At 39.5% G+C, this 243793-nt stretch overlaps 3 protein-coding genes, 1 long non-coding RNA gene and 1 other non-coding gene across 11 annotated transcripts in view; 3 read left to right on the top strand and 2 right to left on the bottom strand.

Annotated features, from left to right (window-relative positions):
* Positions 1-3991: 3991 nt before the first annotated feature.
* cps1 (carbamoyl-phosphate synthase 1, mitochondrial) lies at positions 3992-64543 on the top strand. 5 transcript variants are annotated; one of them, XM_076875137.1, is made up of 39 exons: positions 3993-4317; positions 5441-5550; positions 5829-5973; positions 7526-7615; positions 7698-7754; positions 7844-7936; positions 8060-8149; positions 8752-8880; positions 9069-9175; positions 9326-9467; positions 9713-9790; positions 10452-10550; positions 10680-10775; positions 12296-12485; positions 12785-12942; positions 13205-13333; positions 14465-14609; positions 17269-17479; positions 17741-17939; positions 18029-18205; positions 21975-22096; positions 26267-26408; positions 27400-27465; positions 28031-28094; positions 28335-28516; positions 31177-31371; positions 33633-33700; positions 36177-36252; positions 37339-37416; positions 43208-43315; positions 44057-44146; positions 44543-44713; positions 51915-51993; positions 52262-52356; positions 57438-57497; positions 57749-57861; positions 61755-61884; positions 61987-62139; positions 63525-64543. In XM_076875137.1, the coding sequence occupies exons 1-38, from the start codon at positions 4195-4197 to the stop codon at positions 62098-62100; spliced, it is 4521 nt and encodes a 1506-aa protein (XP_076731252.1). In that variant the 5' UTR covers positions 3993-4194; the 3' UTR covers positions 62101-62139; positions 63525-64543. The 5 variants fall into 5 exon arrangements, with proteins under 5 accessions (XP_076731255.1, XP_076731252.1, XP_076731253.1 ...); XM_076875138.1 differs by lacking the exon at positions 63525-64543 and adding an exon at positions 62843-63098; XM_014408282.3 differs by lacking the exon at positions 63525-64543 and having other exon boundaries at positions 51915-51989; positions 52258-52356; positions 61987-63098.
* A 21487-nt stretch (positions 64544-86030) lies between these two features.
* On the top strand, positions 86031-111828 carry LOC143412895 (uncharacterized). The gene is made up of 3 exons (XR_013093421.1): positions 86031-86201; positions 104759-104934; positions 111736-111828. It is a non-coding gene; the product is annotated as an uncharacterized LOC143412895 (long non-coding RNA).
* Positions 96771-101596, bottom strand: LOC143413026 (uncharacterized). Its single transcript, XM_076875135.1, has 2 exons — positions 100271-101596; positions 96771-97468 (listed from the first exon to the last, which is right to left on the bottom strand). Exons 1-2 carry the CDS (start codon positions 101390-101392, stop codon positions 96980-96982), a joined length of 1611 nt encoding a protein of 536 aa, XP_076731250.1. The 5' UTR covers positions 101393-101596; the 3' UTR covers positions 96771-96979.
* A 7161-nt stretch (positions 111829-118989) lies between the features above and the next one.
* LOC106676033 (uncharacterized) lies at positions 118990-123207 on the top strand. The gene has a single exon (XR_003022090.2). It is a non-coding gene; the product is annotated as an uncharacterized LOC106676033 (transcript).
* Positions 123208-157095: 33888 nt separating this feature from the next.
* The window catches only part of erbb4b (erb-b2 receptor tyrosine kinase 4b), a 343553-nt gene continuing 256855 nt past the window's right edge, over positions 157096-243793 (bottom strand). Inside the window, exons 13-28 of one of the 3 annotated variants that reach the window (XM_076875129.1) lie at positions 239350-239485; positions 234008-234101; positions 227010-227164; positions 225849-225893; positions 221410-221542; positions 211585-211707; positions 209525-209623; positions 201276-201461; positions 171920-172075; positions 170078-170153; positions 168381-168527; positions 166585-166682; positions 165607-165777; positions 160277-160526; positions 159388-159492; positions 157096-159155 (exon numbers count right to left, since the gene is read on the bottom strand). In XM_076875129.1, the coding sequence (XP_076731244.1) occupies positions 158485-159155; positions 159388-159492; positions 160277-160526; positions 165607-165777; positions 166585-166682; positions 168381-168527; positions 170078-170153; positions 171920-172075; positions 201276-201461; positions 209525-209623; positions 211585-211707; positions 221410-221542; positions 225849-225893; positions 227010-227164; positions 234008-234101; positions 239350-239485 (2645 nt within the window). In that variant the 3' untranslated portion in view covers positions 157096-158484. The remainder of the gene's footprint in view (positions 159156-159387; positions 159493-160276; positions 160527-165606; positions 165778-166584; positions 166683-168380; positions 168528-170077; positions 170154-171919; positions 172076-201275; positions 201462-209524; positions 209624-211584; positions 211708-221409; positions 221543-225848; positions 225894-227009; positions 227165-234007; positions 234102-239349; positions 239486-243793) is intronic. The other 2 variants (XM_076875130.1, XM_004555522.4) reach the window with 2 other exon arrangements.

Below are 243793 nucleotides of genomic sequence, written 5' to 3'. Positions count from 1 at the left end.
AACTGTTGCAACAACTGATACACATGTCACTACTCCTGCTCTCCTGCCATTAGTGCTGTATGCATAAAATCCAGCCTAAGTGTGCAATGAGTTGAACAAAATCAGGTCGGCCATGAATGTGAAACAAATCACTGCTTTCCGTGCATTTGCTTTCTGTATGCTGTGAACTGTAACTGAGAGGTTTGGTCCTGCGGTGCTGTACATTTCTCATCTGCTGCTACTTTATGAACCTTTCAGACCTCCAAAATCATCCCACGCACACACACACTTCTTCTTTTTTCGACCTGTTTATATTTTTCAATAGCATTTTTTATTAGTCTTATTGTTGGAACACACTATACAAACAAACTTGCTTTCATATGTAAAGTGAAAGAATTGTCAGTCAAACTGCTCAATTTAAGTAGTCCGAACTGACGGCGAACAAACCCCACCATACATCCTTGAAACGAAGCACCAGTTATCTCTCTTATGTCAGGGCCAAGACTTGGAAACCTGGCAAACAGCGGGGAGAGTTAGCGGGGCGTCTATTTAAGTCCTCTCTTAAGCTTGGTCCCCATCTGAAACTCATCTGAAACTCACACTTGAAACTGCAGACAATGTGGGATCCCTCCGCCGAGGATAGACACTAGAGTTCATTAGGCCGTACGCCAGCCAATCAGTGGAGGAATTTAAAAGGCAGCTAATGACAGCCCTCCCAGTAATAAAGAGCCATACAGTACATTGCCCAGGCTTCTCGTGTTCTCGCAGTCATCACATAGTTATTTTCTAGATGCAGTTTATTCATTATTGATAGAAAAGAGCTAAGGCTGAATTTTGGCACTCTATCTGTAAATGGAAACATTCAGCAGAGAAGATGAGAGGACGAAATTGAATACAGTTGAATATAGTATATGAATACAGTCCTATAATTACAATTATACAATCAGTTGTTTCGGTCTAATATAGTGCAGTGATAATCTCTAAACGCTGAGTGCATGTTTATTTTACCGCATTATTTTTAAAACAGAAAAACAACGACCCAGCATCAAATCGGATATTTGATGGCACTGTTTAAATGACCTGTGTATTTAAAAGTGACAGAGGAACAAAGTTATTGCCCAATTAAGTGTTGAGTGGCTTCATAGTCTCATAAAAATATTTACAGACTTAATATAAAGCTTTTTAATGCCAGTAATAATTCTCGGGCTTATGGATCTGCTATGACGGGTTTTTCTCAAGGACAACTTCAAATAAAATGATTTATTACTGTAACGGTTCAGCACCAGGACGAAAACTGATGTGTAATGAGGTCTGTAATGTATAGACTCCAGGCCAAATGACTGTAGGAGTTAATGTTAGAGTTTCACAATCTGATCAGTTTCAACCGGTGCACTTAACCTTTTAATTTTCAATGTGACATTGTCTCTCTTCACTACATACTAACAGATCTCCTGCAGACGCCTTACTTGTTCATGCCTCTTTTTTTTCGGAATATTTATTTCCACATAGTGGAACTTTATATGGTTGAACCATTATATTTAATTATCCTCTCAGCAGTGGGCTCTGCAGTAGGCTATACTCCCATGCACTCAAGGAAGATTTGCACTTGCATAGCTCACGTTTATTGTTGTTAAAAGGATACATAAATAAATGTTCTATGCACATGAAATGCTCTTCTGTGTTATTTTAATATGCAGAATAATACTGTACTGTAAATGTAAACTACTGCATAAGCTACAGCACGATCACAGAAATAAACAGTCTGACTATAGAGAGACAGAAGCTTGAGTTCCCTTGAAGTGGCTGTTGTTGTGATTTGGTGCTATATAAATAAAACCGAACTGTATGAAAATGAACCAATATTAACCTGAATGGCTAAGCTTGTGCTGGATATTTGCTCTCAAAAACATGAAACCAACCTTTTAAATCCCTGTTAAATGTTAAAGTTCACTACATTGGATTACAACATCAACCGTTTAAAAAAGCTGTAATGGTATTAAGTGAGGTTTAGACAGCAGTATAAACAGAGACTATGCATCACATCCTTTATTACATCAAAAAAGACATGTCCTCTGACTTAAATTTAGTTGTCGTTTTACTGATAAAGCTGTCAAAGCTTTTACAACATAGTAGGAGCGAAGGTGTTATTTTACTTATGCATATACAGAGAGCTGCAAATCTACACATCAAGTGTACCCACTCACTGAGCTGCTGTAACACTATTCAGTGACTCAAGATCCCGCCGCAGCTCTTGCACAACATCTGCCACTGGATGTCAGCAGTGTTCCACAGATCTACAGAAGGAGCTCACTAGGTTCATTTTGATCGGGGAAATGATTGTGGTTTGCAGGGAGAGGAGGGCAGTTTCATCAAATAGAAAGGAACTACACAAAATGCACAGAACTAAAAAAATATAAAAATAAAAACAAAATAAGCTTCAGCACAGGAAATGAGGCATATATGTACAATGCAATGACATATTGCACCAGAGCACTTCTTTAATGCTAAAGACTGGCACATGGCAACAAAGTTAACTATACAGCACATGTTATAGTTCCAAGTCTATTTTCTGGAGTGTGGAGGTATTTCCTGATCTAAACAGGTTCTAGTACTCACACCCACTTTGTTCAGACTGCTGAACACAGCAGAGTGGCAGTCAGACAGCCTTCTCCACAGAGGACCAGTCTTGCAGTGATCAGCAAATACACAGTACACTCTAATCCTACCACCATGCAGCCACTCCATGGTCAGTTTGCCTTTTTTTTTGCAGGCAATTGGCCTCAAAGAAAATGTTGTATAGAGTTTGTTGCACAGAAAGCACTATACAAAAGTTTGCTATAAGTGGGCACATTTATTCCCAGTGGGAAAGCATTTTTCTTTTAGCTCTGTCTGTGTTTAATGTTCTAAAATGCAGGGTGTGCATTTAATCACAAATGTCTTGTGTGTAGACATTTTTTAAAAAGTCAGTTGTTGTTTTTTTCCATTGTAACTTAAACTAAAAACATAATCTAAGAAAAAAATTGCCAAAAGCCTGTTTTTAGCTTGACATTAGTCTCTATAATAATGTTGAAACACGGCCAAATGATTAGAACAAAAGCTACATCCAAGGTCAACTTATTAGAAAACCAACAGGTGACTGTGATTATATAGTTCACAGGTTAAGTCACGCTGATACACTACAGAGCTACATTTCTGAACACTTCCTGCTAATCGTGCACTATATTTTTATCCTTTGTGTCCCTCCTCCCTCGTATTGAGACAGTGGACCTTATTTTTGTTTGGCTCTACTAGAGAATGAAAAGAATGAGTGTTCCTTTATGCTTTCAAAACAATTAAAGTCAATTCAAAATATATATTTTTGACATCTCACAGTGCAGCTAGGTAAGTAAGGTGTGGCCTTGATCCCAAATTGAATGTTACAAAGGTCACGTGTGTTTAGATTTCCTTGCATTCAGTAAGTACACCTCTGTGTTGTAGCTTGTATTTGCAGTGATAGTGATTGTTTTGAATTTTCAATTTGATAAAAATGAAGGAATTAGAGGTATTAGAACAGGGGTGTCACACTCCAGGCCTCGAGGGCGGGTGTCCTGCAGGTTTTAGATCTCACCCTGGGTCAACACACTTGAATCAAATGATTAGTTCATTACCAGGCTTCTGGAGAACTTCAAGACATGCTGAGGAGGTAATTTAGCCATTTAAATCAGATGTGTTGGACCAAGGACACATCTAAAACCTGCAGGACACCGGCCCTCGAGGCCTGGAGTTCGACAACTGTGTATTAGCACGTATGCATAAACAATTAGGTCCATAAATATTTGAACATTTAAAATCACAATATCAGTATTGTGATATCTGTCATCTTCAATTCAACAACAGGTTAAACAATATTGTTGCATCAACTGTTTAGAAAACCACAACCATTCTAGTGCTGGGATGTGATCACTTTACCCGTGAGTCGAAATTTAAACACATGCTACTTCTACATTCATTCGGCTTTCCCCGAGGCCCTAAACACCGCGCGCTTCAACAATTCCCCACCGGCGAATCCACATCAACGTTTCAAGCGCTCACTTGCTTATACTGCAATCCTGCGGCGTGGACACGAGGGAAAGCTTAAATCTCGCTCACACTTTTTCTCCCTCAGTTATTTGTTATAACGAGTAGCTTCTCAACCACGTCTGCGCCGTCTTACTAAAAGTCTGCTTATAGGTTAATATGGCAAAAATCCTCCAAGCTGTCAGCGTTGTGAAATCTTTGAGACAAGGATGCGTGTTAGGCAGAAACGTGGGGAACGCGGGCTGCCTGAGACTTCACACTGCAAAACTTTTTAGTGTCAAGGTAAGAAAACAGAAGTGTGACCGGTAAGGACTGTTGTCTGCGATAAATCCAAGAACTGAACTGTTTTAAAGATCTCGCTGAAAGTAATTTACTTTATTCAGCCCTTGAAGTTCAGGAAAAAAATGCTGAAGTTTACAAACAACAGCTGATCCACATGGTGGCTGGCAAATAGGAATCCGTGCCAGATGAGGGGGGGTAGAAACTGCAAGTGTATTAAAATAAATGGCGTCAGGCATGCTTTGCATACGGCGAATACACACACGAATATATTCTATAAAACACACGGAGTTGTTTGTGGTAGAGCTTGACGTTTTTCATTGTGCAACATTTTAGTAAATTGGCTGATTTTTCAAGGCAGATTGGCGCGGTCATGGACAAGTGAAATTTTAGTGTGACAATTCGTAAAAGAAGTTGTAAAATGAGATGCTGTAAGTGGGTGAGATGTTCACATGCCTGTCTCGGCTAAAGTGGCAAACAGCTGCACAACTATGCACAACGTGTAAATCAGAAGGAGTGTTGCGTCATGCTTCAGATGATCTCTGATTGCAACATTCACGGAAAAGGCGAGAATTTTATTTGTTTCGAGTCAGGGTTGTGGTAGATAAAGTACTAGTTTTTAAAATGACATGCATTAATTTGCTAAATAACGTTAGTAAGTAAATGCATTAATTGAGAAATTTTTTTTTTTTATTTAAAAGATCTTAAGGCTGTGAATAAATCGGTGGTATGCTAATATTTTTATATCTGTGACGAGTACGAGTAATATTGGTCACTGTTTTCCTGATTGCTATCTGGAGGTCATGGTGCATCACACCAGCCTCTTTAATAATCTATGCAGCTCTCCCTCTCTCTTAGACACGTGTACAGATGCACTCTCTCACTCCTACACAACAGAAAAACAGATTTGTCTGTCTCAGCATTCGCAGTACAATTCACACAGGCCTGCAGTTTCAGCATGATGTCCCAGAGCGTCACTGGTTGCCATTGCATCTAAACTCAAAATCTACAACACATCTTTTTCAAAGTCTTTCCTTTGGTTCTTCCAAAGTCTCTTAATAAAAAGAGAATATATTATTTTGGGGTGTGATGATTTTTTTTTTTTAACTTTACTTTTAACTCCCAGGCCCAGACAGCCCACCTGGTCTTGGAGGATGGCACCAGGATGAAAGGGATTTCTTTTGGGCATGATGCCTCTGTTGCTGGAGAGCTGGTCTTCAATACTGGTCTTGTGGGGTAAGAAGGAGAAATGCTGACTGAAATTATAACAACGTTAGATTTTTATTTCTTTATTTCTTTTGAATGGCACATTTCAACAATTCCAGTACATATTTGAAGAAACAAAAAGGCATTGACATCTGACATGAAACTTGCTTTTAATTTGATAACCTCTGCATCAGTCACATTTATATAGTTTTAAATAGAAGTGTGAGTTTAAGTGCATTTTTTTTAAAACCAATAAATCACTTCAATAAAAATCTTTACAAAATGTTTCTGTTTTTTTTCTACTTTAGGTATCCCGAGGCCCTGACTGACCCAAGTTATAGAGGTCAAATACTGACGCTGACATATCCTATTGTAGGGAACTATGGTGTGCCGAATACAGAGGAACTGGATGAGCTAGGCCTGAGAAAACATGTAGAGTCAGAACGCATTCAAGTAGGTAACTAAGGTGTGGCTTGTCTTACAAGCATGTCTTCATATTCCGCTACATTGAGTAATTATCTGACTGTACAAGCGTTTGTCTCATTCTTTTGTTTTTAATAATTGGATAGAAATCCTGTGTAAACAATGCCTGCCTGCCTGCCTGCCTGCCTGCCTGCCTGCCTCAAGTTTAGAACCCATGGGCATCACCAGACTAATGCAGACAAATATCATTTTCTCCCCTGAAATGCTCTGTTAGGCTTTTACTGCAACCTCCTTCAGTTGCTGCTTGTTTATGAGTCTCTCTCTGCCTTCAGTTTTGTATTTAATAACTGAATAGCATGCTCTGTTGAGTTGAGATCAGGTGACTTTGCAGTTGGAAAATGTCACTTTTTTTTGTCTTGAGAAAAAGTCTTGGGATGCTTCTGCAGTATGCTTGGCTCGTTATCCATTTGCACTTAGAAGTTCTGTCCGATCACTTTTGAAGTATTTCGCTAATACGAGCAAATGCTATAGCCAATCCATTACAGCCAATTCAACTAGTGGCCCAATCCATTATAGGCGCTCCAGCAATACATGCCCATAACATTCCCTCCACCATATTTGACAGCTGATGTGACATATTGGATCTGTTTCTTTTCTTCTTCAAACTTTTCGCTTCCCATCTCTCTGTTACAAGCTAAGTTTTAGCTGCCTAAATAGTTTTTTCCGACCTGCCCAAAGAGCATGGGAAGGGTTTCCTGTTAAGTGTAACCAGTGGTTTGCAACTTGATGCAAACGCTTTATTTGCAGTCTTGAGGACATCTCTTGAATGTAGACTTTAACAGTGATACAGCTACCGCGTAAAGAGTTCTTGACTTGGATAGATGTGAAAGGTTTTACTTAATCAAGTGAAAAATAAACTCTGTGCTCATTCCATTTTTTGAAGCTTTCTGGTGTTGCTGAGCTGGTGGTGCGTTCATTCTTTTTAAGAATGATGGTTATTTTTGGTCACTCTTAAAGTTTTTGATACATCTCAACCTCATTAAGGCTTCCTTAAATTGGCTTGGCATCTCTTTGTTCTTCATATTGAGATTTTCAGTGAATGGCTACTAAATTCACCTCTGGATCCTTTATGTGTTTGGCTTTGTGCACGGCTTCACTTGGCTATGAAAATGATTGCCAGAAGGCAGTCTGTTTGCTTTTCAAGCCATAAATTGTCCAGATACTTATGGACCTAACTGCATATAATCCACCACAGTTTTCTCACTGATAAGAATGTCAGCTGTTAATGTTGAATCATATTAGAGCTGCTTTAATTTTCTGGCAAATAAAGAATTAACACTGCAGTTGGCACTGACCACTCATGGCCATTTTCCTTTTTTTTTTTTTTTTTTTTTTTTTTTTTTACTTCACTGAATTTTTGTTTAATTACAGCTAGGGTTAAGTGGTTGAAGCATCAGGTCAGAATGGTTATTATTATTGACTGACCCTTTTATTAAAACTGTGTAACTGCAGTTAATAGACTGGAGGGGTTTTAAATTGGACTTTTTTTTCCAAGGCTCATACAATGCTTTGGTTTCTCTAGGTATCTGGTCTACTGGTTCAAGACTACAGCCACGAGTACAGCCACTGGAACTCTGTCAAGTCTCTGGGTCAATGGCTGCAAGAAGAGAAGGTTAGATTGCAAATTAGAAGCTGTGAGAATGCGTGAATGATGAATATGACTTTTCTGTTAATGTAAATCTTACCCTCAAAAGGTTCCTGCACTGTTTGGGATAGACACCAGGATGCTGACCAAAGTCATCAGAGATAAGGTACCACAATTAGAAAGACTGTATCTGTTTCACGTTTAATGAATGAGTCGGTCAGTTTCTGATATGTTTGGCTTGTGGTTTCTCTTAAGGGAACAGTTTTGGGGAAGATTGAATTTGATGGTCAGCCTGTTGACATAACTGACCCCAATCAGAAAAACTTAGTAGCAGAAGTTTCAACCAAGGTAACAACTGCCAGTTTTTTTTCTTTTTTTTATTTAACGATAATATCAGATTTAAAAACTCCTTTTGTTTAGATATTTTGAAATGGCACTAACCTCTTCTTGTCATGCCTCTATACTCACCAGGAAGTCAAAGTTTTTGGAAAAGGCAACCCAATTAAAGTGGTGGCTGTCGACTGTGGCATTAAACATAACATAATTCGACTGCTGGTTAAGGTGAGAGTTGCGTGAAACATCCTTGTTCGACTGTGTGCGTTCCATTTGGAGACCTTGTTTTTGTGACTTAGCCCCAAATGACCTCCTCTGCATAAACCCAGAATAAAAAAGTCAGCGCTCTGTTACATGCTTTCTGCAACCTGACCTAGAAATTTTGAGAAAGTAAATCTGGGCCTAATGAGCTCCAGAAATGTAAAATTTGTTTGTGGCATGGAGATTGGTAAGAGAGTGGGTTTTCATCATGTTTGTACTCAAAGTTAATGACTTGTGATATTTGCTTTTAATTGGATTGGTTATAACATTGTATTCATCGATTTGCTCTTATTCGTTACACTCAGCGTTGACCCTTCTCTGTTTTCTTTTTGTTCTATTTTTCAGTTGTTTTTTTTTTTTATAAACAACATTACATGTTTGGAGATTATAAACCATAAATGTCAGAGCTCTCATTATGACATTATGTCTATTTGGTGTTGTCTGTAGTTATTTTTACAGCTAGGGGGATAAAATAAATGTCATCTTCTGCTACTTTGATTTTACATTCATTTGACATTTTAAGTATACTCAGAAGATTACAAAATAACTACATTTGTGCTTTTGTGCAGCGAGGTGCAGAAGTCCACCTAGTGCCGTGGGACCAGGACTTGCTTAGTCTAGACTATGATGGCCTGTTCATATCTAATGGACCAGGAGATCCATCTCTGGCCAAGACACTCATCAATAACGTGCACAAGGTAGGATGCTTCACAAATGTTTATGTGAACTGAGAGACTTGAGTATTGATTCACAGGTTTAACAAGGAACTAAAATTGTTGCAGAGCTCTATCTATATAATATTTAATATATTTGTTTCAACAATTTCTTTTCATAACTGTGTTTATAGCTCCACCATTGTTTCTGTAATAATATTTATTTTGTGAAGGTGCTGGAGAGCGATCGTCCCCAGCCAGTATTTGGGATCTGTATGGGCAATCAGATCACTGCCCTGGCTGCAGGAGCCAAGTCATACAAACTACCTATGGGCAACAGGTGACCAATTTAACAGCCAATCATAAATATGATACAGCGTGCTGTATATGCTCTGCATTCAGATAAAGATTTCAGTCTAAAGTGTAACCTGTCCGACAGAAAATGTAATGAAGTAGATGATGTGTTTTATTCATTTCTGTGGGTCCCCAGAGGCCAGAACCAGCCGGTGTTGAATGTGATGACGGGCCAGGCCTTCATTACCGCACAGAACCACGGTTATGGCATAGACAGCGAGTCCCTGCCCCCAGGGTGGGGCCCGCTTTTCATCAACGCAAATGATGGCACCAATGAGGTTGATTTCAGTCTGTGTGAATATTCAGTCTTTAACAGGACTTTTTTCCCTAGGCTTTGGCTATAAAAATAAAGAAATAAACAATTCTTTTACAGCAATAACTGAAGCAAATACAGGACTGTATGATGTTTACACTAATATTTTGGAAAGATGCATTTATTTTCGAAATGCTAACAGTATCTTTTTTTTTTTTTTTTTTTTTTAATATATACATAATTTCATGATTTTTATTTCACAATTTCCAGGGGATCATGCACAGCACTAAACCTGTTTTTACAGCCCAGTTTCACCCTGAGGCTAAGGGCGGTCCCACGGACACAGAGGTAATTAAAAAAACTTGATGGTGCTGCATGAAGTACCTGAACACTATACTCCAGCTAATTAAAGTATATTCACAAAATGGAACTTGCGTAAAACTTTGAGCTCTATTCTAAAATAGTACTTGTGTAAAAGTTGTGAATGGTTTGGAAAAGTGATGTGGTGTCCAGGTAGCAATAATCAGTCAGACCTCAGAAGTCATCAGGTGCAGATCTTTTAACTGTTCTTAGAATCTGATCTAAGTAAGCTGAGGGTGATGTTAGTTGCATAGCCCTGCGACAGACTGGCGACCTGTCCAGGGTGTACCCCGCCTCTCGCCCTATGACAGCTGGGATAGGCTCCAGCGCCCCCCGCGACCCTGAAAAGGATAAGCGGAAGCGAATGGATAGATGGACGAATGGCACACTTTTGCATTAGAAGATCATTTATTCAGCACGTTTGTCTTGATCTCAAAGATCTGTCACTTTAGTTAAATTGAATTCAGATTCCATGTACATTTTAGCCAGAATTTAGCCTTTTGTTTTAACCAATATAGGGGTTTGGCTCCAAAACGATTAACAGGAGACCATTAAAAAAAACAATATCGTTAATATAATACTTAAACTGTGATTATAAGGCGCTTTTTTTTTTTTTTTTTTTTTTTTTTTTTTCTCTTCTCCCCCACAGTTTCTCTTTGATGTCTTTTTGTCCCTGATCAAAAAAGGAAAGAATATCAGCATAGCGTCAGTCATGCCCATAAAACCCAGGATCCCTCCCAGGGCCCAGGTAGAGTATTTCACCCAGGTTGAGCAGGTTCAACTTCAAATATTCTGAACATAAGAGACTTTTATATCAGTCATTTAGTGGAACCTGCTGTTTAAATGGTGCCAATCACACCTTTTTGTGTCGACGCAGGTTTCAAAGGTGCTTGTATTGGGTTCTGGTGGCCTCTCTATTGGTCAGGCTGGTGAGTTTGACTACTCTGGATCTCAAGCCATCAAGGCCATGAAGGTCAGAGCATCTGGATGAATTAATCATTTCTGTAGCCAATTAATAATACTTTAATATGGTTGTGAATGAAGGCATAGAAGTGTGTTTCATGTGACTTTATGTGTGAGAGTCGATGCAGACGGTTTTTTTTTTTTTTTTTTTTAAAGTGATGTGATGATCCAATTTGTCTGCATTTTAATTCATGGACTTTTAAATGTGTCATTTATTCTGCTATACTGTCCTTATATTGGGTAGTTAAGATGCTGTAGCTTATTTCACTGGGATTTTAGTTTATCTAATTAAGATCTAAAAATGCTGAGCAGGCCCAGTTGATTGTGATTTTCTTTTTTAATCAATATGGCAAGATGAGAATATTTAAATGATAATGAAAGATGGTTCATTATTTGGACACAGATGCAGGAGATTCACTAGCTAATACTGCTCAATGGGCAACTGTGACTAAACTTGCATTTGGATTAAGCTCTGTAAAAGGAGTTTTTCATGGACAGAGCACATTTGATAACTGCAATTCTTGTGCATTATAGTTGGTATGCATTGAAAAAACAGTAAATCCTCCTTAGATAACTGTGACTTTTTGATAATTGCATAGGGACCAACACTATAGTACTGCATAAACCGCTCACTTCAAGAAATAAAACATATTTGAGGAATTAGTGGAATTTAAAAAAAACAAAAACAGGCAGTGATCTGCAGAGACGTGAAAAAGGTTTATACCCAGATGAGTTCCGTGGCGGCCTGAGTGCTTGACCCCAACAATGACAGCATTTGGTGCCACCGTGCTTATACTGTGGGGGGCCGTTTCGTGCCATAGGTTAGCTCCACTTATCCATTACAGGGAATGGTCACTGCAAATGAAAACAAAGTTGTCCTGAGTGACCCCCTTTATCCTTGGATGTAACATTTTTATTCTTGTGTAAATACTCTCTTCTATGATGACATAGGGCACAGCAATATGAATTTCATGCTGTGATATTTGCAGTCAGTAGATCTTAACCCAATTAAATGGCCACAGGACATTTTGACCAACCTGTTAGAGGTCAGCCTGTAAAAGGAATATCTTTTAAAGGAATGATTTTCCTTCCCTCTGTAGCATTCCAGAGACTTGAAAAATAAATGCCAAATTGCATTGATGCTGTTGTGCTGTGTCTTAGGTGTTTGCTTTTACTGTAATTTGTCACTATCTCTGGGCCCCATGTTCCAATTTTTGAATGGACTTTTATGAAAAATTGAGGGAATCATTTTTTTAATATAAAGTTTGGTATAATAAAATATAAATGACAGCAATATGACAATGATAAAATTAATGAGGACTGAATTCTATTTAGCATTTGAATTGGAGCACAGAATTGAGCAGAGCTGCTAATGTTGTTAGTAACACTTGCCTCTTGTATCTGAGATATGTGACAGGCCTGGAAAACACTTTAGAACATCTAAAATGTCAGACATGATGTAAAAGTGTCCCTGAAGACTTTTTGTCATGGGTGAGTTTGCTTTTAATAATTTCCCTTGCGGTCATACAGGAGGAAAACCTGAAGACTGTGCTCATGAATCCAAACATAGCCTCCGTTCAGACCAATGAAGTGGGCTCCAAGCAGGCTGACTCAGTCTACTTCCTGCCTGTCACGCCAGAATTTGTAACAGAGGTCATCAAGACAGAGCGTCCAGACGGCATCCTGCTCTCGATGGGTGGACAAACTGCACTCAACTGTGGTAAGATGTGCACAGTTGCTTGATTAGTACGTGTAACTGACCAAAGGGAATGAAAAATGCAAATGTGTCCCTTTGAAATTCAGTTCAAATGTTACGTCTAAGTCTTCTATTATATTAAAAACCTTTTGTATTATATATTTTATATTATATTAAAAATCTTTTACCTTAAAAAGGTAAAACATATATAATAGATATAATATAAATGTGTTATATATACATATGTGTGTAATTTATTTAGACATATCTTTTTTTTTTTTTTTGTGTGTGTGTTTAACCATGCATCTTTAATTTGTTTTCAGGGGTAGAGTTATTCCAGCGTGGGATCTTGGACCAGTATGGGGTGAAAGTCCTTGGAACCCCTGTGGAGTCCATAATGGCAACAGAGGACAGGCAGCTTTTTGCTGACAAACTAATGGAGATCAATGAGAAAATTGCACCTAGTATTGCTGTTGAGTCGGTAAGGACCCATGTCCAGTTGCCGAAAAAAGTGTTCTTGAGCGATACGTTTGGTAACTACGTATAGAAGATACTAAAATATCCTGTCAGCTTGTAGTCTACCACTAATTTCTTGATTCCAGCATTTTGTTAGTGTTAAAAAAAAGAAGTCATTGACATTACTTATATTGGAGGTCTTGTGTTTGTAATAGTTCTATAGTGGTTTAAAGCCCGTATCAACAGTTTTTGTTATGGGAAGCGTAACATTTATGTGCATCCTTCAGGTGTCTGATGCATTACGAGCAGCAGAGCAGATAGGCTACCCGGTGATGTTGCGATCGGCCTACGCTCTGGGGGGTCTGGGCTCTGGTCTGTGTGCCAATAAAGAAAAGCTGGAGGAAACTGCCCAGAAGGTCAGAAAAAGCAGACACTTATCAATAGCTAATGTTTTTTTTGTTTTTTTTTTTCTCTCTCACTGGTCCTTTTTTCCTCCTGGCATTTAAGCAAACATTCAAAATCTTTTGTCCAAATCAATCAGAGCATTTATACCTAGGCTTACCATGTTTTTTCCTCTTTTTATACCTTTTCTCGAGTTTACAGCATGAACCTGCACAGAAATAATACCTTTTGAAATTGTTCAGATACATTTCTTTGGTCCTGCGCCAAGAAAGGAATAGTTTTCTGTTGCTAAGCAACATTCTTTTGTGCTCTTCCCCTTTTCAGCATTATGTCTGACAGCTCAATTGGTTCTAATCTATGATCACAGGCTTCAAAATGAACCGCTTGTGCCAGACTGTGTTAGATTGGTGCGTGCTTGCTTTTTTTTTTTTTAAATTTTTTTTTTTTTATGCTTAATGTTTGTGCTCTTTTTAAGTATTTCTTTGAAGCTTACTTTAGTTATTTATTTATTTTTGGTTTCATTTGGAAGTTTCAATGGCAAGTGCATTGGTACCAATTATACTCAGCAGCTGTTCACCTGGTTTGTATCAAGGGCAGTTCACCAAGACAAGAATGCAAAACAAAAACCCCAAGGTAGACAGTCCTTTAACCTGGTCTGGCCTTGTCTGTTATCAAAAAGAGTTTGATAATTGTTTCGGTGCAAACTGTCCTAATAGATTACTACATTTAGTTTGATTCAACAAAGCATCTTAGCTATCGACAAACCAGAAGGACAGTTTGCAATGAAACAATTCTAACCCTTATTTTGATAACTGACAAGGACAGACCGGCTATAGGGCACATTTATCGCATTCTGAAAAGCATCTTCTCTGTGATTGTCACTGTGATTTGGAAGTTTGCATTACAAAGATAAAACACTATTTAAAAAGACCAAAAATCCTTACTACACAAACTTTAGTTTGATACATTTCAGTATGGATGTCCTGCATTTACTTCTACTGCATTTACTACTACTAACTACTTAAACTACTAACTACTTAAACTTACTTAAACTTTAATATATAGGTATTAATTTCTTTCTGCTTCAGTTTGATGATTGTAGTGAAACACACATCTAAATTGTTTAAGCTGTTTATGTATCGTAGGCTCTGGCCATGAGCAATCAAATCCTCGTGGAAAAGTCTTTGCTTGGCTGGAAAGAGGTGGAATACGAGGTGGTACGAGACGTTGCTGATAACTGTGTCACCGTCTGCAACATGGAGAACTTCGATCCACTGGGCATCCACACAGGTAGGCACTAATCTGTGGCCCTTTTCAAACCATGAAAGGCTCTTTCTTATTATTTTTGTGAAAATTTTTTTATTTGTTTCTCTCTCAATCTCCATATCTTTGAGCACACTTCACCTGTCTTTTGAGGGTTTTTTTATTTTTTATTTTTATTTTTTTTAAAAATTTTTATGAAATTTAAAGCTTCTGCAGAAGGATCATTGTGCTCTGACACACAAATTATTATGTGCAGGTCGATAAAGAACTGCACTCAGAGGTATTTACTGGTACTCCATTGGGAGCCAGCACAATAAGGACATACTGACCTTGAAGCTGGACAGTTACAAGAGCACACTGGTTGAAACTAACGACACAGTTGCTCCCTATTCACCTGGCATAAACGTAAAACATTGACGCAATGACAAAAGAGAGATATTTGTTTCCCAGATTATTGATGAATAAAAGAAACTAAAGATAATCAAATTTCTGAGAGTAAACAAATTAGAAGTTAGTTCAAGTTAAAGTTCGGTTGGTTAACTGTTTTCTCCGGCTTAGTTCAGAGCCGGGCTGAGATGTGTAGCAATCACTGGGTCTTCACTTAGGGATTATGCGGTCTGCAGGCCTCAAATTATATTATTGTAGTCATTCAGGTAGTTTGGCACTCTAGCCAGATTTAATGGAGCAATGCTGGTCGGCAGCAAGCAGCTGTTGGTCACTGGATAATTTGTACATATGCCTTTATTGGTTGTGATCCAATAAACTGAAGGTAAATGAACAATTTGACATACAGTGAGTTGTATAAAGAATAACATTTTAAATTTACTCTTGCTCACCAGCTCTCTCTCGCTCCCTCACTCTCTCTCTCACTCTCTCTCTCGCTCTGCCTATGAGATCAACCAACACATGTAGCTCAAATCAAAGCCTCTGTGAATTCTCATGGTTCAGTCACGGTTTATCTTAAAATAGTTATGCATGTCTTTGGAATTACAGCAACATAATTTTATTGTATTTTATGTTCATTTTCTTTTTACTCTTGGTAGTAATATATGGTAGTGTAAATTGGTAGTGATATACTGAAATATATAAAGAATTGTAGGGACTGGCAGGATTACAGAAATATTAACCATTTTAATAGAAAAATTGCAAAATAAGATGATGATGATGATGATGATGATGATAATAATAATTCAATAAAGCCAATGCAGTCTGTCCACTTGTGGTATGCAGGCTTATGTTGGGTGCATAAACAGATGTCTGTGTTTGCGCAGCTCTTTATTGACCTGCACATACTTTGCGTGTCCGTTCACGCTGATCCTTCTGCAGAATTTGGGCGGATCCTCCCAAATTCCATTGCAATTCAGATTTGTCACTTGAGATTATCCTAAGGCCAATCTTGTGGTGTGCTAGTTTATAAGATTAAGGTGTTTTATCCTTTCATTTTACCTTGCCGTACTGAAGTGCAAGCAGTGTTCTTCATGCTGTCTGAGCTGTCGCAGGAAGTCTGATTTTGATAACCTCTATACATTTGCCTGTCATTTTATTTTATTTTTTTCCCACGCTAGATTATGCAAATACCACATGTTACATGGATTTTTTTTTTTTTTTTTTTTTTTGTGATTAGTGTGATTTAGACTCATTCTCTATGCATGGTAGTTCTGATTACCATATTACTACTTTTTTTTTTTTTTTTTTTTTTTTTTTTTCCCCCCCATTTATGATTGACTAATTTTCCTGTACTTCCTGTGTTGTTGGTGTGTGTGTGTGTGTGTGTGTGTGTGTGTGTGTGTGTGTGTGTGTGTGTGTGTGTTTATTTTTTTTTTTTTATTTTTTTTTTATTTTTCTCCTCCTCCCACCTCTTAAACATCAGTCAGATTTTCCAGGTCCTCTGGCTGTTCCTTTCCATGTGGATCCATAATGCATACACACGTCCCAAACTAACAGAGTACTGGTGTTCTACAGATCATTTTATAGTTATGCTTATGCAATTAGATGCAAAACACGTGTGATTTACATTTAGCATGAGATGATGTATGATTGTAACTACAGGTGTGTAATTTGAATTGATTAAAAAAAACAAACACTCCCTTTGACAATTCAGAAGTGATTGTCATTGGGAGGTGATACAATTTTTTTTTTTTTTTTTTTTTTTGAATCACTGACATTGAAGTGAAAATGCACGGTGGTGCACTCAGTTGTAGACGTTCTGCAGAGCTGTTGTCCTTGTCCTGTTTTGGTAGGAGAGCACAGAGTATCAATATTTTGAGGAAAAAAAGTGTTGGGTTTGAGTTCTGCTCTTATTGCCAGCATTAAGGCTGGTTTAAGTGCTTCTCACAAAGTCCACTGTATAAACAGGCAAACAGGTGTGTTTTCAATTTAAGACACACTTTTTTTGGTCACATGGCTTTTTTGTTTTCCTCTAAAAATGAATAAGGAAAAACATGAGATGACTGTAAATAATTTTTACAGTCTCTAATGTTTTAAAATTATTGTATGTAAAAGTTTCTCTAATTTAAAAAAAAAAAAAAAAGAAAACAACCCCGCTACAACCACTCCATGGCTTTTAAGTGACACGTTTACTTTTTCTGTCACTTTCACTTAACTAAAGCCAAGTTTAGATATATATTTATTATTCGTTAAAGCGAATCTTAGTCTGAACAACTTCTGAACAACACTTCTTTTACAGGTGACTCCATTGTGGTGGCACCAAGCCAGACATTATCCAATGAGGAATACCATATGCTCCGTGAAACTGCTATCAAGGTGGTACGTCACCTTGGCATTGTTGGCGAATGCAACATCCAGTATGCCTTACACCCATCTTCTTTGGAGTACTGCATTATTGAGGTGAATGCACGGCTATCGAGAAGCTCAGCTCTTGCATCCAAAGCAACTGGGTAAGTTGACACCTGAAACAGGCTCTTTTAAGGCAGAGTTATGAACTCATGCGGCAGAAGATAAAAATGCACGTTAACACATCAAGAGATCTTAGATATTTATGTATGACAGACTATTGAGGTAATAAAACAATAATTTTACACTGTACTCACTTTTTAACCCTTTTTTTTTTTAAACAAATTATGTTTGATAAAATATTCTTGCACTTTTGCCCATCGTTATTTGATTTTGGTCTCCCTGCACTCCGGTTCTGGTTTCAGTTACCCCTTGGCATTTGTGGCTGCTAAGCTGGCTCTGGGAATCCCCCTGCCTGAGATCAAGAATGCTGTATCAGAGAAGACCACAGCCTGCTTTGAGCCCAGTTTAGACTACATCGTCACCAAGATTCCTCGCTGGGACCTCGACCGCTTTCACGGCATGTCTCGTGAAATAGGCAGTGCCATGAAGAGTGTAGGAGAGGTGGGGCTAAACATTTAACCGCTCACTCGGTTACTCAGCGTTCTGGCAAGCCAATTATTCCATCGTGTGTTTTCTTCCTTTGCATCCAGGTGATGGCAATAGGCCGTACGTTTGAGGAGAGTATGCAGAAGGCCTTAAGGATGTGCCATCCATCAGTAGATGGCTTTGTGCCCCGGCTGCCACTCAAGAAGCCGTGGTCCGACACCCACGATCTAGAACAGGAGCTGGCTGTGCCCTCTAGCACCCGCATCTTCTCCCTCGCTAAGGTACAATTATTCTTCATTACATTAATAATAAATGACACTCACTATAGTTTGCTCATTAAAATCACATTTTGTAGTGTTGCTGAAAAAAAAGTCCCTGCATGCCTAGCTATGAATGCTTAATCCTGTGGCTGTACTCGTCATTTAAATTTCGATTCAGTTAAACAGAGCTGACAGTAGGGCTCTTCAAATATATTCCAGAGAGAGGAAAGATGGATCGCGCAAACATATACTGCTATGTGTCTGTAGCTTTCCTCATAGAAGCAGATGAAGGTGAGACAGCACTTATAAGCACAGGGTTGAGCTTTATTTTTCAGGCACAAAGATCTTACAAGGTGAAAAACATTTATGGCTCCAGCATATGAACATGTTTTTCATCACCGGTGTAGATGGATCAATTTCCTTAAGTATTGAATGAGATAATTGAGGTGGTGACAGCGTCAGGGATTGATGATCCACATTTGATCTCTAGTCTGTTACATGAGTCTGTAATGCTGCGGGGTGGTAAGCATAGCTACTGTCACTCAAAGCTAAACTGCCTGCTATCCACATGATCTCAGACTGTTAGAAGCTCAAACAGTTTGAATGGTTTTAGTTTTACACCTGTACATCTTGGGGACATTTTCTTTGTTGTGTGTAAAGCAAAAAACAAATTGCATCAACTGTAAGAGACTTACAGCCAGATGTAAAGATCCAAGACATGACACATTGCAACACAACACAGTAACTTAACTTAGTAATAATGAAATGTTAACATCATGTTATGATGTAATCTTGTTTTCTAAATTCAAACGTACCTTTACCATTAAAGACTGTCCTTTTTTATTTTTTTTATTTTTTTTGTGTATATTCATAGCACTCCTCCTTACGCGTTGGTCAATTATCAAAGTTGTTCATCTTCCCTCAAGTGTTGCTGGAGTGCTGGAGCTTTGTGAATTCTTTCATCCTCTCCATGCACCTTGGAAGCAGGTGAAGTTGTGCCAGAATTTTTTTTGCTGCGCTTTAGTCTGTTTGTCCAGGACCTCAGCAGCCTGAATCTCTTACCAGACGGCAGCAGCTTAAACACCCAGTGTCCTAGGTATGCACAGTACTGTAGGATGCTGCGTGCCCTCTTGAGACAGCGAGTGCTGTACAGATCCTTCGGGAAGGGAAGAGGATGCCTAATGAGTTTTTTGGGCCATATTAATGACCTTCTGGACTGCCTGTCTGTGTGCCATAGTGCAGCTGGAGAACCACACAGATGTAGTATGTCAGCACACTTTCAATGGAGCAGTGGTAGAAGACGCTCAGCAGCTCCTTCAGGTCCATTTTTCTGAGGATTCTCAGAAAGTGGAGACGCTGTTGGGCTTTCTTCAAAACCACAGAGGTGTTTGAGCTCCATTGGAGGTCTGGGTCTATGTGCACACTAGAGATGGCACGATACCACTTTTTTATGTCCGATACCGATACAGATATCATAAATTTGGATATCTGCCGATACCGATATGAATCCGATATAGTGTTTTTTAATCAACAAAACTGTTTTTTAAAATATCTTGCTGCATTTTGCAAGTCTGCAAGTTCATACTCAAGTTTAAAACAACAACTACACTAAAGCTATTCTGTTATACCTGTATACAAAAAAAATATTTCATAGTTCAGCAATACTGATCAATCTAATAAACTTAGACCTACACCATCCTCCCTATTCTGGTATTTTAAAGAGTACTTAGCGTAAATATTAAGCAACCTAACTAATAGGGTTCCAACTCCCAGCAACAACAAACATAAATAAATAAAAAATAAGGAACCACCCCTCACGCGCCACCTCATGATGCTTAATCGACGTAATCAACCTTAATTTGATGCAGTGTGAAAAAAAATGCACAGAAATCAATTATTTTTCAAGAAATATTAAATAGATTCAACATCTTTCTTCAACAAAATTGCAGACTGCACAGATGGTACCTTCCCAAAGGAAAAAGTACTATAGCTTACTAGGGTATATATTAGACTTAATAGTTACTATATACAGTAATTGACTTCTATTCATTTTACATCAAATTAAAACTTTGGGTGTCAGATAATTATTTATTAAAAGCTCGACATTTTAAATGAGAATAAGGAAGAAAAGTATGTCTTTGTGCCCCCTTTTCCCTGTTCATGCCCTATCGGCCCCCCTGGCTAAACTTTGCTAGATCCGCCCCTGCACAGTTACCAGCGTCAGCTACGTAGAAAAAGATCCTGGTGTAGAAAGAAATATTAAATAAATTCTAACAGCTTATCAAGCTTAAACGTTCTGCTGTTGTTCAGCCGCTGGTTTCCTCTTTCTGGTGCAAAGTGGGCCAAAAACAAACAAGAGACGGACTCGCGACAGAAAAGCCGATCAGCTGATCATTTAAGCAGTTTCACGATTGAAGTAGCAGCCGGAGAGCGAGAGGCAGTCGCTTGTTAAGCTTAACGTGGGAATGCTTTACAAACATTCAGAGATGGACTTACACACTTGCTTTACTTCTCTCGGGGATAACTTTGTCGGAGATGAAATGCCAGGTTGCTAGCGAAGCTCCACATGCTATCCAGACCACCAACAGGTCTGGCATGCCACAGCTGCTCTATCACGTGATGCATACTGCTCCAACGTGCTAACGTTCTGAGGTGAGTTACGGCGTGTTGCAAGTTTTGCGAGGTGCTTTCGTGATATTTAATGGATCGGATTACATTTTTTATTTTTCTCCGATATCCGATCCAGTAATTTAGGTCAGTATCGGACCGATACCGATACGTAATATCGGATCGGTCCATCTCTAGTGCACACCCAGGAACTTGAAACTGGAGACCCTTTCCACACACTCCCCATTGATGCTGACAGGCTGCAGCTCAGACTTCCACCTTCTAAAGTCAACTACCAGTTCTTTTGTCTTGGTGGTATTGAGGTCCAGGTTGTTGTCTGACCGCCTCTGAACCTCAGCTACGTACGCCGTCTTGACACATCAACTGTTAGGTGAGCAGTTCTCAGTGCTTCACTGCAAATGTAATATAACTATACTTTTGTTATTCCTAAGTGTTTTTGTCTGCATGCACAAATGCAACAACTGAAAACATTCTTTTTTTTTTTCTACTTTTGGCATCCTTGCTTCACGATGTACTACATTCAAGTGCGTGTAGGGTATAGATGACTTTCCAGCCTACATAAATTTTGCAAGGCATCCCAGCCTGTTTTGGAAATGACTATATTGGTCTGCTCTTTGTAGGTATTTCTCATGGTTGATAACTTGGTGCACCAGATGGTTTGTTACAGATAACCTTGGACTTTCTGGCAAGTTGTCCTTGGAAACTGTTTGTATGTGTGCGCAGATTTTTAAGATTTATTTTTTGGCTTTTTGCATTTATTAGATAGTGACAGTTGGAAGACAGGAAGGTAGGAAGAGCGAGAGGGGGACGACATGCTGTAAATGACCTGGGGCGCTGCTGTGAATAAAAAGCTTTCAGTACAAGGAGCTTGCACACTATCAGCCTGACACTTTAGACACTTTATTTCAGATAAAATACTTATTTTTCTTTTAGATGAAATGTTGCAATAATACTCTGTATTGTTCATGCACTTGATTTACTTATAATACACTAGAGATCACTGGGTTATTGGTTGCGAGGTTTTTCTCATGAGCAGCCGATCACAGAATAAAATCAAATTTTAAAACTCTGACCAATTAAACACATGTCCGAGTTTCGTAATAGTCGTAACAATGGAAGATCATGATGATCCCGTTCTTTGTTTCTTGCTTTTACTTCTCAGGCCCTCTACAGTGGCATGATGAGTGTTGATCAGATCCACCAGCTGACAGCCATAGACAAGTGGTTCCTCCACAAACTTCATGGAATAACAAACGTGGAGCAACATCTTGCAAACTACAACAGGTAAAGCATGCGGAGTGTTTATTCAAGTAACTTGAACTTACTTAAATAGATATGTACATTTAATAAAAAAATTTTTTTTTTAAAAAGTAGATGTGCCGTCTATTTGTTTATGGGTGTGGATAGAAACATGAAAAACTGTGCCCACAAATTAGATAAGCCCCAGTCTCTTTAGTCTCTGTGTCTGTCTCCTTTCATTCTTTCTCAGGGTTCCTCGCAACTACCTTTCTCCCCCTCTTTCTCTTTCCTGTCCTTCTGCCCTTCAGCTCTTACCTGGACAGCCCAAATCCAAGCCTTTGTGAATTATCATTGCTCAGCCACAGGTTACCTGGTGCTTTCTTCCGACTCTGCTGTTTAATAATTAATGGCTGGCCGTTTGGTGGGCACCCACTGCTACAGCCTGACACACGGCGTGTTGTTGTAGTTTTCACTTCTTCTGGAGCAGGGGACATGCGGATGGGCAGAAAATGTTAGTCTGCTGCCAGACTGATGGAGTATGGTGCTGAGCACGGGTGGGCTTCATGCTCTGCTGCTCAGCAGTCTTTGTGTGCGTAAGAATTTTTTTCCTCTAGATTGAAGGGTAATTACAATTAAATCACAAGGAAAAAATATAATACAACATATTTTAATCCTTATTTGTACACTGCATCACGTACTGCACGCTCTCTTATTTGGTCAGCTGGCTTAGTGAAAAAAGACACACTGGCTGCATAATGTAACTCTGCAGTCCTCTAAGGAGGAGTCGGGCTCAGACAGAACATGTTGAGACTTCTGCAAAAGTTGCTACATTACGCATTATATGCTTTTATGCAATGGTGTTAACATTTCCAAAGAAAGCTTACTTTTGACCATTTGTTCTATTTTTCCAAAGTTGTTTGCACAAGTCAATATGAATATAGTATTGAGTCCTTTTTTTTTTTTTTATTGGTACTTGCATTTCTATAAATTAAAATTGCATCATGCTGCCATGGATACCTGGGTATAGATAAACCACAGACAGTCCCTAGCAATTTAATGATTTATGCACACAAATGTAAATATAATCATTTAAAAGTTTAAACTTCAAGGGAAAGTGAGTTTTTAAAACATATTGTGTGTTCATGTGTCTTTGCAATATGTCAGAATACATAGCAACTTTCTATTCACACATAGCCGCAATGGCTCCGGGCAAGTATATGGTGGAGTGTTTTATTTGTGCGCGATGGTCTATTCACATCGGTTCATGGCATGCGAGGGGCTTTCTTCATTCTTTAAACTGCTTTTCCAGACAAAATTGCTCACAACACAGCCAAGCTTTGGGATCAAATGTCTTTCCTTTGATTCTGACTTGCCGCTCCCGTTTCTTGGGTTTGTTATTTCTCAGCAAAGCCACGTGCAGTGGGAGTTAAAACACACTTGACATTTCCAATATTGTTACGCTATAAGGTTATAAATAATTCAGATAAGGAGCAGGAAGAAAAGGCAGTGGTTTACCAGGAAAATAGAATCCCTTATTGTCTCTACCTTGGGTTAAAGAAATACTGCTACATTTGCTTGTTGCTTTGTATGTGGGAGTTGGATGATAAAGTCAATATCAACTTTATAGCAGCATATTCATCTGTTCAGTTTAACTCATTACTGAATCAGGAAGAAAATGGAAGTTTGCATACCTCCTAAAAAGAATACTTTCAACACTTACAATGTGGTGTTTTTATATTATGTTTTTTTTAATGTGTGGAATGTTGTATTGTTTTAATAAAGTTTAATATTTTATCATGCACTGGAGCGGTTTTACCTACCACCTCCTCTGTCATTTTACTGCAGTAATGTTGCAATTATAGTTCATGTTTTAGATTGGTTTTTAGCTGGCTAGAAAATTCAATACAACATGTAAACAAAACAAATTTAAAAGGACCATTTTTCCTTGAATACTTACTAATAACAGAATCCGTCACACTACCTCAGATCTTGTGATAAGCTAACAGAGTCATGGTAAAAAAGTTCATTCTCTTTAAATTCTAAGGTTTTGTCAGGACATATTTTGAATTCTCCCCAGACAGTTTTAAAATTGGGTAAATGCAACCTCAGATGAAATACAAATCCAAAAAGAAACTGAATAATACTAAATATATTACTTTGCCATTGCACATGATTATTGGTCATCATCAGGTGTGGCCGAATCTATGAAGTTTATAAAACAGTTTATAAAACCTGTGGACAAACCTGTATGAAAGCAGTTTGCAGGTCTGGACCATTCAGAGGTGTGTGTGTGTGTGTGTGTGTGTGAGAACAAGGACGAAAGACATCAGCAATGATGTGAAAGAGTCAACCTTTGCTGCCCATCAATCTGGGAAGGGTTACGTGGCTGTTTGACATTCATTTTCTTACAGTGAGAATATTCACAAGTGGAAAATTATTTCAGCAAAAAAACAGAACAAAACAGTGGAGTGGACGTACTAGCAAATTCAAAGGTCAGACCGTGCAATGCTCAGAAAAACTGGAAAATACCCAAGAGCTGCATCTTAAGACTCTACGGGCCTCATTTAGCATGCTAAATGTTAAAGTTCATGACAGTACAATTAGGGGAAAAAAAAAAACTGAACAAGTATGGCTTTTTAGGGAGGGTTGCCAGGGGAAAGCCTCTTCTTTAAGTTTGCATGTAAACACACCACAAGACAAGGAACAATGTCCTTTTAGGAAATGAAACCAAAATGGAGATGTTTGTCTATAATGCACAGCACCACATGCAGAGAAAACAAACAAATAAAACCCATATTGGTATAAACTACTCATACCAGCTGTCAAGAGTAGTGGTGGGGGGCTGATGATTAAGGTTTGTTTTGGAGCCACAGTACATGGACATCCACGAGCACCTTTTGTGTACCAAAGTATTCTAGAGTCAATTATGACCTCTGTTGGACAGCTAAAACTGGTCATGCAAGAGAACAAGTTTGCCAAGCATACTAGCATATTTACAGAATGGCTGAAAAAGAAAAGGGTCGAGGTGTTATAATGGCCCAGATTCAACACTCAACCTGACTTTAAGAGAGCTGTGTAAAAACAAATACCCAAAAGCCCCTATGAACTGAAGTAACATGGTAAAGATAATGTGAGAGGAGAATGACGGAACGGACCACATCTTCCAAACTTTAACACTACGCAGCTGCGCCACAAACCACGCCCCGCAACAGATGAGTGGGCAAAAGTTTCTGCACAATGATGTGAGAGACTAGCAGTCACACAGAAAATGATTACTGACAGTTATTTCTGCTGAAGTTGGCTCTACAAACTATTGAAGCACGAGGTGTACTTATTATTTCTTATTCATTTTTTCCCCCTGAATTTTGGTTTAGTGTTTGTCTAAAAAAAACATTGTAATGTGTCATGATTTCACACATCTCAGGTTGCCTTTACCTCATCTTTAAGACCTGATATGGACTAAAGAGAATTTTTGTCTTAATGTGTAAAACATTGCTATTGACAGACTATAAACTGTTTTACCATCACAATAGGTAGTATGCCAACTGATATAAATTCTTTTATCAAAATTATTTTAAAAGGGGATTATTATTATTATTAAAGAGGATTTATTGTATCAATAGAAAATTGATATGCAGACTATCAGTGCAAGTAAATTGTGCAAGGCATGGTATCACTTAATAAGTAAAAATGTAAATAAACAAAGGAATAAAAGAGATCTTATTCCTTTCTCAGACATCGCTCTACGGGTTGTATTCCTGATTGTGACTTTTCTGCACACAAACCACATACTCGCCTTACCACGATTCAGAATTCACCTTCCGATTCCCAACTTTATTCCCACTGCTATTTATCTGTGTAACCTTACAGCTCACGTGGAAGTTTTATTGATTCAAATGGGTTTTAAATGGCTGCACTTGCCAGCCTAATGCTCCCACAACTTTGCACCTTGTTTGTCAATTTGTTATTGATTGCTCTGAGGTGGACGCTTCCCTGTGGTCTCCGCTGCTGGGTAAGTGAGCTAGTCATGACCCACTTACTCGATTCACCTTCTTATTTCTATGGTTCTATGGACGTTTTCCTCTTTTTCTCATACTAATGTCTGGCATTTGCAGGGATTCACACTTAAAATGCATCAAACTGTGGACAGTCTTTAAGATTCAGAATGGTTAGCAAAATTGCCTAATTACCTCTGCTGATTATCTTTTCCCACAGTGGCACAGTCCCCAAGGGGATGTTGCTAAAGGCCAAGCAGGACGGCTTCTCAGACCGGCAGGTTGGTCAGATTCTAGGCTGCAATGAGGGAGTAGCAAGAGAGCTGAGGCTCAATTATGGCATCAGACCTTGGGTCAAACAGGTGAGCATTACTGGGCTGATCCTTTTAGTAGAGACCAGATGGGCTCAGATAACTGACTCTGGCTAATCGATATATACACACACACCTCAACAGAGAAGTATCCTCTGGCTACAAATATATTTAAAAGATAAGCATAAAAAGTGCATATAGCGAGAGAGTCAGTAAAGTTGTCTTTGCATCTCAGTCTGTATTGACATGTCCTTTGTCCAAATTGTATTTCTTGAAGCAGGTGACTAAATTATTAACATCTGCAAATCCAATTCACCAGCCTGGCATGAAATCTGTTTTTTACAGGGCTGGGACAACAGCAGAGTTCATAAGCGTAAAGGGATGAAGCTGTATCAGCTTCAGAGGCTAACTTTTTAGTAGTCCAAATTAATTTTTATTTAATACATCATCAGCTAGTACATGTTCTGTCTTTAACCACATACTGAAGTTAATACACATGATAATCTGTAATTATGCGGTATCGTGGTAAACCTCGTAAAAATGAGCAAATTTCTTCGTTCTGGAGAGAGTCTGCATGCTCTTCAAATGCTTAAACTGGTTTACTCCCATTTTGGCCATTATGATTACATTATAGAGTAGAGGGGCTCAGAGTAGAGCAGCTGCTGCTCCACATCGAAAGGACCCAGCTGAGGTGGTTCGGGCATCTGACAAGGATGCCCCCTGGGCGCCACCTGGGTGAAGTGTTCCAGGCATGTCCCACCGGGAGGAGGCCCCGGGGCAGACCCAGGACACGCTGGAGAGATTACATCTCTCGGCTGGCCTGGGAACGCCTTGGTATTCCCCCGGACAAGCTGGAGGAGGTGGCTGGGGAGAGGGAGGTCTGGGCCTCTTTGCTTAGGCTGCTGCCCCCGCGACCCGACCCCGGACAAAGCGGATGACGATGGATGGATGGATGGATGGATGATTACATTATAGAGTAGTAGTTGAGTTATTTATTTATTTAAATGCCCCATTTTTAACATTTTGTTTTCTCTCATCTTAGATTGACACTTTGGCTGCAGAGTACCCAGCAATGACCAACTACCTGTATTGTACTTACCACGGTCAGGTATGTGGTCTCGGAAAAACAAAGTCGTTTGTAAATATACAATTATTGAATGTATAAAATTGAATTACTGTATCTCTTACTATGTGAGGCACACAGTTTATTTGTTTGCCTACAAACTTTTTTCACTATCAGGAGTTGAATAGACAAAATGAACACACAGGAACATCTTAGGCCCGTGAAGGTTCTTATCTAAATCTGATATTATGATGTCATCGTGTGGCCTGGTAGGCATCTACAAAAATGGGCTAAAATGACCCATTTGTAGCATTTACCCACCTTGAATATGTTGTAAAAGCACATCATTTTAATTTTAAATCCACAAAAATATATAATTATATCACTATGTTGCCTAGCATCAACCTAACAATAGAATAAAATCACAGTCCAAACAATACTGTAGCATGACCAAACAATAGTATATTTACTAGTAAATGCACATATTAATCCACTGGCTGACTTTCTTATTTGTTTTGAGAAGACAATGAAAGAAAATTTGGCAGCAAAAAAAGGCTAAAACATGGTTTATGTATGCAAGAGTCTATCGTTGATTTGTCTGCTTCACTAGGAGCATGATCTGGACTTTAAAGACCAGGGAATTATGGTTCTTGGTTGTGGACCCTACCACATAGGTGAGTGTAATAATAAACTGTTTCTTTGTTTGTTTGTTGCGATATGTGATAATAAAAATAGCACCATTACTTCTAAGATGTACATTTTTCATTATTTCTCTTGTCTAGTGTTTTTTACCCAGAAGGGATATAACTGAAACTTGCTGCATTTTGTTTCAAGTTAAAACTTTGTAGGATGAAATTTTGAAATTGTGATCTTCCTTTGATGGCCAACCTATTTATCAACCATTTGACCACCAGGCAGCAGTGTTGAGTTTGACTGGTGTGCGGTGTCCAGCATCAGAGCCTTGAGACAAATGGGCAAGAAGACAGTTGTAGTAAACCACAACCCAGAGACGGTCAGCACAGACTTCGATGAGTGTGATCGCCTTTACTTTGAAGAACTGACCCTGGAACGCATTCTGGATATCACCCAGCAGGAGGTTAAAACACTACCGAACACGTGACTTTTTTCATTTGTGGAAATTCAAACAAAATACACATATTTCTCTACTTTTTGTAAACGAACAAATATTTTAATGCAATACAATTAAGACACTGTCCAAACCAAACATACTACAACTTTAAATGCTGAATTACTGAAAATACCAAAGATAAATGTACTGCCCTGCTTTGATCTAAAACTCTAAGCCTATCACAGCTCAGTGTTGAGGCAGTAGACCCTGGGCAGGTCACCAATATGTTAAAGGGTTTTGTCAATGAAAACGATTATATTCATATGTAAACTGTGGAATCTGATTTAAATATTGCATTGCAACCAATTTAAATTTCCCATAAACAGAGTTATATTGATTAAGTACATGATGCATATTTATTAAAGAAATCAATCTTGACAGCTATATCAAAGGCAGAGTGCACTCGTGGACTTAAATGTTTGCCCGATAATACTGGCAAGTAGATTTATAATCCGAGACCAGCACACAAGCACTCATATAATGGCATAATAACTTCTCTGCACTGCTGAAGAATAATTCTTTATTGAAAAATATATAGAAATCAAACATTAGCAGCATGACTGTGACTTATTACCATGGACTACCCACAGAGTAGATCGCCGCAGTGTTGGAGGAAAAATACCTTCTCTGCTCAGAGTGGCATGGATGAAACATAACCACCACTGTCTGAATTTTCTCTTATTCTTATATATGAATTCAGAAGACGGTTAAGCAAGCAGCTTTGTCACTCTTTATGTGTCACACCAATTTTTGCCTCAAAAACCAGCTTAACATAACTCTTTTAAATGGGGGGGGGAATTGGCAGTGAATGGACATTTTGCTTTTGTTGTTTTGCGTGGGTTGTTTTTTTTTTATTTTATTTTTTATATGTGTGTGTATGTGTATATAGAGATATAGCTATCTAGATATAGATATCTATCTATCTCTGCTTTTGGTTTACATAATGCAACATCGCATAATGAAGTTTTTTTTATTTTTATGGTTATTTCTGGATTTATTGGTTGATCTATGATCCTACTCTTAGTCATGACTAGAAGATGTGGGCAGTAACTGGAAAAAAAAAAAAAGATGGGTCATACAAGTGGTAGAGCTCAAGTTAGGGTGTGATGCTAGGTCTTTTAGGAACCTGGTCAGAGATGCTGCTGCTCCACATTACGAGGAAGAGCTGAGGTGGATTGAGAATCAGGACTAGGAAATCTTATCGGAGCCCACGTAGGTGATGTGTTTCAAGCATGCCTTACCATCAATAAACCCTAGGGCAGTCTGAGGGCACTATGGACTAACTTGGCCTTGGCAACTCCCAAGATGAGGTAGAAGCAGTGGCTAGGCAGGGGGAGATTTTTGGGGGCTCTGCGTAGACTCTTACCCCTGCAACCTGGACATGGAGAAGTGGTAAATGGTTGTTGGATTGATGATTTTATGAACAAAAACAAATGAACAGTGTATTGTGGACTTTTATAAATAAATTATTTGACAGTTAGCATCCTAAATGTAGCTCACTTCCATCTCCATATTTTTGTACTTGGAGTAAAAGTACTTTGCACGATTCTTAACTTTATATATCTTATACAGCCCCTCATCCTGTCTGAAATGAGCCATTTTGGCTCCCATTTAAGCCAACGTTCTTCTGGTTCATTGCCCTTTTGCAAACAAACAATTTGAACAACAGGTGGACAGGGTTACTGTGTCCCTAGCAAGAGCGATGCGCCCTCCGCCAGAGCGATGTGCCTGAGATGCCTATATTAAGGATGTCCCGACTCTTTGATGTCATAAAGACTCAAAAGTAGAAAAGGGGAAAAACTGCTTGAAAACTTTTGGCTCACAGACCGACCTCTTCATTTGGCTGTGTGTGTGTGTGTGTGTGTGTGTGTGTGTGTGTGTGTGTGTGTGTGTGTGCGTAAGGTGACTCAGATGTTGTCAAAGAATATTCAAGGGCAACGTTTCCCTGCTATTTTCCGTGTATAGGTTTGTTGGCACCTGTGTATTTATGTTGTGTTCTGTGTTTGTATACTTACGTCCGCTGACTTTCCCTTGCAGGGGAAATGTAATCCAGTTAAAGTTGAGATGGGATCAGAGTGTGATTAAGTGTTTGTTTGTTCAGGGAGATAGCATTACCATCAATCCCTCTCTCACAGCTACAGTTTGTATATGTGTGTGTGTGATAAATATGGCATTAGAGCATGGAGATAAACCCTGGACAGGAGCAGGAGAGCAAGGCCATGAATAATGAAGAGATACAACCTGGCATTGCCATGGAAACAGCATCCCCCTTGGATCAGCTAGACAGGAAAAGGGGCTGCACGCTGTTATTAAAAGGAGCGCGCGCACACACACACACACACACACACACACACACACACACACACACACACACACACATCTATCTTCCCCGGTGATAACTAAACCCATGGCACGACTAAGATCAACTCTTTGTGCTTGTCTCATATTTTCACTGTGATCAGAGGTCAGAATAATTGAAAGTGGTTTCAGAATGTAGATCTTGGCTTATAGGCAGGGTTTCTCTCCTCCCGTCTTTTCTCCCCTCTTCCTCTTCTTGTTTTAGTATTCTAGTTGATTTAGTGCCTGCTCTCTTTTGCATTCTTCTTATTCTATTTACTCCTCTCCAGGGTTGCTCTGGCTGCATCGTATCAGTGGGAGGTCAGATTCCTAACAACCTAGCCGTCCCCTTGCACATGAGTGGGGTGAAGATTCTCGGGACGAGCCCCCTGCAGATCGACCGAGCTGAAGAGCGCTCAGTCTTCTCCAGTATCCTGGATGACCTCGAGGTTGCCCAAGCCCCATGGAGGGCCCTGAGCTCCCTGGTGAGAGGAAACTCACAAATTCTGAATTATTGATGTGACAAAGTTGTATAGTAGTACAATGCTGGGATGCAGATTTTTCTCAGCAAACTCTTTACCTGTGGCCCAAGGATCAGTATTATACCATTAATTATTTCTGATAACGGGGAAAAAAAATCAAAATGTATTGAAAGAGGTTTTAATTTTGAGTTGGTGCTTATATATGAGACTTGCCCTAACACATAATGGCACTTCAAATACTAGTTAGCATTCTCAACTTCTTCTTTTTTTTCCCTTCAGTTTGTGTGGTACATGCTTTCTCTTATATTCACCATCACAAAATGCAAGAGTGACATTTGCGACTTGTAACTGCAGTTAACAATTTTGAGGCAAAGATTTTAAGACAATATTTTGAGTCAAGGCATGTAAAGACATTTACTTGTATACATTGCTAGATTTATTACAGCTCTGCTGTGGAAAGTGTGTTAATATTTTAGAGTTTTAGAGTCAAAACATGGTGTAAAACAGTTCCTGGAGAAACTGTAACAAGATTTTGCTTGTCAGCTGAGGCAGAGAACATAAAGTGATTGGAAATTTAGCGTTTTACTTCGTTTCTATAAGACGATCTTGATGGTTTACAGGGAACTCCTATGAATATCAATCATAGTGTTTGGATGAGAAATTTCAAAACTATGAAAAATATTAAGATCATCAAACCCCACACAGAGTGTACTGATGCACATATTTGACCATGGAAATGCCTTTTTTCTGATTTATCAATTAGCATTATTTTTTTATATTTAGAATTTTCTACACACATGCTTATTATTTCTAAAATATATTCCTTACAAAGGTACTATTCACTACTACGTGCATGTCTTTTTTTTAGTCTTTTTCTTGTAATTGGCTGGCTATACTCACTCCTGGCTCCATCTGAATGAAACACTGGCAGACTGCTCTGTGGAACATGCGGAGCACTGTGGAAATATGTCTGCAGTCGGTGCTAAAATGTCTCTTCCATTACCTTTGCTCTTGTATTCAGTTACCACTGAGGAGTGATTATCTAGTTCACACACACAGATAGAGTTCCTTCTCTCCAAGGTTTGCGTATATTCTATATTCATGCCAGTCTTTGAGAAACGGTTTGTTTTTAATTGGCTGGAATAACTCCAGGAGAGCCTCAGGGAGATGGTTCTTGCATCTCTGGGAAGCTATTTTCTGTTTGGTAAATGGTACTTCACCTGGTGAGTGAAGAGTGGGTAATGATGGAGAGAACAAGACCAGACATGCGGTGAAACAGAATAGAGAGAATGATGATGATGATGATGAGGAGGAGGAGGACATTCAGCCTTGCTTTTGCTTCTAGACTCTGTCCACAACTCCGACAATTTCTTCGTTCACTCTTTTCATGACAGAGGGAGGGTTCAAAAGGGAGATGAATGTAAGCCCCATGCTTTTTCACTCTTGGAGCATTTATCTTCCCCCTTGTATTTGCTTGATTTGTTCTGTTCTTCGCAGATATGGGAGTACACCCTTTGTTCATGAGACACTAGTATGTGTGTTTTTGAACTGAGAAAAGGTAAAACAGGGGCTTGCTGTATAAAAGATTTAAGAGGATGAGCACAAGAATTCCTTGTTTTGATATTTAGTCTTTTATCTGAAGTGTCTGTAATCAATAAGCTTTCTTATTGCAGCAACAACATAGTAGTTACACAAGTCAGATGAATCTAGGTATTATTAAATGTACTTTGATACTCTGGTTAAACTGTCATGTCTGGACTAAATATTCTCCCTCATTTAGAGTTTTTAACACTGTTAACACATTTTAGTATGTTAAAGGAATAAAATATTTTTTCACTGTGTCCTCCAAAACCGATGTATTTGTAATTTACACAGATGTCCTAAACAGCTAATATGCAGAACCTTTCAGAACTTTTATTCTATAAAAAGCAAAATTGCACTGGATGTTGATGAACGTTTGCATTTGAAAGCACCTGTCCAACTTTATATTAGCAACCCCAACCCTTCCCCTAATATCAACTGGATTTTAAAACCTTTATGTTTCAGTTAGTTGTTTACTACAAAATGTAAAATTGCAGAAATGTAAAAAAAAAAAAAAAAAAATCCCACTTCAGTTGACAGATGTTTTTCTAAAATTTTAGTGCAGTGTCACTGGAGCTTCAAGATGCACATTTATATGTGGAGCTCCGAGTTGTGGCAGCTTATTCCCTTTGATTTCTGGCCCAACTATAATACGTCTGCTGTGCACTTCTGTCTCCTCACAGGAAGACGCGTTTGCCTTCGCTAACCAGATGGGGTACCCCTGTCTGCTGAGGCCCTCCTATGTTCTGAGGTAGGTTTTAATATATCATAACAACCAGACTAATCTTGTTTCCCATCACAAAGGTTGCGGTAGTTCAGATTCTTATTCCATCAGCAGTCTCTTAACTGTAAATGTTGCATATTAATCATTAATACTTTAAAATATATAGATATTTTTAGATAATTTGCTTCATCTTTTTCCAAAAAATATAGACTGTAGTGGCCTGCAAGTATAAAATCTAATCAGAATTTATCTTGTGCCACGTTTCTGTCCTAAATAAATACACACTAAGTGCACCCTTGGTTTTACTGAGACTTGAGAGGGAAATCAATGGAATTTCTTAACAGCTAATTCACAGCGTAATTACTAGATGGATAAAACAGATTTTAAGTTATGATGATTAATGAACTGCATTCACTCAAACGCTGCTTCAGTCATGCAGTGACACTTTTGTCCAGAAGGTGTCATGATGGCACCCTGGATTCGGCAGGCAGTCTGCTGTCACCGAAAACGTATGTTTCTACATTCAAGCTGTGATGTTGTTTTAAACAGGATTTGTCTATTCACTGCAGGGGACTGTGGGAAACCCATGAGTTTTGTGCACGAGGCAATATTAATGTAATTCAGTCAAGTGATATGTACCAGTATTAAAGTGTGCTTCTGTTTGATGTTGAAGGAACTATAATCATACAGTTTATGATCGAATGAAATGAATAATAATCCACTTACAGTGACTTCTGTTGAATACCAGTGGAGTGGAAGCTCCTCTCTTCTCCGTAGCATCAGTGTTCGATGAACTCATCCTGATCTTTAGCATCCCTACAGCTTTTTTCACTTTTTTCCCTCTGACATGCTTGCTAATATATTTTGAGTGTTCTGCTCAGCCTCAGTACATATGCAGAGATACTCAGATTTACACACTAAACACTCTCATCCTTGTCGGAATCATACTTCAGTTTTCTGTAGAAGTAAAATGTGCACACAAACGACAAAAGTGATACTATTTGCATATTTAACTTAATCTTTCCATTTAGTTGTGTAAACATTTGCTTAGTATTGTTACTGCTGTGACAAGCAAAGCAGACTTTAAACTAGTCTGTAGTTTTACCATTTTATGAAGGTCGCGTCTTTTAAACATGCATCTGAGATGTGAGTCCAGAGCAGAAAGATTGAGACATCGTCTTGTTCTTTGCTTTTAACAAATGCTGCAAAAGCTTTTCTTGAAAATACAAAGTGCAAATGCAAAGTCCTGAAGATTTGCTACGCGTGTGAAATATCTGTGTGGGTGAGTTACCATAGTCGCTTTTATTAGTGGGGGAGAGGGGACAAAAAAAGCATCAAGTGAGTTTATTGCACTCCAGTTGTTTTAATAAGTGTCTGATATGGTGAAACGTCTCTGACTGGGAGCTAGCTGGAAGTCTTGGAAGTTGAAATCCCATCAGAATGTGAAAGTAAACAAACGAGGGTTTACAACTGAGCACCTAATTAATACTTGCCACTTTCCAACTGGCCAACCCTAACTAACGTATTGTCTGTCAGACATTAGGATCATTTTACATCAGGCATGTGGCCTTTTACTGAAAGTTGGTTAAGATTAAGACAGCATTTTTACTTACTCCTTAAAAAAAGTCTTGAATTTTCAAAGTATGATGATTACCATTACATTATCCAGCAAATGTGCACCTCTTTAGAACTAAAACTCATTGTGATCACAACTTTTACTAATCCTGCTAATACTGGACACATTATATGCTGGGCTAATGGATGGAAAGACATTAAAGCATAGACATTTTAGGGGGTTTTAATAGAATGCTGACTTTTGATTTTGGCCAACACTGGACACATAAGCCATCAAGTTTTAACTCGGCAGCACTTACACAGCATGCTGAACAGCTTTAATCTTAATGGCTGGATACATTTGAATGTTCCGAGAACAGTGAGGCAAAAACTAGATGGCATCTGAGTCAGTTATATGCCTTCATTTAAATGCGATATAAATATATCACTGGTTTCCTGAATGAAGGGTCAGTTTTGTGTTGGGGTTTAGACATACAGTATATCTGCCTCTAAGCTACAGAGAGCTACGGTATAAAGCTCTGACCCAAGCATGAGGCCTTCCTTCGTCCTGTTTCACTCAACCACGCTTTTTCTATCAGGAGGATAGCCCAGCTAGCAGTCTAAAATCAAAAACAACAACCACAACAAAACTAGCCTAAATCCATTGTTTTTTTAATGATGAAGATCTGAACTCATTTTCTAGAGCCTGGAGTGCTTTTCGACCTAAATAGCTGTTCTTCTCCCAGTCTCTCTCGCTCCCTCGCTCCTTATTTCAACTGTTTCCAGACCTTGTTCCTGATGGTAATAGTGATGCAATGGAGAGATAATGAGTGTTTTTGAACAATCATTTGAAGCTTGTATGTTCTCCTCTTTTGCTTGTTTCTCATCCTCTCCTGTGCCCTTTTGATTTCCCTTCCCCACTCTCTCTCCCTCGCCTGCATCGTGCCAGTGGCTCTGCTATGAACGTTGTGTACGGTGAAGAGGAGATGAAACGCTTCTTGGAAGAGGCTGCACACGTGTCCCAGGTGAGCTCACTCTTAACTATTTGTACTTACCTGCACCTGCAAAAGAGACATATTGCGATAAAACTCTGTCTCACCCTTATTTTTTTTTTTCTACTGGTCCCTCTGTCTCTGTCTAGCATATACAATCACATTAATTTTGCACAAAGTTGTCCCTTTGCTTTCAATTAACTAATGCTACCAGCTGGCAACGGCTGTTGACTAGTATTATGTGCCCATCTCTACTCCACTGAACACTTAGGCAGCTTGGAGGCAGTTGGCCCCTCCAAGGGCCTTTGCTTAGGGCTATATGCGTACACACATGCACATTTTACACCTTCAGAGCACCAAAGCAAACCTTTTCATGGCATTTTAATAGACTTGGAACAAGGCAATAATCACAGCCTCTTGTAGTTAAAAGCAAAATAAGGAAAAATGTGTGCAAGAATAGAAATATCTTATCTGCATACATGGATGAACTTAAGCTACGGGGATCAGGTGTTCAGTCTGCTGTGTCGCCTGATGCTGATGGTGGCCAGGGAAGTGGACGCTGTATGCAATGTGTTAGGGACCTGAAGCATGGTGAGAGGGTACACATCCATGCCTGGCTAAAAACAAACCCTAGTCAGCCAAATCTCTCCAGCAACATTATTGTTGTGCTGTTCATTGACTGCCTGTTCTTCAACGTGACTGACAAGAAGTTGAAATTACGGTGTATAAAAGAAAAATGCAACACCTGGGCAGTGTCACCTCTTTTTCTTGTGTTTGAATGAGGCAGACCAGATGTTACAGTGACTCACCATCACCTCTTCGGGGTACAATGTGGTGTAATGTAATGGCAGATGGCTAGCTGTTAACAAAAGTAACTGCCATAACCCACTGTACACTGCTTTCTCAAGTGATGGCAAAAAATGGTAAAACATTTAGGAGAAGAGAGACTTTCCTCAGAACTGGGTAGAATCCAAAAACTAAAATTATGTTGATGTTGGCACTAGGCCAGAAACTGAAAAGTTCTCTTCATAAGATTCATATCTTCTCAATATGAATATACACAACTGCGTTTTGTTTTCCCCCCACAAATGAATAACCTTGCTCGTGACTCTCTTTCAGGAGCATCCAGTTGTCATCACCAAATTCATACGTGGTGCCAGGGAGGTGGAGGTAGATGCTGTGGCCAAGAATGGCAAGGTGGCTTACTCTACAAAGGCATTACTGGCAATACAGGCTAAATATACAACATGTGCTAAGTGTTTAATTATGAGGTTCTTACAGTGCTCACACAAAGTACCCGACTATTTAAACAGTGTGTGGTGTTGTTTAAAATATGACCTGTCCTAATGTTCTGGACTCAGTTTTTTATTTATATTGACAGTACTTTTTTTTTTTAAACATATATTCATTTATAGTATTCACAACATTTTTAGTCATCTCTATAGCCTGGCATTATTCAGTCTTCCATTATTCCTTAGTTTAAACTGAGAGGTAGGACAGATATATTGAGCTTAGAAGAAAAATAAAGTGGAGCTAATCTCATTCATCTTGTATGAAAAACATCACAGCCCAGATAGATCTGATGGGAAGAATGGAATATATTAAAACCAAAGTACAGGAAAATGGTGGTACTAAATTATTTTTTCTATTTATATTGGATCAGTTAAGGATACTTTTAAATGATTCTGCTTCAACATACTGACTTTTAAATCTGACAGTTCACACAGATTTAGTTTTCCATTGCTTTGTTACTGGATTGAACTGCTGCGTTGTTACTCTGTCATGTATGACATGCACATACAATAACTATGCACAACTTGGCTTGTTCCAATGACTGCTTGAAGGAAAACTCTAATTCAAAGTGCAGTCCAGTTAATGCAATATCAGAAAGGTCAGTTATGCACTGGATGTACACTATATTAGGTACACCTTGTTAGTACTGTGTTAGACCCCCTTTTTGCCTTCAGAACAGCCTTAATTCTTCATGGCATCAATTCAACAGTGTTGTGGAAACATTCCTCAGCTGCAGATTTGTGTGCAGCCAACAAATCTTCTACCACATCCCAAAGGTGGTCTATTGGATTGAGATCTGTTGAGTATAGAGGCCGTGAACTCATTACGTTGTTCAAGAAGCCAGTTTAAGTTGATTTGAGATCTGTGACATGGTGCATTATCTTGCTGGAAGCAGTAATCAGGTAAACAGTGGTCATAAAGGAAACTGTCAATAAGAAACATTTACGTAGGTTGTGGCAGTTAAACAATATTTAGCTGGTACTACGGAGTGTGGCAAGAAAATATTACTAGTGGTGTGCGGATCGATATTGATTCTTCCGATACCAGTAATTTATGCTCTAGAATCGATTCTCATATTAAAATATCAATATTTTAGTACTTTGGGGTAAATTTGTAGTTTATCATTACCAGGAACACAGTGGAAAGAAACTATATCATTCGGATCATCTATATTGGAAGGAACTACTTCCTCTTACACCTTTCATAGTCATATGCGAAATACGGCTGTATAAATGTGTCGCAGCCCCTTGGCGTGCACACGAACAACAATGGCTGAGCGTAAACAGAGTCATGCGTGGACATATTTTACCTCCACGAACAGCCGAGACGCAGTTTGCGATACATGTGGCAAGACAGTGAGGTGTTGTGGCAACACCACTAACCTTGTCAAACACCTCAGAGTAAATCATATCACAGAATATGACGAGCGTATGTTGAGGCGAACTGAAGAGGAGGAGAGGGACAGGTGCTGCTAGGGTGAGACAGACGTCTCTTACGGAGTCCTTTAGTGCTGCAGGCAGGCAAGGTGTTCAAATAGGCACAACTTCAAGTTTTTTTTATTTCTATATGATAATTCTGCATTATTAAGCAATAAGAACAAGTAGTCTGATGTCCTGTAATCATTATGAAGCTATATTATATTATTATTACAATTACATAATATAATTTTATATATATATATATATATGAAATATAATGAAACAGTTTTTGTACAAAGTAGTAATAATAATAATAATAATAATAATAATAATAATAATAATACATTTTATTTTTAGGCGCCTTTCAGACCCTCAAGGTCACCTTACAGTAGCACGTAAACAATACCATAAAAACATAAGAAAAATGTGTATATATAGCAAACACGGTAGATAAAATTTAGACACAAACAGTCATAAAAGTATCAAAGCAAATATAAAAACTGAGCAAGGTAAAAATGTCCTAAGACAGATCAGGTGTATGCAATTCTAAACAGATGGGTTTTGAGTAGTGATTTAAAAGTGGTGAGACAGTGTGTGGTCCGTAGAGCAAGTGGAAGTGCATCCAAAGTCTCGCGGCAGAACAACTAAAGGCTCTGAGTCCCATGGTAGTCAGGCGAGCAGGTGGAACTGACAGAAGGGAAGCTGAAGAAGAGCGGAGTGTACGAGGGGGTGAGTATGTATGGAGAAGATCGGATAGATATGGAGGAGCAAAGTTATGAAGCGGTTTGAAAGTGAGAAGCAGGATCTTGAAATTGACACGGAGGTGAATTGGGAGCCAATGGAGCTGTTTAAGAACAGGTGTTATATGTTCAGTGGATCTAGTTCTGGAAATAATACGAGCAGCTGTATTTTGAACCAACTGCAGTTTATGGAGGGATTTATGAGGTAAATCATAGAGAAGAGAATTACAGTAATCCAGCCGAGATGTGACGAGCATTGACAAGTATGGCGGTACTGTGTCGTGTGAGTGAGGGACGAAGACGGTTAATATTACGGAGATGAAAGTAGGAAGACCGAGTGATATTATATGTGCTGTGAAGGACAGAGTGCTATCGAGAATGACACCAAGACTCTTAACCTGAGGGGAGGGTGTGACAACAGTTATCAATGGATAACGAAAGACTGGTTGGAACTGTAGTCAGTTTTGATCTGGTGCCTATTAAAATGAATTCTGTTTTATTGCCAGTAAGTTTAAGAAAGTTGTGAGTAAACCAGACCTTGATTTCAATTAAACAGTCAGAAATGGATGTGGGTGGGAGAGTAGCTGTGGGTTTGGAGGATGGGTAGAGCTGGGTGTCATCTGCGTAGCAGTGAAACTGGATGTTATGCTTCCTAAAAATATTACCTAGGGGTAGGAGATAGATGATAAAAAGTAAAGGACCCAGGTCAGAGCCTTGGGATACACCGGAATTAACTGGAGTAGATACTGATCTGTGAGGGAGTAATTGAACAAACTATGAGCGGCCAGAGAGATGAGAAGTAAACCAGCCGAGTACTGTACCATTGATGCCAATAGATGCTAATCTGTGAAGGAGGATGCGGTGGGAGATCCAGAATCAGCTGCAAGCAAAAGATCATTGGTGAATTTTACTAGGGCTGTTTCTGTACTGTGACATGAACGGAAGCTGGACTGAAACTGTTCGTACAAGTTATTTCCAATGAGATGATGATGAACCTGTGCAGCCACTATCTTTTCAAGAATTTTTGCTAGGAAAGGGAGATTTGAAATTGGCCTGAAATTATTTAGATTGGAGGGATCTGAACCATTTTTTTTTTCCAGTATTGGAGTTATTATTGCAGTTTTAAGAGAAGAAGGAACAGAACCAGATATAAGAGAGTGTACGATATTAGCAATCAGTGGGGCAAGAGACGGGAATAAGAGTTTAACAAGATTTGTAGGCAGTGGATCAAGTTTACGTGATGATGACTTTAAGTTAGTAATTATGGAAGATAGCTGAGTTATTGTGGGAAGTTCAAAATTGGATAGAGAGGATGACAGCTGAGAAGGACAAAAAATGCAGATAGAACAATTTACCATTTCACAGTACGAGGGCAATTGTTGATGAAGATTCTCAATCTTGGTGTTAAAAAAAAAAAAATCATAAATTTGTTGTAAACGGTGGCAGAGTGTGTATGTATGGCAAAGGTATCTGGGGGTTTAACAATATTATGCAATGTAGAAAACAAAGTGAGAGTGTTTCCTTCAGCAGATTCAATAACAGGTGTAGTAAGCAGATTTAGCAGGATGAATAGCTTCTTTATAGTGTTGTATATGACTGAGATACATGTCCTTGTGAATAGTAAGTCCCGTTTTCCTGGAGAGACGTTCTAGGCGGCGTCCAGTAGCTTTAAGTTGGCGAAGTTCAGATGAGTACCATGGCGCAGAGCGAGAGAAAGAAACTGTTCGAGTTTTTTGGGGAGCCAAGGTATCTAAGAGGTTGATGAGTTCATTGTTATAGTGAGATACCAGGTCGTCTATGGAAGCTGAGGCATCAATGGTAGGTAAGTTATTAATGCCATGGGAAAGAGCTGATAGATCAATGCCCCTAATATTTCTAAAAGTAATTGAGCGGTTTTGTTTATTTTTGTATAGTGGGAGACTAGCATTGAATAAAACTAATTTATGGTCTGAAAAAGATACAAGACAGGATGGATCCATGCTTTCATGTTGTTTATGGCAACATGACCCTACCATTTAAGCAACATTTTTCTAGTGTTCCAGAGAACTGTTGCTCACCTGATATATTTTTTTTTCTTCAGACCATTTGTCCTGCAGGTTTTAGATCTCACCCTGGGTCAACACACCTGAATCCATTCTCATTCCCAGGCCTCCGAAGAACTCCAAGACATGTTGAGGAGGTCATTTAGCCATTTAAATCAGCTGTGTTGGATCAAGGACACATCTAAAACCTGCAGGACACCAGCCCTCGAGGCCTGGAGTGCATGTTTCTCTAATGCATTTACCTAATAAAAAACAAACAAACATTGACCTGCATATTCTGTAATTTTTCATATCATATTATTCTGAGTGTTCACTGAAGTGATCATCTCCTCCATGCTGATGCCAACTTGCCCGCACCTTATTTAATACGGTAATTTGACTGTATAGGGATGAAGCTAGAGGAGTTGAATACAAGCAATTTGGCTTGAAAAGATTTTTTTTAAAATTATTATTATTAATTACCACTGAGTGGAGAAATGGATCCACAATGCATGACGTCACCCCATTTAAAGTAAACGTAAGGTGAGCGTTGACCTCTGACACCTACATATGAATCTGACCTTGCAGACGAAAACACTACATAGTGCTACAGTAATTTCACATTAAAGTACAAGCTGGTGGTCTAACTTTTTAATTCTTGTATAACTGTATCTGCAGTTTAAGCTGCAGTAGGCGAAGGAGCCACCAAGGTAATTGTCCTGAACGCCTTGTCTATTTTTCTATTGTTTAGACTGTGCGAGTCCTTTCAAGGGTGTCATTTTGAACGTGGGCTCTTCAGTTGTATGGTAGATTTTCTCACTCTGCTTTCTCTGAATACAGACCCTCCTTTATCTTCAGTATCACATTAACAAGCTGTCCATTCATTGAATACCAAACAGGACTCATTACTTGAAGCTAGACTGTGTGCGTATGTGTGGGGGAGAGTAAAAAAGTCAGAGATAATACGTATTAATTACAGGCTCTATCTGAAGAGTGTTAATGAATGCCGTGGTTAGCAGCAGTTTAAATGAGCTAATGACACGGCAGCTCATTTACAGACCCGCACACGCACTCACACACATACAGAGTGGCTTGGCAATATAGATCTTCTTTCCTTTGGGTGAAATTTTGGAAGTTATTCAGACATAGTTATATCAATGTACATTGTTTCAACAAATACAAGGCCTTTGTCTCAAACAGTGTTGACCTTGCTGAATTTATTTGTTTCTCCCACATGCACAATGCAGCAGTCGTCATCGTCAAGGTGGCTCCCTGTACGTTAATGCTACAGTTTTCTGTTGTGGCATACTGTATGTATGAAAACATCAAATCTGGAGGCGATTTTCCTTAAATTTGGAAACTTCCTCTTGGTCAACAGACCAAGGCTGTGAAAGGAGTATTTGCTTTGAACAGACATTTTTGTGTCTTATTAGAGCTGTGAGCTGCTTGCAAATGTTATTCTGTGCCCAGTTTACTCCGTTAATGTTTCTGCATGCGTTCGGGTGTGTCTTTTTAGGTTTTGGTTCATGCCATAACAGAGCATGTGGAAGATGCTGGGGTGCACTCTGGAGATGCTACCCTAATGCTGCCAACACAGACCATTAGCCAAGGGGCACAGGAAAAGGTCAGTTAAGTCACCTTAAAGTTGACACGGTGCACATTGCATATTCCCTTGTAGAAAGTGTCCAGTGTGTTATAGACACACAAAAAATGACATATAAAGAAATTATTTAGTGTTCAACAAATTTCCAGATTGAGACCATAATTCAAATGGTTTAAGAAACAGTCTACAAAACAGTCGATCATCTGTTGAATTTTTTTTTTTTTATGATATTTATTTAAAGCTAGTTTCACATTTATAGCTAAGTGAGGGGGGATGTGCCTTGGAATATTATATTCTTTTGTACTAATTACTTTAAGTCCTGCAGTTTTAGGTACAAAATGAGCTTTTCATGTGTGTCTCTTGCTTTAGGTCTTTTCCAGCCCCATGCACATGTCGTTATGTTAGAACCAGAGCTGGTACTGCCATCCCTGTTTGTTGTTACAAACACAACAGTGTGAATAAGCAGAAAATGCAACCAATCAATAAAATGTATCCTGATGAAAAGGGTGCATCTGTCCATTAAAAAATAAATAAATAAAAAAAAAAATTTAAAAAAAGGAAATCAAAACTGGCAGAATGGAAAGCAGCTTTAGTGATTCAAACTGGGTTTTTTTTTTTTCTTAATCCATGTTGAGTAAGCAGTTTACCTTGCACTTTATGCTTTGAATGTTCTCCATTTGTGTTCAAACTGAAACAGTCTTATTTGATTTTTAAGTGTGTGGTTTTTTTTTTCCCTTCGTCTTCTCCTCCTTCTTCTTTTAGGTTAAAATTGCCACCCGAAAAATCGCGCACGCATTTGAAATTTCTGGGCCATTTAACACTCAATTTCTGGTTAAAGGCAATGATGTCATGGTAGGTATATCTCTCAGTGTGTGACTAAAAAGACAGATTGACATTTTCACACCTGGTTTCAGCTAATGCAATTCACTCACAAAATGAAATCCCCTGTTGTTTAAAATGGTTGGCAAAGCTGGCCGAATTAATAATCAACCTTGCCTTCAGCTTTGGTGTTCAGCCACAGTGCACATGCACGCCCACTATTTGTGTGTATGTGTGTGTATCTAATCTGGCCATTTGTATAGTATATTTATGCATTTGTAATCTATATATTTCTATTTATCTAAGTAACCTTAATTTAAAGTTAATGGTATACTGAAAGAATCGGTTTTTCTTATTTTTATTTTTTTTAAAAAAGAAAAAAAAAAACTTTTTTCAGATGACTATATTTTTGTATATTGCATCCTGTAGGTGATCGAATGCAATCTGCGAGCGTCACGCTCCTTCCCTTTTGTATCCAAAACAATTGGTGTCGACTTTATCAACGTGGCAACCAAAGTGATGGTGGGAGAGCCTTTGGATGAGGCCAGCCTTCCCTCGCTCGATAAACCCATCATTCCCGTGCACTACGTTGGAATCAAAGTAAGAAGGAAAACTTACAGCTTACAGCTGGGAAATGCACGACTGGCTTTCTTTGAATGTTTTTGTTTGTTATTTTGATGTTTTTCAGGGTGCAGAGAGAATGGATTGGATTATAGACAAAATGAGTTTTAAAAAAAGAAAGCATAAGTGAGGAAACACAATTGCAACTCTCTGTAAGTCTTTGTGTCCAAGCATGAAGAATGGAAAAGCAATGTAGGCTATAACAGCTTACTAACCTCTCATAGTTGGTCGAATTAATTGATAGTATTAATAAATTTTAATAAAGTACTGATAGTAAAATGGTGTTAGGACCAGAGATGGGCCGATTACTTTTTTCAAGTAATGAGTAAAGTAAGGGATTACTATTTTAAAAGAGTAATTAGAATACTGTTACTTTCCCGTAAGCATGCTGCATTACTGCGTTACTAAACCGTGATTTTGTTTGTGAGAGTGTCTCATGACAATGACGTACGAGCGTGCGACGTCCGTGGTAGCAACAGACGTGTGTAGCTCAATAATGTATAATATGGAGAGCGGGAGAGAGTACGACCATTCAGTGTTTAAAGCTATATTTAATTGTTATCAGCTCTATTCACTGCTGTCTTCCTTTTTCTTCACTCTCAGAAGGTTAACTCTTCTTTTTTTCACTGGCTAGCCTCACTCATTACGTTCGTTTAAACAGAATCAGAAACGCCACTTGCAGTGGGAGCGACTGGAGTCAGGTGGGGCCCCCTTAGGGATGTGTGGTCTCTCTGATTCTCATTGCAAACTTTTCCATTGCTGTAGTGTAAAGTTTGCCTGGTGCCAAGCGGTGCCTCTGTCCAAGGAGGTCTACAAAATTAACCACCTGGGATACCAGGCTTGCAAGGTTTTGACATAAACTGTTGCTATTGTTGAGCAGCCCAAGTAGCCCTGTGATTCAACCCACAGGAGGCCACAGAGTAGCTCCTGTGATCAGCCAAAATGTCGCTCCGGTCAGCCTAAGTGCCTGCCCTAAATTCTCCTTTGGTCATCAGCTGTCAATGCGAAGAGTCGGGTGACCCTGTTTTCAGCCCTTCTGCTTTTTGTAGTGGTTTTGTTTTTGTTTTTTTGTTTTTTTCCCTCCAGTCTGGCAGTACTCAGGACTCTCTTCAGTGTGCCCATGGAACCCTGTGCTCAGCCCATTTTGCTGCCAGTGGGCACAAATGCTGCCAACGCACTTGTGTAATTGTGTGTTCAGTGTCATTCTGTGCAGGAAAAAATGGAATAGCTGAGCAGACAAAGGAACCGCTTTTATTTTTCATTATTTCAGCCCATGCCCATTAGAGTCTGTACACACTAATGTAATAGAAATTTAACCATGGTTCCATTATGCGCTTGCAGGAAATTCTTCAGATGTCACTTTTGTGTTTATGTGTGTACATTAAAGCAGTCGCCTGACACTTCAGGCCAAAACATGTTGTTAGCTCTCTGGCTTGAGAAATTACACAGATAGTCATTGTTAACACTCTAAAGTGCAACAAATGAATTAAAAATGATTTAGTTCTTCTGAATTTCATTCTATTTGCACACTGAAAGCCTCTTTAAATTGAGTAGCAACAGTATTTGTGCTGTGGTGTTATAAAATGCAGCTGTTTATTTTGAGATCAAGCTTAACACCAGCTTTCTTTTCTTTTTCATTTTTTTCCCCCTTTTTTTTTTTTTTTTTTTTCACTTAATAATCCTGACTTTTGGGTTTTAGGGCCATAAGAAAATAGTATCCATTCATTCTTTCTCTACTGCTTATCCATTCAGGGTTGCAGGGGGGCTGGAGCCTATCCCAGCTGTCTTAGGGCAAGAGGCAGGGTACACCCTGGACAGGTTGCCAATCTGTCGCAGGGTTAACACATAGACACAGACAACCATTCTCACTTACATTCACCTATCACCATTAACTGCATGCCACTAACTGCATGTCTTTGGACTGTGCGAGGGAGCCGGAGTACCCAGAGATAACCCACACAAACATGGGGAGAACATGCAAACTCCACACAGCAAGAAGGTCCTGAGTTCGATTCCACCATCAGGCCGGGGTCTTTCTGTGAGGCAACAGTGCTGAGAGAAACCAGTGTTTTTAACATTACAAGGTATAATCTTGTAACATCATCTTGTATTATGAACAAACAGTATAATTTGATAGAGTATAGTATATTGCATATTTTGGCTGTCTCAGAAACACCAGTTTGGACAAATGGAGGTGAAGCTTCTCTGTTTTGCAAATGGGCAGGGCAAGTCAACAATACTGTGGTAGTTCGCTGTCACTGAGCTTCAGGTTGCACTATTTCACAGATTTCTCTAGCGGTCTCCTATAACCCCTGTAGTTTGCATCAGACCACAAACACAATGGTGACTTTAAAGGGAACAAGTGTTTTGTGTGAAAGAGTCATTTACCTTTCCTTAAAAATACCTAACTGCCATATCCTTATCCTGTGTGGTTTGTAAATGAGTTCGCGTTTAGAGCCTTACATGTATGGTATTGTTATACGTACTGCAGGCTGCACTAATACAGCTTGCGTTGGCTCACATAACAAAGACAGCAATTACTCCTTCATCGTTATACCTAGGCATGATGAGGAGAATAGTACCTGGCTTTCTCATACCAACTGGGAGGCTTACTTCTTAGACTGGGTATGAGAGCGTTTACGTGTCGCCAGCTGTTCAAAAGCTATTTTTTCTGAAGTAATTTCTCTCTCTAATTACAACAGAGCTGCTGTAACAATGGTTGTAGTTTGAAACCAATCACGCAGGCATAATCCCCAACTCTTCCCCACCACCTAAAGTTTTCAATTTCCAGTCTGCGCGGTGGTAAGGAATATTAATCAGAGCTCTGAATTCTCCATGCGCCAGGCTTAGACTTCCAGAGTTTATTTGGAGAATATGACACAGGCTTCATACCCCCTGACTGATATGGGACTTCTTTGAAACCTTGCCTCGGTGCATTTGAGTTGTTTTAACAAAGCAGAGCTAATTTTCTTTTTTCCTGTTAAACATGTTTCTTCCACAACATCAAACCTGACTGCAGACAGAGTGATTGTCGAAAAAAAAAAAACAACCTTATCCAGCAAAAATTGCCCTAAAGTGTGTTTGATCAGTATATCCCCTCTCACCACCTTTATCCTCACTGTATCATCACAAGACACATGTTATTACCACCAGAGAGACCACTGTCATTTATCTGTCTTATTCCCTCTCAAGCTTTAGTCTTGCAGCCTGTTTTCCCTCTGAAGGCCCCTCATTTGAAGCAATGTTTCTTTATTTTTATTTTTTTATTTTCACTAACAAGTCCCTATTGTGTCATTTCTGTCTCCATATACAAACTCATAGGAATAACACCACATTTGTATTTATGATACCAGGAGGAGAAAGAGCATGAAAACAACATTTGAGCAGGATATGATGGTTTGGTGTCGCTCCCCGGTTCAAAGCCATTTATTGAAGAAATGTAAGTTCCAGCTGCTACATGCTTGGTCCCCTGACCATGGGGAATTACTGTATTATGGTAACTTCTAAGACAAATTCTTGTGAGCTTAATGACCCAGGAGAAAAATGTACACTTGAAACAGCATGCTGGACTTACACTTTTCTTAAACACTTAAATATGAGGAGGTCATGTTAGTAACACTCATGATACTGGCACCAAAGCATGTGGCACAGGTATATCTGCCAGTTGGTGTTTGGTTACTTTTATGTCATTTTTAAACACTCAAATATTGCTCCTGCTTTTTAAAGTGCTGTGCAAACTGCTCCAAAATATTTCATATTTTTAGGTACATGCAGGTACCAGAATTTTGGGGCCACATATACGCTTTAGTCTACTCCTTTATCATGCATGACTAGTCCATACTGTTAAAAATGTACAAAAATGATTATGGTTTGTTGTGGAGACTGCTTGAAGGAGTGGCCAATCTTAAAGTCCTGGCCAGAAAGTGACCTCAGAAAGGTCACTTTACTGGGGACACTTTGCTAGTATTGGGTTGGACCCCATTTTTGCCTTCATTACTGCCTCAAGTCTTCATGGCATAAAATTATCAAGTTGCTCAAAACATTTCTCAGAGATTTTGGACCATGCTCTCATGATGCCATTCCACAGTCGCTATTGATTTGTCAATTGCACATCCAAGACACACCTCGTAGCCCGAAGGTGCTCCCTTGGATTGGATCCCAGTCTGAGATGATTTGGGATTTGTGACATTAGTGTGTTATTCTGCTGGAAACTGAAGATCTGTACAACGTGGTCATAAAGGAGTGTGCATGGCCAGGATTAGTACTTACGTAGGCTCTGCTATTTAAATGATGCTTAGTAGGGAACTAAGGGCCCCAAAGTGTGCTAAGAAAACAAGGTTCAAGGTTTGGCATGTTGTGCGTTTAGAGATGTCTTCTGTGCAGTATGGCCATTGTCCTCTGATTCCTGGCTTCTCTAGGTAAAAATAACTAGTTGAACTGCTGCTCATTGGACGTTTTTTCTTATTTTGAACCAGTTGGCTGCGTGCAAAAATGCCAGTACATTGCAAAATTCTAAAATACTCAGACCAGCCTGTGAGACACCAAAAACCATTCCATAGTTTTTTACTGTTCTGACGCTCCGCTTAAACTTCAGCAGGTCGTCTTGAGTACGTCTACATGCCTAAATACATTAAGATGGTAACATAATTATGAATAATGATTTATGTCAACAAGCAATTGAACAGATATACCTAATAATAAGGTGATCTGCGAGGGCAGATTTTTATTTTATTTTTTTAATTGATTTCCTTAAGAATTCTGGTCAGCTTTCTGGGTGGGGGGGATAAATAGTTCTTCTTTTTCATCTTCTTTCACATGCTCATTTTTTTTTCAACATGAGAGTGACCCAATTTAGCCTGAACTTAGCAGAAACTTGTTTTGTGGTTTTCTTTTTTGTTTTGTTTTTTTAAGTCTTGCATGCCACTGAGACGCACAGCAGCTACCCTTCTGATTTTGGCAGATGTTTTTTATTTTTTCTGTGTGTGAGTGTAAGAAAAATCTTGCCCAAACAGATTTTTTTTCCTTCAGTTCTTTTAAAAGAAAAAAGAAGAACTTATAATGGTTTCTAGTTTGCCCAATTATATGCTTCCAAGCTTTTCAACTAAAAACGGTTCTCAAATTAGAAGTGTGCTTTGCTGTTTCCCCTGCTGGTGGTGTGATTTTATGAAAAAGAAGAAAAGAACATTTTAGACTGTGCAGCTTTTCACAGTTGTGTTGCCTTTATTCACACATGTGTATAAATATCAACTACTGGTTGGAGAACCACAGGAATAATATTAACTGGGGTTTATTGGTAGTGATGATCAGTCAGAGCACCTTCCAGCAAGCTTTACCACTGAGGTGACTGAGGTGCAGCATAACAGAGCCAACCTGCACCATACAGTCATGTGAGAAAATTAGGACACCCAATTAAATAAGTGGCTCTTTCTAAAGAAATGTTCACATATCAATGTCCAATCATGTTTTCATGTATTACTGGGAAAGAAAGTGACTTAATTGCAATTAAACAACAATAATTAAAAACATTTTACACATCAAAAAAAGATATGAACAAAAATTTGTATTTTAATGTCTTCACTATTCGTATTTATTAAAATGTCTTCCAAGAATCCTGAATCTGCCAAGTTCCTGAGTTCCATTTATCTGTGAGTATAAAGACATTCATACAAGTGCTTTTTCTAGTAAAGCAGACAACAACAACAGCAATGTTACATGAAAATGTCTTGCTAGATTCATGTCCTTCTCCACTGGAGCTCAGCTGGTGCCCGAAGATAACACGATTCATGTTGTGGACACTCACAGTTCTACTCTGTTTCGAGTGGTAGGATGTTGAGATTGGAAAAGCTGGAATATTGTAACAATCATACAATCCCACACACTCAATTGCATTTGAAGAACAAGCAATTATAGGCCAAACTGGGCAGCCTTTTTAAGAACTCTGTTTATGAAGGCTTGTCTTCTCGTATCTCGTGACGGCTAAATCTTGACAGATGTCGGTGAGTGCATTTTTTTTTTTTTTTTTTTTTTTTTTTTAAACACGTCCCTGTGTTTCCCCTTTTGTTTGCGCCTACATTATATTTCCATTTTCATTTCTTCTTCTTAGTGTTAATGATTTAGAATTGGATGATGTTGCTTGGGTTTTTACAGTTTTGTGGCAGGTAAAATTGGTACTTCATTTGACTCACAAATGGACAGTTTTACTCGGAAACCTTCAAATGTGTCTTTGTCAGTCTTTCTGAATTTATATCTGTTTTTGTCTCCGTCATTAAAACTTCCCTCGTTGTTGTTCATTCTCAATACATGGCCCTCTCTCCATTTCATTTTCTTTCTTCTTTACATTCTGCCATTTTATCTCTGCATACTTCCCTGCCTTTCTCTGACTCTTTGAACAAAGGCACGATAAAGATGCTGGTCCCTTGTCTGCATTCCCCTCTCTTCGTCCCTTCTTACATTAGTATGCTAACATTACATTCACTGATTAGATAGCTCGCTTCAAGGATGAATCCCCCGCCCCCCAAGTGGCCCTTGCCTGTGTGTGTGTGTGTGTGTGTGGACAGACAATGCCACAACCCTATTCGTGGTGGTCTGCAGTTTGAGAAGCATCACTACTTTTCTCTTTCATGTTGTCCACGGCAGTAGTCATAGCAGTTCTCTCTTGTATTATACCTCCTCTTCTCATTTCTGTAGAAAGAATTGTTTCTACTTGGTATTAATTTGACACTCTATTTATCAGTATTTGCCTTTTCTTTTCTGTAGTCCATAAACAAACAGCTGTTGCGTGGTTTAGCTGTTACTCCTAATGACAAGCTTTCTTCCACCTGTAGGTGGCAGCGTCATGAAATCTCTGAAATGGTTTCAGTAGACTGTAACCATAATGCATGATACTGACCAATAATGTTAAAGAATATTCTTAATTGACTGCCACTTTTTTGTAGTTTTCTTTTTCTGTTCTTTGGAAACCATTTTTTCAACTTCAGTTAAAGATTTTATTGATTTATTTTTGGAAACTTATCCCACAAACCTAATATTAATCTTCTAGCTTGTTAGAGCTGTAAACTGGAGTCTCTTCAAAAAAACAAGTGACAGAGCTTTAGTATTAGCTCACATTTGGTGACATTTCTTTTCTTTTTTCACAATCTTGTCAAAATAAACTTCTTGCTCTTTTCGATCTTTTTACCAGGCACCCATGTTCTCCTGGCCACGACTGAGAGATGCAGATCCTGTACTTCGCTGTGAGATGGCTTCCACTGGAGAAGTAGGTCCCTTGCAAATATACAACTCAATGGTGTGTGTGTGTGTGTGTGTGTGTGTGTGTGTGTGTGGGGATATAGAGATATCTATAGATATAGAGATATCTATAGATATAGAGATATGTGTGGATATCTCTATATCTATGGATATAGAGATATGTGTGGATATAGAGATATCTATAGATATCTCTCTCTCTCTTTATTATTGTGTTTCAATTGTAGAATTAGTTCAAAGACATTCTCATGTTTCTCCTTTTTTGTGTTCTGATGCAGGTAGCTTGTTTTGGACCAAACATTTACTCAGCCTTCCTGAAAGCTATGCTGTCCACAGGCTTTAAGTTGCCTCAGAAGGGCATCCTGATTGGGATTCAGGTAAGGCTCCAACTATTATGCTTTTACTTCTTTCTGTTTCCTTTAGGTGCTCCCCTACAAGACATCAAATGTGTAGACAAGTGTTTCAGGCTATCGGGTTCATGCAGGTCTAACTACTATCACTGACCTATAAACTATGACCAACTCTGGCAGTCTGGGGAATGACCCAGTAAGGCTGCAATACATAATATGGAAATGATAAAAGTTCTTAGTTATAGAGCTGATGCTTTTTTACATAAATGACTAAGAACTACCACTGACATAAGAGTCACATTAGTTAAGGAGAAAACTGTTTACATACTTATCAGAATGCTATGTCAGAATGAAAAAATTGCTGCAAAACACAGAAGTTTTTCCAATCTGCAGTCACAGAAAAGAACAAAATGTTAAGCTGGACTGTTTTCTGCCACTGCATTACATGATTTCTAGTAATTAAGTCTTGCTGCTACCCAGAGTTGCCAAACTGCGAGTTCACTAATGCAGCTTTAACAAAGCACTCACAGCACCAGCTGTGTAATTGGTGCTCTTGGGGAACAGGTCCACTTCAAGGCAAGTGCCTGAGGTCATATACAGACTATAACGTGGCTGACAAACAGCAGCAATTTTGGCTGACGGATCCAGAGAATGCAGACACATGGAACTACAAAAAACAAAAAAACTTAGTTGTAGGGGAGTTTAAAATGGTCTTTTTGATTGAGCAATCTTTGTGAAGAAGTCTGCTGGAGGGTGGGGTAAACATCTGAGTTTCACACAGAGTTCTGAAATGATGTACTCATATTAGGCTCATTTCTGTGATGCTGATATGAGTTTTTTAATGGATATTCTGCTGACAGTGTACACATTGGACTCTTGGTTTCTGCCTATCACAGTTTTTTGGCAGAAAAGTTCCTAAACCCAACCAGCTGCAGTAGAGGAGGCGGGGGATGGGAGAGTTCAGTGCTTCATTACAATTTAATACTGTGCTCTTCTCATGCAGCATTATCAATCCTCCATATTGAAGCCAATCACCTATTGTGCAGTAACACAAGAACAATGGATCCACTAAAATGCCAGAGATGGCAACAGAGAGATAAAAGATCACACGTTTATTTTTTTCTTTCAGCATGAATATAACATATAATAGTCATATAATATAATTGTAACCATCAAAGGAAAACTTAACTTATGACATTGTGAAAAGATGACATGGGCTCCCGTATTTCAGTACGAAAGCTTTTTATTCCGTGTTGCGGAAAATAACTGCTCTAGCCAAATTTCTAATTTGTCTCTGATTGGTGAGAAAGCTGAGTGAGCGTGGAACTTCAGAAATTGCATGAGCGGAAAGAAGCACTATACCATATCGATAACTAGGCTATACTTCACTACAAAGTATTTTCCAAATTATAATTCTAAAATACTACAATAATGAAAAGTATTACATTTAAAAAGGTAGAAGTGGTACTTTCAATAAACAAATGGCTTAGCAGTTCTGTCACTGTTCAAAGTAAATATGTACAAAATCTTGTACCATTTTGTTTTTAATTTTTGTTACTTATTTTATTCCATGTTCAAACATTTAATGATTCACCTTGTAGGTGATTGACTTAGTTGAAGGCTTCAAACTTTTATATAAAAAAATTCTGAAATGTAAGGAATATTTTTGGAAAATTCCCTTCTGGAACCAAGGCCCTAAAAAAGGTATGCAGTCACTGTTGCGCTCGTCACATTAGCTTAACTTAATGGTTGTAGCTTTACCTTAGGACCAGCAGGAGGTCAACTTGCAGCTTCTCTGACTTGTAGCACAGTGGCAAAAACCCTTTAGGGTTCTATTTCTATTGTAATTCCTTTGGTTACTCGTATCATGTTGTCTGATGGATAACTAAGTGACAGTTATAAACACAATCTAACTAAACAAACACACAAAGACTTGTACCTTTTTCTTATGGAACAGTCTGAGCCAAGGCTCACGGTGCAGGCTGGAAAGAGTAAGTGAACAGATGAAATTGGAAGTGAGGTGCCCCTCCCTACAAAGAAGCACATACGTCTGGTTACTGACAAGGTTTGCTGTTCTCATGCTGTGATCGATGCTGGATGAATCCACAACAAGATAAAAATCAGAGCTGAGTTGTTTTGGGATGGTTGTTCTCCCTAGAAGTCGTTGTCCTGCAAAGACCACACCAAGAGCACAATAAGCAGTCCTGAAAGATGTGCAAAAATATCTACAAAATACAGAATTAAATGGGTTGTGTACTCACACTGAGCACGCATACCAATTTTTCATATAGTGGACAGTCTTTAATATACAAAAACACTGAATAAGAATGGTGTTAATCGGTGAAAGGACACCGCAAAAGAAATCCCTATTGGGTTAAAAAAAGGGGAAACTTCTAAGGTTCAGAAAAGAAACTAGATACTTATAAGAAATGCACAAAGCAGACGTAAGTTAACTTAATGGAAAAAATCCACAAAGGGAGAAAAGGCAATGCACAGCACCATCAAAGCCTCTTTCTAACCACAGTGATGCTTTGCTACATTAGGCTTGAAAACTTTACTACCAGCGTGTACACCCTGAATTCCAAATTGTATCAAGAAATTACAGAAAAAAAGGACCAATCTTACGAAATGTTGAGTGAAATGATAAACAAAGGCACTCCAAAAGCACACACCAATTACCACTAGAAGAAAGATCTTCAACTAAGACGATGCAGAAATGTTAAACGTTTGCATGAGATACGGTACAAGATTCTTTAGCAGATACAGAAAATGTCTGAGGTCATTCCTGCTAATGGATGTTCCACAGGTTGCTCAATTGAGGCGTTTACTTTTTCCAGCATGTACTGTGAGGTATACTAGTTTTGGTTTTTTTTTTGTTTGTTTTTTTTGTTTGTTTTTCCCCAATAAAGGCTTAAACATTTTGAATAATTAATCCGTAAACCCTGACAATACCGATGGTTTTCAAAAATGTTTTCTTGCAACTCTACACAAACTCTACAAAGTTCTTTGATCTGGTTTTGTATTGGAAATATGTATGTAGGTCTGAAAATATTATAACCGCTGTCTGCGGCTCTGTGTTACGGCAGATCATTTACAAATTGTTTGTCTAGAAATGGATTGCTTAGCTATCAAATGTCTTCAGCATTTCAGTATTTTTGCAGGATCTACAAAAGTAAAGTTTTTTTGTTTTACTTTGTTTAGTTTGTCTTAACAGACAAAAACTAAACAGTTGTGTTCAAGATACTCTTTCTTTAAGGCTGTTTAAACAAGTTTTTATTGAAAATTAGATTAATCACTCAGACTACTTATATTAACAATAACTATTGGTAAAGTTTGTTATTTTCCTAACCTGTCATGCCCTTATTTTTAGCTGTATGTCAGATTTGCCCATCTAAGTACAGACTTGCGTGTTATATAAGGCTTAATGTAGTTACATGACAAATATCAAACCATATCACAATGCTTTTGATGAGACAGCAGTGACTTCAGCAGGCGCATTGTTTACTAAGCTGAAGGGCACCCAGTGTGAGCATAATCAGTTGCAAATCAGGAGCAAACACTCTGAAAGTGCTGAAAACTCTTCTGTGTGCTTGGTAGAATCCATTAAGTGGGTCATTTGAAGTTGATCTCCAACAAAATTGTTTTTTTTTACGTCAGCTTGTTTCATGGAAAAAAAAAGAATAATTGAAATTCTTTTCTGCTTAAATAATAGTTTTTTTTGTTTTTTTTTTAAGTGCACAGCATTGTCTGTACCGAATGTCCATGAGTTACATAAAACAGACTCGAGCAACACACAAGAATGAATGTGTACTGCATAACAAAACTGACATCATGTAAACTGCTTGTATGGTTGAACATGTTTATAATCCTCTGACAGAACAGTCTTAACTACCACAGTTACAATCAAACAAGCATCTGCAGACAACAAGAGTAACCCTTTTAATACTTAACTGAATACCTCGTTTCAGGGCTGGTTTGTGTCTTCCTTTTATAGCTCTAGAAGATGTAACCTTGAAGTCTTTTTTTTAGCATCAGTGGTGTCAGACTGTTCCAAGATTGGCACAATATGACCTACCCTCCATTGACCTGAAGGAAAAAGAACACCTAGTTACAATCACATCCTTAAGATCAGAGCAGTTTGGTCTATTTAGATTTTCTGTACGAATGTAGTTGTCCTGCTCATACCTTGTTTTATAGATTATTATAGATTCGCATTATCAAGGGTTCTGAATCTAGAAGGATACCTCAAGAAATATGTATTGTTGTTTTTGTGTTTTGTCTCTTTCTTTCTTTTATTTTTTTAAAACAATGGTTTCTCAGTATTTTTTTTTAATTTTTTTTTTTTTTTTAGCACAACTGAAGTTCCTGGTAAGCTTGAAAATAAATTATGCAGTCAGTGTCTGTTGTCATAGCAAACACATGTACTCTCTGAGAAATCTTCCATTGGTTGACTGTTGCCAAAAGACAGATGGCAAAGTCATCCCACCAGAGTGAGGAAGTAAATAGACTGTCACACTTTAAAAGAAAAAAACAAAACTGCTCCTTAGCTTGCCTCAGTTATCATATTCCTTATCAGAGAATCTGTTGTTTAGATTTCTGTTGTCTAGATATTGCAATGCTGCCTCTTTTCTTTTCTTTTTTAACTTCAAATTGACTGATATAACACACCTACCTACCAAACCAGAATGTCATTATGTTGTCTTAATTTGGAACAACCCTTTATTGCCTTTGTAAATGTTTAATGAATTGGGGGGGAGAGAATGTGGGTATTCCAAAGGGATGACAATATTTGTATTATTGTTGAATATTTATATAGTCCTAATTGGGCATCTAAAAATTCAATTATTTTACAAGTTGTGCCTTATTTTGTAACCGCTTTTCTGTAGGGAAGTATCATGAATACAGTGTGATTTTGATTTGAAAGGGAAAGTGAGACAGAAAAGAAGAACAAACCTTCAATGATACAGTGCTGAATTTGTCTCATACAGTATCTGTCAGCAATTACGGATCAACAGAAATCTGCATGAAAGCGCTCCCTCTGTTTGTTGTTTATGATGTTCTTATGTCATTTAGTTTTTCAAATATCCGTCTGCTTCCCTCCCTTCCAGCATTCGTTCCGACCCAGTTTCTTGGCTACAGCAAACCAGCTGAAAGAGGAAGGCTTCAAGGTGACTGCAATTTCAAACATAAGAGACGAGACGTGTTATTGAAAATCAGAAATATTTTCCTTTTTGTGATTTTCGGTCATTGAAAATCAGAAATGGCTTCCTTTTTATGATCTTCGGTTAATGAAGCTCTTCTGATTCCTGCTCTTTAGATTTACTGAAAAGAACTAAGAATTTCTTTCCTCCTTTCCTTCAGTATTTCTACATTCTATATATGTATGCGTTTGTAATGCTACATTATATTGCTCTTCTAGCTCTATGCTACTGAAGCCACTTCCGCTTGGTTGTGTGCCAATGACGTTCCTGCCATTCCAGTAGCCTGGCCCACTGGGATGGGTGGAGACAACAGCTTGCCCAGTATTAAGAGGTGAGTAAATGTTCATTTAGATTACTAAATTGATGTTAAACCCTTCTGGCACATTTATTGAAGTGGCTCATGTGAAACTTTGGCCTTTAAACTTTGAAGCCAAGCTTGTGGTTTTCAGAGGAAGTGTTTAAGCATTAAATGAATTGTAACATATTAGATTAAAAACAAGATGTCTAATCAGCATAGTATGCTGCCTTAAGATCTAAAGCCTCTTCATTATCGTTGTAAGATGTGAAAAGATCAAAGAAGATTTAGCAGACTCTGAAGTCCAGAGTCATTACATTGACCAGTATAAGACTTGAATAGGGAGAATGATGAAATTATTTATAAGGGTAACATAAAGTTAAAGCAGTTATGGGCAATAATAAAGTACAAAAATTGAACAAATATTTTGCACAACTTCCATAAATGGCGCTGCTACTCTTCCACTTTTTGACACTTTGTTACGGTCCTATAGCGTGTCTCCTAAGTTGATTTTGGTTGGTCGACACTAATGACTTGTCATTGAATTATCATTTTCTCGTGTACTACTGCTCCACTTTCCAGACACACAGCACACTGTAAAATACTGACACTGAAGTCTGGTCACAGAGAGAAACTATCACAACCAAAGAAAATCAAAAATAGCACAAATTAGGTAGATAGTGATATATTTTGCTGTTGGCCACTCCTGTGAAACATTGTAGGGAAACTTGCAGTGGAAGCTTAATTAGAGTTGCAAAACTTTGAACATTATAGATTGCATTCTTTAATAGCATTTCACTTTCTTGGTATCTTAACCAGGACATGTCTGGCGACAAATTGCTGTACATTGTTTTAACATTGGTCTGTTTTTTATTGAATTGCTCAGTTGCCAGTAGTACAACCTGTTAAGAAAGTTCTACATAGAGAGAATTATTGTAGCACAGTAGCCGTGACTGTGACGGTGTTCAGGTAACGATTCCACAAACGGGTAATGATCATGCCACAATGAAGCCATCTGGACCATATGTTCGGAAGTCAGCTAGTGAAAAAGAAGGTACGAAAAATGTAATAAGCCTAGACCAACACTAACAAACACATACAGATGTACACAACACTATTTGGCATCATCTGTGCAAGGTGGCATAGAGGCCAATTCTTTATAGAAGGAAAAAAACTCAACCTTTGTTGTCACTGTCTGTCACACACGTTCATTTAGAATTCAGCCTTATTTCTATGCAGTCTGTCGAAGGCCTTCAGGTGAAAATGTAAAAAGAGACTGGGGCTGTGTGTGTGTGGGGACAGAGAAAATTTGGTCTGATCTTTGTTTATGTTGGAAGTATACAAACACAATTTGCTTATTTGGTCATAATTATAATATTTGTTTGTTTGTTTTTTGTCTTTTCTGAACATTCTTGTCCAACATTTGGATTATTGGCAGGAAAAATCTAACACTTGGATTTAATAACTGGCGGGACATCCTTTTGCAGCAGTAACTTCAAATAAGTGTTTTCAGTAGCTTCACATCAGGCCTGTTATGCTCTCAGAAGGTATTTTAGACTTTTTTTTTTTTTTTACAGCGTTCCTATATCTCGGCCACATTGTTAAGATTTCTTGAGTGAACAACTGACCTGAGCTCCGTAACATTTCTAGTCTCAAGGTCTGGGTTCTGTCTGGCCAATGTGCAAATTCAGCGTCTCTTTCTTTTCACAGTGTATTTACTTTTATGTTTAAAGTCCTTTTTTTTTTTTTTTTTTTTTTCTGCGGCATCACCAATTTCTACAACAGCTTCAGCTAGTGGAGAAGCCACTCTGATATTATCCTGTAAAATGCTCTTGAGCTGTCTAGAAGGAGCAAACCAACCCCAAATCCTCTTTCCACTGTGTTTGACTTTTGGGTGAATGATTTCATTTTGGCAGCAGCCCTCTTTTACACTATGGTTAACTTGCATACAGTACAGAAAGCTCAATCACTGAAAAATATTCCTGTATTGATTCCTCTTCATCTCCAACTTTTTGTCTCTGATTCTTGTTTTAAGTTGTTAAAAATATTGTATTATAGTTGGGTGACCATTCCCACAGAGTAGACTCTGCTAAATTGTCTTTACATCCACCTGTAAACTGATGACTGAGACTTTCTTCATCAACTGTTCCAGCTTCATACAAGTCAGCAATTACAACAGCAAATACAACTTTGAGATCTTAGATCTTCCCACAACTTCAAGCTGATTTCATTGATGATTGGGCTTTATGTTTGCAAGTTTGTAACTCAGCTTTTGCTGATGATTATAATTTTAGCTGTAATTTTCTACTTGCATTATGAGTATTTCAGTTGTGTGATCAATGTGGACTTGTGTTTGTGTTTGAATATTTGTTAAACTATGGTTTTATCAATCAAGAGCTGATATAATGATTATCTGAAGCAGACTGATCAGTCAGGCAGGAGAAAATGCCATTGTCAGCAACATGGTCAAACCTGATTTTAGTTATTTCATATTTTTTTTTAAATTCTTCATAGCTCTTTGTTCTTTCTGTTCTTTTCCTAGTTGTAAAGTATCTGTGTCATTTCAACTTGCTGCATCTCTGTATAATTGTCTTCGTCCTTCACTGATTCCTTTTTTTTGTCTTTTTTGCTTAGAATGTAAAGTCAAGTCATCTTGTCTAATCTGATTTTCAAGAATCTGTTTCCACTGTAGCTATGCGGTTCTGGTCAGGCGAGTTGGCTGCCAATCAAGCACAGTAATAACAAACCATTTGGTAGATGTTTTGTCACTATGGGCAGGTACTAAGGGCTGCTAGAAAACAAAAATGGGTATTTCCATAAAGCTCGTCAGCAGCTGGAAGCTCTACAACTTCCTGGCAGACGACCTGCCATTTGCAGGCACCTCAAATAATCGGACTGTGGACAATTCAAACTTGAATGATCTTCAACTCTTGTTTCTTGTACTCTCCCCCCACACTCTAGGTCCTGGATTTCCAAATCAAATCAGAATTTACTTTTATTTGAAAGGGGGATTTTTGAACCAGTGAACAACACTCTTGTTCTTTTTTTTTTTTTCTTTTTTTTCTTTACCCCAAGTAAGAAGCTTCTCACATCTCTGATTTAGGAGTGGCTTAATATTAAGAATGTGACGGTTGTAGCTCCTTTCCTGAAAACATCTGTTCATGGTGGCTTGTGATACACTGACACCAGTTGTGAAACCCAAGTTCTTGAATCAAATGGTCACTGGTTGCTTGTGCACCTTCCCAACAACACTTTCCTGTTCCAGTGAACTCTCCAATCTGTGGACTTTCTGTGGCTTAATCCTCCTTGTTGAAGGTTTCATTTGTCTTCCCAGTGACTGTTTCAATGTGCAAGACTGAACTAGACTGTAAATATCATTTCTTAATGTTTGAATAGTAATTTAATCAAATTTAAAATTTAATATTCTAATAATCTGAGATTAATTATTGATTTTAGTCCTCTATAATCCATAACCAAAGTTAAAACACAAAATGAATGAAATATTTGATTTTACATAAATAAAAATAGGTTAAAATCTTTTCTGAATTAAATTATAAAAAAATTTCATAATATTCTTACATGTAGCAGCTCAGAATCTTAACATTTAATTTTCTTAAGAGTTAATGCAAAGGAGTTAACTCATTGACAGATTGACACACTCACTCTCACACACATCAGTTGTGGGTGTAGAAATATTTGCTGCATTTTCCAAGGAAACTTTGGCACATAAGGTTCAGGGCTCAAACCTTCAAACCTACAGATAGTCGAGTCTGCTCCACCACCTGAGCTGCATCCACCCCATCACATTTTGTTTGAGTCAAAGTTTACTCTGTGCTTTGGGTTTAAATTGAATGATTTCTTTTAATTTTTTTTTTTTGCATGTTTTTTTTTTTGCATGTTTTTTTTTTTTTTGTTTTTTTTGTTTATAGATTGATCAGTGAGCGTCATATCGACCTGGTGGTCAACTTGCCCAATAACAATACTCGACACGTGAAGGATAACTTCCTCATCCGCAGAATGGCCATTGACCATGGAGTCCCACTCATTACCAATTTTCAGGTCAGTACTATGCTGCCAACTAAAACTTGTGGTTTTATTTACAATCTGACTCACTGTGACAACTGACTGACTTCTGTTTCATTTTTTTTCTTTCTGCGTTAGGTGGTAAAGCTATTTGCTGAGGCAATCCACTATGCAGCTCAGCTGGACACTACAAGTCTTTTCCACTACCGACAGAAAGAAAGCCAACAAAGAGGGTCTGGCCAGCAGGGTTAGAATTTCCTCTCCAGTCCTGTTGCCAAACAGCAATATGAAGTGAGAGCAATATTTTGTACTATTTTCTTATAACACTTGGAGCCAAGCTTTCCACATTAATGGGGAAATAAGCCCATTTTAAATAAACCAGAATTCTCCTAAAGTCAGGGCTTTTACAATAATTAAACTCTGCCTTTCCCAAAAGGTCAGACGGGTCATTAGAATAAATGTCCCGAACTAGGAAAGAGATGAGTGTTGTACTGAATTAGGATAAACATCAGCCATCGAGTTTCTTCATAACCTGGCAATTCAAAAACTGTTAATATTAATAGCTAGCAAGCTAAAAAGCATTATAGAACTAATTACTAATAATTAAAGCCCTTTCGTTGGAGCGCAAAACCAATTCTAAAGGGTGACTTATAAAGGGGTACCAGCGAAGGTAATTACACTGGATTTTCAATTATGTAAATCCCTAAGGAGAGTTTGTTCTTTTGTTGTTTCATTTATGGCTCTCGCTGGATGTAATGAAATGAAAATTTTCAATTTCTCAGCTCCCCTCAGTAAATTTTAATGCTACTGGCTTGGCCAAAAGACTTTTCTAATTTGCTCTTGTTGAGGCATTTTATTGTAGTTTGGATGGTGCTAAAGATGTACTGTATGTAAAGCATGTACTATATCCATAACTTTCAACATAAGTGTAGATAAACAAACTGAAATAATAGACTTTCCCCCATTTTGGTAAGAAATCACTGTTATTTTCAAGGGCATCGGTCTGGAACACAAACTTTGAAGTTTGAAGAAGATGGCAACCTCCCTGTTTATATATTTGGATCGATCTCTGTATATGCCATATGTTTCAAATTCAGTCTGCATGTGAACCTGCTGTGCATTTTAATGCATCAAAGTGAAAACGCATTCAACCAGACGTTGTGTTGAAATAGTCTCATATTTTGTTACGTGCTTTTGGTAATAGTTGTTTTAACAATCAGTGAAACACAATAAAGACTTATTTCACATAATGGATGCTCTTTGTGTTGGTGTTTTTCAGTGCGCTTGTGATGGTCGTGCATTAAAATGACTGTCACTCTAACATCAGTGTAGATGCTTTTAAGAGCCCCGTCGGACACAGACACACACAAATTAATTTGGCACTAAAACGTCAAATTGAGAAAGACTAATAATGGCGACAGTTAATTCTAAGGCCAGTTGTTAGCTTGTGATCAGATCATCTAAGTCATATTTACTGCAAATGTGTATGACGTAAAAGCAAAAATCCCAACTTTATAACAAGGCTTGATATCTGTGGCACTGTACACTACATGTTAAATTTGTTTAATACTATTATGTGTTAATACAGTTCTTACATGGACAATTAAGATGACTTTTAATGTCAGAATGTCATGTACAAGTTTGGATTTATTTGGGATTTTCTTTCATCCACACAGGCTCAAAATTAGACATGCATACATGAAGTGATGCTGAAGCGCGCTGGTTGGATATGCAGTCGACCATATGCCGCACGGCTGAGAGTGGCCGGCCCGGGTTCCAGTGTGACTCGTGGCCCTTTGCTGCATTTCTCCCCCTCTCTGTCACCCTCAGATGAGAATAAGTTGGTTAGGAAAGATGACTACAATAAAATGAGTTTTACAATACGTTGGCATCCTCTCAATCCATCCAATCAAGAAAGACGCCCCTGCTCCAGAATAAATACACAAGCTCAACGGAAATTTACAGCTGTCCACACAGACAAGCTAAATGTCTTCTGAAAAGAAAAGTTTTGCTGTCGGATAATAGAAAGATTGAGGTATTTGCCCACAAAGTGTGTTTGAAGGAGTAAAGGTGAGACTTTCAAACCTAAAAACACTGTACAACATAGCCATGGATTCATTGTACTCTGCATTGTTTTTCCACCTGTTGACTGATAATATTGCACAAAGTGGATGGGATAATCAAAAAGTAGTAGTACCTCGAAATTCTTCAACTTCACCTCATGTCAACAGCTAGATGGTTGAAACTTGGACATAATTGGGTGTTCCAACAGGACTTATGCCAAAAACGTGATGGCTACCAAAACATTTGGTCAAGATGGAAGTTGTTAAACATTTAACCAAATATTAGTGGGGGTGTATGCATATAATTGAACCTTTTATGTGTAATTTTGACTCGATGTGCAATTTTAAATGAGAAGAAAATGCAATTCTTGTCATTAAAGATGTATGCTGAAAAAGTCATTGCACCCTGGAATAAGAATAGTTATAAATAAGTGATAAATAATAAACAAATTATTAAAACCCCTAAATTATCATGGCATTCATGCCATGAGGAGTGTATGCAAACTTTTGATCACAGCTGTGAGTCGGAGTGTAACTATTTCAGTGAAGTAAGGAACAACAAAAGGTTTAGTGCAGTTCATCATCCCCGCAGAAAAGCTCAGGGAAGGAGCTTTGTTATGGTCTTTTCTCTTGTAAAAATAAAACGCAATTTAAAAAAGTATAAATCTTTCTTTAGTGTCAACTTTCCTAAATGGGTTTTCTTGTGCCGTGTTGTTCATTGTGCAGTGCCAAGCCATAATGTGCTCATTATTACCCCTTGAGACTGGTGGGGAAAAATCACTGACGGGTACATGAAGGTGGATGAGAACTGCATTTGTACTGTGTGTGTGTGTGTGTGTGTGTGTTCTCCTTAAGGGCCACAAGGTATAACAATTATAATAAACACCTCCAAACTTTTTTCCTCCACTTTCGCAGGAGAGAAAATATTGCAAATATAGACCAATGTATTTGTAAATGTATGAATAGCTGCCACACCTGCATTTACCACCTATTGAGACCCTCCAGGTTTTCTTCCACACAAGAGCACAGCTGAACAAAGAGGTAACCTGCACATCAAGTCCAAAAGACTCACACAATAATGCTATTATAGGGCCTACACACTTGGACTATGCAGTTTTTTATTTTTTTATTTTGTACCCCTATAGCTTAATCTCTTAAACCCCAACGCCCCCTGATACAGGGGCAAAAGGCAGGAGATCAGTTAGGCTTGGGGCTTAAGAGGTTAACTGCTACAGATTTCGTCTCTAGACTAAACTCTCTAAAGAGTGCTAATATTGATCTGCTACATATTCTTCCTCCTGCAGTTTGACCCACACTGTTTTTTTTTTCTCCTGTGCCTCTGCTTCTACAGGTGACTAAAATACCTCACCATTTTTCTTTAAGTACCATTCTGTTCATCTGCCTACAGCACTGTAATATCCACAAATAAGCAAACACTTTAAGAATTGTATTCATAAATGCAGCCTGGGGCATATTGTGTTTGTTTATAGTGCAGTTGTAAAATGTCCCATAGCTGGCAGTCAGTGGAGAGAGTATGGGAAAAATGCACAACCAAATTTGTCCATTAGAAGAGAGGGGGAAAAAGCATTTATTTGTTTTTGTTTTTTTTTTTTACTGCTGATGGAGAAGCACATCTGGGGTTTAACATATGCTTTATAGTGTCACCCTATGCTGAACATTTGGTTTAGTGCAATGTCAGGGCTATAGTTTTACTTTTATTTGCTTTGGTGTGGGAGAGAAAAGGTGAAATGGGGAGAATATGTTTTTGACTCTCGGGGGTAAAAACAGCAAAAACAAAAACCCAACGACACTTGGGTCTCACATAAAAAAAATACCTCGGTCTTTATAAGCAAAATCTCAATTCTGATTCAGCTGAGCTAATACTACCTTAGCAGCCCAGAGCCATCAGAGTCATGAATCACTGCAGGTACAGTATCTAAGCAACAGGACTGCGCGTGGTGCTCATTGCTGACAATAACTTCCACACAGACCCCTGTGTCTTCAGGAGTATTTCACCAAATCCTGCTTTGATTAAAATATAGTGTTGCTAAATTTAACCTCACTCTGTTATTTGAAACATGGTTGTTTTGTGTTGGGTCTGCTGACTCTGAATCATCCACGAGCGTATCAAGGTGTTCGTTTCTATATGTGGCCAAGTGCTTCCTTGAGTGCACAAAATGAAAGAAAAGACAGCAAATGAAGACCATAAACAAAAATGTTCTTTGGAAGGTTAAAACTTAGATTTAAGCGTCATGAAAGTTGGATTTTTCCACTTTACAAACTGAGAGAAAATATTTTCCAGCCAGATTTTGAAACTTCTATTTTTCTAATTACCTGGGAATGGTGTTAGACATACCACATATTAATACATATTAAACTAGGCATATTTTACATAGCTAATTTAGTATTTAAATATTATAAATAATGAGGTTTAATTTAAATTTAAACTCATGAAAGTTTGCTAGATCACACTGTTGAGCATGCCATTGTTCCAATGCTTGAATAATGTTTTTAAATTCTTTAATCATTTATATCTGTTTCAAATGAAAGGTTTAATATTTTGGGGAAATTCTGCTATGTGTAATTTAAATAGTAAGTTGACCTGCAGGTAAAATTGCAGCTGATATTAATTGATGATTTAATTAAAGATGAAATAGCATTGTATTTTGTTGGATCTTCGGGTTATTATAACCTGAATCAAAGCATAAAAATGCAAATTATGTAAACATACATGAACATATTGAAATTAAAACATTTTTAGATTTTGGCAACTAAATATTACTGCTTAGCAGTTGTGCATAGGGCTCTATGGCTTATTTAAATATCTCACTGTGTACAGATATAGTTTCAGCTAGGATGGGGATAAACTGACAAGTATTTTGGGTGTACTCCTCCATATAGTGGATTTTTGGTACTATATACACATTTCTACATTGACTAAAAGGATCCTGTGATGTATTCTCAGTTTTACCGCATGCTTAGGCGGACAAGGACGAAATGAGGAAGTTCATCAAAGATCTTCAGTCATAGCGTTCATCAGCCAGCATTGATTTCAATCAATCACAGCATTAATACAACAGGCAAAATTAAAAACTACTCCAACTTAAGAAAAAATCCATCTATCTGTCCATGGGCAGGGATAGCTCAGTAGGTAAAGTGGTCGCCCCATGATCGGAAGGTCGGCGGTTCGAATCCACTTAACGGCTACCCTGAGGTACCCCTGAGCAAGGTACCGTCCCTACACACTGCTCCCCGGGCGCCTGCTTAGTGGGCTGCCCACTGCTTCACTGAGTGAATGGGTCAAATGCAGAGAAAAACAAGTAATTTCCCCATGGGGATCAATAAAGTATCCATTATTATTATTATAATCTACTGTATCTATCTGCAAACAAACCCCTGAGCAAGGTACCGTCCCTACACACTGCTCCCCGGGCGCCTGCTTAGTGGGCTGCCCACTGCTTCACTGAGTGAATGGGTCAAATGCAGAGAAAAACAAGTAATTTCCCCATGGGGATCAATAAAGTATCCATTATTATTATTATTATCTACTGTATCTATCTGCAAACATATAGATATGTCTGCTCAAATCAAACAGAATAACTGACATTGTCAGACTTTGTTCCTTTCTTTTAAAGAAGAATGAGGGTATGTAGCCTGAGCAGTCATGTCCAAAAATGATAAATAATGCACTGTTTCACTACATAATTCTTCTAGCTGGCATGAGGAGAAACCCGCTGTTTTTCATTGAAGGAAAAAAAAATAAAACTGGCTAATTGACATGCGTTTTTCATGCTGTGCTAAATGAATAATTTATGGAGGTGAGGAGCAAGCAGGGCTTAGAAGACAGTGCATCACAGTGGGATAAGTCATATAGTAGTTGGAGACAGAGCCATGCATGCCAAGTGTGCACAAAAGATTTGCAAGGGACTCAGTTGTTCTGATTAGATAAATCACAGCAATAGTTTTTTTTTTGTTTTGTTTGTTTTTTAAAAAAAAAAGACATTTTTCTTCTTTAGATTTCTCTTGCATTACATTTTGTAGTTTTAACACACCATTTAGCAAATGCTGACAACTTTTATCTATTAAAATACACATAAGCTCTCCACCCTCACCTCCTCTATCTTTCTCTAACACAAATATACAAACTTTCAATCGTATAATACAAATAATGATGTCAAATCAGCCCAGAAAGTCTTCTTAATGCTTTGCAGAGTCTAATTTCTTCAACTGCTCTCTTTTGATGAGTGTTAAATACCATTCTGTCAGCAAGACACCACCCCATTAGCTGTAGTAGCTTTTAAATTCAATTGTGATTGTGCAGCTTAATTGTTTCCCAGGCCATCAAACAGTTCGAGTTGCCATCTGTAAGTACACGATTGTCATAATGTGTTCCCACACTGCGACAGCATAGTCACCTATTGTTTAACAGCCTCTGTTCATCTCATGAGAGTTTAAATCGCTTGCCATGCCTCCAATAATGGATGGACTTTACTAGGACAAAGTCAAAGTTTTTTCTGTTTAGATGGTTAGTTAATCCCCATATACAGCAATTAATCTTAGTTTCACTTTTAACCAACTACAGCACATAAGTCCTGCTTACAATAATGCATCCATCCACTTTCTTCCACTTTACAAATCCAGGGTGATTGGGTGGACTGGAGCCTGTCCTGGCTACCAGTGGTTCTTTACCTGAAGCAACCTCTGACTGACTATAGGGCTGTCAATTCACACCCAGTTCACCCAATTCACACCCAATTATTGGCTCAAGCCAGTAAAACTTACCAATGCATCACTAGTTCTTTTATATAGTTAAAAGGCTCCTTATAAAGACAAACACTTACATAAAATTATTTCAAAATCCATAAAAACAAAAAAGAGAGGACATTTCCAGAAAGAAAACTCACCTGCTTGGTTTAGCCCAGTGATGTTGAACATGACATCACCAGCACCATGAAAGTCAAGAAAAGCTGGACAGGTCACTTCATAAACTGTTGACCTGCGTGGAACCTCAGAACAAGAAAACAGAAGTACGTATAGACAAAGAAACAAACAGGATTTAAACCTGCAAGAAAATAAAAGTAACAGTTGATTGTCTGTTCGCTTTAATGTGCTCAGTTGTTTTGATGTTTTGAATACAGAAAAACCCAGGATAATAAGTGAAGCAATGTTATCTTAGCAATGGCAAGTCCCAGCAAATAAGCACAATTTGTCACACCTATAAGTGTGGTGCAACTAAGTAGTGTAATACTGTCAAGTGATTTCATACAACTAAGGTGTTTTGAGTCGGTTCAGTGTGACTATCTCTTAAATCTTGATTAGCAGAAGGTGTCTGTTGTAAATTGTACATTCTTCTTCATTGTTTTGATATGCACATGTATCGCAAGCCTAAAAAACTAATTACTCTAGCCCTGAATCACATCAGATCCCTGTATTTGTAAGCTTCCCCGATGAGCCCACGTTTAGATTACTTCCTTGTTAACACACAATTAGAAACACTTTGGAAGAGAAACGGCAGTGATGGCAAACTCCCTTTTGTTAATTTTTTTTCCCACCTTGCAGGTTTCAAGGGAGGACTTTGAGTTCTTTAACGAGTATGTTTTGCAATCAGTATTACAGAACTTCCTCTAAGCTCAATCACGCCCCTTGTTTAGTGAAAGAGGGTGGCAATTAAATGTCAATGTGGAAGGGTGTTGGTATTCTAGTGGTAGAGAGGAGATTTCCCTGCACAGTCTGTGAAGGTTGTAACTGAGGCTTTGTCTGGAATGTCAAAGACGAGGTGTGTGCTGTTCAACACACACACTCCCCCAAATGTACATGCAACCGTGCAACTCGAGGAAACCTGTGTAGTCTGCTAAAAACTCACAGCCAACCTCTGTAACATGCTCCCAGGGAAGCTCTACTCAAAGTATCATAGGATTATCTTTCCAAGCCTCTAACTATTCTGCACTCAAGCATGGGTTTACTTGTACATTAAGCTGTTACAGTTGTGCAAACTATGGAGGAACTTTCATCCAAAACAAGTGAATGGAAATGTGATTTTAGGAATGAGTAGGTGTCTTAGGGCCAGATATATTAAGCAGAGCAAATTAGCATGAGGTTGCAGTTGCACAAAGTTCTGTGGGTAATGTATTAACAATGTATGATTTTACAAAGACTAAACCACTTAATTTTTTCAGGAATTACCAGACCTGATAAGTGAGTAATGCATTAGTGGAGGCTTTATGCATTGGATTCTCTTTGGAAACCATATGAAATTTTAGATCCATGAAGCACCTGAAGGAAAATTAATGTTTTTGAAACAAGGCAGAACTCCTTTAGCAATAGCTGGGGACTGTATGAATGTTAGACGGTAGTTCCCTGGATCTGAAAGCTCAGGAGAAGCACAACATCTATCCAGAGGAAGGTAGTTCTACAGCACACTCTTCTACCAAACAAACCTGGATTGCGTGTGCAACAGGTGACCTATAGGGTTTGTAGAAGAGCAGTACAAAACATTGTATGTTTTACTTTTACTGCACTAAGAGTGTAAATGTACACACCATCCTTTTAAATTTTTTGTTTTTCTTGTGTGTCTTTAGGGTGGAGGTATTTTTTTAGTCAATATTACATCTGGTGTCACATAAGGTACACTGTGTAAAATCTCACCACTAGATGTCAGTAGTTCGCAGACTGCGATGAACTGAATTCTATTTTGTTTTTTTTTAACCCCTCCCAACTATAGGACAAACAACCAGTGTTACAAACTTAGCGACTTTGTCGCTATATTTAGCGAGTTTTCAGACCCCTTAGTCGCTAAAAAAAAGACGTGAAAGCGCGTATCGCTTTTACTCTCAACAAGCAGCAGGTGCTGTAACGCAGTCAGTTCTTCTTTTACTCATATGCTGTTTTGTGGATCACAAGGTTTAAAACTACTTATAAACACACACACACAAAGTAACTCCACCAGAGTGCCTATTTCGGGTCACTTTTGCCGGTCCAAGCCCGGGTAAAGGAGCAGGTTTGTGTAATTGTGACATTAAAAAAAAACAATAATTGCTAAAAGAAATTTAATATTGTGGCATGCAGAGGAATCTTTACAAAGAAGCTCACAGAGAGAGATTGTTATTCAACCCCAAGCTGGTAGGGGGAGCTCTTTATTACAACACACACTGATGCTACACTGTGCTTCGAGGGTCATCAACAGCATAACAGAACTCACCCATGGTTGCATTCATTCTATAAAACAACAACTGTAAGTGCCTTTGAACCGCAGTACAAACACAACATTCAAGATAACAGTTAAAAGCAGTGTAACCATAAACAACAAAACAAGAACATCCAAACAGCAGTCCCAAGGCATGATGGGAGAGAACTAGCCGCTCCCCCAACACGCCACAATATGTAGTTCTAAATAAACTCTAAATGCATTTAGGACGTTTTTTACTCACTTTATGTCTCTTCCAAGATGTTATTTCTCTCTCCAACAACATAGGTTACAATTAGATTAGCATGACCAATTATGCAAATTAGGCGATGACGTCATTTAGCGACTTCTAGCGACTTTTAGGACAACCAATAGCGATTTTCCTTACTGAGGAGTTGGCAACACTGCAAACAACTCTGGTCGCTGTTCATCTGTTGTGAGTGTAGGCTGTTAGGTGACGCTAGCCTAATATGTACTTACTCTGGAGGCAATATAACTTTGTGAAAGGAGTCAGATACGATGAATCAGTGAAGCTCATCTTTTTTCTGTTCACAGCGATACTGAGGTGAGTTGCTGAGGATATCCTGAACTTTTCTGTTGGCTAGCATTGCTGTCTTTGCCACTGTTAGCGGATGTCAGGGACCAAGCATTAAAGCATAGAGGACACAGTTGTTTAATTCAAAAATGGGGGTTTTATTGACCCAAAAATATGAAAAATAATTAACAAAGCTAAAACCTAAACAGGCAGACTAAAAAAAAGAAAAGAGGTCAACTGACATGTGGGAACTTAAATAATGGCTTAGCTAAACCATATGACACACAAGGGGAAAACAAAATGGCTGCCATATAATCAACTGACACAAAACAATTAAACAAACTCCCAAACACCCCCCAGGCAGGCAATGAAGCATGTGGTTTAGTCCAATGAGGCTGTGAGCAAGCAGTACTTCAGATCCCCCGGCCCTTTGCCACACCTTTTGCTAACCAGGAAGGAGAAGCCAGACCCACCAGGTAACTCAACCAAAAAAAGATCTGTTAATATAACATAGAACAGAAGTTTGACCTTGCACTGTAGATATGTGTGTACTCCATTTAAACATTGGAAGGTGTGATAGATAAACATTAAACTAATTTAATAAAGAAACAATATATTTGACAATAAGAAAAATATATTTAAAGTAGTGACTGCAAAGTAAACTAAAGTGAAGCAACTAGTGGTGAGGTGTGGAGCTTACTATGTGTGGCTTGCCACCACAGCTGACATAAGTGAGACTTTCTAACATTAGACTTAGAGACTTAGACTTAGAGCTTTTTATTGTCATTGTGCGGTTTCTTGCACAGCGAAATTGGGTAGCTGGACCACAAAGGTGCAAAGTAAAGAAAAGAAAACAATATACAAGGAGGGGGGGGGGAAGCAATATATATTAACTGATATAGCTCATAACCACCTGTTGTTGTTTAGTCAGCTTACTGGAGATGGGAAGGTTTTATGTCTATTAATATAGGACAATATTGGCTATAATATTGTTTATGGATGTTTTCGTGTGTTGGAGCCTTCATTTTGAGTTGTGCATTGAGTATCTGCAATGCTTCACTTGTTCCACATTTTGTCATGTTACAACCTTAGGTGTTTCTACAACTTGATTGGAGTCCCTCTGTGGTAAATTTATGTATGAGTGTATTTTTTATCTATATCTATAAATAATGTGTGTATATAATATGGATACCTATCTATTTTTAATTTATATAGATAGACAGATATAGTGCAGCACATGCTTTTTTTTTTCCACTGTTTTTTTTTTTTTTTTTACCACTGTAGGCTGAAAAATTAAGTATAAAAAATATATTGGCTTTCTGAAATACAGAACACAAGACACTTTTTGGGATTCTCTCTCTCCTGCTGATGCTCCACATTAAGTTAATGTCACCTAATTTCTGCTCCATTACATCAAAATGCCCTTATCATTAAGGAGCAGAAATATTTCGAGTTCAGCTCTAAATAGTCAGGATAATGAGTAAAGTTTTGGCACTGTTTTGTACATCCACCAATGTCAACTGAGTGCTTGTCCTGACAACATCTTCTCCTGGAATTTCAAATTAATCAACACTCCTAGCAGCAACCATCCCAGCTACATATTTATGTTTGTGTGATTCATATAAGCCAGGGTTGTCCTTTGTCTCCACTCATGTTTCTAATACTGATGTACAAAATTTCAAGGCAAAAGGCAAGAGGGTAACTTTTTGGGTATAGCACCTCCAAGTCTAAGGCCATGACTCATGTACCTGTGGCAGCTGTATCATCCATGTTTTTGATCAGGGCAAAGTTAAGTTTAGGTAAGAATTAGTCTATTTAAGCCCTGCATATTATTATCACATGGCAGATGATCCGAAGCCAAAAAATGTAGTCTGATTAGATTTTGTATAAGTTAGTGCTTTATAGTTGAAGAAGGTTAGCAAAGTCAGACTCGAAACAGAGACTGACACAACAAAAGCAAATTTTACAAAACAGAATCACTTTAGCTACATTTCCTGAGGAACCATAGGGCTTTATTAGTCTCAAAGCACCTCATCTTCTGCCAGTTTGCCTTTAGTGACACAGACACATGGCCCAGGCAAAAAAAGGCCTCACAAACAGAATCAAAAAGACCTTTCATGAAAATGACACATTTTGTTGGATTATTATCCTCATCAAAAGCTCTGCCACCAGCTGGGTCTCTGTTTTATCCTTGCTTTCTTTCTGTGGCCCTGGGGTACAGATCTGCACAGATGAGTGCTGGATGGGTCCTGTAAAGTGTGGGACTTTAAAACAAGCTACATGAATAGAGCTGGTACATTCACAGCTAATTAGAGAAGTGTAGGAACAATGGCTCAGTGCTGCTCATATCACCAAACGGCTCCCACTGAGACACTCTTCATAGACATATGGAGGAAAACTTCTAACTTATCAGGGAACTATAGAAGTTCAACTGACATTGCATAATTAGTAATAGCAACAACACTGTAAAACACTTGAAGTCATTTAGTAGATGTTATATTAGTGAATAAGCAAAAGTCTGAATATGAACCATTGATTATTAAGTCACGTCATACCAGAGGATGACTGAGTGTTGCATAAGAAGGAAACTTGCGCAGCTCATTTTAAACCCTGCAAAATTCTTGTATGAAACCAGAGAAATGAACCCATTTAAAGATGAGTGTAGGTCTCTTCAGTGTTTTCACAACAACACAACATAAAACATTTAACTTTGGCTATGTTGCATAACTGGTTTTCTTTAAGCTCATTAGATATGAATCTAGGCCATGTAAATATTTCACCATAGGCTACTGTTAAGTCTGATCCCTAGCCTCTCCTCTGTTTTCTGAGGCACACTGAGAGTATCCCTCAACCTCTTTTGATGAAGCTTGCAGTCTGCAGTCTAAAAACCCAAGCTGTTGCCATTTTTAAATCAGATCATGTTAAGCATCTTTAAAGTTTATTATAGCTGATTTGCAACGTTTTCTGATTTATTTTTTCTCTTTTGGCTCCTTAGCAGTCTCAGCACATGACAGCCACAGTATTTTCTTGTACTAAGCTAACTAAATGATGAGAGAGGTCTGCTCTGTGATCCGATGCCTGGCAGCTTGTGTCAGCCATTTTCAATTTGACACTACCTGGCAAAGGGGAACAATAACATCTACTACAGCAAGGGTATGAGGTGGTGGTTGGGTGATAAGTTACTAATGGTTGAAAGAAGGAGTATAATATCACTTATTGATTAGCTCTCAATACAGTTGATTGCATCCTTTAATTATGTTTCAGAGGCAGCCCACCATGTTCCTAGTTTAGATGTGGGAAGATCATATGATCACATGTGATACTGTGTGAGTGGATGCAGATGCAGACAAATCTTCTAGCTATAAAATAATAAAGCAACTGAAATCCAGGCTTGGAGGTAAGCCAGAAAGTAAAGCCAATTCTTAGTCAGTACACATAAGCCAGACTGTTGAATTTTGGATGAGTTGTAACTGCAGTGAGTTTCCTGGATAATGGCAGTTTTGAGTTATAGTCATGTGGTCAATTCTAGGTAATGTCTCTACTTAGAGTTTCTAAGAATTGGTTTAACATGACTAGTGTTACAGTTTCACATAGAACTCTCACTGGACAACTCTTACCATTAGAGTTATACCATCAATTCAAGTCATAAATAAAACTAAGATTTGAAGCTCAATTGCTAAGTATAACCACATTACTGTGCTATGAAGGTACTAGCAGATTCAGAACACTGGATGGAATCATTCAAAAGGTATTCAAAATAAAATAAATAAATATATATATGTATATATATATATATATTATTTTTATTATATATATTTTTTTAATTAAAAAAAAACAAAAACACCCAGCACGCCCCTGCGGGCGGTTTATCCTTCAAGCTCGGGTCCTCTACCAGAGGCCTGGGAGCTTGAGGGTCCTGCGCAGTATCTTAGCTGTTCCCAGGACTGCGCTCTTCTGGGGCCTGTTCTTCGTACCGCGCTAAGTGAGTTAGCTGGATGAGATTGTTGACGATTTCGCGTGATCCTGGATCGTTCGGTTCCCCGAAGCCCATCCGGGACTTGCTGTCATAGCAACAGAGCCGTAAGCGTAAACCTGCTGGGGAGCAGGTTTACTTTATGTAAACAGGATTAGATCGCGGCCACGCAGGTATGCCCGCGTCATTCATACGAAAGCAACAGCGATATTCCACCACTGTTTCACCATAAATAAATAACATCAATGTAACTAAAGACAATGCAGCACCTGATCCATTTATTGATTTCACACAGGTCATTTCCTAAAAAAGGGAAATGTACTATTAACATTCTATTACATGTATGTGATTATTACAGATTTAATTCATATTTCAGAGTAGCAATTGTAAATTACTTCGTGTAATCAAGATGAGAGACCACGGCTATAAAAGCGAAGGTGGATTTGGGAAGTCTGTCGCAGCCATGTCCTGTCCGTATACGCGAGCCACCCATTGCGGAAGGTGCAAGATTGATAAGGAGAGTTTTCAGAATTCAGCGTATATTGCGGGACAGACAGGATCCTTTAGCTCAGCGCGACAGTGTGCTCATAGAGAGATATCGATTTTCCCGTGAGGGTATTATTTACTTAACCAACTTGTTGACGAGGGGGTGCAGGACCACCACCTGTCTTTTTTTGCTCTGCCCTTTTCTTGGTTGCTGTTATAAACAAACAGATTGTTCCAGGGTCTCTTTCCAAGAGACTAAAAGCAATATAAGTGATAAATATTACCATTCTGTAGAACATTCTTATATTTCACTTTTACCTGTTCCCATGTTCTAGTGGGTCCTGTCGTGGCTCTAATGTGAAAGAGGATAAAATATAACATATTATAATATAATGTAATATAATATTGGATAATATAGTGTAATATAATAAATCTACCCTACCGCCTACTGGTGTTGGCCAGAGGGGCCGATGGCGCAATATGGCAGCCTGGCTTCTGTCAGTCTGCCCCAGGGCAGCTGTGGCTACAACTGTAGCTGCCTCCACCAGTGTGTGAATGTGAGAGTGAATGAATAGTGGCATTGTAAAGCGCTTTGGGTGCCTTGAAAAGCGCTATATAAATCCACTCCATTATTATTGTTATTATTGAATTACTTACGAGTTTGATTTGTCAGCAACTTTCTGCCAGCCCTCTCTCCTTGCTTTTGCAGCCTTTGCAGTGTTCCCTTGCGTTTTAATTAAACTCTGAAACTCCTGAAATCCCTCACTCAAGAGTTCTTGCTCTGCTGCCGAAAAATACCGAGCGCGCTCCTTCGACATTTTCGCCGACCAATCAAAGGGTTGCCGATCAATGTTTCTACTATCGATGCGTAGCCCCTGTTGGGCCACCCAGTGATCTCACATTATTTCATCCAGCTATACTAATCGTCAACAACAGGTGTGTTCGGGGAACCGGAATAGCGAGCTCAGAGTTAGCGCGATGATTTGGTCTTGGATGTTTCATTTGATCTTGCCCCCAAGGGTGGTGGAGAATGACCGAGCTAAGATCCTGTGGGACTTCCAGATACAGACGGACAAAATGGTGGTGGCTAACCAACCGGACATAGTGGTGGTAGACAAACAGAAGAAGACGGCCGTAGTGATCGATGTAGCGGTTCCGAATGACAGCAATATCAGGAAGAAGGAACACGAGAAGCAGGAGAAATACCAAGGGCTCAGAGAAGAGCTCGAGAGGATGTGGAGGGTGAAGGTAACGGTGGTCCCCGTGGTAATCGGAGCACTAGGTGCGGTGACTCCCAAGCTAGGCGAGTGGCTCCAGCAGATCCCGGGAATAACATCGGAGATCTCTGTCCAGAAGAGCGCAGTCCTGGGAACAGCTAAGATACTGCGCAGGACCCTCAAGCTGCCAGGCCTCTGGTAGAGGACCCGAGCTTGAAGGATAAACCGCCCGCAGGGGCGTGCTGGGTGTTAAAAGTTATATATATATATATATATATACACACACACACACACACACACAGAGGGCGGAGACACAGTTGCATGTCATTAATGCTGTTGGGGATACAAAGCATGACATAAATAAGAGGTTGACAAAGGCATCTCCAAAACTGCAGCGCTTGTGGGATGTTCTCAGTCTGCAGTTTCAGTGATCATCTATCCAATGTGGTCGAAGGAAGGAACAGTGGTCAACCAGTGACAGGGGGAGCGAAGATTGCTGCCTGTGGTCCAATCCGTCCAAATTAATTTCACCCAAATTGCTGAAAAAGTGATTTTTGGTTCTGATAGAAAGGTGTCACAATACACGATGCATTGGAAATTATTACAAACAAAGTAAATCGAACTCTTTGCAGAACGTTTGAGCAGCTTTATCAGTCATCCAAGCCTCAGTCTCCAAAGCAGAGTGATGAGCAGCATTCAAATGGTGGAACACTTAAACTCCATAGTTTTGTGAGAGACCTACACCGGTCAAGATAAATAACTTTCAGCCTATACACTGATATGAGTGCTCATAGCCGCATAGAAATATTTACCTATAACACATACATATACATATTGTTATTTTTGTGGAATCTGCACCTTTGTTATCCCTTGTATCTGCTGGAGCCACTCTTCCAGTTTGAAGGTTGCACCTCCTAACACTCCTATTACTGCTGGGACTTTACCTTCCACATCTGCTCCAGTTGTTCCTTCAGCTGTTGGTACTTCTTTCTTTTCCTGTGCTCCTTCCTTTCTAATGTTACTGTCAGGTGGGATTGCCACATCTATCACAGCTGTAGCCTTCTGCTCCTTGTTAACCACAACTATGACTGAATGTCTTGTTAGGTGCCCTGCAGCTGCTTCTCTATCTGAAACTTACGGTCCCACAGGACCGGTTGTTCTATACAACCTTTGGAGATGTCTCCCATTGGGATATGCTGACTTCTAATACATATAATGCACTATCCCAACCACTTGGTTATGCCCCTCAGCTGTCCCAGCTTGCAATGCATTCATGTATCCATGTGTTCATGGATGCTTCTTACTTTATCTTGGGTCATGCACAGATGAAGCAAAAACTAGCAATTGTTGTCTCTGTGAAGTTTTCAGGTGGATCAAAATTAAAGACTTGCAAAGTAATAAGTTTATAGAAATGATTTTTGAGTTGCAGCTAGTGCATGTTAGTGTACACCCACTGACAGTCCAAACCAAATTCATTTGCTAAGGCAGATTTCTTTTTTGTGCATGCAGCAAGGATTTTTGTATTTTTGGTGATTCCCCCATATCCCCTCAGGGACCAACAGCTTGAATTTTACTGTTAACCTCAGAGGAATATTGAAATTAGGTGAACAAGAAAGATGTCAGAACTCTTATCTAAACATGAAAATCTTAGTAAACAGTCAAAAGAGCCTCACAGAACTCTTTAAGCAACATGAGGAGTTTTCATGTCTTGACATCATCTGTCATCAGTCGTCATCTATCGTCTCTTTTGGCCAGCTTATTATTCCAGCTATGAGATGACCACTAGGACGGATGTAATGACAGATAAGATCTTATTCCTACTGTTGAGCTGGCATCAAATCTTTACTTACCTGTTCACCTGTTTTGCATATGGCCTTACCTTTGTCAGGTGCATTCGAGTGTTTTTCTTTTTTCACATATCTAGCTGCATCATTTGAGTTCCAGAAAGCTGTGTTATTTCATCCTTGGACCCATCTGCAATAAAGTTGTTGCACTATTTCACTGAAGCATTTATGAATCAGCAATTAAATCATTTAAAATTGAATTAAATCTCACGTAATTAAAAAAGTGGCATTTCCCCATTGCAACTGTAAGTTAAGATCGTGCAGCAACATCCCAGTTTGGTTTCACAAAAACAGATGTTTTAGTTGAGTGTTACAGGAAAAATCTGGAGTATTTTCTAGGAGTAATCTTGGGTATTGATGTTGTACTAGTATGTAGTATTGATTACCTGCTCTACAGGCAATTAGGCAACACTCCTCCTTTTAACTGGTAACCTTGCATGAACATGAAGAATACTTTAAAGGTTCATTTATATCCCTGAAATTGTTTTTTATTTTACTTTTTTCATCTGCTATTTCAACACAGTGAGCACTTAGTTACCGAAGCTCATCTTGGCGTAATTTAAAAAAAAAAAAACTCTTTCGTAATTGTTGTGAGGTTGTTTCACATTTTCTTTCCAGGACACGCCACTGGGTGCTCCTGTGCCCTTAGTCAAGTAGAACAAGAACACAGCTATGACCAGGTGTTACGACCCGGCTCAAAAGCCGCAACATAAAAAAAAGGAGACGAACAACAGAGTGTGGGTGAGAAGAGGGTTCATCCTAAAATGGAAAACCAGTTTGGCTAAAATGGCTGGTGCCACCAAGGCAAAGACTAGTGCACTGCCGGGAAGCTTGCCTCAGGTATGCTTTTATCCACACCTGACTAGGTGTGGCCAATTAGCACCAGCTGAAAACACTGAGACTATTAGAAGCTGCACAGGGACGTAACACCTCCTCCCTTAAAAGGGTTCCTCTAGGACCCCTAAACAAATTAAGTCCCTCTGAAGCCTTGATCCCTCAAAAGTAACTTGGCATCTTTAAGCATGGATGCCCCTACATGAGGATCTGAAGTTGCCACACTGAACACACAAAAAGTAACATGTGACCAACACAAAGGAGCACAACAGTCAAACCCAAAATGATTACCTGACCTGCTACAACACAAAACCAAAAGTAGCAACAAATAATCACAAGTGATCTGTTGTCTCCACCACACAGTCACATACAAGTGGCCCTATACCACAACAAGTTACTTTAATCCAAGAAGTTCAGTAAATCAAGCACACTAGTGACCAACCACAAACTGGAGAGCTATGGCCACACAATGATCACATCAAGGGTGGCTCAGCACCCCACAGTGTTATTGCCATCACCTGGCCAACAACACTCACAAGTGATCCAACAAAATAGCCATATTCCCCACAACACTAAAGGTCACAGCACAAAACACTCACCTCACAAGGATCTCATTAGCATCCATCCACACTGACATATGCACACACAGGGTGTGCACACAATGCCAACTTAAAAACAGCCTACCTGCCTCAGCTACAGACCATAATCATGAATGGTCTCAAACCTCCTACCAAGTTTGGTGCCACTGATTCACTATGTGCAACTCCCAGCCTAAAACACTAAAAACAACAAAACCCTTACTTTCCCTACCCTAGTCTTCAGTGGTGTACCAGGCTCGAGGCAACTTTAAACGCGAACTCGAGAGCAGGCAGCAGACCAGAGATACAGTCTCCTACCAAACTCTGAAGCGTACCCCCACCCAGGATAGCCACCAAACACAATAAACTAAAACAATAAAGCAAAACAACAAACAAGTGCTTCGATGGAAGGGCAGCACAGTCACCCAGCTGAAACACACTTACTAAAGGGAGTTTGCACAATTACACTGAACACCATCACTCACCCACTTAAAAGCAAAACAAAAGACTGATATTCAGTCTCCACTAAAATGTCCAAAGATCCCGGACGAGAAGAGGTTTCATCCTAAAATGGAAAACCAGGTTGGCTAAAATGGCTGGTGCCACCAAGGCAAAGACTAGTGCACTGCCGGGAAGCTTGCCTCAGGTATGCTTTTATCCACACCTGACTAGGTGTGGCCAATTAGCACCAGCTGAAAACACTGAGACTATTAGAAGCTGCACAGGGACGTAACACCAGGTCCTAATATACCAGTAGATTTAAATTCAGGAGAAGCAATCAGACTAACACACTGTGCATACAATTACTAGAACAAAAAAGGGCTACGCATACAAAAACTATGCAATATTTACATAAAACTATTTCCCGTGCTGTTTACAGCCTCCATTAATATTTACCAACCTCCAAATGCTCAATAAATACGGCTACATTGCCTTTCTGTGGGTTAATTAATTCACAGGTCAACAGCGTGGTGTAAATAGCCCTGTGTCACCTCTATGACCATGTAACTCACTGTACCCCGTCATTATTTAATCTATCTTGTAAGACGAGTGGTGAGGTAGTTGACACTGTCACCTCACAACAAGAAGGGTCTGAATCCAGCCTGGGGCCTTTCTATGTGAAGTTTGGAGTTTCTCTCTGGGTACTCAGTCTTCCTCAATCAGTCCAGGGTAATTTCAAGTTGTTCGTAGGTAGGAATGGGACTGTGGATGGTTGTGTGTGTCTGTGTTAGCCCTGCAACGGGTTGGTGACCTGTCCTCTAGTCCTGTGACAGCTGGGATGGGCTGCAGTCCCTTTGTTACCGAAATGGATAAATGAAAAAAGAAAAAAAAATGATGGATAGATAAGATGTGCTAATTTTGTGTATCAGTATGGCAGTATCATTTAAAGTGATAATCCCATACAGTGGCAATCACCTTTGAATGCCCCTGAAGAGCTTTGGCTATTAACTGAGTTTATTCAAGCTGAGACTGACCGGCAGACCATACTAAACACAGAAGTATTTTGTGGAGGAAAGCAGCCTATTTGAAGGTTCAATAACTGGCAAAAAGGGATGGCTTCAGGTTCACACAGAAATATATTGCAGTTTATGTTTAAAGGAGAATGGAAACCAGTAAGGTCGGCCTGAGAGGCTGCAAGCTTCAAACAAGAAGTTTTCCCAACTGTTCTAGCTTACCTTGATGTTGCACTCTGCGATACACAACAGTCATAAGGAATCCTTGCACTGTTACAATTTCACACATTCTTATTCTTTTGAGGACTCAGAAGAAGGAAATAGTTCCTGGACTGTGAAACTAAAGATTCAGAACATTTTCCTGGCATATGAGTAAAGACAGAGCTGAGCTGGATTGGATTGTGCGTAGGTTGTGGAAAAAAAAAAGTTTCGTGTGTGTGTATGTATATATGTATATATGTATATATATGTATATATTTTGTTAGGTGGGTAGAACGGTGACAATCAGAAGATACCTGATAAATTTAGTATCTTGTGATATCCTGGGTGTAGCCCGCTTCTCTGATCACATTAAGCTTTTGTACACGTTGGTGTACTGCTGTTGATAATGGCAACCTTGGTATAAGATCAAAAGGATGGTATAATAAAAGCAACATCAAACACACACACAGAGCTCATCACATAACTCAGTGAATGGTGGCGTATGATGTGGATGTTTATGCACAGTATAGTCATTTCACCAGTTTTTTTTTTTTTTTACTTCTATCAAATCAAAATGTCAGAGCTAGAGTAACAAATTATTCTTTGTATTAAGTAAATTAAATGGACATTATTCAACTAATTTCATCAACACATTTCATATTATGGCATTTCCATTGTCTTCAGGGTATTAAATGTATAAATGTAATGTCATGTAATAAAAATACCTGGCATTCAAAACAAGGATGACATTCATTTCATTAAATATTAAGCAAAATCAATTTTTGGAAAACACTTTTTTTTTAAAAACTTAGTCATTCTCTCTTTGTTTTAGGCACAGCTTGAGAGGGGGGGTCTAATGCAGATACACCTCCAAGAATTCGTTCCATATTGACATGATGGCGTTGCACAGTTGCTGCGTATTTGTTGGCTGAACTGCTGTGCTTCAAATCTCTTGTTCCACCACATCCCAGAGGTCCTCTAGTTCACTGAGGACCTGTGCTTTCATGTTGTTCAATACCAAATTCAGACTCTACCTTCTGAATGCCCCAGCAGAAATCAAGATACATCAGACCAGACAGCATTTTCTGTCTAATCTTCTAGTCCATGTTTGGCAAGCCTTCGCAAATTGTCGCCTCAGTTTCCTGTTTTTAGTCGACAGAAGTGACATGCAGTGTGGTCTTCTGTTGCTGTAACACACCTGCTTTAAGGTTTGATGCAGTGTGTATTCAGAAATGCTTAATTTTAACGTCATCAGGTTATCTTGACCATGTCTACAAGCCTAAATGCATTGAGTTGCTGCCATGTGAATGGCTAATTGGATAATGAAGGTGCAGTAGTTGGTGAGTGTATTACTACTTAAGCACTCATGATTATCTGTTAGCTTGCAGTCAATTCTACGTACTGTACATTGTGGCTTATAGTTCATTGCTCAGATTAAACTGTTACCCAAAAGTTGTAACAGCCACATTATATGCATTTTATAGAATTTCTTCACGTTCCTCAATGTGCTGGCTGATTGCCAGTCTAAGTCTTAGATCTGCCTGTCCATGGCTATAGCTTATTTCTCCCACTTATCTATGTTAATCCTCTAAATTACCCTTTCTGTGCTGAAGGTCCTTCCATAAAAGAGAGCGTGAGATCCATGTCCCCCCTTGATGAGCTCTTCTATTTACCTCATCACCCCACTCTAATCTCTGGCTCACTTAAAACATAATCTATAACTTTTAGATTGCCATTCACTAAAAAGGTGACAATTTTAAAATGAGTTTTGTCATTATGGGAAGGATATATTAACAAAAAATGGGAAATGCAAGCATGCGTCTCTCTGTGATTTACTAGGAAGTTGACCAAGTATAGAGAAAGATGTATATATTCAACAATGAGTAAAGTGATAAAGTTTTGCACAGCACCTCTGCCACCTCTGGTATATAAATGTATTAATGAGTGCATGGCCAGGTGAATGCAGTCCATAAAGTATATTTTATTGATAGATATGCAAGAGTGTGGAGAGATAACGGCTAGCCAGGTTGGTTAGGAGGCAAAGCTTATTTACAGGTAGTACGGTATGTACAGTATGACATTTGTGACTCTTATGAGTATTGTGTTTTAAGATATAATCAACAAGAGCTGTACAGAAGAATGAAAACAAAACAAAAAACAGCCAGCGCTGATGTAAAGGTTTTAAATCGTAACCAGACTTAAAAGGGATGTGATTAAATTGGTGCTTTTATCACAATTTACACCAAACACATTGGATTAATATAATTATTGGGCAGTTGTAAATTGCTCTAACTAATCACAAGTCCTCCATTAGGGTTGTTTGGGTTTTGAATGAAAGAGTTATTCATTGTGTTCCTCATTAAACTGTTAAAATTACAACATAATGTGCTTAGATCTACGCCACACTCCAGCTATCATTTAAAAGGAGTGCTCAGGTGCAGGCTTGTTGTTTATGGTTTTGTGTATTCCACTGAAAGCTAGTCAAGCACAGCTAAAGGTGGGCCCATACTCCATATTTATGAAATTGGCTCTGTGTGAAATTGGTTTTTGCCTAATGGATCCCTGCATGGGTGCTCCGTCTGATACCTCAGCTTCAGCTTATTGGCACCAGAGTCACATTGAGGACACAGAAACAAACTGGAAGAGGGACAAATGAAAATGGACCAAGACCTAAAAAGTTTAAAAATTTTGTAATTTTTGTAAAGAACTTGGACTAGTTTCAGCCTAGCCTTTAATGGTTAACATGAAATGCTTTCATTCTTTCAGTGGATTCATGGACTGTGTAATATTAATGCTTAACCCCAATCTGAGTATAAATCAATAAGCCACTTTATTTTAACTTCAACAACCTCCTCTACATTCTACATTCTTCTCTTTTACACAATCCTGCAGATTAGTCAGATGGTTAATGAGACTGAGGTTTCACAGTGCAGAATAACACTGGAAGTCATGCCATATTATGTGAAATAAGAATGGCACGAATCTCTGGATGAACCAGCACCATCTTCTATAAAACTCAGAGTCATTAGATAAGGCATATACTGTAAGGATTTCAGCATTGTTAAAGTAAATCAGTGTGCATTACTGTCTGGATCTTGGCCTCTTTAAAAAAAAACAAAACTTTCATTCTTTTAATGTGTTCAACTTCATGTCGTGTCTGTGGTAACAATTGTTGTTTTCCCCAGCAATTTCCTCCAAATCCCTTCACTATGTGACTGGATTGGGGGATGTAAAACCTTCACAGTAAGTTCTTTTTTGTCTGCAGAAAGTGATAAAGGCCAGCTAGAACAGGCACAAAGAAAATCTTTGTAAAATCTGGCAAACGCACTCCTATTGCAGACTGATGTATGCTGTGTTGCATCAACAACTAATACGGGCGAATCTTTGCATCATTAAGTTGATTAACGGTCCAGAAAATATACTGTCAAGTTTGCACTCATATTCTTTATTAAAATGTCAAAAGATTTTTTTTAATATCTCCCCAGTTTTAAAGAAAAAATATAGTTCAGGATGTATTGTGGGTAGTCAACAGTACCAAAAACCTCACAGTAAGGAAAGACCCAGATAACAACACGTATGACCATTTAGTGTAAAACACCAACAATTTCTTTTTTCTTTTTTTTAACATAGGTTCAGAAGATTGAGCACCACTTTCAAGTTCTCTAGAGACCCATATTTGGTTCATATTTGATTAGGTGCTTTAAGATGAGATATTATCCTGTAGTTGGAATTTGACATGTCTGATCAGTTTTCCCACGTGGCACTTTAGGCTTTGGTTTTTGTATTCTATTTTTAACCAGAAAAGTGGTGGAGTTTAAGGGAGGCGTGGAAGGAGCATGCAAAAGAGGAAACGGGGGAGGAGGGGGAGTGGATGGGTGGATGAAGGTTGGCTGGAGCTGTCAGTCTCATCTCTCTCCTGTCTCTCCTCATCCATTCTCACCATGCTGACAGCAGTCTTCCAAGCAGAACACCGCCTGCCTGCAAGGTAATTCATATTCCCTACCTGCACAGCCACCACCACCACTGACACAAGGAAACTGACATGCAGAGATGGGATGGTAGGAGAATAGAAAAGCACTGGGAGGTACGAAGAATAGAGAGATTTGGAGATATACTAAAACACAGATGGAAATCAATGGTCAGAAGCAATATTTTCATATAAGAGGGTAATATGAATGAGAAAATAACAATAGTGATGGCTTTTTTTTTTTATTTCATCCTTGCATTGCCAATCTGCTCACTGTTTTCTCTGTGCCAAACCTCACCACCATTGTCAACAAATTATCCACAACTCCTTCCTTCCAATTCCCTGAAGGACTGTACAACAACACGTATTAAAAACACAGAAAATCATATCTGACCCATCCCATTCTTACTACCTGTTATATCTTTTGTACTCCGCGGGTGTTGCAGAAGTCTGACCTTGAGGGTATTCTGTCCCTTAACTCCAGGATACACCCTTGCATTTATGCAACATTTCCTGAATATCTAGCAGAAGTTTTTTTTTTCTGATACCCAAGTATACCGTATTGAGCCCTATATTGTATAATGCATAATGTTTCTGCAAACACAACTTTGCTGCGATTTGGTGCTTAAATCAACTTTCAATTACTATGGCTGGTTAAAGTAATGAGAACCAAGGGTAAAATAGCATCTGCACCAACAGCAACACCACCAGTTAACTTTGTTTATTTTGTTTTTCGAATTACTGAAAAACTGCCCAGCAGAATAACTTTCTAAGACATTGTTTTTTAAAGTCAGTCAGCATAAGCACCATTTTCCTCTTAGATGACTGAGTAGACTGGCAGTGTATTATTTTGGTGCAACTTTTGTAAATTGCCTTTTGTGAGACAGGCATCTGGCCAGTGGGTGCAATATATCCTCTAAATTCCTCCAATAAGTCAACAACAAAGAAATCATCACAGTCACATTTCTTATTATAGGCAATCTGTGATTTTCTGCTGCCAAAGAAATTATGTTACTGTTCATTTAGGTATCATCCTTATAAGGACTATTTTTAAGTCTTGTTTAGATCTCTAAACAATTAGGGTGATATGAGTTTCTACATTAATGAAAGCCTTAATATGGTACATGTTACATATATGTTATATATACATTATTGCTTCAAGAAACGCAGTGGGATTGTTTTTGTTTGTTTGCTTGTTTGTTTGTTTGTTTTTCTGACCAGTGACCAATACCAACGCCCTGCAGCGGTGTTACAAATGATTTTTTTTTAGTATTCCACAAACAGAATTTGATGGGTTTGATTTTAAAATTTGCTCCCTGACCAATAGCACAAGCAGCTATTATGTACCATTCTCGCACTCTCTGCTCCCCTTGTTCCTCTTGTGTCTCACTGTTCGTCCTTTGCAATTCAGGAGACATCACGTAGAAATCTCAGCCATCGGATGAGGACAGATTGTGGGCCTCTGTAGCGTAGCGTAACTGATAGGTGATTGGATTGAGAATAATTCCCTCTAATGACGAGGCCGGCTCAAGGCTGTTAGCAGTAATGAGAACACGGTACGTGCACCAAACTAGACACCGCTTCGCCTCCCAATGCACCACAGGAAACTACAAAACACACATACACACACACATCGTCAAAATAGAGAGACTTGCATATCCTGACACAAGGACAAGGCTTCAGTGTTGTGTTATAACACTGTTGAGTTGTACTTTACTAAACCTTAGTAGCCAACTGAAAAAAAGCAAACACACTGACCTGATATGTTAAGGCACACAAACTTTCAGAAAAACAAAACGTCACTATGTTTTGGTTTGGTTTGATTAAATATGCTTCAAAAAAGTCTGTCGGGATAAGTGAAGGACATTCACTTCTGCCTATTAGTAGCTGTTTCTCTGCCCTGAAAGTGCCCCATAGTGTTGGCATGAGATTGGCACAGCTCCCCTCTAGTGCCTGGTGCTACTAACTGGCACACACTATTGGTGTGTCACGAACCACCTGCCAGGCACACATGTTACATGTGTGTTGCCAAGAACCATATTTCCGCACCCCTGCCGTACTTATGTGAACGCAGCAGAGCATCCCTCTGTCTACCTATGTCCCTACCCTTCCATTCATACATGCACAAAAAGTACTACACACCTGCAACTCGCCAGCATTATGTGCACACCTACACACAAGGAAACCCACCCAGACATAATCCCAGAAACATCCAAGCAGAGCAGGTCACCTAAAAACCACCGTATGTGCATCAACAGATGTTGTCGCGCAGGTATCCACATATACAAACAAGGATTCGCCCACACACATACATATAAATGCAGTCACAATCACACAAATAACAGCAGGAAGATTGTGCGCTATGGTATTGGGAGCTTAACCAAACGATGCATGTCTATGATTTTAATAATCATAAAACTCGTCTGCTATCCCTTGTGTGAGTCACAACCGAGGAAGTGGCACTTCAGATGCAGTGCATAATGACGGACCGCCAGATGCTCAATGGTATGCCCAATGGAGCTGATCAGTGTTGAGTGTGATCACAAAACTCCCAGTATACCTGCTATTCTAACCTCCACTGGCAGGAAGACGTCCAGTGGTAGCAGTCAGGCAAGTCGTTCTGTTCTCCAGAGGAGAGCGAGAGCACAAATGCTGATCTCTTCATAATCACTTGAACATTCTACTGATTTGCTTTCAGACAGCAGCATCTCATGTATATACTCTTAAGGCCCTTTCATACTGTACCTGTGAATATTCTGTGCGTTAAAAATATTATTCCGACTCACCTATTGCACTTAATGCAGCCGTTCATACTTACTACATAATTTCACTGGACAAATTTTTGGCATTTATTTTTTTCAGACCGAACTTGATTTTTTTTTTTCTTCAGATTTTTCAGAATCGAATAAACAGATCTGACCAATCACATCGCTGTGCAACAAGCGCACTCGTAGCTCAAATCACACACCTCTACCGAATGTACAATGATATGGAAATGGTAAAATGATACTATTTTGCCTCAGATACTCAGCTAAACACTGCTCTGGCTCACTTGGCTCTCTGAAATGATTTCTCTGCCTCGTCGAGTGTGGTCCCATTTGTCCTAACAACAGTTAAAACTGCCCCACTGACATCCTGAAATATGCACAAAAGCGGTTGTGATTCAGCGTCAACTCCTGGATCAAATCATAATATTCTCCCTGCTGCTGCCTCCTCTGAGAACTGGATGAAGCCAACGTCTCCTTTCTTCCTTTTTCATTTAGGACTATCAGGACCAGCTCATCCTCACTTCATGTCAACTTTATTTATTCTTTTTTTCACAATTTGAGCAACACATCCATTGTGTAACAGCCTTTAAACTGAAAACTTTTGGTTCTCTAAATACATATTTACATGTCAAGGTGTTGTTAGCTATACAAACTAATAGATGAGACTACTTACAAATTCAAAGCCCCCCCAAAAAAACTAACAAACTACTAAACACACGTGTATATACAGTACGTGAATATCAGCTGTCTAACATATCAGTTTCAGTTTTACTAGTTTTAGTATATAATAGGATAATATGTTATTTTCATAAATTGCCTCCCGAGTATATATACTTAAAATGAATTTAAGGCACAAGCTCTCCATTTTCCCTTCTTCCTTTCACTTTGTGACATTTAAAGTTTTATGTAGTTTATTTCTCACATCTGATTTGACCCACCACGCCAAAACACCAAAGGCTTGAAAGCACCCCTCAAAGAGGGGAAAAAATGTTTAATTTGCCTTACATCCAGCAGGGGGAGGTATTGCAGCTTACCCAGAGTCAATGTTTACCCCCTGGTACAGGAGTTGAGTAACAGTTGTGTAAGATTCACTAGTGACACACCTGGGTACAAGAAAGCATTTTAATAATAATGATAATAAACAAACAAACAAACATAGATGCAGTGGATGGTACCAAATTTAGTCTCGTAACACCCCACTTTAAAAACATTATGTGAACTATCTTAATTTATGCATTGCATGTTAAAGACTGAGAACATTTTTTTTTATTATCTGTGTGTAGTCCATCAATCTGGAACATCCAGGCACACACAGTACCAGTCAAAAGTCTGAACACACCCACCCCTTCATACATACAGTACATGTATAGTTGAGTAAACGGCTTCAGAGAAGCATAGTTAGATGAAGGATTTCAAAGGATGGAGCTTTGTCTATGGAACCATCTGGTGTTGCATAATTATATATAGTATATATCACAGTCAACAGTAACCAAATCATGTAAGATATGTATCAACGGTGTCCAGAAAAAAATAGTATTTAAAAGAGAACAAGGATGATGAGCAGTCTGAAAACATCGGTCTCTGTTGTGCCTCGTTCCAAAAGTAAACTCCGGGTATCCACCACAGATGATTAAATGAATTCACAATTATGAGTGCTCCTCATCATCTACCTACCTGCTGTGACAATGATGAGCCAGAGGATAGTGCTTCTTCCCATAGTCATATTTAGTAAACATATGATAAATGCTTAATGGGAGGCAAACTGTTATAATGTGATCTCTGCTTGTTTGTATCCTAATCCTCACACCTGTATTAAAGCAATTAATAGCCATATTCTGTCATCGGGGTACGATCAGTCATTGCTTCATACAGGAACATAATATATTCTTTGCTTATTGATTTCCAATTCCCTTCTATTGGCCAGGAGACATTTTTTTGTTATGTCAATGAGCACATGGAAAACGTAATGTTGCCTCTGAACACCACCTCACTGGATTTAAAACGATCAAAATTTGATTAAAATGCACACTTTTAGGTTTAAGAGACACTGTTGTGAAAGTAAATATACAGGCTTGACCAAACCACTGGTTACACTCAAAAACAGGAAGGCCAGATTAAACCTTGTTAGAAAACATCTAAAAAGAGGCTGTATAGTTCTGGAAAAAAAAAATTTGAACAGAAGACAATAAATATTAACTTCTGTCAGAATGATGGGAAGAGAAAAGTATGGAGAAGGAGGGAAACGCCTAACATCTGAAACACACCACATGAGCTGGCAAACTTGGTGGAGGCAATGTTATGGCATGGACATATATGGCTATCAGTGAAAACCGCCCGCTAGTGTTTATTGATGATGTGACTGATAATGTCAGCCAAATTCTGCAAAACTGATTGGACAGTGCTTCACAGTGTAGCTGGATAGTGAGCCAAAGCATACTGTAGATGTCCAGTTACTTAAGAACCTCTGAAAAATGAGGGACACTGTATTAAAAAAAAAAAAGAAGCTGTAACTCCTAAACAAATTTAAAGCCTGCACTTCAACCACATTAATAAATAGACCTAAAACTGTATTTAAATCATTTTGCCAAATCATAGCTGTAAAGATCACATGCCAATCATCACGTTGTGTTAAATAAAGCATTTTTTTTTTTTTTTTTTGCATTTATAACTAAATTCCACATAAGTTAGAGTGAAGTAATTACATGTAGAGTGTCCCAAAAGCTTCTGATACCTGAATTATGCTTTACGTTACAGGTCACGCCGTAGATTTCCCACAGAGGTCAAAATTAGGCTTTACAGTCAAACTTCGGTTTGGTGGTGCAGACCAAAAATGTCATCTTGTATTAAGCACAACAGCTCAGGAAGCACTCATGCATATCATTTTGACAATTACAACCCAGTTATTTGAGAATGCAGTTTAGAGAATTTGGTAACTTCATAAATGTTAATATTTGAAATTCTCTTTTCTAGAAACCCAAGACAGCAGTCAAACTCATGTTTATTTTCTTCTGTAAATTAGCAAATCTAAATATAGTTTTAGTTGAACATGTGAAAATATTTTTGTGAGATGTTATGTTGAAGGCATTGTATACGTTTTTGCTGTTCAAATTTAGATGATGAGGATGTAAACCTGAGGGGGTAGGGCTAAATAAGTATATACTTCTGCCTACTCCTTTTCAAACAACTGTATGGAATGATTTTATGAAACGTTGGTGAATGCATATGTTTGAAATAAAAAGGAACTGAACTGAACTAGAAACAGAGCAGCAAGTAATTTTGTAGACTGATTAAGTCAAAGAAAAGAGCCCAGCAGCTCCCATTTTTGCCCCAAAGCTGCTTGCTTGTTTGAAATTTGCTTTTCCATGTTGCAGTAAGACTTTATAAGAGGAACAAAAATAAATTTTACTATTTTCTGTATCCACACTTGGAATCCAATTTCACAAATAATAGCTCCGGGCTTTGTTTGATAAGTCTGTCCTCATACAAATGCATGCATTATAAGTTGACAAAAGAGAGGAGAAAACCTACTTCAGAGTCAATCAATAATAACATTTCACAACTTGATGGGATAAAAAGAGCTGTATGGACGTTGCTTGTCAATCAGGCTCCATAGTCTGCTGTTCTCTTCTACAAAGCTGTCAGCTATGACAACTGACAGCAGCAGAACCCTGTCTGGTCCAGTATTTGCTGTAGGTGTGTGTATGCATACTGTCCTGGAAATAAATTCAACAAGTTTAGCTACATGGCTATTATTTTAAGGTAAGCTGAATCCAGCGTTAAGGTTGTTACTCAAAAAAAGTAATCTGTTGCACATTGTTTCTTTTCTTAAAAGTAATGCAGTATGTTGCTTAATTACTCACCAAAGAAAGTAATTAGTTACACTACTTGTTACTTTTTTGTAACTCATTGTCACTCAATTACCAGTTAACAATTTGAACCAATAGGCTACAGTCACACACACTAACACAAATGACTACCCTCATGAGAACACGCATAAAATCTGTGTTTTCGTTTTTACGTTTGAACACAAATCCAACAACACAAAGCAAAGATGAAAACCAGAACAAAGTGGCTTTGAAGTGATGGACACACTGATTCTACTTTAGAAACATGGACAGGTAGAAATGGAGGCTGCAGAGTGACAGCTCATCAGTTTACCTTTTGGAGATCAGGGTCCGGCTGCTGGGCTGTGGTCAGCATTCACTCAGCTTTAAAGTCGCTCTGGGTTCTTGTTCTGCCCTGCATGCAGATAACTGAAAAACCTTTGTAGTGAAAGTAAGAAAATAATTGTAACCCTAATGCAGTCACTCAGTTTAGTACAGTAATGTGTTATTACTGCGTTACTTAAAAATGCAATATGATTATAGTGTCTTTGTAACTCATTACATCCAACATCGGCTGAATTTGTATAGATATTTATGCAAGCATGCTTCATTACTTAATTTATTCAAATACTGTTTTTTGATCATGATTTTATTTACTATCAGTATCTCCGTAGAGATGAATAAGCGGTCCCAAAAGGTTGGAAATATTTTGATCATATATGCATGTTCAGTGAGTCTCAGCCACATATGACACAACCTCTACGTCAACTTTACAAGTATGGTAACTTTTTATGTGGGCGTGTTTTTAATTTGTTTTCATTTCCAATATTTTGTATGCACAGTTTTCCAAATCAGCAGCAAAATGCAATAGTACTTTAAAATGTCTGATTAAAAAAAACCAAAAACGAGCTGGGAATATATTCCATGAGAAATTTGGAAAACAATGACCACTTTGAAAATATTGGCACATTAGTAGGCTTAGAGGAAAATCTTTTCACAAAGCTCTTTTGACATGCAAGCAGCCAACAGAAGACAGAAATAAAACCTGGTTTTGTATAAAGCTATGTTAATGAAATCTGAATTGAATTAATAACTAAAATAGCAATGAAGAAGCTCTGACAATGTTAGTGGTACATTTGCACAAAGCTGGGAACTCATCAATGACTTATTTGAAACTATGGGGTTATGATGCCCTTTAAAAGGTAATTAGATAACACATGAATTGTGCTGTGCATGCAGTTATAATAGTGGATTTCTAACTTGGTTCTAGTCGATAAAGGCTTGTATTAAGGAGAGCGGCTCCGTAGTGTAGTGGTTTACATAATCGCCTGAGAAGTGAAAGATCCCTGGTGTGGTGACAAATCCCTGTGGGATTGTGTTAGGAAGGACATTCGGTCTAAAAAAAATCTGCAGCTGAAAGTTGTTTATTAAAGAGAGAGTGCTTACTCATTACTGTGGATGTCCTTAAAAAAAGCAACACAAAAATTCAAATTAACATAAGGTAGCTGTGGTGATGAAGATGAGGGACAAGAGGATAAAGTGTGTTCTCATCATTGGAACAAGAGTGATAATGAACATTTTGTTGGTAAACACAAAGTCACATACACATCTGAGCTTCAGGTGCTTCTTTTCTTCTTCAGTCTTCTTTTCTGAAGAGGATATTTATGGTAATTAGCCACTTTTTGCTGCACTTGTTCTCTGAATGCTATAGTAGAATTTCTATTTCACTCTTAACCACCTGTCATTGCTAAGAAGATGAAAAATGGAGGGCGTACTGCAAAACAAGTGTGGATAGCGCGGTTGTACACCCTGCTCCTTTTTTGCTTTCTTAAAAGCGAAATCAAAGTGATTTATTGGCAGATAGGACATTCCTGCTGACGGTTATCTCAAAGATGGGAAAATGATTGGAAAAATGTGGAAAACGCACACGATCTAGTCGTAAGACAGAAGATATTTTCGTTGAAGGGGCATAGGTAGAAAGGCAACAACAAGAGCCATTGCAAGAAAAGCAAATATGCCTCATCCTCTGTTTGAAATGAACCGTTATTAATATTTTAACATGTTAGCTATGCGTGTGACTTTGAAGAAATGAGCAGTCTTTTTCAGTATATGCTAGAGGAAAGAAGGACAGAGATCGGAAGCTATGACAAAAAAGGATGGAGTTAAACAACGGAGTGAAATAATGGCTCAGAATGGAGCTCTCTCTCACACATAAAGAGCTCCGCAGCATTTTGTCAGCACTGAGCATAGGTGGGAGAGCATAGATGTGAAGTGGTTAAAAAGACCCCAAAGAGGAAGAAAAGTAGAGGAAGGTACATCTGCTTGTGCCTCTGTCATTACCCCTTCACTTTGCCTCTGCCAAGCCTATTACTTAATTTCCCTTGTTGTCCTTCACTATGACAGAGGTTCAAGTGAGTTAAAAGCTAGCCTGCAGAAGCTCATTTTATCAGAGAACTGTGATGAAAAAGTCAAATCAAACAATATCAGGCTTGAAATATGGTCACAAATGGTGCTGGTTGTTGGCTGTAATTGAGCAAAAGCTCAAAGGATTCTACTTATAATACATCACACAGTTAGTCACATTTTACATCTCTACATGCCGGAAACCCACTCTTTATATCCGATACTGGCACACACACAGACATATTCTGCAAAGAAACTATTCCTATGCAATCTCACAGATACAGGATTGTGGCCTAAGAGATTTGTGAGCTCATTTGCAGGCACATTATAGCTCTACTCACTCTAACTTGAAAAAAGAAAAAGTCTCAGCCTTCTGACAATTTTTTATTGTGGAAGTGCAAAACTCATTTAGGTGGTTGACACTAGGGTATAGATATCAGAGATACATGTACTTTTGGAGAGGAACTAGTGCGTGGAAGCAAGGTATGTCAGTAAATTGGATGTGCAAGCATTTTTGGTGCAGGGTGTGTAGGGTTAGGGTACACACGGAAAAAATATGCTTTTTTTGCTGTAATGAAATAAAGTGTATGCTTTCTGTAAGAGCAAGAGAGAAAATTCTCTGATAGGATTTTTCTGATGCCGGTCTAAACAGATGGTCAGATTTCAAGTACCCGCAGAGGTTGAAAAATATGCATATCAGCCTTTCCTATTTCAAAATGCTTTCCTTGAAAAATGCAGATTATAAAATACCAGCTGGGAAAAAGCATGAAGCTGACCCTATAGTTAGGTGCTTTGGGTGCAAATGCACCAATCACTATGTCCCCGCTTCAATTCCTCACTGACAAGACCCTTTGCTATTATTTACCTGGTGCCACAGATGCATATTAGGCAAAGTGCTTAGAAAATCTTGTCACTGTTAGTAAAAACCCATTACAGAAGAGTCACAACTGACTCATTTAGGTGCTGTGCAACTTTTTCAGAGGTCCAGAGCACCATCAGGTGAAAAATATCATATCCGCACAGCAAAACAAACAATTTTATCAAAATTTTTTTTTTTATCATTATTATTATTTTTTTACATTTTTAGAAGGAAATAAAATTCTTAAATGCCATCAGTACTTACAAAGTAATACTAAGGGAAGAAACTATGGGAGCTAATATCATGCTCACTGACAAACTCATTTTGACCGAGCTGCAGCACCTTTTTTCACATCTGTCTGAAACTCACCATTTTAGGTCTTTATTATGCAAATGTGTTATGTAGCGACTTAGATAAGTCACGGAAGGAAAGCCTTGACTACAAACGAGGCGATCCGAGCAGTTCAGCTGCAGTGGGAAGTAGTAATTCAGTTTGGTGTGGACTTTGAATTTTGCAGCATGGCAAACATTTTCCATGCACAAAAAAAGCAATACAGTGCAGTAGACAAAAGTACAGGAAAAAAACCAACTGTAATATGAGTATTGTAAGGCTTATTACTTTAACTATAGTGCAGCATGATTTTAATTCATCTGTTAAAAACTGTTTACATCAGGTGATCTGTGTTGTACGTAGGGGAAAACTGAAAGAGTACTCTTTCCCATTGTGGAATACACCAGGCACAGACACACGCACACACAGGTATGTACTGCCAACTTCCACATTTATTGAAGCTTTGAGTGTTGTTGTTTTGACAGCTGACTCAGTCGTACAGTCTGACAGCTCACGAGCCCAGCTGATCTCTCCTCTGGCCGCCCCTCCCCGTCTCACTATAAACACAGCGGAGGGAGACCATCATCAGTACATAAACACCATCAGCTGTTCTTACCGGCCTCGCAGCGCCGCCCTGTTGAGCCTTCTGCTGCACTCCTCCCCTGCAGCTGCGCCCGGGGCCACGCCTCCGCCACACACCCCCACCGCCCGTTCGAGGCCGGGGAGCCGTCCGGCCGAGCCAACTCCCCCCCGCGAGCGAGAGAGGAAATCGGCCACCGCCATCTGCGCCCCCGGCCTATGGATCACCTTGAACTTAAAGGGCTGCAACGCCAGATACCACCGGGTGATCCGGGCGTTGGCATCCTTCATGCGGTGGAGCCACTGCAGCGGGGCGTGGTCCGAACAGAGGGTGAATGAGCGTCCCAGGAGGTAATAGCGCAGGGAGCTGACCGCCCACCGGATGGCCAGGCACTCCTTCTCCACGGTGCTGTACCGGCGCTCGCGCTCCGCTAGCTTCCGGCTGATGTACAGGACAGGGCGGTCAGCCCCCCTCACCTGCTGGGACAAAACGGCTCCCAGCCCTCTGTCCGAGGCGTCAGTCTGCAGAACAAAAGGGAGGGAAAAGTTAGGAGTGTGAAGCAGCGGCTCCCCACAGAGAGCCTTTTTCACCTGCACAAACGCCGCCTGGCACGGCCCCGTCCACTGGACCAGATCCGGGGCACCCTTTCGAGTGAGATCGGTCAGGGGGCTGGTTAGCTGCGCAAACCCCGGCACAAAGCGACGATAGTAACCCGCCAACCCCAAGAACCGTCTCACCTCCTTTTTCGTCCTGGGGCGCGGGCAGGATGCGATAGCCGCCGTCTTCTCCACCTGTGGACGCACCTGCCCGCCCCCCAGGTGGTACCCCAGATACTGCACCTCCCTCCGTCCAACCGCGCACTTCTTCGGATTGGCCGTGAGCCCCGCCCCCCTCAGGGACTCCAGGACCGCGGCCACCCGCAGCACATGCTCCGCCCAGGTGTCGCTGTGGATGATCACGTCATCCAGGTAGGCGGCAGCATACGCTGCGTGCGGACGCAGTACCCGGTCCATGAGACGCTGGAAAGTGGCCGGGGCCCCGAACAGGCCGAACGGAAGTGTCACGAACTGGTACAAACCGTACGGAGTGGAGAAGGCAGTTTTCTCCCTGGCCTCGGCAGACAAGGGAATCTGCCAATAGCCCTTGGTTAAGTCCAGTGTCGTGAAAAAGCGGGCCGTGCCTAACCGGTCCAGGAGCTCGTCGACCCGAGGCATGGGGTAGGCATCAAAGCGTGACACTTCGTTCACCCTGCGATAGTCGACACAGAACCGTATAGACCCATCCTTCTTCGCCACCAGAACGATGGGGCTACACCAGGCGCTGTGCGACTCTTCTATTACTCCCATCCTCAGCATTTCCGCCAATTCCCTCTGCACGATTTTTCGCTTGTGCTCCGGGAGCCTGTAGGGCCGTGAACGCACCGTCACGCCAGGCTGCGTCACGAAATGGTGCTCGATGAGGGACGTCCGGCCGGGCAGGGGGGAGAACACGTCCGCAAAACGCTGTTGCAACGCGACAACATCCGCTCTCTGGGCCTGTGTGAGATGGTCATCACAAGGGAGGGAGGCGGGAATGATAGAATTTGGCACCTCGGGCCCCAACTCATCTCTCTCCTTCACCAAGCTCACCAGAGAAGCGGTTTCAACCTCTCGCCACAGTTTGAGGAGATTGAGGTGATAAATCTGCGTGGCTCCTCCCCTGTCCGACCGAGCGACCTCATAGTCCACGTCCCCGACTCGCCGTGTGATCACAAAGGGTCCTTGCCACTTGGCGAGCAACTTCGAGCTGGAAGTAGGGAGTAACACAAGCACTTTATCTCCCGGTGAGAATTGCCTGAGCCTAGCCCCTCTGTCATACAGGCGTTGCTGACGCTGCTGAGCCTGGAGCAAATTCTCCCGTGACAACCTCCCCAAAGTGTGGAGTTTTGCTCTCAGGTCCAACACGTACTGAATCTCATTTTTGGCGGGGCTCGGACCGTCCTCCCAGCTTTCTTTAATCAGGTCGAGCACCCCACGTGGCCTCCTGCCGAACAGCAGTTCAAAGGGAGAAAATCCCGTGGAGGCCTGGGGCACCTCCCGCACTGCGAATAACAGAGGGTCTAGCCAGTGATCCCAATTGCGTTCATCCTCGTTAATGAACTTCCGAATCATGGACTTTAAAGTCTTATTCAGCCGCTCCACCAGCCCGTCAGTCTGAGGGTGGTAGACGCTGGTCCGAATAGATTTAATGCCCAGTAATTCGTACAGTTCCCGCAGTGTACGAGACATAAACGACGTGCCCTGGTCAGTCAGTATCTCTTTCGGGATTCCGACTCGGGAGATGACCTGAAACAGTGCCTGCGCCACACTCTTTGCAGAGATGGTGCGCAGCGGAACTGCTTCCGGGTACCGCGTTGCGTAATCCACCAGGACTAACACAAAGCGGTAGCCGCGTGCACTCCGGTGAAACGGCCCGATGAGGTCCATGCCGATGCGCTCAAACGGGACCTCAATGAGGGGGAGAGGGCGCAACGGCGCCTTCGGTATGGCCGGCTGGTTAACAAGTTGGCAGTCCGGGCAGGACGCGCACCAGCGGCGCACATCCGCTCGGATGCCCGGCCAATAAAATCGGGCCGTTATTCGCTCCAGAGTTTTCTCGTAGCCCATATGCCCTGCCATGGGGTTATAGTGGGCCGCCTGGAAAAGCGTTTCCCGGCGGCCCTGCGGCACCAACAACTGGGTGTGTGTTTCCTCGGTCTGAGTGTCACGACTCACTCGATATAACCGGTCGTTTAATAAGACGAAACGCGGGTAGGTCTGCGCGGCCTCAGGGCGCACCACGTGACCATCAATAGCCATCACTTGGTCAAAGGCTGAGCGTAGGGTGCCGTCACGAGACTGCTCCAGTGGGAAATCACCCATGGGGGACACTTCCGGGGCCGGCGGGACGTCCCGTGAGGGACCCGCCGGCTCCTCCCCCCCGGAGTCGGTGTCGGACGACCCCGCGTCACCGCTGAATGCCGCGCACACGCTACACCCCGCTTCCGGTCGTGATCGCACCCCCGCGTACTGCCCCAGTAACTGATGAAACCCCGGCCAATTGGTACCCAGAATCAGGGGGTGCGACAGGCGCGGGCTAACCGCCGCCGTCACTCTATGCATTTTGCCCTTATACTTTAATAACAGCGGCACTATGGGATACCTGTGAATGTCACCATGCACACACCTCACCTCCACCCATTCTGCCTCCAGCAATGCCCCGGGGCGAACCAAGCTTTGGTGTACGAGGGTCTGCGTGCAGCCCGTGTCCACCAACGCCTGGCGTATACCCCCTCGAGTCCTTACCGGAATACTGTATGTCCCTCCTGGACCGGGGGAGGGTGCTGGGGCGCCAGCAACGCGGAACACCTGCCCCACTTCCATAAGCGGACAATCCCTCCTCAGGTGCCCCGGCTGCCCGCACTTCCAACACTCCGGCCCCGGCGTCTGTGCTGCTCTCCGTGGCTCGGGGGCGGCTCCACTTGGCTCGGCTCCCCTGGACGGCACCAACGCCGCGAAAGGGTTAGTGGGGCTCAGCGCCGGCAGCCGCTCGGCCTGCCCTGGTGCCGGCACACGGCGCCTCGGGGCCGGCACTGGGGCCTGTTTGTTCGGCCTCCGTCCGGCGTCCCCGGGTTCCCCTGCTCCAGCGGCAAGGTGGTCCTCCGCCAGCGTCACTGCTACCTCCAAGCTTGCGGGCCGGTGGCACCGGACCCATCTCGCCGTCTCCGCTGGCAACCCCTCCGTGAACTGCTCCAGCACCACCTTGTCCACCAGCTTCGTCTCGCCCTCCGATGCCCCCGGTTGCAGCCAGCGCACCGCCGCGTCGCGCAGCTGCCGGGCCCAGGCGAATGGTCGGTCCGTTGTAGCCAGCCGACAGGCCCGGAACCGCCGGCGATGGTCTTCGGCGGTGAGCCCCAGCCTGTCCACCACCGCCCGGCTCACGTCCGGGAAGCTGCTCCTCGACGCCGGAGGCAGACTCAGGGCCGCTGTTTGTGCCTCCCCAGACAGCAGGGGGAGCAGCCGCGGAGCCCACTCCTCCCGCGGCCATTGGCAAGCCTCCGCCGTGGCACGGAAGGTCTCCAAAAAAATTTGTGGGTCGTCCCCGTCCCCCATCCGGGGCACCGCCACCGACAGTGGCGAGGGCTTCGGCGTGGCAGCGGCCCCGACCAGCCGTTCCAGAATTTGCGTCTGTCGGTCCGTCTGCTCCTGCAGCGCGGCCAGGTGGGCACGCTGGTCGGCCGCCTGATCCCGGCTCATCGTCGCCATCTCCGCTAGCATCTGCGCCAAGAATTGCAGAGGCTGGGCGGGTGGCGCGGCCTGTGGGTCGGACATTCCCCCACCGGCACTTTCCTGGGTTTCGGCACCACTTGTGGAATACACCAGGCACAGACACACGCACACACAGGTATGTACTGCCAACTTCCACATTTATTGAAGCTTTGAGTGTTGTTGTTTTGACAGCTGACTCAGTCGTACAGTCTGACAGCTCACGAGCCCAGCTGATCTCTCCTCTGGCCGCCCCTCCCCGTCTCACTATAAACACAGCGGAGGGAGACCATCATCAGTACATAAACACCATCAGCTGTTCTTACCGGCCTCGCAGCGCCGCCCTGTTGAGCCTTCTGCTGCACTCCTCCCCTGCAGCTGCGCCCGGGGCCACGCCTCCGCCACACCCATTAATTTGGCATTGCAGTATTGTAATATTGTTGACATAGTATAGAAGAGAGAAAAAAGTACCAATATTAAACACATATTGTATCATATAATTTCAGAATTAATTACCTAAATGTTGTTTCAGATAATTTTACAGAATATAGTATAAAACCACTGATACTATTAACAAACTACTTTCAAAATGAATCTTGAATCCAAATTGACATGATGAAAATATTTTTTTTCACTCATTGATACTAGTTAAGGATCCATGATAACCTGCGATTTAGTTCCTGTGTCATCTACAGTTCGACTTGGCTGTCATGCCTGTCAGGCTGGCTGGAGCGGCTGTATGTGTGCAGTGGTTTTGACTAGTGTGTTGTGATGAAGAAAAAAGGGGTGGAAAAGAGTCTCAAAGCAAAATTCTTATTTTTATCAATTGATCTATAATCCCATCTTCAACTTATGGGGCGCCGTTTGTAAAGTGAAACATGCTGAAATTAACGGCAACATTTTTCCACATTTAGCTCAAAACAAGTCCTTTTTTTTACAACATTTAGTAAAATATTTGTAACCTTTCATATTTAAAACAGAATTTTAAATGTTAAATATTAAATCTATATATTATATTTAAATCTAAATGCTAAATCTAAATATTATATTTAAATCTAAATATACATGTTAAATCTAAATGTTAAATCTAAATGTTTAGGCTAACATGCAAATTTATTGCACGGATCAGCGGAAATACCAAAATAAAAGCTTTCCGAAAACCTCCGGTGCAAAAGTGTGCCGATAGTGGTCAGACACGTTCTCACTCCCTAAGCATAATAATTTTCGCTAAGTGACAAATTGTCAACATGTTATGCTTTCGGGTACCCAACACGTTCCTAAATGACAGCATCGGAAAAAGGAGAGCACATGAGAACCGTTTGGACTCAATCTACACATGTTCGATCATTTTCTAAAAATCGCTTTGGAAAACACTATTTTATGTCATTTAGCTGCTAGTTACGGTTAGGGATAAGGTTAGGTTTAGGGCTGGAACACATGGCTGGAACGTCTATTATGGCGGGACCGTCATTCCACTGGAATTCAGCCATAACCAGGCGCGGACCATGAGAAAGCACGTCAGGCGATTTAGCTGAAAACATCGGAAGATCCGTTTTGTCGGCCATCCAAAGGTTTAGCAGTAGTGCACTCTTAGCAGCTGCAGTCTCCACTTCACAATCGCTGCAGCACATGTCCAGCAAAATCGCTGGACATGCTCGTAGGCAAGAAGTGAAGCAGCACATGGCTGGGAGAGGTGAGGAGGAGAGCAGACACAATTTTGGACCGGAGGTTTTCGGGAAGCTTTTATTTTGGTATTTCCGTTGATCCGTACAATAAATTTGCATGTTAGCCTAAATATTTAGTTTTCTGTAACATTTAGATTTAACATTTAGATTTAACATTTAACATTTAGATTTAAATATAATATTTAGATTTAACATTTAACATTTAGATTTAACATTTGATGAAAAGTTACAAATATTTTACTAAATGTTGTAAAAAATTACTCGAAAACACATGTTTTTGTAAGGTTTTGAGCTAAATGTGGAAAAATGTTGCCGTTAATTTCAGCATGTTTCACTTTACAAACGGCACCCCATATCAACTATGATGGCAAACAAATCAAATCAAATCACTTTTATTGTCACATCACATGTGCAGGTACATTGGTACAGCACATGTGAGTGAAATTCTTGTGTGCGAGCTTCACAAGCAACAGAGTTGTGCAAAATACAATAATGTAAACACGGGCGGCTGAAATGATTTTCTACTCAGAGTAAGTAATTCTACTGCTTCACACTGCTGGAGCCAGCTGGAGTGGTTTCACTGGGATGAAACATAGATGCCTCCTTACACGAACTTTCAGGCATAGCCAACTGAGAGGTTACCATGAGGCAGAACAACATAATGCTCAAAAACATAGCTCATGGGATCACCAGTCCACCATAAGGTGCCAATTCAGTGATGAGCTTTTCTAAGTGTCGTTTATCTTATTCCCAGAAGAACTAACTAGTAACTTTCCACTTAGTAATCATCATACTAAAGGTATTTCTTGGATAAAATCATTGCTTCCTTCTTTGTTTGAACTCTTGAACTGTATTTCACAAAGGGATGCAAAGCGATGCATCTATCTATTTTTGGTATATGACTCCAGTAGGCTGAGTCAACGCACTTATAAAAGTTGTCTCGCTAAACATTCACTCACTTCCATCACCACCTCAACAATACCACCTCCCACATAAACCTCCCTGGGTTTTTTTGGGGTCCCAGGAGTGCTGTGCGTGTGATCTCGCATACATCCTTTATTCATGTAGAAGGAGTGTTTTTTGGTGGTCCTGCTTCAGACTGGGACATAATCTCTGCTGCTGGTAAACACCAATTTAATTGGCTCAGCTGGTTGGAAAGAGCTACAGTAAGCTGGGGGAAGATGGCATGTATAAGAAATGAGCAACACAGATGTGTCAGGCAAAAAGCAGCGAGAGGAATGAAGTGGCAGCATAGCAAATGTCTCAAACTAGAGAAAGACTAAGGGAGATGACAATGTGCTGGCGTGAGCTCTCCGTTCCCTCAGGGTGTAGGTACTGTATGCTGAAATGCTCTGAAATGTTAGTGCTGGCCCACTTTGCCTTTCTGAAACGGTGATACAGACAGGCAACCATGTTGAACACTTAACTCAAAGGTGACATATAGGTACATATTAGAGAAATTCCTGGGAGATAAACAAGTAAGCCCTGCATACGTGTGTGTGCGCACAGTGGATGAAGGTAAGCAGTTATCTAGGGCACCAGAACACTCAGATCACTCAAAAAATGTAACATTACTTTTACTGAACATGGAAAAAAAAATCAGATTTGACAGTACAATTTGGACCATTCTCAGTTCTTATAATACAAAAACATCTTTCTTCCTCAGTTTACTATTTTGCTAATTCATTTGAAATATTTCTTAGAGGTGTAAATAGTAAGGGCTGTTGGAAAGATGACTCTACAGGTCCTGTGGCTCACCTGTTTTCCTGTATTTAAGGAACTAATGTTTCTTCTGAGAATTTCTTGGTCCCTTTTTCTAACGCTTCTGCCTTCCTGTTACCAGCGACTGCATTCTGAGGAAAAGGATGGATTATTCACCTGTGCCACTTCCTTCCATCCATGAATCCAGTCCCACGTGCACAGAAAGCATCTCAGGATCAACAGCTCTCACTACCTGCCTATTTCCTGCCCCCCTAGAACCTGCCAGCCTTTCACCAGCCGCCTCTCCCACTTTCCCAAGTAAGTCAGAACATTTTCTCTGACAGTCTTCCTTACACTTGCACCACTTTCCTCTCTCCTAGTGGACCTATCTAAAGACCACAGCTTAAACAGTCCCCATCACTCTAGTGAACAAATCCTGCCCAGTTTTCCTTTCGAGTTAAATAAAGACTTTAAAACCGCTATCATCGTTTGGGTTTTATCTGCACTTGAGTCCTCCACTGTACAGGGCGGGCCATTTGTATGGATACACCGTAATAAAATGGGAATGGTTGGTGATATTAAAGTCCTGTTTGTGGCAACATTTCCAAACAAGCTATATTAGTTTGGTCTTTTTCGAATTGTACTGTCATCTACTTTAACATTTAACTCGTTAACTGAGGCCTCTGACATTGTATTATCTGACCCTGGGATGAATTAGTAAATTAGGGACGTCCACCACTCCTGCGAACACACACCGTAATGCTCCAGACCAGCAAACTGCCAAAAGCTCTGTTTTTACACAGGTGGTAACACTTGCTGAGGATCAATTATTCAAGTTCATTTCCTATGGATGCAGTAAGGATCTGCTTATTTTCTTCACAGAGTCCTGTTGAAACTACAAATATAGATTTAGAATTTATATGCAGACACTCCAATATGTGGATGAAAAAGATGTCTAAAACATCAAGTTTGTGTCCTTATATGTTCCAAAGGAGCTTCATTAGCACAAACCTATCATACTCTAAGATATAGGAAAAGATGGGGGAATGAGGACAAGACAGCCGCTTGAGCTGAGAAGCTGAAAAATCAGCCGAGCAAAGCAGAGCAGACAGTAACTCCCCACACAAATCAGCAGGATAATGTCCATGAGTAGAAACAGCTCTGACACATACAGTGTTACAGCTACTGAAAAGGAGCTGATAGAATTTCCCCTCCTTTTATGTTATGTCATATTGTGAAGATTTATGGAAACATACACGAGCATGGTGTAGCCTTCTTTGGTAAAGCTTAACAAATAAGTATGACAGAAATTGCTAGCTTGTGTCAGCGTGGCATGTAACACATTATTGTACCTGGAGCTGGTGCTATACTGATACTGGGATGTTGGCAACTCTTGTCTCCTCCACTTTGCATGTTGATTGTTCAACCAAACTGCTGTCAACCTCTACTCTCATCCTGAACCTGACAAGTTTTCACAGTCCTAATAAAACCGGTCTGAAGATGTTTTGAGGAGTAATGGAAATTAAATTAAATTGAACAAAGCCAGATAAATTGGCTTGGTGGCATTTGTTATTTAGAGAGTGTTAATCCACAGCAGTGCTGTCCAAATAAAAGCGAGGGCAGAATGAGCTGTTGCCTTTAAGCTAATGAGATATTAGCCAAATCCTCTTAGCCAAACTATTTTGTTAGGGTTCAGTGAGCGATTGCCTTGCTGGCACTAATATGGATGAAGAACTGTGGTTTTGTTAAGTGCCAGACTGAAAGCGACTCCAGTTGAGAGTGGTATTAACCATGGATGAATGAAGGAGGAAAAGTGAGAAAACTGAGATTGTCCTTTTCTCCATCAGGTCCTTCAGAAAGCTTGTTTTCATTTAAGATTTTACTGTTGTGCAAACCTAGACTTTTATATTCAGTGTTAAAGCAGAAAAATATGTCACTTAGCAAAGGAAATGAGATTGCTTTTCTGCATGGTGTTTGTAATGGATACAATGATACAAATGACACAACGAAAAATAAATCTGTATTTTCAATTTCTTGTATTCCACTTGAGAAATATTTTGTCGCTTTTGCTTTTAAACACCCCAAGGCAATTGATTTTGATCTTGATAAAACCAAACTGTCACCAATGTAGGCTTATTTTATTTGAAAGATTCTTTTAATTTATTTTGACGTAAAGATTCAGTTCTAAAACTGTGATATTTTTCAGGTTCAGTATATTTGATGGAGTTTTTAAATACTTGTTAATACTCCCCCCCCCCCCCCAGATTTCTTCTCAAAATTTATTGGCTGCTTCTTGTTAAAAACTAGAATTTTATTTTCTTTTTACATGTTAGTTTGAGAATGCAATAAAATACAGAACTAATGATGTGTAATCCACTTCAACCAAACCAGTGGGGTATTGCAATAGAAGAACAGACGCTTCACAATAGATAGAATCAGTGGGAGTATAACAGAGTGGGGCACAAGCCAATTTTCAATCTGAGACGCAAAGCTTAGAATAGACTGACGTGCAGACGCTGTTTGTTTGCCAACTGACTTTCTTTTCTACACACAAGATGGCTTTACACGGGGTGTGAGTTTTACAAACTATAATGATAATTAACACATGACGACAGGATGGTCTTAGAAAAAATAGGTAAAATGGACTCACGTGACCTCAATCGTAAGTAATCTATGCTAACCATAAACGGCATAAACAATACCTTGACATGAATACATGAGGAATATACAGTTACAAATGAGTGATGACAGTGCTGTGATAATACAGTCTCCTGCCAGTTTGTGACATAGTCACAAAATTGGTTTCACTGATTCTTGCTCACTGACAAAAATTGTCCTTTTGTTGGTGTTAAAGCAGCTGCCGCACAGTTTGAGGGCAGTGCATGAAATACTCAGGAAATTTGATCCTCTAGTTTGTGTTCATGGACACGAACTGCCAAATTGTAGTGCTTGCTCTTTGACAAGGTGATAAAGTCCACATTTGGTGCTTACTTCTGGTTTCACTTGCTGTTTGTCTGTTCTTGTTTAATTGAACAAAAACACTATGCTAGTTTTTAAATAATAAGTCATTTTTATTATTGTCGTACTTGTTTGTTTACTTATCTATAAGCGGAAAACCTGTTGGTAGCTTGAACGTTATTAATATTCTTTTGTTTTGTGGTATGGTGACCTCTATTGGCCACAGTTGGTATACTGGAGCCTTTGTTATACCTAACTATTTCAGTGCTCCGCATAGGCGCAGTAGCGGGTTTATTCCTGTAAGTTTGCATGCTGCCTAATATTCTAATTTACTTTATTTGATTTGTGATGCATGTATAACATGAGTACATTAAGTTGCTAGTTTGTTTGATAAGCTGTGTGGCTGTGTAATTATATATTACACGTATAAGTATATTAGCATTGTATTCTAACTTGTTCTGAGGAATAATGTTACTTCACTCAGTGTTAAGGTTGATCCAGGCTACTTTGAAATGTATGCATGCTCAGTGAATGAGAAAATAATGATCTGTGTTGTTTTGTGTTCGTTTAGTTTTTAGAAAAAGAGGAAACAGAAGAAAATGATTAAAGGATGCCATGTAGAGAAAACTCAAACTCTTTAAAAAATGCAAATGCAGATTTTATGTGTCAGTCACCACTGAAATTAACGTTAATTCAAATAATGAGGAATTTGTGTAGATATAGGCACCTATTGGTCTTATTGGCCAACGCAGCAGTTTATGATATAGTCACAACCACAAACTTATACCATGGGGATGCTACACCTTGCACAAATGGACTTAAAAAGTAGTCTGACTCCAGACTCCAGACAAACATTTAGTTTATATTGACAAGTTAATGAGTGAAAAGTTTAAACCTGCTTATTCTCATCAGTGTTTTGGGGGCAATTGGCTCTAAATGATTATATTATTGCCACAAACATTCTGCTCCAGGCAGCAGTAAAAGAAACATTTCCAGCACTAAGTCAGATTTATGTCAAAGTGTTAAATCAGCAACTGCTCAAATAAACCTAGAAGCCGATATTATCCTTAGTTAACACATTTGGACTACATTACATTGTAGTAACACAGCAGTCATTCAGAAAAAAATGCTAATAGCAAGTATAGCTTTATTTTCTTTTGTGACTTTCACAACTACAAATTTCTCAAAAAACACCTGTTTTCCTTTTGTCATAAGATATTAGATAATTGATGCAGTGTTTACAGTACTCCACCATAATGCTGTAGTTATGGGGCACCATTGAAGGAAATGAAATTCTAATATTTATATCTACTGACAATTTTACTTCACATTTCACATGATAGTGTTTGCTAGATTTACAAGGAAGACTGAAACTGATAGAAAGTATCAGTACACCAATCTTTGCAACTACCGGGCCAATTATAATACCACTTAAAAACACTAGGCACTCATCCTGTGATTATCACTTTAAAGTAGATGCAAACTCTCATGTTTAAACTGATCAACTTTGAAAACACAAATTTGCATATTTTTTTTCCCTCTGTCAATCCTGTGAAAGGATTGACAAAAAAAGTTGATTCTGTTCATCTGGACGTAGCGTTTTCAGTGGGAGACACGTTTCGTCACTCATCCAAGTGACTTCTTCCGTCTCAGCTGACTGCAGGTTTCCCCAAACTTACAAACAGTACATTTGCACAATAACTGAAACCGTGAGGTCAGTTTCCTTTTCCTGATGACACTCAGTTTGTGCTCCAGTGGATGATGAGTGAAGGTTTGACTCTCATCATCCACTGCAGCACAAACTGGGTGTCATCAGGACGCTACAACATAGAGCGAAAAACCATTCCCACAGACACAGCGGCCAGGGAAGCAGAAGAACATCACGTCAAGAAGGTCCTGAGTAAATGTGGTTATCCCAGCTGGATGTTTCTCAAAGCTGGGAAGGCACCTAAAAAAAGCTTCAGCTGATCCAGGAAAGAGGGGCAACTGCTGCCTAGGCTTAGTGATCCAATATGTGTCAGGAGTATCGGAACAGTTGACACACATTTTTCTCCAAACACTGCGTCTCTGTGGCTTTTAAACCCCAAAACACGCTGCTCCAAAAACTGTTCCACCGCAAGGATCGGGTCCCCCGACACAAACAGAGTAATGTCGTGTATGCTGTTAAGTGCCAGGAGGATTCCCATGATTTATACATTGGGGAAACCAAACAACTTTTGGCGAAGCAGATGGCACAACACAGAAGAGCTAACTCATCAGACCAGGACTTTGTAGTCCAGTGATGAGGATGTACACATTCTGGACAGAGGAACGCTGGTTTGAGCGGGGAGTCAAGGAGGCCATTTACGTGAAAAGGGAAAGAACATCTCTGAATCAAGGAGGGGACCTAAGGGTACATCTTTCACCATCTTACAATGCTGTGATTGCAGCCATTCTCCAACTCTCTCTGAATGGTACTCATGGCAATTGATTAATGGTCTTTGATCAGTGGGCTATGACTATTGAAAACGCTACGTCCAGATGAACAGAATCAACTTTTGGGATTTACTTACCTGGATTATTGAGCATGCATCAAGACAATCCTGTGATGATCTAACAGTTTTCATGTCCACCAGCTTATAAGGGCTTCATAGCTGCTAAATGCTGCACAGATTCCTCTGGCCGGCTTGGTTGCTAGGTAGCTTACTTTCAGTTAGTCCGTGAGACTAACTAGACAGTAAATTTGAGGCTCATAACAACATAACAATGAGCTGATGGATATTAAAAACAGTCTTTAAAGCTTTGGGGAGCTGCATGCTTGATTAATACAGCTAATGCAGGAGTTTTGCATGCTGCTACTACAGGAAGCAGTCTGTTCCTTGGAGGCAAACCTTGTGTTTCCCTGCTACATATGCTAATGAATTCTAAGGGCAAAAAACAGGTTGATTTACAAATTGACCCTTACCATCTCAAACGGCATTACAAACAGCTCTGATTTCCTTCTACACGGGAATCTGGGAAGACAGAGAGGGCAATCATATTCATCTGTAGCCACCCTCCCTCTGCATTTGCCTGGTCTGACAGAAACTGCAGGGGTTGTGTGCTCACGGAATGAAATGTGAATGAATAACAGCGAGAGAGAGAGAGAGGAAGAACAGGCAAAAGCATTAATTTCCCACCTTCATTCATATTCACATGGTGGGGCCATCGCTCTCAGACGTGTGATCTTAAACAGATTTTTTGGCGCTCACCCCCATCAGCGCATTTTTGCTGTCATGTATCAAAGCTGTCGTGTATATGAATAAACCCCGAAACCCAGCTTCATATCCAGCCTGAGCTAAAGTGATATGCGGAGGTGGGGTGGGTGCAAGGCAGCAAGGACCCAGTTGCACATTGCAGGGATCATGGCAGGAGACGACACCATACATCAGTGAGGACATAGGCTGTCAGAGCATGAATGGGTTTTGTCATGAATGAATAACTACCACAAATGTGCGGTGAGGGGAAGAGGAGAGCTTTACTTGCCTTAGCCTTTTCATCTCCTATGATCCACACTTCAGAGTTGGAGTGAAGAGGTGTGTGTTTGTGTGTAGTGAGCTTGTTGAAATAAACAGATTCCTCATTGGAAGAAACAAGGAAGGATAGCCTCCTCTTCACAATGAGAGAACACTAACGGAAAGTGAAGCCAAGCAAATGTTGCCAGGGCAAACGGAGTGTGTGCCGTCTGTGTCAGCATTGTGTTTTATACTCATGTGTACTGTCACCTCAGGCTTGTGTCGTCGGAACATCTCAACACTTTTGTCTCACTGAATAGAGCTAATTTCCCACCCAAAGGGAGTTCTGTCACAAGGAATGTGCAATGAGAAATGGACTCATTGCTCGTCACAGTCACTCAGTTGTCATCATTTTATTCCCAAGAGGTGTGTTCATTTCTGCCTACTATGTATTTGAGGAACAAAAACTACAGTAAAAATGACTCTCTAGTAAAAGAAAAAAAGATAAGAAAAACCCACCAAGATGGAGTGAGACAAAGAAAGATGTAGCCCCTCCTCTGGGATAAAACAGTCCATACTGTGAGGAGGTGGGTGAGACTGGGAAGGTGAGGAAACTGGGCTGAAACAGTAGGAGGGGGAGGGGATACTGAGTCTTACCCACCATACTGTGTTTGTACTTCATCAACAGTATCCCAGAATGCCGCATGCTGATTTCCCGTATGCCCTGGCACTCTCTCCCATGGCAGCTGGTGTCCATTCTCCTTGTACTTCCATTCCACATACCATGGCAACGACTAACTCCTTCCACCCCCTGGTTTGACTCTCCTGTTACCTGTGACCTTACTGTTGTTCTCACCAGGGGGTATGTTATCCTAACATACACATTCACACGTATGCATTTATATCTGCTCAAATATTTACAGATATGTTTTCTCTGTCCCACTTTGTCTGCTAAAAACATAAAAGTAATTACATTTTTAAAAAATATTTCGCATAGATTTTTTTTTCCTTTTGTTTTCTTTTTCCATTTGTGTCGATGCCAGCTGGACTGGACTGTTTCCCCTCAGCGCACACACATTTGCACATGGTTCTGCACTGTCCACTGTACCCTTGACTGTACAAGGTGGGAGTGATTTATGTATTTACAGGGACAGTGAACAATGAAAAACACTTATTAGGTGTCATGTTCTTCATCGTTCATGATCAAGGTTAAAGGAGGATTTTAAACATGTTCTGCAGCATAGGCGTTGGTGTGTGTGTGTGTGTGTGTGTGTCTGTGCCGGTCCCCAAAGGCCCAGTGGCTTCCCCTGAATAACTGTGTAATCGATCATAAAAACTGCTGATTAGCTCAGTGTGGACAAGAGACAAGAAGGCAGTCGTGTACAAGGGACATTGACTGAGTTAATGATGGTTTATGTGATGGCCGGTGCACAGGCTATTTTATGATCAATGTATGAACTCAGTCACACTGGGCTAGTTTATTGGATAAAATTCTAATTTGTATTGGGTTAAAATAAATTATACTTTTGTTGAATCATATCCATCCTTTTTTTTACTCAATGGCCAATTTAGATATCAGAGCTATTGATTTGTGCCTTGCTTTCATTATGTGATTGCATGCAGACCCTGAACCACATAAGCATGAATTTTTGAAGCTCAAAGGAATACCTTAGGATTATTCATTCATTAGCGTTGCTGAAGATGAAGCCAACAGTTGCATCTCTTGCATGCACAACAAAGATCTTGTTTTCTGAACCATCAAGTCTAGTCAACGGTGTTACTTTTACAGCCCAATATTAGAAACTATGAATTTGCCACAAGCAGCTGCACATTATGCACAACATGCGACACCCTTTATACTCAAACAGTTTAAGACTGTTGGAAGTGTGAAATACAGTCACGGTATAATAATGCTTAATGCAAACAGTCTCCAACAAAATGATGAAGTACTAGACATTATTGGAAGTCATTAAAAGTCACCTTCAGTTTAGTTGGGCCCAGTTGGGTTGCATATATCCACAAGCAAAACCACAGTGGAAAACAATGAAAAATCAGAGTTAATTTAAAAGATTCTTTTAAAAAAACGCTGTGTTCAGTTAGGGCTACTGATATAATGTTGTTTAGATTATAGGTAAGAATTTAACCAAAGCATTCAAGCTATTTTAAAGTAATTAAGTATTCAAGGGATGCCCAGATGAACAGAATAAATTTTTGGGGATTTCCTTACCTGGATATTGAGCATGCATCAAGATATTCGAGGGATGATGTCTTTTCTTGTCCGCTGGTTCCTATCGCCTATTTCCAAATTAATTTCACATTGCATTTAAAATAAACCAAGTTTTGAATTTAAAAAGAAATACAAACAGATAAGATTCATATTACAACATATTACAACTTTGAGTTTTTCAAATCTCTTTTGTGAAAATGCCTCTATGGTGGGAGAAACTGGGGACGAACCATGTAAGCAAAGGTTGTAAACTCTAGACAAGAGGCCTACTAAGTTCAAATATGTGAGAAAATGTTAAACAAAGGATTTGGGCCTCCTAAAACAACGCAGTGATTGCCAGAAAAAACATCAAGAAAAATGTGCTTGCAAAGGACACCAAAACACAGACAGAAGAATCAAGCAGTGCACCCTGTCCTAATCCAGGCTGGATGGAGCCTGCAATACAGCGACTCATCCCTCCTTGTAGGCCCCAGTTCGTCTTTTATCTCCAAGGGACTGTTTACTTCCAGTAATTAGGCTATTCATCACACTAATGGGAACATCCCCCGCCACTAAATAACTTCTCTTTTCTCTGAATAAGGCTTACAATTCCGGCAAGGCATCATGAGAGGGAGGTGATACTCCTCTTAACCATGATGCCATAGCGGGCAAGTTGTCTAATCTGTCAACATTTCTTATCAAAAGGCCATTCATGGCCTACAATGCACTGGGGAGCATCATGAGCAAATATTAACAAAAAAAGTATAAAAATATAATAATTCCAAATGAAGTATAGAGGATTTGCTCTCCAAATGCTGAATATGCTATGTGAAGGAATTTTTGATCTACTTCCCACAAACAGCAATCTTTTGGAAAGCCACTAGATGAAAAATGTAATTTCAGTTCAGTCAGGGCCACTTTATTCTGAGTAAATTATAAATTACTGTGGATGGAATAATATTTGCTAGTATGGATCTTTGCTGGGACCTTTCTGCCCTTCACATGGAAAGCCTGAGGCGAGAAGAACAGCAGCAAAGGTAGAGGGCAAAGTAGGCATCAATGACAACAGTGATGACACTGATTAAGTCAGATACAGCTTAAAAAGCAGCATCTTTGGTGGTTGCAAAGAGGCATGCAGATGAAGAAGCAGAGTCAGATAGCAGCTCACCAGACTCATCTGAACCAGGGGCGATTTTAGCCCATTTTTGGGGGTGCTTCAAATCAAAGCGCCCCCAAAGATTTCTTACTTTTTTTGACAATATTTGCTGTTTGTGGGACACACTGCTAAAAATATAAAAAGCATACAGTACGTAATTGATTCGGAACATTTTAACAACAAAAGTATAGATAAGCCCTCCCTGTTTGAAATGGTTATTTTGTCCTATGTGTATGTGCCGATATTGAACCCAAGGTACTAACTAGCTAACTGGCTGGATGCCCATTAACCTTATAACTCCTGGTGTGTGTGTGTGTGTGTGTGTGTGTGTGTGTGTGTGTGTGTGTGTGTGTGTGTGTGTGTGTGTGTGTGTACAGAGAGACAGGAAGGTTTTTTTTTCAAACACATTCAGTGTAAGATCAAATGATCCATCAATAAAGGATAATGTTGGATCAGTGTTTCAATATTTATATCCTCTATTAGATGTACATGTGGTTTGGTTATTTGCCTTTTGGTTGAAAGTACGCTAAGAGAGGACTTTTTTTAATTAGTGATCTTAATAGTATTTTTTTTTAATCTAATTGAATACAATCTATTTGTGTATGATTGTCAGTCCAAAGAGGGAGAGAGGAAAGAGGAGAACATGAGGAGAAAGTACAAGGTCAGGAAGAACCAGGTAAGAAAACAGACAGGGAGTACTAACAGGCAAAACAGAAACTGTTAAACTGACAAAGAGAAAAAACAACACCTAATTTTACTCATACAATCTGGAAGTTGTGTTCTCCCTATATTAAAGCTGCTATACAGAATCTGCAAAACAAACTAGGTTGTCAGCCCTGGCACTGCATTACCATATTGAAATTCAGTCAGAGGAAGTCACAGTTGCCAAAAACCTTTTGAAGCTCAAGAGTGAGGCTGGTGCCATTCCAGATATGTTAACATTGTACAATCCTCTGGATAATCAGATCTTCCCCACACTGAAAACTGTTATTCGGGTTGTCCTAACAAACCCAGTTAGCAGCTGTAGCGGTGAGAGGTCTTTTAGTGTCTTGAGTCAGCTCCATACCTGGCTGAGAAGGACCATGGGTCAAAGCAGACTCCAGCACCTGGCTGTGATGTCAGTTGAGAAAGAGATGCTTGAGAGACTTGACCACCAAAATGTGATGGACAGATTTACCAACCTCAAGGTGAGGCGACATAGGTTAAAAGAAAAGAAAAAATTTCAAGGACTCTTCTATTTTTGGAGTGTATTTTTATTTATCTGTATTATATTATACATACACTTTAAAAGGGAATCTCTGTCCAAAAAATGCACTCAGTTTACTTTTTACTCACTATGAGCATCATTCATTATTCTCCCGCAGTAATTAAGGTTAGGATATGTATATATATATTTTTAAATTCCAATCCATTCTTCTTTTGCAGCATTTAAATAACCTTTATCAGATTTGATGGTTTTGTTACAGACTTTTCAGTGTTTTGCTTTTCTTTCACAAATGTGGGGATTAAATTGTGTTAGAATGTACAAAACAGTGACGTCATGTTTTGTGACGAGGACCCAGGCACAGAGAGACTTGATGAATTTAAGAATCTTATGATTTAATAAGGAAATTTGCAGATTTGCACAGAGAGGGTGAAACTATGATGACTGATAACGGAGACTGTTGAAGACAACAGACGATGAGGACAGGGAGGAACAGGGTTTTAAATGCACCAAGGAGACAGTCAGAGGGAACTCGGGACAACCGGAGACATTTAAGGATGTAGGGACTGACAGAGACAGGGAAGAAGTCTCATTGTGACGAGTAAAGTTTACCTTGCCTGCATGGGCAGCTCTCTGGGTGCTCAGCACCCCCAAAGCGCTGATCCTAGAATCGCCCCTGATCTGATCTTGGCTCAGAAAATACTGCAACAAAGTAAATTATAAACCAGCTCCAAGTGTTACAATCGTGAGCCGAAATGCTCTTTTTCTTCTGTTTTGTTTTTGTTCTACTTATTTGTAAGTTAGTGTTTAACACCAGCCTTTTCTGTAGTGCCAGGAAAATTGTTTTGCACGACCTTTTGATTTCATGAAATCTAGATAGATGTCTTAATTTGCAGCATTTGTAACTATTCCAAGGTACCATGCATTTTTGTACACAGCATCCACATCTATGCTAGTATTAACTTGTACCACTGCTGGTGTTGTTGCAGTGCTACTGACCTTCTGGATGATGGTTGTACTTTCTTTTCCAAGCAACCTGCAGGTTTTCTGCTTAGTCTTTTTTTTTTTTTTTTTTTTTTTTTTTCTGCTTAGTCTGAGTGACTGGAACAAAGTGCGATGGCTGCAGGTTTTCTTGAAATATCTTTCTTTATTCAAAAGGTTCCTTCAACCTTGCACTCTTGGCATCAACACCAGTGGCTGAAATGGAGAACTGCGTAATTTCTGAGATGTGCTCAAATAGTTGCTGTGAAGTCAGCATATGCTCACTGTTTGTTTGCTGCTTGTTGCAAATTGGCTCTGGCTACAAGGCGTTTAATTTAACCACCAGTTCAATCGCATACCTTTTAGCCATGGTTAATTTCAAGAGTAGCTTTTCTTTTGGCATTTATCCTCCGTGAAAACACAGATTTTAGAGGTTTCTTGATCCATGATGTTTTGCCACAATGTCTCAAAATAATATTCTCATCAGTACTGATTTTATGACATTTGCTGAGCGTCACATGTTTATGACGACTAGTTGGAAAACCTCTATTTTTCTGATCTTGTGACTATCAAGACTTGCCCTGTTGCAAACAACATCACCAAAGATCCAAGTTAAACTTGCAAACCACACTTGTGTCCATGTTGTATGCATGCATAAGTATTCACTCGACATTATCGTGGTTTAAATCTATGAGTAAACACACTGTCAAATTCAACATTTAATGAGTGTTAAAAATAACGATATTAAAAATAAAATGTAACAATGTTTCCATTACTATATGTTATAAACATTAAATTTGTAGAGTGTTGCTGCTGAAACTATGATATACTCAATGATCTCAATGCTCAAAGCATAAAAAGTGCTGGAAAAAATAAGAAAACTTAAAGGTGCCAAATTTCAAGCCATCACTCTATATTGAATTAATCAATTTAACAGTTTTTTTGCAGCCACATTCAAATGTCTGGACCTCAGATTTGCACTGTAGTGAATGTGGATTGTAATCATAAAAAGTTAAAAATAGACAAACTTACAGATTCTGTAAAATTGTTTGCATATGTTTTATATCCAAATTCACCTCACAAGTACATACATATATAAAGTGCATATATGAATAAACCAAAAACATGTTGGAGTACAAACCTTTTTATCTAACCAATAGGCTTGGTGTCAGGCTTGGAAACATTTCTTTCAGTGGAGCTCAGTAGAATGATACAATTACTCATCATTTCTGGCTTCAAGAAGCTTCATCTCTCTACGAGAGCGAGTGAAAGCCATTGTGGCATGGAGAGACACCTTTGACAGAGCCATGGGAAGAGATGGGGGAGTATATTAACAAAACACCGGTGGGAGCTTTGGTGATGAGAGATTGGTTAGTTGATGGTTCCAGCAGTACAGCCTTTCCATTCATTACCCCGTGCTGCTGTATCGGCACACACTGAAGCCCAAAGCCTTGTCTCGTCCACGGTGAATGACTAGACGAGCTGGACTCCTCATCAACCTTTCTGATCACCACTCACCTCTCTGAGGTGCCTTTGTGTCCCGTCTCTCTTCATTAAGATAGGCCTTAATGGACTTTTTGCAGGCCTCTGTGCTTGCAGAGAGAGATAGACTAGGGAGATGTAAAAGGGCATATGAGGCTGTGGATGAATGTGTTCTCCATCTTCAACAGCCTCAACAGGCTAAAAAGAAAGTGCCTTTCAATAATGAAAGGGCTTCCTTTCTATATTTGGTCTTAGAGAGAGAAAAATGGGGGAAAAGGGGGATAACTGAGGCATTTTCCTGGGGTCTTTCTATGGACAATCATAATTTGAAGCAGTACCACCTTTTTCGTGACTGGAACTTATTCCTTGCCATATTGGCAAACTGAGACACAGTTAAATGATCAACTCCAATCATATTACACATATTTTTATCAAGTCTGATCTATTTAGGCATTCAGAAATACACATTTTCTCTGGACTTTTCCAGCACACTTTTGACCAAAGCAACTTTCACTGTTGCTCTTTATTTTCTACTCTTTAGCTCATTTTTTCATTTGTTTTTTTTCTGTTAAAAACAGAGAACAGTTTGGGTTTGATTTTTTTTCTCCATTTTCCCCTGTGTCACTATATCTCTGGTCAGACTAACTTGTCCTCTAGGCTACTCAGCCTGTGTTTGGTATGGGTCTACTCATAATGCTCATGCATTGTCTGACATAAACTGACTGACTGTTATACAGTAGTTCAGGGTAGAGCAGGGTCTGCCTCTTGTGTTTGTATATGACTTAATGGGTTATATTATACTTTTGTTTGTCTTTAACTTATCATACACTTTTTTACAGTGTGTATTCAGTATTTCTTCTCAGTTTACTGCTTTGATAAAATCTGTGTTTTCTCTCTTTTATTAAGGCTGGAGAGAAACCCCAGGTGCGCCCACATTTGACAACTGGCCTCCTCAACACAGCCTCTGATTGGCAGCTACAGGCTGACCTGGGTAAACAACTAAAGTTCCCTCAGAACATTGCAAAAACATCACTCCGGCCAGACATGATAATTATTTCTGAGGCCTCAAAACAGCTGATCATGCTGGAACTCACAGTGCCCTGGGAAGAGCGGATTGAGGAGGCCAATGAAAGGAAACGAGGAAAGTACCAGGAACTAGTGCAGGAGTGCAGGGGAAGGGGCTGGAAGACTTTCTATGAGCCCATAGAAGTGGGTTGTAGGGGCTTTGCAGGATGATCACTCTGCAAAGCCCTAGGGCGGCTGGGCGTGGCTGGGGCAGCCAAGAAGAGGGCCATCCAGGCTGTGAGTGAAGCGGCAGAGAAAGCCACAAGGTGGCTGTGGATCAAGAGGGCTGATCCGTGGGTAGCTACTGGTACGCAAGTCGGGGCTTGATCACCCCCGGCTGGGTCGCCTGGGCGAGGGTGTATGATGTTGTGAGACCCGAAACACCTGATGACCCTAGGATACATCACTGAAGATGCGTACCAGTGCATCCAGGAGATGTGTTTTTATAGTTAAACTCTGGCTGAGCCAGTGACGCCTAGGAAGAGTCTAGGTGACAACCAAGAAAGTTTGGTGACGACTGGAGAGACAGATGACAGCTCGGAAAGACGGCTCCAGGGGCAGGGTGGGCTAGCATCCCGGTCTGCAGTTTTCGTGAGAAAGCACCCCAAAAAGCTACGGAAAGCCCTAAAGAAAGATACCCCCAGGAGATCCCGAGAGGGGGGGAGGATGAGGTCTCCAATCGGACGGACTTAAGGTTAACGACCAACGCAATGGAAAGGACTACGAGTAAGACATGTATCTGCGGCAAGCTGTGTAAGAACCAGCGTGGCCTAAAGGTCCATCAGGCTAGAATGAAATGTTTGGAGCGGGAGAGTGAGGTGCAACGCACAGGTCCTGAACCTGGTGAGACGCAGGAGGAGCCCGGCCAGGAGGCACCCCACAGAGCCCAGTCCCTCCATGCACTGGACTCTTCCAATCCAAGCAGTGTAGTTCCACAACAGCGGATTAAGTGGCCCCCAGCCAGCAGCCGGAGCGAGTGGCAGAAGTTTGATGAGGATGTCTCCAACATCATACAAGCTGTGGCCAAAAGAGATGCCGACAGCAGGCTTAAAACAATGACCACCATCATAGTCAGCTACGCCTCAGAAAGGTTCGGCCTGATCGAGAAGTGTAACAACAAGACCCCTTACACCATGAACCGCAGGGCCATGAAGATTCATCAACTGCGCCAGGAGCTCAGGAGCCTTAAGAAGCAGTTCAAGAACGCTGATGCGGAGGAGAAGCAAGCTTTAGAGGAACTGCATAACATCTTGCGGAAGAAGTTGATTACCCTCCGTAGAGCAGAATGGCACAGAAGGCGAGGAAGAGAGAGAGCCAGGAAACGTGCAGCTTTTATTGCTGATCCCTTTCGCTTTTCCAAACAATTGCTTGGGGTTAAGCGAAGTGGGCAGTTGGAGTGCTCAGCAGAGGAGGTGAATAACTTCCTTCATGAGACAATGAGTGACCCATTGAGGGAACAAGACTTGGGACCAAACAAAGCTCTCATCAACCCTGCCCCACCATCAGCAGAGTTCAAGTTGACGGAGCCAAGTTTGAAGGAGGTGTGTGAGGTCATCAAAGCAGCCCGCTCAGCATCCTCCCCAGGTCCCAGTGGCGTACCCTACCTTGTCTATAAGCGCTGCCCAGAGCTGCTTCGCCACCTGTGGAAGATCTTAAAGGTGATATGGCGGAGAGGGAGAGTTGCTGATCAGTGGAGGTGCGCAGAGGGAGTCTGGATTCCCAAAGAGGAGGATTCGAAAAACATAAACCAGTTTCGGAGCATCTCGCTATTGAGCGTGGAGGGGAAGGTGTTTTTTAGCGTTGTCTCCCGGAGATTGACCGAGTTTCTCCTTAGAAACAATTACATTGATCCATCAGTTCAGAAGGGGGGGATCCCAGGAGTTCCTGGTTGCCTAGAGCACACTGGTGTAGTTACACACCTTATAAGAGAAGCCCATGAGAACAGAGGCGACCTAGCTGTATTGTGGCTGGACCTGACTAATGCGTATGGGTCGATCCCACACAAACTGGTTGAGCATGCTTTACACCTCCACCATGTTCCCAGCAAGATCAAGGACCTGATCCTGGACTATTACGCCAATTTCAGGCTTAGGGTCACTTCTAGGGCAGTTACTTCAGACTGGCACCGACTCGGGAAAGGTATAATAACAGGCTGTACCATCTCAGTTACGCTCTTTGCCCTGGCAATGAACATGGTGGTAAAGGCTGCGGAGGTGGAGTGCAGAGGGCCGTTAACAAGGTCAGGTGTTCGTCAGCCCCCTATCAGAGCCTATATGGATGACCTCACCATTACAACATCATCAGTTCCCGGGTGTAGGTGGATCTTGCAAGGTCTTGAGAGACTCATCTCATGGGCAAGGATGAGTTTTAAACCTTCCAAGTCAAGATCGATGGTACTGAAGAAGGGCAAGGTGACGGACAAGTTCCGGTTCTCAATTTCAGGAACCATTATTCCATCCATAACGGAACAACCAGTTAAGAGCTTGGGGAAACTCTTTGACTCCAGCCTGAAAGACTCTACTGCTATTCAGAAGGCAAATGAGGAGCTGGGAGCGTGGCTTATTAAGGTGGATAAGTCCGGCCTGCCTGGAAGATTTAAAGCCTGGATCTACCAGCATTCAATCCTGCCCCGAATCGTGTGGCCCTTGCTTGTCTATACAGTTCCAATAACTACTGTGGAATCCCTTGAAAGAAAGATCAGTGGCTTTCTTCGTAAGTGGCTGGGACTTCCCCGCAGTCTCACCAGCGCTGCCTTGTATGGGACAAGCAACAGCGTGCAGTTACCCTTCAGTGGTCTCACAGAAGAGTTCAAGGTGGCTCGCACACGAGAAGCCCTACAGTACAGAGATTCTAAAGACTGCAAGGTGGCATTAGCAGGTATTGAGGTAAGGACAGGAAGAAAGTGGAAGGCTGAGAAGGCAGTTGAGGTGGCGGAGTCACGCCTAAGGCAGAAAACACTGATGGGGGTCTTAGCAACAGGGGGAGCAGGCTTGGGGTATGTCCCAAAGGCCCAGGTCAGCAGGGCACAGGGAAAGGAGAGACGCCAGCTACTCCAGGAAGAGGTCCGAGCAGGTGTGGAGGAGGAGCGAGTAAGTAGAGCTGTAGGCCTTAAGCGGCAGGGAGCATGGACAAGGTGGGAGAGCACCTTGCAGCGCAAGGTCACCTGGGCAAACATCATGCAGGCAGACTTCCACCGGATCCGATTCCTAGTGCAGGCAGTATACGACACTCTGCCAAGCCCAGCAAACCTCCATCTGTGGGGAAAGAGCGAGACACCTGCCTGTCCCCTGTGCTCTGGAAGAGGGACCCTAGAACACCTCCTTAGCAGCTGCCCAAGGGCCCTGGCCGATGGTCGGTATCGTTGGCGGCACGACCAGGTGCTCAGAGTAGTTGCTGAAAAGATTGCCTCAGCAATCAGCACCAGCAAGCATCATCATGCTCCGAGGAAGGCAATCTCTTTTATTAAGGCTGGAGAGAAACCCCAGGTGCGCCCACATTTGACAACTGGCCTCCTCAACACAGCCTCTGATTGGCAGCTACAGGCTGACCTGGGTAAACAACTAAAGTTCCCTCAGAACATTGCAAAAACATCACTCCGGCCAGACATGATAATTATTTCTGAGGCCTCAAAACAGCTGATCATGCTGGAACTCACAGTGCCCTGGGAAGAGCGGATTGAGGAGGCCAATGAAAGGAAACGAGGAAAGTACCAGGAACTAGTGCAGGAGTGCAGGGGAAGGGGCTGGAAGACTTTCTATGAGCCCATAGAAGTGGGTTGTAGGGGCTTTGCAGGACGATCACTCTGCAAAGCCCTAGGGCGGCTGGGCGTGGCTGGGGCAGCCAAGAAGAGGGCCATCCAGGCTGTGAGTGAAGCGGCAGAGAAAGCCACAAGGTGGCTGTGGATCAAGAGGGCTGATCCGTGGGTAGCTACTGGTACGCAAGTCGGGGCTTGATCACCCCCGGCTGGGTCGCCTGGGCGAGGGTGTATGATGTTGTGAGACCCGAAACACCTGATGACCCTAGGATACATCACTGAAGATGCGTACCAGTGCATCCAGGAGATGTGTCTTTATAGTATAGTTATGCTGTTTGCCACTCCAAATCTAAAGAAGAATGACAATCACTTTGAGTGCACCTATTATTTAAAAAGTATATGAATCTTAATTACTCAGTGAATACAACAAAGATCTAAAAAGATTTTGTGTGTTAAGAACAGAGAGATATCTCATCTGGTTATGCCCCACAACTACTATAAGATGAAGGTTTTGTATTCAGCAAAGGGTCACTCTCATTAGTCACATCCTTATATTGCACAATAATGAATGAAATTAGGTAGCTCATTAGCAAGCAACTAGGTGATATGCGATCTCATTTGAAGAACATGTGCCTTCTTTAGTTTCAGTACTGATGAGGATGTTACTGGAACAGGAAGGTGTTTCACTTGGAAGCTGCTTTGTTGCTCATCTTTGAAGGTTTTACATAAGACATAGAAATGAAATCAATTTGTCACATATGTGATCTCAATTACTGAAAAAAAAATGAAAGCATCGTTAGATCATAATAAGAAAATGGTTCATCATCCACAACTTTCATCCTAACCTTTATAATGCAAGACTGAGATAACACTATTAAACCTACTATACTGGTAAACCCAACTTGAGAAATTACAGGTCAGGTCTACATACCTAAAAAAAAAAAAATGGATGTATCCATTATGGATGAAATCCTATTCATTAAGTTAAAAGAGAAGGACAGAAGGATACAAGACAATTGTAGTATAATGCTGCCTGTATATTACCAATAAAAGAATAGTTACTACACAAACAGAACAGAAAAAGCCCCAAGCAGAAAAATAAATATGCCTTGTAAGTGTGGGCTAAATACATAATTTCCACATCTATGTGCAAATACGTTTGAATGAATAGAGCAAAATAATGTGGTAGAAGATCTTGGATGTGAAGTGTAAAAGGGTGATGATATATAGCCTTTAAAGTTGATGAGCAAAGTATGCCAGGTCAGTGAAAACAAGGATTAGACGGTCAGACAGTACTTTCCATCAGACAGGTTACTCGTATCTGATGGAAAATCAAATTGGCAAGACAGGGAGCAGGGTGGTTTCAAGACAGTGGGCATGTCTTACCATTGGTGTAGCGGTTTCCAGTGGCCAGGCAAGAGACTAGTAATGAAATCAGAAGCCCTCTGGGGATCGGGCAGGCAGCTAACTGCACAGGTGGGACCTCTGAAGTGGAATAGCTGGATACAGGACTTCCAGGCATGATAGAAGATGGCCAGAAGGTTGGAAGACATAGCAATCAGATACCAGATGGGTATCAGGAGACAGGCGGACAGATGTCGTCAGGGTGACTAAGAAGCCGTCCAATATTTTACCCATCACAAACCAGGTGCATTGTTATCTTACTCATTATTTCACAAATGTAACAAATTTGGTCAATGGGGGGGAGACAAAAAAAAGGTCTCCTAACAAGCCCAAAGTACAGTCTATCTGATAGTATTATTAGCTTTAATGAATTTAAATAAACATTTTAAATTAAAATGATTTTTACCGTTTCAGTTAGAAATAAGGCTTTATACCCATACCGCTGATTTTTGGTAAATTCTAGCATTGATGCTTCCACTGTCATTTGATGCAACTGCCAGTTTAAAACCTTTTTAGACCAAACTTTGCAAAATTGTAATTTTAATAGGTTCAAACTAAAAGCATTAAATATGTATCAAAACTTGGGAGAACGAAACATTCTAATAATGTTAGATCCACTTTAAAGAAAGTTTCACTAACAAAAGTTAACAGAGGCTAACAGCAAAAACAACAACGCTTATTGACAAAAAGGTTCAGCATGTCAGCTCGGTATCGCTGTTACTGGTGTGAGCTTCACTGACTCACAGACTCACATCAGCCTCCTTTCCCAGTGCTTCACAGCCTCCACAGTAAACGGACGTGGACAACAACTGAGGTCAACAGCAGACTGACAGTCTGTATTCCCTACAGATGAATGGCAGCCAGAGCCCACTGGAGCTAGGATAAAGCATTTGAATTGGGAGTGGTAACCTGATTATTTTATTACTATATAATAACGATTTAAGTGTAATTGGGAGACATCCGTTGAAGCATGGACTTCAATGAGCAACCCTTTTTCAGAATCTTTCACATTGTTTTAGGTTGTCTGTTTGAAGGACAAAAAAAATATCAATGTTAGGCAGACAGACTTGCTTTCATGATTTAAAAGATTTCCCTGCTTAGTTTACTATTTCCACTGAAAAACACCTCTTCTCTCGCTCTCTCTCACACACACTAACAGGCACAGCCATGTGTACAAAACCACAGTCACATCACAAGGACAAAATGCACCATAATAAGAGCTGTGAGTATCCATTATGTTATAAAAAGGGGGGAAATGATTGATGCACATAGGAATTAAAGTTCAATTGAAGGACGCAGCTCCCTGTTATGGCAGCTATTCATCAATTAGTTCCAGAAACACCCCTCTTGCAAAGAGAGAAAAAAATTGAAGGTAACTCATAGTTTCTTTACTTTACTGGCTACTTTTAATTTGATGGGGGAAGGGTAACTCTCTCCTGATAATTTCCCTACAACAGAATATTTAAGAAGGTGGAAGCTGAGCATTTTTAACTTCGACTGTTGTTGGTTTTTTTTTAATGTATAAACTTCAAAGAATGTAAGGCTACCTGTAATTTCTTGGTCTGATTTTTAAACATCTCCAAAGAGGGGTGTAATGTTTTGCTAGTATCCAGACATGCAAACTGAACTGGGATGATGAAAGTGACAGCAACTAAGATTAATCCAAATTAACACTGCAGGCATTATTGATAATCTGTTTTTTGTTTTTTGTTTTTTGAAGATTTGCTGCATTGCTCTATTTTATTAGTTTATTTCTATTAGTTTATTTCATTACAATCTTCAGGTATTAAAGTCTACCATTTTTTTTACAATATACTGTGCTCCAGTCTGTCATAACACATTATACTGTAAGAGAAGTTGTTTTTCTGTTACATCACAAAAGGCAGTATCCCCTAAATTGAGCATGTCTGGTAGTAGTAAACAAGGACAGGCCAATCCCTATGTACACTTAGCAAAGGTCAAGCGATGTATGTGTGTGCAAAACATGTAACAATATCTAGATTTTTCAAGTAAGCAAGTATAAAAAGCTAGTAAGTTGACACTAGTATAATACTAAGTCCACAGTGTTGCAGATAATGCATGAAAGTTATGTTAGACCCTATGGTGTGTGTTTAAGGTCTTTTTTTTTTTTTTTTTTTTTTTTTTAATCTGTGTAGATTAGATATATAGCAAATTGTTTACTAGTCCTTGAGAGACCACAAGGGACTTTATGGAAAATGTATAAGAGTGTGTTATATCTGTATTTTGTTTTGCTGTTTTGTATGATTTCGGGATTCAGGAAGTAAAAAATAAAATGAAATCTACAATTGTCTGTAGTCATCGTCTAGTCTAGTATCCCAAGTACTGTATGTACTCTTTGACAATCATATACTTTATGAAACTGGTAAGGGTCTGCACAATAAAACATGTTCCACAGAGAGTGACAGTTCAGCAGCCTTTTGACATTGTGAATAGCGAAAAGCTCAGTTGCTCCATATTTGGCAACTTGCTTGTAACAGCAAATAACGCCATCCTCTAAGCTTTTTCAAAATCTTCACACGTTTTTCTATCACAGGTGCTGAATGCTTCTTTGAAATACCAGACAATGTCTCTTACACGTTTATACTGCAATTGATCTGAAAACCAATAAAGCACCAAGCTTCCTTGACATTTTGCAGCTTTACCTGTGTCAATTTTACCGTACATTGTTTCTGACGGAGGTAATCCGTGACACAGAGCTTTGATCAGGCACTTGTTTATGGTGCTGCAATCTAAGGTCTTAATCTGCTAGGGAGATATCAGATAGTGTCATCCCTGGGTGGTGTTGAGTGGCTAGGAGAGTGTCTGGTCGTGACTTCGTGTGCACAGGAGGGGATTAGCTGAGAACAATACTGAGAGTAAGAGGAAAGTAGAGATACATAGAAATTATAATACAGGTAGAAAGATGCCTGTGCGTATATTTAAACAAGAGATTCATGATGACATTATTGTAATTGCAGAATATGCAAGACAAAAGTGAAAGAAATTTTTTCTGCAGTTATAAGGTGTAACTGCATGCTTACAGTTAAAAAAAGAAAGACAAACGGCACTCACTGAAAACAACTTCTGCTGTCTAAATGACAGAACAGGTTGGTTGTTTTTAGCGGCTCTCATGAGGCAGCATAAATATCAACATTACATTTAGAGTCTAAGGGCATGGTAATAGCTCAAATCAAAAACAGAATTTATACACCAAGTGTGCATATTGTATGATTACAATGTTTGCCCAGTTCTGGAAATTATAACAATTTGTTTGAAAGTAGTACCTTTCACTGCACAGTTAGGCACAGGCAAATGTCTCATGTTGGCATCATGGATGTATCTCCTGTATTCCACTGTGGGGAAACTGTCATTGCAAATGGCTATATGGCAACCAAATAGGTTGATTTTGGACTTGGGTAAGTTGCTTGTTTTAGTCTTTTTTTGAGCTACTTTACTGCTGATAGGTGGTTGAAGAGTTTTGCAAAAAAAAAATTTTGGCTTCGCAGTTTAAGCATCACCACAGTAAATCATCTGCCTCTATCTCACCTAGCTCTATAGCAGGGGTGTCCAACTCCAGTCCTCGAGAGCTACCGTCCTGCAGCTTTTAGACGCATTCTCGTTCCGACACACCTGAATCAAATAAATGGCTTGTTATCAGGCCTTTGCCAAACTTGATGGCATGTTGAAGAGGTAAACTAACCATTTGATTCAGCTGTGCTGGAGTAGGAAAGCATCTAAATGCTGCAGGACATTAGCTCTCGAGGACTGGACTTGGACACTTTTGGTAAAAATGGTAAATGGCCTGCATTTGTATAGCGCTTTACTCAGTCCCTAAGGACCCCAAAGCGCTTTACCCATTCACACACAGGCAAGCTACATTATAGCCACAGCTGCCCTGGGGTGCACTGACAGAGGCGCCCAAGGATATTTGGCATGCAGCCAGGAGGCAGCCTGGGATCGAACCACCAACCTTCTGATTAGTGGCTGACGTGCTCTGCCACCTGAGCTACAGCCACCCTCTTGCACTATAGCATCCACTTCTGTCACACCAACCCTCTGCATGTCCTGCTTCACTACATCCATGAATCTTCTCGGAGCTCTAAAACTCTGTGTCATATGTTTTTGTTAGTGCCATGGTCTCACTACAACCTTGTGAACCTTCCATTTCACTCTTGCTACTGTCCGTCTGTCACAAATCACCCCTGACAAGCATCTCCTCCCAGTCCACCGTGCTTCCACTTTCCTCTTCACCTGTTGTGTGGACTGTCTGTTGCATTGAGTGGTTGACCTCAGGTACTTAAACTCATCTACCTTCACTATCTCTACTGCTTGCATGCTGACCTTTCTATGCGCTTGTTTCTCATTCACACACGTTTTCTCTCTTGCTACTGACTTTGATTTCTTATTTATCCACAGCATACCTCCACTTCTCAAAGTTCTCTTCCACATGACCTCTACTCTCACTGCAAGCCACCATGTCATCTGCAAACATTAAAGTCTATGGAGATGCTGGCCTGGCTAGATATGTCACCCTGTCCATCATCACTTCAAAGAAGAAGGGGCTCAGAGCTCATCCCTGATACTCTAACCCCACCCCAACCTTGAACCCAATTGTAACTCTTCGTGCACATCTGACCACTGTCTTGCTGTCCTGTTTTTTTCCTCTTTGTTTTCAAGTCTGTTTGTGGTTTGTTTGAAAATTCTAAATAGCAATTTAAGTCTTTGATTTTTATGTTTTTGATATTCTACTTTTCCAGAACTAGTTTGGGTCTCTTTATTTAGTCAGTCTCTGTGTGATGATCAGGCAAGGGTATAGTAAAATGCTAATTTATTTTAAAAAATTCCCTAATACTGGGAAGGGAGATACAAGGCTGTTTAGATACAAACAGCCTTAGTTTGGCAACACCTGGTATGCCACTGCCATGTTCAGATTAAAAGACACGAGAGAGAATTGAAGAAAAATGCCTAAAAGAACAGACGGAAAAGAAGGCTTATCATTTTTCAAACTGATGTTTTCCTCAGGACAAGTCTGGGAGGAGGACAGAGAGACAAAGCAAGAAAAAAGGGGAAAAATACCACAATAAGAAATGCTAATATGCACTGAAATTAATTAAATGATGTCAAGTTTGATTTTATCTGACAGGGAGGTAATTTGTCTCTCTTTGGCTGCCTGTGGACTATGGCATTGTCAGTATTTGTGTGTGTGTGTGTGCGTGTGTGTGTGTGTGCTGGTGTATGCATGAGTTTTGTAATTGCTTTGTGCCAATGAGGCACCTTCTCTCTATTCCATGTGACTGTAATATGAGCATTTTTTTTTTGCGCTTCCCTGTGATTTTCAAAGTGGGATATGTCAGCTAAATCACATGGGGACAGGACATGAAAAACAGTCTTGTTTCGAGATCAGAATCGTGTTGATTTATTTGTGTAACGCTTTTAGAACAAAATCATATGAAGCTGCTTTAACAGAAACAGTGACGGCACACAACCAAGGAAAATTTGTACGTGGGGAAAAAATGGAAACCCTGAGAAATTATTTTAAAAGGCAGCTTTGGTTGTGTGATCAAAAAATTAAGTAATGCCATTTGAAATGCTACAGTAATGCAAATCCATTTAGCAAAACTGTATTCAGTCAGCACTGAATTCAAGCTGTGCATTCAAGCTGACAATACAACCCTAAAGACTCATTCAAATTAGAATGTTTAAAATGTCTTCCTAGCATTTTACTGTATTTAAATTTCAGTCTTGATCTTTTTCTGAGTGTAAACATCTTCATGAAAAATCTCTGGCAGACAAAGAGGTTGTGGATTAACAGTAGAAGAAGTTCTGGTCTAATAACCTGCTCCAGTAACCTTACATTTCCCTGATTTCTTCCACCAGGACTAAAGTCTTCTGACCTTTCCTCTGTTACGCATTTTCAGCCCTTGTGATTTGAGAAGGTGAAGGGTTAAGACTGGGATCTTTTGTGGGAGGATCCCAAAGGTTCTCCTTTGGTGTGGGTCTAACATGAGGAAAAAAAATCTAAGAAGAGGTCAGCACCAAGCAGCAACCTCAGGGGCTGAAAGTGAAGCCAGTGCTAAAATGCCAGTAACTGCAATTCCCAGTCATCAGAGGAATTGTATTAAAACTTACATAAATGCATACTTAAAGGTGTAGCCACTCAGAGTGAACTGTTTTACTATAAAGGGCAGTTCAGTGGTTCATTTCTTTATTCAGCAGTTCTTTATTTCTTTAAAACAAAAAGTCACATTTTTACCATGAAAGGTAACAGTGTAACAGTTTCAGCACAATACCATGATTTATACCCTTTTCTACTAATAACCTTTTTTGAGAGTTTCTCTACATGCAATCATCACCTCTTCTTTTGATATAGTGGTGTAAAATGCAGAACATCTTTGTGTCCAATCAGTACTGACTGTCCACTTGCAAACTGCACCTTAAAACTCTGTGCCCACAATCATAGCAAAACACTGGTACATCACTGTAGGAATTGTGCACTGATTGTCCTATTGTTATGAAAAAAAGCAGATTCAATTACAGATAAACAAACTTAAACATGGTGGATGGCAACAAGAAGCCTTGAAGATGGACAACATTAGGTGGAAACCACCTGAACTGTGCTGCATACCACTGTCACTGTGTGGGCACACAGATACCGGGAAGTGATCAAAACGGGTGGTAGAATGGTGGAAAATATAAAGCAAAAAGCACTGCAGTTTTGCCTTTTGCAACATGGTTTATGTTTTTAACTGACAACTGATAACAGCTGACTACTTAGACCTCAGAGAGATGAAAAAGCAGGAGTCTGTACCAAGACCTTTTTCACTTTCAACCTGTCCTGCTCTCCTGATTGGATGCCCTATGATTTCATCATATCTCCAAGAAATTAAATTCAACCAGAAAGGTCACACAGTGAGAGAGATCCAGACAGCATTGCGATGCAAGTGATGGACTTTCAGGAATGACCTAAATATAGCAGCTCTGTATAAAGTGCTTTAAAGGTTCATAAGAACATGCCCATGTATGAGAAACTTAATAATACATAGCTTTATTTTATTTATATTTTACCCATTTTCTTTTGATCACAGTGTGTGATCAAAACCATTTGTTACATCATCTCACATGTTGCTTTGACTTACAGTTCAACATTTAGTCCTCTTCATAGAAAATAGAAAGAAATATGTTGTATATTACGGTGGCCCCTAGAGACAAAGCACGTACAAACTCCAAAACACTTGCAAACTCCAAAACACATGCAAACTCCAAAACACTTGCAAACTAAAAAACAAATGCAAACTCCAAAACACTTGCAAAATCCAAAACACTTGCAAACTAAAAAGCACATGCAAACTCCAAAACACGTGCAAACTCCAAAACACGTGCAAACTCCAAAACACGTGCAAACTCCAAAACACGTACAAACTCAAAAACACATGCAAATTCCAAAACATAACGGAAGTGCTCCAGGACGCTAGGGGCAGTGTTGAGCTCGATTTGCAAAATAAACGGCAAGTTTGTCTGTATGGGACGGTCTAGTCTCCGTCGCGCTTCCCAGGTTGCCTAGCAACCATGATACTAACCGCTGGAAACGTGTCATACAACTTGGTTTGACAGAAATGAGGGAGAACATATTTTGTTCATTTGTTTGTTTGTTTCTACAAGAGCTTTGTGTGATTTGATAAGTATCTGAGGCTGAGACCACGGGACAGTGATTTTTGGGCTTCATTTCTGTACTGAACAGTTATTTCAAGATTAATTAGTAAATAAGAATTAGCTGATGTTGTTCATGAGACTAAAGTCATATCACTTTGGTAATGTAAATATAATATGGCCAATATTATAGTTATTATATTAATCATTATTAGCTATTACAGCAGTGAACATGAACTCTGTGTCAAATACTGAGCTTCAGTACAGATTCAAGTTGCAGTTATTTATATGTCTTATGACCTTAAATCTTCACTCAAAGACAAGTATCTTTGACAGTGCATATACAGGTGTATCATATATATGAGACAAATATTGTTCCTTCAGTATGTTGGCATTACTAAATTTGGCTCATTGCTTACATATATTTATAAAAAGAAAATGTACAAGCTGTGATAACTGTTTCTGATAAAATGAAGAGTAGACTGATATATGAAATATTCCTTTATTGGGTGAGAAAATCAGACCATGTCATAACTGCTTTAAGTCATACAGAATAGATATCAGAGCCTTAAACAGGCTGGCTTCTGCTAAATGGGTCAAACTGGGCACAAAGTATACAAACACATACAGTAACATCCTTATAGAATATGATGTAACACTATAGATCAACTTACCTCAGAATATATAAAGCATATAAACAATTACAGCAATATGATGCAACAAACACAGCAGTGCTACTAATCCAAAATACTCAAAGCTTCATAGAACTGGAACAAACATTTATTTTTAGGTCCATTCTGCTGCTGATACATACTTTAGGTTTCTGAATATTACACTTGTTGCTGCCTTTCATAGTGTGTAACTTGAAGGCCCTTGAGTACTTTCTCCCACACTGAAAACACTGGAATGATAAAATGATTTGAACATTACCTAATAAGACTGATTCAGGACAGACAATTAGTTATTTTAAACTTTTCTAGCAGTCCTTCACAAACAGGGAACAGTCTGTCTATTCTCTCCATCTGTCAGCTGCTGCTGGCTCTTCCTCCTCCTCTTCCTCACACACTGTTGAGTTTGTGCTGGTGGATCATCAGGGGTGCAAAGCCTCACAGATGATGTGCAGCAGTGTGTCCCTCAGTCTGTCCTCACTCTGGACACTTGCAGTTGTCACACATGGAAATCAAATGTGTGATAAGCTGCAGGATTCAAACACAAGTGTGACTTATAAACACATGTTCATACTTTTATTACACAATCAGAGAGAAAGAAACAGAGAGCGAGTGCAGGACAGACAGACAGGTGAAAGTCTCAGGTGTATACACTGCTACAAAACAGCACAAAAGAAGGAGGATTTAGTGTTTGTGTTATTATGAAACAAGAGGAGTTCCCAGATGGTACAGTGAACACCTGTGTGACTCCTGCGATTAAAGCATCTTTCTTTCAGCTTAACGAGTGAACCGTCAGCTCGTTCAAACACACGTTAAAGTCCGTTTGGCTCGACACCACCGAACAGAGGCAGCAATATAGCAGAGCTAACATTAACAGTGGAGTGGATCCTGCTTGTGCCGTGATATTCAGGACTGCAAACCGAGCAGCATCACTGACTTTCAGCTTGTTGTGTTTGTGGATATATGACTGACTTTAATTATCCACAAAATCATCACAATCTCTGTAAGATTAAGGTCGACTATATATATATTTTTTAAAGTAAAGGCTTTAAAACCAAGTTAATTCTGAAAGTACAGACATCGCTAATGTCACATAACTTTCCCGACATGTGGCCAACAATAATGGTTTAATGTTCTTCATTAAAAAAATATTTGCGCATAAATAAGTGACATAATATTCAGTACTTACTTCTGAAAGTTTACTCTTCCTCCGCTCCGCTTCCACCGTTTTTTTTCGGCAAAATTATCCACACCACCACCGCACTATGAAGTCTGGGATATGTTGGGCCATGAAGGCTACACCGACCCATCCTTAAAATTCAGGGAAATTAAGGACGCATTTGAGGGCCGCATGTAGAGCAGCCTTCTCTTGTCGCTGTGACGTAATCGGCCTTAAAATGCAGCCTTTAAGGCTGCAAACCCCAAATCTGGTCATTGGTACTTCCTGGCTTGTGTAGTTACTAGGTAACAAAAGCTCAACACTGCCCCTAGCGTCCTGGAGCACTTCCATTGTGTTTTGGAATTTGCATGTGTTTTGGAGTTTGCAAGTGTTTTGGATTTTGCAAGTGTTTTGGAGTTTGTACGTGTTTTGGAGTTTGCATGTGTTTTTTTAGTTTGCAAGTGTTTTGGATTTTGCAAGTGTTTTGTAGTTTGTACGTGTTTTGGAGTTTGCAAGTGTTTTGGAGTTTGCATGTGTTTTGGAGTTTGCATGTGTTTTGGAATTTGCATGTGTTTTGGAGTTTGCAAGTGTTTTGGAGTTTGCAAGTGTTTTGGAGTTTGTACGTGCTTTGTCTCTAGGGGCCACCGTAGTATATGGCCATTTAAACTAAAATAATGAGATATTCTACGAAATTGAATATAATAAGAAAAAATACACACAGGCACACAAATTCCCACAATTGGACAGTCACCATTTGTTTCTCTCAGCCGTAGAGGTCTATAAGCTCTTTTTAGTCTCTCACACTAAGTGCACAGAGGATAGGAAAAAAAAAACACTCCACATAGTAGAGATCTTCACCAAGGCCAAATAAACTGCTACATTCACAGTGAGCATTTTGCCATGTGGATAAGCCAAAGTTTACAGTCTAATAGTATTGCTGAGAGAACAGTCTCCAAAATCAATAATGCTCTCCATGGTGTAGGCATTAGAATTTGCAGAATGGGCAAAACAAAAATTGGAACAGGACCCTCAGTTCACGCAGAAGATTTTGTTCAGTGATGAGGCAAACTTTTATGTGAATGGTGAAGTTAACAAACAAAACCACCGCTATTGGTCTGACACTAACCCACATTGGATGGATCTCTCCAAGACTGTTGGAACAACAAAAGTGATGGTTTGGTGTGGTATATGGGGTACAACGATAGTGGGTCCATTCTATATCAATGGAAACCTCAAGGCCACTGGATATTTGAAATTGCTACATGATGATGTGTTTCCCTCTTTATGCACTGAAGCTGGCACGTTCCCTGAGTTTTTCCAGCAAGATGGTGCACCACCACATTATTGGTGGCAGGTCCGAGCATTCCTAGATGAACAGTTTCCTAGAAAGTGGATTGGTCGTCGTGGGCCAATTGAATGGCCCCCAAGGTCTCCCGATCTGACCCCCTTAGACTTTTATCTTTGGGGTCATCTGAAGTCAATTGTCTATGGTGTGAAGATACAAGATGTGCAGCACCTGAAACTATGGATACTGGATGCCTGTGCTGGCATTTCTCCTGCGGTGTTGCTATCAGTGTGTGAAGAGTGGGAGAAGAGGGTTGCATTGACAATCCAACACAATGGGCAGCACATTGAACACATTTTATAAGTGGTCAGAAACTTGTAAATAACTCATGAAAGAATAAAGTTATGTTGAAACCAAGCACACCGTTGTCTGTGAAGGTTCTCAGTCATCCAGGTCATTGTCGTCAAATGAGCTTGCAAAGAAAAGCGTCTGGACTTCTTTAAGTTACTTGAAGACGTTTCACCTCTCATCCGAGAAGCTTCTTCAGTTCTAAGGTCAAATGGTGGAGAGTCCCAGATATAAACCTAGTGGGAGTATACCCCCACAGAGGGACAAAAGGACCCCCTGATGATCCTCTAATTGCCTGAGCCAAGGTGTGAAACTGGGTGTGGGTCCCAATCAGCCAGAGTTTCGGGTGAGTTCATTGTGAAACCTGGCCCCACCTTATCATGCGAATTCCTGAGATCAGATGGCCCAGGATGTGAGTGGGCGTTAAGGGGTCTGGGAAGGGATCTCAAAACTGGATTATAGATGGCAGAGAGTTGGTGTCGTAAACCACCGCCTCTGTTCAAAGATGGTTGCTCACAGTGGAGATAGATGGCTTCTTTCACTCCTCTTTCAAACCATCTGTCCTCTCTGTCCAAAATGTGAACATTGGCATCCTCGAAAGAATGTCCTTTATCCTTAAGATGCAGATGGACTGCTGAGTCTTGTCCTGTGGAGGTGGCTCTTCTATGTTGTGCCATGCGATTGTGAAGTGGCTGTTTGGTCTCTCCAATGTAGAGGTCTGGGCATTCCTCGCTGCACTGTACAGCATACACCACATTGTTAAGTCTGTGTTTTGGCGTTTTGTCTTTCGGGTGAACCAGTTTTTGTCTGAGCGTGTTGCTGGGTCTGAAATACACTGGGATGTCGTGCTTGGAGAAAACTCTCCTGAGTTTTTCTGATACACCGGCTACATAGGGGATGAAGTCCAGATGCTTTTCTTTGCAAGCTCCTTTGACCAAGCACACCATTGTTTTTCTTGTGACATTACCAATAGGTTTGATGTGTCACATGGCCCTCTTCCTATTGAAAAAACAAAAGTTGTATCCAAGATGGCCGACTTCTAAATGGCCACCATGGTGACCACCCATCTTGAGGAGTTTCCTCCCTCACATATACTAATGTGCCACAAACAGGACTTTAATATCACCAACCATTCCCATTTTATTACGGTGTATCCATATAAATGGCCCACCCTGTACTTTGTGCTAATCGCCACATACTAGTGTACTAACACTATTTAAGGCATAGAATATAGCCACTGTGATGCCATTCATTGGTTTTGGACTACCTGTTTTAAAACTAAACAATATTAAAGCAACATTAGGTGTAATTATGTGGACCACTGCATTACCCAATCAGGAGCAAAAAGGTTCTAGACCACGGGTAGACCACGCCAGGTCTCGAGTGTCCTGCAGGTTTTAGATGTGTCCTTGATCCAACACAGCTGATTCAAATTACTAAATTACCTAGCCAACATGTCTTGAAGTTCTCCAGAGGCCTGGGAATGAACTAATCCTTTGATTCAAGTGTGTTGACAGAGGGTGATACCTAAAAACCTGCAGGACATTGGCACCTGAGGCCTGGAGTTGCCTACCCCTGTTCTACACTGAAGTAAATGTGTTAAAATCATTGAAGTAGCGACAAATTATTCATAACCGTTATTAAAGATGCATGTGTAAATATCCAAACATGTAAATACTAAATATAAACACAAATATGACCATGGTTAGCTCTGCAAATAATGTAAGAAAATTTAACTAAAGTATAAATTCACTGCCACACCTGAAATTAGTGTTTAATGTATTTTAGAACGAGAAATGACCATATTTGGATCGCACTGTGCACACTACGTTATCAGCCAATGCTTAGGCTTAGTGAGCCATTTTTGTTCATACTCAGGGGCAGTAAGCAATTAATTAGAGCTTTGAAAAAGATCAATTAATATGTGGGGTGATCTGACACTCACAGAATTTATATTATTCAGATAATTCAGTTAAAAAGCTACAAAAAGAAGGCATCAACAGTACAAACACAGTAAAAAATGAGGTCTAGCAAACAGTGACTGACTCCAGCTGCCTGTGTTGTGACTCCAGTATGGATAAAATATTTTAAAAATCGACTTGCTATCAAAAGGACTGTGATCATATTAGATAGTTCTCACAGTTTTAACCTGTAGTCTTACTGTTTATTATACATTGATATACAAACTCTTGGCAGCACAAATATAACCAGTGTTTCAATCACTACTCCAACAAATTAAGTATCACACATTACACTTTACTTTTAAAAAGTTTATTTAATTATCCCTAACATGCTCTGAGAAAACAAGCACATAATTACCAACAATATGAAAATTAGCCTAAGCATTTTGCAATTTTGCATAATTTTAAAAAGTTTAAATTTGTTCAGTATTGAACAGCAGAAATGAGGCTTTCTTGTCGGAAATAAGTAAAAAAAACCAAACAAACAACAAAAACAAAAAAACCCAGCGGCCGACACCTTAGACTGGTTGGTAATAAGTAGGGGTGGGTTTTGATTAGAGATTGAGAGAGAGAGAGAGAGAGAGAGAGCTCTACATGAAGTGTGATATATATATATATATATTTTTTTTTGGTGGTGGAAGCAAAACCGCAAATGTACGAGGAAATTCGTGACAATGTTTATGTGAAGCGAAATATGAAGCGAAATGTGAAGCGTAGTTTGGATAGTCTTTGTGGCTGCTGGTTCAGTCAATATTGTTTGGAGAGAGATAAAACCTGCAGCTTCAGAATCGAGCGCTGTCGGCTTTCAGCCCCGAAGGCGTGTCCGCGTCCTCGTACGTGCTGTCGGGTGAGAAAGGCGACATCTCACTGATTCGGATGCGTTGGGTCCACGTTTTGTGTTTACGTCTTTGTGCAGAATCCGTGTACCTGCTCTCATTTACTGTTTTAGCTGTTTGGTGGTTGTAGAAAATTTGTGAGGTTTAACCTGAGATTCTGGCGCTTCGGGCAAAATAAATTTATATTTAAAAATCAATTCAGGATTTTAATGAATCAATATCATGTTGTCCAAGCCAGAATCGATTTTAATTGATATATCGATAATCAAAACCCACCCCTACTTACAACTCCTTCAGTTACATGCTAGACATAAGCCTAGTATGTAAGCCTCTCAGCAAAACAAATAGATAAAGTAGTGTTTATATCTCCTCTTCTCAAAAGTTGTAGATCCCTCTAGCATTTTCCTCACTCATGTACTAAGCTCAAATCACCTGAATAAAAGGGAAACTTGTCGGAGCGGCCCCTGCCAGCAGTGGAGAGCAAGCCACGCAAAAGCTGAGGCAGGAGTGCTGGAGGTTCGGACGGCTGGGACACCTGCATCTGGGACATTGGCATGGTCCCAATCGGGTTATTTTACTGCAGTGCACCAGTGATATCAGTTTGTATTGGTGGATTATGCAACATGACGTCCTGAAGCAGCGCTACTGTGCACCATTTCCGCAAAGACTTTGGCACGTGTGCTGTTTCAGGTCTGCATCCGGAAAGAAATACTGATTAGAAAGAAAGAAAGTGTACTTCATTAATGGGGAAATTCTTCTCTGCATTTAACCCATTCACTCAGTGAAGCAGTGGGCAGCCATTGGGCGCCCGGGGAGCAGTGTGTAGGGACGGTACCTTGCTCAGGGGTACCTCAGGGTAGCTGTTCAGGGGAATCGAACCCCCGACCTTCCGATCATGGGGCTACCACTCTACCTACTGAGCTATTCCTGCCCCAGGGATAGCTGGGGCAGGGATAGCTGGGGCATTAACCAGGACACATTGTTCATGTCATGCGTTCAGGGCCTTACAGGTTACATAAATATAAAATACAAATTGTTCAGAAGGAATTGGTTTAGATGTCAAAAATGCAAGTAATACAAGACTCACATGTGCTTGGTATAACCTGTTAGTTTTTGTGGTGAAAACAGATGGGCCTATATGGTTCTACCAACTATCACAAGGTGAATGAGGTCTTGCACTTTGATGCATATCTTGTCCCAGATCCACGTGTCCTGGACTGGTTAGGCACTGCTCGTTTTTTTTTCACAACACTGGATTCGAGGGTTACTGGCAGATTCTGTTGTCTGTTGTTTCCAAAAAGGAAAAAAAAAATGACCGTCTCTACTCTGTAAGGTTTTTACCAATTTGTCAGACTTTCATTTGGCTCTTTTGGGGCCCCAGCCACCTTCCACCTCTTCATGGACTGACTGCTATGTCTGTAGGCAGCTTACTTGAATGATGTTGTCATCCATAGCGACACCTGGGTGGCATGTGCAGTAGGTGGCCATGGTCCTGGAATTCCTGAGGCAGGTTGGGGTCACGTCGAACCTGAAGAGGTGTGCGGTTGGATGGAGGGAGAATATGTATTTGGAGTACCACTTAAAGGCAGGTAGCTGCACCCACAGTTGGAGAAAAGAGCAGCCATTGCAGCCTGCCCGTGTCTTGGGAACAAACAAGAGGTGAGGTGGATTATGAGGCTGGCTGGCTGGCTACTACCACTGGTTTGTGTCCGGCTTCATGAAGCTGGACAGGGTGCTCCAGATCTGGTCCATTTAATGGTTTAACCGGACTTAAAAGGCTCTCTGTGGGGAACCCCTGGTCCATACCCTTAACTTTTCCCTCCTTGTCATTCTGCAGATGAATGCTCGGGGCTGTTTTGGCCCAGCAGGTATGGGAGGGTCAACCGCCCTGTTGTGTTTATTGGCCAGAAACTGAGAGGGAGGTATGTGGCGGGGTGTGGTCTGCGGCTCTGCTGCAGGGGAGGGGTGGTGCAGTGGATTTAGTGGGCAGTGCCAGATAGGCAGGCAGGACAGCTGAGACTAATCAGAGAAAGAGAGAACAGTGCCAGGAACAAGGCAACTGAAAAGCTGTACAAGCAGCCTCGAGAGAGAAAAACATTGTAAATAAATCAACACTATTCCTGCAGCATCATATAAGCCCCTTTTCCATTAGTACCTACTCAGATTGACTCGACTTGAAACGACTGGTTTTCCATTGCAATTTAGTACCTCCTAATGTGTGTGGTCATTGTCATTACAACGTTTCAGAGTGTCCTGCGACACAATTAATGCGAGTTGATTGCTACAAAAAAGGTGGACGGGGAGGCAAGAATATACCTGCTGCTCAGTCTCTGCCTTTTTGTCAGACTCTGGGACAACAGCATTGTGGGGTTTTTTAGTAGCAATTTCCTTCATTGCTGGGTTCAAAAATGGTGGTTTTGATTTTCGTGAATGAGACTCTTTCATGACTCATCGATTAAAGCTACTCGCCAGCCAATTGGTGGCATGCAGTCTGATGATTAGTACCTGGTTCTAGATGTTTCATTTTTTTTATCCAAGGGTCTGCTTCTTCTGTTGTAAAATATGTTGTAGAGTCCAAGATATTTAACCCCTAGTGGGGGTTATTCTTTGGAAGTAGTCCTAAGGGTCAGTGATTCACTATTGACCATATGGGTCATCACATGACCAGTGTTGGGTAAGTTACTTTAAATTAGTAACTTAGTTACATTACTAGTTACTTCTATCAAAAGTAACTCAGTTACTTCAAGTTACTTGTTACTTTCAGAGTAACTAGTTACTGGGGAAAGTAACTTTGGTTTGTCTCAGAATTCTCTTGTTAATGTGTTGCTTCCGTAACTGGATACCCAGCAAGATTGCCAGTCTTCTAGCTTGCTTACTTGCCACAAGTGCACTGTGCCACCTACCAATAGAAAGGAAAAAATAATGTGCACATTTCCACGAGAGAAATCCCACGCCTGATTCTATCCTAGCCTGCTTTTTACATCCAACACAAAAACTGCAGTCGTGGTGCTTTCGATTGTACTGAGATCTCGGAAATTCTGCCTTCTGAATAGGAAGATGTAGGTAACACCAGACTGCAGATGAGCTGCATACAGAGCTGGACTGGGACAAAAAAAATCGTCCCGGGCATTTTGACTAGAGACCGGCCCACCATTATAGGAAAAATCATAAAGCCTTTGAATGAAAATAAACACTGTTGTGACTGTGATGTACACTGTTCTGATGGTATATATGTATCAATCTATCAATCGTTTGTTGTAAGACTCAGATAATTATTTTTTTAAAAGTGAGACATTTTAAATGAGAATAAGAAAGTATTTCCTTGTGCCCCCCTCTCCCTGTTAATACCCTACATGGACCCCTGGCAACACTTTGCTAGACCCGCCCCTGCACAGTTACCAGCTGTCAGCTGCTTAGAAAAGGATCCTGGTGTTATTTGTCTCTCAGAAACAGTTCATAACTTCCCTTCAACTCATTCGTGTTAACTAAAAGGTAAACCTGTTTCTCCATCCCCTGTTCAGCTCTGATGATTCAGTAAGGACATCTCCTGGTTTCATCTTCATGTTTCCCTCTCACCACATATCCAAACCAATATCATGACCAGCAGGTTTACAGCTGTGGCTCCAGCAAACATCAGCTGATACTAGAAATTAATATTAAATAAATTCTAACAACAGCTGATCAAGCTTAAAAGTGCTGCTGTTGTTTACCGCGACATCCGCTGGTTTCCTCTTTCTGCCGCAAAGTGGGCGATAAATAAACAAGAGAGAAAAGCCGATCAGCTGATCATTGATCAGTTTCATGATTGAAGTAGAAACAGGAGAGAAGAAGAGGCAGCTGTGCAGCAAAGACACAGAATAACTCCAGCTTTGTGTCTTTTTCAGCTGAAGTCTGGGACAAACTGTTCCTTTTCACCTCAATACGAAATGCGTAATATTTTCTCTGAATACGAGACGATTCCGTTTTTTACTGGACGGTTGGCAACTCTAATAATTAACCTTATGAACAAAATAAAGTTCAACATCAGTAACATAGCACCACCCAGCTGTATAGAAACTCCGTCATGCTAGCTAGCACGCAGTACGAAAAAGTCAGAATAACGAAAATAAACTCCACCTAAACTTGGTTCATATCTGACCCAGATGGACTGCAGGTTATAACTTCTTACCTGAAGTTCAGTTCACCTGACGCTCTCGGACCAGTGGCCGCTTCGGGTCTCTCCTCTTGCCTCCGTTTTCCTTCATCCACCTGTGGGCCTCCACCACTTGCTAATGTTATTGAATCTGTGGAAGCTCCGCGACAGCCACCACACGAAGTAACGAATAACGAGCCTATCTAAAATCCCAGTAACGAGTAACGCGTTCCCGGTTTTGGCATAATAACTAGTTACCGTGCTCGTTACCACAATAATAACGTAGTTACTGTAACGCGTTACTTAATAACGCGTTAGTCCCAACACTGCACATGACCCAAGGTGTGGAAAAATAGCACAAGTCATTGTCATTATCATAATCTGGGATTAAGAATGAAACCACTGAGATCTTGACCGAACCCATCATATGAATTTGAAGTCACCTGATGCAAGGTGTGAATGGAGCTTGATGCGCCTAAGAAGGAATGTTAACCCCTACATTGTAGTTGGCTGTTCAAGATGGTTGTTCAGAGTGGACATAGTTGGCCTATAACACAATTTACATCATTAAGGGATTTATAAATATTCTAAAAAGAATGTTTTTTCCCTTTAGTTTTGAGTCTAGTTATCCAGAAAACTCACAAAAAACTCGATTGTTGATAACAAGTCTTAACATACCAACTAGTTACGATTGCTGACACAAGAGTCTAATAAACTGATGGAATTTGTAGTAATGAAATAAAAGATGAGACACGTTATTTTAATACGGAATGGATGCTACTTAAATCAAAATATAGTGTTGAGATGTGCGAGCTTGATGTGTGAAAGGACACAATTACTCTACTGGAAGCCAACAAAGAACTGTCAGCAAGCCATTATGTTACACATGAATAGAGCAACATAATTGCAATGGAGTTGACGTTAACAATGACGCCTCCTCACTTAAGATCGCAGCTTAATTAAAATGCAGCTTTGCCACAACTGGTCTCATTTATCACTCTGCTCACATGTTATTAGTATATTCTATGAGTCAAAGTAATTTTAAAATCTTACTTCATTGCAATTAAGTCTGCAGACATGCTAGTTTGGCTGCTGTGTCCTTGATTAATCTTTAATGTGACTAAGAGGATGCGCTTACACACAACTTAATTAGTAAGAACTGGTATCATGATATAGTCATTTTTCTCTATTTTTGAAAAGACTTTATGCTTGACTGTGTTTTTGACAAAAATGTAATAGCTCTAAATACAAGGCTTTAAAACTAGCAAAGCCTACCCATACAAACAAAGATGACCAGGTCATGCATACAGAAATGGATTTTAATTTTAGTCTCCACTGTCTCTGTAAAAATAAAGCAAATAGTCCCAGAGTTGCAAGGCATAAGTTGCAATATTTATACAGCTATAATTACACACCTGAATATGGGACAAATGTGGTATAAGCTTGTTGAAACTTCTTTTCATGGCTATAGTGAAGGTATATGCTGAACTTCACGACACTACAAAAATCAGAAGCAAAGAGTGACTCTTTTTTTCATTGCCATCATTTCTGCTGGTCATATCAGGAAAAATGCTGTTGTATGAACATTAAAATACCGGAATTTCATCCACCTGAGCACCTTTTTCCTCCACATTGAACCTTTGTTTATTTATATACTATGAATGATATATTAAATATTTTTTTCCATTATGTTAAATGTCAGGACTTATGGTTCCAAATCGATGGTCTTCTGTGGTGAGTTTGTTCATAATTCGAACCTCAAGAATTTATAGCAACATAGTAACAGCACTGAACAGACAAAACGTATCTATCTGCAGGGAATTGATCAAATATGTGCCAAATAGATAAGACGGCCGCTGAGGAAGATGTCTGGATGACATATTTGTCTCTTTCGCACATGACACACTGTTCTAATTAAATGTGTTACTGCATGTAAATGCCCAACTGATTTAGAGTTTTACTTAATTGCTTTGGCACATTTCACGAGGCACATCTGAACTTGTCAGCACTAAGGATATACTTCCCAAAACAAAATAAACATGCAGTAAAACACTGTAAATACCCTGCAAAAGGCTTCAAATTGTTCATCACAATTGCTTAAATTGTGTGTCAAACAATGTTTTTATGTAAAAAATTTTCATTTTTTACCGAAATAATACAATTTCATTTTGTAAACCCAGATTGCCAGATTAGAAGTATCAGACTATAATTTTAGTTATATCTATCGGTGAAAACACTTAAGATGCTGTTTTCAGGAGAAGGTTATACATTTAAAACTGAATGTATTGTGTTCTTGTATGAACCCAGGTAGTGAATATGTTTAGACATTTTGTCAGAATGACAATGAATTCACACAACATAGTTCAACAAATTGAATAAAATCTGAAAAAAGACACTGATTATGACATGATTGCATTATAGTTTGCAGAATAAAAACTTTCATCTGATAGAAATCTTATTAATTTTGTCATATGAGATGAGCCAAGGCATTTGCAAAATGCCAGCAAATAATACAGAATGTTCTTCCTTTTGTGCACAAATACTATAATACAGGATTTCACAAACTGTTTTAAAAACTTTAACAAAAATGAGACAAAGCAACTGATCAAACTTGTAGAATTGGATCTCATGGAAGTAGTGTCCTCCAAGTCTTTTGCATGTAACCAGAGCACATTCATCGATTGTCACCAGGACCTCTGAATCAACTGAGCCAGTGTTAGCTAGAGTTCACAGAATGTCAATGAATTTAGTGACCTGTAGTAATTAGCAATGACAGGTGATGTAATGTGCTGGAGACCTGAGTTCAACTGATCTAAACTTTGACATGACACCTGAAGCAACTATCAGTGGGAGAGATGGATACTGTTGAGTGACATATGAGTGGGAAAGGCAGGTATAGCTGTTGGCCCCAGTACATCTACTAAACCTCTTTAGCAAAGACAAGAAGAAACATATGAAAGCAACACCAGGAAGGCGTTTCAGCAACTAACATTTAAGTTCTAAATATATGTTATTTCTAAAACAGTGACATGAAGGTAGCCTTTGAATTGCCCTGGATATAAGTCAAAAACTGGCAATGCCACCCTACACAGATGCACACCCTTTCCTCCAAAGATGTATTCAGTTCTCACAATGTATCTGCCATTATTGGAAGTGACAGAGAAAATAAATGAGCTGTAATGACCACTTTCTCATTTAAAGTGCCAATGCAGTTTCAACGGGAACCTCTTTGAGCGAATATTGCTTTGTCTAACAAAGCAAGTGATAAACACTAAATGCTGAGCAGCTAATATACAACACTAATCAGATGAGCTGTATTTCACAAGCAGTATGCAAATGACCAGAGAGATTGCCTTATTAATCTTAATGTTTTCATTTTCTAACCACTACTTGCTGAACTGTTGCGCTGTTTTAGATTCTCCCAAGCTTGAAGTGGCATTATTTGAATGGAACAAAAAGGGAGTGCAAACCTTGCATATCTACTGGTCAAATTTAATATTGTCAATAAGTCATTAAAATGATTTTGGGTGCTCAGAGTTATGAAACTATTTAACCACTCATTGTCCTGACATAATGCAACAATTTGCAAGTTGTATATTTTTGCCACTTTATGTAGCACTGCTGTTGCCATTTCATTGGGGACATATTTCAAGAAACAAGTCCAATTAGAACTCATGATGTTCATTCAAAATTTGTTCAAATTCTTAGGGAGTCATGGAAAACAAATCCAATGTAATAACTATTCGCTGGTGTTTTACCTGTATTCACTAATTGAAAATATAAAATGTTCTAATGCAAAAACAGTGGCTAGGAGATAAACAGTGGGCTCTATTAAAATTTGTCAGCTGTCTTTCTCCAAAGTGTGACAGCACAATAGTTTTATACCCTTTATCAATGTTATGGTAATATAACCTTTGCAGTTTTTAAAAATACAGAAAGTATTACAGTTCTGCTATTGTAGAAATTCATAAAAATTCAAAAGTAGTTGCAGGCCACCCATGTAGCTAAAAATCATGTTTTCTGAGGTGAGGTACAGATGTGATATGAATATGAACCCATGTTTCTTGTCTGGTCTGTGGGCGTACTAGTTACTTTAGAGGTCATGTGAAGTGTTTAATACCTGATTCAATAAGATTTCTTAGAATTTACTACTGGGTGGTCCTACATGCTGCCTTTTTAAAAAGATATTTGTGTGTGTGTGTGTGTGTGTTTGAGAGAATTCTTGGAGACACCAAAGCCTGCAGAGACAGACGCCCTGTGAAGAAAATCCAATATGCTGTTCCATAATGAAAAGGGGATCGCAACACTACTTAGTGGGCTTGATACAGTCCATTCAATCAGAGGCTGCCAACATGCTGGGATTTAGAGGCAGTAGCCCTCACCAGTGGCTCTCTGAGAAAAAGAGATAACAATGCCGAAACAGTGGAAACAACACAGAACAAGTTTTTGAGCTTTGCTGCTGTCATTCTAATATGAAAAATGATTGCACAGTTGCATTAGTTAAAATAAATAAATATATATCCAACAACAAAAATGATTATTTACTCCAGTGAAACATCTGTATGTTTCACCTGTGTTGAATTCTATTTAATGTGCTGTGACAACTGGTTCCTTCATAAAGCCAGCCAAAATGTTAGCAGTATAGACCTGTGTATGCGACACCCCGTGGCATGCTGTGGAAAACTGCAGCTGTGGTACACATGTCAAAGACAGCAGCACAAGCAATTAAAACAGCTTCACAAGCAAACGTGCAGACAATAAAACACGGTGGTAAAGAATGATGCATCATCAAATAGAGCCTTCACTTTTATTTGTTGAGAAGTGCCAGTCAATCGATTTACCTTAAGATCGTTTACATTCAGCTGTGCCGATCATCGCTCGCGTCACGTAAAAATCTATATAGTTTGTCAGGGCTGCTGGTGTGTGACAGTGAGTGGATAGGCAGTGACAGATTGTTTCGATCACACTCTATTACCGTCTTAACGCAAGTGATTTGACTTTGCATGCGACAAGGGCTCTGAGATGCTGATCTTGTTATTGGATTTCCTATGATAATGTCATAAAATGTCATCAGCTGGGAAAGAGATGCATCTATCATGCATGAGCAAGTGTCAAAAGTAATAACACTTTACTATTGGCGCTCCTGTGTGATTTTTCTGGCAAGAGTACAAGTTTGTGTGTGTACGAGTGGCTTTTAATGTGAAAAAAACGTCTGAAAAATAGAGGTTGCGGTGATGGTAGCGGTGCTCTGTCTGGTCTTTCTAGCTTAAAGGCATAATATGCTGAATGGTGAGAGATGTCTGCAGCCTCATCTGGACAAAATGAAGATGTCGTGCTGTGTCTAGAGGCTACACAACACTCCCATGTGTCTGGCTGAACTACTTGAGAATGGTCTGACATTTGAAATAAGGACGTGCAAGGGCACTCAAAACTATTAGGGTTGAATTTGAAGAATCACTCAATCCCTGCTACAATGAGATAAAAATAGGTAACCACAGAAAACCAATAGAAACTCTGGATAATTAACACACTGAATTATTATTTTCTGCTAAAAAAACCCCCCCAAAACATAATAACACTTAATAAGAGTGATCAGTGACATAAAGATCTCAAGTGAAAGGAAAACCACTGAATTTGAACCGATTTGGAGATGTCTTCGAAACATATTCAAACCACTTGGCTTATATTTAACAGTGTTTTGTTAAATATAAGCCAAAGATTTTGATGGATTTAATTTCCATTTAAGTTTTTCCAGTGTGTGCCAGCTGGGACTTTATGGAAAGCACTGTTAAAGTCTACAAAATGACCACAATTCATCTTTAAATATTGACTGATCTTTATTCATATTGAATTAAAAATATATTTTTGACAGATCCATGTAACAAAACAGAGGGAATATGTATTTAAATGTATTAGCTTGGGAAGGGTGTCAATTAACCAGTAAAAAGAAATATTTAAAACCGGTAAAATGTGACAAAGCAGGCCTATAAAACTAAGTTCTCAATCATTCTAGTGAATCGATACAAACAACTTATAATTTATGCTCATTTAATGATGGAACCTACTTTCTTCCTAACTTCAGTGTAATTTAATGAACAGATTCAAGGGCATTTGAGGAACTTTCCAAACTGACCACATTCCCAGATATACATGTAAGTGCTGAACGTTGCAAAATGGTAGGATTGCCACCAAAATCATCAAATGCAAATGCCAATATGCTATCTCAACATAAGTGTGTCATTGGCCCATATTTGTCTGTAAATGTAGTGTAAATATACAAAAACTATGACAAACATTTAAGTAATTTAGGAACAAGCTCTCAGTAGTTATCATTAGTAAACTATACAGTGTCATCAGAAAACAGCACAAAACAAAAAGAGCTGTCTGGTTCATTTCCTGCATAAATAATGCAAGTTGTGTTTTTTCAATAGGTAAAATAATGCAACAGGAAGTTATACACCTAATTTTAAAATTGTGCATCCATTCAGTTTCCATAGGTATCAAGATTTAGGATCAAGATTTAGATCCTAAGTTTAATGGACCATTGAGCTTCAGTTCATAAACATTATGTCAGAATGAACTGCACTGCTTGATTGCTACTGACACATTTGCTACAATGCCACAATGATGATTTTGGTGGCATTATTCACATTAGATATTAGGTGTCATGACCAATCCACCATGGTAAAAATAATACAAAAATACCTGTAGTAAATATTTATTTTTGATGTCTTGTAAGACGTTATTTGTAGGCAAACGTAATTGTGACAATTAAGTACACCCCACTGAATCTCAAATGCTGCTGCTTTGTCAGAAACCCCTGACATTACAGAAAAATGCACGACTTAATCTTTGGTATTAGTGCCTCAATGTACTGATCATGTCAATACTGGAAATGGAGTTAACAGTCCAGTTTGGGGGAAAAAAAAGCGGCAGGAAAGATGGTGATGCAGTGAATCTTTGGAAGCTTTGCCAGTTACGCTTCATACTCAACACTTTTTTTGTTTTTCTTTTACTGTTTGATTAGGTTTTAACACCAAAGCTACTTTGTTAAATTCACAAAATGTTCAAATTTTGACAAGCCCCTTTACAACACGAATCCTCAACCTTTCAAAATAATTCTTTAAAGTTACCTATGGAAAATTTAGAAGGAGCTTTCACATATGAGTTGGGAATGAGGCTTGTTTCAGTACTGTCATGGCCAGTGCATCAAGGCTCCAATGCCAATGGACACTTTGTGCACTATTCTGCAGTATTCTGTGTGCCTAACTTCACAAAAGTCCTTTAAAAATCCAGTGAATTGAAAATATTAGCTTCATTTAAAAACAGAAGGTACCTACTTAACCGGCACAAGCAGTGCAATGCCAGCATCTCAGCATCCAAACTGTGAGAACACTCTTGGGGGTACACATGATTTTGCTACACCATTCAACCACTATTTTCCCAAATAAATGGATGTAAAAGAATCACTGAACTTACTGCAAATGGAAATTAAAGTATTGTATAGGTTCTCAAAATTCCTAAAGAGACACTGGTGGATTAATAGCATTAGTTAAGAAAAGGTTGAAAAAGGGTGATGTGATACTGAATATTCATTAGTATTGCGACAGCATTTTAAAAGTGTACAAAAACTTGAAAAAAATAAGACTCAAGAGGTGAATAATACTGAGAGATGTGTGTAAATGTAGTGTTGGTAATAATACACCCATTATTTAAAAAAAGGAGAGAGAAAAAATCACTCCTACAAAGTGAGCAAGAGCCAAGGTTGAAACACAAAATCCACAAAAGTTGTGTGGAAAACACAGTCACACATTACAGGAGAATGATGGCTTGGGGGAGGGGGTGACAAGAAGACCCTGCAAGCGTTTTTTAAAGTCAGAGTTCACGCTCAAATTACATTTACAGAATATATATATATATATATGTACTGTATATATATGTATATACATACAGAAAAGATATTCCCCAAAGAAATGATAAAATACAGTAGATCACTACTAATGCAATGATGCAAGGAGAAATTAAAAAAAAACAAAAATCCTGATAAAGAAAGCATCATTGTTCTATTTACAGCTGCACCTGGCCACCCTATTCCTGCCTATAAAAATATTATAAATTTTTTTTATTACTTTTTCCCGTGGTAAAACTGTTTAGCAATCTAATCTCTGAATGTATTTTCAAAAGAAAATTATTAGTTCCCTTGTGCAGTTTTACCATCAGTTCAGTACATTGTAAACTGTGCTTACTTAACCCCCTACCCAAATTTGTCATGGCATTGTAGAATTTACAAATATGAATCAGTGTAAAATAGCAACATCTGTTATAATGATAGATTATGTTTGTCAGCTGCATTGTGTTTGCCTTAAAAAAAAGTATTTTTTTGTTATGTACTGAACAAAAACTGATATCTAAAATGTAATGCAACCACACCACTCAGACCATTGGTGTACTGAATTTCCTTATACTGTAAAAAATATTCTAATGATATGAAAAAGAAATAAAGCAAATACTAGAGATATGCTGTCCTTCCATAGTCCCCATTACTAGGCTTGATGGATCTTAATATAACTAGCTGGTCTATTATTTGGGGCCTTCAGTAACCCACTCTCAGTTACATGTGCACCACTCAGTTTCTAACGCATTATGTTTTGACATTAATTACATAATCTTACCCTAAATATTAACACCAGCAAAAAAACATAACGGTGTGTAAATAATCTAAGGTAGATGGTAAACTTTATCTTTTTTTCATATTGACAATACACACATTTTAATCACATGGGGTTAGTAGCAAAGCCTTTTTTGGATATACAGTGGGGCAAAAAAAGTATTTAGTCAGCCACCGATTGTGCACGTTCCCCCACTTAAAATGATGACAGAGGTCAGTAATTTGCACCAGAGGTACACTTCAATTGTGAGAGACAGAATGTGAAAAAAAAATCCATGAATTCACATGGTAGGATTTGTAAAGAATTTATTCGTAAATTAGGGTGGAAAATAAGTATTTGGTCACCTCAAACATGGAAATTCTCTGGCTCTCACAGACCTGTAACGTCTTCTGTAAGAAGCTTTTCTGTCCCCCACTCGTTACCTGTATGAATGGCACCTGTTTGAACTCATCATCTGTATAAAAGACACCTGTCCACAGCCTCAAACAGTCAGACTCCAAACTCCGCCATGGCCAAGACCAAAGAGCTTTCGAAGGACACCAGGAAAAGTATTGTAGACCTGCACCAGACTGGGAAGAGTGAATCTACAATAGGCAAGCAGCTTGGTGTGAAAAAATCAACTGTGGGAGCAATCATCAGAAAATGGAAGACATACAAGACCACTGATAATCTCCCTCGATCTGGGGCTCCACGCAAGATCTCATCCCGTGGGGTCAAAATGATCATGAGAACGGTGAGCAAAGATCCCAGAACCACACGGGGGGACCTGGTGAATGACCTGCAGAGAGCTGGGACCAAAGTAACAAAGGTCACCATCAGTAACACACTACAATGGCAGGGAATCAAATCCCGCAGTGCCAGACGTGTTCCGCTGCTGAAGCCAGTGCATGTCCAGGCCCGTCTGAAGTTTGCCAGAGAGCACATGGATGATACAGCAGAGGATTGGGAGAATGTCATGTGGTCAGATGAAACCAAAGTAGAACTTTTTGGTATAAACTCAACTCGTCGTGTTTGGAGGAAGAAGAATACTGAGTTGCATCCCAAGAACACCATACCTACTGTGAAGCATGGGGGTGGAAACATCATGCTATGGGGCTGTTTTTCTGCCAAGGGGACAGGACGACTGATCCGTGTTAAGGACAGAATGAATGGGGCCATGTATCGTGAGATTTTGAGCCAAAACCTCCTTCCATCAGTGAGAACTTTGAAGATGAAACGAGGCTGGGTCTTCCAACATGACAATGATCCAAAACACACCGCCCGGGCAACAAAGGAGTGGCTCCGTAAGAAGCATTTGAAAGTCCTGGAGTGGCCTAGCCAGTCTCCAGACCTCAACCCCATAGAAAATCTGTGGCGGGAGTTGAAAGTCCGTGTTGCTCGGCGACAGCCCCAAAACATCACTGCTCTCAAGAAGATCTGCATGGAGGAATGGGCCAAAATACCAGCTACTGTGTGTGCAAACCTGGTAAAGACCTATAGTAAACGTTTGACCTCTGTTATTGCCAACAAAGGTTATGTTACAAAGTATTGAGTTGTATTTTTGTTATTGACCAAATACTTATTGTCCACCCTGATTTATGAATAAATTCTTTACAAATCCTACCATGTGGATTCATGGATTGTTTTTTCACATTCTGTCTCTCACAGTTGAAGTGTACCTCTGGTGCAAATTACTGACCTCTGTCATCATTTTAGGTGGGGGAACTTGCACAATCGGTGGCTGACTAAATACTTTTTTGCCCCACTGTATAGCCTTGGCTGGTTAAACCTGGTCAAACCTGCCAGCTGTTGATCATGGGCGGAGATGAAACAAAATAATCTTAACAAGTCAGATACTGTGAAAACGGTGTCAAACAGCCAATTGTAGTTCAATAGTAGGTTGTCTGAAAACAACTCCTTGGTAAGTTGCATGAATTTTTTTTGTAGTCGGCAACTGATTACAAATTGTTGCGGTGACCACTGTCAACTGTGACGGAATTGCAATGTCACCTGGTGGGAGATGATGTGTCTCCAAACAGTGACATTGACCCTTAGAACGACCATAATCACCTCTATTGGTGAAGGTTTGAAAATAACTGGTAATTTAAAAATGCAGAAAGATTGTTACCATATTGTAATCAATCTGAGTCAGTCTGCATTGATGGGCGCATATCATCTTAATTAGGTCTCATTGTTACAGGGGACTCAAAACAACTGGTTGTATCTGGTTATATTCCTAAAAAAAATGTAGAGGAATTTCTGAATTTCCATTTCAGATCAGTAAGGCTCTGGTTGAACTCTGAAAGTAAGTACTTCAAATGAATTTCTGTTGTATATGCGAACAGATTTGCGATTTTCACAGTTGCCATATTATAACAGATTGTATGTAGTTTCCAGGTTACCCCGTTTACTCCCAAACTCTCTCTGTCTTATTGCTGTTTTATCTCTTTCTTGATGCACCAGAGATGCTTTGAAGACTCAAGTGGTCTCAGACCTGGTCCCTGTCTTCGAAGCAGCCACGCATCTACAAATTCATTACACACGACTGCAATAAACTGCAGTCTGCAATAGTGGTGCAACGGATCACGGTTGATCCGTAATCCGAACCGATCCCACTCCACGGTTCGGCACACATGATGTATGGTGGGCGTGGTCAGTCTGTCAAGCGATAGCTATGGTCAGCGCTAGCGGTCCAAGTGGAGGAGCAGAGGAGTTTGCGGTATTTAAGCAGCCCTTTGCTGCCCAATCCGACCGGGCTAAAGCTATTACAAAAGCTATTGGGGGTGTTAAGCTGCAGACGGGAGGCCGCATTCTGTTGTGCAAAACAAAGGGTTTAAACTAGTCAATGCGTTAGTTGAGGCATTGACGCGTGCAGCCCCCACGCAAGGGGCGATCCGCGGTAACTAGTTAACGGAGATTTGTCGCGTTAATGCAGTTATGGCATTAACGTCATTTTAACGAGATTTACGCTGACAGCACTAGTTTAAACTATGATGAACGTGCTTGAGCCACGCTATGATATCCTGTCGCGCGTTCACTTCAGTGACAAGATCGCTCCAAGCATGTATGAGCAGGAAATGTTTAAAGTTATGGCTGAGCTGTCCCAGGCATCTTCTGTTGCCCTAACTACAAATGGACCTCCAGGGCAACGGAAAGCTACGTGACCGTGACCGCTCATTATATCACAGCCGAGTGGTAGATAGAAAGCCCTGAACTGCCCTATATTGCACCTTAATTTGTTTTTATATAATTGCGTGGAATGAGTCTTGAATTGAGTGTTTTTAATAGGCAAAAAAATACTTAAATAAGTAAATGGCGAGTAAAATTTTTGTCTTCTGTTTTTTTTTTCTGCTGATCCGAAAATTGATCCGATCTGTGACGAAAAAACGTGATCCGATCCGAACCGTGAGACTTTTGATCCGTTGCACCACTAGTCTGCAACCACTGTTTTCCCTAATGTGACTGTATTAGACAACATGAGAGGCATAAGACGATGAAGCTACTTATTAAAAAGAAAAAAAAAATCACAATGAGACCCTGAAGACCAAAAGCTATAGTAAAACAAAATTTCTACTCAACTTAAAACATAATTACATTTTTAACACTCAACAAAAGTATGAAATATAAATACAAATTTTTACCAAAAAGGCTCATTTACTGAATTAGCAGTCAGCACTGAGAGGGAGTCATTGTGCTCCTTTACTACTTTACGCTTATGAAGCTTTCACGCAGAACATTACAGACTGCTGTATCGTTCACATTGTGCTGTGATTCATGTTAACATCTTTCATGATCACTTTTTCTCTCCGGACTCCTCTGGTTATGTTCACTCAATAATGACTGCTTTTCATTTTTCACTGCTTCAGCCGCACGACAGTGTTTGCTACAAAGAATTCTATAGTTACCACAGAGGAGGAAAAAAAGAATGGCAATTAACTCTGGTCCTCTCTGCCAGTTTCAGTGCTCTTGCGTCTTCCACCATCATAGCTTTTATAACATTGATGCATTGACTGGGTAACATTTCTTGAATGCTAATACCTACGTTTTAACCTCGCTGCAGGATTACAACCTATTGCCTGTCGTTCAGGGTTTCTCAGCTGGTGCACTGGGTGAGATGTTGGGTAACATGATTTCCCCACAGAACAACAAGGGAAAGTGGATGAATTAGCATTCAAAAAGCTAAAAGCCCCTTGTGATGGTTGCTGGCTGAGAGCACCAGTAGGTTTTCTCGTCCACAAGATTGGCTGTATTTTCCCACAGAGAGCCATTTCAAAGCCTTACAGTGACTCTCAACTGCTGCCGCTGCACTTAGACACACAGCCATATAGTAGTCCACAAGCACTACTGCTTTTTTACGGGTAATGGTAAAAATTGACTTACATAACTGACATTAATCTGTAAAAAATATAGAGGGGGCCATTTTGCTCCATAAATTAGGACAAATAATGTATACATAAGAGTATATTCAAATGATAGTAAATCAGAATACTTGATGATTTCAGAAGTGTAAGACAGTAGATCAGATTTCTAACAGAACAAAGGCCAAAGTGATACTTAACATGATAAAATTCACTATAAAATTCACATTTCTGTTGAGATGCATTTATTATGAGTGCTCTTATTGTGGTATTGTGGGACTAATCTGTCTTCCATTATGATTACATTTCAATAGGCCTGATGTCCCTTTTTGATTTAAAAATTTGTGCCTCAGCTGGAACTCTACTGGATGATTATTATTTCCATAAAACCTGAGAGGTGGAGAAATGCTGTGCCAGGGCAACATCTGCGTTTTGAACAGAAAATCATCGGCACCGCTCATCTGAATCTGTAATATTGAGGCACAACGTTGTGTAACTGTGCTTGTGTATTCTTTCAGCACTGATACATGCACAGGGGTTAGGCAGCTTCGGCCCTCTATAATACCACACATATATATGCTGTGATATTGTAAATGTTATTGAAATTAAGTCAAGCTAATCATATCTTTCAGAGTTTAAAGGCTAGGCCACAAGTTTTATTTATGACACTCAAGCTACTTACTGCTTACCACTCTGCATCTGAAAAAAAAAGCTGAGAAAAATATCTCTGGTGATCTCATCACTGATGCCTTAAACAAAAATGTTTGGCAGGAAATACACATTTAGGAAGAAGGAATATAAGAAGTGTTTTATGAAGCAGGCTAGAGTTGCGTCACTGGTGATGTAGCTGACATTTGTGACCCTTACTCAAAACTAAAATTGAAGATATTTGATGGTGATTCTTTTTACACCTCCTCTTATTAATCACTTTAATCCCAAAACATTAGAAGTACAAAATCTAAGCACTAGAATATCCCTTTAATCTCTTGAATGTAATAAATAAACAATCAAAAGCGATGAAGAATCCTTCAAATTAAATATTGCTACCATGTTTGTGTTTATAGCTTCTTTCCCCTTGGTGTTGGTGTCACTGTCAGCCCAAAGTGATATTCTTTACAGAATGCTTCTTTGTTAGTTAAATGCAAAAAAAAAAAAAAAGCAAAATAACCCAAAAAACTCAGGTGTTATCTCACTGTAAATGAAAGTTGGAGTGTGATGGAGAAAATTGCACGAATTGTTGCTTATAGTGAGAATAACACCAACGCAATTTGGCTGTGCCAGAGTGTTAAGTGCTAATAAATTATCAGCCCCGACCTAAATTAGGCTTCAAAGTCATTTGACGACAGATGCTAGCACTCTCCATCATAATTTAATGTGGCATCTGGCAGTACTGTATGAGTACAGCAAGCTAGCCATCAGTAGATTTAGTGATAACTTACAATGTCAAACACCAAGACAGAAAATGTCCCTTTTTTTTTTAAACTTGTTACAGGGTAATAATGTAGCTGACCCTTGCTTTAGCTATCTTACACCTAAGAGTAAGGGCAGATAGTGACTTTCTTAGTTTTCTCTTTTTATTACATACAACAGTATTAACACAGAGTGGTAAAAAAAAAAAAACTCCTATAGGTGTTCTTTTCCTTTTTTGTTGCTTGTGTCTGTCTGGCGATGACATGTAATTGGCTTATTTCCAGCCATGGAGAGTTTTCCTTTTTCTGTCATCTCCACAACGTTCTTTCGTGGCTGCATTACTGTGCTGTTCACCCCATCCCTTTATTGATCAAATACAGTACATTATCAGACAAGTTGAGGAAATAAACAGGTCCCTGATGGATTAACAAACAAAGACAGACAAACAAAAAAATACCCCCGCTATACTCTGATAAAGATTTTAAAATACCGTCTTTCCCCCTCAGTTTGTGTTTCTCCAGAAACATGTTGTTGTACCTCTTAAAAGATTTGTCCATTCTTAAGCACCGGTTCCACTGAAATAAAATCTCTTCTACTGCAGTTACCAATGTTTTAGTCAGTCACATGAGCTCATGAAGGTAACATTGAACTGTGCGGTTTGTTCGCTACTCGGACTAGATTGGTAAAGATGAGGAACAGCATGGAAAATTACAGTGGAATTTAAAGGGTCATCTTGTGAGCAGTCAACCTTCTAATCCAAACTTGCCGTGGCAACAATGTGTCAAATGCTGCTCAATCAGGTACTAGGTGATATCACAGCTGTGGCGGTATGTACCGTCCTGTTGGCCCGTTTTAGTGCTGTAACTCTGGCTGCCATTATCGACATTATCTTTTTCAAGTACAAGGTCTAATGTTGTTTCTCCTTCAGAACATATTTCAAGTGGCGGCAGACTTATCTGTCAGTGTGCATGTATGAAATAATGTGTGGTTATTGTAGGTGTATCAAGCCTACAGGCATGTTAACGTGTTTCAGGTATGATTTGAAATATGTGTGTGATAAATGTCTGAATTTCATTACTGGTGCAGTGAAACGTAAAAGTCAAAGCAGCATGACGGCAGGCATGCAGGCCACATCTGGGGTTTTCAGCATGACTGCAGGTTTGCTGGTAAGTCATGACACAACTCTATGTGCATGGACATTTGATTGACTGCACCCAAGCAATAGCAGTTGTGTGAATAGTACAATGTGTGCATCTAGCTGGATGGAAAATGTGCCAAAGGGACAGTGAACAATGATTTAAGGGTGTATAAAGAAAGACATGTAAGGTCATGGAAATAACCGTGCTGGGGCTAACCACAGTTTATTTTTTCCTCCTCTTTTCATCTTTGATTGTGTTAATATTATTTATGTGCAATTTTGATTCTAAAAAAACTGGACTTTTTCTTTTCCAGGACAGAATACACCACAAAGAGATGTCTGTGTTTGCTTTAGGGGCCAAGGACAAAGTAACAAAAGAGGCCGTTAGTGAATGTTGTTATAGTTTTGTCATAGAAAATGCAAAACCAGTGAGTGAGAATACAAGATTAGCAGACATGACAAAGAGAAGTGTTAAGGAAAGGTGAAAGAAGAACCCAGTTTGAGAAGAACAGCATGGAAACGTGAGGACTGTTTACTGTCCATTCATCCCCACCCATACCCCTCTATTCATCGCTAATGTGCTACAGGTGGGTCACTACACCACAGTGTTCCTCTGTCTGTATGGAGGGGGTGGCAATACATTGCCTGTTTTCATAGCAGCCTCTGACAAGTATTCCTGGTTTTCAGCCACAGCAGGGCGAATGCGTCCATTCTGGCGGTAGAAGAAGCGTGTGCTGCAGTCCTGCAGGTACTCAGGATTGTGCAGTGAGGACTTGGGAGGGAGACTGTGCTGCCAGTATTCAGGATTGTCAAAAGTGGCTTTCTTGCCTTTCTTATCAAACATAATGGTGCCGCTGGTGATGCCTGAGTGCAGAGCGTGTCCTGAATGCCCCGAATGCAGGGTGTGTGATGGATACGATGGGTGGGGGAGGTGGCCAGGGGGTACCACATATCCAGTGGAGGAGATGGTGTGGCTTGATGTTGGTGGGTTGACTGTCTGCAGTACTGATTGTGCAACAGAGGATCCGGAGCCAGAGATGGAGACTGTGCCAGCCAATCCATTCTTGGCCCCAGTGTTGAGGAGGGTATTCAGGTACAGTGGCTCGTTGACATACTCATCATCACCATGAGTGGATTGACTTTTGGGGGCAGCAGTGGCTCCAGCCAAATGCAGAGTGTGGCAGCTAGCTCCATCAATCACTGTGTGGGCATCTCCATTCCTACGCCGTGTAACAAAGGGGTTTTCCTCTACAGGGATGAGATAATCTGGAAACAAAAAGGGGATATTAGCATTAGCTAAGGTCTCTACAGTTCTGTTATTGAATGTTCTAAGTTATAGTGTACATATCAGATGCTTTCAAACCCTTAAAAGAACTGGGTACACATTTAATATATTATTTTAGATAAGTACTGTATCACAACACAAACTATGTCATTTAGCTCATTTTTTCCAAACATTTAGAAATTTGATGAAGACATTCAAAACTGTCAGAGTAACCTGAATTGCTCTTGTCTCTCATGGCATTGCCTTTTGCTCCTCGCTCTGATAAAAGACCAGTGGGATCGGCGCTGTAACGCTGTCCATTACTGTCCTCACCTCCGCCTTGCAAGAGGAAAGGAAGCAAGAGAGAGTTTTAAAGTATGCTACTATGAAAACCTTATGTCAAGATCCATATATATTTTCTAATAAACTACGAGGCAGAGCTATAACTGTAGCCAAGTAACTTTAATTTGGGTGATTTAGGGATGACATCTTTATTTTTCATGGGCTGACCGTACAGTACATGGATTCCGATTAGTGCTCGAACGCAGCCATTACCAATATGTTACACTCTTCTCTTTCACTTCTTACTTCTCCAATGAAGTGACATTATAGACACGCTTGCATTGTTAAACTCACTTTACCTACCCAAACAAATATTGGCAGCAAGCATAAAGGGAAAACGTAGAAAAGAATAACTTGAGTCACAATGTCAACAAATAATTCAGGACATTTTCTCTGTTCCGATCTCACCTATCTTGTCTACTGTGACATGACATTTTTGTCACTGTGTCACTGGCTATGGCGTCACCTTGTGGTACATTCAGGCTCAGTGACTGAAAATAAAATGAGGGCTGATTTTGTTTCGCGAATCCTCTCTTTACATATTATAATCAAACCAGATTTTAAAATAAATAAACTGTACCAAAGAATTCTTAGGATATGTCATTAAGTTTCAGTTTATTCATGTAGAGTTTGGTAATGTTTACAAAAACACAAAACATAATGACTCTATGCTTGATATTTGTTTTCAATTTACTGGTATGAGCAACCCAAAGTATTTTTCAGAATCCCTCAATTGAATTTAATCCCATGACCGCTGCTTTTGAATGTCATTCTACTTTACCTTGCACTGTGGTGAGAGTTGAGCCAGCCTCAAGGGTGCTTGACCTTGGGGATGCCTGTTTTCTCAGAGTGCCATTACAGCGGGGGTCATCCTGGCTACCACGGCCAAATCCACCAACTATTTTTCCTCCTGAGGCAAGTTCCTGTGGAGCGAGGCAGCTTCCAGTAACAGGGGGACCAGAGATCACTCTCGGCACGGCAGCCAGCATATCCTCCATGCTGAAACTGGGATCCTGACAGCCAAATTGGTTCTGTGTAGAAGTAAATGAGAGAAAGGGTTCAGTTAGGATAGTAGGAATGTGAGACTGAATTCAAAGAAAATCAGTTTACTAAGACAGATATACGATGAGAGATTAATGGCAAATTGTGTTTAAAATCTAAAATCTAATGTCGAAGTCAATGAACTTTAAGTTCATTACCTTCAAGGGGAAACTGTTTCTATTCCAATCTTTTGTCTACAAACTAGTTAGATTTTCTGGTGTGGTACAAGTACAAAAGCAAAAAAAAAAACAATATAAAAAGTACAACAAAAAAAGTAAGACAAAGACTATTGTAAAAGTGACAATTGAAGTACTTTGTACTATTGTCCATCTGCAATATTAAAATGTGACAGGCAGGGGAGACAAACAGCAGTGCCAAACAATGATATGGCAGCATGACTGCCAAGTACAATTAAAAGGATTTTAATTAAAAGGCTCCATGCAGCAAGTCTTTAAGTAGCCATATCAGAAATGTCATGCTGTGTGCATTTGTGTCTACACTAATGACAAAAAAGGGCTTTTATGAACCTCAGCAAGTGCTTTACTCGGTTTATCTTTTCTCCCCCATATTTTCAGCAAGTTTTATTTTTTTAAAATTTTTTATTAACTTATCCTCAGGTTAATGCTGAGTCGTCTGTGATCTTACGGCAACAGTATATGGAATTTATTTCCCTTAAAGTGGACCTCTGGCTATTTACCTTATTTAATACTAAAAAATTGTTATAATAGTGGATGAAACATGGCTAAATTACCAGATAATGAGGTCAGCATATGATTAATAAACATTTTGAAAAATTTGGGATGCTGTGTAAAATGTAAATTAAAACAGAATGCAATGATCTGCATATCTCATGAACATATACTTTATTCAGAACCAAACCTGCATCAAATATTTAAACTGGGAAAACGTATCATTTTAAGAAAAGTAAGTACACGGCGATGTTTACAGGATCCCCTCGCTGTAAATTTCTGGGAACAGAAAATATAAGTTGCTGAACTTTTGGGGGAGGCATGCTGTCCCATTCTTTTTATCTCTCTCATATATATATACTACAGCTGTTCAACAGTCCTAGGTCTTCTTTGTGTTTGTATTTTTTGATTCACCACACGCCAAATGTTTTTAGTTGGTGAAAGCTCTGAACTACATACAGAACTGCATGCATACAAGCTGTTCCCTTTGTCCAAAGGATGTGGGTTCCGTGTTTTCCAAAAGAATTTCAAATATTGATTTGCGTTCTGCCTTGTTTCAGTCCACCTTAAAAAAAGCTTTGATATGGCTTCTTTGCATGATAGAGCTTTTACCTGCATTTCTGAATAGCACAGCAAACTGTGTACACAGTCGTGAAAGTGTTTCTGAGCCATGGATGGATTTCTATGAGTCTGACCTATTTTTAATTTGCAGTGCATTAAGGGCACAAAGATCACGAGCATGATCCAATATCGATTTTCATTCTTGTCCCATGTGCACATGTCCACATCCAAGAGATTTCTCAAGATCCTTTTTATCCTTTTAATGATCTTATATACTGTAGATGAAGAATAATTCACCGTCTTTAACATTGTTCCTTCAAGAACATTATTATGAAATTGTTCCACAATTTTTAGATGCACTTTTTCCCCCCAGATTGATGAACCTGTGTCCACCTTTACTTCTAAGAAACTCTGCCTCCCTGAGATATTCTATTTATACATAATCATGTTATTGACCTGTAGTCAGTTAATTTAATTCATTGCAAAATGGTCCTCCAACTGTTTCTTTTTAATATTGCTCACTTTTCCAGCTTTTTATTCCCTCATCTAAACGTTTTTGAGATGTTATTAATACTTTTCATAAAATAGCAAAAAGTCTCAGTTTAAACATTTGCCTTTTCTTTATCCTTCTGTAAATGAAATATGGTTTATGAGATTAGTAAATTATTGCAACTTTTTTCATTTAGATTTTATAAAGTGTCCCAACTTTTTCAGAATTGGGTTTGTATCTAAGATACAAATGGCTTCATACTCTAAATGCCCAGTTTCCAACAATTTCTTTTTTCTTTTGGGTCTATATGGTGTCACACAGAGACAGGTACATACTGATGGAGAGATCCATAATACGCTCATCACAGGCACACATCTCACCCAGTGAACCGTTTGTTTACCATACCCAAATCAGTAGAAATCTGCCTTAAAAGATCAGTGTCCTTAAAGCGGGAGAAGCTTAGATTCCTTTTTTCAGACAGATGGTGAATTGAGGAGTTTTATCAAAGTACATTGTAGCAGAAAATTATTTTGAACTATGGAAAATAATTTAGTGAAGTCCACAAATACAAATCTAAAGCAGGAAATGAGCATACTTCTTTACAAGCTTACTAAGTTATTCCAATAAAGTTTTTACTGAGTGCCCAGTTACTGATGACATCTGACTCTTGTCGCACAGTCATGTAAATCTTTTTTGTTTCCTTTTTTTTTGTTAACTTAGAGATCGGAGTAATGCAATTATTAGCAAATAGGAGCTTTAAACAAAACTGTGCCTACTGCTATATTTTGTCCAAACCTTTGCTTGAAATCTCAGGAACTTCAAAGGGCAGAATTGAGGGGCATTCTCATTTTCTGTATGCAACAGCATCGTTCTTTTTTCCTGATATATTACATGTGGAGTCTTCCCCAGTTTCTCATCTAGTGCTCTACATTATAAGCCAGAAGCAATTAGTTGAGGCCTTAGAGCTCATGCTGTTTTCTCATTACAGTGTAACTGCAGGTATATCTACTAAATTTCCCTCTTTCAATCCTCATTTATACCTATCACTCATCAAAAAATAAAAAACAAAATCAATCACTAACCTTAACACAAATATAAAACTGTGGAGTTTCTTTAAATCATATTCAAACACATGCACAGCTGTATTACTTTGTACCCTGAAGATGAACAGAGACTTAATCCAGTGTGAAGTAAAATATTAACTATTACTTGAAGAGTCAAGTAAAGTGCCCCGTTCACCTTTTTATCAAAGCACAAGCTTTTGGCTAGGCTAAACATCTTCATCGCTTTAAACCAAATAGTTTTTAATCTTAGCATGCATTTTCATAATGACATTTCGGAGTATGGTGGCAATGTCTGTTTAAGTGAGTGCAGAACAAATTTCTTCCAGTTATGAGTCACAATAATAGAGTGAAATATGGCTGTATAAGTAAGTGTTTTAATAATCAAGCTCATTACAATAATCAACCTATTTGAAATTGAATGCAAATAACTTCATAATAATTTAAACTAAAAAGAAAGGCCCAGTAGTGGAAGAAAAGTATAGGCAATAGTAGGGAACAGCAGGGGGATTGTAAATATATATACAGATCAGGCAAATACATAATCATTCACTCTCTGAAATGCACTAAAACAGGTTTGAGACATATCTCTCATTGGCATTCAGTGGGTATTTTTATTCTGACATAAACACAGGGGGATTTTGGAATAGAAAATGTTTGAATTCTGGCTGTGTGACTGGTGCTGTGATAGATTTAAGTCCAAAGAGAGACTATGAACATTTGAACAGTCCAAGAACTGAGAAGATCTAGCTGTAAACTCCAATTCAGAAGAAGGCAATTACAACAGTTTCACAAAGGAGAAAGACGAAGGAAAACAGAAAGAGAATTGGACAGCAAGAGACAGATGGGAGTGAACGCGAGAAAGCTGTGTGAGTGCAGTTTTAAGGCCTCAGTCTTTTGTGCTTGAACAGAATAGTCCTGCATTGCACTGAGAAAACCATTCCCATATCACTTTAGAATGCATCTAAATGATTTGAGTACTTTTGCTATATTGTCCCATTTTTCATCTTTCAACCAGCCACACTGCTACTATGCTTAGAAAGAACTGGTAATAAGAGATGGTAATCCAGAGACCATGTCAAATTAAAAGATAAGAAACAAATTTAATGAAAAAAGTAAAAGAAAAACACACAAATTAAAACTTAAGTTCATTAAAGAAGTAATAACAAAAATAATGAAAAAGGGTTGGGCCACCAGTCTTCCTTACAGTGTTAATGAAGGGATTCACTTGGAAAACACAAACTGGCTTACCTAGGTTATTGCAAGAGGTTTCGAACTTTATGACTTTACAGTTTATCATTTAATAGATTTAATCTTGTGTACAATGTTAATAAGTTATTTAAAAATATTCCAGCTAAATATTTTTGTAGGAAAATCTGTGGACATCAACAACAGTACAGTGAACTGAAAACTACACTAAAATATTGGGTTAGATGTCTAGAATGTAGAAAACCATTATGACTAATGGCAGTTGGCACCTCCTATTACCACTGTTACTTCTAGCTTAAAATTCTGATAAAAACAGAGCAACAAGAACAAATTAATTGTTGAGTGAGTACATCAAAAACAGTTAAAATCAATAGCCCATCCAGCTTGACAATGACTACATTAGAAGGGCTAATGCAATCACATGTTCAACCAGCTGGCTAACCAGATCTGTCATCTTTTTAAAGCTCTATTTAGATATTTTACATAGACAAGAGCAAGTCATTTAAGAACTCTATTTGCTCTTATCACCACTGCCAGCTGGGTATACACAGAAGAAAATTAGTTGAACATTTTATGCACGCTTGATATTGTGAAGGGGTGTGAACCTACACCATAATCCATAGCCTTTTCTTAAGCCTATTGCACCATTGTGGTTCTGCCAGGGCCACTACAAAACCTAAAACTAATTATTAAGTGAAATCAACGCAGAACAAAGTCTGAAACAGGAGACAAACCGTGAGTTGTTGGCTGGCAAACTTGTGATTTACTTCACCACCACCACCCTTCTAGCCTCCAAATGTGGACTTAATCTCTCTTGTCACAGCACAGATGCCAGTGGCATCTGCCAGAATAGCAGTATTTGACATGCTAAGATGAAAACATGCTGTTAAGTCTAAGCTATTTTTAAAAATTCCTCCAAGTTTAAACAATCTATTTCTACCGCAAAACACATTGTGCAGTCACATTGCATAATGATCCACCTTAATAACACAATGTAAGTGTATCTTCAGTATTTCTTCCACATATTGAACATTGTATTAGGGCGCTTGAAATAAAATACCTTGTTGGAGTCCATCCTTGTGCGGGGAGTGTATGCCAGTGGGGGGATGTTGAAGGAGTGGGGCACCAAGTACTCCTCAGCATCCATCAGGTCATCTAGTTCCTCCTCATCCAAGAGGCTCTGGAAGAACTTGCTGTCACTGGGGCTGGGGAGCTTCATGCGATCATCACCCTGAGTAAAGTTTGATTCAGTTCAATTCAGTTTTATTTATATAATGCTAAATCACAACAATGGCCTCAGTGCATTTTATATTGTAAGATACAAAGTCTACAATAAAACTGAGAAAATCCCAACAATCCAAAAAAACAAAAAACAAAAACCCACTATTAGCAACAGTGGGATTGAAAAACTCCCTTTTAACAGGAAGAAACCTCCGGTAGAACCAAACTCAGGGAGGGGCGGCCATCTGCTGTCACCAGTTGGAAGTGAGGGGAGGGAGAAAAACATTTATTGACGATAAAGCAACAAGTTAAGTCAGACTGTGGTTTGGGGCCTTGTCATTGGCAGATCCATCTGATACTTTTGAGAAAGGCTGATATGCAGAGAAACAAGAAAGGGAGGGTGGGGCACAGAAACCACAACAAATGTGTATGGGGTGGAAGTAGACATTAATAGATATATTATCAGACGGAGAGTGTTTGGAGTGAGGTCCAGCTTGTTATTCTGATAACACATTAGCTATTATTTTTAACACTTTTATAGCCTCTGCAGCTTATATTTTACTGAAGTTAATTTGAAAATATCAGAATAACAAGTGTGATAATGTCAGATTTGTTTCATGACTGTTTTACTTGTGTTACTTAGAGAAACCTTTTTTGAATGAGCACTTATTTTAACACAACATAAGCAAAATCCATGTTTTTTTTCTTTTACAAAGAAATGGGAAACAGAAAAACTCTCTATATGAAAAACTGACACAGTAACCGAAGACACACTATAAAGATAACATACATATTCCGATACCATCAATTTACCTACCTGGATGACCAGATATCTTTGGGGATCTCGAGCCATTCGAGTGAACTCGGCAGCCAGCTCCTTGAACTTGGGTCGACTGTCTGCATCAATCATCCAGCCTGAAAGGCATTTCTTTATTATATATTTAACAATACGATGTTCCAAATAAAAATAACGTGTGTGTGGGGTGGAGATGCCATCTATACATCTTATTGATGTGTATAACTTTCCCAGTCAACATTCAATTTGAGGCTTCATCTATCCCCATCAGGATCCTGTTTTTTGTTCCTGTGTAAATTTACTGTTACCCCATTTAACTATTAGGAACAATGTGTTGAGAAGGTGTCAGTGGAGATTTGGCAGTGCAGTTGAGTGGTCTTCCTACTTTGGTGTCAAGGGTAATGCCTCCATAGACTGAGGCTTTGGATTAAAGGCTACATAATAATGCACAATAATTAGACTTTGATATCATCTTTCAAGCATTATTTTTTGACATGCAGCTATCTCTACAAAGTGAATAATTCATTGTGAACGGGTATTTATACGTAAAGTGATAAATTGAAATTATTCTGAACTTGAACTTATTTCCTGACTGGTCGATATGGTAGGTTAAATCTATCATGATGGTGGTTTCAATTGCACTCAAAGCAGCTCTGTATTACACCATTATGCTATTAAGTGGTGGTGATAGTGGAGTCTGGTGTGTTTGCTCGTGTATTGATGGGGCAGATGTGGTGGATTATCCCTGGGCCAACTGTGGTGGGAAGGTCTGGGTAACAAAAAACTGTAGCTAACCTGTGAAAGCTTGACATCAATCACATGACATGAAAACAGGCCATATTCCCCTACTTCTTAAGATTTTTGAAGATTTCATTTTTAAACCATTTTCCAGAATGCATTGTTTCATAATGATTAATTACATGAGTTTAAATTAAGTTCTCTTCTTTATTCAAATATAAATACTGTTTCATCGCTATAATGGCCATATGGAGCTATGTGCTCTTCTGCCAGTTTCCATGTGAACATGATGATATAATGCCAAAGCAATCATGTGGTCTGGCCTTGAGTACAGGCTGACTAGGTAAAGGATGGTTAAATGTGGCTTTAGATGTGAATACATAAATACATACACAAGCCATTTCAAATGTAAAATTGATTATCTTTTGTCTTGGTGCATAGCGTCTATTATTATTGCCAGTAAAGCAGAGGATAGTGAAATTAGTTAAAGCTTCAGAAGTACACTGAGCACATGAGCCTTTTCAGCATGTGCAGTGTTGCAGAAAGAAGTCAGATAAGAGGCAGGTGATAGTAACCTCTCCCTGCCGTGTCTGTGTCCACTTGCCAGATTGGCGCAGGTTGAGGGTGACCGTAAAAGCCAAGGTGACAGAAACGGCCAGAGGCTGAACCTTGGAGAGCAGTAGAGAAGGCTGAAGTGGTGCTGGCACCCAGTCTTTGTCCTGTCAGCAGTGGCCAGAGGGTATAGTGCCACCTGTGACCCCAGTGCCTGACAGTATAACAGCAGTGGCTGACCACTAAGGCCAACCTGTTCATGCTTAGCAGTCCTCTAAAATTGTATACAAGTATGATCAATTAAAAGAAAACAGGTGGGCTAAACTGTAGAACCGCAATCTACCGATTACCAAATGTTTTCTGAACATGTTTTCTATTCAAAACTAGCTAGCATGTTTCCTCATCGCTCTCAGTTTAACATGGTAGAAGCAGTAATTATTAATTCTGATTTATTTGATTTGTTGCATTTGATTTTAGTTTATTAAAGAGAGTTTCTGTTCTTCTGGTTACTTTGAGATTTTACTTACATTTGACCATGACCATGTAAACATCAATGGTGCAGATGGGTGGTTGAGGAAGACGCTCTCCCTTCTCTAACAGATCTGGGATATCTCTTGTAGAAATCCCATCATATGGCTTCCCTCCAAAGGTCATCAGCTCCCAAATGGTTACACCTGAAAGATGTAGGAGTAGTGATATATGAGCACAGAGGCAGACAGATTAAGTAAGGAGAGACAAAAAGATAATTACAAAAACAAGAACAAGTAGAAAGTTGAAAGCCCAAATTCACTAAGTAAGTGGAAATAGGAAAACAAAAATAAATGTTCCTTTTCTTTTAGAGTAAGGAAGCACAAGTGCACTTTGAAATCTTTTTCATTTAATGAAACAGACATTTGAAAAAGAGATGTCTTAAGAAAACAGTAAATGTTGTTTTACCAATAAGTCTCAGTCTCAAGCAAATTACATAAATAAATGACAGGAAAACATAGGCGTGACTCTGCTTTTAACCACCTTGCTACAGTGTCGCATTGTAAGCTATGGGTAAGATCTTTGTCAGACAGGTATGCAGAAATGACAAGGCTTGGATAAAAGCAACACCTTGTGCAAAGACTCATGATGTGACCAATAACAGTTTTATGCTTCCTTGTGCAAACTACACTCAAGTGTCCCCAAATTATTCCCTTATTCGCCGCAATTTTTTACAGATTGCAAAACCCACCAATCAGCCAGGTCTGGTCTGTTCTAATTAGCCACCAAGGAAAAAATCAACCATTCAAATGGTTCTTGATTCTTGTGAAACTAAAAAGATGAGTTAAAAATAATGTTCAGGATTTTATTAATCACAATTTACTTCACATTACACTACATGTATATGAGTTCAAAGTAAAGTGTCCATCCACTGTCTATTCACCGTCTCTTGGCTGCTCTTAGCGTTTTAAATGGACAGGGAAGAGTCGGAGCCAAGCTCTCAGCAGGAGCATGATCTCACCCTCTTTCCTCTCATGGTCCTTCTGTCCTCTCCCTCACAGCCTTGTACCTTCAATAGTTTTCTCCCACTACATGTATTTTGATGTAACTGTCTGTAAATAATGAATAAAACCAAGAATATGAAGATGGCCTTGAACACATTCTACCTCATGCACCCTTTTTCTATTCCCCTCTTTATTTCTTGTCACACACACAAGTCTTATTTTATTTTTTCCTTTGTCTGCAAATTCCTGCTAGACTGTCAGCGGTTGAGCAACTAAACTAGGCACACAGGTACACTTTAAAGGGCCTCGAATGCTCTTAGTGACATCTGATATTACGATGGCATCATGTTACCTAACAATCACCCACCACTGGCTAAAATAACCATTTGCAGTATTTATGTACCTAAAGCACCATACTAAAATATTCTATTGCTTAATTTCGGGACCGTAACATGTAATTTATATCTACAAAAGTTGAATTACACATCTGATACATTATGCTGCCATATGCTGCCTAGCAACTGACATTGTTGTTTCTAGTATATTGATGGCAACATGACAATAAAGTAGTAAGAAACAATAAAACTTTTTGCAAAACAGGTGATAAGAATCTGTGCTTTATTAAAATTGTGGCCATTTTTTTTAATTTCAGCTTTTCTATTTACATTTCATTGGATGAAGGTCAACCAGTGCCTTTGTTATCAATAAAATTATATAGAAAACTGTCATTGTTATATTCAAAGGACACTTACCATAACTCCAAACGTCACTCTGATGAGTAAACTTCCTGTAATGAATACACTCAAGGGCCATCCATTTGATGGGCATCTGTTAATAAAAGCAGAGATGTTAGTACCCTTATACTTAAGGAAAACTCTAATTTTCCATGTGTTTTTATACTAAATATCAGCTAGTTGGGTGTTGACAGTGATAATGGACCATTTTGGCAAAGATACATCAACAACACTGGTGATATGCAGCTTAACACTATAATTAGATATGAAATTCTATTTATTACAGCGATGGAAACTGAGAGGAGGGGCTATGGAAGATCAGAATTTGTCTTTCACTCAGCTGAGGGGAAAATACTACAGTGATCGTCACTGATATAAACCGTGTTGGAGACACTGGAAAGAGACGAAGAGAGAGGGATGAAAAAGACTTTCTTGAGTAAAGAGGTTTTGAAAACAAAATACAAAAGCGGCAAAGGATAAACAAAGATTAGAAGAGGTCAGAACTCAGTGTAAGTACAGCCTCAAGGATATATTTGTTTACTATGTTTACAGGGTTTTGAAATCCCCAAAGGTAAATAACACGGTCCAGTAGAGCAGAATACCATTTCACTCCAGTGAAACTGTCCTTTGTGATGGGCTAAGTTCTTCTTGTAGAATATGAAACCCTCATTAATGTTAATGTGTATCGCTGTCTTTTACAAAATGTCAGCCGTAAGGTTCAAAATGGTTATTTATTAATATTGTATCTCCTAAACCAACACTTTATTCAACAAATAACTGAGGTAGATGGGCCCTTATTACAAGTTCAAGTGATCATACCGGACCAATTGCAAAAGTAACAAAAAGCACTAACATGATGGTTACTGCAGCCTGTACACACTCCAACATTCAAACTGCATTTTTCATTTAAATGTTAAGGAAAGAATTATAAAGCAGACGTTTTTGGCACGTTTCTGGTTCAAATGCAAATGAAATTGAGATTTTTAAATGAAAGCTTTTGCATTATTCTCGTTCACTTTCCTGACAGTCAGAAGAGAAGAGACAGTCAGTCTATACAGAGCAGAAGCCAGCAGCAGATTAGTTTAGCTTAAATGCCTGATCTGGGTCTTTTTGAAGATATCAGGCAATCAGCACCTCAAAAACTCACTACATAGTAGCTATTTGAGCTTAAAAAAACCAAAACAAAGCAAAGTTTCGGATCCCTTTTAAAATGACTCTCCTTCCTAGCTGTCACCATCTCAAGTAACATTATCTTCACTTCACCTGCCTCTCCTCTCCTCCGCTAAGAGTGTGCCTGCTTTACTCTGCTCTGTGTGTGACACATATAGGGGAGCAGATGAAGAGCACAAAAGACACAAGGAAAATGTGAAACAAAGAGCAAAGGAGAGGAACAAACAAACAGTGGAGACTTCAGACCAAAGAAAAAAAAATAGCCCATATAAACAACACAAGTCTTCAACTTCATACATTCAAATGTTGCTAATGTTAGATCGACCTTATTCACAATCACAAGCTCTGATAACTTCAGCCCATTCAGCTATGAAAACATAGTTATTAATTTATGTTTTTTGAGGCTATAATTTCGTACACTGCACTTCCAAGGTGAACATGTTCAGCGGTGGCATTGATGGCTTGTTTTGCTTGCGAAACAGTCTTCTACGATTTAAAAACTCATTGTTCTCTCTAGAGCAAAAGAAGGCTTCCCAGCCAGGAAATTGTTTAATGTTTGCTTTCCATGGCAGTGTGTGGCAGTGATCATCAACTCAGATTCTCAGAAGGAAATTAAATGTCTATTTACCCCCCAAAATTAACCAAATTTCATTATTTGACAATGTTTCTAAAGGAGATGTCACGATTTACCTTTCCTCCATCAGCATTATATTCTTTTTCATTGACATCCAACAGGCGAGCCAGCCCAAAGTCAGTGATCTTGATGTGGTTGGGAGATTTGACCAGGACATTTCGGGCTGCCAAATCCCTGTGGACGAGCCTACGCTCCTCTAGATACATCATTCCCTGCAACACAACAGATGCACATAAAGACAATATTTCCCTCCAAGTTCATTTGCAACAACATACATGATACTGCTGTCTATAAATCAAATTCATGCAAGTTAAGATCACCATATGTTGTCGTCATTATCACTATCAAGTCAACGTTAGAATTTTTCTAATTATTTATATCAGCATCATTAAAACCACTTTGATATTTTTAGATTTATAATTCCCATCAATCAACAACTAGACTGTAGAAAAGCCCCCGTAACTGCCAAATGCTTGGCAATGCAATCAAAGGCAGTATCCATAAGCATGTTTTCAATTAAAACAGGACTCATAGGAGCAAGAATGTTGGAGTAAAACACTTCCATCTGTATATTTACTTAACAATTAGGAAACCAACCCTGTGCTCTGTCTTTACAACTGATATGCTTTAGAAAAAAACCCAACAAAACAAACTCTCAAAACATTTTACTGTTGCAGTTTTAGGTTAATAGGTTAATATTTTAAATCCCAATTTTAATGTCACTGGGATGTTTTCCCCATTTTTTTTCAGCAAAAAGTACAAGTGCTTAATAAAAACAAAACAAAAAAACAATTACAAGAAAACAAAAAAACATCATTACCATGTGTAGAGAGGCACGTGTGCACAAACATGTGCACCGGTAAAGAGGATATCAGAATTTGCATCATTACAAAAGCAGAAAGGCAACCTCAGCGTGAAGCAAAATGCCAGCCATGTCCTAAAGCTACAATATAATATCTCCATAAAGCTGTGTAAAGGCTTTTCACTTTCTACACCTTGTGCAGCACATCTTGAGCCTACACTGCCTATTGTGCATCACTGCTAGAGTGGACTTGAAGAAACAGAAAAATAGGGGAAAACTATTTCAAATTGGACAAGCAATAATGTAAGCCACTTTGTTTGAAGTGGTGAGAAGATAGAGAAAACGAGGCCTTATTTGAAGCCATAACAAATTGGATTTAGCTGGAATGGGCTGGAATGAAACGAGAAGTAGGAGCAGGAGGAGAGTAGAGGGATGGAGATAGGTGGGGTTGAGCTACACCAGTCTAAGAGGTGAGATAACATTCATACAGTTGTAAGGCTATGATCACACTGCCTCGTTTGGCTTAATCTCAGGAGCGAACAGGTGCTTTTAGCATACCTGCACATATACATACAAACCCATATGCACCTGTAGACATGAATATGACATAATATTGCTTTCATAAGACGCTGACATAATAAATCATTCTCATGAGCAGATAATTCTATTACAGTACATGTCCATCCAGCTATTCACTGCAGCGCAGTACAGGAACAAGTTCAATAACTGCATATGTGGGACTATATCACCATGCACCTACATCTGCCCTTAAAATTAAGGGCAGGAGGTGAAGTTATTTCACTTCATGAAAAGTATAATGATTTGTGCCAATCAAAAAAAATCACATAAATTGCTGTGGAGACTGAGATTCATAACTGTTGTAGGTAGCACCTCAATGAAGTAATCAAACATATCATACATAAACATACTATTACAGTACAACAGAGTGCATTCTTTGTTTTGGCTATTATATCAGAATGAATCAGTATCTCTCAGATTTGCATGGTCAGATTGTACAAATGAGTGCTTATTTATGAGCTTTAGCGTTAATGACTTTTACTACTGGCTCTAAGCTCAACAAGCACTTGTAAGGCAAATTTAAGCTCTGCTCTTATAGCCAGTGCTGCCAGTTTGGGAATATGTTAGGAGATTAATGTGCCCAATCGCTGAGACTGTGACTAATGGAAACTATGCAACTCGAGCAATGTACTTGTATTTAAACTTTTTTCTTGTAAAACATACGGCATGACTAATGTGCAGGTTTTTGCTATTTACATGAGCAATCTAATGATGTCTGATTCCACTCTGTGCCAGAGCTAAAAAAAAATTACAGTAACAATGAGGATCCATGAGCTGATATGTTATGATGTACCATATGCTCAAAAGCAGAATTTACATTAAAAGCAGAAACGCTGATATACACTAAGGGGATGATTATTAAATTTCAAACATGCCAACGTGTGATTTTCAGTGTCTATGAGAGTGTCTATTCTTTTCCCCAAAGTGTTGTGCCAACTTTTGCAAGCATACCTTGCCCAAAATGCTGCAGAAGGGGTAGAATTGAAAATGGACAAAGGCCAAGCTGGTCATTGCCCATGGCTCATCGAGTCTGTGTGTATGTCAATGTATACACTGCCAGGTTTCTGACAGATTCTTATTTGTACATAAATCGCACCCAGTAATCTCCTCAATTTTCGAGACAATTAAGCAGCGGAGAGAGAATGGATGGTTTGGCAACCCATGAATTTTAATTTGCCAGCACGATGAGATTGAGAGGGGGAGGTGATGGTGTGTGTGCAGAGTGGGAAGTGGCTGCAGACGTGCGTAAGGAACAAACTTTTTTTTCTTTTTCTACTCGGTTGCTCTCATTTACTGGCCTCCCATGTGGACATGATGAGAACAACTCACTGCCAGAGGTTTTGTAATTGCAGCAAACCTGGATGAGACAGCCAGGCTGCTGCCAGTAGTGGAAGCTGTATTTCAGGTAAGCTTGCCACCAGAGAAAATCCACAGGGTTCAGACAGACTCTGTTATGATCGCACCTCCAGACGAGAGGTGCTTTCCAATCAGTAGGGATAAGACCTATGCCCTAAACCTTGCACACTGAGATTTTACACGGCAAAGCAAGCCAGGGAGAAAAATCTCTAGAATACCTAGAAGCGGAACAGTCTTCAAATGCCCCCATCAGAATTTTAGGAAATATAAGTATAACAGAACAACAACAACAACAAAACCCATTCATACCATGTAACTCTCACATTAAACAGGTTTTATTTACATATAATAAAATAGCATCACTGTAATCTACACTAACTCAGCCATCCTTATTAAACTTTCTGATGGGAAGAATGTTTGTTTAAAAAAGCTGCAAAGAAGATCTCATTTATAGAAGGGACGGTGAAAAGGACATAAGTAGATACTACAGGTATACAATCTATACAGGTGCTAAACCATCCTCATGGCAGTGAAGAAAATCGCTACTCTCTCGGAAAATATTCTGATATCCTGCCATGGTTATTTGGGCCTATTTCAGAGAGGCCTGCAAACAAAACCCAAGTGGAAGGCATTGTCCTTAGATGTGTTTTGTGAAGACAGATTTGGCAGCGAGTGGCAAAGGGCTGGAGATTAAATCAATAGGAGGAGAGCGAAGAGAGGTGGTGCCCATTTTTCACTGACTGGCACTTCCCACTGTTGTTTATTCTGGCAAGATACACACACACACACACACACACACAGAGACACAGACAGATGCATGCAGAGAAAGCTGTCGACCCACATAGCCACCACACGCGCACACACAGAGAAATCTATAATCAAGTGATTCATCCTGAATAATGTTATTCATGAGGAAACACTTCTAATGAGACTGAACATCCAACAGAGGCTCTATAAACCTCTTGTGTGTTCGCTTTCTTCAGTGAGTGTATGTGTATGTGTGCCTGAGGTTATTCTCATGCTGTGCTTATGTAGGAGTGATGTTTCTCACTGTGGATTTATGCTCATAAAGATTCAGGAAGAATTTATAGATTGCACATGGTGACACATAATTAAAGCTGTATTCATAGTGTTACAATTTCCTACATGAACGGTGAACTTTAATTTCATTAAACAAATACAGTAACAGCATTTTTGTGAGGTGTGAGAGGAAAATAATATAGGAATACAATATCTTTCAGTTAAAACAACTCCGCACTTAAGACACAAACTAGTATTGACGATACCGTCACCAAGCATCAACAAATCAATTCTACCTTGGACTGCATTGTTCCCTTTCTGGCTAATTCTCTGTGTTATTTCTGCTTCCTTTGGTTTCTGTAGGCTAATATGTTTAAGTGGATACCATTTAACCAAGAACAGTCGTGAAAGCTTGAAAGAGAAAGCAACTAAACCTCTCTAGAAATGAAAGAAACCTAGTTGCCTGATAGCAGGATATAAGATGGAAGTTGGGACTGCATACACTGAGAAGCACAACTATGTGGCTGGGATAGTGTGCAGGAACATATTTGCCGCATACAGAGTAGAAGTCCCCAAGTCCCGATGGGAGACTAAAGGTTGTTGAGAACAACAAGAATAAGGTTCCAGACAGACAAGCAGATGCTGGCTAACCAACCTGATATAGTGGATGCTGATAATGAGTAGAAGAGCTGTGATTTGTAGTTGTTGATAGCAACATCAGGAAGAAGGAGCATGAGAAAATATAGAAACAGTGAAAGATACAAAGTCCAAAGTGATACCACTGGTAATAGCAGCATTAGGAGTTGTAACCCCCCAAACTCAAACAGTAGCTCCAGCAGACTCCAAATAAAATCAGATGTCATCAGATGCTGCGCAGATCCCCCAAACCGCCAGGCCTCTGAGAGGACCCAAGCCACCTGCTCACAAGCCTTCAAAGAGAAATGGTCCAGTCTTCCAACGTGACTCACAGCAGGAAGTAGTCAGTGCCCTGTCAGCCTTTGACAGTGTGTAATTCAGTCCACAGTTTGTTAGGTTGTTGTTTGCACACATCTTGCATTCAAGGGATCATCTCTGATCGCCCACAAAACCTAGACATTGCCCAGCTGTTCATTCCTGGGAGCGTCTGCAGCTTCTTTTTTGGAATGGGAGGTAATGTTGGAGCACCAGCATAAACTTATACACAAAAATTCCCTCTTTGCGAGAGAGTTCACTCTTTAGTAAATTCAAGGAACATTGCACTGAGCTACTAGGTGCTTCTTGGTCAGTATGGATGAATTCCCCCATGCAATGCATATAACCCCTCACACTGGATAAACTGGCATAGTAGCATCACATCAGCATTGCATACCATATGATCAGTCCTTGTCCATTCATGTCGACTGCCTTATTCCAGTAGCACACTTTTCATCAGTATGTACTGGTTCCCCAACCCCTGATTTGTATCTTGTTAAGTATGGTTTATGTTCTGTTTTCAGTTAGGCTTGAGTAGTATATTGTGCTTGGTATTTGTTAGTAGCTCAGGAATTTAGATTCTATCGGAAATAATACCAACAGGTATATCAATCAAAGTGAAATGCACATTTTCTGTGATGTCGGTGTTGTTATAAAATACTGTGCATTTCCTTTTGAGTGCATAACATCAGACCCTGTAGAAAAGTGTGATTACAATGAATGATAGTAATTTTATAATACTGAATAGTGAGCAGCAAGAGAGCATGACTCATCTGTGCTATTTTTCTCTTTTATTATTCTGCCTCTTTTGCTCATTTTAACAGGGATGCCAGTATCTCTGGAGGGCACAGGATGTTTAGTGACTGTCTGTTTCGTGTTATCATATTGAGAATAATGGTGCAGTTTTATTGGAGACCGGTGACATCAGTACAGAGATCTGCTTAATGCGGTACATGTTTAATGTAGGGTTTAGATATAAAAAGACCCCAGTAGGCTCGGGAGAAGGTGAATCACCGTTTAAGGAATGAGGTGAAACAAATCGGACCAATGTGGAGGAGAAACTGAGAGAAAGGTGGGGGGGAATGATAACACAATAATGATGAAAGCGGTAGGCTTTCATTTCATTTTGAGCTCCCATGTCGGAATGAATTTAGAAAATGACATTAGTGGGCAGCTTGAATATGAACAATTTGTCTGTGCTCAGAATGAGTTAGCACTTTGCAAAAGGAAACCTTGTTCATATACATTTATTCTCTCTGATGAACCCTTAATGCAGATGCACTACCATACCTACAACCTAGACGAGGGGGGTTCTCTTTTATGTGAAAACAGACAAATCTGCACCTGCACAAATTGGCAATTGCACAAAGTGCATCTGAGCAATATGCATTCATCTCTTTAATTAAAGATCAGCTAGTAAAACACTAAAAGTTGTGAATTAAAGGTATTGAAGAGAAGGATAAGTGATACTGACAATGTATTTTTTTTTTTAAAAACTATGTCACCGTACAAACAATTATCCCCCACTGGTGAAAGTTCTTTTTGTTTTGAACTGTGCGCTGGGATGAATGCATAATGCCTATATGTTGTACTTTCATGTTTACTTCACTCTCTAGACAAATTATCTGTGATCTCAGAGACAAAACCGGAATATTGTGACAGAAGTAATTTTCCATAGTTTCTTTTGACCCACAACAATTCCAAAAATATGAAAAGTAGTACTTTTCCTGCATTTCGAGTGCATCTCAGAGTGATGTATTCCAAACTCTTTGCATACTCTTATGCAAATATGATGTGCCTTTAAAAAGAGATAACATTTGGCTTGCATTTCAGCATGTGTTGTGTGTAGAATTATAACACACACATTAGTACGCCCAGACAATCCTCAATTGTGCGTAAAGCATTCACGGATGCCTCAGAGCAAAGAGCTGGCCTGAGAATCTTTTTGTAGAATTAAGTCTCTTGTGTCTCGCTATTGCTACTATGTCAGGTTCAGCATTAATAAAAGGGGTTAGAGAAGCAATAAATGCCAGCTGAAGTCAAGTCAAGGGTTTTACTCACCAAGTGACCTATCATTTCTATTTTCTGACCTGTGCTCTGGCAGAAGCAGAGATGGAACACTAATAATAAATGATAAAAGATAAGTTTGTACACGTATAAAACTCAGCCCTTACAATCCCCAACAATTGCAATACTGGCGAAACTGTTTTGTTGTTTTGAATTACAACAACCAGCAATAAATATTTACAACTAATAATTTGATTTATGGGGCTATTTTGGATAGTTATTTTTTTCTGGGAGGAAATGTAAATTAACAGTATAAGACCGCTAATTCTCAGGTAATTGCTGGATGAAGTGTAATTTGAACTATTTTAAATTCTTTTAAAAAGTAGAACTGGTGAAATTCAGATTAGTTAAATGAGTTTTAAAGAGCAAATCAGGGCTGAATACATTTGTAGGTAAATTGGACTAACATAGGAAATTCCCTGATAATATGCAACTTAATCAGAGTAGTGCTTACAATATGGAAAACTATTGTACACTGGATAAATAGCATAATTGTTGTTGCTATTTTGTGAAAGCCGCAGGCATCTGACAGATACTCACACTGTGTCCTTTTGCAAGAGACCAGTCTTACTCCTGACTTGTCACATTTGGAGACTTGGGCAGGCATCACGTTTAAACATTAGTAACTCATTAGTGTTATTTCTCAGTCTGTTAAAATTTTGAACCGAATCAGAATCTTTTCCTAATCCCTAATCCTAACCAAAGTTTTTGCCTTAATCTAGCCAAACATGGAGTAAAAAGAAAGCAGGGCTTTGCTACCCATTAAAAGCTGAAAACACTGTTCAGCTTTAAAAAAGTGACAAAGCCCTGCTTGATAAACCCGGTAATGTAAAGTTTGTCCTTATCATTGGATACAGTGGGCACATCAAAGTACAAAATACCTTGTATCATTGTCTGATATCCAGTGTCTTTTCTGTCTAACACAATGGGAATGAGAAGAAGTTGACTGATATGAGATTCAAGACCCACCAATGCGGATGATATTTGTGAATGCCAGCTTTAAAATTCAAAGTCCACTATAGGAAATACGTGAAGTATATAGAAATCTTATTGGAAATATTAAATATTTGTGATGTTTATGGGAGCTTCAGATATCGGGTTCACTAAAAGATTCAGCAGAATGAGTTGGCCAGTATGAGCATGGAATCTCTAATAGCATGTAATTCGTAATTACATGTGCATGCACCTTTTTATCTATACTTACATTAACCTCCTAGGACGTCCACATATGTGGACATCACATTTTGGGTTATTTAGACCAAAATACTCAATTTTGCTCTACAAGGGCCTGATATCCACTTACGAGGACATTATACCGCTACTGTTCTATAAAAATTTTAAACAAATACCCTCATATGTGGCTCTTATTTTTCATAAAAACAAAAACAAGGTAAAAAAAAATCTGGCTATTCTTTCTTTTTACATTCATCGGGCCCCAATATGCTCAAATATCAAAGAGAAATTAAAAATGCATGCCGTGGAAGAGTTCGGGTCTTAGGAGGTTAAAGCGGGTGACTGTTAAAGATCAGGCAGTATGGATAATCTTCTGATCTTACAATCAATAACATCATAACTCAATAACATGAGTAAGCTAAGATGATACATACCTATGAAACTGTGCTTTATCTAATCACAGTGGAGATGAAGGGGAAGTGTCTCATTCCATATGCTGTAACGTATGGGGTATGTATGCTGTTGCTAAAGAGCTGTCAAGCAGCCATCATGATAAGTGGGATTTACTCTCTTGACTCTGAATGAGTAGAGGCTGACCTTACTTAGTCATAGCTGTAGGTGTAAGTTATCTACCGTCACACAATGAATATAAGCTGCTTTTAAATAGATAATGTATAATTCAGTCAAAGGTTTAGCTCATATCAGTGGAGAATAGCGTATGAACGTGATCATTTTTACTGGAAATTAAAATATCCATTTTTTCATGCAATGGAGAAAAAGCAAAAGGTCAAGTTTCATGTCACTGGTTGTATAAAAAAATCAGAAAAATATAAGAGCCTGAGAGAATAACAACAATAAAATATCATTAAGAATGCAAAGGGAATCCCTAAACTTTCTCTTTTTTTGGTTTTTGGAGCTTTTTCACCCATTCCTCCAACAATTACTGGTCTAGTCAAACACATATTTTATCTCAAGTCTATTAGGCAGTTTAAGCCTGCCTTTTAAGACTCATGCATTTTAGCTGGGAAGAGAGTTTTTTTTATAGCTTTGCTGTACATGTCAAGAATTTTAATTTTGTTGTGAATAAGTAGATTTAATGTTCACATAAGTGGGAGCTTGAATTGAGTGAAATAAACAAACAATACAAGAGAGTAAAGCACCCAGGGCTCTTTGCTTGAGAGAAAGCTAATATTTTTGAAGCCCATCATCCAGCTGGCTCTTATGAATGAATGCATGAAGGGTATCTTTTGACCTCACCACCCACAGAAGAAGGGACAAAGAGAAAGCTCAGACAGAAAGAGAAATATAAAGAACAATGGCACAGATGGAAATAAAGTAACACATTACATTTAATGCAGCTTTATGTACTGAAAGTTTATGCGAAATGTATCTTGAAATGTCCAATATCTGGGAAAGTCACAGTTTTGCACTTACTCAAATCAATTATGGAGTTTAATCCCTTTAACGAATGACAATGCACACATGCATTTTGAGTTGTGCCTAAAAAGTAAGAAATAATTTTGTTCAAAGAGCTCTTGACTCATGAAAGTCTGACTGCAAGTTGGTGGAAAATGTGAAACATTATTACTCATTATGTAATAATTATGTTTATCCACAAGGGTCAGTTTGACTTTGGAGATGCGCAGTATATGCACATATAACGTGAAACAACAGGGAGGCCACAGAGGTTTTCAGAATGATGCGGCATTTCATCGACGTCTACATCATCTAAGATCTGGTGATGTCATAGGAATTCAAGGAAGCTGGGGAGAAGGGTTAGGTCTACAACGAAAGGGCACAGAAAAAAATCAGGTCTATGCATGGTGAGGGCAAAGAAATGCAAACACTCAGCAGAAATTTATCCATCCTTCCTTCTTTTTTTTTTTAAACCGAATCATCTTATACTGAGAGGTCAGAATGAAATGTTAAATGATGGTTTGGGAAAAGCTTGTTTCAGCAACTCACTCTTCACTTCTCTGTCTTTGTCTTTGTCTTTGCAGAGGCACTGGTTCACTGAACTCTAAAGTCAAGGCTGTGCATATAAAATCCTCAAGGGTCATTTGACCTTTCCAATCAGAAGCTGCAGAATCTATAGGGCATAGAAAACTTCCAAAGAAATGTTATTTGCTCAAGGAAATAAATGAAGGGAGGTGGTTGTGGTTTTACTTTCATAATTATATTTTTCGATCAAATCAATAAATGCTGTAGATGACTTTGGAGTGCTAACCACATAAACAATATGACTTCTGGTTTTGCTGCCTTCCTCTCTCCTCTCATTCTTACAGTATTTCAATATTACCATGTTTCACTCGATGCCTAGTTGCACTCTAGTTATGCCATCTGGCTGTTTACTTGTTTCAAAGATAGATGTTTAGATTGCAAAGATTGCCAATACGTGTGGCAGAAATACACTCATACGCATGTTAAGATTATACCATTATCACTGCCTGATGAAGAGAGACAAATACAAACAGAAAAGGGATAAAAATGGTGATTGAAAAAGACAGCATTGGCAAAAGGTGTTATTTTGTGGGAATACGTACGTGTGTGCATATATGACCCATATTATATTACTCTACCTTGCTTTCTATCAGTGTATAGCTACTGCTGCCACCGTGCCAACATGCTGGTATGCCAGGTCCCTACAGGCATCTTTGGGATCAGGTGGCAGGTTCATAACATACGGCAACAACATGACCTTGTCCTGGATGGGCCCGCTTGAGCCCAGTGACAGGGGCAACAGGGGCCAATGGGGTGAGTGAGAGTGGTGAAAAATGAGACACCAGATGGATATGTTAATATAGTTGGCATGCTGTAATCTGCTACTGTTCCTCTCTCTGTCTCTCTCTTCTGCTCTTACTCTTTTTCAGCCTGATTCGCTTGCTCAATTTGTCAATGAGCACACACAGCATAAAATGTCATTCTTAAAGCTTCAGAAAGAAGCAGATGACTGGGCTCCCTCTATCATGAGCCAGCCAGAGCTGTAGCCACACATAATCAAGTTTGTGGCGCAGACTCATTTAATTTGTGCCCTCTTCAATTACAGTAGCCTATAATTTACAAAAAAAAGTAAATACATAACAGAGAGAACTCAGCACACTAATTAAAACAGAGATCCAATCAAATATCAGCTAAAGCACTCAATACAATAATGATGAGTACAGATGGTGCAGTTGATGGGGTATTTTGTGGCAGTTTTTCTTTCTTTTTCACAGTTCCTGAGCCAAACATTTCAGCATTTGACTCTTTGGCATTGACTGGAAACCTTGTAAGTAGCATGAACCGATGTTTTTCTTTGAAAATTTTGTTCTTAAATGGATTTCATGACATTCTGCTATGAAATGTTTGCACACCCATGGGAACAACAGTAATCAGTAAGTATAAAAGATCAAAGTGTTTCTTAATTGCATACAGTATGTTGTATATTTTTTCAATTAATTTAGCACAATTAAGACACTTTTTGGTGTGACTAAGTGTTTTTGGTTTTTTGCAATGAGATGAGGTACTTGTAGATAGAAACATAATTGATTTGTACACTCTTTCTGAAAGAAGAGTCTCCCAAGACTATGAATCAAGTAATATTGATTCATAGTCAAGATAAATTAATCATCATCTGGAAGTTTATATTCAGAATGAGTCACATCTTATGAAGAGCAATGTACGTACTTTGTATGTACAAAGTGCTCTGAGGCAATGATAACTGAAATGGTATTCAAAATGATAAACAGTTTAAATTTTTATTTAAAATTTGTTCCTTTGGGGTTCCATCAGTCAGCAGAACTTTGTGTTTTTCTCAATCTGTTCTTCTCACATGAAGTATTGGGTCTGGTTGAATTTGCAGTTAGTGAGATGATTGCTGATATGTCACTATGTTTCAGTTTAAAGGTGTGTAGTGTCACTGACTGTTATATAATATAGTTAAAACTTGACAGGAGCTGTATATGACCCCTGTTACAATTGATAGTTTGACAAATCTCTGTAATATGTAATTAAAATTTGACATTGTACATTGTAACATTTTCTTCATACAGTCAAGTTTTCACGTCAATATATGCAGTTCTGTGAAAAACTAAGGATAGTTCCCAATTCAATAGCTTGTAGAACCAGCTTCAGCAGCAAGAACTTATATAATGATCATTTTCTATACGGCTTCATCATTCTCTCACATCGTTATGGAGGAATTTTGGCCCAGTTTTTTTACAATGTTGCTTCATTCACTGATCCAGATTTGCAGGCATTCGTTTATGCACAGATCTCTTAAGGTCCTACTACAACATTTCAATTGGGTCTGAACTTTGTATGGACCGTTGCAAGACCTAGATTCTTTTCTTTTTCAGTCATTCTGTTGTGCATTTTCTGCTTTGCTTGAGATCATTGTTGATTGATCCAGATGAATGATCCAATTTCAGCCAAGCCAAGTCCCATTTGACTGTAGAATTTTTTGGTATACAGAGAAATTCGGCCCTGGTCCTATGGCTGTGAAATAAGCCAAAATAATCACCTTTCCACCTCCATGTTTGACAGTTGGTATCAGGTTCTGGTATGTGTTTATTTTTCACCAAACACAGTGCGGTGTATTTTGGCCAGTCATCTCTACTTTGTTCTTGTCTGTCCAAAGGACATTGCTCCACAAGTCTTGTGGTTTGTTCAGAAGCAACTTTGCAAACTTAAGACATTTTGCCATGTTCTTTTTAGAGAGAAGATGCTTCTTTCCTGGCAACCCATCAAAACAAACCATACTTGTTCAGTCTTCCTCTAATAGTAGTGTCATGACCTTTAACATTTAAGATGTTAACTGTGGAGCCTGAGATGTAGCTCTTGGGTTTTTTGCAGTTTCTCTGAGCTTTGCACAGTCTGACCTTGGGGTGAATTTGCTGGGATATTGACACAAGTGCATCTGATTAGCAGTGCCTCCATGTTACTTTTCTTTTTTATTTCCTATAGAAGCAATAATGATGTACTTAGACTGCATAAATTCCTGTGAGAACTTTCTTTTTCTCATAACTGTACACAACTTGGAATTACTGTTAAATGGATATGTTGTTTATTGATACGTATTAAGAAAGACATCTGTGTTGTTTGTGACAACATACTGAGATATAGATTTTGTTTGTCACCGTAAAGGAGTGCAGACTAAAAGAAAAGACTTACGAGTGAACTCTGCACATCATACTGTAAGTTTAACAATTACTCCTATGAGTAAAGTTTAAAATTACTTTTTCTGTGTTACTTAACTCGACTTGTGTGCCTCACAATTACAAACAGCTGACCAATTAAAGAAAAAAAAAAATCCCCAAACAACATTAAGTGTCCCAGGAAGTTTCTGGATTTTTTGACTTGACTGGATATATGATTGAGCATTAATCTTCAAAAGCAATTTCCTCTCATTTGATGTTTTGATGATGTGGTGGAGCGCTATGTGACCAAGATCTTTTGCATGTGTGTGGGCACTATTATCTTTAAAGAGACCAACCACATCAGGATGGATGGGTTAAAGGTGACTCTGAACATCTTTGTGAACCTGCAATAATTTGCAGCAAGAAGATCAAACCATACCATCAAAATGCTCTTTATAGCGTAAGAGAGCAGCAGAATCGCGTCACTATAGGAGTCAGACGGATTTCAGGATTCATTCAATGTCTGTATGCTGTCGAGCTGAATGTAAATACATTCCTCTATGAACTGAGTATAACCCTACGGCCAATGAAAATGGTTCACTGCTTATGTCATTAAATCCCAAAATGCATGGTTGTCAGTCTAACCCTAAGTGTATTTGTCTTGACTCAGAGATATTTGACTCTCACGGAGATAATTTATGTTCTGCCAACAACATCATGATGCGATATTCCTTTATGTCCTTAATCGCATTGGTACAGCTTGTGCATCTGGCGTTTAACAACATAGGTTATGAGTCAGTTGTTGACTAAGGATGATGACTGCGAGAAACCGCAACTATTTAGAGCAGGGGTTTATTCGGATTTTTTCACCTCCCAAAGGTGGGACAGTCTCGCTATCTACTGAGCCTGGTCTGTTTGTGCTTTCCAGTGAGGGAGTGTATGGAGATTGCCTGGGGTTGTTTGCAAAGGGGTGGGTGTGTTGAAAGACTGCTGAGAAAGCACTTGAGTAAATATCAACTGCGTTTGATTTGAACTGTAATGTTGCCTACAGGAAGGGTCTTCAAGTGTGTACACTTCTTTATTTTCAAGTAGGATAGTGGGTAGTTCTTAAAGCTCCCTTAAATGGAAGCTGGACAAGACAATAACTGCACTGTACATGTTCAATACAAGCAATGAGCTGTCAGGTTACACTCTTTAGGCTGATGCAAATCTGGCTGGAGGCAATACTCGTGTGTAAATATAGTGTATAGACCTTCAATTGGCATCAACCCAAACCAAGTTTTTGAATCGGGAAGAAAAAAAGCATGGAATATTGATTTTCGGAAAATAACAAATTTACTTGTAGATTACTGTTTCGCTAGGTACCAGAGTGTGCACTGGTGCAGATCTTTATGGCAAATTGCCTGTGTGGTTGTTTGAAAGAAAATGTGATCAAGCAATTTTCCCTAGTGTGAAAATATTTTATCTGCAGGCATTTTCTTTTGAGTTACTATATTAACACAAAAGCATGCATTGGCCATATTTGATTTTCAATAATCAAATAGTAGTTTGATCTTTGATTGCCTCAATAAAATAGCTCATCATAAAATATACTTTACCCCCCTGGCTTTGCCCAACAGCAAATAGTTGTTTACATTGCAGTCAATCCTGTGAGCAAAGTGTATTAAATGCCTGCCCACTGTCAGTTATTTGTTTGGTGAGTTTGCCGTTTTACAGCCCAATAGTTCAAAACCCGGCAATAACTTGTCAGCTCTCAGACACTTTCAGTCAGAGGAGAAAACAGCATGCAACAAGGTTTGCACCTTACAACCAATCAATAAATGGAATAACTGCCACTTAGACCATTATACCATCCTTTTTTCAGTGCTGGAGTAATGAACTGTAATAGAGAAATGATAATAATGATGATAGTCATAATTAGTGGGATAATAACCAGGCAATCACTGGGTGTCGAAACGGGAGACATTAACTGTGATCTATGATTGATCTTTTGCGAGGCCGGCAGCTTGATAATCGAGCAGGAATTCTGTGGAATGGGTTGATGTAGAGAGTATCTGTTGAGTACCGAGTGTCTAATAAATGTTTGTTTTTTATTATTATTATTATTATGCTCCAGAAGCAAAAGTGTAATCAATCTGAATTCATGCTTGAAAGAAAATTATTTGCCGCATTTCCCCTTTCTTAATTGCAACCACACTATAAAACAACCTTGCTAACTGTGCAATGCAATTCAGCACAGTCACTCAAGTATAGCACCTTAAAGTGAAATTTGAGGAATTCAATTTGAGGTAGTCCTTTACTTGAGTATTTTTATGTTATGCTGCATTACACTTTCAATAAAAGCTACCAGTTCGTTTGCTATTACTATTAACCAAGAAAAAACATCCTTCAATATTAATCAAATACTCAAAAGGTATACTGAAAAATAAAACCAGACAGCATTGTCCATTCCTGAAATTCTTGCTATTTTTGTAATCTTAGTGTGTTTTGTCCACTGTCATTTCAGTAAATAATGCATACACTGTCTCCAGAGACAAAGGAGAGACTGTATCTGCACATATATGCACGTGAGCATACAAAGACGTGCATGTGTGTGCAAATGTATGTCTATATATATGATGGTGTGCATTTGAGCCCCCTTTTAAGAGTGCACTCTTGCCTGTCTGCACACTGAAACCCTCTATTGCGTGTGTGTGTGCACGTGTGTCTGATGGAAGTTGATTTTGTGGTAAGCCTTGGAGACAGTGAAGACTGTCATCAATATTGTACTTTCTTTTCCTCTGAGCTTTCGAATGTATCAACGTGTGTGTATGTGTGTGTGTGTGTGTGCGGGTGTAAGACCATGAGTGTGTGAGGCCTTTATAGACAGCCCCAATTTGACAAAGGCAGCGTGAGACTTGCCTGCATGCTGTCAACGAGTTCTAACAAAAGCCAAATTGTAACAGGGGGATCCTGTCTCTGCCATGATAACAGCTTCAACAATGTGGAACCTTGAGTCCTGATCAGGAGAAATGAGTAGGACAGGTTTTCTATAGTTTAGCTTCATTTGCTTCATTTCTCAGATGATACCGATGACATCCCAACACAACCTTGAGCTGTGACAATTCTACCGGGACCCTTGAAAGGGTTTAAAAAGAGCTGTTAGCTTATAAAATGTCCTATGCTGGCTTTTAAGATGTGCTCGGAAAAGGAATCTGCTCAAACAGGCTTCATAGGCACAGGGGCGCAGAAATGGATAAGGACAAGGAAAGTTAAATTACAAACATTGCAGTTTCATGTAATGATATTATTCAAATTTCCCTCAAACACTTGAGATAAGCAGGCCTGTATGAGCATAAACTAATTTCCAAACTCCCAAACCTCTAAACAACAAGTACCAGTACAACTATGCACTGAATAATTCTACAACTACTGTAGATGGTGTATTCACATCACATTTATATTGATAGCTACTGTATATCGCTTGAATCGCAGTTATGCTAAATAAAACAGCAGAGCAGAGCCTGGGACCTTGAATTAGGAAGCTTGCCGTTTTATGACTGTTAATGACACATCATGCACTTTCCAAACAGACAATATTTTCAAAGTTGTTCTGAAAAATGTAAGTTACACTTTGATCTAAACTTTTAATTTATTTACTTGGGAAAAAGTTTCTAGTGCAAGTAGTTAGCTTCTTTTATGTAGGTTAACAGCTTAATTAAGCAGGTTATTTACTTAGGACATTATCACTTCCAAATTAGCCAAGTTAGTTAGTTTTTATGCTTAAAAGAAACCCCCACAAAATACAAAAACTATCTTTGCTTTGTTTTAATATATCACTTTGAAAACAGTTCAGAATAGACTGTGTCCATACATGAAGACATAAATAAACTTTATGGTTACTCAGGTTGGTTGACTCGATTGAAAACTATAAATATCTAGTTTTACATCCTCTGGGGTATGACATTTTGACACTCTATCCAAAATGTATTTCAAGGTGCCCAAGGTGAATCTTCATTTAACAAAACCCACCTGCTCTGGTTGTGCTAATGTAGGCAGTATGGCTCAATTCAAAGCAGGTGCTTTGGCATATCATTTCTCATGCCTCGATTGAGTAGAGACACAGAGTGGTTCTTTTCTGTAACAATGTCTGACTCTACATCTCTTGTCAGTCTGGTTATGCTTCTTGTTCTGTTCTGCAGTTTTAGTGAACTGGTTTTCTGGCTGCTGTAAGCTGTAGATCAGGGGTAGGCAACTCCAAGCCTCGAGTGCCGGTGTCCTGCAGGTTTTAGATCGCACCCTGGGTTAACACACCTGAATCAAATGATTAGTTCATTACCAGGCCTCTGGAGAACTTCAAGAAATGCTGAGGAGTCATTTAGCCCTTTAAATCAGCTGTGATGGATCATGGACACATCTAAAACCTCCAGGACACCGGCACTCAAGGCCTGGAGTTTGCCTACCCCTGCTGTAGATGACGCTGCTCAAACGGATCTTCCAGAGAGGAGAATAGCTTGGTTTTAAGGTTAAGTAGTTGCTAATGGCTTACAAGCAAAAATGTAAGCTTTATTAGTTACTATATTATTCCCTTTTAAGACACTAGGCTGTAATTTAGGTGGGTGTCTTTTTATTATATGACATTTTCAGAAATGTTATTGCTTGTATACCTTTAATTAAAACAGAAAATAAGAAAAAAAATCTTTAAACATAATAAAGTCTGATGAAAAAGGTTTGCAGACACAGAGGAATTTGTGCTTCTGAAGTCTGACTCATGTACTTGAAATTGTATTTTTTCCCTGAGAAATAATTGAAGACAGAAGAAAAAAGAAAGAAAGAAAGAAATGTCCTTTCTATGAGTCAGAGACCACTGAAAATAACTGATGGTGTAGGTCTTTATGTGTGACCGTGTAACTTGACCTGCACTACAGCTACATCATAAGTCCACTCCCATTAACAATTTTATTGCTAATTGCAGTGAACTGGAATATGGAGAGGTTGAGACCATTAAAAGGTTTAATGGCATGTTGGTTGTACTTTGCAGTTAGTCTCTCTCATTTTGGCAAGTGCATTATTAAAACACCAAAAAGACTTCTTCTCTACCAAAATTGATAGTGTTGGGAGCTACTTAAGACACTTCTAACATTTTTATATAGCAATAAATGATATATGCTGGGCAAATCTTTTAGCAGGGAGAGTATTTCAATTACAAAAACAAGATGCAAAACCTGCCAAATGTTCTGCCTCAACCACCGTGACGAGATAAACTAAGGTTTATGTAAATGAGGTAAGTCTAATTAATGGAGCAAATGACTACATATATCAATAAATTATAACTATTAATTTGGACTTTACATTTCAAAGGGCTAGGGAGATTAGCATTTAATAATTTCTTGTAGATGTGCATTTTTGCAGAATCGTGGGTGTGAAAAAAATGTTATTACAATTTACAGGAGGAACGACTGTGATATCACCTCATACATAAAAAGTGAATCTTTGACAAAGTAATCTATGGAGGCCACCATCTGATATTGTCATGCAGTAAGCAATGTATCACAATTAGTTAGTCCGCTTTCACCTTGTCCTCAATTCAAAGAGCTGGCAGGTATGTTGCAGCCCGGGTGGGTGAGATGTCACAGAGCCTGGCACCTGGCTCTGGCAAAACAGCGGACATGTCAACCAGACATCACACTCAAAAACACAAATCCACTCATTGATTTATCTTTGACCATAACTGCTCAAATAGACATGTTTGTAATTCATTCAGACTTACAGTTCACATTACCAGACTCTTAATCTGTTATATTGTTACACACACAGCAAGGTTTGAGTCAATTCTAGAGTAGCTAGTGAGGATGTATCTACAGTGGCAGCTTAGTAATTGAAAGTGAAGTGGGTCTAAGCCACAGGTGTCGAACTCCAGGCCTCGAGGGCCGGTGTCCTGCAAGTTATAGATGGATTCTTGATCCATCACCAATGTTGGGTGTAATGCGTTACTAAGTAATGTGTTACTGTAATTAAATTACTTTTCCACTGAAAAAGTAGAGTAACTAATTACTGTTCATTTTTAGGTATTTTAATTACAGTTACTTACAATGTACTTGCAATACATTGTAAAATAATTAAACTCGCTGAATATCATTATTTAATTTCAATAATTTATCTTCTAAACGTAGAAGTAAACTCTGCCACTTTAACATCGCTGTAGTGCAGGTGCACGTCATTTCATGCCAGTTTGCTGCATAGTCGTATTCTAAAGCGGAAGATGTCGGACTCGGCTGAAGCGAGTGGCTCAAGTGGCTGTTTTATGAAATGGACATGCTCTTCACTTCTCTGAAACAAGCAGACAAGAACATTACAGTAATATGTAAGCTATGTCCTGGGGAGAAAAAACTATCGGCTGCTGTTAATAGCAGGAGTAATCTACTTGTCATGGTCCTGGGTCATTTTGACCCAGTGTTCTTAGTTTTTCTGTAGTTTTGTATTTTGTTTCTTATGTCCATTGGATTGTTTGGTTTGGTATTTGGATTCCCTCTGTGTCCATGTTTTTATTGTGGTGTTTGCTCTGGTACCGTGTTCCCATCCTATGTGTTCTGTGTTCTCCTCATCCCCTCGTATTCATCCTTCTTCTCTGCCTCTCTCTCTGCCTCTCTCTCTCCGTGCTCATCTCTGTGTACTGTGTTGTGTTTAAGGTCCACATCTTGGTGTCAGTATCGTCAGTTTCGTGTCCTCCCTGCTCGGCCATGAGTAATTGTCTTCAGCTGTGTTCCCCGTGTGTTCCCACTTCCCTCGTTACCTTCTGTGTATTTATGTCAGAGTGTCCCTTTGTTCTGTGTTGCGTCGTCCCTCTAGGTTGTGTGCATTTTCCGTGCCTTCCCAGCGCCTCAGCTTTTAGTTGCTCCCAGTATAGTTTTATATGACTTCTTATGTTCCTGTTAATAAAGACCAGCCTTTGAGTTCATCCCCGTGTGTCTAGAGCCGTGCATTTGGGTCCTCTCTTGCCTTCACACAGCCGCCGCATGACACTACTGAAGCGCCTGACACGAGAGCATAGACGAACACTTCTGAATGATCCTTGTTCATCATCCATGGATGATGAACTAGGATCATTTTCGAGAAAAGTTAACCTCTGACCTTGAGGTCAAGAACACCGGAACTTGGACTTATCTGAGATTTTAAGTAGATGCACCTATGGTATGAACTTGAAAATCCGAGGTGATATCATTCTCGATTTATTGTGTTCACAAAATTTTCAGAAATCTTGACCTCTGACTTTAAATTTGAGGTCAAACGCACTGGGACAAACTCGGGTGTCCACACCACCTGCCCGCCCACCCAGTGAGGTCGACAATATCCCATCAGCCTTTTATGGCCAAGGGGTGAAAAAACAGACATCCTGGTTTTCAAGCATCTTTGTTTGCCGATAAGTGATGTGACTGGCTAAAAGTGAACTTTTTTTCCCTAATGCCAAAAGAAAAAAAAGCCCAAAACAACCAGAGCAGGTAAAATTTGAGCAGTTTGCTCCTTACTACTTTACTTACTACTGACTCGAGACACAATGGAAAAGCTTATGGAACAATATATAAGCTGATTTTTGTGGTGACACCAACTCACAAATTCCAGAATTCAAAATGTCCTTACATATGAACTGTAAACAAAGAATATGTGGAACTTGGCCCCTTTACAGCTGCGCACAAAAAAAGAATCCCACAGAAAAGCTAGCCAAAACGCTTGTTGCCACACTTCAGTGTTGCCTTGTTCTTAATCTCATCATTACAATTTTACTCAGAAGATAGAATCAGGAGACAGAATCAATAACAATTACAAATGTGCAAAGCAGTTCTTTGTTTTTATAATGCTTTAAAAAAAATCTTTTGGTATTTTCTTGGAGTCCCGTACTTTTTCAAATGTAACATTAGAGTCCATGTTCACAACCTTTAGGTCACATAGCGATTTAAAAAAAAGACAGAAGGGGTTTTACACGAGCACACACACACATGCACGCACGTGTAGATCTCCAGATCTGTGTTTGCAGAGCCTGTTGATACATCTATATCCTCTGGGAAATAAATATAAAATGTGAGGGAGAACTTATCAGGTAATGAAAAGTGTGGGGAGGATATTTAGGTAGTTTAGTTTGTAAAAATATGCATCTCCAGCACAGTGTTTGGGTTTATTTCTGTTTGTGTTTATGAAAGGTTAAAAAGAAGTGAGATCATTTGTAGTTTGACACTGACACAGAGCGAAAGGAAAAGTGAAGTAAATAAAAAAAAAAAAATACAACAAACTATTATATAGTACATTTTCTATGCTAAACAAAGCCTGTGGGCGTGTGCTTGTTTACTTGAGGGCATCACAATATGTATTTGTGCTTGTTTGCATGTGTTCAATCACTTTGTTAATGTTTGTGTTTTCAAGTTCGGATGTCTACAAGCTTCCGTTTACCTGTGTGAGTTTGTGTGTGTGTTTGGCAGTCACTCATTAGTGTCGACCCGTCTCCCTGAGCTGCCAGTCTCATCCATTGTGTGGGCTGCCTGCAGTCATCTATTTCCCCCACCTGGCCACATCCATCTTCACTCAGCCAGACACTGTTAAAACCGTGTCACTGCTGCGTATGAGTGAGTGTGTGTGTGTGTGTGTGTGTGTGTGTGTGTGTGTGTGTGTGTGTGTGTGTGTGTGTGTGTGTGAATGAGTGACTCAGTAAGGCAGAGTCAGAGGAAAAGAAAGAAAGGAAGAGAGAATGTTTTTTCTCTTGTCTTGTTTGTGTTTTCTTTTGACTGACAACACTGCAACTATAAGTCAGTACAGTCGTATAGTTTTTGTATAGCCTTCTGTCCTTTACAGTGACTTATCTGTCTGCTGCCTTGCGGTGTGTGTTTTTGCATTCAGGCCAATCCAAGTTTCATGACCAAGTGTCACTTTTCTTAAAAAAAAAAATCAACAAACATTTTTCAGGTAGAACAAACCCCAACTACTAAGACCACAAGGCCATCCATCTGTACATCTTCCATCTGTTGATTTTCCACTGCTTATCTGGTCTGGGTCATAGTGGCAGTGGACTGAGCAAGGTATCCCAGATGTCCTTTTCAATTTTCTCTAGCCAAGCCCTCGATCTCTTCCTGGGAAAATCCCAAGGCATTCCCTGTCCAGATGGGAAATGTAATCCTTACAATGTGTTCTGCCCTCCCCTCCTGTTCCCAGTTACATGATCCAAAAATGCCTGCAGAGGAAGGCAGCAAGGACGTAATACTAATTGTATGCCTAAACCAATCAAATTAGCACCTTTTGATGTAAAGACACAGCTATTCTAACTTAAAATACCTTTTGGCTGCTCGTATCCATGTTCTATTCTTTCTTTAACAAACCAAAGCTTGTCACCGTGCTATATGTGAGAATTTGAAAGCAGGAAGACTGGCAAATCCTGAGCTAATGCCTCAGGCTCAACAACCTTTTCACCATGTTCCAACACAACATCTACACTGCCACTGATGCTGCACCAGTCAGTCTATCAACCTCACGATTATTCGATTTTTTTCCTATTCATTTGGAGCAAAGACCCCAACCAGGTGAAAGCAAAACAGTATTTTCACAGCTATAAATAAAAAACAGTAATACAACTGCAGGTTATTATTTCAAAACCCCAGTAAGTGATTTTACTCGAGATGTTTTACTAGCTAGCTCATTATGTGGTGACATCTTGAGTTTAAAGATATTTCTGATTTTAAATTACATGCTTTTAAATTTTTAAGGCATCTGGTATTATTCTCAGGTATTACCCATGTGTCTCATTGTGGCCAAAAGGACAACTGTGTACTGTTCAAAAGAACTAATGAATATTATCAAAATAGTTAACAATGAAATGTTCATTAGACAACAAAAAACGCTGTCTGCACACAGCAGTGAATACAAACCTAAATGCATTTGATGTGTGTCAACTTCTGCCTGATTGGTAGTGAGCAAATAAACTCTATATGACAAAAGGCAGCAGTTTCTCAGAATGACACTTCTAGTTGACTCATAAATAAAATGATCGAAACCTGTAATTAATATGCAAACAGTATATGCTGTATATGCTAATGTGTTGGATTTCCATTAAACCCCTAATCAAGAGATATCAGCATCTCTGCAGATAGTGTTCCCCGTATCAATTATGATTTCATTTTTATTTGGATACACTGACAATTACAACAACATGTTGAATACAGGGTGCAACATGTTTCAAGACAGTCCTACAATTAAAAAAAAAAATGAAGATGGATCTTTACCAGGGCAATATCAGTAGAATCTCCAGATCTCAGCTATCCCTGTTTCAGTTTTTACACAGACTATCAAATGCTCTCCTCTTTCTCTCCCCTCTGTTTCTCAAAGCAAAGCATTCAAATTGCATTCAGATGTTTGATTCCAAGCAAGCTTTGGCAGATAGCACCCTTGCTCTCAAACCTCATGTTAAGACATGGAGCGCGGCGCAGATCACAAGCATCGAGCCTTTGATACTACCAAACCTTAGAAACGTCAACAAGTGTCCGCTTATCTCTCTTCCTCTCTTGCTCTTACTGTCTCCTTCTCTTTCATGTCCAATCTAATTAATTCTGAAGCTCTTTTTTCTTTTTTTTTGCGGTGGTCTTTCATGATTACATAAATAACTATATGATTTAATGTTAGCGACCAGAATATACCCCCCCATCCCCACCTCCGATTCCCATGGGTAAATATTAGCTTGTTTAATTTAAGCGCATCTTCATGTCTGTTTTAATCACTTCTCAAGTTTAATTGAAACATTGTCCATTTGAATTTAAATTTAAGAGTAAGGAGTGCACCCCCTGCTAGGCTACCACAATCACTTCCTTCAAAAAAAGAAAAGAGGAAAACCAAAAACACTGCTGCAGTCATTTTAATTTATTAAGGTTTTCACATTAGTCCAAGAGCAGATCTTAGCCCTGAGGTCGATGGTGCCCTTGAAAAATTGTGTCTCGCCAAAAATAAATTTTTATTTAAATTTTTGCTTCCAATCATGACTACTAGGCAATAAATCAAAATACAAAATCATTAAATAATTTTTAAAAAGTAGTACTGCTGCTGCTACTCCTCCTCCTATTACCACTAATTATAATACTATTCCCTTTATATAGCCACTGTTAATATATGTTAAACACATACAAAGTCGGGCTGTGCCATATACAGCACAGTAACAAATCTATGTAGCACTAGTTGCTTATAGGAACATGGCTTTACAAAGTGGGCTCAAAGGGAAAAATAAAACAACCAGCCAGTGGGTAGTTTATCACAGAGATCTGCGTATGGTGAGTCAACACTGCCTTATTACTGACATGAGAATAGAGAGTCCAATATTTGTACCAACAAAAGATTGCAAACAAAAATAAGCATCCATGGGAGCCTAGGGTATATTCTTCTTTCTACAGTGCTCAGACAAGAGGTATAGAAAAAGAAAAATTGGAGATTCACATACTGAAATAAATACAGACAGGAGAGGGAGAATAGACAAAGTAGACTGGGGAAATGAGTGAACTGAGTTTTCATTGGAACCCTGGGGATGTATGTAATGAGTTGGAGAGAAGCATGTTTGCCTAGTCTGGTTTACACTGAGAAATGACCCTGTGAAACACACAGTGTGGCCCTCTCACCACACACACATTCACACAATCACTGACTTGGAGGCAACCCAGGCCAGCAATGTTGACAAAAGAAGTAGAAAAGGTGGTGGTGTATTCAGTAAAGAATTTCTACTATAATGCTTGGCTCGGCGAGGCATTCCTACAGCGTAACGTTGTCCAAAATGTGGCATTGAATTGCTGTCACTACTTGATACTGAGACAAGTCTTATAGTTAATGGGACACCGAGCTGTTAAATAAAATAAAAAATCACAAGCTCGATGGCATCATACAGACACTTCTTGTCACATTTTAATTGAACTTTTTAACACAGTGATTACAGATGCGTTATTAATGCATTAATCGCTAGCACTTAAATCTGATGCTAAACCAGGACTTGTGATTTATTTGGATTGAGACAAGTGTCACCATTGCCACAACCAAGCAAATGCCAAGGACCAAGGACACCTTGTGTGGATCATTTGCACACTAGCTGCTTTGCAAAAAAGCAGTGTTGGACTTCTGGGAGTATAAACACTGCAACCTAGCATGAGCAGATATCCCACTCTATGTGAGACTGCACAGCATTTGTATCTACTGTCCCATATCTTGAGAAAATATCCCACATTTTGATTGGCTTCGGTATTCTTGTTGAGTGTCTCAACAAGAAGTCCTTGCTGACAGTCTTGGTAGCTATAGCAATAAGTAATAGGGATATATATGTGAGACACCGTAGAAGACAAAAAGCAAGACAAAAATCAAAAGTTACGCACTAGGAAAAAGACATTTAAATAGAACAGACTATATGTCCTCCACGTGATCAGTGTCAATCCTTTTAACCCTCTCAGGCTCAAATTAAACTTTTTGTTGCTAATGCACAACCAAGTAAAAAAAACTCATAAAATATGTATGTGAGGTAATCAGGTTGTTAGTATTTAACTGTTGCAAATCTGCAACGCCTGCCTGGAGAGGGTTAACTGCATCCAACCACCTTCTTCTGCTCTGACAAAGATTGATGCAGAAAGATGTAGTTGACAGAAAGTTGAATAAGCTAAAAGGCTTAAAGAATTTCAGTACAATTCACGCAATATTTCCTCGATCTTTTCTTAGAATAGACATTGCCAGCTTGTCAGTCTTAGTCTGATTTTTTTATGTGATTTTTTCTTTTTCTTTTTAAGAGCTTAGTGGCTCGATGAAACTTCAGCAGACAGATAGAAATATGTTCCAGTGGGTAAATTACTGCCTGTCCCAAGTTTGATGGCAGTCCTTCACACATTTCAATTTTTTCCACTTAATGTCAAACTCATAGTAGGATCCAGTCCATGATTATCTGTGATTTAACTTAACTTTCTTTTTCTTTAAAAAATAAAAATAAAAAAATCAGTCTTACTTTAGAGGTGGAGATTCTTTCGAGAAACACTGAACAGTCTTTGAACTTTAAGAGAAGGCTTGAGAAAACCGACTCGGGCAAAGGGAGAACACACAAAGGAAGGCCATTACTTCAACTTGAAAGAGACCATTGGAGCCGATCTGCTAGCATGGTTAAAGGAAAACACTGGGAAGTGAAAATAATAAGTAATATGCAAGGCCAAGAGACAATATGAAAATTGTGTGGTGTTGTGTTCACAACAGTGCAGGCCTGCTTGTTATCCTCTTAGATCATGTGCACATTAGACTCAATGTGCCCATGAACACGTGTTCTATAGTATAACCTTTTGTATGGCTTACCAATAATAAATTCATAGTGGCGACTTTGTTTGAGGTGGTAGACAGTTTAAAGTCCTCCTCTTGTCAGCTGCATTCCAATGCCTGATTTAATCATTAAGATATAACACTTATTTATATCACAGTTATCACTCTGTATTGTAGTCCTTGTATTCAGTTGTGTAGAGCCAGAACTGACTAAACATATGACAAAGTCTACAAGTGGATTTCACTTCCCTTCCCAGGCAAATTAGTGTGATGGTTGAGCTGTTTCCACATTTCACCCATCACACTAATATAAAGACAAAGCTATTCATCAAGCCCCTTGTGTAAAACTTCTCCAAGAAGCTGTCCAGATTGACTGGAAACAGCATTTCAGACTGCACTGTGCTTACCACAGCAAAACAGCAGAATAATCCTTTTTTTTTTTACTTAGCAGTAGCCAGATCAGTTCTAAATTACTCACATCACAACTACAACATATGGAAGAGAGTGCTGTTGGATTCAGAGAGTCAAAAACCAAAAAGTCATAGGGAAGAGAAAATGATTCTTAGTAACAGAACATGCAAGTATAAAACAAAATAGAGAAAAAATTCTGGGCATCATAGCTCTGCGTATGTGGTGGCTCTGATGAATATGCTCATTAGTATGGCTCTCATGACAGATCACTCCATTAATAATCTACAGCTATGATCATGGCCTTGACTGAGAGGGAGGACCACAGGGATGTTGCCTCAGAATGGAGCCCTGTCACTTGCAAGAACCTTAATAGCCATGTGAGGCTGCAAGAGTGTGTGCGCTGAAGATAAACAGAATAAAAAATGTGTATTTTCAAGACGCAAGTTTAGATAGACGTTATTATGAGTCTCATTCAGAGAATTCTTTTTGTATTTATGAAGGACAATTTGTGTTTGTGTCAACTCAAGGGTGGGCACCTTATTAACCGAGGCCCCTGGTGGCTATTTGAGTCTCCAGGAGTGGTAGCCAATTATTGAAAACACAAAACAATATATGCATGGGACACACTGTAACACAACACAGTGGTAAATAATACATTATCATATCTACCCTTTATGAATTATAAATCTCTCCATGTTGACAACTGTTCACAGCAGGCATATATTTATTCATGTACATGTAGCTTATCTCATTGTTTTTTGACAATGTAATTTGTATGATTAATTCTATACCATGAAAATGTTACACAGCCTGGGGGTTTGTCAGCAGCGGCATGGCAAGACTAAATGCAAGCTATGATCGCCTTTGGTGTTAAATAAAAAGCACTTTATATGTGGTGTGATCACAACTGTGTCCCAAATTTAACTGATGGTTTAATATTTTCCCTTGGCAACTCACTTGGGCAAAGCCTGCTGCTGATGTAGCCAAAAACAGCAATTGAAAATTTTGTCTAAGATATAAAATCAGGGACTACAGGGATTACTAAGCCATTTTCCATTCTCCTGGCTTTTTAACCTGTTATTTTTCGGTGTGTATGACAATTTCATGAACCACTCAAAAAATGCAAGATATTTGGAGATTTAATCACAGACATGGGAAAACCGGACACATTAACACAGTCATAAGAAACAGAACGTTTTCATAGGACTCCGCAGTCCTGTGAATACCTACATCATCATACAGCCTATGATTCAGTAGCTTGTAGAACAACAACGAATAACTTGAAGTAATAATTGTCTGTGTGACTTTATCAGTTTCTCATATCACTGTGGAAGATTTTTGACCCAACACTATTTTCCACTGTTGCCTCATTTCATTGTGTTTTGTACAGCTCTCTGAAAGCCCAGCCATAATATTTTGAATCAGGTTGAGGTTTGGCCTCTGACAGGGCCATTGCAACACCTTAATTCTTTTCTTTTCACCCATTTTGCTGTAGATTTGCTGTTGTGCTTGGGATCAATGTCCTGTTGCATGACTGAGCTGGCTTGGGGTAAACACTTTACTCCAAAATGCTTTGGTATACAAACATGTTCATGGTCAAGTCAGTAACACTAAGGTGCCCAGCTCCCTTGGTTGCAAAACAATTGTTCACCCTTCCACTACTGTGCATGAAAGTCAATAATTTGGTCTCGAGAGGTTTTGTGATTTGTTTAGATGCAAGTATGCAAACCTAAGCTGCATTGCTGCCATTTTCTTTTTAGAGGCCGGGGAATTTTCCCAGAAACCCTTCCAAATGACTCACACTTGTTCCACTTTTTTCCAATGTTACCGTCATGAACTTTAACATTTAACATGCTAACTGAGACCAGTCAGAGATGTAGCTCTTGGGTTTCTTGCAATTTTTTTGAGTGCTGTACAATTTGATCTTGGGGTGAATTTGCTTCCACCCCTGGGGAGGTTGTCGCATTGTGTTGACACTAATCTAAATGCTTGAGACCAGCAGCCTGCCCGAACTTTGCTGATGATCCCGTTAATCAAGAGTACTGAAGTAGAAGCATTTGGCTCTCTTATTTTCCATGAAAGCAGTAAAGGTACTGCACAGACTCCAGTGAAAACCTTTTTCATATGACTTCATGTGTATCTGTCAGCTATTGATACTGACAACAAAATTCTAAGAATTTGTAATAAACTCCATGATACTATAACATATTTCCTGCATTCCACACTTCCCCCACTAAAGTTAAGTAAGACTTTGAATTATTTACTTCACTTCTACATAGAGACGAGGAAACGGAAGTGCCGGTGTCTGCTGCTGAATCCATAAACACTCACACTTTACCAATAGCCACTCAGTTGTCCATGGCTTGCGGCCATGTGCTACGGACTAACATAAACACATTTTTTTTTCTCAGTTTAGAAATTATGTTGTAATGCATTTGGCCTCTATCGCTTGAAACATAATAGAACAGTACCGTAGTTGTTTTCCAAAGCAAATTCAAGCATGCATTCAATAAAAACCCTTGATGAATGAACCAGAATGCCACTCAAACCACGCACTAGGTTTATCACCAAATATCACTTAGAAAGTAAATACACTGACCATATTAGCAAATCGTGTATTTTATACTTAAATAGGTAATAATGGCTCAGTTTCCTTACCTTGGCTATCTGGACACACCAATTGAGCAATAGCTGTGATCCAATGTTGTCTTTGTGCTCGTGGACATAGTCGAGCAGGCATCCGTGAGGCATCAGCTGTGTGACCAGCTGGATTGTCGGACTCAAGCAGACACCCAGCAGTCGGACCAGGTGCGGGTGCTCCATGCTAGCCATGATCAGAGCCTCCTGAATGACACAGATATACACTCAGGCATGTGGAGGGTAATGATTACAGGTGGCTGTTTTAATCTGTAACAGTATGTCAGCAATGTTTATTTCCAACAGTCGTCATTTTCAATAAACACATAAAAAATATGCTATTTATTAGAAACATGTCAGATTGTGTGATGGGTATGAGGTAAACTGTGCCAAAACAATTTGGCTGCAGAAAAGACTGAAATGTATTTATTTGTGTTTTTCTTTCTACTGGTAATATTTTTTTATTTAATAATAAAAGAAATGTTTTTTCTTTTAGTTCTCCAAATTGTGAATGGATAAGAAGATGGCACTTTTCACAGCCTGAATTACAAGTTGAGTTTCAAGAAGTATTTTCTTACTGGGAATGCTAATTACATACCTGAGGAGACCACTACATTAAAAAAAAAAATGACTAGGATCCTAGCAGCACATCTCTCTCTCTCTCTCTTCACATTTCTATTCATCTCTTCCTCATAGTTCCTGTCTGTTTTTCTTTGTCTGCAGGGACATATTGAGTGGAGCAGCACATGTGGCATCACCCCACAAGTATAATAAGCTTCCCTTTCACTTTAGCCAAAGAAGAATTTAATGCTAAATGATGTTTTTGTACAGCCTCACTTTTAAAATAATACACCTGCATTAGGACACAAGCCTGAAAATTGTGTTTTCAGCACCAATTTTATATTTATTCTGATGTCTTGTTTTAGTCTACAGTGTGACACTCTTTTGAAAATAACCTGGAAACAGCCTTGGCTGTCTGGTGCGAGTGCTGGTTCTGGCAACTCCAGCACTCACAACGCTCACTGAACTGGCACACCTGAGACTCATCTTCACATGAAGTCTCTTCACTCCATGTTCAGTATCCCATGTGATACATGTGTGATGGCCAAATTCTAGCTCTTGCATTTTGGTCTCTAAACAATTTAGTTCTTTTGTAATGCTCCTGTACTTCAGGTCAACTCCTTATTATTACACCAGTTAGGTCTCCAAGCCAACTCATTTCTGAACCTTGTGCCAGCCTCTACTCATGGCCTGCTACAAAGAGTCAGCTACTCTGGACTAATGCAGTAAACTTCAGCTTCATATGTAACAAAGTTTCTGTGTCTGCTTTTAGATGAGCGATTTAAACTAAAACAAATGTTATTGTAGCTTGATGTTGTTCCCTTTCATCTGTCAATATTTGTTGCTGCAGGGATTCCATTAAACAAAGATTTCACTAGTTAAAATCAAATTTGTAAGACCATGAATGCTTTTATGCCATTGTTTTTCTTGGTGGCCTAGAAGCAAAGGCAACACACAGATTTAGGTATCGGCTGTGTTTTGTGATATTTACGTCAACCTTAATGTTAGCTCAGACGAGCCTCTTGAACACACATTTATCATAGAATAGAATTAGAATAGAATTCAACTTTATTGTCATTGCACATGCACAGGTACAGGGCAACGAAATGCAGTTTGCATCCATCCAGAAGTGCTTTAGTGATATAGATATATTACAATATATATTAGCAATAATATAGATATGTGAGTATATTACAGAAATGGGTCTATTATGGTATGTTATAATGTACACGGTATGAAGTATGTTGTGAATATTCTATAACTATAAGTATGTACAGGCTGTAGTGAGTACAAGCTATGTACAGGATATGAACAGGATATAAATATGAAAAACTATACAGAATATGAAATAAATAACTTTACAGAATCTGGGACATACAGCTATACAGAAATGGGAACTATGCAAGTTGTAAACAGTTGTAGGATTAAAAATTATCGAATGTACAGAGCTATACAGTAGTGCAGTTAAGATAAGTGAGATATAATTCCTACAGAGGCTATATAAAGTGCTAGTGGTTGTGAGTGGTGGTTCAGTCCATGTTATTATTGTGTTTGAGGGTACAGTTGTCCATTGTGGGTGTGTGTATGTTCAGTCCATGAGTTTAACGTGGGTCAGATGTCAGGAGGCAGAGTTCAGGAGTCTGACAGCTGTGGGGAAGAAGCTGTTCCGGTACCTGGTGGTCTTAGTCCGGAGGCTCCTGTGGCGCCTCCCAGAGGGCAGGAGGGTGAAGAGTCCATGTGATGGGTGACTGGGGTCTTTGATGATTTTCCCAGCCCTTTTCAGACACCGCTTCCTGTAGATGTCTTTTATGGCAGGAAGTGGTGCTCCGGCGATGCGCTGGGCAGTTTTCACGACCCTCTGCAACGCCTTCCGGTCCGAGGCAGAGCAGTTCCCGTACCAGACTGTTATACAGTTGGTCAGGATGCTCTCGATGGTGCAACGATAGAAGTTCACCAGGATGTCTGAGGACAGGTGGTTCTTCCTCAGAGTCCTCAAGAAGAAGAGGTGCTGGTGAGCCTTCTTGACCAGCTTGGAGCAGTTGGTCGTCCAGGTGAGATCCTCGGAGATGTGGACTCCCAGGAACTTGAAGCTGCTCACACGCTCCACAGCCGTCCCCTTAATGTGGATGGGTGGATGTGGGTCAGCATTCCTCCTGTAGTCCACGATGAGCTCCTTGGTCTTCTCGGTGTTAAGCAGCAGGTTGTTTCTGTCGCACCACTCAGCCAGACGATCCACCTCCTCCCTGTAGGCGGCCTCATCGTTGTCACTGATGAGGCCAATCACCGTGGTGTCATCTGCAAACTTAATGATGGTGTTGGAACCATCAGCAGGTCTGCAGTCGTGGGTGATCATCTCTGACAGTGTCTTGTCTTCCCCCCTTATTTCTTACTTCTTCTTGCTGTGTCACCAAAACTGAGATGAACCACTCTCACAAAGGTAATTTTTAAACTTTCTCTTTCACTTCTATCAGTTTGATAAGAGTTTGAATGTTTCTTTCCCTAAATAAAATTCATACTCAAAACAACATTTCCTCATAGGTCAGGCTATTCTGCATTCTTTCATGATTGTTTTATGGCTTGTTTGTGCATGTGGAATGTGTCAGAATATTCACTGTGGGAACAGAGAACTAAGATTCTGAAACATATGTATGTTTTTTGGAAACTGGTGCACATATCTTCCTGTGTTATCGAGGACTTCAGTTTTGGACTGACCATAACTGATTTCTGTCATCTGCTGAAGTCAAGCTTTAGATGGTCTAAGGGTGTTTTCACACCTTTGCTGCCTAATCAATTTAAATCAAACTCTGGCTCATTTTCCCTGGTGAAGTTCATTTGTGCAATCGCATTTGGTCCGGTTCACAACAGTTGAACTGAGACCCTTTGGAGGCAGTGATCGCAAAATGAACTCCAGAGTGGTGATCAGACCACAATCCAACTTAACTGCCAGATGTATGCTAAAGTTTGATCTGACCATCTTTGGGTAGCTAAGTATGTTTTGCATTCTGTTACCTTTTACCATAAATATTCAGAGGTCACAAAATTTAAACTAATCATCTTATATTACTTCTATTGCTCCTGCCCTACACCGAATGGTTGTAGCTTCGGATGTGATTTTGGTTCACTTGGTGTATACTTGGAGTCCAGGCCTCCCTCTCCCCAGGTATCTCCTCCTACTCATCCAGGGGAACACAGAGGCTTCCTAGTCCAGCTGAGGGACATAATCTCTTATAATATCCAACACACTTTCACTCCTCCACTTGGGACAGCAACTAGTCCCTGAACGGAGTGGACACTTTACCCTTTAACGCTGAACACCATTATTGTCATTCCACTCCAGTGGGACTTGGGGACAACCACCTGTTGAAAGCAACAGAACCACATCATCTCCAAAAATTTGAGACGAGATCCTGTGGATCTACTGTACATCCACTATATGTACAGGTACTAAATGGCCAAACACCTAACGTACTCCTGAAACATCTCCTATAGGGGGGAAAAAAAAAAAAAAAAAAAAAAAATAATATATATATATATATATATATATATATATATATATATATATATATATATAGATATATATGTGTGTGTGTGTGTGTGTGTGTGTGTGTGTGTGTGTGTGTGTGTGTGTGTATATGTGTGTGTGTGTGTGTTTAAATTTCTCAAAGTTATTGAGAAATTTAAAGCAGGCTTAGGCTACAAAAAGATTTCCCAAGCCTTGAACATCCCACGGAGCACTGTTGAAGCGATCATTCAGAAATGGAAGGAGTATGGCACAACTGTAAACCTACCAAGACAAGGCCGTCCACCTAAACTCACAGGCCGAACAAGGAGAGCGCTGATCAGAAATGCAGCCAAGAGGCCCATGGTGACTCTGGACAGGCTGCAGAGATCTACAGCTCAGGTGGGGGAATCTGTCCATAGGACAACTATTAGTTGTGCACTGCACAAAGTTGGCCTTTATGGAAGAGTGGCAAGAAGAAAGCCATTGTTAACAGAAAACCATAAGATGTCCCGTTTGCAGTTTGCCACAAGCCATGTGGGGGACACAGTAAACATGTGGAAGAAGGTGCTCTGGTCAGATGAGACCAAAATGGAACTTTTTGGCCAAAATGCAAAACGCTATGTGTGGCGGAAAACTAACTGCACATCACTCTGAACACACCATCCCCACTGTCAAATATGGTGGTGGCAGCATCATGCTCTGGGGGTGCTTCTCTTCAGCAGGGACAGGGAAGCTGGTCAGAGTTGATGGGAAGATGGATGGAGCCAAATACAGGGCAATCTTGGAAGAAAACCTCTTGGAGTCTGCAAAAGACTTGAGACTGGGGCAGAGGTTCACCTTCCAGCAGGACAACGACCCTAAACATAAAGCCAGGGCAACAATGGAATGGTTTAAAACAAAACATATCCATGTGTTAGAATGGCCCAGTCAAAGTCCAGATCTAAATCCAATCAAGAATCTGTGGCAAGATCTGAAAACTGCTGTTCACAAACGCTGTCCATCTAATCTGAGCTGGAGCTGTTTTGCAAAGAAGAATGGGCAAAGATTTCAGTCTGTAGATGTGCAAAGCTGGTAGAGACATACCCTAAAAGACTGGTGGCTGTAATTGCAGCAAAAGGTGGTTCTACAAAGTATTGACTCAGGGGGCTGAATAATTACGCACACCCCACTTTGCAGTTATTTATATGTAAAAAATGTTTGGAATCATGTATGATTTTCATTCCACTTCTCACGTGTGCACCACTTTGTGTTGGTCTTTCACGTGGAATTCCAATAAAATTGATTCATGTTTGTGGCTGTAATGTGACAAAATGTAGGAAAAGTTCAAGGGGGCTGAATACTTTTGCAAGCCACTGCATATACACACTAGCACCTTTTTCACAATATGTTGTACTGGGTCAGAATGTCAGAAGACAAATGCCAGACTCACACTTCTAGAAAATTCATCATGTTTACCAGTATAGACTGAACTGCCAAAGATCATAGGACCCCTTATTCTGTTTAAGGTTGAAGTTCCTCTTGAAGTGAACAGCAAGGTTCCACTCAGTCAAAAACAGTGCAATTTTATTCAAAACCTTGACATCAAAGTGACTTCGTACTTTGAGATTGTCAGCATTCTATGTAGTAAGCAAAAAAATGTAGTAAATAGACCAAGGTCAGATTGCTGCAAATCAGGAATATTTGCCTTTAAATATAGAGCAATGGTTTCTTTGTGCTGATGTTGTGTATTATGAAATCTTTCTGTTATACTCTACAGTATGTAGACACAAAGCAACTATACCTGAAGCTTGTAATATTGCATATGATTGCAACATAAACACTAACAGGCCCCTATTAATCCCATGGTATAGAAACTCTCCAAAAGACAGAAACAGGCTTAAATTTGCTCACCTGCAACTTTACAACAATTGAAAATTCATCATCGGGTGGGTAGGTATACGCCAAAATACACAAGACAGGCAGGTGTGGCCGTTTGCTTTTATATTGTGGTGTTTACTTAGCACTGCAGTGGGGTATCCTGTAATCTGTTAGCCCTGCATCCTATTCAGATCCCTTCTGTGAGCTATTATCCAGAAAACAAAATACTTCCACAGCATCCTAAAGAGCATTTCTTGAGGTTTCTATATATAAAAGAAGTATATACAAGAATTATACTAATTGAAAAACACATGACATGAGGAATTGTGACAATAGACTTTAAAGCCACTAAGTGGAGAGGTAGGGGCAGTAGTAGTTGTAGTTAGGTATTGTAAAAAGAGAGAGAGAGAGAATATGTCTGTGAATAACAAACCCTGTGAACATCCCTTTAGGCCCTGGAAAGCACTACTGTTGGGCTGAGATAACAGTTATATAAAACACAAAAAGGGATTTGCAGGGGTTGTTCTTTTTTGTACACTGACTGTATAAAGTTTACATCCCCAATGAATTGTAATTTTGCTGTTACAATTAAATACAAGCGTTAGGAAACACTGTTTTTACAAACTTGTGCTACTTCTGTAGCTCGTCATGAAGGTAAACTGAAATAAGGTAGTTACAAATCTTCAGAATTGTATTAATATGTAATAATAGTAAAACAATTTCTTTAAAAAAAAGCTAAACTGAAACTTTTTCTCTTTTCTGTGGATCACTGTTGCGAAGTGCTTTATAGATTGCTGCATTTTGTGCATTGTATGGATGTCTCACATTATTAAAACTGATATATTGGAGGGCCTTGGAGAATAATACCTGAGTAAAACATTAATAAAAAAGAAAATAAGATTTTAATTATCTTTAATCAAAACTAAAGGAATAGCATGCTCTAGCTGTTATCCTTATACACAAACATGCACACTCCTAAATGCATGCAGATTGATACACACATGCCAGTACTGCAGGGAATAAACACCCTTTCCTTTTGCCAAGCACTTGCTGACAGCGTTGGTATTTTATTGTTAGCCATAAAAAAAGAGAGGTTCCCTTCTCTTACTGCACCACAGGTAAAGAGTGGCAAACTCCTACACAGAACCAACCACACACACACGCATGTTGAAAGACAATCAATTCTCTGTGACATTCTTCAAACAGTCAGTGGCAAGTGAGACTGGGGCTTTGAGTGGCCTGCAGCTAGAAGGTCACCAGTCAGAAATCCCAGTCTGCCAGGAAAATAATGGATGGCAAAGGAAATGAATGGCACTCTGCTTTCCCTTTGTAACTACCACTGGTGTTCCCTGGAGCAGAAGCTTGAGCCCCCAGCTGCTCAGCAGTCAGTCATTAGAAGACCACTGTGGATCTAGACAGAGGTGATGGAAGGTATTCTTAAAAAGAGAAAAGAAACCCCAAAACTATTTAGGAGGTAAATTAACCAAGTTTATGAGTAGATCCACATGGACACATGCCTTTCTGCTGTTATATACGTTATCTCCACTGTTTCTATTGCCCCTACATGTTGTTATCTCATTTCTCTGTCTGATTTTCTGATTGTCAGACAACCTCCCAAAGCACTTGGAACATAAATTAAACACATATGGGATATTCATCAAAGACATCGTGATAAAAATAGAAATGCTAACCCTCCAAAACTCTTCCTTTTAGACTGTCAAACTAAGTGCAAAACATGAGTGCAAGTGGGTCGCTTTCAATGTGTGTGCGTGTGTGTGTGTGCGTGCGTGCATGGGTACGTGTGTTGATATGAGTTATTTCATCTGCATTGCATCATCACAGGGTAATAATTTTGATTTTTTTTTCACTCTTCCTTTTGAAATGAGCCAAGATGTGAATGTTTTATAAATGGGGCCTAGTGCACTGTGCTAGGAGCCCATGGCATGGTGCGTGTATGTCTGCATATGTAGGGCTCCTACAGGCCCCTTATGGTTTCTAGTCTGCTGTTTGTGGGGTTCAACTTTAGTTGTTAGAGATTTCACTTTACAACCATCTGTGTAGCGCTTTTGTAGGCTAGTTTAGCGCTAAACTGAAGTTAACTTGTCAGCAACGAATGCAATGTACAGCTGGTTAAAGGCCTTTAAAAGAAAAGGTCAGTGTTCGCTCCCTTACATACTGTAAGTATAAATTGCAGCACCTTTAAACAGTGTCACTAATAGGCTTTGGAACAAAAGGTTGTTACATTACATTTAGCTTGTAATTTACCTGCGTATATGTTATCTTTATAAAAGCTGAGTTTGAATTGTATTGTCAAGTCTCTTTTTTTGGATTTTGTTTTCAAGATACTCACATCCATGAATTCCACATTAGCCTTGGGTCCTGTGGCCTCATTTAGGATTTTAATGGCAACAGGGATTTTCACAGTTTCCCCCTCTGGGACCCAGATACCCTAAAGAAGAAACGCACACAGACACATACACACACACAACATGATGATGAGTCATTACACTAATTGCACAGTCACAAATCCTCTACTCACAGAAATGATGTTTAAAAAAAGTATTATAACTCCTCGAGGAACAGCAGGAATCTCAATAAATTGAGCGTTTTACACTCTAAATTCTACTTTGTCAGCTTTATAAATAACAACGTTCCATATTCTCACTGGCTGATTATAAAAATGAACTGCATGCTGTACGATTAAGGTTATTTCGCCCTTCAAAAAGACTTGGGAAAAACTATTTAATCATTTTGAAGTATCTAATTTTAGGGAGGTTTAAAGTGATTTAACAGCTGCCAAAGTGGATGGAATATTTGAAAGAGGAGAAAAATGAAGTACCTCTCAACTTTTTCAAAGTGATTAAAATGTGTTCCACCTTTGTTCCACCCTTATGTGACTACACATCCAGAGTGACAGAAGGCCTAGATTTCACACTTAGCCTAAAAACAACTATCCCATCAAAGAATTATCGTCATTAGGTGATAATGACGATCGATTTGATGCAGTTTTATGTTTCCTTTTACATGTAATTCTGCAGATGATCATTATTCAGCACAATAATTTAAGGGCACACTTTATGAAAGCTTGGACATCGATGTTCTAACTGGAAAAAATGGTTTACAGGTTTGTAAATGCCTCAGTTTATTAACAACACATTTATTTAAAACTGCATCTGCAAACGGGCTGCTACAGCCAACACTGCAGAATAAAATGACATATTTTACATTAGGAGGATCAGATATCCATACACAGAATTTACCATTTTATTCTAAAATGTTTAGAAAACAAATGAAATTATTTACATATGTTACAGCCTGCTTTAGGGATTAGTACTTGTTTGTGTGTTTTGTGTTGCAGGAGTTGTGATACGGGAGGACTGTTTTGCTTTGAGTTTTCCTTTGAGTTTTTTTTTTTTTGCACATACAATGTATACCATATACTTGCCTAGCCATCCATCACTATGCTACACCACTAATACAGACCTACACACACCTTTCTTAATTTATTTAATTACTTGTGATCTATGAGCGGGTTGCAACACATGAACTGCACATTGTGACAGAACATGTGACAGAAGAATCTATAGCTCCAAGTTGTTCTCTTAATGGTGAAATGCTGAGTTGAGCCAGTTAAGCATATTGCCACCAACTATGGATATGGGTCAAATCAAGGAACAGCATGTGGCCTTAGTTTTATTAAACATAAAACTAAATATTGCTACACTTTAATTAACTAACTGTGTTTTAGCTGTATGAGCCATCCTATAAAGCACTCAGTTTACAAGTTGGTCTAAATGCTGAACCTATGAACTCTCAGCTATGGAGATTAGGTACAAGTCTGATGTCTTCTGGCTGTAAAAGACCTGTCAGGGTTCTATAGCTCACCTATAAGACTTGAAACTGACTATACAGGATATCCTTACAAGTCTAGAAGTGCCTTGAAATTTCCCAGGAGAGCATGCAAGACCTTGCTTTGAAAAAGGACATACACTGATGCCACATACCTCTGGCCTAAAAAAAAGGTGCTACAATGAGAATGGGTGGACACAAAAAAAGACGAATTATAATTTCAGTGAGAGAAAGTCTGCTTTTTCTAATTTCAGATTTTTTTTTTCCAACTTCTACCCAACCCTTCATTGCTCTTATGGTGACCTCAGCTACCTCTTATTTCACTGTCACCCCAGGGGTCTCAGTGTCTGCTATTACTTATTCTTTTCATCTCCCGCCTCCAGCCTTCCATCTCATTTCCTGTCATTAATGATCCTGCAATGTCCCTCTTGTCTTTTTCTCATGAAGTGAGAATGTGAACACAATGTGACATCATGGTCTCACTTTTAGTAGAGGAGCAGTTAAGTATTTGAAGCTAAAATGCAAATAGTCACCGTTAATTCACATTTGATTGTATTTTACCTTGTAAACAGTTCCAAAAGCTCCGGAGCCGAGGATCTTGACTCTTTTGAGTTCTGTTTCTTTCAGGATGCGAAGCTGGGCTTGATTGGGTGCCGTTCCACTGGGTGTTAAAGGTTCCACCAACTAAGAATGCAATAAATAAGTCAGTGAGTGCTGGAAGACAAGTCTAGAATCTACATAACAAAAGCTACTAAGATTAATTCATGATACTTTAAATTAAAACATCACAACTTATCACAGGATTAGTCCAATTGCTTGTTGCTGAGCAATTAAATGCAATTTAGCTTCTCAGGATCTCAGGAACACACTTCCATATTAGAAAAAAACAAAACAAATAAAACCCCAAAATAAAACACACCTTTCTTCCATGCAAAATCCTTCTTTAGAGGATAGGACAGTTTCTAAAAGCTGTGACCCAAATTCCAGGAAGTCAGGTAGTGAAACAGGTTGTACAATAACAATGAAACTGAAATTACTATTTAAATTGTAGAAAAACAAGAGTAATTTCATACAAAAGTTTGACTCAAATGCAACATTTACTCTTAAGGAAGGTTCCAGTGGGTAAGAAAAGTACACACACACACTGGGTGGGTGGACAAGCAACATGAACACCCAAGTTTGTGACACTGATAACTCAAGAACAAAGCAACGTAGGACTTTCAAATTTATACTACAGGTGTTTCTACTAAAAATCTCAGATGAGTTTGAATCTCAGGGTTAGAGGTCAAATTTTCTGAAAAACTTGTGACTCAAGAACAAAGCGACATTGGAGTTTCAAATTGATACCATAGGTGTATCTACTAAAATCAAGACAGCTGGTTGTAGTTACGTTTATTGCCCCTGCACTTGTGGTTACAGTAGGGTTGTAATGGAATTTTTTTCCAGGAAGATAAATCTAGACTATGATGAACCATTATTATGACATTCTCTATGGTAAAAGGAAGTGAAAGCGATACTACATGGGAACAGAAGAGAGTGATGGAGAAAGGTGGATGAAAACAGAGAAAGACTGGGGGAGACAGATAATTGAGGCAGCTGAACGGGAGTTGAAATTTTTGTTGTCTCATTACTGCTCAAGTGGAGGAACAGATGAAATAGTAGGAGAAGCAGAAAGATTATATCCGAGGAGGGAGGAAGGAAGATGTGGAGCGGGAAAGTAACTGTAGCAGAAACAACAACAAGACAGCGATGGAGAATCGAGCTGCTGAATTAGTCAGAGGATGCAAAAGCATAAGTGAGGGAGCAATATAAGGAGAATTAAAGGAGAGGGCGGAAGATTAGAGAGGGAGAGAGGACAGAGAGAGCCTAACAGACAGAGTGTAAATCAGCCTGGCTGTGCTTGGCAGCTTCTGTCCCTCTGGCTTATGGTTACCATTTGATTAAAAACAATAGCCATTCTTCATTTAAATGGAATAACAAATCAGCTTCTGCAGGGTGGAAACAAGTAGGCTGGGGGGCCACAAACACACCCAGGACAATACAGACGTCTTTAAAATGATCTAACCGTACACACACAAAGGCAAAGCTCTATGCTATTTCCACTGTGCTGGGAGCTGTCCAGCATTAGTGGTGCTGAAGATGTTGAGGCTGTGTAGCAGCCGAACAGCAGCAAATGTAGCTATCCACCTTCTCTCTCTACACTGCATTTCTGAAACTGAAGCAAGTGCTGCCTGAAATATACTGATCAAAATATTAACACCACATATCAGATCTTGATGAATGAAATATTTAAGTTAACATACACTATATGTGCAAAAATACTGAGTCACCTACACATTACATCTACTGGAGGACCAAGGTCCATGGAAACCATGCCATGGAGCTCTCGGTGCACGGTGTTTGTGTTGATGTTATTTGCCACTGTGCAATTATTGAATCATCAGAGCCATGGCAACCTTTACACACAACACACCTCAGCACTCAGCGACCCTTCTCTGTAACTTTATGTGGTCTTCAATTTTGTGGTTGAGTTGCTGCAGTTCCTAAATGCTTCCACTCTAAAATAATTCCACTAACAGGTGATTGTGGAATATCTAAGAGCAAAAAAAACCCCTGTGAATTGTCTTATTGTAACAAAGGGATCCTGCCGCAATATTGCACTCAAATTCAGTAAGTAAAATAATGTAATTTGTTGAAAACAACGGTTAGTGGAATCTAAAGTGCAATTCAAAATCATACCAAAAATCTAAATTAAATTGCTCAAGTGTTGCTTCATTGTTTTAAGAAGTTTATATGTTGCTATTCTATTAAAGTGGTGAGCTGGGCAAAATGACATTAAAACCATTAGACAAACATTTCACGTGCAGACTGATCTGATTAGATTTATAGTCCATCAACATTTTCTTTTAACAAGTCTAAAATTATTTGTTATATAGTGATAGGATGAGGGGGAAACTGTCATGGTCTGCGAGGGCAGACCGTATGGAGTGAGTTGAGGACCCAAGAGCAGACAGAGGCGAGGAGACGAAACTGAACTTAACAAAAAGCGAGCCTTTATTTAGGGCTGAAAACTCACGGAAAAAACAACAACAAAGTAACTGAGGGAAAACCTGAACATAGACTAGGAAACTATGACTCTTACTGAGAATTTAGACTATGACTAAACAATATACAAACTATGGCTGGGAAACTATGACAAGGGGTAGGGGAGATAACACAGACGACACGACGACGAACAAAGGAAGACTGAGGACTTAAATACACACATAAGGTGATCAGGGGAAGTGGAGACACATGAGAACACAGCTGACTAGAATGAAACATAATGACAATACAGAGGAGAGTAACACTAACTACAATGAACAAAGAACACCAGACTCTTCCAAAATAAAACAGGAAACATGGAGACATAGACATGAACTTAACATAACCGCATAGACAAGAAACATGACGCGTAGACGCAGGAACCAGGGAGACTAAGTACAGGGGGAGATGACAGAAACAACTAAAAAATAAGGACTAACTAGCAACCTAGAAATTAACTGGATCGAAAATGAATACAAAAATACCTAAAACTCAAACACGGGGTCACACGACCCAGTACCATGACAGAAACTGATGCGCAGTGCCTGAAAACTAACTAGTTTCAGACTTTATTTTAAGCAAATGACTATTAATCAATGAACCTGCAATATAAGACTTCCCCTGCAATTACATAAAATGCATAATTTAATGTAAATACTAAAAATTAAGGAAAAATTATCTTCTTTTTTTTTGCAGCCCAGAAACAAATGAAGACAGGATGGTTTCAAAGACAAAAAAAGATTTCCCATTTCCTTCTCTGCTCCTCTACTTTTGGAGCATCTAATACAACTATTGGGCCATAAATACAGTATTTTTTATTAAATAAATGACATGTAACAAGAAAGGCTCTGTAATATTTTAAAATAGTGCCTGGATTTATGTATGACTACTAAAAAGAGACTAATGTAAGTACTCAAGAAATAGTGGCAGTTTAAGGGTGGCCCATATATGAACGGGTATAAAAGAAGTATAATAATTTATCATCTTAATGCTATTTCTTTTTCAAGACTCTTCACTGATACTTGTGCCCTGAATAGAGAGAAAGCACTGAAATGAGACCTTATTCTCAGTGTGGACACATAAGTACATTAGATGAAGTACTCTTCTGGTTTTTTAGATAAAGAAAGAGTACTTTTGCCTCTTCTAATGGTATACTCCCTTAGCTCTTCCTAAAAGAAGTGCCCCTATAATGCACTGTAGGATATTCAAACCCGAGTCGTCAGAGTTTCTAAAACTTTCTACAGTTCTGCAATAGTTATTTAGAATCCACCAGTCAGTCTCTATTTTATTTCTATTTGCTTTTTTCAGTCTTGTTTTTCTCATATTTTGCACAAGCACAGGCCTGCAAGCACATACAAAGGAAAACGTCACATCCATATATATTTCCTATGTCTACGCATTTTGACATAACAAAGTAATGTCATGAACTGCATTGTAGTAACAACGGTGGCATTATGAAGGCTTTCTTTAAAACACAACAAAACACTTTTATTGCACAAAATGACACATTGTACATGTGTGTTCATTATGATGGAGACATTTGTTAGATAGGTTTATAGTCTTAAATGGTAATTATGTGACAATTTATCTTAGGTGTTAAGATATTCATTGTGTGTACTCATGTTGTACAGTGTTTAACTGCATTATGGTTACTGTGGTTTAACAGAGACAGTGTTTTAGTGCTCACCACAAGGAGGCACTGTTTCATTGTACGTTCCTAAAAACAGAAGAAGAAGAGAAATAGATACGGCACCTATGAGAAAAGTTTTTGCCGTGTGTTGAAGAGGAATAAGTTCCCAAAATATTAAGGACATTTTTGCCTCCGTCGTCATTTTCCTTCGAGTTGATCGCTGTCGATGCTGCAATACTCAACAGGTTATGGGCCCAGGGCCGACTCGAAGAAGAGTTTTTTCTCATGAAGATCCGGAGCCACAACGGATAGCGGGCTAACGGCTAAATAGCAACATGGATCAACGAGGAGCAAGCAGGCTGCCTCGACTCATGTTTGACGGAGATGAGACCAGATATGAACTTTGGGAAACTAAGGTGCTAGGATATTTGCACTTGTTGGGATTGAAAGCCACTGTTCTGAAGGAACCGAACAGTGAGGCTGAAGTAGCAGCAGACGGTAAGAAGAACGCTGACGCTTACGCCGAGTTAATCCAATTTTTGGACGATAAAAGCCTCTCACTGATTATGAGAGATGCCCCTGATAATGGGAGAAGAGCATTAGAAATATTGAGGGACTACTACGCTGGAAAGGGGAAGCCCCGAATCATCAACCTGTACACCACGCTATCATCGCTTCAGAAAAAGAGGGAAGAGACTGTCACAGACTGTCATCAGAGCAGAGGCCGCCATTACAGCACTGCGCAATGCGGGTGAGACTTTAGGTGATGGATTATTGATTGCTATGGTTTTAAAAGGTCTACCTGAAAGTTTTAAGCCATTTGCAATACACGTTACTCACGATAAAGACGATATGACATTTGCTGAGTTCAAAACAAAGCTACGGAGTTTCGAAGACACTGAAAAGTCAAGCGCATCCGAGTGTAGCGACAACGTAATGAAAACAGGAGGAAGAACCGGGCGTGAGCACACGAGATCCAGCGCACAATGCAGATACAAGAACGATGAGGACATTGTGTGTTTCAAGTGCGGACTAAAAGGCCACCGAGCAAAAGCGTGCAGACGGAGGACGTGGTGCAGTCATTGCAAAAACAGCACACACAGTGATACCACATGTAGACATAAAGCCAAACAAGATGGCGCGCGGAAGGTCGCAGATGAAAGCGGCAACGGACCCAAACCAGAAACGTCGGATTATGCCTTCAGGATTAAGGGAGTAAACAACAAAGTCCAGCAGTCAGCATACAGCATTGAGGAGAAAGGCCTGTTGGTGGACACTGGGGCTACCTCACACATCATTAACAGCATCGCCAAGTTCAAGAGCTTCGACGACGCGTTCAGACCGGAGTCACACAGCGTAGAACTGGCAGACGGTACCCAGTGCAGAGGCGTCGCCCAACAGAGGGGGGATGCAGAGGTGTTCCTGATTGACAATACAGGCCAGCGACGCAAAGCAACGCTGAAAGATGCGCTGTTTATTCCATCATACCCCCAGAACATATTCTCTGTAAAGTCAGCCACTGCATTAGGAGCAACAGTCACCTTTAAACAAGGGCAGGACACGTTGACCCACAAAGACGGTACTAACTTTAACATTCATGTGTATGGCAAGTTGTACTATTTGCAGACCGAAGTTGAGGGTAATGATAAGTGTAACACCTGTCATGACATACAGGCATGGCATGAGATATTAGGTCATTGCAACTATGAAGATGTAGTAAGATTGCAAGGTGTGGTTAACGGTATGCAGATTAAGGGGAGAACCGATAGACCTGAAAAGGAATGTGAAGTGTGTATCCAGGGAAAGTTTGCACAAACCCGAAACAGAGATCCTGATACAAGAGCAAAGGCTCCTTTACAAATGGTACACACAGATTTAGCAGGTCCGATAGCCACTGAATCTATTGATGGGTACAAATATGTGCAGTCATTCACTGATGATTATTCAAACTCAGTGTTTGTATATTTCCTGAAGACGAAAACTGATACAGTGCAGGCAGCAGAGAAATTTCTAGCGGATGTTGCACCATATGGCAACGTAAAATGCATTAGATCAGACAATGGGACAGAGTTCACATGCAGAGATTTCCAAACCCTGTTAAGGAAAAATGGCATTAAGCATGAGACATCAGCCCCGTACTCACCCCATCAGAACGGTACAGCCGAGAGGGGGTGGCGTACTCTTTTCGAGATGGGCAAGTGCATGCTAATTGAGAGTCAGCTACCGAAATGCCTATGGAACTATGCCATTCAAACTGCTGCTGTAACACGGAACAGATGCTTTAATAAGCGAACAGGGAAAACACCCTACCAAATGCTGACAGGTAAAAAGCCAGACTTGTCAAAAATGCAGAAATTTGGGTCTGTGTGCTATGCATACAAACAGGACAAGGGGAAACTTGATTCAAAATGTGACCAAGGTTTCTTTGTAGGTTATGATAAGAACAGTCCCGCCTACTTAGTTTACCACCCTGAAACTGAGAAAGTTCAGAAACATAGACTTGTTAAGTTTGTGAGCAAAGTAAATGTAGAAAGACAAACACAGACAGATGAGGGAGAACTAAATGATGACTGTAGCAGAGTAAGACAGCCTATGGCTAACAGACCTTCAGAGAAAGGTGACAAGGACAATGAGGTTCCAGAACCTATTGTGACAGACACAAGTCCACAAAGTGGTATACCTGATGAGCGTGAACGAAAAGAGACAAGTGTGACAAGTGATGGATTTGTCAACAAAAGGTATCCTCTTAGGGAGAGAAGAAAACCGGGACATTTAAATGACTTTGTAGCTGCCAACAGTGGCTGCGATGAGATCCACACCACCATAGACTACTGCTACAGGGCAGTGTGTGGTGTCCCAAACACATTTGAGGAAGCCATAGAATCAGCTAACTCAAACAACTGGATCAAAGCCATGGATGAAGAAATCCACTCGTTACGGGAAAATGACACTTTCACCTTAACCACTTTGCCAAAAGGGAAGAAAACAGTGGGGGGAAAGTGGGTTTATTCCATTAAGAGTGACATTGAGGGAAACGACAGATACAAGGCAAGGTTCGTAGCCAAGGGTTACAGCCAACAGTCGGGGATAGATTATGGAGAGACATTCTCACCAACAGCCAACTTAACTAGCATAAGAGTTTTGCTACAGAAAGCAGCGCAGGAGAACCTGTTACTTCACCAAATGGATGTGAAGACAGCGTATTTACACGCTCCCATTGATTATGAAATCTACATTGATCAGCCAGAGGGTTATGAAGAGGGAGAAGGGCTAGTCTGTAGATTACAAAAATCCTTGTATGGGTTAAAACAATCTGGTCGTAACTGGAATAGGATTTTGCATGAATACCTAACAGCGAACAGTTTCAGGCAAAACCCAGCAGACCACTGTGTTTATACCAAAGAGACAAGAGATGGTAAGGTGATTATGATCATCTGGGTGGACGACCTGATAATTGCTGCTGGCAATGAAAAGGTAATGAAGGATGCGAAAGAAATGCTTTCAGTCAAATTTAAGATGAAAGACTTGGGCAGACTTAAGCATTTTCTGGGTATTGATTTCACTCAGTCTGATGGATGTGTAACAATGTCACAAGAAACCTATGTCAACAAGATACTGATGAGGTTTAACATGCAGAACTGTAAACCCAGAGGAACTCCCTGTGATCAGAAGTTGTGTTACACAGAAGGTGCTACTAAGATAAGAGATGTGAGGATGTATAGAGAGGCTGTAGGCAGTCTTATATACCTTGCATCAGGTACCCGTCCTGACCTGAGTTTTGTGGTAAGCAAGTTATCGCAACATTTCCATGAGCCTACAGAAGAACAGTGGGGAACTGTGAAACATGTGTTGAGATATCTCAAAGGGTCCAAAGATAAGAAGTTGTGTTTTAGAAGAAACACAGATGAAAATTTGGGTCTAGTGGCCTACAGTGTTGCTGACTGGGCAGGTGACACTGCCGACAGACGCAGCACTACTGGTTACTGTGTACGTCTATGTAACAACAGTTCTTTAGTTTCATGGAAGACCAAGAAACAGCCCACTGTGGCGCTCTCTACCTGTGAAGCAGAGTATATGGCTCTGGCTTCCACAATGCAAGAGTGTATATATTTAGAACAGCTTTTGAAAGGTATAGATGACTACAGCTACACTCAAACAATAGTGTACGAGGACAACCAGGGAACAATTGCCCTGGCTAAAAACCCTGTGAGCCGACAGAGGTGCAAACATGTGGACATTAAATATCATTTTGTAAGGTCCATTGTAAATGAAGAGAAAATGTGTCTGTTATATTGCACCACTGAAGAAATGGTTGCAGATGTTATGACCAAACCTGTTTCTAAGCTAAAACTTGCTAAGTTTGCTAACGTTATGTTTGGTGCTTAAAAGAAAAAAAAAGAGAGAGAGAAAAAAAAAAAAGGAAGTGTGGTAGAGATTGTACAACTGTTTATCGTTTATTGTACAACTTTTCTTTGATTCCAGCAACCTGAGTACAAGAGGGGGTGTTAAGATATTCATTGTGTGTACTCATGTTGTACAGTGTTTTAACTGCATTATGGTTACTGTGGTTTAACAGAGACAGTGTTTTAGTGCTCACCACAAGGAGGCACTGTTTCATTGTACGTTCCTAAAAACAGAAGAAGAAGAGAAATAGATACGGCACCTATGAGAAAAGTTTTTGCCGTGTGTTGAAGAGGAATAAGTTCCCAAAATATTAAGGACATTTTTGCCTCCGTCGTCATTTTCCTTCGAGTTGATCGCTGTCGATGCTGCAATACTCAACATTAGGCCATATTAAAAGTATTCCAAAAGTAATGTAACAAATTATTTTCTGTGGAGACTAATTAAGTAACATAGTGCATTACATTTTTTAAAATAATGAGCAATGTGTAATACGTTTCAAAAGCAAAACACTGTGATTGTGAATTAATGAGTCTGAGAGGAGGAAACAAACTAACTAATGAACCAAACACTGGTACGTAAGAGGCAAAATTCCAATCAACTTTGAAATGAATGAATACATTTACAAGGAAAATCTACGCATTTTAATAAATAATGGCCTACATTTCCAAAATTAAATACAACAAGCTCACTATAGTGAAAGGTGTAGCAGTAGGGGTGATGTAGACAGCAATAAACTTTCATTTGTCTATTTTGCACTTCCTGGTGAACAAAGATATATCCATACTTCTTTATTTATTGACATTTGTTGTTTTCTTCTGAATAGGTCATTTTACTGTAACCTCTCCTCAAAGTCTGGAAGGATGGTTTGTGATAACGTGTTGATTTGGGGACAAAATCAGGTGTATTTATTTACTGATAAATCCAATTGCAATGTAGCCTGTAATTTGATTATGTAATCTTCTCCAGGCATAACAGTACCATGGCATATTAGAGGGAAACAAATACGAGAAACAGAGCCAAGATTAAAGTAATAAATTTTACTTTTAGTTCTTTAAAACTATGGCAGAGTTATTTGCGCTAATGGGATCCAATTTTAGAGGCGTATACTATAAGATCTCTGTTGACACAAAACATTTAGCATAATTTGGGCCAAGGTAACTTAACCTATGTCCTTAGTTTCTGATTATCTTTCAGTGCAACAAACAGCATGCTCTTTCTCGCTGGAACATCAGCTTTTTTTTTTAAACTTAATCCACTTTCCTGTTTACCTCTGTCTCCAGGAAGCGGCGAAGGGCCCTCTTTTTCTTAATGTTCTTCCGTCGCACAGACACTGCTACACTGAGTACCATGATCACCACCATGAAGAGTCCTCCGATTACGCCTGCTGCAATCAGAGGGGTTCTGAAGAAAAGACATTGGAGAAGGAAAGGGAAGAAAATACATAAAGAACAAAGGGCATGCAATGAAATTACAGAAAAGGAAGAATGTTACTGGGTATCAGTAAAGAAGATCACACACAAGCACAAACTAAACTAAAAATACATCAAGCAAACATCGGGCTAATATAAGCACAAAGATTAACACATATAACATGTTTCTACAATATATATCCATGTGGCCGATCCCTTAAAAACCTCTTCACCTTCGGTTTTTGTGTATTTTCCCACTAAGCTTCATGTGGTAACAAATATCCCTCCATGCCCTCTCATTAAAATCGGGGCTGAGATCAAAAACATGGAAATAATCTTCAAAGAGAATCCTCAGAACCACGCTGATGCTGTCACTTGAAATGAAGAATCTCAATATTTTTACTGATATGCACCTCAAACTGTCCGAGTTGGCTTTCTGATATACTCGGCCATGGCTGGTTTATTTGATCTATCGGAAGAACCGTTCATAATCAAAATAAGGATGTTATTCGGGGTTGTATATTACGGACTTCAAGGATACACCTCTATAAAATGATATCACATTCAGCCCTGTTCATGGGAAATGAAGAATGCTTTATCTCTCTGTCATCACAGTCTGTGGCTGCACAGGGGAAATCTCTATACATGTGATGGTTAAAAGAAAGGGGGTCTAACCAATGAAGACACGCGGGCACTATTACCTTACTTTAGATAGAGACAGGTGTCAAATTAAAGGGAAAAAAGCAGAAAAGGTGCAACACATTATTGTATAGTTATGCAATTATTATCCTAGCATGCTCCACTGAATTTCTAAAAATGTTGAGCAGGCACAATTGATTCAGATTTTGTAAAAAGATTGCAAGTGACTTTCAAGGAGGGTTTAATGTTTCAGTCCCACAGACTTCATTATTCATAAGTGCTTCAGTAGCACAGTGACTAAATTACAGATTGTTACATTTGTATTTAGAGCTATCAAAAAGACACAAGTACATAACTAGGGTCAGAAATTATGGTTGTACCCATTTAGTGACTCTGGTGTTTGGGCATTAGTGCAGTATGCAAGAGTTACTCTTCTTATGGTGACTGAAAGTTTCAATACAAGATGTAATAAGGCCATAAGCACTGCTGTGCACCAAAAGAATGGCACAGCCTGAACATTTGATCGCTGCAATGACCGAGTGTTGTGGCTATGCTGTGATCGGGGCTTTTTCTGGTGTCTATTTATCCTCTTAGCACTATCACTGAATCACAATTAACTTGAGTCAACTTGATCAACTTTATCCTATGATTTGTGACTGGAGCTGTTGTGGTGGCATCACACTATATGTTATCCTAGTCTTAATTTTACCCCAATCTGTGTCTTGGAACCAACAGTGAAGGAGAAAAAAAATACTCTAGATATATAAAACCTGTGGTTCTTTAGATTGTCCACTAAAGACTTTGGATAATTATAAAATGCCCTGGTGACTCCATGGCATCATCACGATTCTTTGGTGAAACAGCTTGATCGTTGCCAACATACACAGGTTTGTTTCTCGGAAAGAAGAGATTGAGGCCATTTTAAAATTGCTCTGAAGCTACAACCAGGTGATGTTTACCTTATTTTTGAGGCTTACTAATATCTGCAGATGCAACACACTTACTTTATTATTTACATGTGATATGTATATACAAAGATAGCAACACTGGTTTCTTGCTGCCACAATGAAATGATTAGGCAGCTAGTAAATTCAGTGCACCCGGGGGTGAAATGCACCAGCATATAATGCCTGTGAAGCCCTGCACTGCTTCTACAATCTGGGTTTTATATGGATTAAACAATTGAGATATGGTATAACGAGATGATTAGTGAGCTTTAGAGGTGCTGGTAGACTATTTTGGAAAATAATCTAGACTAATTGTTCTCCCCATTTCTCATCTTTATGCTGTTATCTATCTCTTGGTGTTACCTCCATATTTAATGGGCAGTTATGAAAGTGGTATCGATCTTCTCATCTAACTCTCAGCTAGACAGCAATGGTTTTTTTGTGTTTTTCTCCACAAAATATCAATAAAGTTCTTAAACAGAAAAGTTTAAGAGAGAGTGGTAAATGTAAATATTATGTTTGATTTCATTAACTTACGCACTGCAGTTTCACTATGGATACATTTCAAAGCAGAGGAATGAAGCTAATTTGTGTGAAATGAAAGCCACACGGTTAATTTTGTGCACGTCTTATTGTTATAGAATGAAAAGAAAACTGATGGTGAAAGACACCGTCAGCATGGCACTGGCAGTAGCTACATGAGGCTTTTCTCACAATGACAAATGTCATTTGGCATTGGGATAAACAGCTAATGTGCAATTCATTCTATACACTCAAATTTGGTGGCTTTTGCACACTCAGCAGAAACTTGATAGCACTGGGTTGAATCTCCTGCCCTCAGAACTAGATCTAGATTTGAAACATTTCGGCAAAACGATGGAAACACTCCTCACAGATTTGACGTCAGCTATACATTCATGTATGCAAAAATCCCAGTTCACTACAAAGGTGCTGTACTGGACTGAGATCTGGTGACTTCAAGGCCCTTTAAGAACTCACTGCTGTGTGTGAAACCAGTCGGAGATGGTGTGAGCTTTGTGGCATGGTCTGCTGCTTTCTGGTGAAGCAGCTATTGGAAGATGCATGTTCTATGGTCATAAAGGGATGGACATGAAAACAATACTCAGATAGGTTGTGGTGTTTAAATGATGCTCATTTGGCACTAAGGACCCTGAAGTGTGGGCTCCTTATCGCTCATCAAATTACACCACCACCACCAGCCAGAACTGTTAATAAAAGGCTGGATGGATCCATGTTTTCAGTTTTTTTTTAATATTGCCGCAGAAATCAAAATTCATCAAACCGGGAAAGATTTTTTCCTTCTATTGTATGATTTTATTGAGCCAATGCAACATGTAGTCTCACCTATCTGCTCTTAGCTGACAGGAGTGACACCTGGTCAGGGCTTCTGCTGCTCTAGCCAATGTGCTTCAAGGTTTGACATGCTGTGCATTTGGAATGGCTCTTCTGCATACCACAGATGTAACAAATGGTTATTTGACTTACTCTTGCCTTTTTGTCAGTTTGAAAAAGTATAGTTATTTTCCTCTAACTTCTGGCATCAACAAGGCATTTCACCCAGAGAACTGCTGCATATTTTTTTTCTTTTTCTTTTTTTTTCTCCATAAACCCTAGAGATGGCTATGTGGGAAAATCCCAGTAGATCAGCAATTTCTGAAATACTACCATTAGAAGATTTTGTGTAAAAAAAAAAAAAGGAAAAAAAAGGCTTTGTGTAATGACATGACACTTTCAGCTATGCTCAAAAATGACACATCTAACAGTTAACAGATTTACTACTTGTGTGACACATCAGAGCAGGCAACTAGACCTGATAGCTGTGGCTACAGCTACATCCTGGCCAGAGATATCAGAGATCTGATAAAAGCTGATCTCTTCACAAGGTCGGCTGATAGTTACTTTCAGCCATCTGCTGCAGTCCCCATTCATCCTACTGGCAGTTTCCCAAATATTATTTCAGAAGCACACTTGTAGATTTAGTCTTTTGAAGGATATGACTTGTTTTTTTTGAGCTACAGTAGAAGCTTCAAGATACTGAATACTGATTGGTCAGTATCAGGCGGAATATACAGTAAATGCCTTTACAGTGATTATCTCTATGTGAATGTACGCTGTGCTGCAAGACGGTAAAAGCTTCTTTCGTTTCACTTTTTTTGACACCCACTTTGATAGTCATCTCATTACATTTACCTTTTACCTGAAATTTGTATATAGTATTCTTTTTGATGTGCTGGAAATCTCCATTGCAAAATAGTGAACTGCAGGCTGTTCCTCTTGCCTACCAGCCTCTTTTTTTAATCATCCCTCAAAACGCCACGCAACAATTTTTAGCACCACTTGATTCCAAACTGCTTCACTTATGAAGTCTTGAATCTATTTGCTGCAAACTATGAGCAGCATTTTCTTGCCTTTTCTCCCCCCAGCTTCAGAACAAATGCTAAAGCACAATCAATTTATCAACAAACAGGCACACACACACACACACACACACACACACACACACACACACACACAACCGTGCACAGAGAAGCATTAAGGACCTCACAGGGATTTGGGGCCTTAGAGCTATCCATTAATCAGAGACTTTGCTTACTGTACGGTTCTTCTATGTGTGTGCGTGTGTGTACTTCTGTTTAAGTGCGTTTGTACGTAAGCACATAATAGAGGGATCCAATAAAAGGAATTTTGTACCTGTCCATCCAGCCGATGCAGTCTTGAAGTCTCGGTCCAATGCACCTTAGTAAATAAATACAGGACAAATGCTGTATTTTATCCTATTCAAACATTAATATCGCATATATAAAAATGTTACCATAACACACAGGCAGCCAAAATTAGCCAGAAAGTGTTGACCGTCAGAGATGTTTTTGCTTGCTCATTGTAGAGCAGATGTCAACACAACAACGATACCTTTTATATGATTAACGCGTTTTGCCTTAAGTGTGGCACAAATGTGAATAAAAGCCTTGTTGGCTACCATTTTTAGCCTTGCTTTAGAACTCACTAAGAGTTTACTTTTAGAGTGACAGATTACAAAGTTATACTGACTTCTAATGAAAACTAACCAAATCTGTTGGACGTTTCACCAGTCGCCTTGTGTTAATCTTTCAGTGGCATCACACGTCACATATACTGTCTCTGAAATTTAGTAGCTCTTTTGAATGTTTGGAAGCCTCCAGCTCTGTCTCTCTCCCACTCAGAATATATATCCCTCCCCCTCGATCAGCTTGTTGGGTTTTTTGCTGCTCTGAGAGGCGGCCCTGCTTATGAAGCTGTACCTGTGACAGTGTCAGCCTGGTGTTTTCCATTTACGACAACATTGTTATGCTTAAGTGAGCTGGATGCTGTCACTCACAAGAGGAGAAATAACACACAGGGAAGTGACATAAACTCCCGGTGGAATTAAATACAAAATGATGTCTTTCCAAACCTTGTTGAATATTACATTGAGCGATCAGTGGCTAGTGAGCAGTGGAGAGTGGCAGGGTATTAACTACCCTTACTTTCATTCTTTTTTCTCTTCAGGTTCATTTTCTGCTTCACTTCTCTATTTATCTCACGTCTTGCAAGATGTAATTTTATGATAGCAGACTATGGCTGGCGAGAGCTTTGCGAGCACGTGCTTTTCAACCGCTAAATATATGAAGGTCAAATTTCGCTTGCAATATGAGCATGAGAAAACATAGCATGAATATTCTGTTAGTAACTAGTCACTTTGGTAAAATAAATAAAACAGTGATGTAGCAACTGCTTGCGGGGCAAATGGTGTGCAAATCCACTTCTTGTGACGACGTTACTCTAAGCTGATTACTCCCCACATCTCGAACTTGTCCTTTTCCTGTCTGCACTTACCCTTGGGTGCAGTTAGCATGGCAGGGGTGGCATTCGTTGTTGGCTTCAGCGTACTTGAAGATGAAGCTGTTAGCACCTTGCAGGCCATCGGGACACTTTTCCACACAGTTTGGACCGTCTTTGAAATGAAGGCATTTCACACAATGCTCTGGGCCCTTCGTAAAAAGAAAAAAAAAAGGATTTTTATTGATTTATTTTTTGTTTGTTTAATTGTGAAAACCTTATTTTCCTACATGAAAACTTACCATGTATGGACCATAACTTGTTGTAAACTGATTTTGTCACATGTGCTAGATTTATAAAATGAGAGTATGATTAGTTTTATCGCTGGTAAGTCTGACTCCCTCTTGACAGCTTTTTATCACTTGGTAAGGTTGTTTCAGTGTCAGCATCCTTTGCTGGAAGTATAGACTGTTGATTTTTCTGATATCATTAAACAAATAGGAAGGACAAATCTGTCAGGCTGAACAAACTGTGGGTTATTGTTAGTTACTTATGATTTTTCTTTTAAATCTGTGAAGCAGTGGAAGCTTAAGAGTGAAAACGCGATAACAAGCGGCAAAAGACAGAAAGTGGAACTGGTGGAGTGGAGGAGAGATGAGAAAAAAAAAGGAAGTGCTGTGGAGTAATAAGCGAAGGAGAGAGACTGGACATGGACATTCAGATTTACAGAGAGAGTAAGGGTGAACAAGATATAGTGAGAGAGAGAGAGAGAGAGAGAGAACTGGGAGCAGAGGAAGAAAGCATACGAGCATCATAAAGCTGTGTGAGCAGAGCAGGCAGATAATAACCATCGCTCACAGCACACACAATGACCATAACAATCCGCCTAGAACAGGATTTATGGAGCTAATATAGGCGAAGGAGGGGGTAGGAAGGGAGAGGAAGAGAGGTGAAAGAATCTCACAGACGGGCCTCGAAACATCAGCAGGCCTAAAGAACATCGTACTTACAGACTATATACATACATAAGCACAAATGGTTGGAAAGCGAACAAACCGCCATAGCTTTGAGTCACATAAGCAACACTGATTTCTTACTTGTATATACACAATAAATAACAAAAAATGACCCACAGACACAAAATTCTATGTGCCAACTTCAACAATAAAATCCATCCCAACTGAACTATTTAAGGACTCTTTGCAACACAAATTAAAGTTAGTCATGAAGTTACACAGGTTGAAACTTTGCTCCACAGAAAACAATGCATTTCCAATGCATTGCTATACAGATGACATCAAGCATATTTATGACACTGACAGGGCACGCTAACATTTCTCTCATTTAAACTGATCTCCACTGGATCCTTTAAAATCTTCCCTTTCCCTGGCCTCAAAGTCCAGGCTCCATCATATCTTAATGACCTCATAGTGCAACACCCAAAAAGAGCACTTCACTCACAGAATGAAGGCTTAGTTGTAGTTCCAAGAGTTACCAAAAAGTACATCTAGAGGCAGAACATTCAGCTACAGCGTGCATGAAGGCAGACTCTCACCATTTTTTGGATTAAGCTCGAAACTTTCCTTATTGAGGAAGTTTTAAGTTAGGGTTCTTGCCTTTGAACCATCCTTTAGTTATGCTGCTGTAAGCTACAGGCTGCTAGAGGACCTCCAATGATTACCTGAGCACCTGCCATCTACTCTTGTCTCTATAACTGCCCATGCATTTGTACGCTACTATTGCATGTCATTAACTTGGTGGCTTTTCCCTTTTGTAGTGTGTGTTCTTTTTTCCCTTCGTCTTCATTTTCTTCCAAAGTTAATTTCCTGAGCTTCATATTCCTGACCTGTTGTTTCAGGCTCCACTAATCCGCCAAATGTTTATTATTATATTGTTTGTTCTTAATTGTTTCTCTATGCTCTTCTTTTCTCTATTGCTTTTCCCTCAACCTAGCAGTTAGAGGCAGATGGCTACCCTTCTTCAGTCTGAATGTGTTAGAGGTTTCCTCTTCTTAAAAGTTTTTTTTTCTTTTTTGCTCCCACTGTCACAAAAAGAAATCGCTGGCTTTCACAGTATAATATTGTGAGATGTTTATCTTACAATGTCTGGCATAAAACTACACTGAACTGAACATTGTGCACGACAAATGCAGCTGAGAAAGAAAGACACATAAAAATCAATTTTCTTAGGAAAAGCCATATCTTTCCTTCTGTCTCTATGTGTATTATTGCTTTGTCAGTCAAATCAAAACAAGAAGTAGTGTTTTGCATAGACTTTATATGGATGCCTATGTACTAATGCCTCTGCATGTGCTCTTTATAGCTTCTGTGTGTGCGAAAATGTTCTCACCGTGAGTATAATTATGCAAAGTGAAAGTCTTGCTGCTCTCGCTGGCTTTAGCGTTGAGCTTGGCACTTTGATTTTCTGAGTGTCTTCCCACCCGTGGATATTTGTATGTATGTGTATGCACTTGTGGCATCACATCAACAAGCTAAATTATGTGACAGAGCAAGCAAATGGTGTTTGGTCCAACGGGGTATTGGGGCAACTAAAGCTCCAACCTAAGCATCCTGCTGTAAATATAAATTAGTCTGCCAGCACAAAAGAACGTGTGTAATACTCTTACAGTATAAGTGTATGCCTATTTTTTCCATCACTAGACACATGAACTTCAGGAGACACTTAAAAAAAAATCGATATTATGTATTATAACTATGCACATGTATATTTACTTGCTGTATGCTCAATCATTCAGGTAAGTAAATGCCAGAAAGTTGATTCTGTTCATCGTGACATAGTTTTCAGTGGGAGAAACGCTTCATCACTCAGCCAAATGTCATGACCACTGATCAATGGCCATGAGCACTATTCACACAGAGTTGAGAAATGACTGCAACCAAAGCACCATGAGATGGTGAAAGAATCCCCTTTGACAATTTATATATTAATAATCATGAAACTGACCTCACGGCCCATTTTTAGTCAGTGGTGCTAGTTTTAGTCATCATGCAAATGTACTGTTTATAAGACTGAGGAAACTTGCAGTCAGTTGACAGTAAGGAAGTCACTTGAATGAGTGGCGTAACATTCCTTCCGCTGACACTATTGTGTGTTATGTTTATACTATGGTCAGTGTTGGGGAGTAACGGAATACATATACCGCCGTTACGTATTTAAAATACAAAATATGAGTAACTGTATTCCGTTACAGTTACCGTTTAAAAAGGTGGTATTTAGAATACAGTTACTTTGTTGAAATAAATGGATTACACGGCGGTACTTTCCTGTTTCATATTGTCACAGGTCAGGACTGTTTGGGTTTTGTTTGACAGCTACGTTCTGTTGTTTCAGGCAGAAGCGTTATGGTTGCCATGGTTACAGGGTGACGCTCTCTCTCTGCGTGTTTCCTGGGTGAGAGAGCGCCTTTTTGTTGTTGTTGTTGTGCTAAGTTAACAGGCAGAATGCTACAGGTATAGCTCTAAAGAATGTAGCCTCATGGGCAGTGTAGTCCGTGCTGCAGGGAGAATGGACTGCCATACCCGTTATGTGTCTGTGAGCGCGAGGAGGGAGAAAAAGGAAAAGTACGAGCTGTCATCGAGCAGAAACGGGAGCTGGAAGCATGTAAATATAATAATAACCACTGCAGCCAAGAAGAGTGCCTGAGGAGCCCAGTTGTAAGTAAGCTATTAAGACTCGACTGTACGCTGTGTTCGTGTTTTCCTCCGAAACAATAAGTTCCGTTGGAGCAGCCTTTCAACACCTCTCTCTGTCTCTGGCTAACAAAGTTGACCCAGACAACAAAGTAAAGCTATTTTTCGGCTACGAGCCCAACATGGAACCCACCATATTAGTCAGAGGTCCCTTTACTACGGTTCGGAGCCGTGGACCGTCAGTAACAGTAATAAATCACAGGAATAGTACATTCACGTAGTTGTAAACAGCATATATTAAATAATCCAAAGTATTCAGAATACGTTACTCTCATCGAGTAACGTAACGGAATACGTTACAGAATACATTTTGGGGCATGTATTCTGTAATCTGTAATGGAATACATTTTAAAAGTAACCTTCCCAACACTGACTATGGTCATAGATGGCTACTGCATAGTGTCAGAGAGAGGATGGGTATTTCAGACATTCAAGATTAAGAGTTAAGTTCAAAGTGCTGCAGAGAGTCATTTATAAGTTGATAATAGGATAATAAGTCCATCCATCCTTTTAACCACTTATCCAATTTAGGGTCATGGGGGCGCTGTAGCCTAAACCAGCTTTCACAGGGCAAGAGGCTCTGAAAGCTTCTAACTGGTCCGCTTCACTCCATCACTTTTCTCAGCGTATGACAAAGCTTTCCTAAACTGGCTGGGAGACATAATGTCTCCAGTGTGTCCTGGGTCTGCCTGAAATCTCCTTACAGTTGTATCTGATGTAAATACCTGGTATAGGAAGTATTCAGAAGGTGCCCTAGTGAAATGGGCAACACCTCAGCTTGCTTCTTTAGATGTTGAAGAGTAGCTGCTGCACTTTCAGCTCCCCTCAAATGGTTGAGCTCTGTGTTTTGTATCTAACGTAGAACCCAGATACCGTTTGGAAGTTCATATCTGCTGCTTGTTTCTGTAATTTTTGCTAACCAGCATCTGTTGCTAAAGTTGTGTACTGTATAGAAATGCAGAGTAAATCAACAGTCCACATCACTGCAGATGCTGCACCAATCCATCAGTAACATGGCCCTGAAAAACTTAAACTCCTCCATCTGAGGCAGCAAATAATTCCTAACCTGGAGTGGGAAGACCAGCGTTTTCCATCTTTATAATATATACAGTGAAGTTTGGATGCTGCTCACAGTTTATACTGTGTGCTTCTTCATCTGTTTGGCAGATTTGGAATTTACAAACACTAAACTTGTCCTCCTTTTTAAACTTACACTTACAAGAAATATGATGGGCTGTATTGGGCTTAAAAAGATCAGTTATGACAGGAAAAAAACACTCTTGGATTTTCAGGTTATAAAATTATATTATTGGTTTATTTTCAGATCTATTTTCGAATGTGTATTTTAGCTTTGTGAGATTTTCAGTCTGACATCAACATGACTTTGGCTTAACTGCCTGTTGTAAAAATGAATGAATGTTCCACTCTTTGAATGATTTGAACGTGTTTGTATATCTAATAAAAATCATAAACACACTAGATCTACCATCAGCTCTTATTTGGTCCACAGAATAGCCTATAATTATGAATATTATGAGAAATTCAGTCTTTATACTTTAGACTGCATTAACTCCATTAGATCGCTCTCTGTAAGCTGTAAGCAATTACTCTCTGTAGTTATAACATGATTGCTGTAATCCATTTGGATTCCCATGCTGCACATATGAGATTGACACACGCTCCAACAGGTTGAAGGATTATTCCAATCTTAGATCATTTCAGACGACCTTTATTTCGGACAATAAGAATGTGGCTCCTGCAGCTACTCATTTCACATCTGCTCTATTCAAGGAGTTCATGCATAATTGTTTTGAATGCAATATTTGTTCTCAAAAGTTGGACTGGAAAGGTCTTTGGGTGATTTTATTGTACTGAAACTGGGCTGGGGACTTTTGAGGCATGAAGTGGATAACCAAGACAATGAAAACAACAAATCTACTTCAGCAACAGCATTTGAGCCAACAATAATTTATGTGTTCCTTTTTTTTCCCCCTTCCGAACTATGTGAACCGGCTGGCTATCATCTAATGATTAAGGGCCAAATTTACTAAGTGGGGCAAATTAGTTTGAGGCCACAACTGCAAAAAAATATGTGGATAGTAGCAGAAAGTTACTAACAATGCCCTAATTTATAAACACAGATACATCCAATTAATTTCAATAGTGACCCGCATTCTACAGAGAGCAGCGCAAATTAGCGAGTCAACAACAAGCAGACCTGATGAGGGAAAGACTAATATACTAATCAAAATGATACACTGTAAGAGGGGCTGACAGGACAACACACAACATCCTGATTCGTCTCCAGGTTAATGAAGTTACTGTAACTATGCAACGCATGTAAACGTGTGCATTGCCAATAATTTTCTACGTTCCATGTGAAGCTAATTATCTATATCACACTTAAAATATATTGTAAAGAAATAAACCAAAACTCTGAACATCACCTGCTCTTAACCAGGTTACGTGTTCAGCATAAGTTACCTTAGTGATTTAGCCAGGTCTTGAATGGAGTCAAGTTTAGATTTCATACATGATCGGTCAATACTACGCTGGCTTCCAGTGCCAAAAACATTTTCAAAAGGATTCAGCAAACAAATCTGTTTATTTCTGTTGTGTCTTATACACTTAATCACAAACGATATTGTTGTTTTTGTTGTGCGTGTCTGAGTTGGGATGGCAAGACGGGGGGTTGGAGGGGTTCCACACTTCTAAACTATAGTGATCAAGACTGTCAGACAGGGTGTGATGGGATACAAAAGACAGCACAAGGACCCGTTGGCTTACATCTGTCCCGAATCATCTATTTCTCTGAAACAGCAAGATAAGATTTTAAGAGAAAGAGCAGGGTCAGGGGACTGATGTGGCTGTGGGTGTTGTATTCGCAAGAGACAGAGAAATGAAGGTCAGGAATTTCACTCTCCCCCTTTTTTAATATTTTATTTGCAGCTGCTACCAAAAGAATCTTCCAATAATTTGATGGGTTTTTTTTAAATAGTGCACAGTTAAAGTTTGTTGGGAATACAAATATACTTCCTTATTCTGACCTTTTTATTTATTTGTTTAGTTATTATTTTATTACAACAACTCCAACCTCCAATGTTTCTTTTATGTTATCATGGTATCTGTCATGTTTTGGTTTGATTATACATCGAAGTAAAGTTCATTTTTCAAAAATACAGTATTGTTACTGTCTTACTACTTATGATGCACAATATTCTCGCGCTCCTCAGAAGCATATTTGAATTGTTTAAACAGCCCCGTTCACTTTCTATATTAAGAATACATGTATGAACATAATGATTTGATCTGCCTTAAAATTGTTGTATGTAATAGAAAACTTACCGGCCCAAGACAGGTCAAAGAGTCACCGTCAGCTCTTTCACACTGGGCATCACACTCTACGCACACTGACCCACTGGCATATTCTCGAATATCCCTGACAGAAATGGAGAAAAGTGAGAGAAAGAGTCAGTCTGATGGATGACAAGAGAAAGACAAACATTAATTTGAAACAAGTTGGGGCCCAAAACATATTTTTTTGATAGCAGAAGCAACCACTTTAGTTAAATGTGTCTCTTTGCTGGGGTAGTTGGTGTAAAGAAAACAGCACTAATATTTATTTTTTAACCGAACTGATATGTCCTTGTAAAAAGTATCAACTCAGCTCTTTATTTGTAGGGACAGCATGTGTATATACACATATACAAACAAAACAATGCAATGACCTTTTCTTTATGTAAAGCACATTTGTGAATTAGTGTTGTTGCTTTTAATGACTGATCAATCAATTCAGAGTGGAGGGAACCCTGCCAAGAGCAATAATATACTATAATATACTATATTATAGTATATAATACACACACACACACATAAACATACATACAACTGTGATACCCACAAGCATTATTACCTGTTAGCTATCCTTAATAGTGAAACCAGCACTCAGGGGGTCAGTGCTGTTAAAAGGTTCAGGACCTGGGAGGGGTGCTGCATTTTCAAAAATCAATCAAATAAAGTGTCTTGTTGTTCACTTTCTCCAATCCCTTTATAATTGCGCAACACCAGAGTGGCCTAGAAAAAGGCATTAAATTTGACCAAACTGCTACTAAGTTGGCACTTTGCCTTCGTCACTACAGGAGAAGAAAATTAAATTGGGGTACTTTTTTTGGCCAGTGAGGAAACACAGAATGTTCTTGGCTATAGAAATACATTTTGCTAACCCAGTGGGAACGAAATCATATTACTATTAATTATGCTTCATCGGCCTTCATAAAACCTTCCAAGAGGCAAGGAAGGTAAGCTTTTGTCGGAGCGCATGCTGTTTGGGATAATAAAGGCTGAAATGTAGCTGGAAGATATCATGGATACTTACGGTTTATAGGGCATTGCATAATGTTCTGGTATGATATGTTTTCCTGTATTTGCTGTATTCCTTTTACTTTCTGTTTGTTATAGGGAAAGAAAAAGCAATACACTTCAAGTGAATGAAAATAAATAGTGTTCCTGTTTAATTTGATTTTAGTTTATTTACATTTTGTAGAAACTCTAAGAAATTGCCCTTGATAAGGTACTTGAACCTCACAATGATCATGTCTGGTAAATGGTAAATTGACTGATTCTTATATATCGTTTTTCTACTCTTCTTCAGCACTCAGTGTTTATTTAACACGTCTCATTCACCCGTTCACACACAAATTCATATAAGCACTTTTTTCTATGTACAGGGAGTGCAGAATTATTAGGCAAATAAGTATTTTGTCCACATCATCCTCTTCATGCATGTTGTCTTACTCCAAGCTATATAGGCTCGAAAGCCTACTACCAATTAAGCATATTAGGTGATGTGCATCTCTGTAATGAGAAGGGGTGTGGTCTCATGACATCAACACCCTATATCAGGTGTGCATAATTATTAGGCAACTTCCTTTCCTTTGGCAAAATGGGTCAAAAGAAGGACTTGACAGGCTCAGAAAAGTAAAAAATAGTGAGATATCTTGCAGAGGGATGCAGCAGTCTCAAAATTGCAAAGCTTCTGAAGCGTGATCATCGAACAATCAAGCGTTTCATTCAAAATAGTCAACAGGGTCGCAAGAAGCGTGTGGAAAAACCAAGGCGCAAAATAACTGCCCATGAACTGAGAAAAGTCAAGCGTGCAGCTGCCAAGATGCCACTTGCCACCAGTTTGGCCATATTTCAGAGCTGCAACATCACTGGAGTGCCCAAAAGCACAAGGTGTGCAATACTCAGAGACATGGCCAAGGTAAGAAAGGCTGAAAGACGACCACCACTGAACAAGACACACAAGCTGAAACGTCAAGACTGGGCCAAGAAATATCTCAAGACTGATTTTTCTAAGGTTCTATGGACTGATGAAATGAGAGTGAGTCTTGATGGGCCAGATGGATGGGCCCGTGGCTGGATTGGTAAAGGGCAGAGAGCTCCAGTCCGACTCAGATGCCAGCAAGGTGGAGGTGGAGTACTGGTTTGGGCTGGTATCATCAAAGATGAGCTTGTGGGGCCTTTTCGGGTTGAGGATGGAGTCAAGCTCAACTCCCAGTCCTACTGCCAGTTTCTGGAAGACACCATCTTCAAGCAGTGGTACAGGAAGAAGTCTGCATCCTTCAAGAAAAACATGATTTCCATGCAGGACAATGCTTCATCACACGCGTCCAAGTACTCCACAGCGTGGCTGGCAAGAAAGGGTATAAAAGAAGAAAAACTAATGACATGGCCTCCTTGTTCACCTGATCTGAACCCCATTGAGAACCTGTGGTCCATCATCAAATGTGAGATTTACAAGGAGGGAAAACAGTACACCTCTCTGAACAGTGTCTGGGAGGCTGTGGTTGCTGCTGCACGCAATGTTGATGGTGAACAGATCAAAACACTGACAGAATCCATGGATGGCAGGCTTTTGAGTGTCCTTGCGAAGAAAGGTGGCTATATTGGTCGCTGATTTGTTTTTGTTTTGTTTTTGAATGTCAGAAATGTATATTTGTGAATGTGGAGATGTTATATTGGTTTCACTGGTAAAAATAAATAATTGAAATGGGTATATATTTGTTTTTTGTTAAGTTTCCTAATAATTATGCACAGTAATAGTCACCTGCACACACCCCCCTAAAACAGCTAAAACTAAAAACAAACTAAAAACTACTTCCACAAACATTCAGCTTTGATATTAATGAGTTTTTTGGGTTCATTGAGAACATGGTTGTTGTTCAATAATAAAATTATTCCTCAAAAATACAACTTGCCTAATAATTCTGCACTCCCTGTATAAGTGATTGCTATCTAACAACTCTGATGAATGCATCAGGAGCAAAACAGTATCTGGCCCAAGGATGCTGGAGCTGAAGCGGTGATTGAACCGATCGGTAGATGACCCGCTCTGTCTCCTGAGCCACAAGAACCCAAGAAAATTGCAACAACATGCACTTAAACCACAAAAGGCCATTTGATTGGACTGATACATGCTGTTCAGATAAAAATAAAAGGGCCACCAGTGTTAACATAAAATACGGGAACTACGGAAAGCGCTGTGCTTGTGCGGATATGGCAAAGGGTTTGGACTGCATTCACAGAATTATTGGGTTTGGTGAATGTGCCGGTGTTGGTGACGCTGATGGTGTAGGTGACGCTGATGGTGTAGGTGACGCTGACGTGCAGGTGGACAGGTAGGCAGGGCGTGGCCCCGTGCGCAAGCAGTGACTGTGACACGCAGTGACACGCCTAGCCCCCCTGCCCGAGCAACACCTCCTTGTCCTCCTCTGTCCTCTCCAATGTGGCCACCAAACTTTTCTGATCAAGCTGGGACAGAACTTAAAAGCATCATCCCAGCTGTTCTGCAGGGTAAAAACATCTAAAATTTCATTAATAAAACTCCCTGGGGGAGCAGATCTTTCATTAGGAGGTAGATAGCATCAAGATATATTCTTTTAAAGTCAGGGGACCTCTATTGTTATGACACTCTGCAGGGGTGCCTTTTAAACTAAAAATTAGCACCACATTTTAAATTGTTCTTTTCACCCCCTGGCTCTTAATATCATCCCCAGTAAACAGAACAGTACTGCTTAACTCGAAAATGAAAGCGCCACGGGCTGTTCAGGTAAAGTTTTGATGAGCAGATGGCGTAGCAGGTCTTAAAACTAGAGGACTGTTTTAATGTCACAATGTATTTCATTAAATAAGACTAATGAAAAAAAGCATAAAAAATCAATAACTCAAATTAAAACTGCATTTATTCATAGTATTTATAAGATCATTCGGTAGTTGCTGATGCATTTGATTAATCGTATATTTAGAGGCATGCAGCATGCTCCAGCCATTGCTGACTTCAGTAGCATTAAAGCCGAGCTATATTCTCAGATGATTTTGCCAGCGCCTACGGACTGGCCTCCTGTTGAATAAGGTAATAAACTATCCCTGGAACATGCAATTATATCCTCTTGCTCAGAAATATAATCTGGACAAAAATCTATTGAAAAAAAAACTTTGTTCTTAAAGGAACTCAGTTTCTTTAAGAACTGATAAAATACAAAATAAACTGCTTGTCATGCTGTTTAATCTGCGAGTTTGGGGCCATCTTTAAAAGCTTTTCTTGGAAGATAATGAACCAAGAAAATAAAAGACACCTCAGAGGGCAGTGAACAAAACGAAACAAATTTTTCTCACCTAGTTGTTGTGAGCATGTTTTATTTTGTTCATAAATATGTTCAAGTTAAATAAATTCCCTGTTGGCAGTAACAGGGTAATGTATTTCCTTTACTTTTTTAAGTAGCTACATTTTGCCACACAGATGCCCGTCACTTCAAAAGCTTCACCTTGGTGACATGACAATCATTATCTGTTGCTACAACGGTATGAGTAAAGGACCGTACATGACACTCATGAGAGCATTCTGATGTTAGATCAACGTTTTGATGTGGCACTCATATGACCCATTTACCATACAGCGTGTCTGTTTTGGCACAATCTAAGAGAGTTATGGCTCTTAGGGGCTCGAACACACTTAAGAATAAAAAGGGCTATTGATGCTGTTCTTTTTGCCTAACTTATGAAAATTCCCAGAGAGTGACTGTGTTTCTGTGGTGTTCTAGCCCATTTTACTGTCAAGAAGCTGAAGAGTAATCATTAACTAAGCATTTGTGGGGACTTTTATAGACTACAACAGCAGAAAGATGTGTTTGGCACCTTAACAAAATTAAGTAAACTTTGGTGGTAAACGCATCCTGATCAAGCAAAGTCTAAGGGAGAAGCATACAAACCATGTTTTGTCACAAGTGTCACTGATTATAAAAGACTTTTTTATCAGTGTTGTCATGCTGATGCTGGCCTAGCTGTAACAATGTAACTTGTTTGGTCGTATTTTGTCTGCTTTACTGTTACTTGTTATAATAAAAAAGCTGAATATTTATTTTACTTACATAAGCTGACATAATATAGCAGACACTGCTTTCCTTATATATTTTTTTGTTTGTTTGTCTGTTTGTTGTTGTTGTTGTTGTCAAGCAGGTTTTCGAGGACAACATATAAACTTCTGTATATACGAACAATGCCACATCTGCTTTCTCTGAGTCAGTCCAGTAGCAACAATTAAACTCAGCCACAAACCATCCACCCACCTCCATCTTCTTATCAGCACTATATCTGAATATATATGTGCAAGCATATTCAGGACTCACCCCTCATAGAGATTGCAGGATTCTACACACGTTCGTCCACGACTGAAATATCGACAGGACAGGCATTGGTCTGGGCCGGGACCCCAACATCCAGCATCTGAACACAGTGGGTCACACACCATGTGCTCCTTGGCTGCTTAATACACATATAAACAAAGAAGGCAAAGGATTATACTCATGTAGCATGCAGCTGAGCTTTGATGACTCAGTGTCAGACGCAATGAATAAACCCTAAATTCCCCCAAATTAGCTGGGTATAAAATTAGCCAAATAATCCTATTATTTATGAAAAGACACAGAACTAGATTTACTAAGGCGCTTGCAATTTGCGAAGGCTTATTTTTGCATTAAATTTCTCCGCCTCCACAGAGCAGATGTTCATTTTCTTGGCCTATAAAAGCTAGCTTTTTTTCCTTCTTCTTCTTCTGGGGACTTCTTTCCTAAACAATGGCAAGAGTAATTGCAGCAAGACACAGGAAAAAGGTGTGCGTTTGAAACACGTGCTCTGGGATAAAGCGGTAAACAAGAAAGTGTCAAACAATACGCTGTACACTACAGAGTGACAGAATAATTATCCTCCAGGATGAACTAAAAGACGACCTAGTTCCTCCCACAAAAACGCTCTCATGTATCCCAGAAACTTTTTAAAAACATCACATTAATTAACTCAATTCATCAGAGGACGTGGTTGGCACTTCGTTTTTAGTGTATACTATATGTTCTCTATTAATATAAATGGCCTGCATGCTCAGTGTGTCTACAGTACTGACTGATATGGTGCAATTAGAAAAGTAGAAGGCTGGGTTGCTTCATTGTAAAATTGCTGTGCAAACAATGAAGAGTGAGATACAGGAAGCACATGCAGATGCCAGACTAGTCGAGTTAACAAAACCTTACAAATAATTAAAGAAAAAGTCATTTTAAGGATTTAAGCCTTTCAATTTGAAAGGGCACTCAAATATACAGCTACTGAATACTATGATTGTATATTATGAAGTTGTTTTACGTAGCAATAGTATCTGGTTTCAGTGCAAAAGTGCTTAGCGTGACATTTACAGCACAAACAAGTGTTGTTTGGATAGCCACGTAAAGCAATACTAAAAACCACCTGTGATACAAAGATACAAATGTTAAACTTGTAAGTCTGATATACTTTGCTGCACTCAGTCATGTAAAGAAAATGCCCCTTTCTCTCATTTTATTCGTAGTGAACAATCTGTTCTGTGTTTCTGCCTCAATGTTTTTCATATAGCACCGACTGACTCAGGCCATTACATCTGCTCTATAATGGCCTGGATCTCTTATCTCTTTCTGTCTCTCTCTTGTCCCCCTCTAGCACTCAGTTGTACAGAGGTTGCTACATTTCAGAATATTACAGTGACAAAATGAGTGTTGAAGTAACGCGGTGACGGCGCTACAGATACACTGTGAACTTTTATCATCCCGCCTGCATCTGACGTGATTTCCCCCCTTGTAGGGTTTCTCTTTCTCTTCTCTTCTTTTCTCGATAGCCAGTGGTTACAGAACATGGTTGCAAAAGGGTCCCCTGCTGTTTTTGGGAACCTGGCTACATGCAAGCCAATGACTATGCCATAGTGTCATAGCCACAGCTTTATTCCAAATAAAAATAAAAATTCAGACAAAAAGATGCAGATACATAAAGAAAAGCAGATGAAAGTCTTTCGCAAGAGACAAAACCACTTCTTTCATGCTTCTAGCCTCATAGGTAAACTGACCAGGCAGAAATAAATGAGGAAAAGGAAGAATGATTGGTGCAAGATATAAACAAGGGGAAGTGGTGGTTGCATGGCTTTTGAACTATACAACAAGATCAAAAACATATCTTAACTTCAGATGTTTCTGACATGGCTGACTAACAAAAGCCCTGGCAGGAGCGTTTTTGAGACTGAAAGAAGACAAAAGTTCAGGCTATGATTACAATTATTATAAGGGCAGAGAAAAGAAAGAAAGAAAACATCAGAAGAAATAAATAAAGATTAAAAAACCTGTCCCTGAACAGTGCTGATTAGCACGACTGAGGGGAGAGATTTAGCTGGAACTAGACTGGAATTAGTGCCTCCAGTTTTGGGGACCTCTCTTTTCTGTATTAACATTTCAGGGGCAGTCTGTGAAAAGGCTAAAGAGAGTAGAGGGGGAGCCGGAGAAGGGATCCTTTTCACATGCAACATAGGTGAAAAAAATAGTTCTGTATTTTAAAAAAGGCCATTTACTGTTTAGTTAATAGTGTAATTAAATAATGAGCCAATATGAGAGACTCTGTGTTGACTATTTTCTCAAACAACATGTATGTGTTCCACTGAGGTAACCAAACGGATCTATAATTGTACTATTTTACATTTTGTTAATAGAGCATTATTACAGTGGCAACCAGTGACTTCTCTCAGTGAAGTAACTACATTTCTAACATCATCAGAGTACATTTGTTTCCATCAGTGGGAGTATTTCCTGCAGCTTTTTATCCAAATTTTGCTGTGAGAAAATCAGAGCTGTGGGGAAAATTACACTGATTCATATGTGTGCCCCTTTCACAGTATTTTGACTTGCATAAAAAGCGCTGGTGCTACTGACAGTCTCTTAAAGTATTATAAAATATGCAAATTCAGTGAGCACAATGAAAATCATATTTACACAAGAACCACAACATTTCTGCTTTGCTGTTTTCTTTCTTTACTGTACGCGCATGTAAAATAGTGCAGAAACAAACCAGGGATATTTCATTTAACTGTGTCACAATGAGGTGAGATAAACTTTTGATGCTAAATATGTATAAAATAATTAATACAGTCTGAAAAATATTAACTGAAAACTGTCCCATTTGCTTCTATATATATATTACATTTCCATACAATCCTGGGTTATTATTGATATCTTATTGATGAGGCTATGCCAAAATGTAATATGTAAAAAGTAAACAAATTCAAAGAAAAATTATGGTTAAAAAGCCATCACAACTGTGTTTTAATACCATATAGCATGAATGTATTACTTGTTTTACATGCTAGTACACACTAGATCTCTATTCCAACTACTATGAAAACTAGATGTCTTAGTTTCAGGTTTCAGCAACTACTTAAATCGCTACAACCGCATGCATATTCACAAGAATACTCTTTGCTGCACTGTAACAGTGTGATAGCTGCCCTTTTCTAGCCCCATGAGGCTCAGTCAACTTTAGACACACAAACACGCGCACTCTGATGCACACATGCAGAACCATGTCAAGTATGTGACTCTTGAAACTAACCCAAAGTCTTCAAAGACTCTAAAGTGTGTGTGCGTGTGTGTGTGTGTGTGTGTGTGTGTGTGTATCTGTCTGTGTGTGTGTGTGTGTTCAACAGTAAGGAAGTGCCAAGGGGAAAGGAGCACATGAACAGTGAAAAGGGGCCAACTCAATAATGCAAATACTGGCTCATTAATGAACATTATACATAAATGAATAATGTCTTAACACTTGTGGCAGTGATATAATAAAGCTCTTCCATTTTTAGAAATGCAATCTTTATCTCACCACATCAGTTATTTGCCTAATTTCATTTTTCTAAACCTTGCACTCTCGGAATGACCCTGATGTTAATTTGTTTAATTATTGAATTATTGTTTTTAGTGTCCTTCAGAAGCTAGTGAGATAATGGGTACCATTCATAAGACAGACAAGCCTCAAAACCTTACTATGAATGGCCACTACAATAGCTCCTTTAAAACAAATGCCTTTGTTATGAAGGCTGGGTGATAACTTAGAAAGCAGAATTTTGTCTGTTGGTTTCTTGTTAGTTCGACAATTCAAACTTCTTTTAAATCTATACTACAAGAAATGTTGAGTAGATTCGTTCCTTTCTTTAGTGTACAACCTGTTTTAAATATGAACATGTTTGAGAAAAAAAAAAGCGTACTCTTGATGGTGCCTGAGGCTAGACAGTGAGTGTTAAATTAACAGCTAAAATATGCAAATGTATCACGGTTGTAGAACACAGAGGTCATTTAGCACATTATAATGACTCAAATATGTCCTGCTACCAGAGGATATCCAGAATCAGAGGTTAAAACATAATTTTCATACAATGTCTTTGTTTTCATAGCTGTTCAAAAGCTGCAGCACAAAGATCTGCTCTTGTGGTAGATTTCACTAACAAATGCATACATATATAATGTTTTAACAGAAGTCGTTAAACTATGACTGGACAGGTTTGCTACTTATTTTTTGTGGACATACAAACATAATTTACCTTTTTTAGTTTTTTAAAAGTTTATATTGGATATTTAGCAAATTTGCAACTAAATAATTGTATCATACAGTGCAGCACAATATAGCAACTGGTATATTTTCTGTAGCTTTTTTTTCACAAATACTAGGAGGTGACAAAAAGAGCAAACCAACTACCATGAAACTTGGTAGAAAGGTGTTGCTGTGGGCAAAGAACTAAAA

This window comes from Maylandia zebra, linkage group LG16 (assembly GCF_041146795.1).
Source record: "Maylandia zebra isolate NMK-2024a linkage group LG16, Mzebra_GT3a, whole genome shotgun sequence".
NCBI lineage: Eukaryota > Metazoa > Chordata > Actinopteri > Cichliformes > Cichlidae > Maylandia > Maylandia zebra.
Note: the sequence above shows the minus strand (reverse complement) of the source record. Positions and strands in the feature narration are given on the sequence as shown.

Coding starts and splice junctions, on each gene's coding strand:
- cps1 (XM_076875137.1), top strand. CDS start 4,195: ATGGCAAAAATCCTCCAAGCTGTCAGCGTTGTGAAATCTTTGAGACAA. Junction 9,176..9,325: donor AAACTACCTATGGGCAACAG/GTGACCAATTTA, acceptor GTGGGTCCCCAG/AGGCCAGAACCAGCCGGTGT. Junction 28,517..31,176: donor TGGATATCACCCAGCAGGAG/GTTAAAACACTA, acceptor ACTCCTCTCCAG/GGTTGCTCTGGCTGCATCGT.
- LOC143413026 (XM_076875135.1), bottom strand. CDS start 101,392: ATGTGGAAGTTGGCAGTACATACCTGTGTGTGCGTGTGTCTGTGCCTG. Junction 97,469..100,270: donor GAGGGACATACAGTATTCCG/GTAAGGACTCGA, acceptor TTTGTTCTGCAG/ACTGACGCCTCGGACAGAGG.